The 270,409-nt window shown below is 41.0% G+C and overlaps 1 protein-coding gene across 3 annotated transcripts; it reads left to right on the plus strand.

Annotated features, from left to right (window-relative positions):
- Positions 1-105,004: 105,004 nt before the first annotated feature.
- LOC132400862 (cytochrome b5 reductase 4) lies at positions 105,005-231,521 on the plus strand. 3 transcript variants are annotated; one of them, XM_059982340.1, is made up of 16 exons: positions 105,005-106,883; positions 114,503-114,656; positions 121,454-121,554; positions 128,389-128,473; positions 136,626-136,676; positions 139,344-139,395; positions 145,973-146,030; positions 149,270-149,363; positions 150,586-150,621; positions 151,071-151,193; positions 155,373-155,513; positions 163,849-163,998; positions 178,002-178,149; positions 181,334-181,420; positions 184,559-184,640; positions 207,809-207,946. In XM_059982340.1, the coding sequence occupies exons 1-15, from the start codon at positions 106,623-106,625 to the stop codon at positions 184,590-184,592; spliced, it is 1,575 nt and encodes a 524-aa protein (XP_059838323.1). In that variant the 5' UTR covers positions 105,005-106,622; the 3' UTR covers positions 184,593-184,640; positions 207,809-207,946. The 3 variants fall into 3 exon arrangements, with proteins under 3 accessions (XP_059838323.1, XP_059838321.1, XP_059838322.1); XM_059982338.1 differs by lacking the exon at positions 184,559-184,640 and adding an exon at positions 230,905-231,521 and having other exon boundaries at positions 105,007-106,883; positions 207,809-207,973; XM_059982339.1 differs by lacking the exons at positions 181,334-181,420; positions 184,559-184,640 and adding an exon at positions 230,905-231,521 and having other exon boundaries at positions 105,007-106,883; positions 207,809-207,973.
- Positions 231,522-270,409: the final 38,888 nt, after the last annotated feature.

Below are 270,409 nucleotides of genomic sequence, written 5' to 3' on the forward strand. Positions count from 1 at the left end.
AAATTTGTCAAGAAGTTTCAAGAAGACTGTAAGAGGTTAATGTTGAGCATAAACTGGGGCAGAGCACTCCCTTGGATGTAACCTCACTTTCAGTTGTATATTTTGATGAACAGGAAGAAGGTTAAAAAGACTGATTTTGATGCTTATACTGTGTACTCACTACAACCTCTTGGCAATTTTGCTTTGGATGAAGAGAATTCCAGATTTTTAACAATCTTTGTGTGAAATTATGCTTCATTAATACTTCCTTGTTATGGAATTAAAATTTTAAAGTGCCTGATACCCATGAGTTGGAAAACGATGGCACAAAGTTGATAATTTAACATTTGTGGACCGTACTCTCCATTTCATCAATGTCTTTGAATGAACTGTATAATCTGATCACAAATGAGAAAATCTGCAGATGATGGAAATCAAACTAACACACACAAACTGCCAGTCCTGTTGAAGGGACTCAGCCCAAAATGCCATCTGTTTACTCTTTTCCCATTGATACTGCCTGGCCTGCTGAGTTCCTCCTGCACTTTGTGTGTATTACTTTAGTATGATGTCAAATAAAGTAATCCATGGACTGTAAAAAGTCATGTGAGCTTGTTGTGAACTGGTTTACTGAAATAAGCTGCAATTACAAAAAAAATACACCTTGAAACAATACACTGATTATCTTGGACTCCATGAAATTAAGTACTTTCAGCTGTTGCCTATATGGTTCGCCTATTTACTCTGCTTGTTTACCCTCAGCTGTAGATGTATTGGGATTTCTGCATTTGCTCACCTGTATGTTCTCTTGGCAAATCAGGTATGAACAAACCAATGTTTTACACTTTCATAATCAAATACAAGACTATAGATACCATGTTATCAAGTGCTGGGAATCTTTTGCTATTCACTGCATCAGTTAGGTACTTCTTTTCCCACGGGGCTACCAAGATCTGCAAAGCAGTTTAACACTTCAACAGCTAAATGTTTGCAGCTTACTTCAGATTGCTATGTAAGACAAAACCCATGATGTAATTTGCACAGCAGAATGCATCTGTTTCTTTTTAGAGCACATAAAAACGTCAATTTTTTTTTACACACTTTGGGTATGTAATGGAGATAGTTCTAAACAAAAGGAAGTGGGGAAATGAGAAAACATGGCAAAGTAAACCATGGAACTAGAAATTTTGTGAGACTTACAGTGCTGTGGACACTGAGAATGACTGCTTTGGTCTTGGGCAGACTGAAGGGTCTTTGCTAATTTAGGATTGGAAACATGCAGCCCATTGATCTAGTGTGAAGCTGGCACTCATTGCTTAATCAGAAGTACTGGTTAATCTTCAGGAGTGATTGTAAATGACCTGGAAATGGCCTTTACTGTTGCTCTGCACTGGAAAACATGTCAATTTTCTGATGTATAACACTGAAAAGAAACAATGATTGAATTTTAGGCAATTCTATCTTTATTCGGTTAACATTCCTAATAATAAATTTTGCATTCAGTGTAACCACATGTGAACAATTAATTTCCAGAAATCACAAAATGAAATTATTTCAAATTAATGGAGTTTCCTGCAGTTTGATTTTGTTCCTTTGTTTGCAAAATCAAACAACCTAAATTTTGAAATGAAATTTGCCAAAACATTAAATTCATGCTTGGTTCTGCAAACATTAAGCTTAAAACTGCTTTATCCCACAAATACTGAGAGTTTCATTTCAAACCATATTTCATGGTCTTGCCATTGATCTGCTTGTTGGCTTAAACTACACCTGACAACAAAGCAGATTGTTGTTTACCAGATTATTTCCTGCAACTAAACTGTAATAATGTCATTAAAAGTGCAACTAATATTCCATTAATATTGTTACTCACAACAGGGCATGTTCCTGTTTACAGACTAATTTGCTTCTGATAGGTCTCAATATAACTTCCTAAACAGGAAGTGAATAAGTATGGTTCACAAGGAAAAGATTCAGATGGAAGCATTAGTTTTCATTGGTATGAGAGGAGCAATGCTTTATTCCATATGATGTAATCAGTGAACAGAACAATGGAAATGTAGTACAGCAGTCTAAGAATTATAATTGACAGTGTGAGGTGATTTATGCTCCATGAATTATCGTAATGCTGCTCTGACAGATTTTCATCCAATTGTTATTTTAAATGCCTTAACATATTTAAAGTAGAAACCAAAGAAATGCCATAATATTGTGTAATGTATTCACTCACTGTTAATACCAATAGAAATATTGAGCTTTTAGATTCCATTGCAACAGTAGAATCATCTTAAAAATAGATTAACATGGAAAGTATCTTAGCTTATTCTAGGCAGATTTCACTGATTAATTCAATTTATTATCCATGTTAAACAATCAAAATAAATAAAGCAAAACTGAAATACTTTCAACTATTAGAAATCAGAGGCAGCCCTCACTGACATTCAAATATGGAGTGTAATAAATAGATATAATTTCATGCCAGAACTATATCTCAAATATCATCTCTAATAGAGGGAATAAAAGATTTGCCTTTAAATGATTCTTGAAATAAAATCTTTTTAAAACAATGCTTATTATCTGCACATTGCACAGTATTTTTCACTGCATTTTATATTACTGCCTAATTACCACTGAAGTAAAGAAAAGTGTATTGTTTTTTAGCTCTTGTGTTATTATGATTAAGTTCAGAGTGATGCAAATAACTGAGGAATATTGGATTAGTGCATTGAGTAATTCTAATATAGGTTTATTATTTATAAGTTTGAACCTCTGAACTAGTTTCCATGTTGCTGAGAAAAGGAGACAGTGATATCACAGCAAGCTAATGGTCTTTTTGACCTCTATCTTTGCCACTCAAGCTTCTGTTAACAGTTCTCCATCTTCTACTGTCAATATTGTTGCTATTATCCCTAAATGTGTTTACGACAGAATATGTTTCCGTATAATTTTTCCACATACAAATCCTGTTGCTTTCAAGGATTATATGGAATACTGAGATGGTGGTGAAATAGAAATATTCTAATGTGCCTTTCATCATTACAAATAAAACTAAATGTAACAAAAGCTTCCAAGCAACTTAAAAGGAAAAGAATGGCATTAATGGATCTGAATGCCATAATTTGAATAAAATATTGAGTATTTGAATCACCATACTCTGTTATTAACATAATGAGAATATTTATGTATTTATGTAAGGTTAGTCAAAATAGTGTATTGTTTTATCTTGTGAGGAATGAAAATAAGCTTTATATGAGGAAGCTGAAACCATTAAATTCAAAGTTACCTCCAAATTTAAGAAGTGTTAAATTGGTTAGCATGGGGTATTCTCAATGTGTATGTTGGGTTTTTTACATAACTTCTGTAGTTACTTAATACTGAGCCTTGTCTTGGCCTGTGGCACAATTGGCATTGGTACTGCTACCGCTACTGCCTCACGGTTTCAACATCCAGAATTTGATCTCAACGTGTGTGCGAAGCTTACCTGTGGATGCTGTGGTTGTCACGCTCTCAAACACCACAGTTTCCAGTATATTACCTAAGTGGACACCCAGGCTCACCATTTTGGATGTCCACATGGTGTAATCAGTAACCTGTTGCAAGATTCAAGTTAGCCCAAGGAAAGAGACTAAGAAACATACTATTATCTTGACTTGCAGTCAACATGGTGATAGGCACAGGTTGGAGCCACCTGGAAACACTTCATGGGGATGAAACCACTGCAACTGTGGAAAAGTGTTCAGTATGATGATGATATATACAGGACTTTACAATTTGACCTTATGGTTACTGATAGCACTTTCAGTGAAATTGTCCTGATTTTGCTGCCTGATTTTATGAATTTTATTATGAACTGTATTTTTTAACATTTGCGTTTCCTTTCTCTATCACTGTTTTTATCATTAACACTGTGGCAAAGACTGAAGCTTGTACTTATCCTGCAATCAGCAGGACTTGCCACAGAAGTCAAATGCAGTTTCACAGAGGGGTTGTGTTGCTCTGAGAACTATTCGATTTGCTCATGCAGGCCTGTATCTTCAACCCATCATGGAGCATAGCAAAAGTCCTCAGGAGTTTCAAAGCTCGAGACAAAACGATAGCTTATCTTTTTTGTTCTTTTTTTTTAATCTGGTGAATTTATTTAAACTCACCTGAAATGATTAATAGTCTACATCTGAGAAAGACACATCTCCAAAACATTAACCCAACTTTCCCTCTCAGCTTGGCTCATTATACATTCCCAGAACATTCATTTTTCATATTTTCTTATTCAGATGCGGCCATTTTAACACGGACTCTCAGAATGACTTGATCAATCATATTTTCCCATTTATTTTCTAGCAATCTACATATATCCATCAATTCCACCCTAAGTCTCCTGCTACTTTCCAACACCAGGGGTAAGTTAAGGTAGTCAATTAACCTAGAGTCATAGAGTAGTGCAGCATGAAATAAGCCCTTTGGCCTAACTGATCCATGCGAGACAGGATGCTCATCTGAGCTAGGCCTATTTACCTCAGTTTGGCCTATAACCTCTAAACCCGTCCTATCCCTGAACCTGTTTAAGCGTCTTTAAAAGTTGTTGTACTGGCCTTAACCATTTCCCCTGGCAGATCATTCTACATCAGTACCAATCTCTGTGAGGAAAAGAAAATTGTCCCTGAAATTCCTATTAAATCTTCCCCCCTCACCTTAAACCTATAGTCCTTGATTCCCCAACATGGGAGAAAGAGTGAGTGCATTCACTCTGTCTATGCCCTCATAATTTTATACTCTACTATAAGGTTCATCCCTTACTGTGCTATGTTGCAAGGAAAAAAATCTTTCTAGCACGCTCAACCTCTTTTAATAACTCAATCTTTGGCAAAATCCTTATAAATCTTTTCTGCACTCTTTTCAGTTTAATAACATAATTCCTATAGCAGAATGTTCAAAGTTCAACACATCACTCCAAGTGCAGCCTCAGCAGTGTCCTGTAAAACCACACCATAACCACCCAATTTCTATACTGAATACTCTGACTAATGAAAGCCTCCTTCAACACACTGCAATATACCTGAACTCAAGGTCGCTTTATTTTACAACACTTCACAGGGCCTTACTGTTCACTGTGAAAGTCCTATTTTGATTTGACTTTCTAAACTGCAACACCTCTCATTTATCTTAATTAAACTCCATTTGCCATTCCTTGGCCCACTTACTCAGCTGATTAAGTTTCCCCTGTAATTTTTGATAAACTTCTTTACTGTCAATGATACCACCCATTTTAGTGTTATCTGCAAACTTCCTAACTATGCTTCGTACTTTCTCATTGTTCGTATAGATGACAAGCAATGTGTTTACAATATGAATAGAGAAGATCTGTTTTAGGTACCACTGTATGGCATAAATACTTTCCTGCATATAGACTACATACATATCCTTATTCAATTTTAGTGGAAATTTCAATTATGATACAGTTAAAAAACTTAAATAGATAATTTATTGAGCCTTAGTTTCTCATTGATATTTGATGTTCACAATAAACAGATATTTCACAAACAGGGTATCTAGCGTTCTATTCTCCAATTCATTCTTATTTAATTAATGCTATATCATTTTTCAATATCCCATTACTAACTAATCAGACGAAGTTCCACCTGGATATGGGCAATGGTGCAGAACAAATTAGATTTTGCATGCAGATACATGGGCTAGTGACCATCATACCTCTGTAATGTGCTGCTGTTATGTCCCTATTTACATTACTGGAGGAATAACAGTTAAAACATAAATCAGACTTAAAGAACATAGAAGTAGTCAAGGGATACGTGACCCTTTTTGATAGATGTCGATCCTACTTATCCATCTTCTCACTGAGTCTCCTGGTCCCTTCTCTGGAAACACATGCATAATCATCACATCGCTTGTACTCAATGTACTTACGCCCTCAGTAGCCTTTTAATAATACGTTACTCCACAAATTACCCAGTTATAATGCAGTTCTTCCTACTACTATCTTACTTCAGACAATTTCATTAAATAACATTGTTATTTAATATGATTTATTGGGGGACAGTTTTAACACAAGAATGGAGCGTAGAAAGTGCAAAATTATAACTCCATTTCGTTTGATAAAATGGAGAGAAGAGTGGTTAGGAATGAATTGCTATCAGATTTTCTTGCAAATGCCCCATAATTTTAATGGAATAAACATGATAAAATGATTACTCCCCCCTCACCATTCCCCAACCTCTTTTCCATATCTTGTTGCCTGCCCATTACCTCCCCCTGGTGCAACTCCCCATTTTTCTTTCTTCCATCGCCTTCTGTCCTCTCTTATTATATTCCCTCTTCCCCAGCCCTGTACCTCTTTCAGCAATCAACTTCCCAGCTCTTTATTTCATCCCTCCCCTTCCCAGATTCACCTATCACCTTGTGTCTCTCCCTCCACTCCCCCTCCCTTTTTAAATCTACTCCTCGTCTTTTTTTCCCTCCAGTCCTGCCGAAGTGTCTCAGCCACCCAAACATCAACTGTATTCTTTTCCACAGATGCTGCCTGGCCTGCTAAGTTCCTCCAGCAACTTGTGTGTGTTGCTTGGATTTCAGCTTTTGGAGATTTTCTCTTATTTAGCTCTAATTATGCTGATTTTCCATTGCATCAGCAGGTATTTTAGGCAGGTGATTTAGAGAATCTCTAAGGAAATTTATCATACTCCCCCACTAACAATTCTTTTGGCTTTCTTAAACCAAGACGGAGCAGCAAGTCTTTTATGTTACAGGGAGACAGGTCCAAGTTAGCTTTCCCTTGCTCAACAAATCATTAATGTAGAAAAGTGCCAACATTGTACATCTCAAATGTAGGTGTATTCACAAACACAAATACACTCAAAATTGTAAATTGAAATATTATCATGATTATTTTAGAATTAAGAACAAAACTCAAGGAAACAAATCAAAATAATTAAATACTATAATTTATATCATTTAAATTTTAAGCAATATATTAGTTTGTAATTATCCAATTATCTTCAATAATTTTCTGCACTGGAATTCATGGATCCACTAGACTTGAATCCAGATTCATCAGATTTCCCAGTCTCAGTCCATTGCCTCCTTGTTTATTGCTGAGCTTCAGATAGGATGTGACATGTTTGATGATGGAAAGTGGAATTTCTATGTCATATAGAAACGTTACCAAATGGCATTAAGTACTACACAATACTCTCCATGCAGAACTCAAGCGGGTTAGTGCCTAATCCAATCAGACTGAAACAGTAAATCTTGGGCCAGAAATCATAACAAGTGACACACCCCTTGTGAAAACCTCTTTTTAGATGCAATAGTGATGTGAAGAGTTGAAAATTGCAGGGAATGATAGGCAATCCTTCACGTGGTGGGACTAGTTGAGGTGCTGCCTTACAGCTCCAACAGCTAATGATCTCCCAGTGCTCTGGTTTACTGCCACATCTCAAAAATATGCAGGTTGGTAGATCAATTGGCCATTGCCCCTTCAGTGTGGATGAATACTGTGGTAGAATCAAACAGGAGTTGTCTTTATGCTGCATCTCTCTGACCTCATGACTTCAAGGATCTGTGTAGCATAAGGGCACCCTAGACTGCAGTGTGATCATGTCTTAATGACAACTGCCTATCAATAAAGTTGAAAATAAAATGAACCACTGGCCAAACATGGACCCTGACTTAGCCAGAATTATCAAAGTATTGAGAGTATTTTTAAATACTTAATCACCCAGGAATATTTTTAAAACCATTGTTGAAAAACTATGTTAGTAACTCTACTGGCCTAGAGTTGCAGTCAGATTTGAATCTCAAAGCTTGCCACTCACCATCATACAAAGTTCAATGTCATTTTACATGGTTTCTCAGTAACTTCTTGCAGTCTGCTGTTGGTGGAATTGCTGATTGGTATGTCAACAAGACTAGCAAATTTCTCAAGATGTATGTTGCAAGGCATTCTGACTGGCTGCATTACGACTTGGAGTGGAGTGTCTAGTGCACAGGATCGAAAGAGGCTGAAGAGGGTTTAGACACAGCCAGCTCCTTCATGGGCATGGACCTCCCTATCATCAAGGACATCTTCACAAGGCAGTGATTCAATAATTTGATTCTAATTCTGTTTCATTTATGGTGTTCTGTGGAATAATGATATTATGTTGTATGGGTGCATGGGGTTGTTGCAGCAGTATCTGTGTCTGCACAATAATATCTTGAAATAATATCTGTCAGTTCAGCAGTGCTGAAAGTTTAGAATCAGAACCAGAATCCCGTTTATTGTCACTGACATATATTGTGAGATTTGTTATTTTGTGGCAGCAGTACAGTGCAAGACATAGAAAATTACTGAATGTTGTAAGAAAAATCAAAAGTGCGAAAGAGGAATAGTGAGTTAGTGTTCATGGGGTTATGGATTATTCAGGGAAAGAAGCTGTTCCTAAAACAGTAAGTGTGCTTCTTCAGGCTCTCTACTTCCTCAATGATGGTGGCAATGCAAAGAGCACCCGAAAGGTGAGAGTCCATAATTATGGACACCGCCTTCTTGGGGCACTGCCTTTTGAATACATCCTCAAGGAAAATATAAAAACACAACATATTTGTACATGCATACCCAGTTGAAGAAATCTAAATTAACAGTTATTTGCTTTAGATCTTCCAACTATCTCCACTCCTTTAACATCAGTGGAGGGGTCGCCCTTTTACAGGGTTCTCGCAACCCATACAAATATCCTGTGCTGATCTGAGAAGTCAACTATTAGTGTGTGTTCAGAATGAGAGTAATGAATTGCATTAACAATTGTGCGACTTAAACTTTCAGAGTAGATCCCCAAATTGCTAACAGTTATGCTGTAAATCTTCCACACTACCTCACAAAATTAAACATATTCAAAGCTGTTTAAAAACTTGAATTATAACATAAACAAAAAAATAAATAAATTGCAAACACAAGTGATTCTGCAGATGCTGGAAATCCAAAGCAACACACACAAAATTCTGGAGGAACTCAATGGGTCAGACAGCACCTATGGAAAGGAGTAAATAGTCGACTTTTCGGGCTCAGATCCTCCATCAGAACAATAAATACATTGACTAAGTTCTTCCCTTACCCTTGCATTCTTCCAGACAACTTGCAATGAGTTTCCACAACTTTGCCTTTCACGCTGAGTTTCCATTTAGACCATGCTCTCCTCTTGCTGCTGCCATAACAAAGGAGCCTTGGGTATCACTCCAGCAGATTCAGGAACAATTGTTATCTTCAACCATCAGGCTACTGAACAAGCATAGATAACTTCACGCACCCAATGCTGAACTGATTCCACACCGATGGCCTCTCTTTCAAGGGAATCTATAACTCATGTTCTCAGCATTATTTATTTTGATAATAAATTTACTTTGAACTTCTGTCTTCTTTTGCCCATTGGTTGTTTGTCTTTGTGTGTAACTTTTCATTGAATCTATTGTAGTTTTTTGTTCTACTGAAAAAGCCCACAAGAAAATTAATCTCAGGATAGTATATGGAGACATATATGTATTTTGTTAATAAATTTACTTGAAACATTGCGTTTCATAAAATGGAGAAACTGGCTACAACTTAAGGACTCCTGCAGTCACATGGACAAGTAGAAATCCTGAAGTTCTAAATCCCATATCAAATCTTGTTTTTTTTTGCAAATGTAGTTTTTGTTAACCTGTATTCCACATATTTAATTTCTAGTAATTAAGAAATTGGCAAAAAAAAACTTAACCCTTGCATAATTAGTGATTTTGCTTATATTTAACTAACCTATGCTACTGAACTCTGGTAAAAGATGTAGAATTGTCCAATGTTTTCTCTGGAAACACTAATATCCTTTCTACATTAGAAGCTAGGGAATTTACCTTGTGTACTAAGAAAATAAATACTCCACTTGTGTAAAATAGTCTGCAGGAATGTATTTCTAAACTTCTCACCATGATTTATACTTGACAGCCCAAAATATTAACTCAATATACAGTTATACATGTATCTCTCCTGCAATGCAAAACACACTGTATCCAAAATAATCTTTAAACTCTCTCTGTGCAGATGTTGCCTAATGCAAAAATCCTGAGGTTAATGTCAGCGCATCTGCATTTCTCTTTAGTCCGTGCTGTTTTGAGGTCTTCTCCATGGCGATCAAGGGAAATCAGTGAACTAAACTTTTCAGGGGATGGAATTCCTTTGTTTGACAAGACATGAATGTATAAGATTCTTCAGAGCCATTTCAAAGAACTTAAAGGGGGTTATTCTCGGAATTCTAGAAAGTATTTATCCCTTGATCAGCATCATAAAAGCAGACTATTTAATCCTTTTCATATTGCTGCTTGAGGGACTTTGCCGATGTAAACTGACTGTGATAATTCCTTCATATAATTAGTGACCTGTTTTTCCAAAATACTAGATTGACCTAATGTTTCAACCTGCACGTTGGTTGTCAGCCCATTACTCAAAAAGCCAGGTACCTTATGAGTTGGTCATGTGCAGTTTTCTTTGCATGCTGCATGTCAGCAAGTTGCAGAAGGGGAGAAAACAGGCAAACACAGGAAGAGACCGAGTTTGCGGGAGGGGGACCTTTTGATTGAGAGTCTGGTTCTTGCATTGAGGCCTGGGATAGTAAATGAGACCTGCAACTGGGGAGATCACCAGAGGCCTGATTGGAGCAAAGACAGGGATGGGATGATTGCAGTGGACCAGACCCCAGCCAAATAATCAGAGCCATGGTCAGGGACCAGAGTTAGAAACTGGGAAAGTTATTTAGAGCTGTGGTGCAAGGCACGGGGAGGTAACCAAAACCATAATCTGAGCTGAGAGTTTGAGGTGTGGGATTTGATAAGGACTGTAGATTCAAGCTTGGAAAGGTGGTGTGCTCTGGCCCAGGTGGGGGAAGTCAAAGTTGAAGGTTGGCGCGTAGTCAGGACTTGTGAAGATGTTAGGTGCCTTCATCAGGACAGGACTGCTGATCATGGACTTGGGATGTAGTTTTTGAGGATCTAGCTGTGGAGTTAGAGGATCAGTGTCTGGGAGGATGAGGCAGGGTAGTTGCCTAATTGTTGTGAGCATAGTTGGGTTCAGTAGTGTAGACAAGTAGAAAGAGGGAAGGGTGGGGACAAAATGGGAGCAAGAGAGTAAATAATGTAAAGCTACTTGAGAAAGATCCCCAGAATCACATTGGACTTGGCCTCAGGAAGGGCCCCTGAGTTGGACAGGTATATGGATAGCAGTGCTTTGTAAATCTCAGAGTTTGCCACGATCAGAATGGCCACATTAGCACAGGAATGACTTGTTTTGGCAACATTATATTGTTATTGGTATTGATTTATTATTGTCACATATACTGCATTACAATGAAAACCTTTTGTTTTTCCACATCGTGCCATACATATGATGTGTCGTGAGATTGTAAAATGAAACTTCCTGCAATTTCCTGTGTAAAATGAAACTTCCTGCAATTTCCTGTGGTCTTAAACAGAGCAGTTGACATAATAACCTGTGGTGCTTCCCAACAGGATGTTTTCCATGATGCATCTATAAAAATTGATAAGTGTCAACAGGAACATACCAAATTTCCTCATTCTTCTGAATTAGTAGAGGCTTTGGTGTGCTTTCTTGGCTATAGCATTCACTTGGCTGGACCAGCACAAATTGTCGGCGATATTCCAATGACAGCATCTTTGCATGGGAAATTATGTCATTAGTTGGAGACTGGATAGCATAGAACCACAAAATATGAAATACGTGCCAGATTGAATTCCCAGTGTTCCTCAATTCAACATATCAGCCAGTATTTGTAGAATCAGGATCAGACTCAGATTTATCATTACTGGCTTAGATGACATGAAATCTGTTGTTTTGGGGTAGCACTTCAATGCAAAGGCATTACAATTACCATAAATTACAAAAAAAAGAAAAAAATAGTACAAAAAAATACAGGGTCCTGTTCATGGACTACGACTGGAATCTAAATGGAATATAGGGAGAAGCTGTTTCTAACACAATGAGTGTGGGCTCCTGGATCTCTTCTGGGGAAAAAGACCAATTTACACTTGAGAAGTGCCACACTTCACTCTCATGGTCATCCTATCATCTCCTCTAATTAGTGCATAAAATCATGTACGTTAATGAAATCTTTATTGGTTATTATTGTAAAACTCTTTATAATAAATGTTAAGAAATATTAACATTTATAACTAAAAACCTTTGAACATGACAGGAGGCTTATTAGGAGATTAATTAGACAAAATTCAAAGTTTAAAGTTCAAAGTAAATCTATTATCAAACTACATATATGTCACTTCATACAACCCTGAGATTCATTTTCTTGTGGGCATGCTCAATAAATCTATAGAATTATAACCATAACAAAATCAATGGAAGACCAACCAACATAGGTGTTCAAACAGAGTGCAAATACAAAGAGAAAGAAATAACAATAATAAATAAATTAACACTAAATAATGAGAACATGAAATGAAGAGTCCTTGAAAGTGAGCCCAGAGGTTGTGAGAACATTTCAGTGATGGGGCAAGTGAAGTTGAATGAAGTTATCCCCTTTTGTTCAGCTTGATGGCTGAGGTGTAATGATTGTCCATGAACTATTGTGAGCTGAGTCTTGAGGCTCCTGTACCTTCTTTCTGATAGTTCAAATTGAATTCATCATCAGAGTATATATATCTCACCATATACAACACGAAGATTCATTTACTTATGGACAATCACAGAAACACAAAAGAATCAATGAAAGATAGCCCCCAAGAGGCCAGACAAACAATCAATGTGTTTAAAAAAAAGCACAGCAAACTGTGTAAGTACAAAAAGAAAATATAATAACTGTCCGGATATTACAAAACAAAATAAACAAACAAGAACAAATTACTTAATAGATTTATATAGCCATTCCAAACACACATAACTTACAGAAATTAATAAGTGAAAACACAAGCAATATGCTGAATTAAAAGAGGAAATTGAAAAACTATGGAACATGAACAAAGTAAACATTGTCACAATAGTAATATCTACAAATGTTACTATCCCAAAGTCACTACACAATATCATTAAACAATTAGGCCTACACAACAATATTTATGTAAATCTCCAGAAAGTCATAACTCTACTAGAATAGCCCATAAGTTCCCAGCTATGCCCATACCTCAGGTTTTACCAGCTTGAGCTGAGAAAAAAAAACAATTACTATCAAGAATATGAGATGAAGAGCTGTTGAAGGTGAGTCCATGGGTTGTGGGAATAGTTCAGTGATGGGGCAAGTGAAGTTGAGTGAAGATATCCCCTTTGGTTCAAGAGCCTAATGGTTGAGGAGTAATAACTGTTTCCTTAACCTGACGGTGTGGGTCTTGAGGCTCCTGTACCTTTTTCTTGATGGCAGAAGTGAGAAGGCAGCATGGCCTGGATGGTGCCTTCCTGCAACAGCCCACCATGTAGAGCTGCTCAATGGTGGGGAGGGCTGAGCCATATCCATTACTTTTGGTAGGCCTTTCTGTACAAGGGCACTGGTCTTTCCATACCAAGCCGTGGTGCCACCAGTCAATATACTCTCTGCCACATATCCATAGAAGTCTGTCAAAGTTTTAGATGGCATGCTGAATCATTGCATACTTTTAAGAAAGTAGAGGTTTTGCCGTGCTTTCTTTGCGATGGCACTTACATCCTGGACCCAGGACTGGTCCTCTGAAAGAATAACACTAATGAATTTAAAGTTGCTAACCCTCTCCACCTCTGATCCCCTGATGAAGACTGGGTCATGGACCTCAGGCTTCTTCCTCAATAATCAATTCCTTGGTGTTGCTGACATTGTGTGAGATGTTGTTGTTTCACTACCCCGTCAGATTTTTAATCTCCATTCTTTATGCTGATTTATCAGCATCTTTGATTCAGTCCTGTTTATTATTTATTGTAATGCCTGCACTGTTTTTGTGCACTTTATGCAGTCCAGTGTAGGTCTGTAGTCTAGTGAAGCTTTCTCTGTGTTGTTTTTTTTTACATAGTTCAGTCTAGTTTTTTGTACTGTGTCATGTAACACCATGGTCCTGAAAAACGTTGTCTCACTTTTACTATGTACTGTACCAGCAGTTATGGTCGAAATGACAATAAAAGTGACTTGACTTGACTTGACAATGACAGTGATGTTATCACTATAAAAAAGAGTTAGTAGGATAGGTATCAAACACTTAGTTAAAACATAAAATGAGGTTAAGTAATGACCGATAGCTAGAGAAACCTGGGAAGGGTTTTTTACATCTGTGGGTCAATGCAGCCACTATCAGAAAAATGAAAACTGAACAAAAGGCTAAAGTCGGAGGAATGCAGGGATCCCAGGGAGCTGTAAAGCTGGAGGAAGTTCCATTCTCTCAAACTGGTGAGGCTGTGGTTTTTAAAAGCAGTGGTGGAAATTTTGAAATTACCTGTTGTCATGTCAATTGAAACCAAAGATTAAAGTTCAAAGTTCAAAGTAAAATTTATTATCAGAGTACATGTCACCACATACAACCCTGTGATTCTTTTTCTGTGGCATACTTAGCAAATCTATAAAACAGTAACTGTAAACATCAAGAAATGTTAACGGTAAACAAATTGTGCAAATGCAGATATAAATAAATAGTCCTTAAATGAGTGTAGCTATTCCCTTTCTTTCAACAGCCTGATAGTTGAAGGGTGGTAATGTTCTTGAACCTGGTGGGTGCGAGTCCTGAGGCACTTGTGCATTCTACCTGATGGCAGCAGTGAGAAACGAGTATGGCCTGTGTGGTGAGGGTCTTTGATGATGGATGCTGCTTTTCTACGACAACATTTCATGTCAATGATCCCATTCGATGACAAGGTTTTACCCGTTATGTACTGGGCCGAATCCACTACATTTTGTAGGATTTTTTGCTCAAAGGCATTGGAGTTCCATCCCAGGCCGTAATGTAGCCAGTCAACACACTTTCCACCACACATTTATAAAAGATTTCCAAGGTTTATGATGACATGTTGAACCTCTGCAGACTCCTGAGAAAGTAGAGGTGCTGTTGTGCTTTCTTCACAATTACATTTATATAATGGATCTGGGACAAGTGCTCTGAGATAATCACACCCAGGAATTTAAAGTTACTGATCCTCTCCACCTCCGTCCCTCCAATGAGTACTAGCTCATGGCCCTCTAGTTTCCCTCTCCTGAAGTCTGCTATCAATTGACATAGAGTGAGGGTTTGTTGTTATTACACCACTCAGCCAAGCTTTCAATCTCCCTCCTATATGCTGATTCATCACTACCTTTGATACAGCCCCCAACAGTGTTGTCATCAGCAAACTTGTATATGGTTTTGGAGCTGCACTTAGCCACACAATGATAGGTATAAAGCAAGTAGAGTAAGGGCTAAGTACACATCCATGCAGTGCGCCCCTGCTGATGGAGATTGTGGAGGAGATGTTTTTTCCCAATCTGAACTGACTGCAGTCTATAAGTGAGGAAATCCAGGATCCAATTGCATAAATAGATATGAAGATACAGACAGCCGAATTTTCAGATCTGAAGTTTAGCGATAACTTGGAGCAATCCAAGTAACTAATTATGTCACAAAGAAATTGCTTATTCTACAGCAAAAATTAATAGTATTTCAGGTTTCTCAAGATAATTAATGTTCTGCAGGTCTAATCACAGGAAAACACAGCCTTAGGACCTATAGTATCCCAGACTGAGATTTGTTAAAACCAAGGTATGGTGTATGTGAACAGTGATTCTGGGCAATGAGTAGATTGAGTGGATGGCAAAGTGTAAAACTTTCCCAGTATGAAAAAATACACAACTCAAAAGTAAATAGATTTGTGAAATAATTTTCAGAAAAATTAACCATTTTGCTGAGTTTTGGCAGAAAAATAATTGAACTCCTTGTCCATGCCCAGCCATTCAGTAAGAGCAAGGCTAATATTTTATCTTAGTGCCACTTTCTGGCACTAATTCCATATTCTCCAAATTAAGATAGTTTTGCATGTTATTAGATGCATAGACACCAGTAGAAATGAAACCAAACTAGCATACTGCCTATTTGTAGTGTACTAAAGGGGCTTAAAATGTCCCTCATCCTGTATCTTATGATAACACAGAAGGAAATAATTAACCCATGGTGTGCATGCTTCCCCCAGGGTACAATTCTTCCTTTCCTTGTTTCTCTTTATTCCTGACACCCTCCCTGTCTCAGGCTTACCCATCAACTGGCCTTTGATTTGATTGCCATTAACTTACACTAAGGGGTGATTTACAGAAGTCAATTAACCTCCCACTTTGAATGTAAAGGAGAACAGAAACCCCATACAAAACCACATAGCTTGGAGAGAAGGTACAAATGTTACACAAACAGCATGTAAGGTTGGCATCAAACGCAGATCATTGGAACTGTGAGGCAACAATAACACTTATGCCATTGTGCCAGTCTTCAAAACAAATGTCTTGCAGAAATATGCTGGATACGCACCACTGGTTACTGGAAAACAAAGTTTACTTTTTATCTCAAATTTTAGATTCATTTTCTCACAATTTAATTCCATTGGTAATCTTGGTGAAAACAAAATCGAAAACACGTATTTCAGCAGTCAACTAAATACTGGTTTACTTGGATCAGCAAAACACCGATCTTTTTGTGATTTAATTATCCGTGATTGTAAGAAGTAGGAAGTTTAAGGAAATAAAAACACAAATTATGCTGGTGTTACTAATTTTGCGATTAGACAAAATTACACTCAACATCAACAAGACCAAGAATTTGAGTGTGGACTTTGGGAAGGGGAAATCAGAAGAATATGCATCAGTCCTCAGTGAGAGTCAGTGGTGGAAAGGTTAAGCAGCTACAAGTGTCTACATCTCAGAGTATTTATCCTGGGTTCAACATAATGATGCAATCACAAGGAAAGCATGCAAGCAGCTCTGCTTCATTGAGTAGATTTGTATGTTATCAGAGATTCTTGCAACCTCCTATAGATGTACAGCACAGAACATTCTCACCAGTTACATCACAGCCTGGTATGGATGTTCCAGTGCACAGGATCTCAAAAGGCTCCCGAGGGGTTGTAGTCTCAGTCAGCTCCAACCCTCCCCACCATCAAGAACATCTTCATGAGGCAGAGTCTCAAGAAGCTGGCATTCATCACCAAGAACCCTCACTATACCGGACTACCTTTTCTCACTACCGTCAATAGGGAGGAGATGCGAGCACCTGAAGACCCACACACAATGTTTCAGAAAGAGTTTCTTCCTCTCTGTCATCAAACTATCGATCTATCATTGCCAGAGGCTCAGCAATCTCCTCCCTTGCCTCCCACAGAGGCCTGGGATACATCTCATCCAGTCCCAGTGACTTATCCAACTTGATGCTCTCTTAAAGCTCCAGCACATCCTCTTTCTTAATGTCTATATGCTCAAGCTTTTCAATCTGCTGTAAGTCATCCCTACAATCACCAATATCCTTTTCCATAATGAATACTAAAGCAAAATATTCATTGAGTACCTCAGCTATCTCCTCCAGTTCCATACACACTTTTCCACTGTCACACTTGATTGGTCCTATTCTCTCATGTCTTAACCTCTTGCTCTTCATATACTTGTAGAATGCCTTGGGGTTTTCTTTAATCCTGCTCACCAAGGCCTTCTCATAGCCCCTTCTAGCTCTCCTAATTTCATTCTTTAAGCTCCTTCCTGCTAGCCTTATAATCTTCTAGATCTTTATCATTGCCAAGTTTTTTGAATCTTTCATAAGCTTTTCTTTTCTTCTTGTCTAATTTTCAACAGCCTCTGTACACCATGGTTCATGTACCCTACCATCCTTACCCTGTCTCATTGGAACGTACCTATGCCGAACACCACACAAGTATCCTTTGAACATTTGCCACATTTCCGCCATTCATTTCCCTGAGAATATCTGTTACCACTTTATGCTTCCAAGTTCCTGATTGTTAGCTTCATATTTCTCTTTACTCCAATTAAACACCTTCCTAACTTGTCTGCTCCTATCCCTCTCCAAACGTAAAGGAGATAGAATTATGATCACTATCTCCAAAATGCTCTCCCACTAAGAGACCGACACCTGACCGGGTTCATTTCCCAATACCAGATCAAGCACAGCCTCCCCTCTTGTAGGCTTATCTACATTTTGTGTCAGGAATCCTTCCTGAACACACCTAAGAAACTCCACCCCATCTAAGCATCTTGCTCTAGGGAGATGCAATACTTGGGAAATTAAAATCTCCCACCATGACAATCCTGTTATTACAACTTCCCAGAAACTGTTACCCTATCTGCAACTCAATATCCCTGTTACTATTGGGTGGTCTATAAAAAACACCCAGTAGGGTTATGCCCAGTAGAATGGGGAAACTTTACATAACGGTTTTTTTTCTGAAATCAAGAATAGACACACATAAAATATTTTTGTTCTGTTTTAATGCAACACATTTGTGATTTCAGACCTTTAAAGTCTAGATCTGCTGTAATATATAACTGGCAGACACTGTTCTTAATTCCTCAGGGTGTAGATTTCTCAGTGATGATAATAGCAAGCAAGTATGTTTCTATTACATTTCTTGGAAGTTCTATTTTAACTAGATTTCCAATCCTTCACTAGAGCAGAGAGATGTAATATCAGGTGATGTCATAAACATGTTAACCAGCTGTTGCTGGAAATGCGTACAATTGTCCCCAATTTCTCACATTTACATGGAATGATTCTTGATAGGGTTATGTGGCTGGGGGATTTTAGCTTTGTTTGGAAGGAGGGCAGTAGAGCTCTGTCCACATCTAACCAACCTAGTTTAAAATGTAGTATAACTAGTGTCAATGTAAAGGCAAACACATAGTCATCTTAATATACTGAGATGGGGCGTGGACAATTGTGAATATCTCTGACAGACCAAGAATATTTTTGGAGGCCCTGATTTGTCAAAAACAAAATTTAACTGAAATATATAAAAACCCTCTCCTTTCAAAATAAAATTGGCATTTAATATTAATTAAACAAAAGAAATACTGAATGTAAGTATGTGCACAACTGTTGCAGAGATTACTATATGAAGCTTAAGTTTATGCAGTACAAGTGTTTCTAATCTGTTAGAATTCAAAAACTTCCCTGCTGGCTGATGCACCATCAATCACTCTCGGAGACGGGAGGCGAACGATAGGCTTTTATTAGCAGCAAGAGACAACCACACAACATCCTGGAGACTGAGGGAGGAGCTGTGCCTCCAATCGCCTTTATACAGGGGTCTGTGGGAGGAGCCACAGGAGCAGTCAGCAGAGGGGCGTGTCCAGACAGGTATATGTAGTTTACCACACTGGCTTTGATTATTTCAGTCATAGTTTTGTAATGCCTGTTTTAATGTCTGTTTGTATTTATATATATATATATATACACACACACACACACACACACACACACACACACACACACACATTATTTTCTTTCTCACTGAATCATCTCTTTATTATTCTGGTCACACCTCCTCAAATCCATTTTTCTCTAGCATTTTCAACCTCTCCAGTGTGTCTCTCTGCAACTCTAAACCTATCCTTCATCTATCCAGATTCATCTCCTTGCTTTTCACAACCTTGATGGAAGGATATATTAATGGTCCATGATTTCAAAAAGAAACCTTTTTATTGAAATGCTCTTAGAAGTACATTTCTGCCCAGTCACTGCTAACTCTGCTTCCATTGATAAAGAAACAGAAATTTTATCAGACTACTGCACAACATGAGTCCTACCTTTCTCTTGCGCAAAAAATAGGGAAATGCATTTTTGGAGGAAGTATGTGAAGCATTCGGTGGATATTTGATTAGAGGAGGATGCATTACTAACGGCATTTTAAATATACATAGTAATATATTTGCAAAGAACATAGAAAGTTCTTTGTAAAATTAAAATCTTGAAGCACTGGTACAGACTTGATCTCCGTACTGTAGAAAGGGCAATGGTAATTTGGAGGATGTACAGAAAAGATTTACAAGGATGTTGATAACAAAGATTGAGGGCTTTTTCCCCAGAGAAGGGAAATATAAACTATGCATTTCACTGCACGTTTCAATGTGCATGTGATAAATAAACATAAATTTTGAAAGTGAGGATGGAGTCTATAGAACTAGAAAAGGTTTCTGTAGGGTGGATCTACTGAAACTTTTCATGTGGCAACTCCAACACAAACAGGGATTCAAGTCACGATTCACTGCCAATGATCAAATGAAGGTTTTAAGAGCAGCCTCCTTACGCAGAAAACTTTGAGAATGGCAACTCTACATCAAATGAAGAAACTGAAACAAAAAAAATTGCTGAAATAAATAAATAAAGGTTCCAACATGGCATCTTACTTGGGAACCTGAAGAGTATGTATTCAAATATTGAAAAATATAAAATGATTATTCTAAGGGATTATTACATTTCTCTAACTTTTACAGTAGCACATAGCAGATGGTTGAAGAGCTTGTTTTGTGCTCTACATTCTATAATTCTTCGTCATTTTGTTTATCTTGAAAAGCTTCTGAATGTCATGGTCCGGTCTGGCAATTCCTGATCTTGCCCATCTCATTCTACATCTCATTGATTGTGCCATAATTCCTGTTGGCTGATTCCCTACAATTGCTAGTCCCATTAATTACCACGCACCTGGTTCCCATTAGCGAACACAGGATAAAACTCGGGCATCACAGCCCTGCTTTGCCAGTTCGTTGGTCAACTCTAGTATGAGTAAACCTCGTTTCCTGATTCCTTAGGACTATCATTTCCTGGATACTCTACGTAAACCTTGTCTCCATGTAAAGACTCTCCTGGATATTGTTTCCCCATTCATGATGGTGCTAACGCCTCACAACTCTGCCTCCATGCCTGTGTCCTGCACTTGGGTTTGTCCTCAGCCTCGTCCCTGCAACATTGAATGATCATCTTTCTGCAAAATACATTTGAACCAATGAACCTGAAAAAATCAATGCATTATGAGAGTAGTAAAATATATATTGGCACTACACTGATGTCAGCTCCCTGCTTTTCCAATTAAATAGAAGTTTGTTTTCAAACAAATGAAGAGACACTTAGTTGTATTGTTTTTTACTAAAATTCCATCTAAACATTTTTTTTGAAATGTAAGTTCTGACTGACTTTGATTTATGTGTGAGATACTTCCAATCTTGCAAGTTTTAGATTTAAGCTATTTACATCTAAAAGCATGCAGAGATGGAAAAGCATTAAAGCAGAAATGTAATTTGCTTTTATTCTTAGAAAGAAAAAAAAAATTGAAAAAATATATCAACCTTGCCATTTAATAAAATCTGTAACTAAATACAGATCTGTTCTGTAACTAAATAAAGCCGCCTACGGGCATTGACAGAAAGAAGCCCAGTATTTTCATTACTGCCTGTACTTAATGATTTCTGAAATACAAATTAGCAGAATTAAAGATAAAATCAATACAAATCAACAACAGCCTGATCCAACAGCAAAGGGGGATTAGATGCTTGAAATGCCAGTATTTATTTCCCTTGACTTATGTGTTAGCAATACTTTCAAAGGGATTACAAAAAAATAACAGTTTGTTCTGCTTGACAGTTCTTTTCAAATTGTTATGCACTGTGTGTGCTTGCCTTATTATTTTTTGTTCGTTATTTATGAACAGAATATAATATAAACCATATATTTACGCATCCGATAGATTTGCTGTCAATATGTTCTATCTAGGCTTGCAAAATTTAATTTCCCTTCATGACAGGAAATATTGGTCAACTGATTATTGCAAAGGTCTGATATCCAATGTAAATCTAAAGCAAGTCCTTGACTGCTGTATGCTGACAAAGTCAAAATAAGTCTCCACCTTTTGGCATGTCAAGCTAGATAAAAAGGTGCACGTATCTTGAATTCAAGAATAGAGCGTGCAGAATTAAGTGACTAAAGAAACGCACATGCAGATTTTGCCAGTGATGCTGTGCTACACACAAATGAGTTCATTTCAAAGTCAGAAAAGGACTGTGGAACTGAGGAAGCAACGAGGTACACTTCCATCACAGTAAGTGGCAAATATTACTTAAAAAAAATTGTTTCCAACACTATGACATGCAGAACAATATTCTTTTGTTCAGACTAGATAAGCAAGATGTTGTATGACAACTACAAATAATATTAAAATATGGGCTTTGTTAGCACATATCTGCGGAGGATTGAAAAGATATGAGAGTTTATGATCTTTGAGCAGCACTTAAACTGATCAATTTTAAATATTTGCAATCTGATCCAAGCAAATCTTCCCCAAATGCCAGAGAACATGATTTTCATCACATCCCTCTCCACTTGGAAGTACTATTGAAAATTTATCCTGTGTGTAAAGTGAAGCAACATCTACATACGTCCTACCAATTAGCCCACCTATACGTGAGAAAAATGGATGGACCCCTCAACGATCAGCTCTTGAAAATGGAACGCAAGTCAGAGATGAGAAGTCTATCCAACCTAATTGGCACAGAATACCCAGAGACTCACCTGACTTTGTGGCCACAGTATTGATTTGGTCGATGTAGCTGAGTTAGCAGGTTGATCAACATAGTCCAAACATTGATGCAGCTACAGTATAAAGAAGGCAAGAGAGTAGCTATATTTCACTAGGAGTTTGAGAAAATTTAGAGTGTCACCTAAAACATTTCCAAATTTCTACTGATGTCCCTTGGAGAGCATTCTGACTGGCTGCATTACCATGTGGAATGGAGTGGGGGGCTACTGCACAGAATCAAACTAAACTGCAAAGACTTGCAAAATTAGACAGCTTCATCATGGGCACTACCCTCTGAAGCATCCAGGACATCTTCAAGGAGCAGTGCCTCAAAAAGGCAGCCTCCATCATTAAGAACACCAGCCAGCAAGGACACGCCATCTCCTCATTGTTACCATCAGGAAGAAGGTACAGAAGCCTGAAGGCACACACTCAGTGATTCAGGAACACCTACTTCCCCTCTGCCACCTGATTACTGAATGGACATTGAACACAAAAACATTACCTCACAACATTTTATTAAATTTCTGTTTTTGCACTACTTACTTAATTATCTAATGTATATATACTAACAGTAATTCACAGTTTCTTCTATATTATGTATTTCATTGTACTGCTGCCACAAAGTCAACAAATTTCACCACATATGCCAGTGATATGAAACCTTATTCTGATTTCTGCTCAATAGCAAAATGTTGATAATTGGGGATTTGATGAATGTCATATCCTTGAATATTAAGGATATGGTATATATTCTCTCTTGTTTGCTATTGCACATTTTAGTTTCAAATATTACTGGTTACTTTTCATGTTATAACTGAGTATTGTCTAGATCTTGCTGCCTATAGAAATGGGCTACTTCATTTACTACAGATTTTAATGGAATTTGGTGTTGTGCAATCTTCAGTGTCTGGTCTTATCTTTGGTATCTTTGGAAAAATCTTTGGTGAAGCAACTGAAGATATTGGCTATGAGACACTAAGGAACTCCTGAAGTGATATTCTGAGACCTGGACAATTGAACCCCAATCAATCACAATTATCGCCCTTTGTGGGAACTACGAGTCCAGCCATTGGAATATTTTGCCCTTGGAGATCATTGACTTCAATTTTACCAGTGCTCTGATTTGGTCAAATATTGTCAATGACTTTCCCCCTCTCCTCTAGACTGCAGATTGTTAGTCCTCGCTTGGACTAAGAAAGTGCTACGGTCTGGAACTGCGGTGTGCTGTGAAATTCTGATCTGACACAAAGCAGCCGGCTTATGAAGGAGAAACGAGGCCACATAGCTTTGATAAGTACACGTTCCATCACTTTGCTGATAATGGGAACTGATTAGTCAACAGCTGGTTAGATTTATTTTGCTTTTTCTGAACAACACATCTCTACATTGTCAGGTACAAATCAGTGTTGTAATCATTTTGTAACAGCCTGTCCAGAGATACAGTTGGTTCTGGAGCATGCCCCATTGCCTTTACTGTATCCAATGCACTCAGGCAATATTTTATATCACCTGGGGTGAATCAAATTGGCTGGAGATTGGCTTCTGTGATGATGAGGATCCCAGGGGAAGCATAAGGTGGATCAACCACTCAGCATTTCTGCCTAACCATTAGGGAAGTCAGCCATTCTCAAACTAAAACAGCTGTGTTTGTGTAATCTTGAATCAAGGTCATAGTTTGTGCAATATTCTGTTCTTAAACTGTACTCATTGTATGCCATTTGGAGCGAAAAACTGAATAGTGGAAATACAAAACATAAACCGAATATCCTGTTCCATTATGTAAGCTCCATATCTTTTGTCTTTGTTACAGACATCGGCACAATATTCACTGAACAATTTCAGACAACCGCTGTGTTTCTTTTCCTTGCAGCAATGCGTTTGTTTCAACCTGTCATGTTTTGTTTTTCCTCTGTTTCCAAATGCAGTTTTTAAAGTAATTTGTTACAATAACAATTTTGCTCCCTATGCTGTGCAAAATATTGTTTTTTGTTCTCTTCACCTCTCCCCTTCACTGCAACTTTAAACAGGCCTGTCTTCTCACTTTTCCAGTTCTGATGATGGGTCAATGACTTGATGTCAACTCTGCTTTTTCTGGTTTCACATTGCTTCTCCTTAAAAAAAACAAATTATCAACTACTTACATGTGTACAATTATATAAATCAGTTAATTACTTGTATGACATAAATTAACTGAAATTTACAGGAAAATGTAAGATATATATATATTTACATACATACACATATACATACACACACACATATATATTCCCATATTCATATATATTCCCTTTTCCACCTTTGATAGTCTCCAACCTGATGACATGAAAATCAATTGCTCTAATTTCCCATAAACACTCCCCTTTGTCCCATTGATTTTCCTTTTCCCACTGGCACCCATCATCCCATCTTTCTTTTTCCCTCCCCCTCAATCATCTCATCACCCTCACAATCCACCCACCGGTTCACCTCCACACCTCCTTCCCTTTATTCCATGTCCACTATCCTTCCCTCATCGGATTCCATCTTCTACGGCCTGTTGTTACTTTCATCCATCACTTAAGACCATAAGACATTGAGTTTACTCCTCTATTCAACCCTAGCCAATTTATTAACCTTCTCAACCCCATGCTCCTGTCTTCTCCCTGTAACCTTTTTCACCCTTACTAATCAAGAACCTATCAACCTCCACTTTAAGTGTTATGTACCCCGTAACTGGGTCACTTACCAGCAAAGATAGAGAGGTCCGTTGAAGTCTGACGGTGCTATTTTTAACAGTATTTATTGATAAAAATACACAAAAATCATATCAATGTAAACATACAGATAATATACGTCGTCAATACTAAATCTAAAAGCGCGAGTATAATAATAATAAAAAAGAAATAGCTCTATCGTTGTCTAGGGGATAACGTATTGTCCGATGGAAGTATAAAAGTCACTCAAGTTCATTCAAGCTGCAGCTTTTGGTTGGAGAGAAAGACAGAGGTTTAACTTGCCCATTCCTTTTATGATGTCAATCCTTCGAGAGTCATTGGAGACTGGTTTCCCCTTTGTTGTTAGCTAAAGCCGTTCTCCTGTGGCAAGGCCCACCAATTCCAAGGCAAATGGAAAAGGACGCACATGGCTTTCCACCGGCTTTCGCTATTAAACGCTGTTACAGGATTTCGAGCGTTTCTTCTGGTGCGTCTGAGGGGCTGTTCCCCAGACCCTCTTTTATCCCCACTCACGGGGTCTCAGATGTCAATCAGGTTGGGGAGGATGCCATCCCCCAACCAGCCCACGTTGCCTGATTCCTTGAGGACATCGATGAATAGCACCGTGCTCAATACACAATTCTGTCTCCAAGAGACAATAGCCGTTATCAACGGTTCCGCCTTTCGGAGGCCAGGACACATTCCAAACTCTTTGTGGATTCTGCATGTCTTTCTCTCATTTCCTGGGTCTCCTGACCTGACTTAATAGCGATCCTGCGAATCTCAAAAAGGATGGGAGGGGGGAGCACAGGTGTAACACCCTCTTTCTTCAACGCGTTTTTTTACCATCGAAAAAAAAACGCAGTAATACAGAGTCTTACAGGATTTTAGAATCTAACACCATACAAAAGTTTTTTTTAACAGGGTAATACAGTTATACATTCAATTCAGTATCTAGATGGTTACCAATTACATTGTCACTCCCTTTAATATCTTAACATTTTGTACCTTACTAAAGTCTTGTAGCTTCAGACTCCAATTTAATAAACACCTATTTGTAGGTCTTATTTTTCGTTAGCAAACAAAACTAAAGAGTTGTGATCTTAGCTTACGGGTATACTACAAAAGTTCATGCAAATACTAATCTTTCTGTTGCTTTCAAACTTAACAGGCAGGCTTCCATGGGGTTCTCTTTGTTATTCACATGCTTTGTCAAAATCCCATAAAACCGGCTTTTGCGATTTAAAAATGGCGTCCCCATTAACCCTCACCTCTTTTCCGGTTAATTCCCACGTGGGGAGCTTGTGCACCCTGACGAAATAGGCTTTCGTCCGCTCCTTCCATAGGAGTTATTTTATCAACAATGTGTCCCAAACTTAGACCATCTTCTGAATTTCCACCCAATTCTTTAATTTTACGCAAGTTGCTAGTTTTCTCTTCAGGACCCTTCAGGCTATTAGTTTTCAGTTCAAACAGGATTTCAAATTCTGCCTTTTCACACCACACTCTGGAATAACAACAGTGTGTGGGGCTCTGTTACCTTCCAACTCAACCTGTAATTGATTCACAGGCTTTGTGGTACCACACCATTGTCTCTGTAGCCTGGTTGCTGCCTTTGATATCAGTCCAGCCTTTAAATTTTCTTCATTCAATTTGGGAACTACATATTTCCCTTTTCCTTCAATAATACTATTCGTCTCCCCACTAACTTTTAACACACCTTCGAGCACAAACACCTGGGAACCCTCACTTCCCACTATTACCAAGGTTAACCCTTTCTTCACTGAACCAAGTCTATCTGACCCACAAGGACTACATTCCTTTTCAACTGAATCAAATACCTCATACTTTTTCTGAGCTCCATTACTAGGTTCAGTACCACGTACATCCACATCTTGGACACACTCAAACGGGACATTTGCCTCTTCCAGGGTTTCAATACCCGTACCCAGTCCAAATTCTAAATTCCCCTGATTCTCCCAGCTACTCTCTGGGCAACTCCCTTCTGGCGTAAACTCAACCCCGCGGACTGAAACAACCTCATCTGCCAACCCAGCAGACTTCTTCAGGGTAATGGCATCCTTTTCATCTAGGACTGCCCTCGTTTCACTATTGGGAACACCTTTAGAATTTTCAACTTCTTCAAACAGTTCTGCCAAACCAGACTGATCATCCATATCCAACTCTGGACCTTTTAACAGCTCCATCTGTTTCTCATCTTTATTTCGTGCCTCTAGAACTTTTCTCCTCGCTAAGGGCAGGTCTACCCCCTCTCCCTTACTCTCTTTCACTTTCCTATTCTCCGTTTTCCCACCCTCCTGGTACAGGATCAGTAAAAACATCTCGGACAAATCGATACTGGCCTGATTTAAACTGCTCTCTGTCTCAGCTGCCTTTCTCGACATGCTGCGAGTGACCGCGCATGCGGGATAGATCTTGGAATCTAGGGGCGGAGCTTCAACACTCACAGGCTGTCTTGTCAGCGTCATTGCTGCCCAAACCTTACCACCGGCTAAATCATTACCCAGAAGGACGTCCGCGTCAGTTCTCGGGAATTCTGATCGCACCCCCATTTCAACTGGTCCAAAGACTAGCTCACAATTCATAATGACCCTATGCAAGGGCACCATTTCCTTCCCATTTCCTATTCCTTTCACAGCTACCGTTCCCGTCTTGCAACCAAAATCTAGTACCTTACTGCTGATCAATGATAGTTCAGTCCCTGTGTCTCTCCAAATCCGTACTGGAACTGGTGTGTCTCCCTCCCTCACAGACACGGTTCTGTTTGACATACAAGTCTCAGATCCTTCTCGTACTCTGTCTACCCAGGGCTCTCTTGTCGATTTACTGATTACCACGGCACATCCAATAGGGACTGCTGCTTTCCCTTTTCCTGTCTCTTTCCTTGGAGCAAAGCACCTAGATGCAATATGCTCCCCTTTCCACAGTTAAAACAGGTCAAGCCCAGAAATCTCTGGCCGTCTTGCCTTTCCCCCCCAAATCTTACCACTAGCTCCCAGCGGGACCTCTGCCTCAGCCGACGGGCTTTCTCTATCGTTCCCACAGTCTCTCTGGGAACTTTTATTCGAGGAAAACTTTGTCTTGTGGGTTAGGGCATATTCATCTGCGAACCTACCAAATTCTGAGATGGACTTATTTGGCTTCTCATTCAAATACATCCGGATATCCTCCGAAACATAACCTTTAAATTCCTCAATCAGAATTAACACCCTGAGACGCCAAAAATCCTCTGCCATTATTTCTGTTGTGCACCAACGGTCCAAGAGCACACCCTTCTCATAGGCAAACTCGGTATATGACTGATTCCCCCCTTTCTTTAAATTTCTGAACTTTTGTCTATACGCTTCAGGTACCAATTCATAACTCCGGAGAATGGCCACTTTTACTTTGTCATAACTCTGCTCCTCTTCCTCCTCCATGGACAATGCCGTATATGCTCATTGTGCCTTCCCTTTTAACACACTTTGTAACAGCACCACCCACTGACCTCGCGGCCACTTCTGATTCACTGCCACCTTCTCAAAAATCAAGAAATAACCATCAACATCCGTCTCCTCGAATGGAGGTACTAACCTCAACTCCCGACTAACATTAAACCGCTCCTCTCGGTCTGACCCTTGATCTCTTCGCTCTGGCCTTAACTTCTCTATCTCCAAGTCATGTTTCCTCTGTTTCTCTGCCTCCCCATACTCTCTCTCCTTCTCTTTCTCAGCTGCTTCCAACTGTTTTAACTGAATTTCATGCTCTCTTTGTTTCTCAGCTCTTTCCTGCTCCTGTTTCACCTCTAACTCCTTTAGCTGGAGCACATTCATTCTCATTCATTCTCTCTCTCTCTCTCTCTCTCTCTCTCCCCTCTCCCCTCTCCCCTCTCCCCTCTCCCCTCTCCCCTCTCCCCTCTCCCCTCTCCCCTCTCCCCTCTCCCCTCTCCCCTCTCCCCTCTCCCCTCTCCCCTCTCCCCTCTCCCCTCTCCCCTCTCCCCTCTCCCCTCTCCCCTCTCCCCTCTCCCCTCTCCCCTCTCCCCTCTCCCCTCTCCCCTCTCCCCTCTCCCCTCTCCCCTCTCCCCTCTCCCCTCTCCCCTCTCCCCTCTCCCCTCTCCCCTCTCTCTCTCTCTCCCCCCCCCTTCTCAGCTGCATCCAGCTGCTTTAACTTAATTGCAACCTTAATTCCTCCAACTCTAACTGAGCCGTCCCACTAGCTGGTACCTTTTCAGGGATATTTTCCAATACCTCAGCTGCAAACATATTTTTCCCAATATAATACTGAGTTATTGCTCTTCGCACCTCCTGCTTTTTCATAGACAACCTCACCTCTGCGAGGTTTAGCCCTTTTGCCAGATTTATCAAGTCCGATTTGGTGGCCACCTCTAGAGTCGGGTTTTCTATAAATTCATCCACGTCCATCTTTGCTGGTTTCCCATCTGGCTACCCACGTAACCAGATCCAAGTTTGGACTTACAAGCCCGATTCACTGGCCTCCCAATTTGGTGTCAAATCTCGAGACGAGAACCCCAATTGTTACATACCCCGTAACTGGGTCACTTACCAGCAAAGATAGAGAGGTCCGTTGAAGTCTGATGGTACTATTTTTAACAGTATTTATTGATAAAAATACACAAAAATCATATCAATGCAAACATACAGATAATATACGTCGTCAATACTAAATCTAAAAGTGCGAGTATAATAATAATAAAAAAGAAATAGCTCTATCGTTGTCTAGGGGATAACGTATTGTCCGATGGAAATATAAAAGTCACTCAAGTTCATTCAAGCTGCAGCTTTTGGTTGGAGAGAAAGACAGAGGTTTAACTTGCCCATTCCTTTTATGATGTCAATCCTTCGAGAGTCGTTGGGGGCTGATTTCCCCTTTGTTGTTAGCTAAAGCCGTTCTCCTGTGGCAAGGCCCACCAATTCCGAGGCAAATGGAAAAGGACGCACATGGCTTTCCACCGGCTTTCGCTATTAAACGCTGTTACAGGATTTCGAGCGTTTCTTCTGGTGCGTCTGAGGGGCTGTTCCCCAGACCCTCTTTTATCCCCACTCACGGGGTCTCAGATGACAATCAGGTTGGGAGGATGCCATCCCCCAACCAGCCCACGTTGCCTGATTCCTTGAGGACATCGATGAATAGCACAGCGCTCAATACACAATTCCGTCTCCAAGAGACAATAGCCGTTATCAACGGTTCCGCCTTTTGGAGGCCAGGACACATTCCAAACTCTTTGTGGATTCTACATGTCTTTCTCTCATTTCCTGGGTCTCCTGATCTGACTTAATAGCGACTCTCAAAAAGGAGGGGGGGGGGGGGGAAGCACAGGCGTAACATAAGTATAGTCAATGACATGGCCTTCACAGCCATCTGTGACAATAAATTACACAGATTTGTCACCTTCTAGCTAAAGAAATTCCTCTTTACCTCTGCTCTAAAGGGATGTCCTTATATTCTGAGAGTATGCCGGCTGGTCTGTGACTCCCCCGCTATAGGAAACATCCTCTCTATGTCTTCTCTGTCTGGGCCTTTCACTACTCAATAGGTTTCCCAGATTCTTAAATCATTACCACTGTCTGCCATTTCCTCGCCTGCCTGAAGACACCAAGTTACTAAAAATATTTTAAAAGACGCAAAAAGTCTGAAGGGGTAAAGGAATAGGCTACTGAGCACAGGATCAGTCATAATCACATTTCAAATGGCCGAAAGTTATATTCCCATTCCTGTTGCCTATGTTTTTATGCCCATGTTTATCTACACCCTGACCTCTTGCTGAAGAAAAAAACAAAGGAAGCATTTTAAAACTATGAAATTCATTTTGAGTCTGCTCTCCTGGAACCTCAGTCGGTTTTAGACCACTTGCACGCAGCCTGCAGCATTTCTGATTTATTTTTCTCCCTCAATTTGGTGTTGTAAATATTCATGCCCATCCTTCAATGTTTCAGAAGTTGCTTTCTTAAATGAAATAAGTATCTTTGAACCTTGCAGTATGTATTGTGTCATTCATTTGTACTAACCACAATATTGTTAACCCTGGGCCTGTAGTCCACTTCTAATCCATGACTCAGTAACAATGCTCCTGGCACAGCCATTATCTTCTTACATTCAAGCTGCATTCTGGGGGTCCAGGACAACGACAGAGCAAGGACTATTATCTGATATATCATATTGAATATCTTCTATTCAGATATCAGGAGTCCCCTTTATCTCCTATCCCATTCCCCATTCTGATTCTCCTCTTACTCCTTCTCTTCTCCTTATTTGCCTATCACCTCCCTCTGATGCCCTTTCTCCTTCCCTTTCTCCCATGGCCCACTCTCCTCTCTAATCCTCTTCTTCTTCACCCCTTTACCTGTCAACTCCCAGCTTCTTACTTCATCCTCCTCCCCATCCAGCTACCTTCTGCCTCACCTGGCTTCACCTATCACCTGCCAACTTGTACTCCTTACCCACCCCCCTCACCTTTTTATTCTGGCTTCTTCCCCCTCCTTTCCAGTTTTGATGAAGGCACTTGGCCCAAAACATCAAATGTTTATTCCTCTCCATAGCTGTTGCCTGACCTACTAAGCTCCTCCAGCACTTTGTGTTTGTTCCTCAAGTTCCTAGCAACCGCTTATACTGACTTCTCCTCTCTTTCCAGTCCTGATGAAGGGTCTTGGCCCAAAATGATAGCTGTTTGCTCTTTTGCCTGGCCTGCTGAGTTTCTTCAGCATTTAGTATATGCTGACCTGCAGAATCTCTCGTGTTTGTGGTCAAATATCTACAGCATCTGTTAAGCTTAGCTAGGCTTTGGCCAGCTTGATCATGAGGTGGAGATTTTTAACAAATAATGTTCTGTAATCAACCCTTCTTGATTTCCTCTCTGATTAATAGTTCTTCCTCCATTTATCTTTCTTCTCTTCTTCCTCAGGACATATGGGTGTTAGTCAAAATGCCAGCTGGTTAACTATTATTCAAGCTCTAAAGACACTTTAAGAACTAATCAGCTCCTTAACAAGTCACTCAGCAGTCATTCCTATATCCAGCTCAGGATCTTATCTTGATCACATCACTGGACCTTTTGCTACTGCATTCCTCCCACACTTCCTACTCCTTCCGACAATACCCTGCACACCCTTTTCTTTTTTGCTAACAGATGAATTTCCATAGAGGAAAGATACAAAGGAAACATTTTCAAACTGTTCAATCAGTTCTGGGTTCAGATTGCCTTAGGTTCATGCTTGAGGTTAATTATTTGTATCAGTAGAGTCTTGATTAAAGCTAATTTTTCACTCTTATTTGTAACACACATTTTCAATAGTGGAATCAATCCAGATACAGCATGTTTCTGCCTCAGGGCTCAAGAATTTAACTAATGTACATTTATATAAAATGATTGAGGTACTACTTAATTAAGAATGTTTGATTTATGGAATTTTGTTACAATTCCTTTAATTTTGGGGTATATGTTGTCAATTTATGAAGCTTATTTTTACAATAATGAATAGCATATTTCTCTCCAAACTTTCCATAGTGCTTTATGCCCAACTATTTTCATTTACAAAATTTCACTTCGATTAAATGCACAATTTTAATTAATTTAATTAAATTTTCCAGGAACACGGAAAGGTTTCACTCTGAAGTTTACTACAAAACCTAGTTACTAACTGTCTGTTTGAGACTAAAAACCTTTCTCGTTTTCAAAAGCATTAAACAAACATTTCCGTTCTTAATGTGGTGGGAAGAATACATTATCAACATGACAACATGTTCAGTAACGTCATCATGTCAGAGAACAATACAGCATGGATACAAGCCCTTTGGCCTAACTAGGTCATTCTGACCATGGGACCCAGCCAGTTAACCCCAATATCTTCTAAAGGCTCATATCCCTCTAAGCCCCACCCCTCCAGGAGCCTATCCAAACGTTTCTTAAATGATACGATTGTACCTCCATCAACCACTTCTTCTGGGTCCAGATACTCACCACCCTCTCAGTAGAAAAAGTTGCCAATCACATTCCTTTTAAATCTTCCCCCTCTCATGCTAAATCCATGCCCCCTAGTTTTTGACTCCCCTCCCCGGGGGAAAAAATGTTACCATCCACTTATCTATGCCTCTCATTATTTTAAACATTTTTATAAAGTTGCTCCTCCTTTTATTGTGTTCCAAGGAATAAAGACCTAGCCTTGCCAACCTCACTCTATATCTCAGGCCTTCTAGTTCTGGTAATATCTTTATACATCTTTTCTGCACTCTTTCCATTTTAACCATGCTTTTCTATAATAAAGCAACCATAATTGTACACTGAATACCAAGTGTGGCTTCACCAATGACTTATCTTAACTGCAACATAATGTCCAATTTCTATACTCAGTGGTATGATTGATGAAAGCCAGTATGCTACATGCCTGTTTCACCATTCACTCTACCCATGAAGCTATTTTCAACAAACTATGTACATCTTCTCTTAGGTCCCCTTGATCCATGATACTCCACAGGGCACTATCATTCATTGTACAAGCCCTTTACCGGTTGGTATAACTTTCAAAAACATATGTCCTCACACTTATTTGTATTGAAATCCATATGCCACTCCACTGTTCACTTCCCTACCTGATCAAGATCTTTTTGTAATCTATGATAACCTTCTACACAACACCTTCTAATTTCATGTCAATCACAAATGTACTGATCAAACCTCGTGCAATTGCATCAAAATCAATTATATAAAAAATGAATAACAACTGTCTCAACGCTGATCCCAGCAGCACATCAATAGTTACCAACCTCCATTCCTGAGAAGCAACTTTCAACCACAACCGTCTGCTTCCTACCTCCAAGCCATTTTGGAATCTACCTAACGAGCTCTCCCCAGATTCCATGAGACCTATTATTCCAGATCAGACCACCATGTGGAAAGCTTTGCTGAAGTCCAAATAGACAACGTCTGCAGCCCTAGCCTCATCTCTTTTGGTTACCTCTCCATAAAAACTAAAAAATTCATCAGGCGACTTTCTACCGCAAAGCCATGCTGACTCCTCCTTATCAGAACATGTCTATCCAACTACTAGTAAAGCCTATCGTTGAGAATTCCCTTCTGTAACTTCCCACCACTGACGTCAGGCTGACTGGTTTCTTTTACCCTTGCTTGCCCATGCAATCATTTTTAAGACAACAGGACAATATTAGTCACCTTCCCCTCCTTGGAAACTTCACCTGCAAATATACCTGCAAATTAACAATGAAATTAACAAGGGCCTTTGTGATTCCTCCTTTAGCCTACCACAATATCCAAGGATACATTCAGTCAGGCCCTGGGGATGTATCCATCTTAATGTGCTGTAAGGCAGCACATGCCTCTTCTCTGGTAATTCTAATGTTCTCCAAAATATCTCTACTTGTCTCTCATATTCCTTGAGCAACCCATGATTTTTTTCCTCAATGGATATCAAGGGGAAATATTCATTAAAAATCCCATCTATCTCCTGTGGCTTGAGACAGAGGAAGCCCTGCTGATCTTTAAAGGACATACTCTCTCCTGGTCTCAGAATCACAATCAGCTTTATTATCACCGACATGTGACGTGAAATTTGTTAACTTAGCAGCAGTTCAATGCAATACATAATCTAGCAGAGAGAAATTTTTTTAAAAAAATAATAATAAATAAACAAGCAAATCAATTACATATATTGAATAGATTAAAAAGTGCAAATATAGAAATACTGTATATTAAAATAAGTGAGGTAGATTCAATGTCCATTTAGGAATCGGATGGCAGCGGGGAAGAAGCTGCTCCTAAATCACTGAGTGTGTGCCTTCAGGCTTCTGTACCTCCTAATGATGGTAACAGTGAGAAAAGGTCATGCCCTGGGTGCTGGAGGTCTTTAATAATGGACACTGCCTTCCTGAGCCACCGCTCCTGGGTACTTTGTAGGCTAGTACCCAAGATGGAGCTGACTAGATTTACAACCGTCTGCAGCTTCTTTCAGTCCTGTGCAGTAGCCCCGCCATACCAGACAGTGATGCAGCCTGTCAGAATGCTCTCTCCACTATACAAGTGTTTGAGGGTATTCCTAGTCTCCCTTTCACTCTTAAAATAACAGAAGAACTTCTTGGGATTTTCCTTGACCTTCTCTGTCAGATCCATCTCATACTGGCACTTTGCTCCCATAATTTCTTTCTTAAGTGTATTCTTAATCTTTTTTATATTAATGCTCTGGTTAAACATCATGTTGCAATGTTTTGAAACATCTAAGCCATTTGTCTGATCAGGAAAAGACGTGCAGTCATGTGCAGGACACAGAGAAGGTCAGTTAGGGCAGTATAGGTTCCAAGCAGATCTATTCAAGTGTAGCAGGTAACCAGCACCCTATTCACAGACATACAATGGTCAAAGCCAGTTTGCTGATACTTCAGAGCCAGGCAATAAAAAAGAGAATTTATATATTGCTTTTAGGGCAGCAAAATATCCCAAAGTTAATTAAAGAGGATACAGTTAATTTCAAGAGTGCAGGTATTTTGGGCTACATCTTTACTGTGACAGTTTTTCAGTGGATGACATGATAACCTTCATCCACATCTTACATTTCTGGATTTCCTGGCAGGTTCACCAGATAACATCAGAAGCAAAGCCCTTGACTAATTTCTCCCCTGTGTTTCTGAAACATCATTGTTCCATTTCATTGGATAGACATGGATGGATGATATTTGGGTTGAGACCCTTCATTTGAACGAGTCCAGGAGTGTCTCAAACTAAAACATTTAACTGTCCATTCCACCACCCCCACCCCCACCCCCCGCCCCCACTGGTCCTGGTTTACATTCAAGATTCTTCCTTATTCGTTTCATGCCTGGAGAAGGTTAGCTAAAAAAGCTAAGCAAAATTTGGACTTGGTTCCTTGCACAATGTGGAAAACTACATATGGAATCACAGTAAAATTAAAAGAGCACTTGTGTCTGCCTTCATGGAACAAGACTCATATAAAACTTTTAGAGTTTGTTGGCATATCTGGAGGGGTGTGGGGTGTGAAACAGAGTCTCAAAGCGAGTGGACAGCCACTTACAACTAAAATCAGGAAATTATAAGTCAAGGGATATGAGATTAGTGCAGAAAGTGGCATATCACTCAAGATCCCTGTGAATGGCAGAATAGGCAGGAGCACTGAATAGTCTACTCCTGCATCTATTTTTTTTATGTCCTTATAAAATCTTATGTCCTTTATGTTCCCATATCCTTAATAGTGCTCTATGTGCTATAGGGAAGGGTTAGGTTGATCTTAGAGTAGGTTAAAAGATTGTCACAACATCATGGGCTGAAGGGCTTGTATTTTGCTGTTAGTATTCTGTGTAATATGTTCCAAAATATGCTGAATAATTCAAAGGTTATGGAGTATAGGCTCAGAATAACTGAGGATGAAGTATAACATTTATTTAAAAAATGTAGAATCTAATGGAACTCAAAACTGATAAAAGTTGATGTCTTAGCCCTCATGATCCATATTCTAAGATTTGGAAAGTGGTTCTTCTGAAGATAATGAAAGCTCTGGTTGTCTTCTTCCAAAATTATATTGATTCTAGATAGCTTCCACAGATTGGGAGGTAGAAAATATTAACCTTGATAGTTATAGAACCGGAAGAGAGAAATTGGAAAGCTACAGAGCTGATAATAATGAATTCAACTGAATTGGATTTACTTTATTACTTACATCCTTCATATACATGAGGAGTAAAAATCTTTTTGTTACATCTCCGACTAAATGTGCAATGTGCAAATTATAGTAATTTATAATAAACAGTATGTACAATGGGATAGTCATTATAACATAGAAATACAGATGTGTCAGAATGAGTCAAGCAGTCTGAGGCCTGGTGGAAGAAGCTGTCCCGGAGCCTATTGGTCCTGGGTTTTATGCTGTGGTACCATGTCCCAGTTAGTATCAGCTGGAACAGTTTGTGGTTGGGGTGAGTCAGTTCCCAATGAACCTTTGGGCCCTTTTTACACACCTGACTTTGTAAATGTCCTGAATAGTGGGAAGTTCACATCCATAGATGCCCTGAGCTATCTACACCACTCTCTGCAGAGTCCTGCGATTAAGGGAAGTACTTAAAAATAATAGCAGTTTTGGATAAGGTCAATTTAGATTAATTGAAAGAAAAATCTTGCCTGAAAATCTGTTCAAGATTTTAGAGGAAATAATTAACAAATTAAATAAAGAGCAATTACTGGCATAACTTGGATTTTCAAAACCCTTTGATAAGGTGTGATGCAAAAGATTACACGGGACAACAAAAATTTTGCCTCCTGAATACTGTTGGGTGTATCTTATGCACCTTAGGCTGCTGATCATGAATATCACAATGACATTTCCCTATCATTTTTGAAACTGCCTCTATTTTTAATTTCAGAATAACTGATGCCAAGGTTATGGAAGGTAATTTTGTTGGTCCACAAATCAAACAGATGTTGACAACAGGCAATTCGAAGAATCTCTAGTGGTACCAAAGAAAATCACATGGAAGGTATTCAATAATGTTGTTGAAAATTGTCTTGGCAATGAGAGAGCACCAAACTATGGTAGACAGGATGCTTCAAGCAAACTAAACCTTGAAGTGCAATATGTCACTAGGTTAATTTTCTACATTCCTATTTACTCTTCTTCCCTGCAAATTTTGGTGCAGTCAGTGATGAGCATGGATAGGTTTCACCAGGATTTTGCAATCATGGAAAAAAACTATTGGAATCCATCATTGCTGGCTGATTGTTGTCGGACACTTAAACGAGAAGCCTCAGACACTGAATACAAATGAAAATCATCAACAAAACATTTTTAGTTTATTTGAATGATTGTAAAGCATCAACACTGTTATGCAATTAAATGCACTATATTCAATAAGTTTATTTCTTGTTTCTCCAAATTCATACGTGACACAAGTAGTCTGAAATTATATTTGTGTTAACTTCAAGCAGTCTATCATAACAAAAAAAAATTCTGAGGAAGCTTCACTTTTGAAAAAATGTGTTTTCTAGTGTTATTAAGTGATATTTAAGCACATAATATTTGGGAAAATAAATTGGCATGGATTGAAGACAGATTGGCAGATACAAAAGAGAGATTAGGAATAAACAGATCATTGCCAATTTGGGAAGCTTTGAATAGTGGAGAAAACCCAGAATCAATGCTGAAGTATCAATTGTTCACAATCTATATCAACCATTTGGATGAAGAGCTCACTGTATCCAGGTTTGCTAATGATACAGAGATGAGTAGCAATTTGAGTTAGTAAGGAGAATGCAGAGAAGATTCAGAGGGACATTAACTAAGTGAGTAAACTAAAACAAAGCAGAAGGAAAATGTTAAATATGCAGCTTGTCATTTACCAAGGTAGAAATAAAATAGAAATGCAATGAATTTAAAAAACAGCGATAAATTGAAAGATGGTACTTTTCGGGGTGATCTGGAAATTCCTGTGCATAAGTCATTGAAAGTTATCATACAGATACGGCAAACAATTAGAAAGAATTATTTCTTGCACTCAATACTCCAAAGGATTTCAGTGGAAAGGTAAGATTTTTTGCATTAATTACATAGGGCTTAGGTGAGCCTACACCTGAAATATTGTGTATAGATCTGTCTTCTCTACCGGAGAAAGGATTTACTGGCAAAGAGGGATTGCAATAATTGATTCTTGGGATAAGGGATGAGGCTGTGAGGAGAGGCTAAGTATATTGGGCAAATATTCTCAGGAACTTAAAGTTTAAAGGAGTTCCATTGGTATCTTAAATTTAAACAATCTCCCTCTAAAGAAAACTGGCAGGTCAGCTTTTTTGAACTATGCTCCTACCTAGACTGTAGAATTCTTTAAGGGATGCAGACTCAGTTGACACTTTTAAATGTAAACTCAAAACCCACTTATTTAACCTTGCTTTTAACTAACATCTTTCTGACTTTATTTTCATGTTTATTTTTAACTCTAGTTTTATATTTTATTTTCATGTTTGCGTTTCATACTGTCGTAAAGCAGTTGGAACTACACTGTTGATATGAAAAGTGCTCTATAAATAAGTTTTTGTTATTATTATTAAAGAATGAGAAATGATCCAGAAATATGCAAAGTTCTGATGGGTCTTGCCTGGGTAGAATATGGCTGGGATATCTAGAGAAAGTATGTAGGACATTGATAGGTTTTTGTACATACAAATGTGGCATCCTTGCCTTTATCAATGCAGAACTGAGTACAAGAACAGAGACATTATGTTATAATTTATAAAACATTGGTTAGGCTGCATGTGGAGTATTATGTACAGTTCTGGTCAGCATTTGTCGTGAGAGAGTGAGGTCATTTAAAGGGAATCTGAGGGGTAAATTTTTCATACAAGGAGTAGCTGGCATCTGGAATCAACTGCCTGAGGAGGTGGTCTAGGGAGGAATAATAACAACATTTAAGAGGCACCTCGACAGGTATTGGAATGAGATGGGTATGGAGGAATATGGAATTAATGCAGCAAGTCAATTAGCATAGATGGGCATGATGGTTGGCAAAGGTGGGATGTGCCAAAGATTCTGGTTCCCTGCTGTACAATTTTAGGACCCTAGGATGTTAAGGAAATCAAGGGATGTGAGATTAAAGCAATGCTAAGGTAATAGATTAGCCTGAGATTATTGACTAGCAGAGATACAAAGAATGAAATGACCTGTTCAACCTTTTTATTTCTTTTGTTCTTATGAAACAGGAGCAGTTATGAGAAGACCCAGCAGAATCCAAGACACTCAGCTGGTAAGCTTTTTATCATGAATAAACCGAGCACTAGATTTTATTCAGTAATGCATTGCTTTATTTTAAATAGTGTTTTTATTTAAAGCAAGCCAATATATTTTAGATTAATGCACCTTATGATTTGGATGCAAATAATGGCACTATTAAAAGTGAACAATTAGCTGCTTGGCAACAGTAATCACAATAGTCAGTGGACAGATTTAATACATGGTTACAGGAAATATCAGTCCAAAGGAAAGGCGTTTAAATGTTGTATGATGCTCCCAATTCATCAGTGCAAATTGCTCCCATTTCCCTTGCTACCTTCACCAGTAAAGACCTGCAGCCAGTAATACTTCACCTGAGAGTGATGGTGCTTTCAGAATCCTGTCTATTCACACTCCACAAATTTGCCAGGACAAAATTTACAAATTATATTGTGAGTTGTCTCATATGGATATACACAAAAAAATCATACACTCACTTCATTAAAATCCTACTAAACTGTGAAGCATTTCTAAAAACCAATAGCTAAATCAGCTAGATTGAAGGTACAAGATGTATTAACATTTAAACTTATAATTGTCCAGTCACATTCACATGGAACACCAGTTTTTTTTTAAAAAAACAAAGAGCAATGTTTTCGAATTCACTTGATGGATGCAGTTAAAGCAATGCTGAGGAAAGACAATGTAGTCAGCTCCAGAAAGGTTTTAGGTTTTGTTAGTCTTGTCCCGCAGGGCAGATCCCCAGGGTTCCTCTGCTGACCTGCTCTCTGAAGGCTGACTCTTAGAAATTCCTTATGGAAACCATGAACTAACAAGACTGATGATAACTTCCATGCTGATTATTACCCTCTGACAGCTTTCGGGCAGGAATTCGGGAACGAGAAAAAAAATCTCCTTTTCCCCTTGAAGTTTAGTATAATATATTGCAGTGTAACATTTCAGATCATTAATCTTTTAAAATATTTCAGCAGTGTCAGAGGGACACATAGTTTTATTGGATTGCGATCTTCTTTGACAAAGTTTACATGCTAATTCTGGTCGCTACTGTGGAGCGATAGTAACTGGAGTTGAAATCAAAGTCTGGTTAAAATTATAGGCAATAGAAACACTGGAAACCCTCAAGAAACGCGGTGTTTATTTATTTGACAGTCACTGTGATGTAAAATTTGACGTAGTGTTAAGGTCTAATTCTTCTAACACCTGTGATCTGATTGTTTCTGCTTTTGAAAACACATCGTCGGTGCCTGGGGGTGGGAATGGGTGAATTAATTGGCCAAACAAATTCTAATGAAATCCTAGATCAGCACAAGGAAGGATATTTTAGCAATCAGCAATGCTTCTCAAACTAGATCAAAGCTTTATGACTATTTTTTTTCATTCGAAAACTAACTGCGGTTCAGAACGCTGATGAATTTTCATCAGGCTTCGAGCATGGAGAGTTGTCTTTGGAAATTAGCTTTAACTCCAGCAGGGCGTTTCTTGAGTTAGCAGAGCAGCTGGGTACTTGTGTCGCAGGAGACCTTGGGCCAAAGGCTTGGTAGTAAGACCGACTAATTCTGGGGCTCGCTGTGCTCCTGATATTTAAAACTTTCTAAGCTAATTAGCATAAAAACTTTTTTATGCGCACCAAATAGCTCAATTGCCAATACTATCACCTGGACTAAAACCGTCCCAATGTAGGGTTTCAAGGTCAAACGTCAAGAATTCCTCCCCCCTCACACACACACCACCCCCATAGATGCTGCTCGACCCTCTGACTTCCTTCAGCCGACTTTCTGTGCTCCACGTTCCAGCATCTGCAACCTCTTGCGCCTGCCATCTGGAATACTGAGCGACGTCCCTCAACCCCAGTAAAACACACATTTTAGCAGCGTTCCCCATTCTCCATTTATAGACCCCACTGGAACACTTAAGAGCTGCCGAAGGAAATACCTACCCCTGCACCCTTCTCAACTTTCATTCGCTGCTTGACCAATTCCAGGCAAAAAAAAAACTGCAGCCAATGATTGAAAGTTGTCCCCAAACTCCCCTAATGTGTGTCAGCGTGTGATGGAAAGTCATTAGCGAAAAGCAGCGAGCTAAACGACCACAAGAATGGGTCTTGATGCCTGATACAATACTGCATTCCTGGAATAAGCTGAAATATTACAACTTAATGGGTGAGCAAATTAAATTGTGACGTAACTAACAGTTAGAATGAATGTTCCAGTGTGTTCTGTGCAGGGCTAATGGAACCGAAGCTGAGTTAAGCACGGGGCACTGCAGACGGCCTTAATAAGCTGTCATTCCCCGAGTCCAACATAAAATAAAATGCAAGAGTATTCATTCTAACAGGCCAAAATTGAAGTGGCGACTGAACTAGTGATTCCACCCCTCAATGCACCGCTGTTGTTTGTTACTCTACTATCCTCTGCCACATTTCTGGTCATTGCATTGAATAATTGCAATCAGTACAAGCCCCTCATCTTTTCCACAGCCAGGGACCTTTGTGCTCAGAGAGAATGAATTAGGAGCGCACCTGATCGATATGCAGTGACAGCAGAACGGAAAACCGTTTAAATTACATCCAAGGCTATGCGCAAAAGAAACCAAAATAATTTCTTGTTCCAGTTTTAAGAATCACACCTTTGTGAATAATGTGTGTGTTTTTTTTTGGATACATGCTTCAAACTTCACATTTGCGGAAAAACAAAAAAAAAATGAAACCATCTCATCTGACGAATGGCGAGATTGTAAGCGAGAAATTTGCGTGTTGTGCTTGTGCATCAATTTAAAAAAAATATCAAAATGCTATTAGTCCTGTGTGTAGATGATCATGCCTTTCAATATAAGTGCCACCAGGTTCAGGATTTGCGGGTGAACGCGAAAAGTTCTAAACTTCCGGCGGAATTTAGCCGCCGACTCGCATTCTGACATTGGATTCTTCGTGAATTCGTGCAGTTCGGTTTCCCCAGCACTTACATTGAAATCTATCCGCTAAAGCCAGATTAGTCATCAAATAACATCCTTATGAATTGGGTAGAGACATGAGACAAGAGTGTACAAGATATCTTGTATTTTATTGATTTAACTGAGATAGAGTTAGTGCTTTTAAATGTTTATAATTTTTAAAGAGATGTAATATATTTTTAATGTTAAAGGTTCTTTAAAGCAGTCCATATTCTCTTTTAGCAAAGAAGAAACCCAATTAGCCCACTGAGTCCTTGCTGGCATAAAGAGCAAGCTCAGGCACCACACCCCCCACCCACTCTTTGAGAGAAAGCGCAAACTCCACACAGACAGTATTCCAGATCAGAAATGAACCAGAATGAGACAGCTCCTCACTCTCTTCCCTAGTATTCAGTCCTAAAATATTAATTTCTGAATCGATGTCAATTGTTCTTTAACGTTTGTCAAGGGCAATCTGAAAGATTCAACCTTTGACTATTGGCAAAGCCTGCCTCACACCTTGCCAACAGTCACTTCTTTCTGTAATTGTTCAGCAGGTTGTGTGGTAGAGAATCAGGTTCAATCTAAAGGTTACTGACCTGAAATTAAACTTTCACCACTTTCCACAGATGCTGAGTGCAGGCAACCTGGTGCTGGCAGTGATTTCTAGTGTATGAGAAATAGTGGTCAGTCACAAAGGGGTTCCTTACTCTTGTTGTTAAAGAAACAGACCTGGTGGAGTGAGATCTATTAATGTCCCTCCATGTGCATTTCTCAATTTGAGCATCTCAGCACAGCATGGAAACTAGCCTCTAAGAATTCTATCTATACTTATCACTGCTGCAGTAAAGAAGCCAGCATAATCAAAGACCCTAGCTACGTTCCCTCTTCTCCCTTCGATCAGGTAGGAGATACAAAAGCCTGAAAGCATGTACCACAAGGGACAACAACATTTTCTACACCCTTTTGTAAGACAATCAAATAGTTCCCCGAGTGACATGAATAATCGGACTCTCGACCTCACAACCCACCTCATTATGATCTTGCACCCTTTTGTTTACAACTACTGCACTTTATCTGTAGCTGCTACACTTCATTCAGCATTGTTATTGTTTTACCTTGTTCTACATCACTGCACCACGTAGTGACCTGGTCTGTATAAACAGTCTTCAAGTCGAGCTTTTCACTGTATCTCAGGATGTGGCAATAATAACCCAATACCTATATTCAAAATCATCGTCCCAACTACGCAGGAATTTTTATAAGTATCCATGAATTAAAGCAAACATTGATATAGACAGCTGAGATAATTTTAGTGAAGTGGCATTAAATAAATGGTTAAAATTGTTTTAATTTACTTTGCAAACACGAGGAAATCTGCAGATGCTGGAAATTCAAACAACAAAACACACAAAATGCTGATAGAACACAGCAGGCTAGGCAGCATCTATAGGGAGAAGTGATGTCGACGTTTTGGGCTGAGAGGGTCTCAGCAGGATAGAAGCAAAATGTCTCAGGATGAGAAATCCAATTGTATATACACAACTAGAATCCTAAAGCACAGAAACAGTTCCTTAACTTACTGACTAATTACCAAGCATTTTATCATGGTGTTCTCTGGCAATGGCAGAACCCAAGTGCAGAAGAAAGACAGATTCTAATGTAGAGAAGACAACTAGAGTTTATACATAGGAATTCAAATTGAACATCGGTGTCTCAAAACTAAGACTCCGGGATAGTGCAAACAGAGTGTATGCTTAAATAATACAAGTAACACAGAATCTCCAAGTGGAGAGGCTGTACTTGACCTGGTATTGGGAAATGAACCTGGTTAGTTGTCAGGTCTCTCAGTAGGAGAGCATTGTGGAGATAGTGAGCATAATTCTGTCTCCTTTACCATAGCATTGGAGAGGGTTAGGAATAGACAAGTAAGCAAAGTGTTTAATTGGAGTAAGGGGAAATATGAAGCTATCAGGCAGGAGCTTGGAAGCATAAATTGGGAGCAGATGTTCTCAGGGAAATGTATGACAGAAATGTGGCAAATTTTCAGGTGACATTGGCATGGCATTCTGCACAGGAGCTTTCCAATGAGACAGGGAAAGGATGGTAGGATATAGGAACTGTGGTGTACTAAGGCAGTTGAAAATTTAGTCAAGAAGAAAAGAAAAGCTTATGAAAGGTTCAAAAAACTAGGTAATGATGGAGATCTAGAAAATTATAAGGCTAGCAGGAAGGAGCTTATTAGGAGAGCCAGAAGGGTCATGAGAAGGCCTTGGTGGACAGGATTAAGGAAAACCCCAAGGCATTCTACAAGTATGTGAAGAGCAAGTAGATAAGAGATGAGAGAATAGGACCGATCAAGTGTGATATTGGAAAAGTGTGTATGGAACTGTAGGAGGTAGCGGAGGTACTTAATGAGTACTTTGCTTCAGTATTCACTATGGAAAAGCACCTTGGTGATTGTAGGAATGACTTACAGTGGACTGAAAAGCTTGAGCATATAGACATTAAGAAAAAGGATTTACTGGAGCTTTTGGGAAGCATCAAGTTGGATAAGTCACTGGGACCGGATGAGATATACTCCACGCTACTATGAGAGGTGAGGGAGGAGATTGCTGAGCCTCTGAGAATGACCTTTGCATCATCAATGTGGATGGGAGAAGTTCCGGAGGATTGGAGGGTTGCAGATGTTGTTGCCTTATTCAAGAAAGGGAGTAGAGATAGCCCAGGAAATTATAGACCAGTGAGTCTTACTTCAGTGATTGGTAAGTTGATGGAGAAGATCCTGAGAGGCAGCATTTATGAACATTTGCAAAGGCATAGTATGATTAGGAATGGTCTGCATGGCTTTGTGAAAGGCAGTTTGTGCTGTTCGAGCTTGATTGAATTTTTTGAGGATGTGAGTAAACACATTGATGAAGGTAAAGCAGTAGATGTAGTGGATACGAATTTCAGCAAGGCATTTGATAATGTACCCCATGCAAGGCTTATTGAGAAAATAAGGAGGCATGGGTTCCAAGGGGACATTGCTTTTTGGATCCAGAATTAGCTTGCTCACAGAAGGCAAAGAATGATTGTAGATGGGTCATATTCTGCATGGAGGTTGGTGACCAATGGTGTGTCTCAGGGATCTGCTCTGGGACCCCTTCTCTCCATGATTTTTATAAATGACCTGGATGAGGAAGTAGAGCATAAGTTAATAAATCTGCTGATGACACAAAGGTAGGGGGTGTTTTGGATAGTGTGGAGGGCTGTCAATAGTTACAGTGGGACATTGATAAAATGCAAAACTGGATCAAGAAGTAGCAGATAGAGTGTGAAGCGGTTCATTTTAGTAGGTCAAATATGATGGCAGAATATAGTATTAATGGTAAGACTCTTGGCAATGTGAAGGATCGGAGGGATCTTGGGGTCTGAGTCCATAGGACACTCAAAGCTGCTACGCAGATTGACTGTGTGGTTAAGAAGGCATATGGTATATTGGCCCTCATCAACTGTGAGATTGAGTTCAAGAGCCAAGAGGTAATGTTACAGCTATATAGGATGCTGGTCAGACCCTACTTGGAGTACTGTGCTCAGTTCTGGTCACCTCACTACAGGAAGGATGTGGAAACTATTTTAAAGAGTGCAGAGGAGATTTACAAGGATGTTGCCTGGATTGGGGAGCATGCCTTTTGAGAATAGGTTGAGTGAACTTGACTTTTTCTCCTTGGAACGATATCAGAGGATATTTCCCAGAGTTGAAATGGCTAACATGAGAAGATACAGTTTTAAGGTGCTTGGAAGTAGGTACAGAGCAGATATCAGAGGTAAGTTTTTTTTCTCAGAGAGTAGTGATGGACTGCCAGCAACGGTGGTGGAGGTGGATACAATAGGGTCTTTTAAGAGGCTCCTGGATAGGTACCTGGAGCTTAGTAAAATAGAGGGCTATGGGTAATCTGAGCTAATTTCTAAAGTAGGTACATGTTCGGTACAACATTGTGTGCTGTAGGTTTTCTATGTTCTATCAAAATTAACTTAACCAGAAAATATAAACAATTACTGAATCTCATAAAACAACAAGTAACCAATTCTTACTTCCTTACTGCTCATTGCACCACTAGCATTTTGGGCAGCAATGAAGGTCCTCCTGTCTCTGTTGGTGTTCAGTGCTTCCTTTATCATGTCAGCAGTGTCCTCTTGGTTTTCAGTACTGTCAATCATGCAAGTTCCTGGTGGAGGCTCAGGAATACCATCCCACTCTGATATACATGGATTCTTCATTGCTGTTTTTGTAACAATTGTATTTTGCCAGTTGGGACCGTTAGCCCTGAGCTGAACCCGTGAACCTAGAGGTCTAGTAAATCACTCTTAGTCTGGCCTCTACCCTTTGACTTGTTTGGCATGGGTGACCCTACTAGAAGCCAAAGCATAAAACCCTGGCTCTCTGGGACATTGAGGCATGGATGCCTCCAATCCACAAAAAGGTTATGGTCCTCCTGGAGGAATTGATAATTTCATTTGTTCTGCAAAAAACTTGGAGCCCAATGCTTTCTGGCTTCCACACAGGCCCAGGAAGTTCAACAAACACCTACATTCTGACCACTTAGGTACCTCCTGTACCTATTAAACTGACAACTGAGTGTATGTTCATGGTCTTTGATGCTGTTGCTTATCTACTTCAAGGTTCAACATGTTGTGCATTCAGCAAAACTCTTTTACACATCACAGTTGTAATGCGTGATTATTTGAATTACTGTCACCTTGTTGTTGGCTTGAAGCAGTCTGGCCATTCTCCCCGACCTCTCTCATGAGCAAGGCATCTTTTCCCCACAGAACTGCAGGTCACTGGATATTTTTTTGTTTTTTTTTAACCATTCTCTGTAAACTCTAGAGACTTGTGCATGAAAATTCCCAGAGATCAGCAGTTTCTGAGATACTCAACGTACCCCAACTGATACCAACAGCCATTCCACAGTCAGTCACTTTGATCCAATTTCTTCCCCTTTCTGAAGTTGGTCTGAACAACAACTGAATCTCTTGACCACATCTGCTTACTTTTGTGCATTGAGTTGCTGGCACATGATTGGCTGAAGAGATATTTACATTAACAAACAAGTGTACAGGAATACCTAATAAAGTTGTCACTGAGTGTATTTACAATTAACTTATTTTATTCTCCCCACATTCTCTTCAATGACCTCAGATCCTACCATTCACCTACACACTAGGGGCAACTTACAGTGGTTAATTAACTGACCTGAATGTCTTTGGGATGTGGGAGAAACCTGAGGAAACTTGCCCGAGCACACACAAGTTCGACACACCTGGGGTTACTGGCGCTCTGAACCAGCAATTCTGTTAGTTGTGCCAGTGTGTCATGCCAGATTAAACAATCCCATATTCAAAACATAACCAAAGTAAACGTGTCTCCAAATGTGTCTTCTTTCCACAGGTGCTCACTGGAATTTTGTTTCCTTATTTGCTGTTAGTATTTTGAATACTTTTGCACTGTAGGCATAATTAATTTTGAAGTTAGGGTAAAACATTCATTCAGAGCCATGTTAGAATTAGCATTATGTGAAAAGTAGTGGTTATTTCATGAGAAATTTAGACTTCTCTTTTTCTAAAGGAGTGTTGTATTGATCCTCAAGTAAGTGAACTTCTAGCTTCTTGTGCCTTAGCCAGACCTTAGGAAACAACTATCCAATTTTTCTCATCACTCTGTTCTCATCCCTGATATTTATTTTCTCTTCTGCATGTATTTATCAAATTACTGTTTGGATGTTACAATGGCATCTGCTTCCCCCATATTTCCATGTTGTACATCTCAGATCACAGCACACAATGTTACTTTTTTTTACATAAATTGAAAACTACAGCAAAATGACCAGTCATTAAACCTAAAAGTGCTGATGTTTATACTCCATATCTGATCAGTGGTAGGTCCCATCAGCAAGTCAAATTGATGTTCTGAATGACATCTCTTGGGATTTGGGAGGGCACTGGTGTTTGAAATTTGGTAAATTTCAGCTCACAAACACATAACAATAATGTTAGCAATCATAAAGCGATACTCAGAGGTGCAGGTAGGTCCCACTCTTACTATGTGGCTCACACAAGAGAAGGTAAAATATAGCAAGGAGATACAGATATTCATTCTCCAATTTTACGTCCTTATTTTATTTTATTCATTTGGATAATGTAGATCCTCTGACATGGCAAACCCTGATTGTTCTATTGAGAAAAAGGTACAACTATAATGCCATTGGACTATCATTCCAGCACAGTGCTGTTTTTGAAATGCCATCAGAATTTGAAAATGCTGAAGTAAGTCAGCCTCACTCTGTAACATGAATCCTTCAGCGGCTGCTGCTGTTTCAATCATTAAGTATTCCTGTTGTTTCTAGAACCCTATGCTTCCGTGCTTTTGGGATCAGATGAGATGTTGCAAGTTAAAGGGGTTTACTGCTGACTAATGTCTAAAATATCAGGTTCCTTCAGCGTTTATGAGCAGTTTATTATCTAAACAAAGACCCACAAACAATGGGTCTGCAAGTATTTTAAATGCTTGAAGGTATATGTGCATCATTCATTCCACAAGGTCCCAATATCAACTCAAAGGAAACTATTTGATATAGGAGGATGATGTATAATTGGAACATTTTTCAGTTCAGACAAAAAAAGAGCTATAAATTTAGAATAAGGGACATTCATGTAGCATAAAGGTTAAAAAGTAAGTACTGCTTTTCTACTTAACTGCAAGAAAGGAAAAGCAATCTTTTTTTTCTGAAATCCTGTTTCTCCACCTGTCTACCTTGATCAGAGGCAACATTGTGATGTTTGAGCAGGAGTACTGGCTAACCTCGCTATCATTGCTTCCAGTCTCATTTGAAAAGACTACAACTTGAAATTCGTTCAGCCCAACTGAATGAGCTTGCACTCTTCTCTAGGGTGATAGGTCACAGAGTTCACTTCTGTTGTTATTTCACAGAGAAATCTGATCACGTAGCACATGATGAATATTTCAACCCTACTGTAACCATGGAAATAGGGAACTTTGGGGGGCAATCAATCACTATTCAAAAACATGGCTATGATAGCTGTAAAGAGTGGAATTGGGAAAAGTACCATCGAAAGTTTTGTTGAATAGGGACAGAGGTCTACTTCTGGTGCCAATTGCCATAGAGATGGAACTGGGATTTGGAGCTAATTGTAGGCCATCTTTCTTCCAAAATCACTGGATTGTCCTCATTAACAGGAGATTTACAGTGAGTTTTTGCTTGGGTCTGGGATTTGGAGTTGTTGGTGGAGAAGAAGCAGTGGAACTTGTGCATGCCAACTTTATACCAAATGCACTGGATCTGTCCTCATCAATGGAAAGCAAAGGATTTGACTACATTTTGAAAGGAAGTGACCACAAACAGTTGAAATAATTGATGAAATCTTAAATATTTCCAAAGCATTTTCAAGTATTTTCAATCTTTCTAAGGCTGGAGTTGATTTTAAAATTTTGATTTAAAAAAATCAAGTGTTTGGCAAAGATTACTGAACATGAGAAAGTAAGAAATAGGTCATTTAGCCTTTCACACCTGCTTGATCACACAGTAAGATGTGAGACGATGACTCCTGATTTTCCAGGAGAGATATCAGAAGAGAGACTGCTTGAGGAACACAGTGGACTGAACAGCATCCATGGGGCAGGAAGGGAAGGGTTCTGACCCTGGATCAGGACTGAAAGTGGTGAGGGAAGATAGCTGGTATAAAGAGGGGAGAGGTTGGAATTAGATAGGTGACAGTGGATGGTAACCTGCTTGCTGTCCTTCACCCCTTCTCACTCCACCTACCATTCACTGGTCTACCTCCCCCTCTCCTTTTTATACTAGCTGCCTTTCATCACCACTCTCAGGCCTGACGTGGCCTCTCAACACGAAACATCTCCACCCCCCCAACCCCCTCACCCCTGCTATTGATGCTGCTTGACCTGAGTTTCTCCAACAGTTTGCTTTTGGTCCAGATTCCAGCTTCTTCAGTCTTTTCCATGTCCAAGAGAATCATCAATGTTGCCTCAAACTCCTTAAAAATTTCAAACCACTCAGAAAGGTTGAGTTTCTTGGGGAACTGTCCTCATTGCCAACCAAATGTTGATGGGAGATTACTGGGAATTTAGGACTTAGGTTTTGAGCAAACGATTCAATTGCAGAACACAGGCAGCTGTTGGCAAAGTGCATTTACCACCACAAAGGAAGTAAAGGAGAGGTCTTGCCCTGTTTATCATTGATTGCTGTGAGGATTATCAGGCTGGAGATAGAATCCAGGAGTAAATATAGAAGATGGTACACCTTAAGCATGTTTCTAGGTTAAATGTTAATGCAGTGCTAGATACCACCTTCATTGTCTCAAACCATTCCATATAACAATGGGTGAAATCTCACGGTTTGTAAAGGGTTTTAAAGATTGGTTTCCTCATTAGCACATGTATATGAAAACATACAGTGAAATCAGCCATTTGCACCAAATCAGCAAGGATTGTGCTGGGTGACCTGCAAATGTCGCCATTCTTCCGCGCCAACATAGCGTGCCTGCAACTTGCTAATTGTACCCATACATCTTTGGAGTGTAGAACGAAAACCATACGGTCATGGGGAGAATGTACAAACTCCATACAGACTGCTGTGGGAATTGAACCCTGATCTTATAGCTGGTACTGTAAAGTGTTGTCCTAACCGTTAACCAAACTGCCAGCATTTAGCAATTAAACTATAGCACATCTCAGACCAAAGCACATGCACTGTACCTGGGATTTACCAAGTAATTGCAAAGGCCAGGTTGTGCCAGAACCACGACTTCAGACCACATAGATTGATCATAGTCATGTAATTATAGAACTGTGCAGCACAGGTACAGGCCCTTTGGCTCAACTTGTCTATGCCAACCAAAGTACCTACTTGAGATAGTTCCATTTGCCTGTGTTTTCCCCATAACCAACAATTCCTATCTATGGTCCCATCAAAATGTCTTTCAGTGAGAATTCTAGACCAAGCAGACTAGGAGAATGGTAGGTTCATTTTTCTAATTTTCTTGCTTCTGTTGTCATTTTATCTGTGTATATGTGTGTGCTTTAATTCAGTAATCATTATCTTTCAAATTATTCTTTCATTATCATTTATATGTTAAAGGTTTTTAAAATGCTTCTAAACATCAGTAAAATTTAAAAACTGCGAAGTTCACTTAAGGCTTTGAAAGAAGACAAAGCTCTGCCCCAGATTTGCCCTCCGAACAGGGCTGTTTGGGCTGGGCCTTGGCATCACTACCCACAGCTCAGAACCACTCCAAACCTGGCCACACAACGCAAGGTAGAGAGGGCCAATTTTTCCAGATCTCTAAATCTGGTCCATGTCAATATGGGCATGTGGGGACAGCTGGAGGCAATTCCAGGAGATGGGCCAAGTCCATAGATCCAAGCTATTGTTTAACCATCTGTTTCACGTTGATCACTGGCCCAGACCAAGCCCGTATCGTGGCCATACAGCATCTTTCCTTGTTTTCATGCATGTCATAACTCAGCTAAAATATCATTAAGCTTATAATAGGCTGTCCAATTCTGGGAACAATACTGGCTGAGGTACCAGATTTTTTCAGCATTAATTGATCAGAGTAAATACTTTAAAAAAAAATACTTCTTGGTTGTTTTCAGCACCACAGAAATTTGACCACCTCAGAAATTCCTGGCACAAGCCACACTTGTGTGCCTAAAGCAATATATGCTTCTGCTGCTCAAAAAAAAGGTGTCATTCTGATATGAATATAATGTTTACTTTAGTGGGAGAGTCTCAAACAAGGGTACATAATTACAAGATATACTAGGTCGAAGGCTAGCAATCACCAAGGGCCGAGGTTCAAGGTCTGAGATCTGTGGGACCCCAAGAACGATGGCTGGTGATTCCCGAGGTTGGTGAGTCCTGGGGCTGGAGGACCAAAGTCAGTGAGTGCCAGGATTGGAGACCTGAGGTTGATCAGCAGGTCCTAAAATTGGTGTCCTGGGATCAAAACTCAGAATTCAGTCAATCCGAAGGCTGAAGACTGGAGGTTGAAGTCCTGAGGTCAGCCAGTCCAGAATTCAAAGAACAAGGTTGGCAAGTCTGAAAGTCAAAACTCGAAGATTGAAGCGCCAGTTTGGTGAGTCCAGAGATCAGAAGCCTGAGAGTCCAGGGCCACGATATGGAGGTCAAAGACCAGGAGGCAGCCTGTCCTAGGGTTGGAGGCCTGTCTGTATGTGTGGGTGGGGAGGCGGCTGGGAAAGGAGTTTGTTTTGTTGATGTTGCTTGTTGTATGTTAGCTGTGTGTTGTCCTGCTGTACTTTGTGGGCATACTATCTCAATATGTGGAAACATTTGTGGGCTGCCTGCAGCACATCCTCAGACCGTGTTGTTTGTCGACACAAATGACGTATTTCACAATGCTTCAAAATATACACGATTAATAAAATCAATTTAAATCTAAATCTGAATACCAAGTCTAGTTAAAGGGCCATTTAAAAATGAGGTGTGTAGAAATTTCTTTTTATTAAAGGTGGTGAATCATGCAAGATAGTGGAGCAGGTTTGAAAGGCCAGGTGGCCTTCCCCTGCTTCTAATCAGACTCCTGAACATATTCATGTATGCCCCACCCATTTGAATGTCTCTAAATGCCTCTTGAACACAATAATTAGCTCTGATTCCACCATCTTCCTTGAAAGTGAATTTCAGCTATCAATCACTATCCATGTAAAATAATTTATCCCTTGGATCCTGAAACCTATGCCCTCTCACTTTTGATACCCCTACTGAGGGAAGAATGATTTTGACTATTTACCCTGTCTTAGGCCTCTCATAATCTTATATACTTCCATCAGGTCACCCCTCAGCCTCACTAAAGTCCCCCATTCCTGGCCACATTCTGGTGAATCCCCTCTGCACTCACTCCAGAGCAGCCACCTCCTCTTCATAGTGTGGTGACCAACACGGTATACAGTACTATAAGCGTGGTCCAACCAGAGTTTTGTGAAATTGCAACACAATGTCCTGACTTTTATATTCTAAATCCTAACCTATGAGGCAAATAAGTCACATGCTTTCTTCACCATCCTATCTACTTGTGTTGCTATTTTCAGAGAGCTATGGATTTAGATCCCTAGTTCTGTTGATCAGCGTTCCTTATAACTGTACTGTATATCTTCTACTCCTACTTGAATTCCCAAAATGCATCACTTCATACTTGTCAGGATTAAATTCCGTCTGACCTATATCCTGCTGTAGCCTTAGACAACCTTGTGTGCTATCCTCAATACCATAAATTTTTGTGTCATCTGTAAACTTCCAAAATGACACTTCCGCCACCTGCCAGGGTTTATTTCTCTGCTGGGCTGATTTACATGTTATTTCAAATAACTAGCTTGGACATGGTTAAATTCAGCCTCATCTAAACCTTTTGAATGAAATCAATCCCAACCACTACTGAGAAAATAAAATCCCCCACTATATAACTCAATTGATTTTATACCTATATGCAAATTGCTTACAAATGTGTTCCTCAGATTCCTGTTGTCTATTGGGAGCCTTGTAATATATAACCCCTGCAAGGTGCTCACTGCTTTCTTGTTCCTCCCCAATCAGGCCTAGTTAGATCAACCTCCCAGAATATCCCCTTGATGTACTTCTGTGATGTTCTCCTTCATTAACAATGTCTCCTCTGCCTCCTCTTTTGAATCTCTCTTTGTTACATCGGAATCACCTATAGCCTGGAACATTGAACTGGCAGTCGAGCCCTTCACTCAACCAAGCTTCCATGGCTGTAATAATATTGGAATTCTCTGTTCTGACACAGCTGTAAGGCTGTCAAGGGTTACAGCGAGAAGGCAGGAGAATGGGGCTTTCCACCACCTTTCTAAATTAGTTTAAACTGTACAAAGTAGTGTGAGCAAATCTCTCTGCAAGGATTTTGGTCTCCTTCCAATTTAGGTGCAAACAGTCCCTCTTGTACGTGTACCCTCCCACAAAAGTGATCCCAATGATTCAATATCTAAAGCCCTCACCTCTTTACTAGCTACTCAGCCATGCACTTTTACCCTTCCCTAATTATTGCCTATGCTAGCATGGGACACTGGGAATAATCCTGAGATCATGATCCAAAAGGTGTTTTTAAAATCTGCCTAATTCCCTAAATTCCCTGTGCAGGACTTTTCCCCCATCATTTCTAGCTGTGTCATTGATATCTCTGTGTATCCCGACCTCCAGTGGTTCTCCTCCCTTACAGAATGGTCTGTGCCCATTCCAAGATACGTCTGACCCTGGCACCAAGGAAGCAATACATTTTAGCCACAAAAATGTTGCCCTTATTAGTGAATACTCTACCACTACCACTCACCTAGATTTCACCTCCCCCTGCTGTGCATCAGACCTAACAGTGGTGCCACAATCATGGCTGCTACTGCTGCTTTCCTTTGAGTGGCCACACCACCTCCCCATCACCTCAGAAACATCCACACCAGTACATTCATCTGAGGTGGAAATGACAAGAAGGAACTCCTGCACTACCTACCTACACTTCCTGCCCTTCCTGGTAGTCACCTATCTCCTGTCTTCTGTATCCAAATCATTAAGTGTATGATGTTCAATAATTTCCACATCTGGGTACTCCATAGCAACTGTAGCACCATCTGCCTTCTGCAGTTGGACAGGAGCTGCAGCTGGACCATAAGGACATAGAAGCAACTTTAGGCCATTAGGCCCATTGAGTCTGTTCTGCCATTCTATCACTGAGAAGGATTTATTATCCCACTCAACCCCATTCTCCTGCCTGTCTCACCTCTCTCAGGCGGAGTCATCAGTGACACTGGAAATTTAAGTTCATTTGATTCGATCTGAAATTAAAGAAAATGAAACGGTAACTGTGACCACTCTAATGTAAAACCCTTCATCAGACTTTATGAGAACAAAATCTGCTGAATTTATCTACTCTGGCCTTTGAGAGTTCAGACATACAGTAATAAGGTTGATTTAACTGCCTTCTGAAATGGCCAGCAAGCAGTTATGCTCTACGGACACAGTTCCATCTCATAGAAAACCATTCATTGCTTTGATACCTTTAAGCTTTCTGATCATTACAGACCTGTTTACAAGTGGAAAGGAAAACAGATTTCCATCCAAGGCTGGCTGAGAAATGCGAACATGCTGCTTGCCATTTGACTAACAGGAATAGGGAATCAGCTTCTGAGTGACATTTATCACCACAGCATTACAATTGCTAATGACCACAAGGCACTGTAAACTATGACAGAAATAAAACCAGAAAATGCTGGAAATACTCCTCAGGTCAGGTTAAGCACATTCCTTGGCCCTGTTATTAGCAATATACCACAGAGACAAAGAAGCATAATCACCTGAAAATGCACCAACAACGCAGTTCCAACATACTACAGATACTTTCTTTCTTCTATCAATCCTCCACACCACCCTTTACAATTTAAAGTTAATCTTTTTTATTTAAAATATTAACTTTGCTTCTTTTCTTACATATGCTGCCTGAGCTGATGGATATTTTTAGCATCTTCTGTTTCTATTTTGGATCTCTAGCATCTGAAGTTTTTTTTAAGTTTATGCACTCTGAAAGTACAGTCCTCTGCTATGTTAAAACCAATATGAGAAATCATACAAACACTTAAAAAGGATAAATCAATGGGTCATTCAAGACTCACAGACCTCAAGTGGTGAAACCTAACCATTGCTGGATCCGGATACTTCTGTGGTCCACAGGTTCCTCAGAAGTCAAGAACGAGGCATAACACTTATGATTGGTTCATTAAGTACTACAAGAGTGGAAAACAAATAAGAAAGAGGAACTGAAAGTACAAAGAAAAGTTAAAGGGAAAAAGTAGTCATAGTCTTCTCATAGACTAGAGATGAGCAAAATTTCAGTGATAGCAATCAACCTAGAAAATAGTCAGATTCAAGCAGTGCCTGATAACCCCAGAATCCCATGATCCAGGCCTGTGGCTACTTTCTCCACTTCAGTCCACTCCCAAAATGATTTTTTTTTTCCAAATCCTTCAAAGAGCATGCCTGTCACCCCCACCTCATCAGTGCTGCCACTGCCACTGTCACCCATGCCTTTGTGACTTCCTTCCTTCAGATTTCCTGGCAATCCTCCTGGCTACCATGACAAACTATTTTCTCCAGAGTGCCTACACCTTATTCTATGTAAAGTTCCACTTACCAGTTATACCTGTGCTAAACCTCTCTCTCCAAGCACAGAGATTTCAAAACCCTCATCCTCAGTTACCATTACTTTACACGGTCCCATCACACTCTCTGTTTCTCACCCACTTAATCCTTGCATCTCAGTTCTTCCCCCCACATACTCTCAGCTATTGTGGGGATCTCCCTAGCCATTCCCATATCCCATTTAGATGTCATACCTTTGTAATTTGTAATTCTCTCACTCTACCCCAGCTGTCCTTTTTTGTTGACCTGCACAGAATGATGTCTTCAGAACGATTCTTCGAATCGCCTGCCCAGGTGATTGTGATTGTGGAGTGAGAAGATGTGAAAGGATCATTTGGCTTCACATGGTGTTGGATTGGAGTGTAGTATTGTTATTTTTCTTATAAATTAACTTCCCTATGCTTGCTTGTATTTTTATATAATCACCTATGTACATGTAATTGTTCAGCGAAGTTTTCAGTAACTACAATACAGTGGTTCTGTATTTTTTTAAAAACATCTTAGTTTTCACTACAAATTATTTACATCCTGGCCCATATTTTAAATCAGGTGAAAAGGATCTGGGCCAGAATTTTAAAACATTGAACACCAGCTTTGTTAGAGTTGTCCACGACATCTGAGGCCCACATGAACAGAGAAAGAAATGACATGACTCATTAGCCATTCAGATTGTAGATCTGTGGATGAATTGCAGGAAATAGAAGATAAAATAGTAAATTAAATGCCAAAGTGGATACGTACAACTAAGTAAAGAAATGGAAGATAAGATAAATAAGATAAAATAATATAAATTGCCAGAGGAAAAAATTACACTTTTGCAACTCCAATAGAAATTAAATGCCAAAGGAATATACAGCAATAATTAAGCTAACCATTTAAAAAAGTCAATTAAAACTGAAGTGGATTGGTTCTAAAATTTGGTATAAAACAAGATTTCATGCTGTTTAATACAAAAGGGAATCTATACCATTGGTTCAGACTGCCATAGAAACACATTGACATATAATGAGACAAAACAATCAAGTGCCAAGTTAAAATTAGTTGCTACGCTAGTGAACAATGTGAGCTGTAAATTCATTTTAACAACATTAATAAAAATGATATGTTACTAGAAATAACTTACTACATGCATACTTTTTCTGGATATTGCAGGAAACCTTGTCTTTTACATTTAGGTGTACAGAACGAGACAGATTGGAACAACTTCTTATCCATTGTGTCTTGACACAGGCTTGAAAAGACATATCCCACAGAGATGTTGTCCCAATAGAGTTACAGCAAACAACTCAGTCCACAAGTTTGTTATAAAGAGGTTTTTTACATTCAGGACAACTGAAGTATGCATTTGTCTTTTCCACACCATGCTTTTACCATGCCTCAACTATAGGAAAGACAGACATAATGACAGGCATTGTTCTTCTGAAATAGCGATAATGAGTGCAGCATGCTAAGGATGTTTTGGCAAGTGTTTTCTTCAGATAGGGGTCTGATCAGCTTCAACCACCTGTGTCTCCTCTCATACTGACAGGCAATGGTTTTTAAGAGAAGCCTGCAGCGCACAGCAGGTGCTGGCAACACAGCCTTGAAAATAACATTCTTGATGATATACTGTCCCTTCACTGAGGAGCAGAAAAAAAAGAAACAAGGGGTGAGACTAGCGGACTAATAAATGTTGCCTGGGATTTGGATTAGACACTGTGAAAATAGAGCAACACGCCTCATTTCCTCCCCATCCCAGTTTTCCTGCCCGTATCAGAGGAAGATGTAGGCATAAATACATCCTCAAACATTGTCCATCAAGCAGCTCTGATAATCAGATTTACCACATCTGTGTACTCTTTATGCAGATTGTATTGTGTGTCCAGGGGCCTTGTTTATCCAACAGAATTTGCCACAGGCAAATGTGCTTTGCTTATCAAGAAACTATATGAGGGATTTCGCTCTAATCCATCTTTTTGCGTGGTGCCAACAACTTAAAGCCTCAATTATATGGAATCAGTCCAAATTAGGAGCTCGTTCTAATTTACTCACTTTGTGCAAACATCATTGTGCTCCTTATTCAAATCAAACCCAAATTAAAGCATCCCTCTGCAAGCAGATTTAAAGCCATTCCTGTTTCGTTTTTATCCATGTAAATAAGGACACTGAAAATGAAACTGGTTTACACATTCCGTAGTTATTTGTACTGGACTCCAGTACTGTCAAAATATGATGTACAACACAACCATAGTTAATCTCAGAAACAATGCACAAGTGTTAGTCTTTCACTGAAATATTGGTAAGCAAGTACAAATAAATAAGGATTGCACTGACTATATTAATGGACTTGCACAAAGTCAGTTTGTGTATGTGCCCGTGATGAACAACATTTTGATAAATTATGCTGTTGATCACATTATTTGAAAACTTCATTGAAATATCATTTATCAATTTAATACACCATATGCCATTTGATGAGTTTTATTGCTCCAGTGAATTTGGTACTAAGAAGTAATGGCCTGAACAAACTTTGTAACATACAGCAAGTTAGAACAACAAATCTGGAGACTGAATTATACAGATCGCAACACGCTGATGTACTGAAAAGCTAAGTTTAAGATCTGTGTTGCAAATTTAGATATGTAAATAGAATTGCCATCTCATCATTAGTCTACAAGAACAACATTTCAAAACAAAGAACATGCTGGAAGTAAGGCATAAGGTAAATTGGTCAGTGTTAGCAAAGTTTTAGGTTAAGACTTTGAGACAACTCTTCATCACGAGAATTTTGATGTGTCTATTGAACATATTCTCACTCTTTTACTCTAAGTGGTGGTTAACCCATTAACTGCCTGTTGTTTACTGTTTTATTTTTATCTTAGATTCTTAATTGCTTCTTGCTGTTCTTTTTCATTCAGCTGAGTTACATGCTGATGGAATTGATTTACCAGTGATGTTTTCTTATCCAAACAATCTGATGATAAGTCAGTAAAGGTTTCATGGGTTATTGATGAATACAAACATACAAAAATGGTTGGATCCGAAGGAAGACAACAAGGAATACATCTGTTGGTGTCTCATGCAATACCAAGAATATTATGCTATCTGTTCCAAGAAAATAGTGCTTATTTAAATAAAAGACATGTTGGACCATAAAAGCATAAGCATAGGAGCAGAATTAGGCCATTTGGTCCATTGCGGCTGCTGTGCCTCATGGCTGATTTATTACTCCTCTCAACCTTATTCTCCTGCCTTCTCGCCATAACTGTTGATGCCCTTATTAATCAAGAACCCTTCAACCTCCATTTTAAATATATCCAATGACTTGGCCTGCAACTTGCCATATATGTCACTGAATTCCACTGATTTACCACCCTCTGGCTAAAGAAATTCTTCTTCAAGTCTATTCTAAAGAGACATCCTTCTATTCTAAGGCTGAGCTCTCTAGTTTTAGGCTCTATAAATGGTTATGATCTTGAAGACCAGAAGATAACTTCAGTGAATTTTTAAAGCCTGGACATTTTACAAGGATCAACTTTAATCACTATATAGATATGTTTATACATGAATTACACATTTACTGTGGTGTGTTGGTGAGACATACAACAAAGAATGATGGCATTCAACAATAATAAAGAATAAAGAATTACATAATAAGTAAAATTAGAGCTTAGAATACAGATATGGAATAAAAAGTGTGTGAGTATATAAGTATCAGCATGTAAAGTGTTTACAGTGCAATGCGGTGACTGAGGTAATAGATAGGAGAGTGGGTGGCTAACTAACTAGAATGGTTGATCAGATTAACTGCCTGGGGGAAGAAACTTTTAAAATGGTGTGAAGTTTTTGTTTTAATAGCTTTATAGCACTTTCCAGAAGGGAACTTCTGGAAAAGGCAGGCAGTTTGCCGGTTGGGTAGTGTCTGCAATGATTTTTCTTGCCTGCTTCTTTGTCCTGAACACATACAAGTCGTGCAGTGATGGAAAGCTGCAGCCTATGACATTTTCTGCTGACCTGACCGTTTGCTGTAGTTTTCGTATATTGTGAGAGGACGTTGCACCAAACCAGACAGTAGTGGCTAATGTGAGGATGCTCCTGATGATGGCAGTTTAGGATTGCACCAGTAAGTTTTGGGGAAGATGAAATTTTACCAAAAGCTGTTAGAAGTACATCTTCTGCCGAGCTTTTTTGTTAATGAAGTAGACGTGGTTCTCCCAAATGAATCCCTGTGAAATAACAACATCCAGGAATCCGAAAGCTGAAACAGTATTAACTGTGAAGTTGTTGTTGAGTGAGTGGGAAGGAGACTTATTTCTTAGTAATATGTGAATTATACATTTAAATAGTAAGAGTTAATCTAGAAAGGATGGCCAGGGCATAGACTACTGGCAGATACAGGGCAATTTCTAATTCCTTGAGCTAACCAGTTTTTATTCCTCTTCATCCATTAACAAATGACAAATGACAAATGACAAATGATTCATACATTGAGAATACACTAATGCATGGAATGTTTACCACTGAACTAACCCCATCACAAAATAATTAGCTAAAACACACTATTCATTCCAATCCTTCCCCATTTTTGATCTGAATACTTCCATCTTCCTTCTTCCAGATCCAATATATCCCATCTTTTCAAGGTGTTTTCCCTTCTTTCCATCAACGATCTCACTGTCCACTTTTTTTGTTTGCACAATCTTTGTGTTATTTGACAGTGTTCACCTTTTGAAGTAAGTAACTAATAAAAACTAAGTAATGATGGAGATCTAGAAGATTATAAGGCTAGCAGGAAGGAGCTTAGAAATGAAATTAGTAGAGCCAGAAGGGGCCATAAGATGTCCCTGGTGAGCAGGATTAAGAAAAACCTCAAGGCATCCTACAACTATGTGAAGAGCAAGAGGATAAGACATGAGAGAATAGAATCAATCAATTGTGACAGTGGAAAAGTGTGTATGGAACTGGAGGAGGTAGCAGAGGTACTTAATGAATACTTTGCTTCAGTATTCACTATGGAAAAGGATCTTGGCAATTGTAGGGATGACTTACAGTGGATTGAAGAGCTTGAACATATAGACATTAAGAAAGAGGATGTGCTGGAGCTTTCAGAAAGCACCAAATTGGATAAATTAACCGGGACCAGACTAGATATACCCCACGCTACTGTGGGAAGAGAGGGAGGAGATTGCTGAGCCTCTGGCATTGAGCTATGTATCATCAATGGAGATGGGAGAGGTTCCAGAGAATTAGAGGGTTGTAGATGTTGTTCCCTTATTCAAGAAAGGGAGTAGAGATAGCCCAGGAAATTATAGACCAATGAGTCTTACTTCATTGGTAAATTGGTAAGTTGATGGAGAAGGTCCTGAGAGGCAGGATTTATGAACATTTGGAGAGGCATAATATGATTAGAAATAGTCAGCATGAGTTTGTCAAAAGCAGGTCATGCCTTACGAGCCTGATTATATTTTTTGAGGATGTGACTAAACATATTAATGAAGGTAAAGCAATAGATGTAGTGTTTATGGATATCAACAAGGCATTTGATAAGGTACCCCATGCAAGGCTTATTGAGAAAGTAAGGAGGCTTGGGATCCAAGGGGACCTTGGTTTGTGGATCCAGAATTAGCTCGCTCAGAGAAGGCAAAGAATGGTTGTAGACAGGTCATATTCTGCATAGAGGTCAGTGACCAGTGCTGTGGTTCAGGAATCTGTTCTGGGACCCCTGCTTTCCATGTTTTGATAAATGGCCTGGATGAGGAAGTGGTGGGATGGGTTAGTAAATTTGCTGATGACATACAATGGGACATCGATAGGATGCAAAACTGGGCTGAAAAGTGGCAGATGGAGTTCAACCCAGATAAGTGTGAGGTGGTTCATTTTGGTAGGTCAACTATGATGGCAGAATATAGTATTAATGGTAAGACTCTTGGCAGTGTGGAGGTTCAGAGAGATCTTGAGGTCCGAGTCCATAGGACACTCAAAAGTACTGCTCAGGTTGACTGTGTGGTTAAGAAGGCATACGGTGTATTGGCCTTCATCAACTGTGAGATTGAGTTCAAGAGGCGAGGGGTAATGTTACAGCTATATAGGACCCTGATGAGAACCCATTTGGAGTACTGTGCTCAGTTCTGGTCGCCTCACTCCAGGAAGGATGTGGAAACAATAGAAAGGGTACAGAGGAGATTTACAAGGATGTTGCCTGGATCGTGGAGTATACCTTATGAGAATAGATTGAGTGAATGAGGCCTTTTCCCCTTAGAGCGGTGGAAGATGAGAGGTGAGCGGATGGAGGTGTAGAAGATGACGAGAGGCATTGATCGTGTGGATAGTCAGAGGTACAGAGGAGACGTCAGGAGTAAGTTATTTATGCAGAGGGTGGTGAGTGCGTGAAATGGGCTGCTGGCAACAGTGGTGGAGACGGATACGATAGGGTCTTTAAGAGACTCTTGGACAGGTACATGGAGCTTAGTAAACTAGAGAGCTATAGGTGACCCTAGGTACTGTAATTTTTAAAGTAAGTACATGTTCGGCACAGCATTGTGGGCTGAAGGGCCTGTAATGTGCTCTAGGTTTTCTATGTTTCTATGATTCTGATTTGATGCCTATACAAGGAAGGCCGGTGTTGTCCTTTAATGCCACTATATATCCAGCTACTCTGTCTTTTTGCATCAAATCAGTGGGAGAGCTACCAACACAGTATGCTGACACAGAACCCAAAAGCACCAGGAAGAAACAACTACAGTGTAGGGTTAAAATAGTTTTTGTTTATCGAGAAAGAAATTTGAACTTGCGTTGTGATAAATTATTTAAACCTACTGTTTTGGGAATGTTACCTGAGGCTGTTCAAGAGCAGGAAATTAGTCACAGTGCACATATCTGAATAAATTTTACAGATGAGAGACTGTTAAACAAGAAATGCATTCAATGATGTATACATTCGGATGACCTGGCACATTCATAATATATTGCAAATAATTATTTTGGCAACTAATTAACATCTGTTCCACCTTGGTAATTTAAGTAGAATTAAGAATATTATTTACCATTCCAAGTCGTGTTTTGGTGCAAGCAACAGCACTTTGACTGAGTGGAGTGAAATCACTATTAACCAACCTTAGCTTATACTCCATCTTGTGACAGTATTTTGTAATATCAGTTGATAAAGAAGTCATTAGAAGGTCTATCATACATTTCCTATTTGATGATTTTTATTTAGGAATACAGAATGGTAACAGGCCTTACTGGCCCAATGAGCCCACCCCATCCAATTATACCCATGTGACCAATTAACCTACTAACCCGTACGTCTTAAGAATGTGGGAGGAAACTGGAGCATCTGGAGGAAACCTATGTGATCACGGGGAGAATGTACAAACTCCTTACAGATAGCAGCAGGAATTGAACCCGGGTGACCTGCACTGTAACAACATTTTGCTAACTTTTGCACTACTGTGACATGCATGTTATTATTATTATTATTTATATTATTAATGACAAGGCAGAGGTAAAGTCCAAATATGACAATGAAAACACTTACCCTCATTTAGTTTTTCATGACACAAAGAACTGGATTTTATACTTGAGTTTCAACAGAAATTGTTACACTTTTTTCTCCTAATGGTGACTATTTGTTCAAACAATTTCCAGCCTACAGAAAAGGGTCCATAGCTGCCAGCAATGTTTTACAGCTGCCTAGACCAACCATTGCTGAGAGCAGGAAGTCTTATATGGCCTGAAAACAGCTTGGCACATGTTTCTTTTTCAATATGCATACTATGAATATTTAGAATGAAAATTGAAAAATCTCACATTTCTGATGTTATTTATTAATTGAAGTGTATAATAAATACAGTACAACAAAGTAAAATTATATAGACACTATATAAAAGAAAATTACAGATGAACGGCAACAAAGGCAATGTGCATGAGAGCATTTCAGTCGGTGTGCAGCTGCACACCTGCACAGCTTAGAGGGAAAAGTGGCCACCAGTATATTTAGTAAAAATGTGTCATTTACATCGAGTTGCAACAATATGAGTGAAGTACGCATATTAAGGTTTGGAATTGTTAATATCAAAATAAAAACATGATGATACTTTTCTTTAGTTAAGATTTAAAGTGATTTATTTTAGCCTGAAACTAGAATCTGAATAAAGCAAACTAGGAACATATGAAGCACAAGGGAAGACTGGGAGATTGCATCAAAAAGTTTTAAGGGCAATAAACAGTAGCAAATGCTTAAGGAATTCATATGTAGCTTGCAAGATATATGCAGCATTCCCCCTTAAGGGACAACAGTCTAACAAGTGAGGTGATCCTCCATTAGTTCTGAAGAGATGTCACTGATTGCATTTGGTCAAAGAGTAAAGCTGATAATTAGTGTATTTAAACCATCAAGACGTGAAGGCTATGAAGCAAGTGCATGTAAATGGAATTAGTAAAGGTAGGTACTTGATGGTTGGTATGCCTATGCTGGACTGAAGCTCCTATTTCTATGCTATATGATTTTACTGCATTAATTTTCCCAAAGAAAAGAATATGTCTGAGGATTGGGAAATTTTCAGAAGTTGGCAAAGAAGAAATGAGAAATAAGAGAAGGAATATGAGTGTAATCCAGTGACAGACCAGGAAAGCATCTGTAGCTGGCATTAATTACTGTGAACTGGAATAAAATAAGACCAGAAGACCATAAGACATAGAAGCAGAATTAGGGCATTCAACCCATTGAGTCTGCTTTGTCATTCCACCATGGCTAATCCTGGATCCCATTCAACCCCATACACCTGCCCTCTCTTTGATGCCCTGACCAATCAGGAAACTACAGTATCAACTTCTGCTTTGAATATACTCATGGACTTGGCCTCCGCTGTAGTCTGTGGCAGAGCATTCCACAGATTCACCACACTTTGGTTAAAAAGAAAATCCCCTTACTACTGTTCTAAAGAGTCACCTCTCAGTTTTAAGGCTGTGCCCCCTAGTTCTGAATACCTGCACCAGAGGAAACGTCCTCTCCACATCCACCTTATCTAGTCCTTTCAACATGTGGTAGGTCTCAATGAGATCCCCATGTATTCTTCTAAATTCCAGTCAACACAGTTTCCAAATACTCCTCATATGTTAACCCCTTCGATCTCAGAATAATCCTCATGAAATTCCTCTGGACTTTCTCCAATGACCACACATCCTTTCTGAGATAAGGGGCCCAAAACTGTTGACAATACTCCATGTGCGGCCTGACTAGTGGCTTATAAAGCTTCAGCATTATCTCCTTGTTTTTAACTTCTATTCTCCTTAGTCCTCAGCACCTCTGATGTTTGAACCTTCTCCCCATTTAGATAATAGTCAGCACTATGTTTCCATTTACCAAAATGCATTATCATACATTTCCCAACACTGTATTCCATCTGCCACTTTTTTGCCCATTCTTCCAACTTGTCTAAGTCCTGCTGCAATCGCATTGCTTCCTCAGTACCACCTACCCCTCCACCTATCTTCGCATCATCCACAAACTTTGCCACAAAGCCATCAGTTTCACTATCTAAATCATTGACAAATAATGTGAAAAGTACCGGTCCCAATACTGACCTTTGAGGAACACCACTAGTCACTGGCAGCCAATCAGAAAAGACCTCCTTTATACCCACTTGCTGCCTCTTGCCTGTCATCTATTCCTTTATCCATGCCAGTATCTTTCCTGTAACACCAAAAGATTTTATCGTGTTATGCAACCTTATGTAAGGCACCTTATAAAATGCCTTTGAAAATCTAAGTAAATGATAGTCACTGCCTGTCCTTTGACCACCCAACTTGTAACTTCCTTGAAGAACTCTAACAGATCTGACAGGCAAGATTTCCCTTTACGGAAACCATGCTAACTTTGACTTATTTTATCATTTGGCTTATTTTATCATTAGTCTTCAAATACCCTGAAGCCTCATCCTTAATAATGGACTCCCAACACTTTCCCAGCCACTGAGATTACACTAACTGGCCTATAATTTCCTCTCTTTTGTATTTCTCCTTTCTTAAAGAGTGGAGTGACAACCTTCCAGTCCTCCGGGATCATGCCAGAATCGAGTGATTCTTGAAAGATCATAACCAATTATCCCTTCAGCAACCTCTCTAAATCCTCTGGGATGTAGTCCATCTGGTCCAGGTGACTTATCCACCTGAAAACCTTTAAGTTTGCCTAGTACTTTTTCCTTTGTAATACCAATGGCACTCACTCCTGCTCCCTGACACTCACAGACCTCTGGCATACTGTTAGTGTTTTCCACTGTAAAGGCTGAAGCAAAGTACTCATTAAGTTCATTTGCCATTTTTTGTCCCCCCCCCCCTGCCCTTACTTCCTCATCAGCTTCATTTTCCAGTGGTCCAATAATAACTCCAACCTCCTTTTTATTCTTTGTATACTAAGAAAATAGTATCCAGCTTTATATTATCAGCAAGTTTGCCCTCATAGTTCATTTTTTCCCTTCTTATAGCTTTTTAGTTGCTTTTGGTTAGATTTTAAAAGCTTCCCAATCATCCAACTTACTTACTTTTGCTACCTTATATGCCCTTTCCTTGGCTTTTGTGCAGTCCTTAATTTCCCTTGTCAGCCACAGTTGTCTCACCCTGCCATTTGAGATGTTCTTCTGTGGGACCTATCTATCCTGTGCCTTGTGAACTATTCCCAGAAACTTCAGCCATCTCTGTTTTGCCATCATTCTTGCCAGCATCCTCCTTCAATCCACCGGGGTAAGCTCCTCTCTCGTGCACCTGTAATACCCTTTATTCCATTGCGATACTGATACACGTGACCTATGCTTGTCCCTCTCAAATTGCAGTATGAATTTGATCATATTATGATCACTGCCTCCTCAGGGTTTCTTTACTTTAAGTTCCCTAAAAAGATACAACACCCAGTCTAAGATAGCCTTTCCCCAAAGAGGTTCATGCACAAACTGCTCAAAATCCATCTTGTAGGCATTCAACAAATTCCTTCTCTTGCGATTTGACACCAACCTGGTTTTCCCAACCTCCTTTCATATTGAAGTCCCCCAGTACAATTGTGACATTACCCTTTTTACATGCCCTTTCCAGCTCCCTTTGAAAGCTATTGGTGTTTAGAAGGATTTAGGTATCCTTGTACAAAAATAGTTGAAAGTTAACATGCCTAACATAAGGCCCCAGAAAAGCTGTACAGGGAAAATTGGGTACAGGTCTGGTCACCCTATCCAAGGAAGGATACAGTACTAATGATACTGGAAGTGAAACAAAGGTTCATCAAAGTGATTTCTCAGATCAGTATGTAGTTGGAGAAAAGTGGGGGGGGGGGGAGGGGAAAGAAAATTTTGCTTAATGCTGCATATATTGAGTGTGCAGGCTGCAATCAAAGATGCCTCAAGCTGATTTTGAGATCCATTGGACAAAACTGTAAGCTAAAAATGGAAAGATGGAAGTGTGAGTAGCTGATGATTAAAAGCTTGGCATCAATGAATATGCTGATCCATTATGTGCCCATCCACTGTGGAGGAAACCAAACTCTGATCACTAAATACGTAACACTATTTTTTCAAGATGTACTGCTTTGTATGAACACATCCATGTGACACTATATGGAAGGAAGAGAGGAGGTAAATGGGCAAGTTTTATTTAATCTTGTATTGTTTCATAGAAACAGGAAAAAGGATTGATGGATAGAGGGACATTCATTCACAGAAAATTAGACATCAAGAGCAAGGGCAACATTTACTGACCACTCCCAATTGCACTTTGAACTAAGCAGCTTGTTAGGCCATTTTTGACGTGTGGTATAAGTCAGCTTTGCTGGTATGTCTAGAGGAACACATAGTCAAGAAATCTTCAGTCAGGAGACCAATGTCCACACAGCTCTTGGATTATAGCATAAAGTGACAGCCCTCAGAGTTGATTTTCAAAAGGATTCTCCCATGTACTTTCATCCTGCAGATATATTCCACAGTCAGATGTGGTTTTGTCTGGTGTTTGTAGTTGCTCTCTAAGATAAAGTCTTCTCCTCAAGGTCTTCTTCTTTTATGCTCAGATTGCCTTCTCTTTACACACATCTGCAAATATTTGAGCATGTGTACTGTATTATCAAACCAAAATTGCTACTGGTTAGTTTAATGGGAAAGTTCAATCTTGATCCAAATCCTATTTTTATTTTTTCATGGGATATGGGGTCACTGCCAAGGCCAGCATGTAGTGGTCATCCCCAATTGCCCTTGAACTAAATGATCATTTCAGAGATCAGTTAAGAGTCAATTACACATTGTATGAGATAACAATTCCAAATAACATTATTATATACAAACGTAATATTTAACCCTATTTACTCCATATTTCAAAATATGTGTTCTGTGACTAAGTGGTTTTACTTTCTCCAGTGTCATAAAGCAAAAAGATAATCAAGGGAAAGTATTACCAGAAATATGAAAGCATCCACTATTTTCTTTTATCCAATAAAGTGATATAAAATAGGCTGAACTAGATTTTAAGTGTAAAATTTACAATATCAACAATAGGAAAAGTGACAGCCTTTGAAGTCATACCTGCTGATTCCCTTCGTCACTACTGACCTCTCTTCCCCTCCCAGCGACTAGCTCAGACTCAATGGAATTCTTTTCAAGCTTGCACTAAGATGAGCACTGAGCCCTGCTTTCCATTAAAGGTCAAAACCCTTACAGTACCCTATGAGATGGCATCTTTTAAAGCTTTCTCAAAACCTCTGAGTTAGCCTTCAGTTACTCCACTCATTTATTTTTTGACCTAATGCCAAGTTTGATGCTGTCTATTTGTGAAATACCCTGGGACTTTGTTTTATGTTGAAATAAGTATAGGGTGTTGTTATAATATTCACAACACATTGACTTTTTCTCATAAATGGGGTATGATTTGTCATTTGTTCTGACCATTGTACTCTGGCAACAATATACTGTATATGGTCTATTGGAATAATATTAGTCATAGGGCAGCTGCCAAATGCTTAATTTTCAATTGCTAACTACACAATCATTCAGCTATTATTTTCACATATGGAAACTTTTTAAATTGTACATGAATGCACAAACTAGTGATTGGAATTAAACAGTAGACTGTTATTCACAATGGGTTGAGTGAAAAGCAGTTTATTGTTTAAATGCCGCCATTTTGTTACTAATTGTAATCACCTATTGTTCCCTATTATTAAAACTAATTTTTCCACATTTCTAAGTAAACTAAATTCAATAGAAATCATTCCATGGTGCCAGAGTTTAAAATAATAGATAGCAGCATAATTCCAAAATTTTGATCTATAAGATATGTAAAAATAATAGTTGAAAGAGTAATGCAAAATATACTAGCATGGATCTGAAATTCCAAGTTATGAGAAACTGTTATTCTTAAAATGCCATGAAAAGGGGATTGTTAGCTTCCCTTTAAAAGTGAGAATGAGATTATTGACAGATGTGACAGCTCCTATGATAGACAAATTGTCAATGTTTATTATTATATAGCTATTTACATGTTAACTTTTATTATAAGGCAATGGTACAGAAAAGTTCTTGATAGTTGAAAACTGGAGCAACAGTTTTGTATTAATTTGATCACGTTGTATTACCACATGAGCAAAAGCATAAAGTCAAAACAGGAAGCAAACTTGTTGAAGTGCCTCCTTGAATTGACAATGACAAATATTACCAGCAATCTTTGTTGAGAAGTCTGTCACATAGGATAACAGTAAATGAAGTTCTATATTCAAGCAAAGGGACCAGATTTTGCCAAATTTTGATGATGAAACCTTGTACAGCTTTTTATTTTGTGGCGAACAGGGGGAAATAAGACCCACATAATTCATCAGAGAGCATAGCCTTAAACGTCCAAGCAGATAAATCCACCACTTACCCTTAGCCTCCCATAGTAAAGGAAATTGATAATAAAATGTGAGAATATAAAGTCTAAATTTATAAACCTGGTATATCAAGTATATTAAGTATATCAAAAAGACAGAGATTCAAGTGAATAATGACTCCTTAGAGATTGTGGCTAAGGATTCATTTATGTGGAACAAAAATTTAAAGAAAGGTTAGCTTTATTTGTCTACATCAAAACGTACAATGAAATGTGTTTTTGTGTCAACGACCACCACAGTCTGAGGACGTGCTGGGAGCAACCCACAAGCGTTGCAATGCTTCCAGCAAGAATATATCATGACCACAACTTACTAATGCTAACCCATACATCTTGACAGCAGAGGTCCAGGCACAGCTGAGGGATCGGGTTGCTGCCTTCAGATTGAGGGAATAAGACAATTCTTGGGGATGCTCCTAACTGCACATTACTGCACCATCAGGAAAGCAAGACAGTATTATTAACACCAGAGACATGAGGTGCATGTGGCAGGGCATTCAAAGATTGCACTGTACTGAAGATGGCGAGAGTAGGTTCACCAGAACGATCCCAGGTGCAGAAGTGTAGCCCCACAAGGAACGATTAAGTAAGTTGGATCTCTGCTCATTGGAGCTTAGAAGAATCAGAAAACATCTCGGATAGATTTTTAGGAGGCTAGACAGTGTAAATGTTGAGAAGTTATTTCTTCTTATGGGAGAACAAGAACCAGAGAGCATGGTCTCAGAATAAAGAGATAAGCATTTTAATAATAATAATAAGCACTTTACTGATTCTGAGTGGGAAATTATTTCATACAGCAGCAACATTTAAAACACACTTAGCAATAATAATACATTAATAACAATAAATATAATAATAACTAATAAAGAACAGAATAATAATATACACAATAATAATTTACCAATGTGCAATGCTGTGTACACTGTGAACAGGAACAGGCCCTTGTGGCGCTCCAGTGCCGCTCACCACTATCTCAGATAGAGAACTACTGAGTCATACAAATTGGGGTTTATCTGTCATCCCCATGGAGGCGGGTTACTCCAGAATTGGGGGGGGGGGGGTGTTGGAACACAAGCAGGCACTCACCAGAGGGGGGGTAGGGGTGGAGGGAAGGAGTGTGGTTTGGGTAAGTTGGGGAGGGGACAACAGAAAGTGCCATGCTGAACCTGTTGAAAAACAAGTTCAATTCGTTGGCCCTGTCCAGGCAGCCCTCGATCTTCCTTTCCTTAATCTTGAAGTCAGTGATCTGCTTCATGCCCAACCACACATCCCTTATGCTATTGTGCTGGAGCTTGTAGTCCAGCTTCCTCTTGTAAGAATCTCTGTACTCCCACAGCCTTGCCCACAGTTCACTCTGTACTTGCCTCAGTACTCGTCTATCTCCAGACCTGAAAGTTTCTTCTTCATATTCAAAAGTTCTTTCGGGTCACTGGGCTTGTTGTTGAGGAAGCAGCATACAGTCCTGGCTGGCAAGATAGTGTTCTCACAGAATTTGATTCAGTCTGTATTACTATTAATCATTTTGTTAATGCCATCCCTGTCCGTCCTCTCAAAGCTTTCCTGCAGTGCCTCATTAACATCTTGAGTCTACCTCCTTACAATCCTTGTTGACACGGGCTGCCACTGGACAAGAGGTATGTACCTGGGTATCAGCAGGACCAGGTTGTGTTCAGATCTGCCAAGCGGGGGGAAGAGCAGCGGCACTGTATACATCCTTTACATTCGTATACAGAAGCTCCAGTCCTCTGTTGTCCTGTGTAGGGCAGATGACATATTGATAAAGAGTTGTTGTACATATTAAACATATGTAGATGAAGAGGATTTTTTTTTATTCACAGGGTTATGAGTCATTCTGTTTCCTTACCACAATGAGTTTGGGTATACTTAAGGCTGATATAATAGATGAATGTCTACTCAATGAATTAACCTTGGATTATGGGGATAGGACAGAAAAATGGACTTGAAGAATGTCTAATCAGCCAGGCTGAGACTGCATGACAGAACACACTTAATTATGGAAAAGCCTCATCCTCTTTCTACTTCTTATGGTTTATGTATTAAATTTTATTACTATATCCAGAACTGAGCAACAAAAACACATGCTGTCTTATGGTCAGAATGGATTTCATTTCCAACATATATCAGGTAACTATGAGTCAAGTTTACACATTGCCATTGAACTAAAGGAAAGAGAGAGCTTTAATTATAATTGAGATTATAATCATAATTATGATTCTAATTGTAATCATACAATATTTTTGTAATTTATTGTGAACTCTTGGTGGGGTAAATGTCAGGTTCTCAGATCCCTTGTAATAAATGGAACAAGCCAGTAGATGTAAAAAGCACTTTCGAGCCAGCTTAAAATCAAGGGAACTAAATAGTTAGGCCTTGAAACAGGGCATAGGGATTGCAGTTTATGATTAACAGCCGCCTGCTGATGGTAGTGTAGGTACTTTTGTAATTGTTTTAATGATTTCAGCATCCAGCCAGCACTAACTGTACTTTTGATTGACTGCACACATCATGAGGAGTCAATATTATAAATGGTTAGCACAAGTTAAAGCTTATGTGCAGTGCTTAAAGACAAAGTGGTCTGTGGCTAGAAAAAGTGCAGGCATTTATATAACCTGGGAAGCAATGAAGAAGGAGAATGCAAGCTCCAAGGGATCTGGGCACAGTACTATGGCTTTGCTGTGGCACAAAGAGAGAGGCCCATTAGACATAAGCCAATCAAACAAAGAAGGACAACATAAGGAGTTGAATCCCAAGAATGCACAATAACCTCCATCAAGTTGTTAGGATCAGCGGATGTTTCTTATAATCACATGCTCAACACTACTTAATGCCCTACCAATCTCTTTGTGATCAATAAGGACTCATACCCAGCATCCCTATGCATTATCAATTCTTACACATAGAGTTACCTAAGTAGCACCTTAAAGCAATATTTCAATATTTATATACATTTCCCGAAATAAAACTAGGAAGTTGAATCATCCAAACAAATATACTAACACTTAATGACAGGTTTGTCCATGTTTTGCAGGACTTGGTGTCATACAACTGAAGCATGTAGGAGCTCATTGGAAGGAAATTAGATGTCCTAATGTGGTACTGGATAGTGAAAAGATAATTGATGCTGAGGCATGGCAGAAATTATCAGCAATGTTGATTGACAAAGGCACAGTAAGAGCCTAGGATGTTATTTCTTAAAGATAATGAAGGAATCTAACACTAAGTAGCACAGGGCTAGTTGCAGAACTATGACACATTTGTGGACTCCACAATTTTCCAGTGACAGTGTCTAGTGTCCAAAGCATCTTCAACAGTAGAACAAGTAACAGGCGCCTAACATCTAAATGTTGCAGTGTACAGTACAAGCCAAGATGAGGACAACATATGACAGTCAATCAAATGATCACACAACTAACAAATAGTACCTAACAGCTACCATTCTGTTTTGTTTCATCATGATCAATATTGGACAATTAAGCACTTGAACATGAAGAAGAAGCTCCTTGAGTATTTAGTAAATCACATTAAATTCCATCACATGGAAGCAAAAGGCAAGACTAAAGCATTTAAAATGATCGCAAGTCAGAAATACTTAAAGAATGGTCTCCTGCTAAGATCTCTCCATCAAAGATGAAAGGCCCTTTAACGCCTGCTCCTCTTTTAACACCTGTTCGAGCTGCTGAGCATTTCTACTTTTGTTCCCATCTTCAACCAATTGAATTCCAGTCTGTCTGGTATCCAGAAGCTGCTTAATGACCTCACTCAAACAGCTGAGATCGATGGATATAACTTTAAATGTCATATCCCACATGCTACACAATCAGATTTTGGCACAGCTTAATTCACTCTAAAACTCTTCCTAGCAGAATTTCAGAAGAGAGTAAAGGTACAAGTGAGAGACATTAGATACGGGAAGTTTGCCAGGATCTGACAGATCATACAGTTTATGAGCTTTATAACATATGCTCTATTTTGAAATTCCTAATTAAGCCAATAAATTACATTTCCAAGTGAATAAGGAAAAATGGTAGCAGTAAACAGGCATAGATATAATAAGCAATATAAACTTATTTGTAATGTAAATTTCCAAATAACGTAATCTATTTAAATCTGCCATGTTTCTGATAAAGGGTGTGTGCACAAAAATTCTGTGAATTTTTTCTGGTATCCACTGCAATTCCACTGGAGACATCTTTATCTCATACGAGGTTCATTCATGAGTCTTTTAACACAAGTCCTTGAGCCTGAGCCAGGTGATGTATGTTTTCAAGCTTTACTGCCTTCTGCCTGATGAGAGAGTTGGGGGTTTGGGGGAGACATACGACACGGAGCGCTGTCACAAGGAAGCAACATTCAACATCCAGACCTTGCTCTCATCTCACTGCTGCCTTCGGAAAGGAGGCTGATGTGCCTTATTTCCCACACCACCAGGTTCAGGAACAGATATTGCCCTTCAACCATCAGGCTCCTGAACACTGTGGATAACTTCACTCACCTCAACTTCTGAACTGATTCCACAACCTATGGACTCAATTTCAAGGACTCTACAACACATGTTCTCAGTATTTTTTAATTTACTTATTACTTTTTTGTATTTGCACAACTTACTTCTTTTGCATGTTAGTGTTTAGTCAGTCTTTGTGTGCCATTCTTCATCGATTCTAATTTATTTCTTTGTTCTACTGTGAATATCTGCCAGAAGATGAATCTCAGGGTAGTACATGGTGACATGTACATACATTGATAACAAATTTACTTTGAAGAGAGGAGAGAATGCTCAGGTTAGAGGGGGTGTTTAATTACACTGGCTGTTTTCCTAAGGCAGTGGGAAGTTTACTCTAAATCCATGGAAGGAAGTTTGGTTTTTGTGTGGCCTGAGCTACGTCCACAATTCTGCTGCGACTCATGGTCTTGGACCGACTACTTGCCGTACCAAGCTGTGATGCATCTGGAAAGCATCATGAGCTTCCTGTAGAAGTAGTAGAGGCCAGTTCAGTTGTGTCATTTAAGGTAAAATTGGATAGGTATATGGACAGGAAAGGAGTGGAGGTTTATGGGCTGAGTGCGGGTGGGTGGGACTAGGTGAGATTAAGAGTTTGGCATGGACTAGGAGGGCCGAGATGGCCTGTTTCCATGCTGCGATTGTTATATGGTTATATGGAAAGGATCTGGAAACAGCTGAAATCACCAGGTGATGCTGAATAACTTCTAAGCCCGTTTTGAGGCAGAAAATGACATGGCGGCGAGGAAATCCACCTGCACCCCCCCCCACCCCCCACAAATGACCAGGTGCTGTGTCTCACCATGGCCGATGTGAGAAGAACCCCATGCAGGGTCAACCCACAGATGACTGCTGGACCAGACAACATCCCTGGTAGAGTGCTCAGAGGATGTGCAGACCAGCTAGCAGATGTTCTCACTGACATCTTCAACATCTCCCTGAGCAGCGCCACCATTCCAACGTGCTTCAAGGCCACCACCATCGTCCCCGTACTGAAGTCTGCCTAAATGATGCCTAAGTGGGCCTAAGTGAGTCCCATTGCACTCACATCCATCATCATGAAGTGTTTCGAGAGGCTCCTCATGAGGCATATCAAGACCCTGCTACCCCCCTCACTGGACCCCCTGCAGTTTGCATACCGTCCCAACCGCTCAACAGATAACACCATTGCCATCACCCTCCACCTGGCCCTAACCCACCCGGACAAAAAAGACACATACGTTCGGATGCTGTTCATAGACTTCAGTTCAGCATTCAACACAATCATCCCTCAGAAACTGATTGGAAAGTTGAGCTTACTGGGCCTGAACTGGATCTGCAACTGGATCCTAGACTTCCTGACTGGGAGACCTCAGTAAGTCCGAATCGGGAGCAGCATCTCCAACACCATCACACTGAGCACGGGGCCCCCCAGGGCTGTGTGCTCAGTCCACTACTGTTCACTCTGCTGACCCACGACTGTGCTGCAACACACAGCTCGAACCACATCATCAAGTTCGCCAATGACACGACCGTGGTGGGTCTCATCAGCAAGAACGACGAGTCAGCTTACAGAGAGGAGGTACAGTGGCTAACGGACTGGTGCAGAGCCAACAACCTGTCTCTGAAGGTGAACAAAACAAAAGAGATGGTTGTTGACTTCAGGAGGGCACAGAGTGACCACACCCCACTGAACATCAACGGCTCCTCGATAGAGATCGTTAAGAGCACCAAATTTCTTGGTGTTCACCTGGTGGCGAATCTCACCTGGTCCCTTAACACCAAATCCATAGCAAAGAAAACCCAGCAGCGTCTCTATTTTCTGCGAAGGCTGAGGAAAGTCCATTTCCCACCCCACCCCCAACCTCATCACATTCTACAGAGGTTGTATTGAGAGCATCCTGAGCAGCTGCATCACTTCCTGGTTCAGAAATTGCACCATCTCAGATCACAAGACCCTGCAGCAGATAGCGAGGTCATCTGAGATCATCTGGGTCTCTCTTCCTGCCATCATGGACATTTACACTACATGCTGCATCTGCAAAGCAAACAACATTATAAAGGACCCCACACACCCCTCATACAAACTCTTCTGCCATCTGGAAAAAGGCACCAAAGCATTTGGGCTCTCACGATCAGACTATGTAATGGTTTCTTCCCCCAAGCTATCAGACTCCTCAATACCCAGAGCCTGGACTGACACCTTACTGCCCTATTGTCCTGTTTATTATTTATTGTAATGCCTGCACTGTTTTTGTGCACTTGATACAGTCCTGTGTAGGTCTGTAGTCTAGTGTAGTTGGTTTTTTCTCTCCCTGTGTTGGTTTTTACATAGTTCAGTCGAGTTTTTGTACTGTGTCATGAAACACCATGGTCCTAAAAAACGTTGTCTCATTTTTACTATGTACTGTACTTAGCGGTTATGGTTGAAATGACAATAAAAGTGACTTGACTTGACTTGGAATAAAGCCAGATAAATCTCAGGTCAAGGTAGTAAAGGAATGTTGAGTCCTGTGGACTTTGCAAGAGTACAAAATTTCCTGGGTTTCACAATGGTCTTAACAAGTTCCTACCCTATAAAAGTGAAATGTGTAAGCTACCTTGTTGAGCAAGATGCCTTTGAAATGGCTTTAATTGGATACAAAGTAAGGAGACAAACTGTGCTGTAATACTTTAATGATGAGAATGAGCTGACACTGCAGGCAAATACCTCAGTAGAAAGGCTTCTCTATGAACCATGTTGCAGGAAAGTCAAACTCAGCATACGCAAGTGAATTTGGGGGATATGGTGATATGAGTCGAGAAGGAGCTTTGATCTGGGATGCTTCACCAACGTGTGGTGTGACCACAAACCAAAAGGGGTTTTCTTCTCCCTCTCTCTGCACAAATGCTGCCTGACTCGCTGAGCTTCCACAGCAGCATTGTTTCTTCCAGATTTCCACCCAATGCAACTTATTGAACACCTCTCGTCTTTCTTGACCTTTTCTCTCTCTCTTCATTCTCTAGCTAGTTGCCATAAATGACCCTTCTTAATCAGTCATCGCATGAGTTAATTTGAAAATAATTTTTGCTAGAGTATGTAACCAGTAATCAAAATTAAGATGTTAATGGCTATAATTGCAATTGGCTCCAGCTGAATTTTTTTTTACTTCAAAAATAACTAGGAATTTGTTTCAAAAGAATAGTTAGGCATTCAAATCTTAAACATTTCAAATGTTTCATTGTCACATATAGAAAGCACATGGGTGCTAGTGTTATACACCAACTAATTTGCAGTCATTCATTAATCAGAAGTTGCTGGATGAACTCACCTGAGACATCACAGGCATTTACATGAGAGGTTCTGGAATATAAACTCAAATAGGCTTGATGCCTCAGGCACCCTGTACATTAGAAACTGTTACAGTTTTGAAATCATCCCAAATTTAGCGATCAACTTGCAGGAAAGTTAACCCATGCTCTGGCGATTTTCGACTACAGGAAGCTGTTTGTTACATTGCTTTCTGTCCAAGTGAAGCAAGAAGGCAGGAGGATTTAGTTCTAAATTGCTTGGCTCATACTGCGATGTGCAATGAAGCATTTGAAGCCACGGCCCTACACGGTGATCTATGTTTGCCGCATAAAGTCATTGTTTCTCAGACAGTAGAGAACCTGGAGAGAGAGACACACACAAGAACATATGACTACGAACTACTAAAGAACATTATTAAATATCTGAACCTTGACACTAAAAATGAAACCTGGATTTAACCCTTGACAATAAGAGACTTCCCCACTTCTTGCACTCTTAATGGAAAAATACTCCACAATGTAGGAAAGGAATTGGCCATGAGCAGGCTTAGCTACGCCATAAATCAGAGTTTTCAATTACTATGACAACGACTCCAAAGATGTCTAATCATTGATTTTGCCCTTTCTTTTATTGTAGGTACTGATACTGTGTTGTTATTGGGTTGTATCTTTAATCAGAACTATTTCTCTAATCTGGCAGCAAATTGTTGAGCCCTTCCGTACATCCAAGAGTAGAATATTAGACTTCCTGTGTTTGCTCTGATAGCCTTTCATAGAAACTATTCACATAAATCCCGCTCCTGAAATTATGCATAGTCTCAATTGTTTTGTCAACATTTTAATCAAATATTCAGCTGAATTTGTTAGCACTTAACACATATTATCAGTGATTAATTTCATAATTCATTTTTGCTTATTACTAATCAATGATGTCAAAGACATGGGCAAATTTCAATCCTCCACACAAAGAAGTGAAGGTAGGTGATGATATGCAAAAGAAACAAAGCAAAAGGAATTCTGGTACTAAATAAAATCAGACAAACATTTTATGCTAATGTCTTTGAAATGACTTCATATTCAGCACACATGCTCAAACATTTGGAAAAAGTGAAAAGGTGTAGTTAATTCATTAGACTTAGGCAAGTGGAGGAAAATGTTCAATTTTACGGAATAACATTCCCAAATACTTAAAGCGGTATGTATCAAATTTTACACAATTTATTCTTCAATTTTCAGTAATTTTACATCTTTGCACTGTTCTACTGCTGCAAAATAACATTTACACCACAATGATAGTAAAACTGATTCTGAGTCTTATTCTGATTTTGTAGTCACTGTGGTGTGGGAATTGAAAGGTCAGAGAAGTCCACAAAAATTGGAAGAAAACACATCTTGTAATATGATTAGTGGCCATTAAATTGGGCAAAGTGAAGGTAGAGGTTGAAAGAACTGAGGGAAACCCTACAATAGATTATTATTAACAGTTGGAGAATATTAACACTTGTGCTGGTGAGCAAATCCTGAAAAGCTGGAAAAAAAATCCAATATTTAAACTGTGATAGTATATTTCTTGACTGCTTCTGACTATGGAAAGAAATTATTAAATCTCTCACAATAGAAGATTAAGTCACATGATTAGCACATTGAGTTAGCAGACTGGACCCGGAATTGACATGTTCATAGATGAGAGAGGGTGGTTGTAGACAGATGTGTTCTTTATGACTTAATTTTTATTGAATTCTTTTACAAATTTTCCCCAAACCCTTGAGTCAGTGTTGAAATTATGTAAATCATAGCTTACAAAATATAAAATTATCCACAAAATGAAAACAAACAAGGCAGAAATAAATATCGATATATTAATCATGTGTATCTATTTAGACCTCTAATAACATAAAAAACTGCCATTCAGCAATATGCTTCACCACTACATTCACCACTATATCCCCCCAAGGAAGTCTAAATATTTGCCACAGGCAGATGGTTTTTAAATTGGATGTCTGTAACTAGTTGTGCTTCATAAGGATCAGTACTCGGAACTCTGTTGTTTATAATATACTGTGCCTATAAAAAAGTTTTCACACCCCTTGAAAGTTTTCATGGTTTATTGTTTTACAGTATTGAATCACAGTGGATTTAATTTGGCTTTTTTTGACAATGATCTACAGTAAAAAGACTCTTGTGTCAAAGTGAAAACAGATCTCTGCAAAATGAGCTAATTTAATTACAAATATAAAACACAAAATAATTGATTGCAAAATTACTCACCCTCTTCAAGTTAGTATTTAGTAGATGCACCTTTGGCAGCAGTTACAGCCTTGAGTCTGTGTGGATAGCTCTATCAGATATGCACATCTAGACACTGCAAATTTTCCCCATTCTTCTTTACAAAATTGCTCAAGCTCTGTCGAATTGCATGGGGATTGTGAGTGAACAGCCCTTTTCAAGTCCAGCCACAAATTCTCAATTGGATTGATGTCCAGACTCTGACTTGGCCACTCCAGGATATTAACTTTGTTGTTTTTAAGCCATTCCTGTGTAGCTTTGGTGTTATGCTTGGGGTCATTGTCTTACTGGAAAACACATCTTCTCCCAAGTCACAGTTCTCTTGCGGACTGCATCAGGTTTTCCTCCAGGATTTCCCTGTATTTTGCTGCATTCATTTTACCCTCTGCCTTCACAAGTCTTCCAGGATCTGCTGCAGTGAAGCATCTACAGCATGATGCAGCCACCACCGTGCTTCACAGTAGGGATGGTGTGTTTTTGATGATGTGAGGCATTGGGCTTATGCCAAACATTATCGTTTAGTCTGATAGCTAAAAAGCTCAATGTTGTTTTAATCAGAGCATAAAATGTCACTCCAGCTGACTTCAGAGTCCCCACATGCCTCTTGGCAAACTCTAGCCAAGATTTCATGTGAGTGTTTTTCAACAGTGGCTTTCTCTTTGCTGTTCTCTCATAAAGCTGCAACTGGTGAAGCACCTGGCCAACAGTTGTTACATGCATAGTCTCTCCCATCTCAGCCCCTGAAGCTTGTAACCCCTCTGGAGTTGTCATAGGTCTCTTGGTGGACTCCCTCACCAGTCCCCTCTTGCCCGGTCACTCAGTGTTTTTGAGGACGGCCTGCTCTAGGCAGATTTACAGCTGTGCCATATTCTTTCTATTTCTTGACGATTGACTTAACTGTACTCCAATGGATATTCAGTGACTTGGAAATTTCCCTGTATCGATCTCCTGACTTGTGCTTTTCAATAACCTATTAGCAGAGTTACTTGGAGTGTTCTTTTGTCTTCATGGTGTAGTTTTTGCCAGGAAGCTGACTCACCAACAGCTGGACTTTCCAGATACAGACGTACTTTTTCTACAATCAATTGAAACACCTTGACTGCACACAGTGATCTCCATTTAACTAGTTACATGAATTCTAAAACCAACTGGCTGCACCAGTGATGATTTGATGTGTCATAATAAAGGGGACGAATACTTCTGCAATCAATTATTTTGTGTTTTATATTTGTAATTAATTTAGATGACTTTGTAGAGATTTGTTTTCACTTTGACACTTTCACAAAAGTCTTTTTCTGTTGATCAGGGTCAATAAAGCCAAATTAATTCCACTGTGATTCAATGTTGTAAAACAATAAAACATGAAAATTTCCAAGGGGGTGAAGACTTTTTATAGGCAATATCTACTGATGACTTGGATGAAAACACGGGTAGTCCCATGAGTAAGTCTTGAGATGCTGTGAAAATTGATTAAGTTGTGGTTGCCAAGGAAGGTTGTCAAAGTTCAAAGTGCAAAGTAAATTTATGATTAAGGTACATATATATTACCATGTACAGCCTTGGGGTGCATTTTCTTGCAGGCATTCATAGGAAAGTAAGAACTACAGTAAAATTTTATGAAAAACTATACATAAACAGAGAAAGACTGACAAACAACCAAAGTGCAAGAGAAGCTGCAAGTAAAAATAATACTGAGAACATGAGTTGTAAAGTGGCTTTGAAAGTGAGGCTGTATGTTATAGAATCATTTCGGAGTCATAACGAATGAAGTTTAACATGCTGGTTCACGAGCCTGATGATCCTAGAGTAATAGTGCAACTGTGCCTGAAATTGGTGGTGTGGAACCTAAGGCTTCTGTATCTGCTACCCAAAGATAGTAGTGTGAAGAGAGCATGGCCTGAATGGCTGGGGCCTTTGATGATTGATGCTGCTTTCAGGTGACAGTGCTTCATGTAAACACACTCATCGGTGGGAAGGGCATTGCCTATGATAGACTAGCCCATATTCACAAATTTCTGTAGTCTTTTCCATTCCTGGGTATTGGTGTTTTCATATCAGGCTTTGATGCAAAACAGCTAGATACTCTCCACAGTGCACCTATAGAAGTTTGTCGAAGTTTTTGGTGACATGCTAAATCTACGCAAACTTCTACACTTATGTGCTGGCCCCAGGACTGTTCCTCTGATAGGCTATTGCCAAGGTATTTAAAGCTACTGACCCACTCCACCCCCATTCCCTTGATGAGGGCTGTCTCACGAACCACCAGCTTCTTCCACCTGTAGTTGATAATCAGCTGTTTAGTTTTGCTGATGTTGGGTGAGAAGTTGTTGTTGCAGTAGCACTCAACTAGATTTTCATTCTCTCTCTTATATGCTGATTCATTGCTTTGGCCAATAGTAATGGTGTCATCAGCAAACTTAAATGTGGCATTGGAGCTTTTCTTAGCCACATAGTCATACGTATAAAGCGAGATGAGCTGTGGGATAAGCAAACAGACTTGCGTGCACCTGACCTGATGGAGGATGGTGATGAGTTTTGAGTGGACGGTAGTATGGAATGCTGAGCTGTAGTCAGTGAAGAGCATCTTGACATGTGCATCTTTATTGCCCAGACGTTCCAGATCTGAGTGGAAGAACCAATAAGGTGGCACCCGCTGTTGACCTGTTGCGACAGTCGGCGAATTGGAGCGGATTCAAGTCACTCCTCAGACAGGAATTGATATACTTCATGGCCAATCTCTTATGGCTCTTCATCATGTCCCTGAGGCACGGTTACCACATTCTTCTTGGGCTCCGGTATAGCTGATGCCTGCTTGATGCAGGTGGGTACCTCAGACTGCCGAAGTGAGAGGCTGAAGATGTTGGTGAACACTCCAGCCAACTGATTAGCACAGGCCTTCAGTACCTGGTCAGGGACACCGTTTGGGCCAGATATTTTCCATGGATCCACCCTCTTGAAAGATGCTCTCACATCGGCCTCAGAGACAGAAATCACAGGGTCGTCAGTGGGCTATGGGGGTTCATGAAAGTGCCTCCATGACCTGTTAGCCAAACTGACAATAGAAGGTATTAAGTTCATCTGGGAGTGAAACGTTGTTTCCATTTATGTTGCTTGGCTTTGCTTTATGGGATTTGATGAAATTCATGCCCTGCCACAGCAGTTGAGTATCCCTCAATGATTCATGTTTGGTTTGGAATTGCTTTTATGCATTCAAGATGGCTTTCTGAAGGTCATACCTAGTCCTCTTGCACCTCTCTGGTTCACCGGTTGTAAATGCCACTGATCTATCCCTCAGCAGTTTGCGAATCTCAAAGTTCATCCAGGGTTTTTGGCTGCGGAAGAACCCGAATGATTTTGGGGGTATACACTCACCCATGAATATATCCAAAAATTCTGTGACAGCTGTGGTGTATTCATTCAGGTAATCTGATGTGTCTTTGAACACAGCCTAGTGTATGGACTCAGAGCAGTCTCATTGTTGTTCCTCTGCCTCCGGTGGCCACTTCTTTGCTGTCCTTGTATTTAGTGCCTTGCTCTTTAATCTCTGTCTGTATGTAGGTAGGAGGACAGCCAGGTGGTCAGGTTTCCTGAAGGGCAGTCTAGGGATGCATCGCCAGGCACTCTTGGTGACGGCCCGAACTGATACTGCAGGTGATGGGATCGTGGTAGTTGAGTAGAGGTTTCTTCAAGCTAGCCTGATTCAAAGGAATCAGTAGGATAGAGATCAGTTGAAAATCTGAGTGGATGAATGGCAGCTGGAGTTTATCTCAGACAAGTTAAACCAGAGTTAAATCTAAGAGGATGTTGCCAGGTCTATAGGCCCTGAGTTATAGGGCGAGGTGGGCCAGCCTGGGACACTGGAAAATAAAAAACAACCTTATAACAATAATTAAAATGATGAGAGATATAGATAACGTGGATGCTAATAGTCTTTTCCCCAGGGTAAAGGAATCCAAACCCAGGAGGCATAGGTATAGGGTGAAAGAAGAAAGAATTAAAAGTCATCTGAGGGGCAACATTTTCACACAGAGGGGGGTAGATACATGGAACAAACTGCCAGAAAAAGTGGTAGAGGCAGGTACAATGGTCTCATTTATGAAGCAGCTGGATAGGACCATGGAAGGGACTTCCCTGCTGTAAGTACATTTAAACTCAATATCTTCTCCATCAATATCAGTAACTATCTGAAAAGCAATTTTCTTGTCTTTAAAAGAAGGTGGGGGTGGTTCTTAAGATGGTGCAGAGTCTACAGTGATTACTAGCAATCATCTATTTTAACTCAAAGTCATCCTGCTTCAGCACTTAACACCTTTTTAGACAATGTAGATAGAATTCTTTCAAACAGCAAGAGAGAAACATTGTCCTTTCAGACATTGTTAGCTATTTTGTTATAAAGTTGGAATATGCTGCCATCGTGTGGTAACCTAGGGTAATTGATTGACAAAACTACTATATTGCACAAAATATTTTATCTAGTTAACATTAAGCTCGCTAATTGGTGTGAGCATAATTAAAATCATGAGCTATTGTTAGGAACCATTCAGTCCTTTGAATACTTTCAACGTTTGGTTAGACCATAATTGATCTGTACTTTAACTCCATTAAGTTCTCTTTGTCCTACCCCAACTCAAAAAAAAATGTTTAAAGTTCGTCATGAAAACAAATATTTCATCTCACATGTATTGCTTTTATACAGAATATAAAGTACAGAAAGAGTTAATTTCACTCAACCAGTTTTGCTGACTGAAATTTTAAAAAATAAAATGCTGGAGGAAGAGGTACAGGAGCCTGAAGATGCACACTTGGTGTTTGACATCAGATTTCTGTATGGTCCAGGAATACTACCTCACTATTTTGTTCTCTTTTTTACACTTAAAAAAAAATATTTCTTATTGTAATCTGTAGTAATTTTTATGAATTGTACTGTAATGCTGCTGAAAAACAACAAACTTCACAATATACGTCAGTGATGATAAATGTATTTCTGATTGTCTCAGGCATCAACTGTGGAGAAAAATGGACAGTTGATGTTGTGGGTTGAGGCACTTCATCTGGACCAGATTTTGTGAAAGATTCCAGCATCTGCATCGCTTATGTCTCGTCGTTCTGCGTCATGATCTGGTACAGCAATTCAAATGCACAGGAGTATAAGAAGATCTGGAGAGAAATAGACTCTGTTCAATACATCACGTGCACATCCATCACCACCATCTATCATCAAAGATCCCTATCAACTGAACTATGACCACTTTCCTAGCTACACCGGACGGGAGGTACAGAATCCCATGTCCCACACTGCCAAGTTCAGGAACAGCTGCTTTCCTGGAATTATTCGGTTCTTGAACCAATCAGCAAAAACAAATCAGTGCAGCTTTACAGCACTATAGCTACTTCGCACTAAGAGTTCTAATTGCATTCTTTGTTGTAAAATTTGTTTAAATTTTTCTTGTGAATGCTGCCTACATCCAGTCATCATTTTATTAGGGATAGAAAGTGGCTAATAAAGTGGCTATTGGGTGTACTTCTGTATGTCTGTGGTCTTCTGCTGTTGTAGCCCATCCACTTCAATGTTCGACATGTTGTGCATTCAGATTGCTCTTCTGTGCACCACTGTTGTAATGGGTGGTTAATTCAGTTACCGTAGCCTACCTGTCAGCTTGTCTGGCTATTCTCCTCTGACCTCTCTCATTGAAAAGACATTTTTGCTCACTCACAGGATTTTTTTTTTGTTCTTTGCACCGTTCTCTGTAAACTACAGAGATTGAGTGTGAAAATCCCAGGGAATCAGCATTTTCGGAGATACTCAAACCAACCCATCTGGCACCAACAATCATTTTGCGATCAATGTCACTTACTGTAGATCCTATTTCTTCGCCATTCTGACGTTTGGACTGAACAAAAAAATTAACCTCTTGACCACGTCTGCATAGTTTTATGTATTGATTTGCTGCCACCTGATTTACGAATTAGATATTTGCCTTAACGAGGTGTATCTAATAAAGTAGCCACTTTGTGTATACATTACAATCCTGCCTACATGTATAATTGGGCATTACTGCATAACCTCAACTTGACATTGACTTTAATGTCATACACCCTCTTTCTAGTTCTGCTTAACTGTTAGATATTAATTAGATCAATGCTTGTCCATCCAAATTTAACGGATGTACTTCAGATGTATGTAATTCATCTCACAATGTAACTTTTTCAAATTTTTATATCCTCTATGTCAGAAAACATCTGAACAAGGTTTTAACCAATTCAGCTTATTTTCAACTTCACTTTTGGGCACTAATTCCTTTTTACAGAGTTACCAAGTTCGGTCCACTCTGGGATCAGTGGGTAGTGTCACGTACCCCATGACTGGGTTAAAGAACCAGCAGAAATGGAAAACACAGTGGAGTCTGGTATTGCTATAAACTAAAAGTGTTTATTAGTAACTAAGCAATACAGTAATATAAATGCAGATATATCAAACAGTTTAGCAATTTTATTTATATATATATGTGTGTGTGTGTGTGTGTGTGTGTGTCTGTGGAAATAGGATCAAAACTAGGCTCTTTCAAACCTGGGGTAAATGGGTACAGTCTTACGATGATGAAGAGAGTTCAGTTCAGTTCGTGGTATTTAGTTGAGTAACGTTGGAGAGAGAGAGAGGTGAGAGGTGACCTGTTGCCATCGATCTTCCTGTTGGCTTCCGAAATCCTGTCATCCTGTCATCGTCACCGACTATGACCATGACCATGTAACATACAACAGTTCTTCAGTCGTGGAACCCAGGCGAGGGTGGACACACAAATAATTCCTCACCAGTTGCACCTTTTCACACTGTGAGCAACTGTTCAATTTCCCCGAATAGATCCTCCAAAACCCCACATTCATGTGGGTGCACAAAGCTTGTTGAGTGTCCGACACAGTATGTGTCTCATGGTGTGTCCGTCTGCGTGTCTGTCTGTGTAACAAGGATCTGGTTTTTATCTCCGCATGTTGGACACCAGCTGTCCATCAACTTGCTCCTCCCTTCTCTTTCTGCAGGCACTCTAACAAGCAGGCAAGTAACCTTAGGGAAAAGGTAAACAAGCTGGCAGATAACCATAACATCATCTTTCGAGCAGTTCCTGTTGATGCACCATCAATAACTCTAGGAGACTGGAAGTGAACGATAGGCTTGTAGCGGTGTGCTACACGCAGCGCTAAAATTACGACACGGAGTCGGTAACTGCAGTCGAAGGAAAAAACTTTATTCGAAAACTTCAGCTTCACTTTTAAGCCTCTGTCAACCTGCCCCCCATGGCGCAGAGGCTCCAAAGCTCTGTGCTCGCAAACCCCCGTAGGCTATCTAATTGTGAGTCGGTTCGGATACGCTAGGAAATGGGTTGCCACATAACCCCCCCCCCCAGAACCGGCGATACACCCCCCAATGTCCACAGTCTGGGCCAGAACCTGCTTGGGAGGTCGGCCTCTGCGCCGAGGCGCCGGAAACTCGGCCGGTTGCGCCAGGTCCACATGGGCCGGTTTGAGGCGGTCCACCGTGAAAACCTCCTCCTTCCCCCCAACGTCCAGCACGAACGTGGACCCGTTGTTCCGGAGCACCATAAACGGCCCCTCGTATGGCCGCTGCAGCGGTGGCCGATGCCCGCCCCTTCGTACAAACACAAACTTACAGTTCTGTAGGTCTTTGGGTACGCAGGTCGGGTGCCGCCCGTGCTGTGAAGTGGGTATGGGGGCCAGGTTACCGAGCTTCTCGCGTAGTCTGCCCAGGACTGCTGCGGGTTCTTCCTCTTGCCCCCTTGGGGCTGGTAGGAACTCCCCGGGGACGACCAGGGGCACGCCGTATACCAACTCGGCCGACGAGGCGTGCAGGTCATCCTTGGGCGCTGTGCGGATGCCGAGTAGGACCCAGGGAAGCTCGTCCGCCCAGTTGGCTCCTCGCAGGTGGGCCATGAGGGCCGACTTCAGGTGACGGTGGAAACGCTCCACTAGCCCTTTCGACTGTGGGTGGTAGGCAGTTGTGTGGTGCAGCTGAGTCCCCAAAAGGCTGGCCATAGCTGACCACAGGCTGGAGGTGAACTGGGCGCCTCTGTAGGAGGTAATGTGGGCTGGTACACCAAAGCGAGATATCCAGGTGGCGATCAGGGCTCGGGCACAAGATTCGGAGGTGGTGTCGGTGAGTGGGACCGCCTCTGGCCATCTTGTGAATCGGTCCACGATAGTCAGGAGGTAACGCGCTCTGCGCGACACTGGCAGGGGGCCCACGGTATCCACATGAATGTGGTCGAAATGCCGGTGGGCGGGATGGAACTGCTGCGGTGGGGCTTTGGTGTGCCGCTGCACCTTGGCCGTCTGGCAGTGCATGCACGTTTTGGCCCATTCACTGACCTGTTTGCGGAGTCCGTGCCAAACGAACCTGCTGGAAACCATCCGGACAGTTGTCCAGATGGAGGGATGCGCCAAGTTATGAATGGAGTCGAAAACGCGGCGCCGCCATGCTGTCGGGACGACTGGACGGGGCTGGCTGGTGGCGACGTCACAGAGTAGGGTCCTCTCACCCGGGCCCACGGGGAGGTCCTGGAGCTGCAGACCGGAGACTGCGGTCCTGTAACTCAGAATCTCCTCATCCGCCTGCTGCGCCTCTGCCAGTGCCTCAAAGTCTACCCCTTGGGAAAGGGCATGAACGTTAGGGCGAGACAGCGCATCCGCCACAACATTGTCCTTACCCAAGACGTGCCGGACATCCGTCGTGTATTCAGAGATGTAGGACAGGTGGCGTTGCTGGCGGGATGACCAGGGGTCGGATGCTTTCGTAAACGCAAAGGTAAGCGGTTTGTGGTCCGTGAACGCGGTGAAGGGCCGACCTTCTAGGAAGTACCTGAAATGCCAGATTGCCAGGTATAGTGCCAACAGTTCCCGATTGAAAGCACTGTACTTGAGCTCAGGTGGCTGCAGGTGTTTGCTGAAAAACGCCAGGGGTTGCCAGCGACCTGCGATGAGCTGCTCCAGCACCCCACCGACTGCCGTGTTGGATGCGTCCACTGTGAGGGCGGTAGGGGTGTCCATTCTGGGATGTACTAGCATTGCGGCGTCCGCCAAAGCTTCCTTCGTTTGAACGAAAGCGGCGGCGGACTCCTCGTCCCAGGTAATGTCCTTGCTCGGACCCGACATCAGGGCGAACAGGGGGCGCATGATCTGGGCAGCTGAAGGGAGGAAGCGGCGGTAGAAATTGACCATACCTACGAATTCCTGAAGGCCTTTGATCGTGGTGGGTCGGGGGAAGTGGCGGACTGCATCTACCTTAGCGGGCAGAGGGGTTGCCCCGTCTGTAGTAATCCTGTGGCCCAGGAAGTCAATCGTGTCCGAACTGGCATTTGGCGGGGTTGATTGTAAGACCGTACTCACTCAGTCGGGCGCAGAGTTGACGGAGGTGGGACAGATGCTCCTGACGACTGCCGCTGGCTATGAGGATGTCATCCAAATAGCTGAACGCGAAGTCCAGGTCCCGTCCCACTGTGTCCATTAACCGCTGGAACGTCTGTGCGGCATTCTTCAGGCCGAACGGCATGCGGAGGAACTCGAAAAGGCCAAACGGGGTGATGAGAGCCGTTTTGGGGACGTCGTCAGGATGCATCGGGATTTGCTGGTACCCTCGGACAAGGTCGACCTTGGAGAAGATCCGTGCACCGTGCAGGTTTGCTGCAAAGTCCTGAATGTGCGGCACAGGGTAGCGGTCCGGTGTGGTAGCCTCGTTCAACCTGCGGTAGTCACCGCATAGTCTCCAGACCCCTGTCACTTTGGGCACCATGTGCAGGGGGGAGGCCCATGGGCTGTCGGACCGCCGGATGATCCCCAATTCCTCCATCCTCTGGAACTCCTCCTTCGCCAGTCGGAGCTTGTCCGGGGGAAGCCGCTGAGCGCGGGCGTGGAGGGGTGGTCCCTGGGTCGGGATGTGGTGCTGTACGCTGTGTTGGGGCATGGCCGCTGTGAACTGCGGTGCCAGAACCAATGGGAACTCCGCCAGGACCCTGGTGAAGTCGTTGTCGGACAGCGTGATGGAGCCGAGGTGAGGGGCCGGCAACTGGGCTGCACCCAGGGAGAACGTCTGAAAGGTCTCGGCGTGTACCAGTCTCTTCCTGGGCAGGTCGACCAGCAGGCTGTGAGCTCGCAAAAAATCCGCACCCAGAAGCGGTTGGGCTACGGCGGCCAGTGTGAAGTCCCACGTGAACTGGCTGGAGCCGAACTGTAGCTGCACCTGGCGGGTGCCATAGGTCCTTACGGTGCTGCCATTCACGGCCCTCAGGGGGGGACCCGGTGCCCTGCTGCGGGTGTCGTAACTCGTCGGAGGTAAAACGCTGATCTCAGCCCCAGTATCGACCAAAAACCGGCGTCCCGACCTTCTATCCCACACATACAGGAGGCTATCCCGATGGCCAGCCGCCGTAGCCATCAGCGGCGGCTGGCCCTGGCGTTTCCCGGGAACTTGCAGGGCGGGCGACAACGGCGGGCTTCTGCGCCCCACCGCTGGTGGTAGAAGCACCAGTGTTCATTGGGCCGAGGGTTGGTGGGCTCTGCGGCCGGGCCCGGACTGCTTTGCTGCCGGGAGCGTGGCTGGGTGATCTGTGCGATGGACACCCCGCTCACCTTTTTGGCATTCCACAGCAAGTCCGCCCGGGCTGCCACCTTCCGGGGGTCACTGAAATCCGCGTCGGACAGCAGCAGGCGGATGTCCTCGGGCAGCTGCTCCAGGAACGCCTGTTCAAACATGAGGCAGGGTGTGTGTTCGTCGGCGAGAGACAACATCTCATTCATTAAAGCCGATGGAGGTCTGTCGCCCAAGCCATCCAGGTGCAGTAAACGGGCAGCCTGCTTGCGCCGTGAGAGTCCGAAAGTCCTGAGGAGCAGGGCTTTGAATTCCATGTACTTGCCGTCTGCCGGGGGCGACTGTACGAACTCCGCGACCTGGGCCGCTGTGTCCTGGTCGAGGGAGCTCACCACGTAGTAGTAGCGGGTGTCTTCTGAGGTGATCCGGCGAACGTGGAATTGGGCTTCGGCTTGCTGGAACCATAGGTCCGGGCGCTGTGTCCAGAAACCTGGCAGTTTCAACGAAACCGCATGAACAGAGGCGGCGTCGGTCATTTCTGGTCCAAAAATCGTTTGGACCGTCGGGGTCACCAATTGTAGCGGTGTGCTACATGCAGCGCTAAAATTACGACACGGAGTCGGTAACTGCAGTCGAAGGAAAAAACATTATTCGAAAACTTCAGCCTCACTTTTAAGCCTCCCTCAACCGGCCCCCCATGGCGCAGAGGCTCCAAAGCTCTGTGCTCGCAAACCCCTGTAGGCTATCTAATTGTGAGTTTGTTCGGATACGCTAGGAAATGGGTCGCCACAGGCTTTTATTAACAAAAGGGAGCACGACATCTCAAAGACTGAGGGAGGAGCAATACCCCAATCACCTTTATACAGGGGTCTATGGGAGGAGCCACAGGAGCATTCAGCAGAGGGGCGTGTCCAGACAGGTATACATAGTTTACCACACCTGTCTCTCTCTCTCTCTCTCTCTCTTTTAATATTGCTTTGGATGTCTCCCTCTCTCTCTTAATAGCAGCACAGTTCATGGGGTCTATTCTAGACTGCTTTACAAAGTAGGGTTACCCCTAACAATAGAATGGACAAATAAACCACTCTTTCCAGGAATGCTTGAAAAAATCTATGTTTTAGAGGATAGTTCATGAACTTACAATGGGAACAAATTCGTAAGCCTAGAAGATGGAGTTATTTGAACATGTATAGTTTATCTGTAACTCAAGTACAAAAGCAGTTTTATTTGGAATGGACCACTCCTGCAATCATCTAATGGGTGAAGCTGTGCCCACTGAGAATGTTCATCTTTGTTCTGATGATATTTTCCCAGCATTAATCATACCCAAGTCACAAATAACGCTTCCTCTTCTATTGTTAGTCTCGATAGACCATGGATTTGTGGGTTGGAAAATTTCCAGGGCTCAAGCCTGGGCAGGGTTTTTTTTAATGGAAGACAGGCAGTTGCCCAAGCTGCAAATTTCCCCTCTCCATACCACCGATGTTGTCCAAGGGAAGGGCATTAGAACCCATACAGCTTGGCACCGGGGTCGTCGCAGAGCAATGTGTGGTTAAGTGCCTTGCTCAAGGACACACACGCAGCCTCATACAAGGCTTGAACTAGTGACCTTCAGATCAGTAGACGATCGCCTTAACCACTTGGCCACGCACCAACACATTGGAGTCATAGGGAGTTGATGAAACTATGATCTATGTTAAACAACTACAGGATCACATTGTGCAGATATCAGAAATGAGATGGAATGAGTTGTATCTGCAGTGTGTTATTGATATCCGGTGCAGAACATTTGCCTCCCTTACTGTCGATATACAACATTATGGAGAGCGACTCAATGGTGGTTCCTTCATGGCTAAAAATTTAATTTTTTAAATAATTTTTGATCAATGCCATTCCTTGAAAAAGAGAGAACATCTCTCCTTTTCTCACAAGGGACCTGAATACACCAACCCAGCACATTCATTCCTGGTATTGATTGAGAGTATTTTAAATTGGGGTGATCACAAAGGACAAGTGGAATGATTTCCCAGCCAAGCCTCACATCATGACAATAACAGCCTAAATTGAATTATATTCCTGGATAGTGCATGTGCCTGAAGGTCAGTTAAAAGCCTGCAATACTGAGAGGAGAAACATTGAATGTGATTTGAAAGTATCTCTCCAGAAGTGCGTTTCAGAAGTACAAAGCAGTAGTGTGCCTACTTGCTTCTACTAATCAGATATTCTGGATTTTAACTGTGTCATCGCATGAGGCCACATGCCACTCAATTTAAGGTGGCTCACTAGGGCCAGGTCTCAAGGGAACACAGAATTTGTATAACTAGACTGTACCAGAAAACCTCCACCCACTGCCCTGAATTCTCCAAAATATCCCTGGCACTTACAGACATAAGTAAGTGCAGATGCTGGAATCTGGAAAAACAAAAAAATGCTGTGGGAAATTTGGCATTCACATCCTGGCCTGTAAGCTTCCTAAGTTTTAGTGGTTCAATAAATTGACAGATTAGTTCCCTCTATTTCTCCATTTTCTTCGTTTAAAAGCCTTTCTTTAACCAAGTACTTACATGATATGTTGTCAAATTTACTTTGATATAATTCCTGAAAAGTATCCTAAAGCAGTTTTAAAATGCTGCTTTTGAATACATAATTCCATGAGATACAGGAGCAGAACTAGGCCATTTGGTCCATTAAGTCTGTTCTTCCATTTAATCACGGCTGATCCAATTTTCCTCTCAGCCCCAAACTTTTGCCTCCTCCCCTTATCCCTTCATGCCCTGACCAATCAAGAATCTATCAACCTCTGCCTTAAATATACACAAAGGCTTGGCCTCCACAACTACTTGTGGCCAAATATTCCACAGATTCACCACTCTCTGGCTAAAAAAATTCCTGCTTATTTCTGTTCTAAAAGGACACCCCTCTATTCTGAGGCTGTGTCCTCTAGTCTTAAACTCCTCACCATGGGAAACATCCTCTCCACATCCACTCTACCACTGCCTTTCACCATTCGATAGGTTTCAATGAGGTCACCCCTCATTCTTCTGAGCTCTAGTGAATACAGGCCCAGAACCATCAAATGCTCTTCATATGACAAGCCATTCAATCCTGGAATAATTTATGTGAACCTTCATTGAACCCTCCCTACTTTCAGCACATCCTTTCAAAAATAAGGGGCCCAAACCTGTTCATAATACTCCTAGTGAGGCCCCACCAGTACTTTATGTAACCAGGTTAATGTCGACTATCATTCTTTTATTGTTAAAGTACACTTATGTATTCATCTTGGCAATGAAAAAATAGCTATCAGTACCTTTAAGAGAAGACAGTGAAGTCATTTTGCTTGGGTGGAGTAGAATGAAGAGTTGCCATGTTCTAGAAAGGACGACATTCGAATGCTTTTCCCAGGTTTGGTGAAGAAAGATTTTTATGAGTAAAATTGATCGATGCTGGAGTAGCATGATTGCGAAGTCCTTAATCAGCCTACTAGGTTAGTCTTTTTAATAATTCAACTACAAGGCAATATATTGTAAAAGTTCTTATAAAAGTTTATTTGTCTTTATTGTTTCATGACTGAATGTAACAGAGTAATGTGAATGTGTTAATCTCTGTTCACATAGTGTGAGCGAGGAGAATATATTTCAAGGTCTAGCCTATATGTGTTTGGAAGTTAAGCACATGTGTGCCAAATGTGAGTACATCTCTTAGTTAAGATGAGATGTATTTATTCATATTTTTGATGTTTTTAAGGCACAGGGATGGTGGGATTTTAATGTTGTTTGTATTTTGTTTTTAGAATTGCTGCTACTATATTGGTTTCATATATTTTGTTTTAGTTATTTTCATACTGCATACGTAACAAGGGTATGGCCCAAAGTTAAGCTGAGATTGTAATAGCGGGAACTTTTAAAAATATTTATTTTGACATTTTTATTTTGATACCCTCTTTCTGCAATAAAATATCTGAAATAGATCAAGGAATTTAAGATCTGAAAAAGTATTTTTATCTCTGTATTTTTCCCCAGGCTACAAAATTTATTAAGATTCAACATTACATCCTTGCTTTGATACTCTAGTCCTCTTGAAATGAATGCTAATATTGCATTTGCATTCCTCACCACTGACTCAACCTGCAAATTAACCTTTAGGGAATCCTGCACAAGGATGCCCAAGTCTCTTTGCACTTCAGTTTTTTTGAATTTTCTGTCCACTTAGAAAATAGTCAACCCTTTCATTTCTTCAACCAAACTGCATGACCATATACTTCCCGACACTGTTTTCCATCTGATATTTATTTGCCCATTCTTCCAATCTGTCCTGGTCCTTCTGTAACCTCTCTACTTCCTCAAAACTACCTGCCCTCCATCTATCTTCATATCATTTACAAACTTTGGAACAAACCCATCAATCCTAATCATTGACATAGGCAAGATTCTCCCTTGAGAAAACCATGCTGACTATGACCTATGTGCCTCCAAATACCCTGAGGCTTCATCCTTAAGAATTGACTCCAATATCTTCCCAACCGCTAAATTCAATTTAACTGGCCTACAGATTCCTTTCTTCTGCCTCTCTCCCTTCTTGAAAAGTGGAATGACATTTGCAATTTCCAGTCCTCTGGAACTATTCCAGAATTGACTGATTCTTGAAAGATCATTGCTGATGTCTCCACGATCTCAGCAGCCAGCTCTTTCAGAACCCTGGCATGTACACCATCTGGTTCAGGTGACTTATCTACTTTCAGACATTTCCTTCTCTCTAGTTATGGTAACTTCACACACTTCATGCCCCGACACCTGGAACTTCCACCATACTGCTAGTGTCTTCTACAGTGAAGACTAATGCAAAATACTTCTTCAGTTTGTCTGCTATTTCGTTGTCCAACATTAGTACCTCTCCAGCATCATTTTCCAGTGGTCTGATATCCACACTCACCTCTTTTATACTTTATGTACCTGAAGAAACTTTTGGCATCCTCTTTAATATTATTGGCTAGCTTACTTTCGTATTCCACCTTTACCTTCTTAATCAAGCCTGCTGAGTTCCTCCAGCATTTTGTATGTGTTGCTCTTTACCTTAATCACCTTTTTAGTTTCCTTGTGTTGGTTTTTAAAAGCTTCCCAATCCTCTGACTTCCCACTAATTTTTGCCGTATTATATACAGTGCCCTCTCTTTGGCTTTTATGTTGGCTTTGACTTCTCTTGATAGCAACTGTTGTGTCATCTTTCCTTTAAAATACTCCTTCCTCTTTGGGATGTATATATCCTGAGCCTTCCAAATTGCTTCCAGAAATTCCAGCCATTGCTGCTCAGCTGTCATCCCTGCCAGTGTCCTTTTCCAATCAATTCTGGCCAACTCCTCTCTTAAGCCCCTCCAATTCCTCTTGCTCCACTGCTGGAATAGCAGGATAGCTAGAATGAATATCTGGCTTGAGCGGTGGTGCAGGAGGGAGAGTTTCAGATTCTAGGGCCATTGGAACTGCTTCTGGGGGAGGTGGGTCCAGTACTGTCGGGATGGTCTACATTTGGGCAGGGCCGGGATCAATGTCCTAGGGAAACTGTTTGCTAATGATTTTGGGGAGGTTTTAAACTAATATGGCAGGGGGATGGAAACCCACACAGAAAAGAAGAGGGAAGTGATGCAGAGACCAAAGCTAGAGTTAGTGAAGAAAAAAGTAAGAGTAGAATGCATAAAAATAAAAAGCAAAAATCGCATAAGTCACTAGATTCTAAAAGGACAATGAGTATAAGGGCACTTCATCTAAATGCCTGTAGTATTAGAAAAAAGGTTAGTGAACTTGTGACATAGATCAGTACCAACGTATATGATTTACTGGCCATTCCAGAAACCTGGTTGGAAGCTGGAGATGACTGTGAATTAAATACCCAAGGGTATCAGGTAATACAGAAAGATAGGCAGGAAGGCAAAGGAGATGAAGTGGTGCTCTTAATTAAGGATGAGATCAGGATGATTGTGAGAGTGTCATGGTCCGGTCTGAAGTCCGCATTCCGGTTCACAGTCCGGTCCGTGGACTCTGGACTCCGGGTCCTCCAGCTGTCTCTTGCTTCAGTTGGACTTAACCATAAGCACCTGATACGCATCTTAATTCTGGGAATATAAGTGGCCCTGGGACTGAGTGTGGTTGTTGGGGGGTTGGGGGGGTCATCTTGTCAATGTTCCCTGGGAGTAAGCAGCCAGTGGAAAGCTAGTACGGCCACTTGCCATCTTTAGGCTGTGTTGGAGAACCACTGCTTCTTGGAGCCTTACTGTCAGTAGTTGGAGGTGTCATTGTGGTATGGATTTGGCCGTTTCCCGGGCCAGCTGGGTGGCTGCCAGCCATTCCGAACTAGGTAGGGATCTGGTTGTTTCCGTAGCCGGCCAAGGTTGCTGGCCGTAACTGTGACTCGGAGCTACCCCGATGCAGAGATGGAACTGCCTGTTGTTCTTCTGTGTTTGTCTCTTCCTGTCCTTGCCCCATGGGGTAAGTCAGGCCATTCTGCCGTTGCCCTGTGGAATGATCTGTCTTGTCCTCTCCTCCGTCGGGTAAGTCAGGCTATTCTGCCATTGCCCTGTGGGGGGAATCTGTCTCGTCTTGCTTTTGCCTCTGTCGGGTAGGTCAGGCTGTTCTGCTGTTACCTGATGGGTGGACCTGCCCCACCTTGGTGTGGAGTGAAGGGGTCAATGTACTGTCCAGTCTCACGTTGGTGTCTTGTTAAAGATGAGTCCCGGCTTGTCGAAGGATAAGTCCTAGCTCTATGTTGATGTACAGTTCCTAGTCTGCCTCCAAGCTCCAGCCTCCAAGTTATCCAAGTCTCAAGCCTCAAGCCCCCAGCCTCAAAACTCAAGACTCAAGAACACAGGCCTCATCACGTCTTCACTTGGTTTGGGGTCTGAGTCCGAGTCACAACCCAGGTTCTGGGTCCTTGTGCAGACTTGGGCTCGGAGTCCAAGCCCAGGCTCCTTGTTCCCAGTCCCTTGTCCTGGTCCTGCTTCCCTAGCCTAGTCTGCGACCTGTCCCGTCCTTTAGTTTTGTCCCATCCTGTTCCTAGTACTTCAGTGTCTGTGTCCTGCATTTGGGTCCATTCCCAATGCCCCTCCTTACGACAGAGAGACAATATAAGATCTACGGAGCAGAATTTTGAGTCCATCGGGGTAGAGGTTAAGAATAGTGAAGAGGAAAAAAATCACTGGTGGGAGTTGTCTATAGGCCACCTAATAAAAATATTGCAGTGGCAGAGGTGATTAACCAAGAAATAACTGAGGCTTGTAAGAACAGAATGGCAGTTGTCATGGGGGATTTTAACTTCCACATAGATTAGGTGAATCAGGTTGGTCAAGGAAGTCTTGAGGAGGACTTCATAGAATCATCCGTGATGGCTTTCCTGAGCAGAGAGAAAATCCTATCGTAGATCTAGTCCTGTGCAATGAGACAGGTAAGATTAATGATTTTGTAGTCTTGGAAAGAGTGATCATAGTATGATTGAATTTCACATACAGATGGAGGATGAAATAATTTGATCTAAAACTAGTGTATTATGCCTGAACAAGGGAGACTACAACAGGATGAGGGAGGAGTTGGCTAATGTGGATTGAGAGCACAGGCTATTTCGTAGGACAGTTGAGGAACAGTGGAATAGTTTCAAAGAGATTTTTCACAGTGCTTAATGAAAGTATTTTCCCGTCAAAAGTAAGGACAGTAAATGTGGGGAGAGCCAGCCTTGGATAACTTAGGAAATAAAAGATAGTATCAAATTAAAAGTTCATGTGTACAAAGTCGCAAAGAGTAGTGGGAGACTGGAGGATTGGGAGAACTTTAACAAGCAACAAAGAACAACTAAACAAGAAATAAGGAAAGGGAAGATAGAGTACTAAAGTAAATTAGCACAAAATATAAAAACAGATAGCAAAAGGTTTTATAAATATATAAAGTGGACGAGGGTGGCTAAAGTCAACCTAGGTCCCTTGGAAGGTGAGAAGGGGAAAATGATATTGGGTGATGAGGAAATGGCTGAGACATTGAATGACTATTTTGTGTCGGTCTTCATGGTGAAGGACACATCTAATATAAGTATGATGTTATGGACGAACTGGGAGGTGAGGATCTGAGTAAAATCACTGTCAGTAAAGAGATAGTGATGAGCAAACTAGAGGGCCTGAAGGTAGATAAGTCCCCTGGTCCTGATGGGACACATCCCAGGGTGCTGAGGGAATTGGCGGAGGTTATAGTAGACAAGTTGGTAATCATTTACCAAGATTCTCTGGACTCTGGGCAGGTCCCAGTGGATTGGAAGACAGCAAATGTCATGCCACTTTTTAAAAAAGGATATAGGCTAAAGACAGGTACCTATAGGCCAGTTATCTTAACAACTGTAGTCAGGTAAATGCTTGAAGCTGTCATTAAGGAAGAAATAGTGAGACATTTGGAAAGGATGGGTTCCATAAGACAGACACAGCTATACAGGGTGCTGGTAAGGCTGCACCTGGAGTACTGTGTGCAGTTCTGGTCTTCATACTTGAGGAATGATATACTGGCTTTGGAGACAGTGCAGTGGAGGTTCACCAGGTTGATTCCAGAGATGAAGGGGTTAACCTACAAGGAGAGATTGAGTCACCTGGGACTATACCCTCTAGAATTCAGAAGAATGAGAGGGGATGTTATAGAAACATATAAAATTTAGAAAGGGATAGATAGAAGTAGGAAATTTGTTTCCATTGGGAGGTGAGACTAGAACTAGAGGACATTGCCTCAAGATTCAGGGGAGAAGATTTCAGATGGGGATGAGGAGAATCTGTTTTTCCCAGGGAGTGGTGAAGCTGTGGAATTTTCTGCCCCTGGAAGCAGTTCAGGCTTCTTCACTAAATATATTTAAGATACAGTTAGATAGATTTTTACATAGCAGTGGAATTAAGGGTTATGGGGAAAAGGCAGGTAGATGGAGCTGAGTTTATGGACAGATCAGCCATGATCTTATTGTATGGCAGGATCCATGGGCTGGATGGACTACTCCTATTTCTTATGTAATACTGAGATCTTTGACTTTAGCTTCTCCTCAAGGTAAATTTGGTCATATTATGATCACTTTTCCTAAAGTTTCTTTTACCTTAAGCTCTTATCAATTCCAGTTCATTGCACAACACCCAATCTAGAATAGCTGATTCTCCCGTGGATTCAACCATGAGCTGTTCTAAAAAGCCAACTTGCTGGGACTCTAGAAACTCCCCCTCCTGTAATACAGCAGCAACCTGATTTTCCCAAACTACCTGCATATTTAAATCCCCCATGACTATTGTAACATTGCCCTTTTGGCATGCATTTTCTATCTCCCATTGTAATTTATAGACCACATAGAACATAGAAATCTACAGCACATTACAGGCCCTTCAGCCCACAATGTTGCTCTGACCACGTAATCTAGAGACAGACTGTCTAGAATTTTTCCAATGCATAGCCCTCTATTTTCCTAAGCTCCATGTACTTAGAGGCTCTTAAAAGGCCCTATTGTATCTCCTTCCACCAACGCGGCCGGTGGTGCTTTATATGCACACACCACTCTCTGTGTGGAAAAACTTAACCCCTGACATCCCCTCGGTACCTGTTTCCGAGACCTTAAAACTATGTGTTAGCTATTTCAGCCCTGGAAAAAAGCCTCTGGTTATCCAAACAATCAATGCCTTTCATCATCTTGTACACCTCTATCAGGCCACCTCTCACCCTCTCTTGCTCCAAGGAGAAAAGGCCAAGTTCACTCAAACCTATTTTCTTAAGGTACACTCTCCAATCTAGGCAACATCCTTGTAAATCTCCTCTGCACTCTCTCTGTAGTATCCACAAGCTTCCTGTAATGAGGTGACCAGAACTGAACACGGCACTCCAAGTGGGGTCTGACCAAGGTCTTGTATAGCTGTAACATTAGCTCACAACTCTTGAACTCAATCCCATGGTTGATGAATGCCACCACACCAAATGCCTTCTTAACACCACTTTCAACCTGCACAGCAACATTGTGTGTCTCAGATCCACCACATGCCAAGAGATTTACCATTAATATTACATTTTGTCTTCAAACTGAACCTCTTCACACACATCTGGGTTGAAGTCCATCTGCCACTTCTCAGCCCAGTTCTGCATCCTTTCAATGTCCTGGTGTAACCTCTGACAACCCTCCAGATTATCCACAACACCCCCAACCTTTGTGTCATCACCAAACTTACTAACCCACCCTTCTACTTCTTCATCCAAGTCATTTATAAAAATTACAAAGAGGAGGGGTCCCAGAACAGATCCTTGCGCAAAATCACCGGTCACCGTCCTCCATGTAGAATACGAGCCGTCTACAACCACCCTTTTGCCTTCTGAGGGCAAGCCAATTCTGGATCCACAAAGTAAAGTCTTTTTGGATCACATGCCTTCATACTTTCTGAAGGAGCTTTGCATGGGGAACCTTAACAGATGCCTAATTCAAATCTATATACACTACATCCACTGTTCTACCTTCATCAATGTCTTTTGTTACATCCTTACTGCTGTTTAGGGGTCTGTATACAACTCCCATCAGGGTCCTTTTACCCTTTCAGTTCCTTAGCTCTGTCCATATTGATTCAACACCTTCCAAACCTATGTCACCTCTAATGATTTGATTTCCTTATTTACCAACAGAGCAATACCACCCACTCTGCCTTCCTTTCGATTGTATCCTTTCGATACAATGTGTATCCTTAGACATTAAGCTCCCAGCTATAATCTTTCAGACATGATTCAGTGATGCCTACAATATCATACCTGCCAATCTGCGACTGTGCTGCGAGTTCATCGAACTTACTCTATACTGTGTGCATTCAGATACAACACCTTCAGTCCTCTATTCCCCCTTTTCGATTTGGTCCACCTTTTACATTGCAACTTATCCTCTTGACTGCAATTTTGCCCCATCATCAGCCTCTCCTCACTACACATTGTCTCTACCTCACCTTCAGCATTGTTTTCCACCTTTCCTACAACAGCTAAGGACACTAGTCACACCATGCTCAACCTTTTGATTCCTAACTGTGCTCCACAACTTCACCACTAACTGTTCTGGCACTCTGGTTCCCATCCCCCTGCAACTCTAGATTAAACCCCACAGTGCATTATTAACAAACCTTCCCGCTAGGATATTGGTCCCCCTCCAGTTCAGGTCCAAACCATCCCTTCTCTGGAAGAGAGCACAATGATCTAAAAATCTTATGCCCTCCCTCTTTACACCAACTCCTAGCCACATGTTAAGCTGTATAATCTTCCTAGTCCTGGCTTCACTAGCACATGGCTCAGAGATCACAACCCCGAAAGTCCTGCCCTTTAACTTAGCACATGTTAACTCCCTCCCAGAATCTCCTCACTTGAGTCATTGGTACCTCCATGGACAATGACTTCTGGTGTTCACCCTCCCACTTAAAAATGCTGAGGCCTCACTCAATCCCAGATATCCTGGATCCTGGCACCTGGGAGTTAACATACCATTTGGGAATCTCGTTCTCGCCCACAGAAGCTCCCGTCCATTCCTCTAACTAATGAATCCCCTATCACCACACAGTGCCTCTTCTCCCTCCTTCCTGAGTCACAGAGGCCGACTCAGTGCCAGACCCAGCCACTGTGCCTTTCCTTTGTTAGGTGATCCCCACTGACAGTATCCAAAGTGATATGGCTGTTGTTGAGGTGGATGGCCACAGGGGTACTCTGCACTGGCTCTTTAACCCCTTTCCCCTTCCTGTCCTACACCTTGGGTGTAACTACCTCTCTATATGTCCTATCTATTACTTCTTCAGCCTCCCAAATGATCCAGACTTCATCCAGTTCCAGCTCCAACTCCTTAATGCAGTTTGTTAGAAGATGCAGCTGGATGCACTTACATAACCATATAACAATTACAGCACGGAAACAGGCCATCTCGGCCCTTCTAGTCCATGTTGACGCTTACACTCACCTAGTCCCACTGGCCCGCACTCAGCCCATAACCCTCCATTCCTTTCCTATCCATATACCTATCCAATTTTACTTTAAATCACAATACCGAACCTACCTTTACCACTTCTACTGGAAGCTCATTCCACACAGCTACCACTCTCTGAGTAAAGAAATTCCCCCTCGTGTTACCCTTAAACTTTTCCCCCCTAATTCTCAAATCATGTCCTCTTGTTTGAATCTCCCCTAATCTCAGTGGAAAAAGCCTATCCACGTCAACTTGATCTATCCCCCTCATAATTTTAAATACCTCCATCAAGTCCCCCCTCAACCTTCTACGCTCCAAAGAATAAAGACCTAACTTGTTCAACCTTTCCCTGTAACTTAGGTGCTGAAACTCAGGTAACATTCTAGTAAATCTTCTCTGTACTCTATTTTGTTGACATCTTTCCTATAATTTGGTGACCAGAACTGTACACAATACTCCAAATTCGGCCTTACCAATGCCTTGTACAATTTTAACATTACATCCCAACTCCTATACTCAATGCTCTGATTTATAAAGGCCAGCATACCAAAAGCTTTCTTCACCACCCTATCCACATGAGATTCCACCTTCAGAGAACTATGCACCATTATTCCTAGATCACTCTGTTCTACTGCATTCTTCAATGCCCTACCGTTTACGATGTATATCCTAGTTGGATTATTCCTACCAAAATGTAGTACCTCACACTTATCAGCATTAAATTCCATCTGCCATCATACAGCCCGCTCTTCTAACTGGCCTAAATCTTTGAATTTTTGAAATCTTTGAAGCTTTGAAAACCTACTGCATTATCCACAACACCTCCTACCTTAGTATCATCTGCATACTTACTAATCCAATTTACCATCCCATCATCCAGATCATTAATGTATATGACAAACAATATTGGACCCAATACAGGTCCCTGAGGCACACCACTAGTCACCGGCCTCCAACCTGACAAACAGTTATCCACCACTACTCTCTGGCATCTCCCATCTAGCCACTGTTGAATCCATTTTACTACTTCAATATTAATACCTAACGATTGAACCTTCCTAACTAACCTTCCAGGTGGAACCTTGTCAAAGGCCTTACTTAAGTCCATAAAGATTACACTTCTTGCAGTTGTAGTCGTCAGGGACACTGGAGGTCTCCCTGATTTCCAATATCCCACAAGACGAGCTATCCTGTCCTCCCTATGTCCTAGCTGAGCAGATATAAGGAAGTAAACAAAAAAAAAACTTGAGCTTTTCTTTCCTTTGCTTTCTCTCAGTGAAGCCTCTCTACACAGAAGCCTCAAAGAGCATGATGAAAAGAAAAATAATTGTAGAAATTAATGCTTGTGTTTTGTTTTAACTGGATGAACATACATGAACAGAATTTATTGTCCAGCCTTAACTTGCGAAAGTGATGGTGAGGTACCTTTTTAAAACAATGCATTCATGGCACAAATATGGTGGCATGGTAACAGACAGCAGTCTCAGACTGGAGGGGGATGAATGGTATTCTCCATTTATGGTTATTACTTTGTTTGGTCAATATTGGTTTGGTTGGCATGGTAGTGCAGCAGTTAGCACAATTCCTCCACAGTGCCAGCGATCACTGATCGAGGTTTGATTCTCGCTGCTGTCTAAAATCAGTACATTCCCCCTATGACCACATAGGCTTCCTCCCAGTCCTCCAGTTCCCCAGCACAGTCCTTGTGTAAAGTAAATTTATTATCAAGTCAAGTACAATGGCCACTTTATTAGGTACATCTGCTTGTTATTGCAAGTATCTAATCAGCTAATCATATGGCAACAACTCATTGCATATAAGCAGGCGTAGTCAAGAGGTAGTTGTTCAGACTGCATCAGTGGAATAATTGTTAGTTCCAGACAGGGTGGCTTGAATATCTCAGAAACAGCTGATCTCCTGGGATTTTCATATACAAGTCTCAAATGTGTGCAGAGAATGGTGCATTAAACAAAAAGAAAAATCCATTAAGTGGCAATTCTGTTTGTGAGAACATGTTGTTAACAAGAGAGGTCAGAGGAGACTGGCCAGACTGGTTCAAGTTGGCAGGAAGGCTACAGGAACTCAAATAACCACATGTTACATCATCAGTCTGCAGAGGAGCAATTCTGAATGCACAGCACTTAGCACATTGAAGTAATGGGCAGAAAACCATAAGAATATACTCAGTGCGTACTGAGTGCACGTTACCATAAACTAACTTGAGATTCATTTAATTGTAGACATTTACAGGGTAGAAGAAATACAGTAGAATGTTCACCAAAATATCCTATACATAAACAAACAAGTCCTGATGAAGAGTTTCAAAATGTCAACTGTACTCTTTTCCATAGAGGCTGCCTGGCCTGCTGAGTTCCTCCAGCATTTTGTGTGTGTTGTATACAAAAACAAAAATGGCAAAAGAAGACAACTGTGCAAATAAAAATAATGAGAACATGAGAGATTTTAAGGTTCTGACGAAGGGTCTCGGCCCGAAACGTCGACAGTGCTTCTCCTTATAGATGCTGCCTGGCCCTGTTCCACCAGCATTTTGTGTGTGTTGTTTGAATTTCCAGCATCTGCAGATTTCCTCATGTTTGAGATTTTAAGGTAGTTTTTTTTCCCCCTAACATCTTTGGTCTGCACCCCATCACTGACATTCCTCGGGTTTTGAAAATTAGAACTGCAGATACTGGAAATATGAAATAAACCGAAACAAAATGCTTGAAACACCCAGAAGGTCAGACAGCGCCTGAGTAAACGTCCGGGATACTTCAAAGGCGTTTTCAGCATTTTCTTGATTCTCCAGTTCTCTTCACTTTCTCCTTGTCTCCAGCTTAAAACCCATTCTTACAGCGAGTCCTTGACCCACACTGTCCACTGCGGTCGTCTCGCCACGGTCGCTCCCATCACTTTGTTCCTGATTTGGAATTTCAGCATCTGCAGAATTTTACTCCAGAGTTCGTACGTCACCCCTTTCACAATTAAAAACCACAACTCCCATGACGCGTTTCTCCACCGCGCATGCTCATTGCCTTCGAGGGCCTAGCAGAACAAGGAGCGTTGGTCCCCGTGCTCGAGTGAGCGGGCCAGTCGGGGGGGTGAAGCAGAGGCTGTCAGGAGGAATTTCGCCTCTGTCTCTTCTGCACGACCGAAGTGGCAGCTTAAAGAAGCCGGAGGCCATGAACAACTCGTCTCAATTTCCCGCGCCCAGTTCTCAGCAGCGCGTTTCGGCGGCGACAACGACGTCGGGCAGGAACAAGGTGAGTCGGGACGGGTCTGGGCTCTGTCACCACTTGTCAATCAAACAGTCACGTGACCCGAGTTTCTTGGGTTCGCGTTGTTGAAGGGTTTTTCAAAACTGGCTTTTGTTGAATTGCTGAGTGTTGTCATGCCTCATTCATAAGTTTAGCACATTCTTGGGCAGGACTGTTGTTAGTAACAAGCCTGATACTTGTTCTTTTATTTAAAAAAAGCGTTTTCTACTAAAGCACTACTTCCTGGTTAATGTAAACTATTATACTGAACAGTGAACGATGTTGTATGTTTCAGGTATATTATCAATGTTTATGTCGTGAAATCTGTTGTTTTGTGACAGCAGTATAGTTAAAGGCATAAAAATTAGTATTTGTACTAATAAATAAATAAGTAAAACCTGCCAATGAAGAACAGTGAGGTAGCATTCATGGGCCATTCAGAAAGTTCATGGGAGAGGAGAAGAAACTGTTCCTGAATAGCTGAGTGTGAGCCTTCAGGATTCTGTGCCTTCTCCCCAATGGTAGTAGTCCCAGAATTACCAAATCTCCTCCAACTCGTATTGAAGTACAGACGGTGGCAGGCCTTCTTTGTGATTGCATCAGAGCATTGGACCCAGGATAGATCCTCTGAGATATTGATGCCCAGCACCTTAAAGCTGCTCACTTTTGCCAGCCTACCCCTCCAGTGTTCTCCTGATTTCCCCTTCCTGAAGTCCATAATCGATTCCTTAGTCGTGCTGGTATTGAGTGGAAGATTATTATGTGACGCTTCTCAACTAGCCTATCTACCTTGCTCCTGTACACCTCCTTGGTGCCATCTGAGATTCTATTTACAACAGTAGTGTCATCTGCAAATTTATAGATGGTGTTTGGGTTGTGTCTAGCCACACAGTAGTGAGTGTAGATAGAGTAGAGCAGTGAGTTCATTGTCAGTGAGGAGATGTTATCACTTATCTGTAACGACTGTGGTGTCCTGATGAGGAAATCAAGAATCCTGTTTCAGATGGAGGTACAGAGGCCTGGACTTTGGAACTTCTTGATTAGTAGTGACGAGATAATGGTATTAAATGTCACACTGTAATCAATAAATAGCAGCCTGAAGTGTGTATTATTCTTGCCCAAGTGCTTCAAAACCGAGTGAAAAACCAGTGAAATTGTGTCTGCTTGAGACCTATTGTGGAGGTAGGCAAATTGCAGTGGGTCTGGGTTGTTGCTTAGGCAGGAGTTAATTCTAGCCATGACCAGCCTTTCAAAAGACTTTATCACTGGAAGTTTAAGTGGTACGAGTGCTACTGAACAGTCGTCATTGAGGCAACTCGCCCAGCTCTTCTTGGACACTGGCATGATTGATACCCTTTTGAAGTACGTGGGAACTTCCGATTGGATCAGTGAGTGGTTGAAGATATTCTTGAACACTTCAGCCAAGTACCCTATGAGGTACACCGTCCTTGTGATGGTTCACCTTCTTAATGGATGTTCTGACATTGTTCTTTGAGACAGATCACAGGGTTGCCAGATGATGTGGGGATTCGCACCGGAGTAGTTTTATTCTCCATTTCAAATTGTGAATTAAAGGTGTTGAGCTCATTGCGGGGTGAAGCATCACAGTCAATTATGATATTAGCTTTCTCTTTGTAGGAAGAAATGGCATGAAAATAATGCCACAGCTGTCATGCACCCAGTTGTGTGTCTGACTTCACATCAATTGCCTTTTCACTTCCATGATGGTCATAGCTGAATTCCTTAAAGTATTCTGGATTAATGGTTTTGAATGCCAGAAACGCAGCCCTCAGCAGTCTGTAAATCTCTTGGTTCACCACTTGCTTCTGGTTTGAGTATGTTCTTGAAGGCACACACTCATCCACACAGGTCTTAATGAAATTGGGGATGACTATAGCATATTCATTCAAATCCAAAGATCAATCGTTAAAAATAGTCCAGTCCACCGATTTAACCCAGTGCTGTAAATGCTCCTCTGCCTCGCTTGACTATGTTTTCATAGACCATACCACCGCAGCCTCTGTCAAAATGCTGGAGTAGAAGTATACTTGAGTGATCAGACTTGCCTATGTATGGGCATGGAACAGCATACGATGCAGGGTAACTTAAAATGTTCATACAATATGAAGCTGAATACAATATGTTCATACATATTAAAGCTGAAAATACAGTATATAACAGATTTAGTAGTCCATTTTAAAGGGAAAAAGTACTCTGTTAATTGTAGGGCCCTTAACAGCATTGAAGAAATTTGGAGTTCAGTCCATAGCTTTCTGAAAGTGGCCACATCAGTAGCTATGGAATGGTTGCCTTGTTCAATTGGGACATTATGTATAAGAATAAAGAAGGCACGTTGTAGCTATCACAAACAGGAGAAGATCTGAAGATGCTGAAAATCCATGTTCTGCACACAAAATGCTAGAGGAGCTTTACAGGCCTGGTAACATCTGTGGTAAAGAGTAAACAGTTGACGTTTTGGGCCGAGACCCTTCATCAGGATGAATCTCGTTATAAACAACATCATTGTAGCTAAATAGAAATTCGCGTGGGTCTCACTTGGGAGTATTGTGTGCAATTCTAGCTGCACCATTATAGGAAAAATGTGAAAGCTCTGAAAAAGATGCAGGAGGTTTGCAGGATGTTGCTGGATTAGACAGTGTGAGCTGTTGAGAGAAGTTGAATGAGTGTGTGTTTTCTCTGGAATGTCGGAGATGGAGGGGAAATCTAATAAGATTTTGAAAATTATGGAGATGGAGCTCTGCAGATGCTGGAATCCGGAGCAGTAAATGATCAGCTGTACCAACTCACCAGATCACGTAACATCAGAAGACCATAAGACATAAGAGCAGAATAAAGTCTTTCAGCCTGTCAGTTGTGCTCTGCCATTCCATCATGGTTCTTTTATTACACTCATCCCCTATTCTTTTGCCTTCTCCCCATAACCTTTGACACCCTTAATAATCAAGAACCTGTCAGCTTCCACTTTGAAAATGCACAAAAACTTGGACTATAGCTGGCTTTGGTAATGAAATCCACAGATTCACAACCCTCTAGTTAAAAAAAATTCCTCCTCATGTCTGTTCTAATGGGACGTCCTTGTATTCTGAGGCTGTGTTTTCTGGTCCAGGACTTCCCCACTAGAGGAAACATCCTCTCAACTCTGGGAAGAAAGGAATTGCTGACATTTGCACTCAAAGCCCTTCATCGGAATGATGAAAATTGTATCTGAAATGCTTGCGGAAAATTGGGAATAGATGTGAATTGCCTGAATTCTTTTCCCGGGGTAGAAATGTCAAGTACTAGGGTACAGGTCTACAGCAGATGCTGTCTTATTGACTCTGGAACATCTGGACAGCAAAGATGCATACCTCAGGTTGCTGTCTATCAATTACAATTCGGAATTTAACACCACTGTTGCCTCAAAACTAATCAGTGAACTCCAAGCCCCAAAGCCCCCTTGTGCAATTGGACCTGGATTTCCTCACTTGTAGACCTCAGTCAGTTTGGATTTGTGAAAGCCTCTTCTCCACAATCTCCATCAGCACAGGAGCACCACAGTGATGTGTGTTTAGCCCCCTACTCTACTCGCTGTGTAGCTAAGTACAGTTGCAACTCCACATACAGGTTTGCCGATGACACCACTGTTGTGGACTGTATCAAAGAGGATGATGAATCAGCATACAGTAGAGAGATTGACAACTTGGCTGAGTGGTGTAATAACAACAACCTCTCACTTAGTGTCAATAAGACCAAAGTGTTAAATGTAGACTTCAGGAGCGGGAAATCAGAGGTCCATGAGCCAGTAATCATTGGAGGATCAGAGGTGGAGAGGGTCGATAACTTTAAATTCAGTCTCAGAGGACCTGTCCTGGAACATCATATAAATATTATTATGAAGAAAGCACAGCAGTGCCTCTACTTCCTAGGAAGTCTGTCGAGATTCAGTACGTCATAGAAAATCTTGGAAAATTTCTACAGATGTGTAGTGGAAAGTGGGCTGACTGGCTGCATTACAGCTTGATATTGGAACACCGATGCCTTTGAGTGGAAAATCCTACAAAACGTAATGGATTTGGCCCAATATATCACGGGTAAAACCCTCCCATCCATTGAGAACATTGCCATAGACAAACAGCATCCTTCATCAAAGATCTCCACCTCACAGGCCATGCTTTTTTCTCACTGCTGCCATCAGGGAGAAGGCATAAGAGCCTCAGGACACACCACCAGTTCATGAAGAGTTACTACTCCCCTCTTGAGCAAAAGGGGATAACTACACTCATTTAAGGACCATGTTATATTGTTATTTCATGCTTGTTATTTATTTCTATTTATTTATATCTGCCTTTGCACAGTTTGTTTGCAGTTTATAGTTACTATTCTATAGATTTGACTGCAGAAAAAGAATCTCAGGGTTGTATGTTGTGGCTTATATGTACTCTGATATATGGCACGTGGCCAAGAGGTTAAGGTGTTCGTCTGGTGATCTGAAGGTCGCTAGTTCTAGCCTTGGCTGAGGTTGTGTGTGTGTCCTTGAGCAAGGCACTTAACCACACATTGCTCTGCGATGACACCGGTGCCAAGCTGTATGGGTCCTAGTGCCCTTCCCTTGGATAACATTGGTGGCGTGGAGAGGGGAGACTTGCAGCTTGGGCAACTGCCAGTCTTCTATTAAAAAAAAACTTTGCCCAGGCTTGCGCCCTGGAAACTTTCCAAGGTGCAAATCCATGGTCTATCGAGACTAATGGAGGCCTACTACTACTACTCTGATAATAAATTTACTTTGAACATGTGTTTAAGGTGAGGGGGGAGATTTAAAGGAGTTGTACAAAGCAAGTTTTGTTTTTTCCACAGAATGTTCGGAGTCTGCAGTGGGGAAACAGATTCAATAAGAGGCTGTTAGATTGACACGATCTTCAGGGAATGGATCATGTACAGGCAGAAGAGATTATGTTTAGTACTGCATCATGTTTAGACCAGACATTGCTGTGCTCTACTGTTTAGGGTGTTCCTTTTTGCATGTCATGCAGCATTGTGTTGTTTTACGTAATTGTGAAGATTATTTTTTACATTTTACGTAATCGTCCAGAACGAGGGGTCACAGTTTAAGGATAAAGGAGAAGCCTTTTAGGACTGAGATGAGAAACTTCTTCACACAGAGAGTGGTGAATCTGTGGAGTTCTCTGCCACAGGAAACAGTTGAGGCCAGTTCATTGGCTATACTTAAGAGGAAGTTAAATATGGCCCTTGTTGCTAAAGGGATCAGGGGGTATGGAGAGAAAGCAGGTACAGGGTTCTGAGTTAGATGATCAGCCGTGATCATACTGAATGGCGGTGCAGGCTCGAAGGGCCGAAAGGCCAACTCCTGCACCTATTTTCTATGTTTCTATGTTTATATTGTTTCCTTTTAATTTCAAAATTGATTTGAAGTGGATTGCTATTTCTACATGCAGTAGCGCTCAGTTAAATATACTTTAGTAGCAGATGATCAGAGAAACTGAACTACATGACAGCCATTATGAAGCCACAATCTTGAAAGCTGTAAAAAGCTGAACTGGGAAATATATCTACTGCCTTTCTCACGTTGACGGTTCCTTGGTGCGAAGAATAATTTGTTTCCACGCCAATCTTGTGGCTTGTGAGGTGGCTGATAATGCCAGTGAAACCTTCCTGTTTGAATATCACAACCTCAATATTTACAGTGTGTAGAAAAGTATTTACCCGACTTGGAAGTGTTAATGTTTTATTGTTTTACAACATTGAATCATTTTGTGGATTTAATTTGGCTTTTTCGACACTGATCACCAGGGAAAGACTTTCATGTCAAAGTGAAAACAGTTCTCTACAAGGTGATTTAAATTAATTACAAATATAAAACACAAAATAATTGATTGCATTAGCATTCACCACCCATCTTCAATATGCCACACCAAATCATAACTGGTGCACTCAATTCATTTTAGAAGTCACATAACTAGTTAAATGGAGATCACTGTGTGCTGTCAAAGTGTTTCAATTGATTATAGTCAAAATGCACTTGCATCTGGAAGGTCCGACTGCTGGAGAGTCAGTATCCTGGCAAAAACTACACCATGAAGACAAAAGAACACTCCAAGCAACTCCTCAAAAAGGTTACTGAAAAGCAGAAGTCAGGAAATGGATACAAGAAAATTTCCAAGTCATTGAATATCCATTGGAGTACAGTTAAGTCAATCATCAAGAAATAGAAAGAATATGGCACAGCTGTAAATCTGCCTAGAGCAGGCCGTCCTCAAAAACGCTGAGTGACTGTGCAAGAGGGGACTGGTGAGGGAGTCCACCAAGAGACCTATGACAACTCCAGAGGGGTTACAAGCTTCAGGGGCTGAGATGGGAGAGACTACGTATGTAACAACTGTTGGCCAGGTGCTTCACCAGTTGCAGCTTTATGAGAGAACAGCAAAGAGAAAGCCACTGTTGAAAAACACTCACATTAAATCTTGGCTAGAGTTTGCCAAGAGGCATGTGGGGACTCTGAAGTCAGCTGGAAGAAGGTTTTATACTCTGATTAAAACAACATTGAGCTTTTTTGGCTATCAGACTAAACGATAATGTTTGGCGTAAACCCAATGCCTCACATCATCAAAAACACACCATCCCTACTGTGAAGCACGGTGCTGGCTGCATCATGCTGTAGATGCTTCACTGCAGCAGGCCCTGGAAGGTTGTGAAGGTAGAGGGTAAAATGAATGCAGCAAAATACAGGGAAATCCTGGAGGAAAACCTGATGCAGTCCGCAAGAGAACTGTGACTTGGGAGAAGATGTGTTTTCCAGTAAGACAATGACCCCAAGCATAACACCAAAGCTACACAGGAATGGCTTAAAAACAACAAAGTTAATATGCTGGAGTGGCCACGTCAGAGTCCAGATGTCAATACAACTGAGAATTTGTGGCTGAACTTGAAAAGAGCTGTTCACTCACGATCCCCGTGCAATCTGACAGAGCTTGAGCAGTTTTGTGAAGAGGAATGGGGAAAAATGTGGTGTCCAGATGTGCAAAGCTGATAGAGACCTAACAAATTTCACCACGCATGCCAGTGATAATAAACGTTATTCTAATCTCACCCATGCAGACTCGAGTCTGTAATTGCTGCCAAAGGTGCATGTACTAAATACTGACTTGAAGGGGGTGAATACTTAAGGAATCAATTATTTTGTGTTTTATATTTGTAATTAATTTAGATCACTTTGTAGAGATCTATTCTCACTGTGACTTGGAAGATTCTCTTTACTGTTGATCAGTGTCAAATATGCCAAAATAAATCCACTGTGAGTCAGTGCTGTAAAACAATCAAACAGGAAGACTTCCAAGGGGTACAAATACTTTTTATAGTCAATGTATATTTATAGAATTTTGTTTACATTCACCAAATGATTTGCAACTTGTTGCTAGTGTCACTTGGCAATTTTTCTGCAAGCATGTGATTAACTGTATGAAAATTGCATCTCAATATGTTTTAATGCCTTTAAATCTTTCTAAGCTGTCTTCTATTTATTATTTCAATGAATCTTATTTTTTTTATATATCAAATGGTATGTTATACTAAGATGTTTGTGTACTAAAGCATTATTTTCCTCACTGAAGGTACAACTTAAGCCGGGCCGAAGTCTAATGGATTGGATCCGTCTGATAAAGAGTGGGAGGGACATGACGGGGTTGAAAGGAAGGTTTATTGAAGTTACACCAGAAGAGCTTGCAAAACATAATACGAAGACTGATTGCTGGATATGTATCAGAGGTAGGCCAGAAGACTTGGCTTGGTTTTATGAATAACAGTAGCTTGGATACAATTAAAACAGAGATGAGAATGGTGGTTTATGACTTATTTAAAACATGCTTTAATTCTCTTGGTTTCAATAAATTTAAAAAAAAACTTTTGTGGGGAAATTTTCATTTCTAGAATGAATCTAGTTTTACTGAATAGTGAAACAGAATATAATGGTTTATGACCAGATATTGGTCACAACTCTTAATTGAAAACAAGGTAAAGCAGTGGTAAACAAGATTTACACAAAGTAAATCTCCTTCCAGCAGTTGTCTCCAATCTTCACACTCCCCTTCCCAAAAACCCTTCCTGCTTGATCTGATATTTTTCCCCTTTTCCTCTCTCTTTGTCTGCCCCCATCGATCATTCACCTGCCACCTTCCAACTCCGCCCCCATTCATCTCATTAACTGCCTGTCTCCTCACACATCTCAGTCCACCAAATGCTTTGGAATCCTTCAAAAGTCCAAAGTGCGTTTGTTCAGAGTATGTATATCATATACAACCTTGATATTCATCTTCTTGCAGCCACCACAAAACAAAAAAACAGAATAGAACCCACTTTAAATATAATCTCATATAACAAACACCATCAAACACCCAACTTGTGGGAACAAACAAATCATGCAGACAATAAAATGTAAACAAATAACACAGGAACATGAATCCCAGGATCCCCAAAAGTGAGTCTGCCGCCATGGAGTCAGTTCAGTGTGGCAGCTGGTCCACGAGCAAGTCCAATGCTGAGGTGAGTAAACACTTTCGGAGTAGTGAGTAGTGAGCTGAACTCCGGTCTGTCCGTCTCAACAACTTGATTTTTTAAAATCTGGCTTGGTGCTCAAATCTGATAAACGTCCGCTCGTTTTATGCTCTTGGGCCTGGGCCCCACCACTTCAATTCTGATCGAAGTTTCAGTCTGTCTATCCCAGCATTGGTATTCATAGCTGCACCTGCATTCTGAGCGTCCAGTTCGCTGAATCCTTCTGGATACCGCAAGGACGCCAGGTCATGCAGACTGTTCAAAAGCACAACTCAAAGAGGGGCATCACAGGCTGTGGATTGCAGTGATTGTAGTCTGGAAAATGTATAATTAATAGAATAGCTAGCAGTCTTGTTTGCTGCCTGTAAAATGTCGCTGTGTCCTGCCAGCGCCATCTTGCCAGGATCTGTATCATCACTCCCCTTTTCTGTGATGTCCATGTTCTGGCTGCAAGTCCCTGACGTGTGGTGTTCTGCTGGGATCTGTATTGGGACCTCTGCTGTTGGTTACACCCTGTGATCTCTCACAAAGAAATGCCAGGGTGGCAGGTGCATGGAAACATCAAGTTCTCTTCCACGTTACATGGAAGTGTGTAATTCTTTCATCTTCAATTAATTGAATCCTGGAAATTCTTGCCTAAGAGTAGTCCAGGAAGATAGCTTTTTAAGGGAAATTAATTGTGGCCAATAATTGTAATGTCCTGTATATGAATCAGGACAATTACATCAGGTGTGCAAATTGTATTTACATAACTGTTGCTACAATGTCTGTGGCACCTTTTTCTGTTCAACTTTGTTCAAATTCCCCTATGGACAAGACGGAATTTAATTTTGCTGTTTATCTCTGTAAAATTCACTTAACATTAATCCTGTTCAAACTAATGCTAGAGTGCTTTACAGTGATGAGAGAGAGACTTCTCATTCTCCACATCTCACAGTCTTGGTTTTGTTGCATTTTGAGGATCACTTCACTTACAGTAATTTTCCCTGAAAGCCCCACATATACCTTCATCCTCAATAGCAATAATCCAACACCTATGCACAAAGGACAATACTGAAGTATTTACCGTGGTTGTGACTGTGAATTGAGCTATTGGAAACACTAAAGCTGGGTGATGTGAAAGGATTTTATTCATCACGACAAGCAGGCAATCATTTGGAGTCACTTTCAGTGGGAAATTCAGTCCATCAAATTTTTATACAGAACAAGGATAATCGCAGGTGATTCAGTACAATTTCAATCGTTATAATGGCTTATTTAATTCAATATTGTATGTCTAACCCATTGTTCCCTTGGCAAGTGGAGCACACTCACTGTCAAGACACGTCTGACAGTTCTAACACTTCTGCTAAAACAGTTGGTCCAAAAGCTCTGAGGACAGAGAAAACAGACATCCATGTTGTGAGGGCTAAATCTCACAGCAAGCTCTTGAATATGATTTCAGTTTTTTGAGTTTCTGCTGTCAGCTTTTTACCTGGGCACAGTTAAAAAAAATTTCCTAACCCTTAACATTTCTTCCTGCTTTGACATGATTTAACCATGCCATTTTCTACCAGCTGTGTTTTGTCTAGATGGTTTCATTCTTTTTGGTCCAGTGGTAGACACAAAAAATTTCTCTAAAAACTTCCCTTCTTTTGTTTCATTACCACTGTAACAGATTTATCCTTGTCTCTTGTTAGTTTTCATCCACATGTAGCCCATCAAAGCTATCGCCTGATTCCATATATTCTAGTTCCTTGCCTTTTCTGAGCTAAGTAGCTGTAACTCAGTCTGCTCCACTCCACTGCTTCTAATTTATTTCACAACTCACTTGTCATTGATTGGTGGGTGAGCAGTTCTTTTTTCTCTTCCAAATGTTAGGAACATTTTTAGTTCATTACTCAAAGATAGAGAGGCTGAACTAGAATTTTTATATTTGATTCTGCGAAGGAGATGCAAACACCAGAAAGCCCAGCAGCATCTCTGCTTTCTGTGAAGGTTGAGAAAAGTCCATCTCCCACCCCCCCACCCCCCAATCCTCATCACATTCTACAGAGGATGTATTGAGAGTATCCTGAGCAGCTGCATCACTGCCTGGTTTGGGAATTGCACCGTCTCGGATCGCAAGATCCTGCAGCAGATAGCGAGGTCAGCTGAGAAGATCATTGGAGTTTCTCTTCCCACCATTACAGATATTTACACCACATGCTGCACCTGCAAAGCTAATAGCATTGTGAAGGACCCCACGCACCCCTCATACAAATTCTTCTCCCTCCTACCACCTGGCAAAATGTGCTGGAGCATTCAGGCTGTCACAACCAGACCGTGCAACAGTTTCTTCCCCCAAGTCATCAGACTCCTCAATACCCAGAGTCTAGACTGACATCTACATAATTTATTATTATATTGAAATTTGTCCTCTACTGTGCCTATTGTCTTGTTTATTAATTATTGTACTACCCTGGACTGTTTTGTAGTCCTGTGTAGGTCTGTAGACTAGTGTAGTTTTGTGTTGTTTCATGTAGCACCATGGTCCTGGAGGAACGTTGTTTCATTTTCACTTTGTACTTTTTCCAGCAGTTTATGGTCAAAATGACAATAAAAAGTGATTTGACTTGACTTGAAACACATATCACCCACTGAAATATTTCATGATTGCACCTCTACCTCAGTGCATTTGTTGTTTAAAGCTTCTCTTATTGATATCTCTAGATAATAATGCCATCCTGACTAGTCTCCTATCCTCTGTATGCTCAATTTCTTTGACTCTGCTTACAGCAAGTCCTTGCGTCTCTATTCATTGACCTGTTCTAAGGCAGTGTATTTGGCAACACCTCAGCTTTAAAATTCTCTGTTCTTTCAAAAATCCTTTCAACATCTTGCAGTTATGGCATCATGTTCTGAATTATTGTTCCAGAATTGATGCCCAAACTTTGAGACGTTCAAGCCCCAAATCTTAAATTTGCCATCTTAAATCTGTTGCACAACCTTTCTCTTCCTTTAAGATATTCTGTAAAAATTTTCTTTAATTGTTACCTCTTAAAAGGAGTTATAAAAGCCAACTCTGCTATCAAACAATATAACATTAAAATCTGTGATACAGAGAAATAAGTTAGTTTTTTGATTTAGTTGAACTTGTTGAAAAACTATTTTTAGAAAATGCAAATATGGATGCTTCAAACAAACTTGAAATGTTCCAGTGAAACTTCTATAATGAAAGTCTTTGAGAAAAGAGGGCAGAACAAGTGGCTTAAAATGAGCCTGTTTAATTAAGAACTTTGTGAAAATGAGGATGAGTAGAATCCAATGACTTCCTAAGAGTAGAATCCAATGACTTTCCTCTTCTATAAATTAGTTTCTTGCATATCATCATTTGGAGTGAAAGGTAGTATAGCCAAAACAAATCAATGCACATGCTGGAGTATAATGTTCCATAGATTTTTTGTTTGAATATATAGTATACCACTTGCCACTGCGAGTTTCTATACTGTTTGAGTCTTACTTTACTGATCGACGTTTTAATTTCAAACAATCTGAAATATGCAGAATTTCTATACCTTCTGTCCTTTTGAAAAATATTTTGGCTGCTATTGGCTCAAATGTTGAAGACACATATTTGTGAAAGTGTAAAGTTAGTTTCTTTAATCAGCTGATACATTAATTCCTAATAAGTGCTAAGGCTTTGTCTGATTATAAGTCTTAAAATATTCTGGAAAGTTTACTATATTAAAGATGCTGCATCCAATATCAGTGAAATATCAGCTTGAATTTTGAGAGAGACCACTCCCTGGGAGAGTGCCAGCACGTCAGGACATCTTGACTTGTGTTTGTGAATTTAGAAAGCCAAATTCCTCTTTTAAAACCACCCACTCTCCTCTTGAGTACAGTAATCTAAGATTGCAGAAGTGTTTTAAATCAAGCTGGGCAATCTGATTAGTAAATCTGTGCCAGGTTGGAACTGCAGCAGTAAGGCATATCCATTCATTTCAATGGCTAGAAGGGACTAATCTGATTATCAGAATCAGATTTAATATCACCGGCATGTGTCATGAAATTTGTCACCTTTACTACAGCAGTATGATGAAATACATTATAAGTAAAAATAGAGGAAGAAAACTTGAGCTACAATAAGTATTTATATGTCTATTAAATAGTTATGTTAATTAAAATTAAAAATATCGTAGTTCATGGGCTCAATGTCCATTGAGAAATTGGGTGGCAGAGGGGAAGAAGCTGTTCCTGAATGGCTGAGTGTGTGCCTTCAGGCTTCTGTACCTCCTTCCCAACAGTAACAATGAGAAGAGGATATGCCCTGAGTAATGGGATCCTTAATGATGGACAACACCTTTCTAAGGCACCACTCCTTGAAGATGTCTTGGATACTGTATAATTTGTAATTTGGATATTATGTAATTTGTGTATATGTAAATGTTTAAGATTATTTAGTTTTTCAGTTATAAATAGTTTTTTAACATTTTGAATAATTTTCAATTTTTTGTATATTTTTAATGTTTCTTAAATGTTTGACAGCAATACCATCCAGATAAACCAGTGGGTGTGGCTGATTGATCTTTCAGTTTTATCCCCCAGTTTTGTGTGTGAGACCGCTGGTTGTGGTCAACACTATCCTGACAATTTCACTTTCCCAATATATCCTCAATCATTGTAAAATTAAGATGAGAAATGTGTTACTTCCACCAACAATATGCATGGATCACTGGGATTATTAGGCAGTAATCCAGTGTTGTGGAGATGCCTTCAGACGTAACTGTAGATTTGCGAACTACTAGATTTGTTATGGTGGAACATTTTTCTTCCAGAGTTAAGATGACTCCAATGTTGGAGTGCTTTGTTTTAAACAGAATGTGTTTAAAACTGTTCATTAAAGATTATTTAGTCACTGTTATTTGTGGGAGCTTTGTGTGAAGCATAGAATCATGTACATTTACACCACAAAAGAAGGCTTTTCATGTTATCCCTATGCCAGCCTAAAATAGATTAATACCTTTTCTTAATTCTTGTTCCATTTTCTTTGTAGGTTATGCTTGTGTGCTGCATAAATGTGAAAAGTGTATTTGTTCTCCTTATTTTACTCAGCAGGAAGTTCTTAAAAGCCCACTCCCTACTACCATTTGAGAGAAATAATTATTCTTCTGCTCTTGTCTAGCACCAATCAATATGTCTAATTCCCTGCTTGAAGTGTGGTGATTAAACACAAGACATTCAAGAGTAACTCACATGAAATGCTGGAGTTTCTCAGCAGGGCACGCAGAATCTTTTGGGGTGGAAATGTGCAATTAACATTTTGATTTGGGACCTTCATCATTATAGAGTAATTTGACTGTGTAAATGTATGGATTAGCTGCCATATTTACTATATTTTAAAGTTAATTGATTGGCTAAATGCTGTGGGCTGTCCATGAAGGGACATGGAAGGTGCAGTTTAAGTTCTTTTTATGGGGATAGGAATATCTTGTAAAATATCTTGTGAAAAAATATCTAGTTTCTACATGATGATTATAGAAAACAAAAAGGAAGCTATTCTGCCCATTATGTCCTTACTGTCAACCACATGGACAATTATTATATCATTTACAAGCTTCTCCATTATGACCTCTGTATTTAAGTCTAGTGATACAGTATATGCCGTGAGCAGCAAGGACACAGCCTTGAAATTGTGAAAATGGCAACTATTACATTTTCTTTTCTGCCACAGAATGCACTGTAGATCCCATTCACTCTTACTTTTATGATTAACTGGTTATTCAAGACTTTATCTAAGTCCATGTAGACTGCATCAATTGATCTGAACTTGTTCACTCTCCACTCTGTCCTAACCCTTACTTCCTCAAAATGTTCAATTATGTGATTCAGGTGTGATCTTCTTGGACTATCCCTGATTAAACTCAATTGTTTTATAACATGGCATAGAAGTTGTTTCAATAATTTGCATTTAAGCTAACTTACCAATAGAGTAATGTGTGCAACATGTACTAAAAACTTTTAACAATTCGCATTATCTTTCTTTGTAGGCCTGGTTTATAATGTGACCTCCTATTTGGAGTATCACCCCGGAGGAGAAGAGGAGCTTATGAAAGGTGCTGGAGCTGATGCAACAGAATTATTTGATCAGGTGAATATATGAGGTAGAAAATAATCACAGTAATTTCTCAAATTAGAACCAGAGATACATCTGTGGGAATTATTGAAGTCAAATTTGCACATAGAATTTAAACTGCAACATTCAAGGTATGCCATACTGCATTTTGAATAATGGTAAGTTACAATAATAAGCTTCAATTATCAATAACAGTTTTCTGTTTAAGAGATATTAATTTAACTCCTTACACTGTTTCCTTAGGTTTAATGCACTTTGGCCTAGAGCTTTTAGAGCACTAAAATAATATAAGAGACATGATTTTTGGGTGGTTGTTCTCTTGCTGCGAGCTTAAGTTGTACATTAAGCCTGAAACATTGAATACACCTGAACAGGCATCACAAATTTTGCTAATAAGTGTGCCATTTAGGAGTCAGGCCCACAATCAGAATAATCAGTGGGACTGATGATGGAAGGGTCGGTAGTGCGAGGAGAGGGACAGTCATATGAATTAGATGAGTTAGTTTCTCCAGAAGAGAATCATCAGGCAAATTCCTAGGATATAAGAGTTGTTTTTATCACCAATGGCCATAAAAGTTAGATCAGTATTCTTCTGCATTTACGAGGGGTGATTGATAAGTTCGTGGCCTACGGTAGAAGGAGTAAATTTTAGAAAACCTAGCACATTTATTTTTCAGCATAGTCCCCTCCTACAATTCCACACTTAGTCCAGCGGTCGTGGAGCATACAGATCTTGGACAGCCAGAAAGTGTCCACAGATGGGTGATTGATAAGTTTGTGGCCTAAGGTAGAAGGAGATGAGTTATACAGCTCTTGTTACATGCACATGCAGTTCAACTCTTTGAGTGATTATGCATAAAGTTTGAAGTTAATAACCCATCTCCTACCTTAGGCCACAAACTTATCAATCACCCAGATGAGTTATTAACTTCAAACTTTCTGCATAATCACTCAAAGAGTTGAACTGCATGTACATGTAACGAGAGCTGTATAACTCATCTCCTTCTATCTTAGACCACAGACTTATCAATCACCTACCTGTGGACACTTTCTGGAGGTCCAAGATCCGTATGCACCACGACCGCTGGACTAAGTGTGTAAATGTAGGAGGGGACTATGTTGAAAAATAAATGTGCTAGGTTTTCTAAAATTGACTCTTTCTTCCTTAGCCCATGAGCTTATCAATCACCCCTCGTAGAATCAGAATTGGGTTCTTTTCACTGACTTGTTTGTGAAATTTGTTTTGTTGCACAAAGTTAGTATAAGGGACAAAAGGTAAATAGTACAAAAGGGGAATAATGAGGTCGTGCTCATGGACTGTTCAGAAACCTGAAGGAAGAGGAGGAGAAACTTATTGAAACTTGTGATCCTAAGAGGACAATACAGGGTAAATATGTGGATATGTCCTGCATTGGGGTGGGGGGGGGGTTGGTGGTGGGAAGAGGGAGTCTTGAATGAAGCGAGATAGATACAAGATAAGGAAGATAGTCATTTAAAAATGAGGTGTGCTGGAATTTCTTCACAATGGGGATAGTAAATCTCTGGAATTCTCTTTTCCAGAAGTTGCAGATGCTCCATCAATGGAGTTATTTAAAGTGGAGGTCAATATAATTCTGACCAGGAAACTGAGTGAGACATGGATACTCAGGAGGATACTTGAGGCTTAGGACAGTTCAACCATGATCACATTGAATTGTAAGGGAGCTGAGGGAGAAGGGGGAGAGATATAGTGAGAAACCCCCCCCCCCCCAACCTTTCCCTTCACCTGACTTAATCTGTCATCTGCAAGTTTGTACTCCTCCTCCTCCTCCCCCTCCCCACCTCCTTATTTCTGGCTTTTACCCCCTTTCTTTCCAGTTCTGATGAAGGGTCTCAGCCCAAAATGTTATCTGTTTATTCCTCTTCGATGCAGCCTGATCTGAGTTCCTCAAGCATTTTGTGTGTGTTACTCTGGATTTCCAACATCTACAGAATCTCTTGTGTAATATGTTCTGCATTCAGCTTTTCCATTTCCCTTGTAGATTAGATTAGATTAGATTCAACTTTATTGTCAGTGTGCCGAGTACAGATACAAAGCCAATGAAATGCAATTAGCATCTAACCAAAAATGCAAAGTGTTATTTACAAAATAACTGCGAATAAAAAGTAAGTGCTACAGCACACAAATATAAAAGTACAGAGACAGTACAATATGGGTGCAATACTGCTTAGCGCTGTGATGTGAGGTTCAGCAGGGTCACAGCCTCAGGGAAGAAGCTCTTCCTGTGCCCACTGGTGAGAGAGTGGAGGCTCCTGTAGCACCTACCGGATGGGAGGAGAGTTAAAAGTCCATGGTTAGGGTGAGATGCATCTTTGATGATGCTTTTCACCCTGCCCAGGAGGCATTTATGGTAGATGTTCTCAGTGGTGGGCAATTGGATGCTGATAATCTGCTGGGCAGTTTTCACCACACGCTGGAGTGCTTTGCGGTCCAATATGGGACAATTGTCATACCACACTGAGATGCAGTTGGTGAGTAGGCTCTCAATGGTTCAGCGGTAAAAGTCCGTCAGTATCCTGGGACAGAGGTGAGCTTTCCTGATGCTTTGCAGGAAATAAACGCGCTGTTGTGCCTTTTTGATCAGGATGGAGGAGTTCAGGGGCCAGGTGAGATCCTCAGAAATGTGTACTACCTCAATGTACTTGTGTTGTGAAATAATCTGTATGGATGACGAGCAAACATTTATCACTGTATCTCAGTACATATGACAATAAAAAAACCTGATATTTATTCAGACTTTTCTCAGAGCTAAAAGAAAGTTAAAAATAAATTTATTATTGGAGTACATATATAACCCTGGGATTCATTTTCTTGTGGGCATAATTACAGAATAATGACCATTACAGAATCAATGAAAAAATTCACCAACTTGGACCTTCAACCAGTATGCAAAAGACAACAAACAGTACAAATAAATATCTTTAAATAATAATAAATAAATAAGCAATAAACATTGAGGACATGAGATGAGTCCTTGAAGTTGAGCCCATAAGTTGTGGGACCATTTTCAGTGATGGACCAAGTGCAAGTGAAGTTTATCCCCTTTGGTTCTAGAGCCGAATGGTTGAGGAGTAATAGCTGTTCCTGAACTTGATTGTGTAAGTCGCAAGGCTGAACAACATCCCGGAAGTATAAATCCTAACTGCATTCTCAGTGCAGTCACATCTTTCCTGAAATCTGGTGACCATTACACAAAGCTATGGGCAGACTGGTGTTGGGTCCTGTTATAAGAGCTGTAGAATGATACTGTTTTGTGCATTGAGTTTTCAATAACTTTGATATCATTTTTTTCCCAGGAGATATTTTGAGATCCATTTTAATGAAGTTGTGAAGGCTTGGTTAGAATGAAATATTGCAGAGATTTTAAAGTTACAGTATATAAGACTTCTGTAGTTAATAAGCATCAATGCTTAGAGCTGAAGAGAATCTTATGAAGGATTTGCTAGAACATGGCCGATGGAGTAGTAGGAACTGATAGCACTGCATGAGAAAGAGAAGATTAACATGAGCTACTTCAACAAAAATACAACTAACATCGGTATTTTGTGCTGCAATCCTGGCTCTCGAAGTTTTAGCCCATGTTTGCTGATTTGAATGTGTAATGCCAATTTCCCTAGTGAAACTTGAACATCAAAATTCACGATGCTACATTTCAATTTCAAAGCACCAAAGGTGATTAATAATTCTGGGCATGCTCCCAGCATGTGTAAAAGGCAGCAGGTTTCAAATTACAGAAAACTTGATCTCCTTTTGCCCTTCTGATATAAGTGTGGTGAAAATAATTGAAGCAAGACAGAACTATGACTGGTATTTGCATTTGAATCACAATTAAGGCAACAACAAAGTACTGATTTTTTTTTGGGTAAATTTATATTTGGCCCCATTCTATATCCTTAAACCAGGCTGAGAAAAAAGGCATATCTTCACATGAAACATTTGAAATTTGAAAGACTGCTGGTGCTGTTAAATTCCAGATTGTTGATATGGACCCAGGTTCTCTGGTGAGAAACAGCAGTAAAGCAATGTATACTTACTGTTTTAATGTATCTGAGTGCTGAGTTTAAGTTGCTAACGTGATTTTAAGAGGATTCTTCATTCTTTTTAAATGCATCTGTATGAAATAACACCCAGAAACTATTAAAAATTATGTAATGTTACGAATGTGCCACAGCTCTGAGGGGCCGAAGGGTACAAAGTAGCCCCCTCCTTTTTGAGAATCGCAAGATCGCTATTAATTCGGGTCTGGGACCCAGGAAATGAGAGAGAGAGATGTCCAGAATACACAGGGCTTGGAATGTGTCCTGGCCTCCGCAAGACAAAGCCACAGATAACAGCCATTGTCTCTTGGAATTGTGTATTGAGTACTGTACCATTCATTGAAGCCCTCCGGAGATGACCAGAGTGGGCTGGTTGAGGGATTGCATCATCCCAACCTGATTGACATCTGAGACCCCGTGAGTAAGGATAAAAGAGGGTCCGGGGAACAACCCCTTTAGACGCACCAGGAGAAACACTAGAAATCCTGTGCCAGCATTTAATAGCAACAGCCAGTGGAGGGCTCACGTGCGTCCTTTCCCTTTGCCTGGTATTGGGGCCTTACCACCGAAGAATGGCTTTAGCTAAAGGACCGGCTACACCAATGGAACTCTCGAAGGATTGAAATCATAAAAAGGAAAAGCTGGCAAGTTTCTAAAAATCTCTCTTGACTCCAACCAAAGGCCGCAGCCTGAATGAACTGAGTGACTTTTATATTTCCATCGGGCAATACATTATCCCCTAGACAACGATAGAGCTTATTTCTTACTGATTATTATTATACCCGCACTTTTAGATTTAGTATTGATGACGTATATTATCTGTATGTTTGCATTGATATTATTTTTGTGTATTTTTACTAATAATTACTGTTAAAAATAGTACCATCAGACTTCAACGGACCTCTCTATCTTTGCTGGTAAGTGACCCAGTTACAGGGTTCATAACAATAAACATTTAGGAACATATTAAATCAAAGAAAGTTGTTTTGAAGTCCTCATTCTCCAGGCAAAGAATCAGCACTGAAATTACATGATTTTTCAATTTTTTTGATTCTTGTGCAAAATCGGAGAGGTTGATTCCCAGAAAGACTCTGCTCCATAGTTTGGAATCGATTAATTTACTTTTGGGTTTTTGAATGTTCAGCCCTAACAACAGGCCAAGCCATTCAAAAAACAAACTTGCAAAATTGGGACATCTAGCTTTAAGTGGTTGACACTGCTGGTCACTGGGCAGACCCCCTCCCCACCACTGAGCTCATCTACGTGGAGCTATGTCACAGGAAAACAGGATCCATCTTCAGGAACCCCCACCATCCAGGCCATGCTCTCTTCTTGCTGCCGCCGTCAGGAAGAGGGTTTTTGGACCCTCAGAATCCACACCACCAGGTTCAGGAACAGTTATTACCCCAACCACCAGGCTCTTGAACCAGATGGGATAACCTCGCTCAACTTCATGTGCTTCATCACTAAACTGTTCCCGCACCTATGAACTCACTTTTAAGGACTTTTCATTTCATGTTTTTGAAATTTATTGCTTGAGTTTCCTTAAGTTTATTATAGATGGGGTATAGATAGCTCCCTCTATCTATTAAATGCTTCCTATCATGCTGCCCACAGTAGCTGACCAACTATTTGGGAAGACAAACTTAGAAATTGTGTTTTAACGTAACCTGAGGAAGTGATACTTTGTAATGCTCAGACTATAATTTTCAAGACCTGAATATATGTATGTAAATTGATAATAACAGGCAACTCTAGTAAAAGCGTCTCAATGCTAAAGTCAAACAGGAGAAAATCTGCAGACGCTGGAAATCTGAGCAACACACACAAAATGCCAAAGGGTGTCAGCCCGAAACGTCGGCTGTACTCTTTTCCTAGCTGCTGTCTGGCCAGCTGAGTTCTTTCAGCATTTTGTGTGTGTTGCTCAACGCTAAAATCTCTATTATGAGAACCTGTTTGAATCTGAATTTTCATCTCTAAAATTATACTCCTAAAATGTGCATTTCCATCCTGATTCACCAAAATGGCTCATCATGCCGGTGGTCGTTTTCATAGCTTGGAGTACCCACCTATTACCGAAAACAGCATGCCATGAAGCTGTTGCTAAAGAGTTTATTGACTTAAAGCATTTTGTCATCTTCTAATTCTTATTTTAAATATTTCACAACTGTATTCACATTTTCATCTGTTTTAATCCATGTTATCAGATAAATTCAAACATCTTTCATAAAATCACTTTACATCTTTATTACAGAAACAGAAAATTCTTCCTAAATGGTCTATTTCTGCTGTTTATATTTGAATAACATCCTATTCTTCCTCTGCCTTTGCCTTCCTAATCTGTTTATCAAATTTCCCTGTAATTGCATCTTTGCTGTTTAGCCCAAAGAAACACCGATGAATGGAGAGTTCTATGTTGTTTGGTCAAAGACATTTTTCCTAAGAATGCTATTGAAATTACCAGTGATCAGAGAAAAAGATTAATTGGCTTTAAGCTTTGTGAGTTATTTTGCAACCTATCCAAGCCTCCACTCCCTTTTTTTACAATGTGATTCTTATTCTTTTGTAAAACCAATTTATACAAAACCACTTTAATAAATGACTATTTCCATTTTGAATTCATTTTGTTGTGTCCTTGGTCTTCCAGTTTGAATAAATGGCAAACCTATCCTATTTGTGTTTTTGGTTTTCCAATTTTTTTTAACTGAAACATGGTGCACAGAAAAACGTGATAGTTTCTCAATCATTCATGTGATGACTTTCAAATTTCAGATTCACAGCTGGGTCAACTATAATTCTATGCTGAAGGAATGCCTTGTAGGAAGAATGTCTTCCAAGCCCATTTATGCTGCTAAAGGTAGATTACATTTTCCTTGTTTTCATAGTGCCTCAGAGGTTGAGCCACTTTTAAGGTAAAACCATATCATAAAAGTAAAAATAATTCTAAATGAGTACTCCTTTGATATTTGTTATTATGCAATGGTGTACTGAACTTTTGATAATATAAGGACTCAAAATTCATTAATTCTGAGTAAAGGACATGCTGATAACAAGCATGATTAATGCCTGCCTGCTAGACTGTAGACAGGCTGCTTTCAAAATTTGTTCTGCACTTTCAAAGCTGCAGTGACTCATGCTGGCCCTCACTGAACTATAGGATTCCATTTTGGGAATAACTAGTATGAGTTCAGTCTAACCACTGATTAAAATCAGCCCTTGCCTCCTGAGGCAGAAAGGTTTTGTGGTAGTGAACATTGGTGAAAATCAGCTCACACCTGGTGAAGATCTGCTGCAAGAGATGGGAGATGGCTGCAGCTGGTGTGCTTGATCAACTTTCAAAGTTTGCTCCAGAGGCATAGAGTAAGATGGAATATGTGGGCCCCACTGTCATAGGGTAGGGTGCCCAGAGGTTTTCAAGGTATGCATTCAAACTGCAGTGGGAGGAGGCAGTGTTTGATAGACTGCAAAATGATTAACTTCAAGAATCTGAATGTAGTACCAGAGAAAAGGGTTAATTGGCTTCATGCACTTGCTATAATCCCAACGCATTTTGCATCAGGACATTAAAACTTTTCCTACTACTGTGTACAGATTTAGGAGGCTTGACTCCCCTCATTTGCTCTTTCCCTTGCCTTGTGTTTAGACTTGTACAACAATTTAAATGCATCTTGTTATGCATGTAGCTGCAGCTGATATGTACTTAACAATGATCCGTGACCACTAGCAGGCACGTATATCACCATTATTCAAGCACTAGCCTTGGGTGCTAATTAAATCTAATATATCTATGCCTTATTGAAATGGTCTGCCTAAGTATTACAAATTGTTTTGTAGAAAGCTGATCTACTTACAGTGGTTAACGTAAGAAAATATGCTGATGCTTTCAATGGTGATGTGGGTTTCAACTGCACTAACATCACCACATAGATAATAAGGGAGGGAAGCATGCTTCTTGGTAATTATGGTACTAACAATGTTGTGCTTTCAACAGTAGCATCTCCAGTAATGGTCATTAATAGTACTGCTTGGTGGGAAAATATTGACAACCAATTCTATATTCATCATTCTAGTGGCAAGAATCTGTAACAGTTTAGTTAAAATTACTCTGCAGAAGGAATTGATGTTTGTATTAAAAAAAGCACAGATATTGGAAATGTTCAGCAGGTTAGGCAGTGTCCATTGAAAGAGTTGATATTGTGGGTTGATGACCTTTCAGTGGAGCTCAGAACTTTGTTACTAAACAAAACACACAAAATGCTGGAGGAACTCAGCAGTCAAGCAACACCCTTGGAAATGAGCAGTCAATGCTTCAGGCTGAGATCCTTCTCATGACTGAAAAGGAAGGGGGAAGATGCTAAACTAAAATGGTGCGGGGTGGGGAAGGAGGACAGCTGGAAGATGATAGGTGAAGTCAGGTGGGTAGGAAAGGTAAAGGGCTGGAGAGGAAGGAACCCAAAAGGAGAGTGGACAGTAGGAGGAGGGGACTCAGAGTGAGGTGACAAGTGAGTGAGAAGCGATAAGAGGCCAAAGTGGGGAATAGAAGATGGGAGTGGGATGGCAAATCTTTTTACTAGAAAGAGAAATTGATATTTATGCCACTGGCTTGGAGGCTACCCAGACTGTATATAAGGTGTTTCTCCTCCAACCTGAGGGTGGTCTCATTGTGGCACGAGGAGGCCATGGATCCATATGTCAGAACGGGAATTGGAATTAAAATGACAATCCCATTAGATTTGCACCGGAAGTGTTCCTTATCTGGAAGGACAGTTTTGTGCCCTGAATTGAGGTGGGGGAGGAGATGAATGAGCAGGTGTAGCACTTCGACTGCTTGTAGGGATAATTGCTGGGAGGGACAAATGGACAAGGGAATCATAGAGGGAGTGATCCTGCAGAAAGCAGAGGTGGGGAGGGAGGAAAATGTGTTTGGTGGTAGGATATCTTTGGAAATGGTGGAAGCTGCGGAGGATGATGGCTTGGATGTGATGCTGATGGGGCGCTAGGTAAAGACATGAGGAACTCTATCACTGTTAAGGGATAAGGAAGATGTGGATGAGCACGGATGTCCGGGAAATACAGAAGATGCAGGTAAGAACAGCATCAGTGGTGGTTTACACACCCCCACCCACATCAGTTAGTTGTTAAACAAGTTTTTATTTGCAGAGAAGAGAGAATGTCCAATGTAGGATGGACTATAGGCAACTGACTGACTCAAGTGATGTTAATGGCTGTAAAGGAGTTGATAAAACATAGACAATAAGAAATAGTATGTATGCGAAAATGCAAGTAGAAGGAAAGAAGTGAAATGAAAAATCAGGCAAATTTTGGTTTGGCTGCACTTGGAGTAATGTGTGCAATTCTTGTCACACCATTATGGGAAGGATGAGAAAGCTTTGGAAAAGGTACAGAAGAGATATATCAGCATGCTGCCTGAACTAGAGGGTGTAACCTATAAGAAGAGATTGGCCAAACTGGTGTTTTCTCTGCAGTGTCAGAGGTGGAAGGAAGATCTGGTGGAAATTTATAAAATGGTGAGAGGAGTAGATAAGATAAACAGTCAAAATCTTCTTCTGGTCTTTAGCGGCCAGTGAAGCATAGGCCATTGATGCCCTCCTGTCTCCATCATCCTCTGTTCAGAGCCAGTTTCTCGAGGGTGGGTCAGGAGTGTCCTCGTTGTCTAACTTTGGCCTCGACATCTTGCCTCCATTGTTCTTTGGACAGCCTTTTTTCTTCTTTGCTTGGAACTTTCATTTTAACACCTGTCTGGTGATGTTGTTGGTTGGCTTCCACCACCATTTCCATTTGTCTATTTGTATCTCTATAGAATCCTGCTTTATCTTTTTTCACAGTGTCTGGTTACTTTGTCTGCCTATCTGACGTTCAGGGTTCTTTTGAGGCACTGGTTGATAAAAGCCTGCCATTTTTGTGGTGTCGTCTTTGTTCTCTAGGTTTCAGAGCCATGTAGGAGCAATTTTAACAATTTGAGTGGAAGATTATGATTTTGGGATTCCTTGATATGACTGGATGTCCACACTTCAAGATGTTGAAAACTATGCTGGCCTTGTTAATCCTAGCTTTGATATCCTCGTCTGTTCCAGGATATATTCACAATGCTTCCAGGATAGATAAAGGAAGTTACATCTTCTCAGGTTGTATCTCTCATCACAATGGGTCTATTGCTGGTGCAGTTTATCTCCCCATCACTTTTGTTTTATATATATTTGGTCTTAAACCCAACATGGCAGAGTTGGTGTTGATTTCTCTTGCATTTGTTGGCTAGAGCTAGACAATAGGGGAAGGTCACCCACAAGCTCCAGGTGATCAAGTTGCTGCCACACATTCCATTTTGTTTTTTACTGGTCTGTTTCATTGTTGTTCCTTACCATGCATCAGGCAGCAATCTTCCTGTTTCTTTAGCATTTGTCTTTTTTTTAACGAGTCCAAGTTGTTAGCTTGACACTCAACCCAGCATGGATGGAAAGTGTGCATGGAGCCGAATGGATTTGAACCGGAGACCGCTCTCCTCGAAGTCCTGTGCAGATGCTACTGCACCACCGGCCGGCTGGAGTGTCTGCTTCATAATCCAGTCCATTGTCAACACGAGCGTAGAAGGAGCAATGAAACATCCCTTCACCCCAGTGTTGGCTTTGAAACTGTCTGACTGTTTTAAGACCTTGCATGACAGTTTGTTGTAGGAATTCCTGATAATACTGATAAATTTCTGTGGTATTCCATAATGTTTCATAAGTTTCATAGGGCTTCCTGTCTAAGCTATCAAAGGCTTTCTCATAAGCAATGAAGTTGATGTAGACAGAAGTATTCCATTTGATTGAATGTTCTATGATTATTCTTAAGGTAGCTATCTGGTTTACGCAAAAGCTATCTTTCTTAAAGCCTTCTTGCTGGTCTCTTAATGTTGTGTCAAAAGCTTGTTGAAGGCATTGCAGGATAATTCTGTTTAGCTCCTTTTCGACCACAGATATTAAGGATATACTTCTGTAGTTTTAAAGTTTGTAGGCTACCTTCTTTGGAAGCTTGATTATGTGACTGTTCTTCCACTCTTGTGACATCTCTTCTTTGTCCCAGATGTTGCAGAATAAATTGTATAGGATACTTCCAAAAGTTTCGGGTCTGCCTTCAACATCTCTGGTGGTACATTCTCTTGGGCCAGCTGCTTTTTCTCACTGATTGCCTGCATGATTTCCTTCTTCAGTAGTTTGGCACATTCAACATCCAAGACTGATGGTGCTTTTGTAATTACAAGAGATTCTAGAGGAGGTGGTGTGTTTCAGAAGCTCATTGAAGTACCGTGCCCAATGTTGGAGCGGTTTGTCTTCAGTTAGGACATTATCATCTTTAGCCTTCACTTGGGTGTTGATCTAGCTGAGTTTGCTAGCTAGTTTCTTAATAGTATCGTATAGTTCTTTCATATTTCCATTTGCTGAGGTGCCTTCTGCTTGTGATGCTAGGATGTTGATGTACTCTCTCCTGTTCTTCTTGATGTCTCACCTTACTTCCTTATGCATGCTGTACCCTTTGTGCCTCCACTTTCTCGTTCCTAGTTCTGCTTCCATTGCATTTTTCTTTTAGTGTTCTTTTCTTGATTGTTTCCATCATTCTTGGTGTAATCCACTCCTGATGCTCAAATGTCCTTTTTCTCAGTGCGCATGCACACATTTCATTTATTGCCTCTTTGACAGCAGTACATTCTTCTTCGATATGAAGGTCCATAAGTGTCAGGAACCTGTTGGAAAGCATGAGGGCAAATCTCTGAGCTGTCCCTTTGTCTTTCAGGTAGCTCACATTGTAAATTCACTTTTGAATTGAATCACAATTCAATCACTGATTGTGTGGTATGTAGCTTCTTTTTAGCTTTGTCTGTACTTTGGCAATCAGAAGGTGGTGGTCTGACCCGGCATTTGCACCACATTTCACTCACACGCCATGGAGTGATCTTCAAAACTATTTTGAGAAGCATACATGGTCGATCTGGTCCTCGGTTACCTTGTTGGTGACATCCATATTGCCTTGTGTATTTGTTATTTGGGGAAAAAGCTTCCTCCAATAAATCATTCCCCACTTTCATTCATTTCTCTGAGTGTTTTTCCCCATTACCTGTTTGTATTCTGTATTATCCTACCTGGTTTTATAATCTCCCATGATAATGGTTAGGTCTTTTCCCTTCCCTCTGCTGAAGACTCCACTGAGTGCATTGTAGAATTCATCTTCGTCTTCTTCATTAGTCTTGTTTGTTGGTGCACAACATTTACTCGTTTTCCAGTCGAGTATCTCTAGATGATGTACTATTCACCTAATCTCTCTCAGTCCAAGATGTGACAGCTTGTACCTTTTCATCCCATTTGCTATGATGGTGGATTTTCCTGTCTGGTACGTGGTTCTCACATTTCAGGTACCCAAGGTAGATATGACTTCGGTGACAAAAGATTTGTCAGCTGGGCAGCATCCTGATGACTTACACTGCACTGTCATGTGTTCACTCCATGATGAGACTCTTCTCACAAAGTTGGTGGTTTGGTTGTTTGTCAATATTTCTATAATCCAGTGTACCCACTGTACAGGGGATCGGCCCGCACAGCTTCACCAGAGCCCTGTTGGCCAGACTTATCCAATTCCACCTTTCAAGATGGGAATATAGGGTTGAACTTTGAGGGATGAAATCTTTTTACTAGAATAGAAATGCCTTGTACTTGAGGACATGAATTTAGGGTCAGGCGAAAGTTTAAGGGAGCTACCTGGAGCAAATTTATTAACCTAGAGAGCGATAGCTGGCTGGAACATGCTTCCATGAGTGAAAGTAAGAAGCTGTGAAAAGATTAATTAAGCTTCATATTTTGTCTTTGCATTAATATTCTGCACAGTACACGTACACAGTTACTGTGGTGTTTAAAATTATATAAATATATGGAGCTAACTGGGTATGTTGGAGGTTTTTCTCATTAGCTGATCAGTGAAGACTTCCAAGCTTCTAAGCATTCTGCTTTTTTTCTAGCTTTCAGTTCTTAAGATGCTCTAAATGTTTAAATTAACACTTAAGTAATCTCCCCTCACTATCATTCTTTCCCTGCCACCAATCATTTGATGTTTATTCTTTTTTCTTCTCACTCTTGTCCATGTGCCTCTCCCTGCACTGTAATTTCATATGCATTATACATTAAAAGTCTTGTACAGATGCAATGATTTCCTTCCATTAGCTACTGTGAGGTTAAATTACTAAAATGTTATTAGCAGGCATTTGGGTGCATTTAATTAGCTTCCATTGTGTCATCAGCAGTATTGAAAGATGGAGAGAACATTTTTTTGATTAGGTACTTTTAACTAATGGCAGCACGTTGGATTTAAGCTTGTATTGAGGACACAATATTATCTATTCTTGAATGAGTAGATTTTATTTCTGAGTGGGGAGGCTTTCCTTTGGGGAGGGCATTTACACTCTGCCTGTCATTCATTAACTTACCATTTTTTTTTGTAGCTCTTCTCTTGAATTGGTGTTATTCTTGGAAATAGGCCCACTTCAATTCAAAACGGAATCCTCTATTTATAGCCATGTAAATTAATCCTTTTCTGATGAAAGTGTTACTTGTAAATATGTTGTAATTTGCCGTACCATTCACTTGATGTTTTTCTGTGATGTCAACTGAGTCATGGAAGATGATTCAACCAAATCCTGAAGGCAAAACTGAAATATACTCTGAAACTCTTACTGGGAGTGTTATCTTTGGTAATAATAAAGGATTACTTAAGGATGGTTTATGAGTTTCATTCCAGCAATAACTTGTATCCTAGGATTATCTATGCATATCTTCCTTTTAGCATTATTGCAGGGAGGTTGAAACAATAGCAACTGTGGTTTTATGCTCTGTATGTTCAATAGCTTTGTTGTCTCATTCATGACTTCTGCATAACCAGAGAAGCACAATTAGATTCTGGGGTGTAATATGACCTCCAGTTTAAGGCTATGTCCAAAGTAGGCCGGATAAATCTGTAACCAAAGCTTTTTCTCTTTGTTTTGACCCTCCGTCCACACTGTAACGGTGTTTTCCTCCCCCGACATGGAGCTTTTCTAAAACGCCTTCCAGAGTCTGTAAGTTTGAAGACTCCGATTGGCTGGAGCAGTGTGTATGGGGTAACTGGAGATTTCTAGAAATGCTGTCATGATGTGCTGTAACAACCTAACAATTTCAGAACAGACGGCAATGAGACTGAAGCCAGAAGAGTTAGAAATGTACTCACCAAATACTTTGACCCATAACTTACTGAATAAATAAGTATACTCACTTTGCCCTGTTTTCTGTCCTTGCTTGTATGGAGGTGTTTTACCTATTTATGCAAGGACTTCTACAGCAATAGATGTGGTACAGCCTAATGTAAAATTGTATGGAAATACAAGGTAACACTGATGCAGACATGTTTTATACATTTAACAAGGTGCTTTACTAACACAACAGAATTGGTCAGTTTTTCAATGTTAGTCGTCAGCCGGGTCATACTGTCCGTGAACTCCCTGTCGGTTGCCTCCATACGCTCCAGTATTTGTTTATTTTTAGTTTTAAGTCCTCCTGCGCAGGGGCCAACAACTGTCTGTTGTTCGGTAATTCCCTTTTATGTGTTTCTAGCCTGTAACTGCACAAACGTGCACTTTCACAGTGAGATTTGACACCAAGCACCTTGCTTGTTTTCTGTAGATGTGTCCTGCGCATGCCCAGTAGGGGGAGATTTGCCCAAATACCTGTTTTATTTAATGTGGATGGAGGTATTTTCAAAAATGCTTGGTGTGGATGCCTATCGTTTTTACACGAAACCGGTGTTTTCAAAATTATCCGGTCTAGTGTGGACATAGCCTAAGTGGTATAGAATCAGTTCTAGTGAACATATTGTAATTGCAAAGAATGAATTTTCTGTAATGCAGTACCTGCATGCCTTTGAGTAAATTTTTTTTTTTGTGTTGCTTTGCTGTTCCATTGTTTCATTTATTTTATCTTTCCTCCTTTCAGTTTCTGTGAAACAACCAGGTTTAACAGTGCAGAGGGAGACATTGCTAAATGGTATGTTATCAAAAGAAACAGGAAACAATGAAGTACAAAAACATATTGCTATCAAAGACTATTTCTGTGTGAAATATCTGCACGGGGTGTCCATGTACAATGACACTCTGTCCCAGCAGCAGCTGCTGGAGGCATGTACTGCCTTTCCCTACCAACCACCCTACCAATTTCCCCCAAAATGCCTCCATTCTTTAAACCTACTTCAAGTGTTCCTACCAAGGTAATGGGTTGATCACTCTTCCCGTTCCTAGGTTAGATGGAAAATTTGTTAGCTGTTAGTAAGTTTTCCTCATGCAAGGATAATCAGTCAAATTTTCAATCAAAATTTATTTAAATTCATGTTCTTTTTTGGCTATACCCTATACACAGTAGGGTTATATTTACTCAGCTTCTTTAATACTTGGGGGAGAGTGGTGTGCTCCCTAAGACAATGTATGAGTGACTCAAGCCATCTTGATAACAAAACTTAATTGTTCAGGCAGGCTAAGCAGTTTAACTTAGCATCTGTCACACCAGTAATTTAATGATATTCAGGTAGTTCAAAATAATATTGGAGAAGGATCTAGTGATTTCCTGGAGTATATGATGAATAAATGCTTCTTGGTCTTCCAGCCGGGTACAAGTATCAATTTCAACCAACGTTTTGATGACAAACTCTGCCACCTTTATCACGGGTGATGCCTGGATATGTCTAGTCTGGTGGTATTTATACACCCGTCGTCCATCCCTCCTGATTGGTTAGACCTCATCCAATCAGAATTCTGCTGTCTCACCTTGTTTACAATCATATTCCAGTTCTTACTTAGAGCGAGACCTTCATCTTTGTTAAAATTCTTTTCCTCTTGCTTTATTTTCAAAGGCTTCCTTCACCAGGTGGTCCCAAAAGCCTTTGGTGCGGCACAGTAGTTTTGTGCTGTCGAAGTCGTTGCAAATGCAGAGGTTTGCTCCCACCAATTTCTCCAGGTAACCCAAACGGATACATATCCTGTGCTCCTTGACGCAGGTTTCCACTATGCATCCCGTCTGGCCGATAGACGCTGCTCCATGTTCACGGGGAATCTTGTGAGCGCCAGCTGATCTGAGATCCAAGTCATCTTTGACCAGCATAAACCCTGACTTGAGCTTTCTTACAAGTTTTAATACAGCATTTCTTTAGGATCTTAATGATTCTTCCTAAAACCATGGAAATATAGGGAAGACCGTATAGTAGTGATGCGTTCCTCCTTGTTGTTGGGTTCCCTGGTTTTTCCGTCAACCCTTTTAAGGGCCTGATTGATTTCCTTCAGCTTGCAGCCATTCTTTAGGAAAGTCCAGTATAATTGTTGTATTTCTTTATAGAGACTCTCTGGGTCCAAAGTAGTTTTCACACAGTTAGTCAAAGTAGAAAGAACCCCTGCACATTGGGAGGCATGATGGTGGCTGTTATTGTTGGAAGTCCAAGTCTGTGTGAGTGGGTTTCTGATAGACGCCATTTTTGAATCTACTGCCCGTTTTCTGTCATATTACAATGTCCAGTAATGGGAGGCAAACATTCTTCTCCATCTCCGTCATAAATTGAAAGTTTGGGTGTAAACTTTTCAGATGGTTGTGGAACAACTGAATCAACCTGTCTGAAGAAGCATTTGAGGTGTAAGGATGATGAACTTAGAGCCTTCTCCTCAAAGTCCTCCATGTAGAAATCAGCAACAGTCAGTGACAAGGGCGATCCCATGGCCACTCTGTCTGTTTATTCATAGTAGTTCCCCTTCTAGAGGAAGTACATTGATGTAAGTGTGTGTTCAAAAAGGTCAATGGTACCCTTAGCAAGCCTTGACTGCAGGAGGACCAAACAGTCCTTAATGGGAACTCCTGTGAATGAGGACACCATGTGGAAACCAGCAGGATCCCATGGATTCTATTGTGAGGATGACCTCCGCTTTACTGAAAAAATCCAGGCTGCCAGCTGACATATCCAAGATATTTCTCCCTCAGGCGCTGGAACACCAAGACTTTACGGGCTCCCTGAGATACACAAGAAGGGTTCCCTGCTGATACCTATCATTAGTGGGATAGATTCTCCAGCTTACTACCTCACTAAACATTGAATGACCATCCTGATTCCCTTTGTTGGGGGCTGTGAGCATCTCATCACAAATTTGTCTGACTTTGCAAAAACAATAACAAATCAGTGTTAACGTGGTGTCCCTATTCACCAGAGTTTCCGTTAAGGACAGCTTAATTGAAATGTTGGTTAAAGCAATACTTGTACCCGGCTGGAAGCCCGAGAAGAACTGATTATTCAAAATAATATTGTTCCATTGTCTATGATGTAAACCCAAACAAACATGGATCACTAGGTTGCTTAATTTCATAGTGACTGCTTTGGCTTTGGCTAGCCCAAGAGACCTGGCTGCCCTGTTTGATCTAACTGAATCTTGCTGCATCTTGTGGGAGATTAGGGATGGTAATGGGAAGGATTTTGTTCTGGTGTGGCACCAAGTGTCCATGCAGTGATGCAACTACTCATTAATGAAGTCATTGTCTTATGAAGGAAACTGGAGCAGCAGAATTGTATAGAAGCCTGATTCACATAAGGAATTTCAAATTTCCCAAGAATCTGAAATGCAATATTCCCAAAAGATCTTTTTGTGAATTTTTTGGTAATTTTATGGTAATTTTTTTCCATAGGTGCAACTGTTACAGATGGTTTGGAAAAACGACCTCGAGATATTTCCCCAAGGCAAGTGTCATATTTATCTGTTCTGTGACTCAATTAAAACTGCTGTTTTTGTTTGAACTGCAGTTGCCCCTGTAATATCTTAACTTAATAGAAGATCTCAGCAGTAATATGGTGAATCACAGATGAATTAACACCTACCTGCTTGACTTTTCCAATGTGTTTGTTCTAAAAAGAGATGAATGTATAATAGAAGTTCTATAGTGGAGCAAATTCCTCATCAGTGAACTAACTAATTATTTTTGGTACAAATACTGTTACAACTGAGTACTTCTACTTCATTGTATATTGTCCTGAGAAACCTTTTTAAGAATTGAATAGAAATTGCAACAGAAAATGTATATATGATGCTGTGTAAGTTCCACAATATCACAATGTTAAATGCTGGAATGTGCGTGGAATTCTGTAGCATTATCTTTGAATAATGAGTGTGTTTGTGCACTATGCATTGTTTTATCTATCGCATTTCAAGGCAGTGTCTTGCACTTAGGATAGAGCTAATACATCCTGTACCCTGAAATGGGTTAATTCAAGAAATATTTCATCAAACTTAAAGCTGGCACCTGGCAAAAGCATGGAAGTAGAGATCAGCTTGGTGATGGATAGTGCTCTTTGAATCCGTATATGTTGTTTTCCTCAAAAATAATAAATAAACTGAAATCAAAGAAATTCATATTTTCAACTCATCTCCAACATGGCCACCTCCCCTAGCAGTGCTTTCCAGGTACCTAACACTCTTCATTTAAAACACACAACTTCCATTGCTAATCTTGTTTAAGCTGTATCCTACTCATCTTTAAAGCTATGTCCTATCATATTTGACATTCCAACCCTGTGTAAAAGACTGACTGTCTACCTTATCGACACCTCTCCTAATTGACCAACTTCTGTCAGGTCAAGCTTCTGACTCCAGCTCTCCAGACAAAACAGTTCAAGTATGTTGAACCTCTCCTTTTCATTAATATTACCCAATCTATGGAACATCCTGGTGAACCTCTTTTGTACCCTTTCCAAAACTACTTTTTTGCTGAAATGAGTGACCAGAATTACACATAGTTCTCTAAATGAGCCTAATTGAAATTCTATGCAGCAGCAAAATGACTTGCCAACTTTTATTCTGAGCGCCTTGATTGATAAAGGCAAATGTGCTGTCTGCCATGTTTTACCACACTGTCTGCTCGTGTTGCTACTTTCAAAGAGCCGGTAACTTGCAGCCCGAGATCTGGGTCATACTATTTACTATCTACTTTGTTCTTGCATTTGACTTCCTAAACTGCAACACTTCACACTTGCCTAGATAAAATTTCATCTGCCATTTCTCCACCCGTATTTCCAATTGATCTCTGTCCAGCTGTATCCTGTGATAATTTTCCTCACTATCCACAATTTTACTAATTTTTCTGTCATCTGCAAATTCACTTACAGGCCAGTTATGTTTTTATCCAATATCTCGCAACCAACAGAGGTCTCAGCACTAATCCCTGTAGAATGTGTGGTCCTCCAGTCAAAAATAACACCCCTCCACCCCTGCCCTCTGTCTGCAAATCCAATCAAAGCCAGTATGAATTTAAGCTTCAATATTTTAACCATCACTGGAAGTGTTCATTTAATCCAAGTCACCATATCTTTTCCAGAGACTGCCACAACCCTTAATCCATTTTAAGTTTGTTTACTTTCAAGTTCAAGTCAGTTGTTTTGATTTGGCAATCCACTCCAGTAATCTAAACACAAAGTTCTGGACATCTGCTGTGCAGTGCAGTGGTAAGGCAATGCTGTTTACCTTGTGATGCCAAGTTCGAATTTGCCGATTTGCTGTTAGACCAGGGCCCAATTGTTGAGACAACAAAGTTTAAACCTCAGTCAATGTCACTGAGACAGCTGATCTGATCATTATCACATTGCTGTTCTTGGAAAATTAGTATGTGCAAATTGGCTATTGTACTTCCTACCTTGCAACAGTGACTTGCTGTCCCCTGACTGTGAAATGTACCATTTCTACATGAAAGTGTTTCTATTTCCATCCGTAGTATATTGACTGTAGATTCCAACGCACTCTACAGGATGCTCAGCAGCATCTCTCCAAGACTCTTTAGACAACACCTTCCAAAATTAGCTAGAATAACAAGGACAGCAAAAACATGGGGACACCACCACTTGGATGTAGCATTTCAAGACATGCACCATCCTGACTTGGAAATATATTGTCATTCCTTCACAGTTACTGTGTTTAAAATTTAAAAAACTTCACTAGCTGTATTGTTCATGAGCCCACACCTTGAACACTCCAATTGCTCAAGAAGGCAGCTAACCATCACCTTCCCAAGGGAAGATGGGGATGAGGAATTGAATGTTGGCTCAGCCTGTGAAGCCCACATCCCTTCAATGTATTAAATAAAATTATGTTAACTGCATTCCATAAAGTCTGCTCCCTATCACCCCACTGTCACCAAGCTGCATTGATTGCTTGTTCCTGAAGAAAATTCCGTTATTCAGTATTAATTTTTTTTGTGAGGTACAGTGCAGAATAGGCCCTTTTGGCCCCTCCAGCTGTGCCACTCAGCAACCACTGATTTTAAACCTAGCCTAATCATGGGATAATTTACAACAATCGATTAACCTATCAGTCTTTGGACTGTGGGAGGAAAGCTATGCGATCACGGGGAAAACGTACAAACTCCGGGCATGCGGCAGTGGGAATTGAACCTGGGTCACCTGCACTATAAAGCGTTGTGCCAACAACAACTACGCTACTGTACCGCACCCCCCCCCCCCCAAGATTTCTCCAGTTCTTGTGCTTTTCCAGTCTCCATTGCACTACGCTTTACAAAGTGGACATTACTTTGTCAAGTCTTTGCATCTTTTTGTCTGCCTGCACTGTTTCTCTGTGACTGCAACACTATATTCTGCATTCTTCTACTGCCCTTCCCTTCTACCACCTCAGTGTACTGACCTTGTGAAATGATCTGTATGCATGGCATGCAAAACAATAATTCTCACTAACACCCATTACCAATTAAGTCATTTTGTCTCACATTTTTCTGAATCCTTTCTTAAAAATCAGATGCCTGTTCTGTTTTTTTCTCTTTGTCTAGTTAGATTCCATGTATGTACTACTTGTTTTGTAAGTGACGATAGATGGTTTATTTTTAATCATTCATTTACACATTCACTAGATTTATTTGCCAATTTATTTAGCAGTAACAACTAAAATGAGCACATATAACAAAGGTGGGGTTTGTCTGGAAAAGTAGCCTCTTGTTAAATTTTTTCACGATAACTTATTTGTTCCAGACTGTGGCTGAGTTGACCAATGAGACCGTGAGTGGTGATATGGCCTCTAATGGCATTAGTAGTGGGGGAGCTGCAACAAACACCATTCACATACTCTTATGGAAACATTTGCTAGATAGCAAACTGCCTTCCACCACTTCTCTCCTCATCTCCAACTCACTTACAGCTTTGTCACCTATCGGTGCTTCTGAGAGTCTTGTCATCAGTTAATAAAGAAAAAAATTCTAAGTGAACTAAGTACTGTATCTTCAACAATAATTAAATCACCTAAAAATGTCAAAGCACTTCATAATAATGAAAACAAATTAAACCAAGGACAACTAATTTAACGAGTGTCTTATTTTTTCCCTTGTAACTATACTGTTCCCCATTTGAATTATTGGATTGGTATAAGATTTCAGAGCAAAATCCCCAAGTGTAATGTTGGGAAATTTCAGCAAATATTGACTGTTGTTGAACACCATCTGGTGAAATGTAGGCAATTCCGAACTGTTAGAAAAATTGGACAAAATCTGAACCATAGTATTTGCTGAAAGCTCTGTTGGTAACCTGGTTTCTGTTTTACTTTGCTGACCTTGTAACTTGAAAATCGGTATCATTCATCTTGTACAAATTTATTTGTGAGGTGACTTCAAGATGTTAATGACAACATCAGATTTCTTTCTAAATGAGGGGAGGGTTACAATTAAGAAAGGAAAATAGAAAGTTTGAAAAGGAAAACCAAAAGGAAATTTTTGAAGGAACTACACTACTGCCTTGAAGGTCCTTTTCTCCTCTCCTTGATGTTCAACAGGTTTTGTTTTAAGAGAAAATACTACTTTTAAGCTTTTTTTTTCATCATAAGAACTTAAGAAATAGGAACAGGAGTAGGCCCATCGAGCCTGCCCCGCCATTCAATAAGATTGTGGCTGATCTGTCCGTAAACTCAGTTCCATAACCCTTAATTCCCCTACTATGTAAAAACCTATCTAACTGTATCTTAAATATATTTAGTGAAGAAGCCTTAACTGCTTCCCTGGGCAGAGAATTCCACAGATTTACCACTCTCTGGGAAAAACAGTTTCTCCTCATCTCCGTCCCAAATCTTCTCCCCTGAATCTTGAGGCAATGTCCCCTAGCTCTAGCCTCACCTACCAATGGAAACAACTTTACTATTTCTATCTTACCTATCCCTTTCAAAATTTTGTATGTTTCTATAAGATCCCCTCTCATTCTTCTGAATTCCCGAGAGTATAGTCCCAGGCGACTGAATTTCTCCTCATAGGTTACCACTTTATCTCTGGAATCAACCTGGTGAACCTCCTCTGCACTGCCTCCAAATCCAGTTTATCCTTCCTCAAGTATGAAGACCAGAACTGCACACAATACTCCAAGTGCGGCCTCACCAGTACCTTGTATAGTCGCAGTATGACCTCCCTGCTCTTGAACTCAATCCCTCTAGCAATGAAGGCCAACATTCCATTTGTCTTCTTAATAACCTGTTGTACCTGCAAGCCAACTTTTTGCAATTAATGCACAAGCACTCCCAAGTCCCTCTGCACAACAGCATGTTTCAGTCTTTCACCATTTAAATAGTAATCTGTTCTTCTATTATTCCTTCCAAAGTGGATGATCTCGCATTTACCAACATTGAATTCCATCTGCCAGATCTTGGCCCACTCACTTAACCTACCTATATCCCTCTGCAGACTCTCTACATCCTCTGTACAATTTGCTTTTCCAATCAGTTTAGTGTCATCAGCAAATTTTGCTGTGCTACACTCAGTCCCCTCTTCCAAATGATCGATGTAAATGGTAAACAGCTGCGGGCCCAGCACTGACCCCTGCGGCACCCCACTCACCATGACTGCCATCTGGAGAAACATCCATTTATACCAACTCCCTGCCTTCTATTGGGTAACCAATCCTCTATCCATGCCAATACACTTCCTCCGACTTCATACATCCGTATCTTATTTATAAGTATCTTGTGTGGCACCTTATCGAACACCTTCTGGAAATCCAAGTCTATGACATCCACCTGTTCCCCTCTGTCCACTGCACTCATTATGTCCTCAAAGAACTCCAGTAAGTTTATCAAAGAGGACCTGCCCTTTCTGAATCCATGCTGCGTCTGTCTAATGGAACACTCCTTTCTAAATGCTTTGCTATTTCCTCCTTAATAATCAGTGCCACCTTTTTACCAACCAGTGTTCATTTCATCAAGGTCTAGCATCACATACCAATTTGTTTAGACTAATCAAATGGACATCAAGATCCATACTTAATTTACAAAGCTCCAATCTAAAAGCAAAAGCCTTGGTCTTGGATGATGAAAATTTTAACTGTGCTAAATCATTCCTGTACAGATCTGGCTCATTGGCTAACTCTGCTAACAGCCACGTGACTGAGCAATGAGAGGGCCTCCTTTCATAAACAATATGCAACTATGGTCAGTATGATTTGGGTTCAACCAAACTGGAAAGTTTGATGTTCCGATTAAAGAAACCTCAATTTGACCAAATGCTGTGTAAATACTGCCCATACACAATTATCAGTCGGCAAGAAATAACAGATCATACACCGCATAAAATTATAACGAAAATATATTTACTGATCTCAGCTTTATCAAACAGTTATTAAGAAAAAGAAAAGAAAATAAATAAAGGGCCCATTACATTTAAACTAGAGTAAATGTGCACATGACCATTGGAGCTCATCTCTTCCAACAGCTGGGTATAACTATTACTCATAGTGCTGAATTCTCTTCACCAATCACTGGTAGAGCTTCCCAGTTTGGGCTCTTCCATCTCATGAAGCACTCCTTGTAATCACGTCCTTCTGTTGGTTTGAATCCTAATCCCCCAATCTCTTTACCACATCTCCCACCAAAAGACCATGAACCAAGGTACTGTCCTTCAGAAAACTCTTCCCCACAGCTATCTAGAACCTTTTCTGTCTTCCCATAATCCTGATTGGCTGACTTGCATTGCTAAGTTGGATAACATGCGTCCTTTTCTTAGCTGAAGCCAAAACATACTTTCCAACATGGCACACTACTAATATGAGCTACCTTACAGCATAGCAGTAGAAATCTTAACTAGGTCATTACACTTACCACTACTGTTTAACTTATTGTATCCAATGCAGTACTCTTGAGTCTCCTCGTTTCTCGAATTTTCTGTCATTTATTCTTTGCGCCAGTGGAAATATACAGTCACACAGGCTTGACCTTGAAAATGTATTTTAAAGTATGAATTCAAATGTTATTGTCATACAACCTAAATTTTTTTCTTAACAATTTTACCAGATATGAATGGTTTCAGACAGAGGATACGATCACAATTGTCATATACACCAAACAAAAGGTATGAGCTCCAGAATAAAACATTTAGGGAATTACCTTTAGATAGATGGCATGCAGTCCCCCTGAATGCTCCCTGCAGGCATCATGTGTACGATGAGGTACACTTGAAAGCTTAACAAATAATTCTGAAAATCAGTTTGGAGTAGCAGTTATTTTATTGTTCCACAAAGCATTTGAAAAGCTTTTCAATATTTAATGAATTAAGCCATAAATTATTTAGCTAAACACAGCTTTGATTTTAATTTGAGATCTGTTTCATTTATTTTAGTGAAATAGAGGCCTACAAATTTATACAAGCATCATAACATTGAAAGTCTTGTTAACACAAAATAAAGTAATTTTAAGCATGCTTCTGGATATCTTGTGCAGGTCCACCATTATTTGGCTATCCTTTGAGCAAAATTTTTGCTTGGTGGCATTATTTTTCCTGTGTTAATTTTGAGAGTTGAAAGTGCCCAAAATTTGTTATTGGTGAGATTTTAATAATTGTTGCAGTTCTGTCTCAAAAATGCATCTTTTATTTTCTAATCCTGAATGTTCAGAAGAAGCTTTATTTAAGAGAACAGTCACACTACTGTGCACACTACTTTATCCTTTGCACGTTCTGAAGACTGACCCTTCCTCCCTTCTGTCTAATTTAATCTCACTTTCCTACAAATAAAAGTGATGTTGAATCCCTATGTATCGAGACATAATTAATAATGTCAGTGTGTGAAAGACCCTGCCATGTCCTTCCCAAAGTAAGTCCAGCACTCATGACCAAACCACAGGAAGCATTCAGGCACCAAGCACCATTTGCAACCAAGCTTGATGGGCCTGCCTGCTGTTTTTACCTACGCTTCTCACAGGAGCAATATTCGTACCAATGAACCTTGTATTATAGGCGAGTAGCGTTCTTACAAAATGGACCATGTCACAAATTTCTGAAATACAAAGCCATGATGTGTACATACATCAAAACAAAGTTTTTGTGTTATTTCCCTGAGAGTGAATTTTATTCCATATTTCAAATTATTGGGTGGTGAGTAATTTGTGAATTCTGTGAGGTTGAATTTCTGTAACTGAATGGATGTAACGCAAGGGTCAACTGTATAGGTTATGTTATCTCATTCTTATTAGTGACTGACTCAAACTCTGAGTGCAAGCTTATACACACACAAACTGCTCCCTCACTAGGAACTGTCATCCTGCAGCATCAAATCAGCCCCACCTTGGTGATGATACTACATTATCAGTTTGCTGATCACTCTTGCATTAAGGATGTCTTTGGCATTCTGTTCCACAAGACCAGACCTCGTGTTACTCTCCATCAAGCCACAGGAACAGGCAGCTTGGCCACCATTTCCTGCCACTGTAGGCTTCCCAAAGTCCAAACATTCATTTGACTGCATTTATGTCATTGTAAAGATCTTCCTGGTAACCTTATATCAGAACCACTTTGTGACTCTAGAACGTGTCTGCTATTTGAATGAAAGATTTTCATCCTGTGATTTATGTGATGCACCACCTTGATGTCCTGTCAATAAACTCTGGAACCCCTATCTGCCTTCAGGAATTACAAGGGTACCTGTGGTGATGGAGACAACACTTCCCAGCAATTTGACGAGTGTTGTGTTCATGTGTCTTTTTGAGCTGACTGATGAACTCAGCTATTTATCTGTGTTCTTCCTTGCATGGAATAAATGGCTTTGGTAGAAGCTGCTATTTATTGGAAATACTGTATTTCTAACATTCTTATTGAACACAGCATTTTCTAGCAGTGTTCGTTACACTTATACGGATGTAAGCACACCCAAATCTATCACTCATTACATTTCTCTGTCGCACTGTTACTTTCAATTATCTTTAAAATCCTCGATACAGTCGAGGTTGTGCATTCTTCGCCAAAAATTAATTCCACTTTAATGTTTACCTCAACTGCTTCCCACATTTCAAGCTACTGACAAGGAATATATTGCACCATGTAATGGAAGGCTGATGGCAATGTTGTTACTGTGGCACCCATTCTATGGATTGCTCAGCTCTGGAAAAATAACACTGCAGTAAGGTCACACTTTTGAGCTCTGCATGCTGATAAGACATTTGGAGTGCTACATATAGTTCCAGTTGCCCTGCTATAGGAAGGATGTCATCAAACTGGAAAAAAGTACAAAAGTGATTTTGAGGATGCTGTCAGGACTGAACGGTTTGAATTACAAGGAGAGACTGAATAATCTAGGACTTCTTTTTCCCCCTTGGAGCACGGAAGGCTGAGGGGTGACTTTATAGGGATTTATAAAATCAACAATGGCATTGATAAGGTGAATAGCCATAGTCTTTTCCCTAAGGTAGGGAAATCTAAAATTAGAGGGCATAAGTTTTAAGTGAGGGGGAAAAATTTTGAGACCTGAAGGGCAACTTTTTCACACATTGGGTAACGTCTGTATGGAATAACCTGTTAGAAGAACTGGTTGAAATAAAGGTAGAAACAATTATCACATCTATAAGACATTTAGAGAGGTACATGGTTAGAAATGGGTTAGACAGATATGGGCCAAGTAGATGCAAATGGGACTAGCTCAATTAGACAACTTGGTTGCCATGGATGAGTCAGGCCAAAGGACATACTTTGCATGCTGTATAGCGCTATGACTCTGCCCCTCACTTCTATAGTGTGCTCTGTGGACCCTGAAGATGGTTGAGGTGCATGCAGTCAGAGGATGCCTTGTCAGGTTTAAAAAGGATTGTTCTTTTAAATAGAAGAAAAGCATTAAGTTAGTAGAATTTGCCTCTGGTTCAAGCATGTTCAATAGTAGTCTTTATATATACCTTTCTTCACATTATATAGCATGGGTGTCACATAATGGGGTGTCATTTGGTATGCTCTTAACGCAGGGAATAGATTAGATGCATTAATGTGGGGTTCATCCGGACATACACTAATTTTGTAAATTCCTCTATGTGAAATGATACCAATCTCCAGTGCAACATATTCCCTGTGAAATTGAAATTGCACCATGTGCTATTCAGAAAATGAATTAGTGCAATCCATTTTCTAGATATAAAATGAATACCTCCTTTCACAAGTAGAAAAGGATTTGGTGTGACCACTTGTATTGATGACATTTGTACTAATAAATGCATTCGGAATGAAAAATAATCAATTATTGTAGGCATCTGTAAATCAATTATTTAAACCTTTGGTGTAAAATTTTTATTTTAAGCAGGTCATTTATTAATTTGTACAAAATTCTTTTGAAGGACATCAACTCAGATTCTGTGATTGTTGACTTGGAAGGTAGTGTTCTTAGAACAGAAGTTCGTCAAGAAGAACATTCTTATATCCTTCATTTAGGTATGTAGGAGCTTCAATGGCAATATCTAATGAGCCAATTCAGAAAATGAATAAACACAAATGATTAATACATTCATCACTAATATTCTATTTTTTTAAAAAAACTTGTTATATATTACTGAATATTGGTCTTCTACAATACAAGGTTCACATTGTTGCGGTTAAATGGGAATATTGAAATAATTCCAGTTTATATAGTGAGCTAAGGAAATAATCAATTATTTTTGTTAAAATTGTATATGTAACTTTCAGAAACATAACTCTCCCTCAATTTCCAGGTCACATATTAGGTGTTTTGAGTCTTCAACATACTTAATACACTTGTATACAAAGCCATCCAAATACAAAGACTTCAGATGGCACTTTAATAAATTGATTGGCACATGCATTATCTCTGAATGTGATTGTGTTAGAAGGCCTTCATAATGCATATAAACTATGCTTCACTCTAACCTAAAAGATGCCTACCTAACTTAGTCTGATGTCTGTCACTATTACACAGATAAATCAATTTTAAGTTCTTTATTTACATCTTCACTTGGATTAACAGGCTATTATCCAATTGCTCACACTAGGTGAGAAGAGGTACTTTCTGTGAAAATCAAAGAGTCAGGGTCATCCTTGTACAAAAGTTCCTTTTTGTTACATACAGTATGTTTTACCTTTAAAGCTGTCAGACGTACAAGTGAAGGTCACTATAAACTCAGCCTCGAGGCTGTGAGTTCCACACTATGCTGTAAATCTAAAATAGGTAGATCTGTAAATACAGGGCTTGTACCAGAGAAGTTGCCATGATGACTGCCTGACTAGTGTTAATAACCCAAATGGTATTTTAATTGACATGGACCAGCCATTTCCACCCTTTTTGTATGTTACTTCAGTTACACACTTCGTGATGTTTAACTTAATGTTGTCTGAAATGGTCTAATATGAAACTCAGTTGTGTATTTCCATTCCAGCACATTCTCATTCATGACAACCTAAGAAAAATAACCCAGCAGAGTTCGGATAACTCATCACCGGCTAGTCTGGTCCTGTTCCACTCTGTGCCACTGAACAATTCTGCAAACCATAGTTTAAATTCACCTCTTATTAGTGTGAATGACAGTTTCTCTCTGAAAGTCTGTCAGGCTTATAGATTTTCTTTGACATTAATAGTGTATACTTTTTTTTTATTGACTTTGTTTTGGACCAACAATGTTCCCACTTTTTTTTAATGTAGAACTGAGTCATGAAGTAGTACAAGAGAGTACATCTGGTAAGCAGAGTTTTAATAATATTGTATATTTCAAGAAAATACTGGCTACATGAATATCATTCAGAGCTTCAGAATTTTTTTTCTTGCTTTCTCACTCTGTGAAATTTTGTGCATTTTGCACCTAACAAGGAAAAATGCTTGTTTACTTTAATTTATTTTGTTTTCAGTTAATAATCCAGAAAATATGTACCAATACTATATGTGGGAAATAGTCTTCTATTACATATCTGAATTTGAAGATGATTTTATGAATTTATGATCAAGGCTTTGGCTTTTTCAGATCCATAGCACAAATCAGGCAACTAGCTGGAAATTCTGCAAGTCATTTTTATGATTATTTTGGCCACACCTTAAAATTACATGAGGAATTTACCAAGAGTTTGCATACTGTTCTGAGTTCTGTTGTATCACTTCTTGTGCAGCATGTTACTTCTAATTTATTCATTTAGTACGCTGTCGCAACAAAGTGGGGAAAATTGAACTACACTTGAAAAAAGTTAATAATACAGTATGGAATGATCTTGGACAGCCTCAAGAACACCACAACACATATGAAAAGAATGCTAACAGGGGTATGTATACATGATATTATTTGAATGATTCTTAAGTTGATTCATTTATATTATTTATGATGGATGTGAAAAGTATAAAGTTTAGGTTGAGTACCTTGTAGCTAGTGTGAATGTGTTGGGCTGAAACCTACATTAGTACACAGCGGTAGTGCTTTATAAAATCTCCAGATTACCTTAGTTGTGCTAGTTGGTGTAATCCCAATGTATAGATCTTTGCACTTTCTCTAGGGATTGATTTTGAACAAAGTCTTCAATCCTTTTGGAGGATCAGTTGAAGTTAAGTACAAGTAGTTTGTTTCCAAACAGGATTTTCCAGCTTTTCATTTCCCTTTTGGGGATCCTTAAGTTGTTTATACTAGGGAAAAGATCCAGAGAAGTGTCACAAGTGCAACAAGTAAAGAAAACTTATTTGCTACATTGTATGTTAGCACTAAGGACAAATTACAGGTCATATCTGTAATATAAGAAATTTTACTTCTGTGGCACGCTTTACTCAGACCTTACGATCCTTTGTTGTATATTAACGTCCAGCTGAACATTTGTACGAAATGGAGTTTCATAATCTTCAGATGCCCCAGAACTTTACTCTCCCATTTCAGTTACAGAATGTCATGAGATGGGAAATGTGAGGAAACCTTTTGAGATTTACTATTTGAGGACAAATTGATCTATCAAAAGTAATGAAAACTACTGAAATATAACCATTATTGTACAGGATGGAATTTTTTTTAAAACACTGGCCACACATGTTTTTACAGGGTGATTTCAAGAGATGCTCTTCAAACTGTTTGTGATAGTAGTTCACTAGCTTTAAATCTTCATAGTTAAATCAATATACACATACTGTACAGGTACTTATCAAAGGCTTTAAATACTGCACTGCTGAGTGTGATTACTCACAATGCTTTCATGAAGCAGCCTGATTCAAGCCAATGACTTTGTACTCAGCTTCAGCCATAGTTTGATGTAAGTTTGGCCTATCAGGGCAGCAAAAGATAGGGTCAAGTTCCAAGGTCTGAGGTGAGCATGAAAGGTAAATGACTGCAAGGAAGAAACGCATTGGCATACATCAGGCTGAAGACCGTCAACATCAGAATGAGGCAAGGCTCTTTGTACAGAAGTCCTGACGAAGGGTCTCGGCCTGAAATGTCGACTGTACTCCTTCCTATAGATGCGGCCTGGCCTGCTGCTTTCTACCAGCATTTTGTGTGTGTTGCTTGGATTTCCAGCATCTGCAGATTTCCTCATGTAAGGCTCTTTGCTAAAGCCCTTCTCACATAAGAATTATAATCCATAATTTAGTGATAACTAATCATGCAAACTTTTGGAATACGAGCTTTCCTACCTTGATATAAGTGACCCATGCAGAACAAGGATATTATCAGATAGTATTTTGTGGCAGAGAAAGTTAAGATATATCAAGAAACATTTTGTCAACCTGTGGGTTTATGTGCCAGAAATTTGTGTAACAAATTAGGAAAAATTATGCCATAAATCAGATTCAGAGATTCAGATTCAGTTTATTGTCCTTTAGAAACCACAAATGCAGTGCAGTTAAAAAATGAGACAACGTTCCTCCAGAATGATATCACAAAAGCATATGAGAAAACAGTCTACGCCTGAAAATCCACATAACGTTTGGCAATCCCCAATCCAGAGTCCTGAGAGGCTGCTGCATATTAACATTGCGCTACCGTCTTAGCGTGTTCCCGGAAAGGAGCTCCAAGACCACCAGACAAAACAAGACCAAAAACTAAAGCTGCAAGACCTGCAGAAAACCACATAGTTACAACATATAGTTACAACAGTGCAAACAATACCATAATTGATTAAAAAAACAGAACATGGGCACAGTAAAAATAGTCCAAAGATGTTAAAGGACTATAAGTTCAAAAGAAATCACCACACAGTTTCCACAAGTCCCCAGAGTCCCGACAGACTCGCCATCCCACGCCGGCGGCAGAAGGGAATACCCCCGCTATGGACTTCCACGGCGCCGCCCGACTCAGCCTCGCAGACGCAGCACACAATGAAAGCTCCGTTGAACCCAGCCTCGCAGACGCAGCACACACCAAAAGTGACCTGACCGCAGCGGACTCTGAGTTCGTCGAACCTCCAAGCCGATGACCATCCCCTCCGGCACAGCTTCTCTGAGCACCATCCTCTGCCGAGCCAACGGCCATTGGCAATGCGACGCCGAGGACTGGGGGCCTGTTCTTCCCAGCTGGAGTCCCGGATCTCACAGCAGCAGCAGCAAAGAAGAAGGTCTTCCTGGTGATTTCCCAATGTTCCTCTTTGCTCCCACATCCGTTTTCAATCGATTATGATTGCACACGGCACCCCACTTCACAAATAACAGATAATCAGCTCCAGAGTGGCCGCTGCAAGCTGTGTCGCGCTGCCATCTTTGATTTGCTTCAAGAGATGCTGGAAATCCAGGGCAGCACACACAAAACTCAGCAGGTCAGGAACTCAGAACCTATGGAAACCTTGACTCCTTGGGTCAAGACCCTTCAGGACTGGAAAGGAAGGGGCTGATGCCAGAATACAAAGGTGGGGAAGGGGAAGGAGGACTAGCTAGAAGCTGGTAGGTGAAGCCAGGTATGTGGGAAAGGTAAAGAGTTGGAGAAGAAGGAATCCAATAGGAGAGGAGAATGGATTATGGGAGAAAGGGAAGGAAGGGCACTAGGGGAGGTGATGAGCAGGTGCGGAGATGAGTTAGGAGGCTAGAGTGGGGAATATAAAAAGAGGGGAAGGGTGGGGGTGGGGAATTCCAGAGGGAGAAATCAATGTTCCTGCCATCATGTTGGAGGCTACCGAGATGGAACACGAAGTGTTGCTCCTCCACCCTGAGGATGCCTCACTGTAGCAAAAGAGGTGACCGTGAACTGACATGTCTGAATGGAAATGGGAATTAAAATGTCTGACCACCAGCAAGTTTTGCTTTTGGCGGATGGAGCGGAGACGCTCGACAAAGTGGCCTTCAATTTACATTACACCTCATTGGGATACAATTGGTGACCCCAACAGATTCACAGGTGAAGCAAAGCCTCATCTGGAAGGACTGTTGGGCCCTGAATGGAGGTAAAAGAGGAGGTGAATGGGCGGGTGTAGGATTTCTGTCTCTTGCAGGGATGTGCACCAGCTGGGAGATTAGTGGGGAGGGACAAGTGGACTAAGGAACTGCAGAGGCAGAAAGCAACGGAGGTGAAGATGTGTTTAGTGGTAGGATCTCATTGAAGATGGCCCAGGGTGGTGGAGACTGATGTGTTGGATGTGGAAGTCATGGAGTGGTAGGTGAGGACAAGAAGAACCGTATTCAGGTTAAGGCAACAATAAGATGGGCTGTGTGCAAGTCTAGAAAATGAAGGAGATGTGGGTGAAGGCAGCATCAATGATGGAGGAAGGGAAACCCTGTTCTCTGAAGAAGGAGTATACCTCTGATGTCCTGGAAGGGAAAGCATAATTCTGGGAATAGATGCTGCAGAGACAAAAGAACTAAGAAAGGGAATAGCATGTTTTTTGTACAGGAGACGGGGTGGGAAGAAATATAGGCATGATAGCCATGAGAATTGGTAGGTTTATAAAAGGTGTCAGTAGGCAGTTTGTCTCCAGAGATGCAAACAGAGAGATCAAGAGAGGGGTCAGAAATGGACCAAGTGAGTTGAAGGACAGAGTAGAAGTTGGGGGCAAAGTTGACAAGCTCAGCATGGATGCATGAGGCAGCACCAATGCAGTCATCCGTGTAGTGGGGGAAGAGTTGAGGAGTATTACTGGTGAAGGCTTGGAACATGGATTGTTCTGTGTGGCTACAAAATAGCTGGGGCTCATGTGGGTGCCCAAGGCTACCCTTTGTGTTTGCAGAAAGTGGAAAAAACAGAAGGAGAAATTGTTGAGGGGTGAAGACCAATTCTGCCAGATTGTTGAGGGGTGGTGGTGGTGGGGGAGGGGAACTTGTTATGTTTTTTTGCTGAGAAAGAAGTGGAGAGCTTTGGGCCTTCCTGGTGGGATGTGGTCATGTATTGGGATTGGATATCTATGGTGAAAATGAGTTGGTCAGGACCATGGAATTGAAAGTTGTTGAAAGGTGTGTCATATTGGAGAGAAAAATAATGAGAATTGCTTTCATTACTATCCTGCCAAAATTACAAGTCCTCTATTGCTCCACTCCCAAAACAGATCTTTTTTACCGGAAATGCAGTCTGATCTCCAAGGTGGATGTCTCACACAACACCAGATTGTTCTGCTTTCAACTACCCCCTGGATGTCACTTGACTGTACCTGTTGGGCAACACGTGTATCTTAAGAGCTGCATTCAAGGTATGTCAACGCCTCCCCTTGTACAGTTCACTAGAGCACTCAATTTAAAAGCAAAATACAAATACAGTAATCATATGGATGACTAGCTGAAAATTGACTAGTTCTTTCAAACTGCATCTAAAGGAAAAAAGATTAAACGTGAAAGCTTTAGGTATTGTATAGTTTCTCAGTCATTGGATGCCCTGTTGTTGCAATTCTGCTTTTATGAAACAGTGATTCATTGTTTGTGGATTCCTGTTATTTGTACTGAACAAAGCCTTGTCAGCATGAAAATGTATCTACTTTTTGTTGTGATTATAGGCAGTGAGTTCGAAATTACACCCTAATTGATTAAGATAGCGTCAATAGATGATATGGAGCTTTCAGACTCATTCTGTTACCTTCAACGTTAAAGATTTCTCATCCATTCTTAAAGAACACCACTTTAAAGATGTTGCAATTAATTCACTGTGTCATATCTAAGCATAACAGTGTGATGTGTTTATGCTTGGATTTTTAGTACATGTTATAATTATGTTTATTATTATTCGTAAGATTATTTTCCGGTAAGATGGTGACGCGCTCGGAATTCAGTGTCCACTCAGGCTCCAATCAAAGGTGTATTTGTTTGTCCTGTATATCTTTCCTTACAATCGCAAGTCACTGCTAAATGCTAAAAATGTCAAGTACTGCAGGACCACCCCATCAGTAAGTGTCTCAATGGCGATACAGAGGGACTTGTTGAAAACCATTGTTGTGTTGTGGACTAGACTTGTGCGTTGTTGTGCTGTGGTGGTGCGCGTGAATATCTGGACATTTTTATTGGGATCACAAGACCCTGGTGGGCATTGGTAGTGTAGAATGCTGCCTCTGGTTCCATGGCAGGACTGACAGCGGGGTAACTGCGTTGCCTCAGTAGTGGCTAGAACTAGGTGGAAGTTGCGGGCTCATCTGTTGCAGGAGAGGAGACATTGAAGTGGCATGGGAGAGCAATGTGCTATTGGTAATGTGTATTGTACCTTGGCCCCAGAGGAATGCTTTCATTTGTGCATCTATGTATGGTTTAATGATAACTGAACTTGAACTTAGTTCCTCCTTAGCAGTTACTCATTCTGGATGGGTTAAGTATGATAGAACAGCCCTCCGTTGCTTCTGCTTGAGTGCAGGATCACAGCTGACCTGATCCATTTTGTTATCTGATCTTTAGACTAGCTTTTAGAATCAACACTTAAGCTGGACTTTCCTTATCCCAGCAATCTTGAAATACCACTGGAAGAATACTTCCAGAACTTTCCATAAGATCATAAGATACAGGAGCGGAATTAGGCCATTGAGCACATTGAGTCTGCTCCACCATCCCATCGTGCTTATTTATTATCCCCCTCAACCCCATTCTCCTGGTTTCTCCCTGTAAACTTTGATGTCCTTACTAATTCCAACGGTCCAATCAGCAGCAGGAACAGGCCACAGCGACAAGGTTTCTCACAGGTCAGTTTAAAAATACAGGTTGTTTAAAAATACAGAAGGTACAAGCCATTGTTAAAAATACAGGTTGTTTAAAAATACAGAAGGTACAAGCCATTGTTGGGCGTAGGCCAGTGGTGACTGGTGAGTAGGAGTGTCAGTCTTTGGCTCAAAGGAGGCTTCAGCTCGAAAGAGGTGTTAGCACCAGGTAAACTTCTGTTAAGGTTCCCTTTTTTTTTTGATCTCTTACTGTACCTAGTGTAGTGTGTTGGCGTGTGGCCTAGTGGATCAGGCATCAGTCTAGTGATCTGAAGGTCACTGGTTCGAGCCTCAGCTGAGGCAGCGTGTTGTGTCCTTGAGCAAGGCACTTAACAACACATTGCTCTGCGACGTCACCGTTGCCAAGCTGCTTGGTTCCTAGTGCCCTTCCCTTGGACAACTTCGGTGGCGTGGAGAGGGGAAGGCTTGCAGCTTGGGCAACTGCCAGTCTCCCATACAACCCTGCCCAGGCCTTCCAAGGCGCAAATCCATGGTCTCTTGAGACTAATGGATGCCTATTATTACCTACTGTAGTAAGTGGCTGTTGTGTGTTCTTCATGCTGGATGTTAGGAGACCTGGGAGACCCAGAATCTCTCAAGAAACCACATCTGCAACAAGTGCATCCATCTGTAGGTCCTTGAAAACAGTGTTAGGGATCTGGAGCAGCAGCTGGGTGACTTTGGGCTTGTATGGGAGAATGAGGAGATAATTGATTAGAATTACAGGGAAGTAGAAACCCCGGTTGCAGGAAGCGAGTAGCTGGGTGATTGTCAGGAAAAATGGAAATACGAATAGACAGTTTGCACAAAGCACCCCTGTGGCCAATCCCCTCAAAAAATAAATATACCGCTTTGGATGCTATTATGGCAGATGACCTTCCACAGGAATGCTATGGAGACCAGGTTACTGCCACTGAGCATTGGTCTGTGGTGCAGAAGAGGGGAGTGGTCTTGATAGGGGACTCAGTAATCAGGGGAACAGACAGGAGACTCTGTGGACATGAACGGGATACCCAAAAGGGATGTTGCCTCCCAGATGCCAGACTCAGCGACGCCTCGGATCGTGTCCAAAACATTTTGGAGAGGGAGGGAGAGTAGCTAGATGTCTTGATATATATTGGTACCAATGGCATAGGAAGGAAAAGCAAAGAGGTACTGAAAAGAGAATTCAGAGAGCTGAGAAGCAGGACCTCCTGGGTGGTAATTTCTGGATTGCTGAATGTGCAGCACGCCAGTGAGGGTAGAAACAGGATGATTTGGGCAAATTAATGCCCGGCTGAAAACCTGGTGCAAGGGGCAGAGCTTCAGGTTCTTGGATCATTGGGATCTCTTCTGTGGTAGGTATGACCTGTTCAAAACTGACAGTTTGCACCTGAACCCAAGGAGAACCGATGTTCTAGTGGGCAGGATTTTTAAGAGTTGTTGGGGAGGGTTTAAACTAATTTTGGGAACTGAGTGAAGGGACTCTGGATAGGACGGATGGTAAATAAGCAAAGATAGTGTGCAGTCAGACTGTCAAGGAAGGACAGGTAGATGATAGGGCATAATTGCAGCCAGCAGGGTGAGTATGAGTATATTAGTGATGCAGAATCAAAAAGGGTAGCAAATACGGTACTCAAAGTGTTATATCTCAATGCGCAGATTATAAGAAATAAGGTGGATGAGCCTGTTGCTCTATTACAGATTGTCATGTATGATTTTTATGGCTATCACTGAATTGTGGCTAAAGGATGGTAGTAGTTGGGAGCTGAATGTCTAAGGTATACAATGTATCAGAGGGATAGGAAGGTAGGCAGAGGAGGTGGCATGGCTCTGCTGGTAAAGAATGGCATCAAATCAATAGAAAGATGTGACATAGGATCGGGAGATGGTGAATGCTTGTGGTTTGATTTAAGAAACTAAAAGAGTAAAAGGACACTGATGTCAGTTTATAGACAGGCCTCCCAATAGTAGCTGGGATGTTGTCTGCAGATTACAACAGTAAATAGAAAAGGCGTGTCACAAGAGGAATGTTGGAAATGGATCCCAAGAGAGTGAGTCTGAGATGCCTACGAGATGGCTTTTTAGAGCAGTTTGTCAGTGAGCCTACTAGGGGATCAGCTATACTGGATTGGGTGTTATGTAATGAACCAGGGGTGATTAGGAAGCTTAAGGTAAAATAACCCTTAGGAACCAGTGATCACAGTGTGATTGTGTTCAACTTGAAATTTGATAGGAAGAAAGTAAAGTCTGATGTATCAGTACTTCAGTGAAGTAAGGGAAATTACAGCGGTATGAGAGAGGAGTTGGCCAATGTAAACTGGAAGGAGCTGCTGGCAGGGACGTCAGCAGAGCAGCAATGGTGTGCGTTTCTGGGGAAAAATGAGAAAGGTGCAGGACATGTGTCTTCCAAAAATGATGAAGTACTCAAATGGTAAAATAGTACAACCATGACTGACAAGGGAAGTCACAGCTATTGAAAAAGGAAAAGAAAGAGCATACAACAAAGCCAAAATTAGTGGGAAGATAGATTGGGAAGTCTTTTAAAACTTATGGAGAGCAACTAAAAAATCATTTGAAGGTAAAAAATGAAATATGAAAGTCAGCTAGCAAATAATATCAGTAGGTAGTAAATTTTTTTCAAGTATGTTAAAAATAAAAGAGAAATGAGTGTGGATATAGGACCGCTAGAAAATGAGGCAGGAGAAATGATGATGGGAGACAAGGAGATGGCTGTTGAACTAAATGAGTATTTTGCATCAGTCTTCACTGTGGAAGACACTAGTAGTATGTGAAGGAAGAGAAGTGGGCGCAGTTAGTTACAAGAGAGAAGGTGCTCAAAAAGCTGAAAGACCTAAATGTACATAAGTCACCTGGACCATAGGAACTGTACCCTATGGTTCTGAAAGAGGTAGCGTTAGAGATTGTGGTGGCATTAGAAATGATCTATCAAAAGTCGTTGGACTCTGGCATGGTGCCAGAGGACTGGAAAATTGCAAATATCACTCCACTCTTCAAGAAAGGGGAAAGTCAGCGGAAAGGAAATTGTAGACCAGTTAGCCTGAACTCAGTGGTTGAGAAGATGTTGGAATCAATTGTTGAGGATGAAGTGATTTATTGCGTAAAGAGATCTTTAAAAATAAAATAAGAATGGTAATGTCCGAGAGAGAGAGAGGGAGAGAAGGAGAGAGAGGGAGGGAGGGAGAGAGGGAGAGAAGGAGAGAGGGGGAGGGGGGGAGGGAGGGAGGGAGAGAGGGAGAGAGAAAGAGAATATGAATGAGAATGTGGTCCATTAGGCCAGGCAAGGAGAGCAATTGTTTGGCACACTCTGATTCAGAGAGTTCAAAAGTCTGTAGTAGGTGAGTTTCCAAAGTGACATATTTATTGCATGTAGTTGTGTCTTCCAGTAGTTCTACTATGTAGTAAAATTCGGCATTATCATGGAAATGACCTTCCACCTGAGAAAACCACACAGTAGCATGGTGCTCCCAAAATTCTGCCAGCTTCAAAGCGATTGTTTTGGCCATGTTGATGAGTAACTCTGCAATTGTCTGAGAGCTTCAGGGTCACCAATGTAAGATTTTGTGTAAGTTATCTTATGTCCTTAACAAAAGCTGTAGCCCTTTATTTTCAATATGAACAAATCAAACACAGATGTCATTACATTAGACACCATCTCTTAAAGTGAACACTACAACTCAATGACAGTATTTGTGAATTATGTAGAACGGTTTTTATTATGGACAATATTTATCATTTGTCAACACACACAAAATACTGGTGGAACACAGCAGGCCAGGCAGCATCTATAGGAAGAAGCACTGTCGACGTTTTGGGCCGAGACCGTTCGTCAGGACAGATTTATCATCTGTTATGCCTTACATTAACCTACTCCCTCGTACCTATTCATAGTGAATCCTTTTCAACCTTGTAGTATAGTATATAGCATTAATGGTAAGACTCTTGGCAGTGTGGAGGATCAGAGGGGTCTTGGGGTCTGAGTCCATTGGACACTCAAAGCTGCTGCACAGGTTGACTCTGTGGTTAAGGAGGCATATGGTGCATTGGCCTTCATTGATCGTGGGATTGGGTTTAGGATCCAAGAGGTAATGTTGCTGCTATATAGGACCCTGGTCAGACGCAACTTGGAGTACTGTGCTCAGTTCTGGTTGCCTCACTACAGGAAGGATGTGGAAACCACAGAAAGGGTGCAAAGGAGACTTACAAGGATGTTGCCTGGATTGGGGTGCATGCCTTATGAGAATTGGTTGAGTGAACATGGCCTTTTCTCCTTGGAGTGGCGGAGGATGAAGGATGACCTGATAGAGGTGTATAAGATGATGAGAGGCATTGATCATGTGGATAGTCAGAGGTTTTTTCCCAGAGCTGAAATGGCTAACATGGCTAACAGTTTTAAGGTGCTTGGAAATAGCTTCACAGGAGATGTTAGGGGTAAGTTTTTTTACATAGAGATTGGTGAGTGCGTGGAATGGGCTGCCGGCAACAGTGGTGGAGGCAGATACAATAGGATCTTTCAAGAGACTCCTGGATAGATACATGGAGCTTCGAAAAATAGGCTATGGGTAACCCTAGGTAATTTCTAAGATAAGGACATGTTCAGCACAGCTTTGTGGGCTGAAGAACCTGTATTGTGCTCTAGGTTTTCTATGTTTCTATGATGGAATACTTGTTGACACAGGACAAGATAGTACAAAGTAGTCATGGTGTCCTTCAGGGAAAATCCTGCCTGACGAACTTGTTGGAATTCTTTAAGGAGATTACAAGTAGGATAGATAAAGGGGATTCAATGGATATTGTATATTTGGACTTTCAGAAGGGTTTTGACAAGTTGCCACACATGAGGCTGCTTACCAAGTTAAGAGCCTGTGGTATTACAGGAAAGCAACTAACATTGTTAGAACATTGGCTGATTGGAAGAAGGCAGCAAGTAGGAATAAAAGGATCCTTATCTGGTTGGCGGCCAGTGACTACTGGTGTTCTGCAGGGGTTGGTTTTGGGACCACTTCTTTTTATGCTGTATATAAGTGATTTAGATGATAGAATAGATGGCTTTGTTGCCAAGTTTGCAGATAATACAAAGATTGGTGGAGGGGCAGGTAGTGTTGAGGAAAAAGGTAGGACGCAGAAGGACTTGGACGGATTAGAAGGATGGGTAAGAAAGTGGCAAATGAAATAGTGTTGGAAAATGCATTGTCATGCACTTTGGTAGTAGAAATAAAAGTGCAGACTATTTTCTAATTGGGGAGAAAATCCAGGAATCTGAGATGCAGAGCGACTTGTGAGTCCTTGTGCAGAACACCCTGAAGGTTAACTTGCAGGTTGGGTCAGTGGTGAGGAAGGCAAATGCCATGTTAGCATTAATTTCAAGAGGTCTAGAATACAAGAGCAAGGATGCAATTCTGAGGCTTTATAAGACACTGGTGAAGCCTCACCTTGAGTATTGTGAATGAATTTGGGCCCCACATCTTAGAAAAGATGCGATGGCATTGGAGAGGGTCCAGAGGACATTCACAAGAATGATTTCAGGAATGAAAGGGTTATCATACGAGGAATGTTTGATGGCTCTGGTTCTGTATTTGCTGGAATTCAGAAGGATGGGGGAGGGGATCTCATTGAAACCTTTTGAATGTTGAAAGGCCTAGACAGAGCAGATGTGGAAAGGATGTTTCCCATGGTGGGAGTATCTAGGACAAGAGGGCATAGCCTTAGGATAGAGGGGCACCCTTTCAAAACAGAGATGTGGAGAAATTTCTTTAGCCAAATGGTGGTGAATTTGTGAAATTTGTGGCAAAATGCAGCTGTGGAGGCTAGGTCATTGGGTGTATTTTAGGTAGAGATTGATAGGTTCTTGATAGGACATGGCATCAAAGGTTACAGGGTGAAGGCCAGGAACTGGGGTTGAGGAGGGGATAGAAAAAAAATGATCAGCCATGATTGAATGGCGGAGCAGACTCAATGGGCCAGATGCCATAATTCTGCTTCTATGCTTTATGGTCTAGAATAGAAGAGCAGGGAAGTAATGCTGAGGCTTTATAAGGCGCTGGTGAGGCCCCACCTTATGTGTTAACAGATTTCCTCTCTTCATCTGAGAAAGGATGTGCTGCCATTGGAGAGGGTTCAGAGGAGGTTCACAAGGATGATTCTGGGAATGAAAGGGTTATCATTTGAGGAGCACTTGATGGCTCTGGGTCTCTACTCACTGGAATTTAGAAGGATGGGGGGGGGGTGGTGGAGGAAATCTCATTGAAACCTTGTGAATGCTGAAAGGCCTAGACAGAGTAATGTGCAAAGGATGGTGGAGAAGTTTAAGACAAGAGGGCACAGTTTCAGGATAGAGAGGCATCCATTTAAAACAGAGATGTACAAAAATTTATTTAGCCAGAGGGTGGTGAATTTGTAGAATTTATTACCACAGGCAGTTTTGAAAACCCGGTCGTTGGGTGTATTTAAGGCAGACCTTGATTGGTTCATGATTGGACACAGCAGCAAAGGTTATGGGGAGATGGCTGGTGAGTGGGCCTGAGGCGGGGAAAAATGAATCAGCCACGATTGAATGGCAGAGCAGACTTGATGGGCTAATGGCATCATTCTGTTCCTACGTCTTATGGTCTAATCAAGAACCTATCAACCTCCACTTTAAATATACCCAACGACTTGGCCTCCACAGGTGTGTATGGCAATGAATTCCACAGATTCACTACCCTCTGCCTATAGAAGTATCTAGAGGCCTGTGGAAGCACAAAACAGAAACAAGTCTTTTATTCTAAATGGTTCTGTATAACTTCTTTGTCTTCAGTTTCTCAGCCTTAAGGTCTCATTATATTACTACCAACACATTCTGCATTCCTTCCAGATGTAGAAGTCATCAGGCCCTATACCGCTGTGTTGCCAGCCTTGTATCCAGAACCAAAGAATGATGACCAGAGCTATGCAAATATCTACTTAATGATCAAAATTTATCCCGATGGATTGCTGACACCAATTATTGACAAGCTTCAAATCGGTAAGAAAACAAGTTGTTTTTATTAGTTTTCTGATGCACTTTTTTTCTCATATAATGGCAACGCAAAATAATTTTACCAGTTTTGCTTCTCAGTGCTGCATCCTCTGTGATGAAGGTGTTGACAGGCTGTTTTCATTTTTTCTAATTCACACCAACATTGAGAAAGGAAGAATATATTATATTCAAGACAGGGCATTGTGAGCCTCGGGAATGTCAACACTGTCAGGTTTCCCACCATGTATCTGTTGCATTTTTCCTTAATGATCGAGGAGTTCACTGGTTTAGGAGGTACTTCTAAAGGAGCTTTGTCAAATTTAGGCTGTAAATCTTATAAGTAATGTAGGCTCGATTTGCTTTGAGGAAGAAAATAGTGCACAATGAGTTCTCTGCTTCACCCTGGGTAGTTCTGAGCTTTGTTAGTAATGCTGGGGCTGTGTCTACCCAGATAATTGGAAAGTAGTCTGTCACAGTCTTGATTTATGATAGAAAGACTTTGGAGAATTAGAAGGTGGATGCATTGCCATTGAATATGAAGACCCTGATGCATGATTACAATCTCAATAATGACATTGTTTGTTGAGCTACCTTTATGATCAAAGAACACTCTGGAGGTGGATGGCAAGGATTCAGCAATAACATTTCCATTCAAGGATATGGGAGGTATCTTTCCCTTATTGGAGATGATCATTGATTTGTTAATACTCCTGAAAGGCCTTTTAGGACTGAGGTAGGGAGAAATTGGTCAAAGGGTGTATTTTTGGAATTATGTAATGTGCTCACAGATGGCAAGATGCTCACTTATTCATATCAGTATTGAAGAGTGGGCATCTATACTAGACATTTAAGTGGTAGCTTTTCTTCAAGCAAGTTGAAGCTAACATTGTTATTGTAGTGCAGATGAGGGAGATCATTGCATAGTGATTACATTTTGTCTTTTGGCACAATCTAATATGTTTTGTGGCTAAAAGTTAAATCTTGCCTGGCAAATTTGTTGGAAATTTTTTGAGGAAATAACAAGCAAGTTAGACAAAGGAGAGTCAGTGGATGTTCTGTTCTTGAATTTTCAGAAGGCTTTTGACAAAGTGCTGCACATGAGGCCATGTTATTACAGGAGAGATGATAGCATGGATGGATTTTAAAGCTACTGACCCTCTCTACCTCTGATCCCTTAATGAGGACTGGCCCATGGACCTCCAATTTCTCCTCCTGTAGTTGATAATTAGCTCTTTGGTTTTACTGCCTTTGAGTAAAAGTTGTTGTTTGGTACCATTCAAGTAGATTTTCAGTCTCCCTACTATATGCCCACTCGTCACCACCTTTGATTTGGCAATAACAGTGATGTAGTCAGAAAGTTGAAATACAGCATTGGAATTAGACAATAGACAATAGGTGCAGAAGTAGACCATTCGGCCCCTCGAGTGCACTGCCATTCTGAGATCATGGCTGATCATTCACTATCAATACCCAGTCCCTGCCTTGTCCCCATATCCCTTGATTCCCCTACCCATCAGATATCTATCTAGCTCCTTCTTGAAAGCATCCAGAGAATTGGCCTCCACCGTCTTCCGAGGCAGTGCATTCCACACCTCCACAACTCTCTGGGAGAAGAAGTTTTTCCTCAACTCTGTTTTAAATAACTGACCTCTTATTCTCAATCCATGCCCTCTGGTACTGGACTCTCCCAACATCTGGAACATATTTCCTGCCTCAATCCTATCAAATCCTTTAATTATCTTAAACGTTTCAATCAGATCCTCTCTCAATCTCCTCAATTCCAGTGTGTACAAGCCCAATCTCTCTGCGTAAGACAGCCCTGCCATCCCAGGAATCAAACTAGTGAATCTACGCTGCACTTCCTCAATTGCCAGAATGTCCTTCCTTAAACCTGAAGACCAAAACTGTACACAATATTCCAGGTGTGGTCTTACCAGGGCCCTGTACAAATGCAGAAGGACATCCTTGCTCTTGTACTCAATTCCCCTTGTAATAAAGGCCAACATTCCATTTGCCCTCTTCATTGCCTGTTGCACTTGCTCATTCACCTTCATTGACTGATGAACTAGGACTCCTAGGTCTCTTTGCATTTCTCCCTTACCTAACTCTACACCGTTCAGACAATACTCTGCCCTCTTGTTCCTGCTTCCAAAGTGGATAACTTCACATTTATTCACATTGAATGACATCTGCCAAGTATCTGCCCACTCACCCAGCCTATCCAAGTTTCCCTGTATTTTCCTAACGTCCTCTTCGCATGTCACACTGCCACCCAGTTTAGTATTGTCAGCAAACTTGCTGATATAGTTTTCAATGCCCTCATCTAAATTGTTGACATAAATTGTAAAGAGCTGTGGTCCCAATACAGAGCCCTGTGGTACCCCACTAGTCACCTCCAGCCAGTCCGAGAAACACCCATTCACTGCTACCCTTTGCTTTCTATCTGCCAACCAGTTTTCTATCCATGTTGAAACCCTGCCCCCAATGCCATGAGCTCTGATTTTACTCACCAATCTCCTATGTGGCACCTTATCGAATGCCTTCTGAAAATCTAGGTAAACAACATCCACTGGCTTACCCTCGTCTAACATCCTAGTTACACCCTCAAAAAACTCCAACAGATTAGTCAAGCATGATTTGCCCTTGGTAAATCCATGTGGCTCGGCCTAATCCTATTACTGCCATCAAGATATGCCACTATTTTGTCCTTAATAATGGACTCGAGCATCTTCCCCACGACTGACGTTAGGCTAACAGGGCGATAGTTCTCCGTTTTCTCCTTCCCTCCCTTCTTGAAAAGTGGGACAACATTAGCCACTCTCCAGTCTTCAGGAACTGATCCTGAATCTAAGGAACATTGGAAAATGATTACCAATGCATCCGCAATTTCCTGAGCCACCTCTTTTAGAACCCTCGGATGCAGACCATCTGGACCCGGGGATTTATTAGTCTTCAGTCTACTCATCATAGTTTCTTTCCTAATGTCAATCTGTTTCAATTCTTCTGATATCTTATGACCCTGGCCCATCCATACATCTGGGAGATTGCTTGTGTCCTCCCTGGTGAAGACAGATCTAAAGTACGCATTAAATTCTGTTGCCATTTCCCTGTTTCCTATAACAATTTCTCCCAATTCATTCTTCAAGGGGCCAACATTGTTCTTAACTATCTTCTTTCTCTTCACATAGCTAAAAAAGCTTTTGCTATCCCCTTTTATATTCCTGGCTAGACTGAGCTCATACCTGATTTTTTTCTCTCCATATTGCTTTTTTAGTTAAGATCTGCTGTTCCTTAAAACTTTCCCAATCATCTGTATTCCCACTCATCTTAGCCCTGTCATACTTCTTTTTCTTTAATGCTATACAATCTCTGACTTCCTTTATCAACCACTGTGGCCCCTTCCCCCTCTTTGAACCCTTCCTTCTCATTGGAATGAGCTGCTTTTGCATCTTTTGTATTATCCCCAAGAATATCTGCCACTGCGATCCACTGTCTTTCCTGCCAGGGCATCCGCCCATTTAACTTTGGCCAGCTCTTCCCTCATGGCTCCGTAGTCTCCTTTATTTAATTGCAACACTGTCACCTCTGATCTGCCCTTATCCCTCTCAAATTGTAGATAAAAACTTATCATGTTATGATCACTACTTCCTAATGGCTCCTTTACTTCAAGATCACTTATCACTTCCTGTTCATTTCACATCACCAAGTCCAAAATAGCCTCGTTCCTGGTTGGCTCAAGCACAAGCTGTTCCAAAAATACATCCCTTAGACGCTCCACAAACTCCCTATCCTGGGGTCCAGCACCTACCTGATTCTCCCAGTTCACCTGCATGTTGAAATCTCCCATAACGACTGCATTACCTTTAGCACATGCCAATGTTAACTTCCTAATCAACTTGTACCCAATATCCACGCTACTGTTTGGGGGCCTGTACACAACACCCATTAGGTCTTTTTACCCTTACTGTTCCTCAGCTCAATCCACACAGACTCTACTTCCCCTGTTCCCAAGTCACCTCTTGCTAAGGACTGAATCTCATTCCTCACCAACAGGGCCACCCCACCCCCTCTTCCCATATTTCTGTCTCTACGATAGCACGTATACCCTGGTACACTCAATTCCCAGGCCTGATCCCCTTGCAGCCATCTCTCCGTTATCCCAACAATATCGTAGTTCCCCATTTTCATCTGAGCTTCAAGCTCATCTGTCTTATTTCTGACACTACGCGCATTCAAGTATAGAATTCTTAGCCCATTCCTCCTCTCTTTGCTTAAAACACTGTCTAATGTACCTAACCCAGCTCCTTGAACTTCCATCGGGCTAATTGCACCTTGAATTTTGATGACCTTCTCAAGATCACCCAAACCTTCTACACATTTATCCCCATGCTCCTTCTGACCAACCCTCTGTACATGTAACTTTTCCAACACATGTTCTGTCTCACCTTTCTCCTTTACACAATTAATATTTGGGAAAAGTGTATTCCCCACCTGTCCCTTATCCTTCATCATATCATCTTCTCTCGTATTCTGGATCCCTGCCCCCTGCACATCTAGTTTAAACCCCCCCGAGCAGCACTGGCAAACATTCCTGCAAGAATGTTAGTAACCCTCCAGTTCAGATGTAGACCGTCCCTTCGAAACAGATCCCAACGTCCTGGAACAAAGACCAATTATCAAAAACCTGAACCCTTCCTTCCTGCCCCATGCTCTCACCCTCGTATTAATGTGCATAATCATTCTATTCTTCGCCTCACTCGCACGTGGCACAGGTAGCAATCCCGAGATTGTCACCCTGGAGGTCCTGCCTTTCAGCTTCACTCCTAACTCCCTGAACTCTCTAAGCAGGACCCCCTCACTCACCTTACCTACATCGTTGGTCCCTACATGGACCACTACATCTGGGTTCATGCCCTCGTTCTCAAGAATAGCCTGCACCCGATCTGAGATGTCCCGGACCCTGGCACCAGGGAGGCAACATACCATCCGAGACTCCCGATCTGCCCCACAAAATCTCCTATCTGCTCCCCTGACTATAGAATCCCCTAAAACTATCGCTTTCTTCTCTTCCCTCCTCCCCTTCCTAGTTGAGGGTTCAACCTCTGTGCCAGAGGCAGGACCACTACAACTCATTCCTGGTAGGTCATCCCCATCAACAGTATCCCGTACGGTATACTTATTGTTAATGGGAATGGCCGCAGGGGTGCTCTGCTCTCTCTGCCTGCTCCCCCTGCCTCTCTGGACCGTCACCCATCTGCCTACTTCTTGGATTTTTGGTGTGACTACCTCCTGATAACTCCTATCTATCTCTGCCTCTGCCTCCCGAATGATCCGTAGTTCATCCAGCTCCCGCTCCAACTCCCTAACTCGGGCTGGTAGGAGCTGCAGCTGGACGCACCTTTTACAGGTGTGGTCATCAGGGACAACTGTGTTGACCCTGACCTCCCACATACTGCATACGGAGCACACCACTGCTCTGACTGTCTCCCCCATACCTGAACTGGATTGATAGAATAAGTCTAAAAAGCACCGAGCGACCTTACCTTCTTCCCCTCAGCGAGCAATCACACAGGCTTACCGAAGTCTCCTTACGCCGAAGCCCACTTAGCCAAAGCCCAGGACTCTGCTTCCACAGACTCCACTGCCCGCTCTGAAAAGAAGTCCTGCCTTTTAAAATGCAGGAATTGTACTTATTAGCCACACAATCATAAGTGCAAAGTAGGGGGCTACATACACAGCTGTTTTGTGCACTATACTAATGATAAGTATTGAAAATGATGGCCAATCCATATAGACTGGGGTATGGCAGTAAGGAAATCGAGAATCCAGTTACACAGGTAATATTGAGGCCCAGGTCTTGGAGCTTAGTGATGGGTTTTGAGTTTGAGAGGACTTTAGTATTGAATGCTGAGTTGTCAGTGAAGAGCATCCTTATGTGTGCATCTTCGTTGGTCAAGTGCTAGAGAGCATCACTGGTGACATTAGACAAATTGGAGTAGATCCAGGTCACTCCTCAGGCAGGAGTTGATGTGCTTCATGGCCATCCTCTTGAAGCCTTTCATCACAGTGGATATAAATGCTCCTGGAGGATAATTATTGAGGCAGGTTACCACATTCTTCTTGAGCAATAGTATTATTGAAGCCTACTTGAAGTAGGTGAGTACCTTAGTCTGCTGAAGCAAGAATTTGACGGTGTCCATGAACACTCCAGCCAGTTGATTAGCACAGGTCTTCAGTACTTGGTCAAGTATGTTGTTTGTGGTAGATGCTTTCAGTGGATTCATCCCTCCTGAAGGATGCTCTGACATCATCTTCAGAGATTGAGAACACACAGTATTCGGGGGTTGTGGGCATTTATGAAGGTGCTTCCACGTTTTGTTGGGCAATAGAAGATATTCAGCATAGAAGTCATTGAGCTCATCTGGGAGAAAAAGCTTATTGTTATTTATGTTGCTTGGTTGTCCATTATAGGAAGTGATGACATTCAAGCCCTGTCACAGTTGTTGAGCATCCTTCTTTGATTCAAGCTTATTTGATTCAAGAATTGTCACTTTATATGAAAGATAACCTTCCCCAGGTTATATCTGACCTCTTGTACTTTCCTGGGTCACCCAGTCCTGAATGTCACTGATCTAGTTCTCAGCAGCTTTCAAATCTCTTGGTGAATCCGCGGCTTCTGGTTGGGGTGGGTGGGGTCTTCATATTATGATTGAGCTACAAATTTCATTAGATTAGCATATTAGCATATAGTCTTAGCATATTATTAAAAATACTGTACAGTTCTGTCCCTGTGGCAGGAAGCCCTACATATTAAATGCTTTAAAGCTATATTTGTCAGTCATAAAGTATTAATGTTTTGGGGTATAGTGATCCTCCTGACATTAAGTGTCTTTGTAACTTCTCAGAACAAGCAAAGATCAATAACAACCAATGTCTAAATTAAGCAGTTCTCATTATTGCTTGCATTTTGCATTAAATTCTGTTAATATTGTCTGTTTTATGTAGTTTTTATTTGCCAAAATTCTAATTAAGCACTAAAAATGAGAAACTGTTTTTGTTGCATTTTTCAGATAAATTCTATCCAAGTAATCACAGTTACAGTTTAAAATACATGCATATGCTTTAGAATTCATTATGGCTATTAGATGTTACTCCAGCTACAAACTGGCTGTTCTGAATATTATGCACTTTAAATTAACCCTTTAGAAAGTTTATTTACCCATGCACTGTCAATCTGGATCAACTAGCAAAGAATTTACCACCTCTGGGTATAGTTTAGCCAGTTATTTGAAATGGAGTAATCATATTTTACTACTTTTTGGCTATAAATTGGGCCATTGGCTGTTTGAGAAGATTGAAAGTAAAAATCAACATTAAAATAGAAATCTGCAAATTTATCACAAAACACAGGGAAAAATGAAAACTCGATGTAGAAATCAAAGTTTTTTTTTTAAAGCTTGCTCTTTTGTATTCTCCTGTTCATCCATATTGTCATCTCAGAATACAAACAACAAGGTCCAGAATGTGGAACATATTGAGACTTGGCAAAAGCTTGTAGCATTTTCAAAAAAATATTAGCTGTTCAGAAGGGCATTTAGTTTGTTGTGGTCCAGGTAGAAAATAGCCTGAAAATGATTATTACTAAGTCACTAGACCACTTTGGGTAAAGTTTTCAATCAGTGTAATCCAAAACCCAGACCCATGTCACCTTCATTGCGATTACCCATCCCCGTTACTTCAAAGAAATATCAAACTGGGACACATTGGTACCTAATGCTCAATTGGAAAATAATTAGATCTACTTAACAATTCAGAACAAAAAAGCAAATCAATTATAATGTAGCTGATATTGTAAGGTAGGGTGAATAACTGAAATATGGATTTATAAAGATTAGTGCTGAAAATTCAGTATTGCACAAAGGCAGTGGGATAGCTGTTATGTTTTGAATTTCTGAACTAATTTAAAGCAAAACATGAGACTCAGTATAAATATGTACTCTGCTTTTTACTTTTACTGATCTGTGCACATACAATGTGGTGGTGTGATGATATATGCCATTCATGTATTTTTACATATAACCTGTAATTAATTCTGTAAGCAACTGTGTGTGTGTGTACGTACTCAGTGCACTTTGCTGAAGTGTTTCCCTCCAGAAAGGTTTGCAATGATATTCTGGGCAGAGATTATTGCTCTAGTTTCCATATTGGGTTGATGGTGAAATGAGGGCAGATACTGGCAGGCCATGGGATTTGAATACTGAAAAAGGACTAGATGGGATAGAGTTCATCAAATGTGTTCTGGAACAGTTCCTTAATCAGATCATAGAAGTCCCAAAGAGAGTGTGTGATATTTGATCTGCTATTAGGGAATGAGACGTGGCAGGTGTAGGGGAACTTTGCCCCTGGTGGTCACAATTGCATTAGATAACTCCTCAGGGCCTGACAGGGTGTTCCCTTGTTCTTTGCAGGAGGCAAGTGCAGAAATTGTTGGGGCCCTAGCAGAGATATTTAAATTTCATCCTTAAAAACATGTGAGGTACCTGAAGATTGGACGATAGCCCATGTTGTTCCACTATTTTAGGAAGGCTCTCAAAATAAACCAGGAAATTATAGGCTGGTGAGTCTGACATCAGTAGTGGGAAAGTTATTGTAAGGTTTTTTTTTAAAAGGGACAAGGTATATAAATATATGGATAAACAAGGACTGACTGATTAGGGATAGTCAACATGGCTTTGCGCATGGTAGGGAGTGTCAAACCAATCTTAGTGATTTTTAAGGAAATTACCAGGAAAGTTGATGAAGGCAAGGCAGTGGATGTTGCCTATATGGACCTTAGCAAGGCCGTCGACAAGATCTTCCATGGGTGGTTGGTCAAGAAGGTTCAGTCAGTTGGCATTCAAGATGAGGTAGTAAATAGACTAAACATTGGCTTAACGAGCAGAGCCAAAGTGTGGTCATAGATAGTTGCCTCACTGACTGGATGCTTGTGACTATTGGAGTGCTGCAGGAATCTGTGCTGGGTCCATTGTTGTTTGGGATTTATATCAATGATCTGGATCAGCACATTTTCAGACGGCACCAAGGTTGGGGATGTAGTAGACAGTGAACAAAGCTATCATGGCTTGCAGCAGGATCTGGACCAGCTGGAAAAATTGTGGATGGAATTTAATGCAGACAAATGCGAGGTGTTGCACTTTGGTAGGACTAACCAGCATAGATCTTACACAGGGAACTGAGGAATGCGGTAGAGCAAAAGGATCTGGGAATATAGGTCTATAATTCATTGAAAGTAGCATCACAGGTAGATAGGGTCATAAACAAAGGTTTTGGCACATTAACTTTCATAAATTGAAGTATGAGTATAGGAGATAGGATGTTTTGTTGACATTGTATAAGACATTGATGAGTATTGTGTACAGTTTTGGTCACCTAACTACAAGAAAGAAGTAAATAACATTGAAAGAGTACAGAGAAAATTTTCAAGGATATTGCCGGAACTGGAGGACCTGAGTTATAAGGAAAAGATCGAATAGGTTGGGCTTTATTTCTTGGAACTTGGAAGACTAAAAGGAGATTTGATAGAAGTAATCAAAATTATAAGGAGTATAGGTAGGATAAATGCCAGCAGGCTTTTTCTGCTGAGTTGGGTGGACCTACAACCAGAGGTCATGGGTTAAATGTGAAAAGTTTAAGGGAAACTTTCACTCAGTGGTTCATGAGAGTGTGGAACAAGCTACCAGCACAAATGGTGCATGTTCAATAGTTTCATTTAATAGCTGAAAAATGTGTACAATATACATCCTGAAATTCTTGTTCCTCGCAGAGAACAGAAGAATGAATGACAGTAAAAGCATTAGAACCTCAAAACCCCACTGCTCCCCCCACACAAGCAGTAGCAAAGCAATGACCCTCCCCCTCCACCACTTCAGCAAACAAAGCATTAGCACCCTCCACCCACCAAGCAAGCCACCAATAAAGACCATGATCTGCAGTACAACAAATACTAAACATTCACTTAACAATTCGACATACCACAGGCTCCCCATTAATAAAGGGGAAAAAGTGTCCCCTTTCACAGCGAGAGGGGAGACATAACAAAACAACTCGCTTACTTACAGTGTTAAAAGTCTGCCTCGCCACTTTGTTTCCGTTATCTGACCTGAGATTCGGCAACAAACACTTCCAACTACTGAGAAAGGGAAAGAGATTCACCAAGTACAGAGCCTCTGACAGCTGATCCACTGCTCCCAATGTTCTGTTTTGCTCCTGAGGTGCTTCAGTTGGTGGCACCAGCATAGAATTAACCTGTCTACAGGGCTGTGAAACCTCAGAACCCCAAAGGTGCATTCATCTACTAAGCCATGTCCTTGGGATTTCAAGAAGTGTCCAGTTGAGAGCCCCTGAGAGCAGGTCCCACCACTGCAAAGAGCTGAAGTCTGAGTGTAACTCCAGGTCAGGATCTTTAACAGAACCCCACCCACCCTGAAAAGGAAAAAGCGACATCAAAAGTAGAAATTAGCAGGCCAGGCAGCATCTATGAAAAAGATGAAGGGTCTCGGCCCAAATCGTCGACTATTTACTTTTTTTTTCCATAGATGCTGCCTGGCTCCTCCAGCATGTTGTGTGTGGTACTAGGATTTCCAGCATCTGCAGGTATTCTCATATGTGAAAGGTAGAAGTTAAACTGTTTTTGCAGATGAACTCAGAGGAATCATCATTGAGCCCCGTTGGGCTCAATTTCAACATTTAAGAGAAGTTTGGATAGCTGCGTGGATGGTAAGGGTGTAGAGAGCTATGGTCGATGGGAGCAGGTAGTTTAAGTGGTTTGACAGGACTAGATGGGCTGTAGGGCCTGTTTCTGTCTATACTTTTCAATGACTCCGGGAAGCCCAATGAGGAGAATTACTTATAGATCTAGTAATGATAAATACATTGTGCCCGATAAAGAATGTATGCCTGGGGATTAATTAGCGTTCAAAATTGTAAGTTTATACTTAATCAAAACAAGAAAAACAATTCATAAGAAGAAAATACTGATGTTAGAGGTATGAGATTGGAATTGGGGAAAGAAATAAAAAATACTAAACAGCAGTTGTGGGAGAACAATAGTAAGATGTACAGTGGATTCTGGTTAGTTGGGCTATTGGTTAACCAGCACAGCTGCTTATTGGGGACAACTTTTAAAGAACAAAAACTAATTGGAAAAAATAGCCACAATTCCCTTTGTTTATTTGGGACACTATATAATTGGGACCAGAGACAATTGCTAAAATATTTCCACTAGCATATGTTGCATGCATGTGTGTGGCTGTTTAACACTACACCATACTTAGAGCAAGTAGTTTTTAAAATAGCATCCGTTGCATGTGTTTGTGTTCCAAAAGCAGTGTTTTTTTTTGTCACTGTTGGTGAGAATTGAGCAAGGCAATTTGGAACCGTTTTGCTCACTGTGGTCTCAAGCATTCAGGCTTGTATATTAGGAAACAGCTGGAAGTGAAGCAGCTGCACTCGTGTGCTCGGTGGAGGGTGCAGATGCTTTTTTGCTGCTGTGGGAGGGGGTTGTCACTTTGCTGTTGCTTATGATTGGAGGGGGGAGCTTTGGGGTTCTAGCATTTAACTGTCATTCATTCTTTGGGGCACTCCTGTTTTTGTGGATGGTTACAAAGAGAAAGAATTTCAGGATGTATATTGTATACATTTCTCTGACATTAAATGTACCTTTGAAACCTTTGAAATGATTTTGCTACTTCAAGTTAGGAATTATGAAGAATTTGAAGATATCAACAATAGTCTTGAAAGTTACAATGAAAATGAAGATTTGGAGGATGCAGTTGTCAAAAGCATTATACGAAATCAGTCCATTATCTACACGGTGTCTTCACTGATTTTGTTGATTGTATGTTAACAGCAGCATGCAATGGATGAATTCTGATAGCTTTTACAAGATAATGCAGTTTTATAGTACTGTAGAGGTCTAGGTAGTGTTCTACTTCTGTATTTAAGTACATAAATTGTTATTCAGTTAAATAGTAATTTGTCTTTTTTTTTATACCTTTTTAACTATTTCCGTGAAACTTTAGCTAATTGGGACATCTGCTTAATTGGGCCAAAATGTACTGGTCCCAACGTGTCCCAATTAACCAAAATCCACTATTTAAAATTTTTAAAAAGTGACCAGGTGAAATATGAAGATGATCAGGAGAAATTTTTCTGCTTAAAATCTCAGGGGGGAGGGGAAGGGTGCGGGGTAGTATGGAACAGTAATCAACTTTTTTTTTAAAAAAGGAGGGGTAAAAGAAAACGACGTTGTTTTTGGAAGATGTCACTGTGTATAAGTAAATTAATACCATGGTAATATAAAAGGAAAACAGATGACAACAAAAATTTAGTGTATAAAGGATCATCAGTGAAATGCAAAAAATGATTTATCATAAAATACTGATTAAATAAAATAACCAATTAGAATAAAGCCAGAGAATTGAAAATTTAAAATATTTAATTGAGCCTTTTTCTTTGTCTCAGGCCTTTTTAAATATTTTGCTCCGCTTTCTTTTGCTCTTTCTATATTACTTTGGCAATTAAAGATATTGTATATATAAAATTCAAAACCAGAAATTGTTAGAAGTATTCATCCTGCCTCTGTGGGAAAACAAGGTGAAGCAGCCATTGGGTCAGAACTGAAAAGAGGACAAGCTGGTAAATCTGCAGGAGGTGGGGTAGGGGAATGCCTCAAAGTGTAAAACTGGGGTGACCAAGCTCCAAATACAGCTAGCAGGTAATTGACTGACTGGGAGCAGTTATAGTGAGAACGTTGGCTGAAGAATGGGAATTTGCAGGAGGATGTGTCCAGGCCAGGAATCTCCTACATCCGGTGGGTGTGAGCTGTGTTGCTTTGGATGGCTGAAGCTGACAAAGGCAGCATGTTACCTGAAGTTGCAGAATTCAATATTGTATTTAGTAGTATTAGTACAAACACTTGAGTTGAGTATGGTGTTCTGATGTCAGTGGATTCCCTTAGTGGAGTGTGCCTGTACATGACTGTGGGGAGGCCAATGCATAGGCAGCAACCACAGGATTCTTGGCAGGTCAGGGTCCAGTGACGTAGAAGAGGACTACTGGGGACCGTACTGCCATTATGATGTGGCAGCTTGACTGTTGAGGTCTTAGTTGGATCGCTCTTTGTCTAGAACCTCCCCTTTGACCTTACCGCCACAGCTGACCCTGGAGCTAAGGCTGAATTCCAGGCAGTATCTCACACAGTATATCAGTATGTCTCTACCACAATAAGGTGACAGTCATTGGAGAGGATATTGAGTTTAGAAGGTGTAATGTACTCAGTCGGAAGTCATGGTGCTCTGCTTCAAACTTTGCATTGTGCCTCACTGACAGTGCAGGAAGCTACAAACCAGGGAGTGGGATTGGAGTGAAAAATTAAAGTGGCAGGCAGTGAGAAGCTGAAGGTTGCCCCTGCAGAGTTAACACAGATGTTTTGTAAATCGATCACCCAGGCTGTGTTTAGTTTCTCCACTAGGAACACTGAATGGAATACACCAGATTGGAAGAATGGCTGCTTCACCTGGAAAGATTGTTTGGTTCCCTGGATGGTTGGTAGGAAAAAGGTGAAAGGGCAAGTGTGGTAATGTCCACAGTTGCAAGGGAAAATATTGTAAGAATGGGAGTAGTTGGTGGGAATGGAAGAGTGGACTAGGAAATCAGGTGGGGAATGGTTCTTGTGAAGTGCTGGAAGTGGAGAGGGACATATCTAACTTCTCCAATTCTGCTGGAGGGTTGTGGACTTGAAGATTCACTGTTTCTCTCTCTGCAGATAGTGCCTGGCCTGCTGAACATTTTCACCATTCTGTCTTTTACACTCCTGTACTGGGTAGCTTTCATATTTTAATAGTTCGTCAAGCCTTCTGTTAATGAAAATAATTTGTTAGTTTGTAAGCATCTAACAATATTTTCAACTGCTTCTCTCAAAACATCCAATTGTTTTATTTTATCTAAAGGTGATTCTGTGTCCTTGAGTAGCCCAGATGGCAACTTCAAATGCACTCAACTTAAAGGAATAACAGAGCTTATCCTTTTGGCTGCTGGTACAGGGTTCACTCCAATGATTAAACTTATAGGCTTTGCCTTTAAGTTTTCTTATTTCAGGTGAGCTTAATCAGTGTGACTTCAAACTTGTCAAATTGTAATAATTTTTCAGTGTTACAGGTTTCTGTTGCATTCAGCTGTTTTGGTCTTGTATCACGAGCAGCTGAAATCCAGTATAACCTTTTTAGGAGGAGGCAAAAGGAAATATGATCCATGCTAACTGTGCAAATGATTTGTTAAATGCATTTTTAATGTAATCTTGAAGAAAAATTACTACAATATATAGTTCAAAGATATTTTGGGCAAGGGGAAAGTCACATTACTTCATGCACAATACGTACAGATATCTGTCTGCTCAGTAAGTACCTCTAACATATGGTCCCCTCTATTCCAGTTATTTTGGAATCATAGAAAAGTAGTTTTAAATCCAAATTACTAAATTAATGTTTAAATGATAAGACGACAAACAACCATGCTTCCTACAGATCCCGAACCACATTTCCCGAGGAGTCACTGGATTGCATAGAGGGAGGGAGAGTTCAAAAGAAGCCAGCAGGAGCAGTTGTGTGCCACAGTTCCTGAGGACACTTTGGGTGATGCATAATTAGGAACTTGGCAAGATCCAATTTAAAAAGTTAGGCTTAAGCATTGTGTGAGTGGATCAGTGTCAAGGCTTTGGATCATTGATGCTTTGATGAGAGGCCTAGGCTATAGGTAGGTTTTTTTCCCCCCTCCCTATTATTTTTCTTTCTTATTGTACATTATTAGTGGAGATGACAGACAGGATAGTGAAGTGCTCCTCTTGTGACATGTGGGAAGGCAGGGAGACCTTCAGTGTCCCTGACAACTACACCTGTGAGAAGTACATCGTGCTGCAGCTTCTAAGCAGACTGTGTTAAGGAGTTGAGCTGGAACTGGGTGAACTCCAGGTCATTCAGGAGGCTGAGGGGTTGACAGGCAGGGCATACAAGGAGGTAGTTATACCCAAGGTGCAGGACATGGGTAACCGTGTGACAGTCAGGAGGGAGAAAGGGGATAGGCAGTCAGTGCAGACTACCCTTCTGACTTCCCCTCAACAATAGGTATACTTATTTGGATACTGTTGTGGATTGGTGGGGGGAGCCCCTAGCAGAGGTACGCCATAGTGGTCAGGGCTGTGGCTAAGAAGAGAAAGGGAGAGATAAGAGGTGAGCTGTAGTGATAGGGGATACTTTGGAAGAGGATCAAGTCCTCTTACCCCTCCTACCCATGTCACTTGTACCGACAAGGCCTTGCAAAGTGCATTCAGGGAGTTGGGTGCTAAGTTAAAGGGTTGTAATCTCAGGATTGCTAGTGTGGCCAGAAATTATGTAGACCTTTATAGTTTATAAAGGTCAGATTATATAGGTTAACATGTGGCTAAGGAGATGGTGCAGGAGAGAGGGCTTCAGATTTTTGGATAGTTGAAGGTAGGATCTTTATACAAGGGTTTGTACCTGAACTCAAGGGCTACTATTGTCCCAGCAGGAAAATTTGCAAGTGCTGCACAGGGGGTGGGCGGTTTAAACTAGAGTTGCAAGGGGATGGGAAGCAGAGCAGATAGTGGAGTGGTTATGGCAAAAGATCTTGTTAATCTTGTATACAAAGTCAGGATTCAAAAGCTTGAGCATGGTAGGACTAACGTTCTGTGCTGCGAGTATTGTAGGAAAGGTGGATGAGCTTGGGGCAAGGATCAGCATGTGGATTTACGACATTGTAGCCCATTAGTAAGATTTGGTTGTAAGAGGGGTAGGGCTGGCAGCTCACTTTTCCAGGGTTCTGTTGTTTTAGACATGATAGAGCAAAATGAATTAAAGGAGGAAGGATACATTACTAGTCAGGGAGAATGTCAGGGGAGTGCTGTGACCAAAGAGCTTGTAAATTCAGGTTTTATCAGTAGAACTGAGGAATAAGAAAGGGATTCTACCACATTAATGGGATTATATTATAGATCACCCAACAATTCGAGAGATTTAGGAGCAAATTTGCAGAGAGATTGTAGACTTGCAAAAAAAAGTGATAGAAGGTGTTCTTAACTTCCCACATTTTGACTGGTAATTCCATATTGTAAAAGGGCTGGATGGGAGAGACTTTGTCAAATATGTTGAGGTAAGTTTCCTTAATCAGTACATGAAGTGCCAACAAGAGTGTGATACTAGATCTCCTATTAGGGAAGGAGAGAAGCAGGTGACAGAAGTTTGTGTAGGAAAGAGCACTTTGCATTTAGTGATTATAATGCCAATAATTTTAAGGTAATTATGGGAAAATGTAGGTCTGGTCCTCGTGTTGAGATTCTGAATTGGAGAAAGGCTGATTTTGATGGCATCAGAAAGGATCTGGCAAGTGTGGATGGGGACAGGTTGTTTACTGGCAATGGTGTACTTGGTAAGTGGCAGGCCTTCAGCAGTGAAATTCTGAGAGCACAGAGTTTGTATGTTCCTGTCAGAATAAAAGGATAACATGTCGATGGGACTAGGTAGCTTAATGGTTCAGCATGGACTAGATTGGCTAAAGGGCATGTTTCTGTAGTGTTCTATCCCTTTATGGCATGCTCATCCTGTCATTATTTTCACTCCACTCCATCCTTATCTGTCTTCAAAATTTGTTCACTAAAATGCTTCCTTACAACCTTGCCAATTTTGGTTCTGACAATTTGTTTTAGTATTTGTTCATTATGCTGCTATGCTATCGAGGTTGTCATGGAAATACTTTTGGAGTAGTGCACTGGCAATATCAGGTGGTTCAATGCCAGAACATCAGTAGAAGGGATGTTGAACTAAATTGTAAAACTGACATTTGCTTTTTTTATTTTAATAATTGGGAACAGACCCTTCAATCATTCATATCTCAATATCGGTGACTAATAATCATTTGCTGAGAATCATTTGGACATATTAAATTGAACAGACCTCATTATCCTAGATCAAAGGTTATATTTATAGTCTCAGCAATTGGTCCCCATTGCAGTTTAGTCCTTGTCTTGATAATACATTTTTTATTTATCAAGAAAAAACTGCATAGACAGGAAATGATCCCTTCAATGTTTTACTGTATCCCATCTTTTTTTGTTTTCAACTTTGTTTACTGCAGCTTTCGGGTGTGCCTTCCCCTAAATCAATAAGTGGAAACTACAAACTTCCTGCACTGCCATTATTTCAATCAAATGCCTTTAGTCAGTTAAAAATTCAAGTAACAAGAGGGCAATGTTGCATTTTTTTTGTTTCAGAAAAATCCAGTTGCTGTTTTTTAACAAGGAAGAAAGGGATATTTTGTGGAAGGATCAATTGGATAATTTAACCTCAAAAGACGAAAGGTAAAATTATCAAACTAAGATGCATATTTGTACTGCATAAATGAGCCGTTTAGCCCACTATATCCATGACAAGTTTTGTATTTGCCCTACCTTAGTATCATTTATCTGCATTTGGTCTTTAGCCTTCTATGCCTTGGCAATTTAAGTGCTTATCTAGATGCTACTTAACTGCTGTGCAGGTATCTGCTACCATCACCTACTCAGGCATTGCATTCCAGATTCCAGCAATTGTAAGAGTTAGAAAAAAATCCTCCTTGGATCATAAACCTTCAATCTCTCACCCTGTACCTACATAGTCTTATCTTAAACATCCTCACTAAGGAAAAAAGGTTTTTTTTTCTATCTACCCTATCTGTCCCCTCATCATTTTATATATCTATGTCAAGTTGTTCCTTGGACACTTCCAGTCCATGAAAAATAAATAAGCCTGTCCATTCTTCTTTTATAACTGAACTGGTTCAATACAAGTAACATTCTGGTTAATCTGCCTAGAGTCCTCTCCAGAACAATCAGATCCTCTTTATAATGTAGCAATCAAATTGCCCAGTACTGGAGATTTGGCCTAATCAATGATGTTAAATGATGTCCCCCTCCTCTATTCTAAGCCACAGCTAATGAAAGCAGGCATTCTATCTGCTTCTTCATCACCTTAATGCTGCCCTATTATAGTATCTATAAACTTGTAATTCAAGGTCCCTTTGTTCATCAACACACCATAGGGTCCTTCCATTTACAATGAATGTCCTACCCTTGTTTGACCTTCCAAAATGCATCACTCTGCACTTGCTGCGATAAGTCTCACCTACCATTTCTCTGTGCACTTTCCAGATGATTAAGTTTTCTTATGGATAAGTCCTTGATTGGAAGTGTTAAGTTGGGAGAAGGAACTGAGAAACTAGGTTGGGTGACCTGTGAGAGTCCTAAAAAAAAAAAAGGGCATCTTGGGTATTCCTGCAAGAATAAAAGACAAGGAGGCTTGGGAACCTTGGATAACAGGAGAAACTCAAATTTTACCAAAATAAAAATGGAAAGGGCCTTGAGAAATATAAAGAAAGTGAGAAGGTGCTTAAGTAATGAATTAGTGCTAAAATGGGCCATGAAGTGCCCATGGCAAATGTAGAGTAGAAGAGTTCCAAGGCACTTTATACATATTTGAATAGTACGAGGATAACCACAGAATGGCAAAGGAGAGTATCTATGCCTGGAGTCAGAGGAAGTTGGTGATGTCTTAAAAAGGATACTCCTCATCATCACCCATATCCACCCAAAAGAACATGGGTCATGGTGAGGAGTATGTTAATGTTCATTGGCGTGTCAGTAATAAAAAGGGTAAAGTATTGGGTCTTTTGGAAAAACAATAACGTGAATAAGGCTCCAGAGCCAGATGGAATCTATCCTCAGAAACTGAGATTCTGTCAAGGTTCCCGTGATCTCCTCCTCTACTTCCTTCAGTCACAAGCGAGATTCAGAAGACACGAGCTCTGACCAGAGACCAGTCCAGACATTGCAAGTTGGAGAGGAGGCGATCTCACTCAGGTCCACGGCCCGAGTAGAAAAAGGGAGCAGTGTGTCACGGCAGCACACTAGAACTTTGACCAGTGACCAATCTGTGTTGGAGATAGATTAGCAAGAGCAAATTAAAGGAAGGCAGGTTCAAGCACAGCGGCCACATCTGAGTGGAAAGAGTCAGAGTGGTGATCTTGAGGTGTTAGCTCTTCGAAGCTTAATCAATGAGAAGCTTCAGTCAGAAATAAAAAAAAAAGCTCTAGGTTAAGATTTTTTTCTCTCCCTTCATGTTCAGGTAGGACTGTAGAAGTGCCAAGCAGGATAGTGGAATGCTTCTCTTGCGGGATATGGAAAGGCAAGGAGACCTCCAGTGTGCCTGAAGACTACAACTGCAGGAACTGCATTCAGTTGCAGCTTTAACAATCCATGAAAAAGAGTTGGAACATGATGAACTCCAGATCATTCAGGAGGCTGAAGGGTGATAGATAGGACATATAGAGAGGTAGTTACACCCAAGGTGCAGGACACAGGAAACAATGTCAGGAAGGGAAAGGGGGTGACAGAGCCAGTTCAGAGTATCACTGTGGCCATCCCCCTCAACAACTGGTACATCAGTTTGGATATTGTTTGGGGGGGGGGGGAGGGATTCATTAGGGGAATGATCAGGAGGTATGTGGGTAAGCACAAGATATCTGGATTGTATGTTGCCTCCTGGGTGCCAGGGACAGGGCATTTCAGGTCAAGTCCTTGGCTTTCTTAAGTGGGAGGGAGAACAGCTAGAGGATGTGGTGCATGTAGGTACCAATGGCATGGGTAGGATGAGTGAAAAGGTTCTGCAAAGGGAGCTGAGGGAGTTAGGTGCCAAGTTAAAGGGCAGGACCTCCAGGGTTACAAATCCCATAATGCCTGACAAAGTCAGCATGGTTTCCTTCAGGGAAAACCCTGCCTGACGAACCTGTTGGAATTCTTTGAGGAGATTACAAGTAGGATTATTAAAAGGGATGCAGTGGATATTCTATATTTGGATTTTCATAAGGCTTTTGACAAGGTGCCACATGAGGCTGCTTGCCAAGATAAGAGTCCATGGTATTACAGGAAAGTTACTTACATGGTTAGCGCATGGCTGATTGGTAGGAGGCAACCAGTGAGAATAAAAGGATCCTTTTAACTTGCAGGTTGAGTCGGTGGTGAGGAAGGCAAATACCCTGTTAGCATTAATTTCAAGAGGTCTAGAATACAAGAGCAAGGATGCGATGCTGAGGCTTTATAAGACACTGATAGGGCCTCACTCGGAGTATTGTGAATGATTTTGGGCCCCTCATCTTAGAAAAGATGTGCTGGCATTGGAGAGGGTCCAGTGGAGGTTCACAAGGATGATTCCAAGAATGAGAGGGTTTTTTGGATCAGGACAAAAAGGGTGGCGAGAGAGCTAAATTCTGAAAGAAGTACAAGAAGGGCGAGACTGCGCAGGCGCGTGATGTCGACAAGACAGCGCAAGGCATTTAAAAAGAGGACCACCCTATACAGCGGGCAGCAGAGTGTAGGGCTCTGACCCAACAGGCTTAGGTGGTAACGGGAAGAGGTGAGAGCAAGGCACCAACTCTTTTTTTTCTCCTTGGTGAATCGGCCCAGACAGTCAGAGGAACAGCAGGGCTCACACAGCTAACAGTAGGAGCTAACGGTTTAAAAAGTTTGTGTTTGGCGAGGCAAGTGGGTGAGTAGACTTATTTTTCCTTGTTTTATTCCTGTACAATTAGGTAGCATGTCTGCAGGGTTAGTTTTTCAGCGTGTTAGACATGGGAATCCTGGGAGACCTGCAGTCTCCCTGATGGCCACATCTGTGCCAGGTGCACCGAGATGCATCTCCTCAGAGACCGTGTTAGGGATCTGGAGCTGCAGCTTGATGACCTACTGCTTATCAGGGAAAGTGAAGAGGTGATAGACAGGAGCAACAGGGAGGTAGTCATCCCTAGGCTACAGGGGTAAGAAAACTGGGTGACTGTCAGGAGAGGGAAGGGAAATGCCCAGATAGTGGAGAGCACCCCTGTGGCTGCCCCCCTCAGCAACAAGTATATTGTTTTGGATGCTGTTGAGGGGGATGACATGACAGGGGACGGCCATGGTGACTGGGTCTCTGGCACCGAGCCTGGCGCTGTTGTGCAGGAGGGAAGGAGGGAGAAGAGGAATGCGGTAATCATAGGTGATTCCATAGTCAGGGGAACAGACAGGAGATTCTGTGAGCCTGATAGAGATGCCCGCAAGGTGTGTTGCCTCCCAGGTGCCAGGGTACAGGATGCCTCGGATGGGGTCCAGAATATTCTGAAGGGAGAGGGCAAGCAGCCAGCTGTCTTGGTACATAGAACCACAGAACATTACAGCACAGAAACAGGCCTTTTGGCCCTTGGCTGTACCGAACCATTTTTCTGTCTAGTCCCACTGACCTGCACCTGGCCCATATCCCTCCATACCCCTCTCATCCATGTACCCATCCTTCTTTAATGTTAAAAGTGAGCCCACATTTACCACGTCATCTGGCAGCTCATTCCACACTCCCACCAATCTGTGTGAAGAATCCCCCCCAATGTTCCCTTCAAACTTTTCCCCCTTCATCCTTAACCCATGTCCTCTGGTTTTTTTCTCCCCTAGCCTCAGTGGAAAAAGCCTGCTTGCATTCACTCTATCTATACCCATCATAATTTTATATACCTCTATCAATTCCCCCCTCATTCTTCTACACTCCAGGGAAAAAAGTCCTAACCTATTCAACCTTTCTCTGTAATTCAAGTCCCGGCAACATCCTTGCAAGCCTTTCAACATTATTAATGTCCTTCCTGTAACTCAGGTGACCAAAACTGCACACAATACTCCAAATTTGGCCTCACCAATGCCTTATGCAACCTCACCGTAACATTCCAACTCAATACTTGCAATTATAAAGGCCAATCTACCAAAAGCTCTCTTTACTACCCTAAAAGTGACGCCACTTTTAGGGAATTATGTATCTATTCCTAGATCCCTCTGTTCTACTGCACTCCTCAGTGTCCTACCATTTACCTTGTATGTTCTACCTTGGTTTTTCCTTCCAAAGAGCAATACCTCACACTTGTCTGCATTAAATTCCATCAGCCATTTTTCCAGCTGGTCTAGATCCCTCTGCAAGCTTTGAAAACCTTCCTCACTACACCTCCAATGTTCGTATCATCAGCAAATTTGCTGATCCAATTTACCACATTGTCATCCAGATCATTGAAATAGATGACAAATAACAATGGACCCAGCACTGATCCCTGTGGCACACCACTAGTCACAGGCCTCCACTCAGAGAAGCAATCCTCCACTACCACTCTCTGACTTCTCCCATTGAGCCAGTGTCTAATCCAATTTACTACCTCACCATCTATACCTAGCAACTGAATCTTTCTACCTAACCTCCCATGCAGGACCTTGTCAAAGGCCTTATTGAAGTCCACGTAACAACATCCACTGCCTTCCCTTCATCCACTTTCCTTATAACCTCTGCGAAAAACTCTAATAGATTTGTTAAACAAGACCTACCACGCACAAAGCTGTGTTGATTTTCCCTAATAAGTCCCTGTCTATCTAAATACTTGTAGATCCTATCTCTTAGTACTCCTTCCAATAATTTACCTGACGTCAAACTTACCGGCCTATAATTTCCCGGATTACTTTTAGAGCCTTTCTTAAACAATGGAACAACATGAGCTATCCTCCAATCCTCTGGCACCTCACCCGTAGATACCAACATTTTAAATATATCTGCCAGGGCCCCTGCAATTTTCATCACTAGTCTCCTTCAACGTCCAAGGGAATACTCTGTCAGGTCCTGGGGATTTATCTACTCTGATTTGCCTCAAGACAGCAAGCACCTCCTCCTCTTCAATCTGTATAAGTTCCATGACCTCACTACCTGTTTGCCTTATTTCCATTGACTCCATGCCAGTTTCCTTAGTAAATACAGATGCAAAAAACCCATTTAAGATCTCCCCCATTTCTTTTGGTTCCATACATAGCTGACCACTGTGATCTTCAAGAGGACCAATTTTATCTCTTACAATCCTTTTGCTTTTACCATACCTGTAGAAGCTCTTTGGATTATCTTTCACCTTGACTGCCAATGCTACCTCACATCTTTTAGCCCTCCTGATTTCTTCAAGTTTTTTTTTTGCACTTTACTCAAGTACCTTATTTGCTCAGTTTCCTATACATGTCATACATCTCTCTCTTCTTTACCAGAGTTCCAATATCCCTAGAGAACCAAGTTTCATTATCCTTAATTCACTTTGCCTTTAATCCTGACAGGAACATACAAACTCTGAACTCTCAAAATTTCTCCTTTGAAGGCCTCCTGCTTACCAATGACATCCTTGCGAGAGAACAACCTGTCCCAATTGAAGCTTCTTGGATCCTTTCTCATTTCTTCAAATTTGGCCTTTTTCTAGTTTAGAACCTCAACCCGAGAACTCAATCTATCTTTATCCATGATCAAGTTGAAACTAATGGTGTTATGATCACTGGAACCAAAGTGTTTCCCTACACACAGTTCCGTCACCTGTTGTAACTCGTTTTCTAACAGGAGATCTAATATTGCATCCTCTCTAGCTGGTACCTCAGTATATAGATTTAGAAAACTTTCCTGAACACATTTTACAAACACTAACCTGTCTAGACCTTTAACAGTCTGGGAGTCCCAATCAATACGTGGAAAATTAAAATCCCTTACTATCACAGCTTTATGTTTCCTGCAGTTGTCTGCTACCTCTCTGCAGATTTGCTCCTCCAATTTTTGCTGACAATTGGGTGGTCTATAATACAACCCCATTAATGTGGTCATACCTTTCCTGTTTGTCAGCTCCACCCATATGGCCTCGGTAGACAAGCCCTCTAATCTGTCCTGCCTGAGCACTTCTTTAACATCTCCCTGACTAGCAATGCCACCCCCACACCCTTCATTCCTCTGCCTCTATCATGTCTGAAGCATCGGAACCCTGGAACATTAAGCTGCCGGTTCTGCCCTTCCGCCCTTCCTGTAGCCAAGTTTCATTAATGGCAACAACGTCATAATTCCAACGTGCTCGTCAGCCTTCCCCACAATACTCCTCGCATTAAAATAGACACACCTCAGAAGATTATTACCACCACACACAACCCTGCTATTTGTGACTTTACATGAATCTTAAACATCATTTATTTTCACCCCTGCTCCACTATCTACTCTGGCACTCTGGTTCCCATCCCCCTGCAAATCCAGTTTCAACCCTCCCCAACAACACTAGCAAACCTCCCTGCAAGTATATTGGTCTCTTTGTAGTTCAGGTGTAACCCGTCTCTCTCGTACAGGTCCCACCTGCCCCGAAGAGGTCCCAATGATCCTGAAATCTGAAACCCTGCCCCGTACACCAGTTCCTCAGCCACATGTTCATCCTCCAGAGCATCCTGTTCTTACCGTCACCGGCACATGGCACATGTAGCAATGCTGAGATTACCACCCATAAGGTCCTGCTTTTTAACTTCCTACCAAGCTCTCTATACTCACTCTTCAGGACATCCTCACTCTTTCTTCCTATGTCATTGGTACCAATGTGTACCATGACATCTGGCTGCTCACCCTCCCATTTCAGAATGTTGCGCACGCGATCAAAGACGTCCCTGACCCTGGCACCCGGGAGGCAACAAACCATCCGGGATTTTCTATCGCGACCAGAGAACCTCCTGTCTGTACCTCTAACTATCGAGACTCTTTCACTACCGTTCTCCTCTTCCTCCCCCCTCTCTGCACTGCAGAACCCCACTCAATGCCAGAGATCCGGCTTCAGCAGCTTATCCCACATAAGTCATTCCCCCCCCCCCCCACCCCAACAGTATCCAAATCTATGAAAGCATAGCTGAGAGACTGGTGCAGGGGGCAGGGCTTCAGATTCTTGGATCATTAAGATCTCTTCTGGGGGAAGTATGACCTGTTCAAAAAGGATGGGTTACACCTGAACCCGAAGGGGACCAATATCTTGGTGGGAAGGTTTAATAGAGCTGTTAAAGAGGGTTTAAATTAATTTGGCAAGGGGATGGGAACCAGAATGATAGAGCGGAGGAGGGGGAAAACAGAAATAAATCTAAGATATGTGCAGTAAAGATGTCAGGAAGGTCAGGCAGGTGATGGGGCAAATTTGCAGCCATTGGGATGAGTTGCATTGCAATCAAAAAGTACCAAATACTGGACTTATGGTGTTATACTTAAATGCACGTAGTATAAGGAATATGGTGGATGATCTTGTCGTACAGCTACAGATTGGCAGGTATGATGTTGTGGCCATCACTGAGACATGGCTAAAGGATGCATGTCTCTGGAAGCTGAACGTCCAAGGGTACACGGTGTATCAGAAGGATAGGCAGGTAGGCAGAAGGGGTGGCGTGGCTTTTTTGGTAAGAAATCATATTAAATCATTAGAAAGAGGTAACATAGGAGTGGAAGGTGCAGAATCTTTATGGGTTGAGCTAAGAAATCACAGGGGGAAAAGGACCCTGTTATATACAGGCCTCCTAACAGCTGCAGTATTGTGGACTACAGAGTACAACAGGAAATAGAAAAGGCTTGCCAGAAGGGCAGTGTTATGATAATTGTGGAGTATTTTAACATGCAAATGGAGTGGGAAAATCAGGTCGGCACTGGATCTCAAGGGAGAGAATTTGTAGGATGTCTACGAGATGGCTTTTTAGAACAGCTTGTTGTTGAGCCCAGTAGGGGATTGGCTGTGCTGGATTGGGTAGTGTGTAATGAACCGGAGGTGATTAGAGAGATTGAGGTGAAGGAACCCTTTGGAGGCAGTGATCACAACATGATTGAGTTCACTGTGAAATTTGAGAAAAAGAAGCCAAAATCCGATGTGTTGGTATTGCAGTAAAGGATTTTGGAAGAAGTGAGGAAGGTGCAAGACAGATATATTCCAAAATAGAAATTTTTGAATGGAAAAAGTCCTCGAGGAGTCCTCGTGCAGGATACCCTTAAGGTTAACCTCCAAGTTGAGTTAGTGGTGAAGAAGGCGAATGCAATGTTAGCATTCATTTCTAGAGGAATAGAGTATAGAAGCAGAGATGTGATGTTGAGGCTCCATAAGGCACTGGTAAAACCTCACTTGGAGTACTATGTGAAGTTTTGGGCTCCCTATTTAAGAAAGGATGTGCTGACATTGGAGAGGGTTCAGAGAAGATTGACTAGAATGATTCCAGGAGTGAGAGGGTTAACATATGAGGAACGTTTGACCGCTCTTGGACTGTACTCCTTGGAGTTCAGAAGAATGAGGGGGGACCTCAGAAACATTTTGAACGTTGAAAAGCATGGACAGAGTGGATGCGGCAGAGTTGTTTCCCATGGTGGGGGAAATCTAGTACAAGAGGGCATGACCTAAGGATAGAAGGATACTACGTGCATTCAGAACAGAGATGCGAAGAAATTTTTTTAACCAAAGGGTGGTGAATCTGTGGGATTTGTTGCCACAGGAGGCAGTGGAGGCTAAGTCATTGGGTATTTAAGGCAGAGATTGATAGGTATCTGAGTAGCCAGGGCATCAAAGGTTATGGTGAGAAGGCGGGGGGAGTGGGACTAAATGGGAGAATGTATCAGCTCATGATAAATTGGCAGAGCAGGCTCGATGGGCTAAATGATCGACTTCTGCTCGTTTGTCTTATGGTCTATCATACGAGGAATATTTGATGGCTCTGGATCTGTACTCGCCAGAATTCAGAAGAATGAGGGGGGATCTCATTGAAACCTTTCGAATGTTGAAAGGCCTATACAGAGTAGATGTGGAAAAGGTGTTTCCCATGGTGAGAGAGTTTGGGACAAGAGGGCACAGCTCAGGGTAGAGGGGTTCCCTTTCAAAACAGATGCAGAGAAATTTCTTTAGCCAAAGGGTGGTGAATTTGTGGAATATGTTGCCACATGCAGCTGTGGAGGCCAGGTCATTGGGTGTACTTAAGCCAGAGATTGATAAGTTCTTGATTGGACATGGCATCAGAAAAGAGAGGGATATGGTCTCTGTGCAGGCTCTGTAGATGGGAAGGCCGGGAACTGGGGTTGATGAGGAGACAGGAAATAAAAGGATTAGCCATGATTGAATGACGGAGCAGGCTCGATGGGCCAGATGGCTTAATACTGCTCCTATATCTTATTGTTATAATCTCAGGATTGCTACCCATGCCATATGCTAATGAAGCCAGAAATAAGAAGATTATACCATTTAATATGTGCCTAAAGAGTTGGTGTAGGAGGGAGGGCATAAGATTTTTGGATTTTTGGGCTCTCTTCCAGACTTGGTGGGACAATAGAGACAGTTTGCACCTGAATTGGTGGTGGACTAACATCCTAGCGGGAAAGTCCTGGTGCAGGTCATTGGGAGTCAGCAATTTCAATGGTTTCAGCATGGACCAAAGGACCTGCTTTTGTGCTGCATTTTTGTATGGCTCTATGATTCTATGGGAAACCGCCAGTGTTATTCCTTTAAGAAGGACAACATAAACAAACAAGAGAATTATAAATTGGTCAACTTTACATTAGTGTTCGGAAAATTACTGGAGAAAATCTTTGGGAACAGGATTTACTTGCATTTGGAAAAGCATGGACTTGTTGAGAAGTCAGCATGGCTTTATGTATCTTTGGAATGGCCATAAAGTTGATTAAATTTTTTGTTGAGGAAATGACAAAGTTAATTGAAGGATATTGCCTGTGGTAAAGTTCTTCATGGTAGGCTGGTCCAGAAGATTAAGGCATAAAGTATCCACAGTGAGTTGGTAAGTTTGAACCAAAATTAGTGTTGTTGAAGACGAAGTGTCAATGGTGAAGGGGCTGATGTCTGTGACCATTGGTGTTCCAGAGAGATTAGTGCTGGGACATCTGGATACTTAAATGTCAGAATTTTTTTTAAAAAACAGGGTTAGTGGGTTTAGGGTACCTTGGTTTTAGGGAGATATTGAGGCCTTGGTTAAGAAAGAAATGCATTGTAGGTTTAGGTAGGAAGGAGCCAATAAGGCACTTGAGTATACGAAATACAAGAGAACAGTCAAGGAGAAAATCCAGAGGGCTAAAAGGGTGGTGAGAATATGGAACAAGCTGCCGGTGGAAGTCGTGAATACAGGTTCAATTTCAACATTTAAGTGTAATTTTTAAGAAGATAGGTTTGTGGATTGGAGGACTAAGGTCCAAATGTGGATCAACAAGACTAGGTAGATTAATAGTTCGGCATGGAATCAATGGGCTGAAGGGCCTGTTTCTGTGCTGTCATGTTATTTAAGTGGAGACACTCATCAAGAAGTTGCCTGGATTGGAGGGTTTTTGCTATTAGCTAGGCATGTACAAACTTGGCTTGTTTTCCTAGGAGCATCCTCGGGTGAGGGGTGACCGGAGAGAACTGTATACAGTTATGGGAGGAATAAGTTGGAGTAGATAGTCAGAAAAGAAGGGGATATGGTCTCTGTTCGAGTGCTGTAAATGGGATTAGTTAATTGGCATCCTAGTCAGTAAGGACATGGTGGGCCTAGGGCATGTTCAGGTTCTGGACTGTTTATGTTCTATGTCTTAAAAATCATCCTCATTGTCCACAGTGCCACTGATACAACTACAACTAATCATTTTCCTCATTTCTATTCAAATCATTAACATATCACAAATTTCAAAGTTCTACTATCAATCCCCATGGTATACCACTGGTCACAGATTTCCAATCAGAAAAGCAAACTTCCACCACCTGAAGCATCTCACTGCTCACAACTCAAAAATGCTTCATTTATTATGACTGTTTCCTATCCATTAAATAATCCTCAGACCATACAAACATATGACCACAATACCACTTAATTAATCTCATGTTACTCTAATGATGGCTTTTTGAAAGTCGAAATATACCACATTATGTTGTTCACCCTTATCTATGGTAAATTTTGTTTTAGATGTTTTCTGCTTTAGTGTCAGTAGAAGAGAGCAAATGTTCAATTTCTAAACATAAATTTTCAAAAATAATAAGTGCTATGGAGAATTAGTTGCAAGAAAGTAACATATTAGAGAACATGTTTCAAGTAAAAATTTGATTACTTTATAGGTATATATCCCAGTGCATAAATAAACAAAGATAACAAACAGATGCTACTGATAAATGACATAATGAGTTGAATGAACTAAACTGATCAACTGAAACAAAAATGGGTGTAGAAGGAATCAAACTGGGTGAAGGATAATCAAACTAAAAGGTGAGGGTGTGGTACATGTGACAGTTTAACTTTCAAATCATCAATTCTTACACCATGGAAAGAATGAGCATAGCAACAAGACACAAGGTGGTCATCCTGCATCAGTAAGGTCTCTCCCAAGCAGAAATTTTGCAGCAGACAGTAGATTCAAGATGGGTTGTCGTAGCTCTTCTGAAGAAGGGTAAAGAAACTGGAAAGGTTGAGGACCAGAAATGCAGTGGGCAGCCACAGAAGCCGAGTGCAGCAGATGAATTGAATTGACTTTGTCTTACATCCTTAACATAAAGATTTTTCCTCCTCATGCATGTGAAGTCTCCATCTAAATGCGTAATGTGCAATCATAGCAATTTTTAATAATTTATAATAAACAGAGCAGTCAATGTAACATAAAATGCACTCAAATCAGTGGGAGTTAATCAGTCTGATGGCCTGTTGGAAGAAGCTGTCCCGGAGCCTGTTGGTCCTGGCTTTTATGCTGCGGTGCCATTTCTCAGATGGCAGCAGCTGGAATAGATTGTGGTTGGGGTGACTCGGGACCCCAGTGATCCTTCGGGCCCTTTTTTCACACCTGTCTTTAATACATCAAACTGACATCACTTCTAAATCGGAAGAAGTCCAGCATTTAATCAGCTCTAAACTCAAAAACCACTGGAACCCAAGAACAGCCCTCTAAAGACCAGGGAAATGTTCTTCATGGAAGAGTTGCTGACAAAAAACTCATTCCTCAAAGATGCAAAAAAAATTTCAAAAGATTCAGCTTTGTGAAAATCATAAGGACTAGGATATTGAACAATAGTAGCAAGTGCTCTGGACTGACAAATCAAATTTCAATATGTTTGGCTCAAACAAGAGGCAATTTGTCCATAAAACAGCTGGAGAGTGCTACATGGCTGAGTGTCAACAGCTAACAGTGAAGTACCATGGAGATTCCCTGCAGGTTTGGGGCTGCATTTCTGAAAACGGAGTTGGTGATCTGGTCAGAATTAATGGAATCCTCCGTGCTGAGAGGATGCTCTCACCGAGGATGTGAAGAACCATCTTCAGAAAAAAGAACAAGGAGTTCTGCAACAGATGGTATGACCTCCCAAATTCTGATCTCAACATCATTGAGGCTGTCTGGGCTTACCAGGAGAGACAGAAGCAAGCGACAGAGTCAAAGTTTGTAGAAGAACTGTGCCAAGTTCTCAAAATGCTTGGAACAACCTACCAGCTGATTTTCTTATAATACTGCACAACCTAAGAGAATTGATGCAGTTTTAAAGGCATAGGGTGGTCACACCAAATATTGATTTGATTTAGTTCTCTTTATTGTTTACTGCTCTTTATCTCTTTGTGATGTTTCGAAACTTTTCATTACTTTTGAAAGCATCTCTGCTTTACAGATTTTTTTTTTAACATGTGCTAAGACTTTTGCACAGTACTATATTTCTGAATTGGGGTGGAGATTCATCTCTACCAAAGGAGGTGTAAGGTGCTCCTTCCTTCCACAAGCCTGCAGGTCACTCTTGGGCAAAGTATACCACCTCCTTAGCCCCATGCTCAGGGTCACAGAGTCATGGGAGCAGGGGGGTGGATGTTCTTATAAGTACGTGGTGCATATCACAGTCCTGGTTAGGTGACCACTGATGCCCGGCAGACAATCTCTGAAGAATAGTGATAATGGCTGGTGTTACTAGTCTTGTAAAGGCATTGCCCAGAAGAAAAAAAAATGGCAAACCACATCTGTTTTTCAAAAAAAAAATTGCCAAGAACAATCATGGTCAAGACCATGGTCGCCCACATCATGTGACACTGCACATAATGAATGAATGAACAGTTCCATATTCTGTTAGTTACAATTGCAAAAACAATGTAACAGATTTATCACTACTTTCTCTTCATTATTCCACCATGACTGCTCACCCTGTTATTATTTTCTAAGTGACACATTACTACTTCCTTAAAAGGATTTGACAATTTTTTCCAGTAAATTTTGTGGAATTAGCATAAATAATGAAGGCAGTTTTTCACCTAGGAGTTTCAAACTCAGTACACAAAAGACTAAATGAGAACAAAGAAAAGTCACATTTAAAACAAGAATTTGTATATGTACTGAGGTGCCATGATCTCCGGACTAAGTACCTATTCCTAGAAAGTAAAATTAAGCCAGGTACACTATTTTCCAGCAGCATTAATTCAATGTTCAAATGACTGCCTCTTGATGTTTTTCCTCTGATTTCCCCGGATTCTGTTCAGTAACTAGTGTTGGATGCAGCAGCAGAAATATGGTTGGCATGAACCCATTTGCCATGACCTTTCTGAATTTGCATTTCAGCACATAATTAGCCATTCCATTAATCAATGTTCTTGTACTCTAATGAATTTACTGTCTTCTGCGGGTTTTGTTATTTGAGGCTGTGCATCAACATTCACAATTACTTAGTTGTTTAAAAGTTAATATATCATATTTAGAGCATGTTTTTCTTCAGATATAGAATATATATTGCAACAGTGCTGTAGTGTGAAGTTCATTTCATTTGAGTATAGTTTCTTTGAATGAGTATTAAATAGAGAAGGGAAGGTTTCAGCTTGGATCCCTAAAGCACGGCCCTTGCGGAACTCTTTTCCTTTTGCCTTAGTCACATTCCATTCTGTGCCACTACTTTGCATTTAAAACTGTGAGAAATTGATTTGGAACAAGCTTGATCCTGTATGACTTGGACTTTTTAAAAAAGGAATCTCTGCATCTAGAGAAGTTTCAATATTTGTGTGCTTGATACGTGCTCCAACACACTTAATAATATTGCACAAGCATGACATTACCTCATGCTTTTTATATTTTCTACTATAGTAATGGCTTCAAGTCAGTAAAAGTCATTTGCTACAGTGCCAGTAACATGTATTTCACAAAATTTGCTGGTTTGCAAAATTGAAGCTCATGGAAGTAGAAAGGTCAGATTGGATTTAACTAAAAATATGAGTTAATGATAGAATGCAGTGACTTGAAGTAAAAAAAAACTAAACAACTAATCTTTCATGTGGGAGTGCTTCATCAGAAATGGGAAAGAAAAAAAGAGACTAGTTGTTGGGATAGATGGGATAATGGAAATATTGTTCATGTGGTGAGGCCAGGCTTGCCTTTGGGAACAAGCTGTAGATTAAATCTTCTACTTGTTGGGCTAATGAAGGGCTGGAACATAAAAACTGGAATACAAAAACCTTGGAATGCAGAGCTCTAGAAAATACCTGGCAAGGCAGACAGTGCTGTTTAAGAGAGAAGAGCTAAGTACACATTACAGAGCTAAATGGTTTCCTTCTGTAATGGCCTTATAACTCCATAAACATTCTGACTGCACCATGATTATTAATAACCAACTGCCAAGTGTTAGATCAAGATCACAGATTTATTGGATGCAAGAGTCCCATATTTTAAATAGTTTTACACCATTGAATGCTTGCAGGATATTTGGATATTTCTAATAATTAAGGATATTTGGATTTTTCTAATAATTAATTACTTTCAAAAGGATCAATAGTGAGATTTTATTATTGACCTCTAGGAAGTTCCATACTACTTTTGCTAAGACTCCTGGTCTAAAATGATCAAACTTTGCTCTTTATCAAGCATAGTATTTGCTACTCTTCAGTTCTCAAGAAAGTTAGAAATACTGCCTTGTTAGTAACCTTTATCCATCTTGCAGAGTGCAATTCATCCAACCCTATTAATACAGATGATTAACCAAGAAGGTCTTTGTATGTGTCTACTGTTGGTTAAATATTTCATAAAAGGTTAAATATTTCATAAAAGGCCATGAAAATGGTAGCAGCAGCAGTTGGCATTTGAGTATTATACTTTTGCAAAAGGACGAGCAGTTTGACAAAATTAGATTTTCTTCTGCCCTCCAAGAACAGACTGCTATGAAGTGGCACAATCATTTAAACAAGCCCTCAAGCTTGACCACAAAAACTGTCTATCACTGAACTGCTGTGTTCTTTGGATTTTTAAATTGTATTATTTTCTCTCCTCACTTTAATCCAAATCCCCTGAGTTTTCCACAGAAGAGCCTGTACTTAATATCCTCTCCCATGGAAAGTCCTGTGGTGCTAGTGATTTATCATATTTAAGAGGTTAAAAACTTCTCCTGGGCTTGTGTCTAGACTTGACAGGATATAACTGGATTGCAGTGCAGTACACCTAAATGGGCAAGGGCCTAGAAGTTCTTGGAGTGGGTCCATTGTCATCTGTATCAAAGTTCATTTATAGATTCCTGAAATTGTACTGCGTCAGAAAAATGGCTTACAAGGGTCTCTAACCTAAACTGTTAGGTGTTTCTCTGCCCCCAGATGCAGCCGAACCTGCGGAGAATTGCCAACATTTTTGTTCTTGTTTCAAAAGGCCTTTGAATCTCTGCTAATGGTCTAAAGTCATAGGGGATTTCTTCCTTGACATCTTGGAGTTCTGTTATTTCTGCTGTTAAAACAGTGAAAAGTGGATTAATGGAGCTGCATCCTATGATTTTTGTTGAGGGTGAACTCCTCATCTATAATTAAATAACCATACAAAATAGATGACCAAAAATAGCATTTAGAACATAGAGCATGAACACAGAACAGGCTCTTCAGCCCATGATGTTGTGTGCCCTTTTAAACTACTCTAACTTCGATCCCTGTATCTGTTTCTACCACCACCACTTCTGACGGCGCGTCCTATTCACCCCCCACCATACTCTCCAGCCAACTAATTTAAACAGCCCAGTAGCTTTGTTTGGATACATGCGTGGCTTTTGCTGGGCTTGTTGACATCCTAGGTGGTTGGAAAATCTGTTAACTGCCAAAACAATACAATCTGAATTCCAATTAACAACAGAAAAAAAATGCATTTTCATAATTTAATAAGCATTTCATTTCAGCATGAAATGAGCTTAATCTGAACCATCCTGTTTCATTGATATGGCAATGGCAAAATAACTGTTTTTAATGTCTTTCTCAATTGTAGTATACAAGTTGTGACTTATCAAATCACTGGCCTGTTGTTTCTAGAATTGTCAGTTCCAACGTTAATGTCCATCGAAAAGCACATTTCAGAATTCATTAGTAAATAATTAATTCCTCATCAGTGGGATACTAATCAGTCTATATTTTACTGGGGAAATAAATGTAAATTTTGGAAGGCTGTGGTGTCTTGTGTTATAGAGTTCATACAGCTGTTGAATTTAAATGCAAGCTGAAAAATTAGCAGTCATTCTCCACCAAGCATAGTAGTGAAATGTAGATGTACAGTGATCTCTGCCCAGTATTTGAGCCAGCGGCTTGCAATGGTATGAGGCCATTAGACAAGGTACTCAGATCACTGCAGTCTTGGGGGTCAGAATGTGAGCTTATGGCCAGGGATACTAAAAAGACGTCCTTTTCTTCCTAGACCCCCCCCCCCATATATTTTCCCTCATCTCCATGACAGTTTTTTTCTTGTAATTGTGCCTGTGCTAGACATTGAGAATCTGACTTCAAGACTAATAACCTTCCCATGGTCCATTGCGGTAGCTAGGTTTCCATACACAGACATCTCTTGTATTGTTGATTGCAAAATGTATACTTTTCTGCAAATACTTTTCATTCTGCCAACTCTGCTATTCTCAGAGCAACTAGTTTGTCAGTAAGATTTGAGGTCAATAATAACTTACTGAAACCTGGTTGAGAGAGGGGCAGAAATGGGTGATTAGTATACCATGTTTTCCAAGTTTTAGAAAAGATAGAGGTGGTAATCGGGGACATTATCACAGCTGCACTCAGGGGAGACATAATGGAGGGGTCAGACACGGAGTCCATTTGGGTAGAACTCGGGAATGGGAATAGTGCAGTCACACTGATGGGATTGTACTACAGATCCCCCAATAGCCACCTGGACATCGAGGAACAAATACGTAATCAGATTAGGGAAATGTATATTAAAAAAATAATAGGGTTGTTGTCATGGGGGATTTCAACTTCCCTAATATAAACTGGGATCTTCTTAGTGCAAGGGGTTTAGATGGGGCAGGATTTGTTAGGTGTATCCAGGAAGGTTTCTTAAATCAGTTTGTGGATGTTCCAAAGAGAGCAGGGGCCGTATTGGACCTGGTGTTGGGTAACGAGCCTGGCCCGATGACTGACCTTCCAATGGGTGAACAGTTGGGGGACAGTGACCACAACTCCTTAATTTTCAGGATAGTTATAGATAAGGATAGGGTCAGTCATTGCGGGAGAGTTTTTAATTTTAGTGGGGCAAATCACAAGGGCATTAGGCAGGAATTAAGAGAATTGGGATCACCTTTTCTCTGACAAGTGGAGGGTGTTTAAAGTCAATTGCACAGAGTACAGGAAAGGTATGTTCCCATTAGAAGGAAGTACAGTGATGGAAGAATAACCTCTCTTAAATGTCCAGAGAGGTGATGAATTTAGTCAAGGAAGAAGTATGTAAAGCTTTGGAAGTCAGGATCAAACAAAGCACGAGGAGTATAAAGTAGCCAGGAAAGAACCAAAGAAGGGAATTGGGAAAGCCAGGAGGGACCGCGAAAATTCCTTGGCAAGTTGGATTAAGGTGAATCCCAAGGCAATCTGTATATACATCAAGAGCAAAAGGGAAAGGGGGGGGGGGGAGGAACACAACGCAACGATGAAGGGTGGAACATTTGCTTGGATGTGGAAAATGTGAGTGAGTTTCTTAATTAGTACTTTGCGTCAGTATTTAGCAAGGAAAAGGATATGGAGAACCAGGAGATCAGGGCTGAGTGCATAAATACATTAGAGTGTTTAGAAATCAAGGAAGAGGAAATCTTGGACCTCCTAGTGGGTATTAAGGTGGTTAAGTCCCCAGGGCCTGATGAGATTTACCCTAAATTATTGAAAGAGGCCAGAGATGATATGGCTGGGCCCTTGACCAGCATCTGATGTCCTCTCTAGCTACAGGTGAGATCCAGGAGGACTGACGAGTGGCTAATGTTGTATCTCTATTTAAGAGGGGAACAAGGGAAAATCCTGGGAACTATATATCCTTTGAGTCTCATATCAGTTGTAGGGAAATTGCTGGAAAAAATTAGGGATAGGATATAAGCATTTGGAAACTCATGACCTAATTGGGGAGAGCTAGCATGGCTTTCTGCATTGCAGGTTATACCTCATCAATTTAATAGAATTCTTTTGACAAGGTGATGAAAGAAATGGATGAGGGTAGGGGAATGGATATTGTCAAATGCCTTACTAAAATCCATGTAGATAAAGTTCCTGATGGAAGGCTAATCCAGAAGATTAAGATACACGGGGGCCGCGGTGAATTGGCTGTTTGGATTCTGAACTGGTTTGCATATAGAAGATAGAGGGGAAATGGTTGAAGGGACTTATTTGTGCTGGAAGTGGTGTTCTGCAGAGATCTGTGCTGGGATCGCTACTGTTTGTGATGTATATAAATGACCTGGATGAAAATGTAGATGGGTAGGTTAGTAAGCTTGCAGATAATTCCAAGAATGGTGGAGATGCAGATAGTGTACAAGATTGATGGACCTGTGTACAGTGTAGAAGACTAGCAAAAATACAGCATGATGTACACCAGTTGTAGACATGGGCAGAGAAATGGCAGATGGAGTTTAACCCAGATAAATGTGAGGTGTCGCACCTTGGTAGGGCAAATGCAAAGATACGGTGCACTATTAAGGACAAGGTGTTGTTGAGCAGAGAGATCTTAGGATCCAAGTTCATAACTCCTTGTAAGTGGCAACACTGATCGATAAGGTGGTTAAGAAGCCTTATGGAATGCCTTCTTTTATTTGTTGAGGAATTGAGTTCAAAAGTCAGGAGGTCTATTGCGTACAGTTCTGGTCGCCCCACTATAGGAAGGATATTGAGGCTTTGGAGAGGGTGCAGGAGAGGTTTACCAGGATGTTGCCTAGTTTAGAGGACATGTGCCATCACAAGAGGCTGAATAAACATGTGTTGTTTTCTCTGGAGTGCCAGAGGCTGAGGGGAGATCTGATAGAAACAGAAAACCTACAGCACAAAGCTGTGCTGAACATGTCCTTACCTTAGAAATTACCTAGGGTTACCCATAGCACACTATTTTTCTAAGCTCCATCTACCTGTCCAGGAGTCTCTTAAAAGACCCGATCATATCCACCTCCACAACCGTCACCGGCAGACCATTCCACGCACTCACCACTCTCTGCGTTAATTAAAAAACTTACCCCTGACATCTCCTCTGTACCTACTTCCTTTCTTTTCAAACATTTTTATTATTATTATCCAAAATAACAAGAGTACATCAAAGTAGATAACACTTACAATGTCTCAAAGGGAAAAAAATATTTTAAAGATTGAAAAATATGGTGACACAAAAGAAAAAAAACTCCTAATAAAGCAAAGTGAGAGAAAAAAAAACCCATTAGGTGTTCAACCCTGGAGCCATGCATCATACTAAAAGCTTCTAAAAATAAACCTCAAACCGCCAGCAAAAAAAAACAAAATTTACAATTAGATTGTGAAGGAAATCTATCAATTAACTCAAATGGTAGTAATGAGCAAATGAACCTCATCTTTTCTCAAAATCAAACATAGGTTCGACTTCTAATTTTCTCCAAACTAAGACATACCACTTGAGAGAACCATTGTGACAGAGTGGGAGCTGATGTATCCTTCCACTTCAACAGAATGGAATGGCCCTCCTAGCTATCAAATGCAATAATATGATGGTCAGAAAAGAAATACTGCGGATATTTTGAGGAATTATTCCAAAGAGCACAGTTAATTTGTTAGGTTGTAAATTAATTAAATGCTTTAGAAATTGTAGAAAAAACTGACTTCCAAAACTGTTCCAGTGTAGAACAAGACCAAAACATGTCAGTGTAGCTGTCTCAGTTTTACATCTATCACAATAACTATCAACATTAGGAGATATTTTAGACAAACATTCCTTCTTCAAATAGTAATGATGTACAATTTTAAATTGAATCAGTGAATGACTAGCACAAATCAATGAAGAGTTAACCAACTTCAGAGTCCATATCCAGTCCTCTGTCATAAAAGTCCAATTAAGTTCCTTTTCCCAATCTTGTTTAATCCTAAATAAAGGACGCTTATCCCATTGTAATAATAAATTATAAATTCTTCCAATGGAACCCGTCATTAAAGGGTTCATACTCATAATAGTGTCTAACAGGTCGGCATCCAATATGTGAGAAAAATTACTTAAACTTTGTAGTTTAATTTATCAAAATTATTTTTTTTAAGCCTTCTTTGAGTGATCTGATTGTTTTACTTTGGAAAAAAGGTATTAATTCATTTTTGGATCTATTTAAAGAAGATGGACTGATGTCTTTTGAACAATTTGTTAATAAATATTCTCTTTCATACTCACACTTTTTACAATACCTTCAAGTTAAACATTTCTGTACCTACTTCCAAGCACCTTAAAATTGTGCCCTCTCATTTCAGCCCTGGGAAATAGCCTCCAGCTATCCAAATGATCAGTGCCTCTCATCATCTTATACACCTCTATCAGGTCACCTCTCATCGTCCATTGCTCCAAGGATAAATGTTTATAAGACTGAGAGAGGCATAGATAGAATTGACAGAGTGTATCCGTTTCCCAGGGTTGAAATGTTTAATACCAGATGGTGTAGCGCCTCATTTCCTAGCGTATCCGAACCGACTCACAATTAGATAGCCTACGGGGGTTTGCGAGCACAGAGCTTTGGAGCCTCTTCGCCATGGGGGGCCGGTTGACAGAGGCTTAAAAGTGAGGCTGAAGTTTTCGAATAAAGTTTTTTCCTTCGACTGCAGTACCGACTCCGTGTCGTAATTTTAGCGCTGCTTGTAGCACACCGCTACAATTGGTGACCCCGACGGTCCAAACGATTTTTGGACCAGAAATGACCGACGCCGCCTCTGTTCATGCGGTTTCGTTGAAACTGCCGGGTTTCTGGACACAGCGCCCGGACCTATGGTTCCAGCAAGCCGAAGCCCAATTTCACGTTCGCCGGATCACCTCAGGAGACACCCGCTACTACTACGTGGTGAGCTCCCTCGACCAGGACACAGCTGCCCAGGTCGCGGAGTTCGTACAGTCGCCCCCGGCAGACGGCAAGTACACGGAATTCAAAGCCCTGCTCCTCAGGACTTTCGGACTCTCACGGCGCGAGCGGGCTGCCCGTTTACTGCACCTGGACGGCTTGGGCGACAGACCTCCATCGGCTTTAATGAATGAGATGTTGTCTCTGGCCGAGGGACACACAGGCCTCATGTTTGAGCAGGCATTCCTGGAGCAGCTGCCCGAGGACATACGCCTGCTGCTGCCCGACGCGGATTTCAGTGACCCCCGGAAGGTGGCAGCCCGGGCGGACTTGCTGTGGAACGCCAAAAAGGTGAGCGGGGCGTCCATCGCACAGATCTCCCAGCCACGCTCCCGGCAGCAAACCAGTCCAGGCCCGGCCGCAGAGCCCACTAACCCCCGGCCCAATGACCACTGGTGCTTCTACCACCAGCGGTGGGGCGCAGAAGCCCGCCGTTGCCGCCCGCCCTGCAAGTTCCCGGGAAACGCCAGGGCCAGCCGCCGCTGATGGCTACGGCGGCTGGCCATCGGGATAGCCTCCTGTATGTGTGGGATAGAAGGTCGGGACGCCGGTTTTTGGTTGATACTGGGGCTGAGATCAGCGTTTTACCTCCGACGAGTTACGACACCCGCAGCAGGGCACCGGGTCCCCCCCTGAGGGCCGTGAATGGCAGCACAGTAAGGACCTATGGCACCCGTCAGGTGCAGCTACTGTTCGGCCCCAGCCAGTTCACGTGGGACTTCACACTGGCCGCCGTAGCCCAACCGCTTCTGGGTGCGGATTTTTTGCGAGCTCACAGCCTGCTGGTTGACCTGCCCAGGAAGAGACTGGTACACGCCGAGACCTTTCAGACGTTCTCCCTGGGCGCGGCCCAGTTGCCAGCCCCTCACCTCGGCTCCATCACGCTGTCCGACAACGATTTCACCAGGGTCCTGGCGGAGTTCCCATCGGTTCTGGCACCGCAGTTCACAGCAGCCATGCCCAGGCACGGCGTACAGCACCACATCCCGACACAGGGACCACCCCTCCATGCCCGTGCTCGGCGGCTTCCCCCGGACAAGCTCCGACTGGCGAAGGAGGAGTTCCAGAGAATGGAGGAATTGGGGATCGTCCGGCGGTCCGACAGCCCCTGGGCTTCCCCCCTGCACATGGTGCCCAAAGCGACGGGGGGCTGGAGACCGTGCGGCGACTACCGCAGGCTGAACGAGGCTACCACACCGGACCGCTACCCTGTGCCGCACATTCAGGACTTTGCGGCAAACCTGCACGGCGCCCGGATCTTCTCCAAGGTCGACCTTGTCCGAGGGTACCATCAAATCCCGATGCATCCTGACGACGTCCCCAAAACGGCTCTCATCACCCCGTTTGGCCTCTTCGAGTTCCTCCGCATGCCGTTCGGCCTGAAGAATGCCGCACAGACGTTCCAGCGGTTAATGGACGCGGTGGGACGGGACCTGGACTTCGCGTTCATCTATTTGGATGACATCCTCATAGCCAGCGGCAGTCGTCAGGAGCATCTGTCCCACCTCCGTCAACTCTGCGCCCGACTGAGTGAGTACGGTCTTACAATCAACCCTGCCAAATGCCAGTTCGGGCTTGATACCATTGACTTCCTGGGCCACAGGATTACTAAAGACGGGGCAACCCCTCTGCCCGCTAAGGTAGATGCGGTCCGCCACTTCCCCCGACCCACCACGATCAAAGGCCTTCAGGAATTCGTAGGTATGGTCAATTTCTACCGCCGCTTCCTCCCTTCAGCTGCCCGGATCATGCGCCCCCTGTTCGCCCTGATGTCGGGTCCGAGCAAGGACATTACCTGGGACGAGGAGTCCGCCGCCGCTTTCGTTCAAACGAAGGAAGCTTTGGCTGACGCCGCAATGCTAGTACATCCCAGAATGGACACCCCTACCGCCCTCACAGTGGACGCATCAAACACGGCAGTCGGTGGGGTGCTGGAGCAGCTCATCGCAGGTCGCTGGCAACCCCTGGCGTTTTTCAGCAAACACCTGCGGCCACCCGAGCTCAAGTACAGTGCTTTTGACAGGGAACTGTTGGCGCTCTACCTGGCAATCCGGCATTTCAGGTACTTCCTAGAAGGTCGGCCCTTCACCGCGTTCACGGACCACAAACCGCTTACCTTTGCGTTTACGAAAGCATCCGACCCCTGGTCATCCCGCCAGCAACGCCACCTGTCCTACATCTCTGAATACACAACGGATGTCCGGCACGTCTCGGGTAAGGACAATGTCGTGGCGGATGCGCTCTCTCGCCCTACCGTTCATGCCCTTTCCCAAGGGGTAGACTTTGAGGCACTGGCAGAGGCACAGCAGGTAGATGAGGAGATTCCGAGTTACAGGACTGCAGTCTCTGGTTTGCAGCTCCAGGACTTCCCCGTGGGCCCAGGTGAGAGGACCCTACTCTGTGACGTCGCCACCGGCCAGCCCCGTCCGGTCGTCCCCGCAGCCTGGCGGCGACGTGTTTTCGACTCCATTCATAACTTGGCGCATCCCTCCATCCGGACGACTGTCCGGCTGGTTTCCAGCAGGTTCGTTTGGCACGGTCTCCGCAAACAGGTCAGTGAATGGGCCAGAACGTGCATGCACTGCCAGACGGCCAAGGTTCAGCGGCACACCAAAGCCCCACCGCAGCAGTTCCATCCCGCCCACCGGCGTTTCGACCACATTCATGTGGATATCGTGGGCCCCCTGCCAGTGTCGCGCGGAGCGCGTTACCTCCTGACTATCGTGGACCGGTTCACAAGATGGCCAGAGGCGGTCCCGCTCACCGACACCACCTCCGAATCTTGCGCCCGAGCCCTGCTCGCCACCTGGATATCCCGCTTTGGTGTACCAGCCCACATTACCTCCGACAGAGGCGCCCAGTTCACCTCCAGCCTGTGGTCAGCTATGGCCAGCCTTTTGGGGACTCAGCTGCACCACACCACTGCCTACCACCCACAGTCGAACGGGCTAGTGGAGCGTTTCCACCGTCACCTGAAGTCGGCCCTCATGGCCCGCCTGCGAGGAGCCAACTGGGCGGACGAGCTTCCCTGGGTCCTTCTCGGCATCCGCACAGCGCCCAAGGACGACCTGCACGCCTCGTCGGCCGAGTTGGTATACGGCGCGCCCCTGGCCGTCCCCGGGGAGTTCCTACCAGCCCCGAGGGGGCAAGAGGAAGAACCCGCTGCAGTCCTGGGCAGACTTCGCGAGAAGCTCGGTAACCTGGCCCCCATACCCACTTCACAGCATGGGCGGCACCCGACCTGCGTACCCAAAGACCTACGGAACTGTAAGTTTGTGTTTGTGCGAAGGGGCGGGCATCGGCCACCGCTGCAGCGGCCATACGAGGGGCCGTTTACGGTGCTCCGGAACAACGGGTCCACGTTCGTGCTGGACGTTGGGGGGAAGGAGGAGGTTTTCACGGTGGACCGCCTCAAGCCGGCCCATGTGGACCTGGCGCAACCGGCCGAGTTTCCGGCGCCTCGGCGCAGAGGCCGACCTCCCAAGCAGGTTCTGGCCCAGGCTGTGGACATTGGGGGGTGTATCGCCGGTTCTGGGGGGGGGTTATGTAGCGCCTCATTTCCTAGCGTATCCGAACCGACTCACAATTAGATAGCCTACGGGGGTTTGCGAGCACAGAGCTTTGGAGCCTCTTCGCCATGGGGGGCCGGTTGACAGAGGCTTAAAAGTGAGGCTGAAGTTTTCGAATAAAGTTTTTTCCTTCGACTGCAGTACCGACTCCGTGTCGTAATTTTAGCGCTGCTTGTAGCACACCGCTACAATGGTATGCATTGAAGGTGAGAGTGGGTAGGTTGAAGGGGGGATGTGAGGGGTAAATTTTTCTTCCCCCTCAGAGTTGCAGATGCTTGGAATGCGCTGCCTGGTATGGTGTAGAGGCAAATTCATTAGAGGCTCTTAAGAGATGTTTGGATAAGCACATGGATACAAGGAAGATTGAAGGATATGGACATGGTGTAGGCAGGAGGGATTGCAGTTTGGGTGTACTTGATTTGCTTTTTAGCTAGTTCTGAACATTGTGGGCTGAATGGCCTGTTGCTGTGCTGCACTGTTTTATGTTCTAGTGATTTCTAGATCATTTGCCTCATCTTTCCTTGTAGAGATTTGCAACTTAAAACAATTACAGAAATCATAACAAAATAACAGACATGTCAGAAAATAAAACACCTGCAACCAACTTGCAAGTAGCTGGAGATTCTTTTAAATATCACTACTTGCAGGTTAGAGCCTTTATGCAATTGTAAACATATTCAGTTGTAAATGTTTACAACTGAACATTCTTTTAGCAGTATGAAACTGGAATGTTGATCTCCAAATCAGTAAGTTGATTAATGTCATGACTGTTCTCAGTTTTGCTGATGCCTTTGTGCTGGTGCAATTTGCACCCAAGATGCAGCTCTTCACTTTGCTTAATAGAGCAGCAAAACTAATATCCTTTGTAAAGTTCAGAAAAATTGTAATGAATTCTCACTTTGATTCTAAAGTGAGAAGTTGATACAATTTCTATACTACCAACAAGATATTAAGAGAAAAATTTAAACATTTTGTCTGTTTAGGTTTCAGGTTGAATATATTCTCTCAGAGCCTCACTCAGAATGGACAGGAAAACGGGGCAAGATTGAAATGTCTCTCTGCTCAGAACTTGTGGCAAGGCGAACTGAAGAGGGGAAAAGCCTCGTGTGTGTTTGTGGTCCAACTTCCTTCACTGAGCAAGTTGTTCGGTATGTATTCCAGTATTCAGCCTTTGGCTCAATAACCCTTGGCCAGCTGCATTTTCTGAACTCTGACTCATGATCAGCCCTGAATTTGAAAAGAAGTGATGCGCAAATATAATGTAAAAGAACACTTAAAGGAATCACGTTGGCCATTGTGAAACAAGATACGTCCATCTTTTCAACCCACTTTCAGCTACTAAGTGTTAGTACTAATAATTTTCAATTAAATTTTTTTGTCCCTCTACCTCTCCTTTAGAAACAATGAAAGCCTACAGCACAATACAGGCCTTTCAGCTTACAAAGCTGTGCCAAACATGTCCTTACTATAGAGATTACCTAGGATTACCTATAACCCTCTATTTTTCTAAGCTCCATGTACCTATCCAGGAGTCTCTTAAAAGACCCTATCATATCCACCTCCACCACTCACCACTCTCTGCTTAAAAAAAAATTACCCCAACATCTCCTCTGTACCTACTTCCCAGCACCTTAAAACTGTGCCCTCTCATGATAGCCATTCCAGCCCTGGGAAAAAGCCTCTTGACTATCCACACGATCAATGCTTCTCATCATCTTATACATCTCTATCAGTTCACCTTTCATCCACTGTCACTCCAAGGACAGAAGGCCGAGTGCACTCAACCTATTCTCATAAGAGATGTTTCCCAATTCAGGCCACATCCTTGTAGATCTCGTCTGCACCCTTTCTATGGTTTCCACATCCTTCCTGTAGTGAGGCAACCAAAAATGAGCACAGTACTCAGTGGGGTCTGACCAGGGTCCTATATAGCTGCAACATTACCTCTTGGCTCCTGAACTCAGTCTCACAGTTGATGAAGGCCAATGCACCATATGCCTTCTTAACCACAGAGTCAACCTGCGCAGCTGCTTTGAGTGTCCTATGGACTCGGACCCCAAGATCCCTCTGATCCTTTACACTGCCAAGAGTCTTATCATTAATACTATATTCTGCCATCATACTTGATCTACCAAATTGAACCACCTCACACTTATCTAGGTTGAACTCCATCTGCTACTTCTCAGCCCAGTTTTGTATCCTATCGATGCCCGGCTGTAACCTCTGACAACCCTCCACACTATCCACAACACCTCCAACACCCCTTTATTGTAAAATGCACCTCGCTGACCATCCTAAATCCAGATGACTTGATATCAACTGTTAATTTAAAATCTTTTGATATATAACAAGAATTTGGTGCAGTTTTTCAAATTAAATGTCAACAATCTAGTAATTTCTAATAAGGTAATTTTGTTGTCAAAATACATATACCGTAAATTCTGGACTACAGAGCGCACCTGATTAAAAGCCGCACACTCTAATTTTAGAAAGAAAATCAATTTTGTACTTGTACAGGCCGCACTGGATTTTAAGCCGCAGGTGTCCCACGTTGTAATATGAGATATTTACACAGAAAGATATTACATGTGAGGATTTTTTAACTTTTAATTAAATCCGTATGGTAACAAACAAATACATATTGCAAATGCTTTTTTTCGAACAGTGCCTGTAACACAGCTACTTTTAAATATACATACGTATCGGTAACACACAAATTACGTTGTGATTACTTTTTTACTGAACAGTGCACGAACAACATTCCAATATCTTTTAACGACTGGTTAAAAAAAATATATATACAGCCTACCAGGAAAAGTTATTGATCGCCTTCTTCATCTTCCTCCTGCGCACTAAAACCATCAAAGTCCTCTTCTTCAGTGTCCGAATTGAACAACCTCAGGATCTCGTCACTCACTTCAGTCTCTTCATTGTCGCTCTCACTTGAGTGCACGCGGTCCTCTTCATCACGCAGCAGTCCTGCCTTTCGAAACCCGCTGGTGATGGTGGATGTTGTGACACGGCTCCATGCATTTAGGATCCACTGGTAGACTTGAGTTAAAGATGCTCTTCGCATGCGTCCTGTTTTGGTAAAGGATTTCTCGCCGCTCGTCATCCAAGCTCCCACTCAACGCGCAGCGCCACTTTAAATGCCCGGTTCACGCTGATGTCCAGTGGCTGCAAATACTTCATGGTGCCCCCAGGAATCACAGCTGGAATTGATTTTGTACTCTTGATGGCAGCTTTCACTGAATCTGTTATATGGGCCCTCATGCTGTCCATAACGAGCAATGCTTTTTTTCTGTGAAAAAATCCCCCTGGTCGCTTGGCGTAGCACTCTCTCACCCAATCCTTCATTAGACTCTCCATCATCCAACCTTTCTTATTGACTTTCACCATGATTTCTTTTGGGAATTTTTCCTTTGGCATTGTCAGCCGCTTAAAAATCACCATCGGTGGAAGCTTTAGTCCGGATGCTGTGCAGCTCAGAACACAAGTAAAATGTGTTCTCTCATGGCCACTTGTTTTCAGTGTGATGGACGAGTCACCTTTTTTTTTATTAACAGTCCGAGTGAGAGGCAGGTCAAACGTCAAAGGTACTTCATCCATATTTATGATATCATCTGGCCCGATGGAATTCTCCGCTATCTTTGTTTGAGTGAATGTGTGGAAGTTAGCAAGTTTTTCCTCGTGGTCGGGAGGGAGCTGCTGACACAGAGTCGTGCGTACCCTGACGGACAGGCCTTTTTGTCTCATAAATCTAAAACACCACGATGGCCCACCTCTAAAATCTTCGATTTTCATTTTGGTGGCGATTGCTTGAGCCTTCAGTCTGATCTGCACAGTGGAAACACCGCGGCTGCCTGCTCTGTGTGTTAACCCAGTCTTCAAGAAAGTTTTCAAGTTCGGGCCATCTGCTATGATTACCTCTGTAAGCTTTTGTCGTCTTTTTGCATTGACTCAGTTCTTCACGCTGGCGTCTCCACCGTCTCACCATCGATTCAATTATGCCAAGATTATGTGCAGCAGCTCGATTTCCTTCTTCAACCGCCAGATTGATCGCCTTTAACTTAAAAGCTGCATCATATGCTTTTCTTCGAGTGTTTTCCATGTTGATGAGGGTGAGTACAAATGACTGATTTACAATAATTTAATTGTGAAAGTGCGCTTGATTTATCGTACAATTTCATTGGACCTCTGAACTACTCATCAATTTTATTGGTCTACTGTTACGAGGCAAAATGTTTTTGGCGGCAAAAAAACATGCATTAGCCGCACCGTAGTATAGGCCGCAGTGTTCAAAGCGTGGGAAAAAAGTAGCGGCTTATAGTCTGGAATTTGCCGTACTGTATGTTACCATATACTACCCTGAGATTCATTTCTTTGGAGGACTTTACAGGAGAAAAAGATGTAATAGTATTTTACAAAAAAAAACAAACTGAAAGACTGACAAACAATTGATGTGCAAAAGACAGACTGAAAATAAAAGTAATACTGAAATCAAAAGTTATGAGTTGTTGAAAATGAGTCTAGGTTGTAGAATCAGTTCAAAGTAACGGTGAATGAAGTTATTATTGCCAATTCATGAGTCTAATAGTTGCAGGGTAATAACTGCTCCTTAACCTGGTGGTATGAAACCCAAGCCTTTACCACCTGCCGATGGTACCAGTCAGAAGAGGGCATGGCCTGGATTGTGGGGGGGGTCTTTGATACTTTCTTCTGTAGCGTTCCATGTAAATATACTCAGTGGGAGGACATATAATCTGTATCCACCATTTCCTGTAGCCTTTTCCATTTGTGGGCATTGGTGTTCCCATTACATGTCATGACACAGCTAGGATACTCTTCACTGTGCATCTATAGAGATTTGTCAATGCTTTTGATTTCAGCATTTACATTTATTGGTCTCTCATTTATTGCCCTTGACAAGGTGGTGGTGACTGAGCATCTTAAAATGGTGCAGTTGTCATGATGGCACTTCCTCAGTGCTTTTTAGGCACAATTTCAGGATCTAGACTCAACACAAATAAACAACCAACAATCCACTTCCAACTGAGGGTGTGTGCTAGTCATGGCGTGCACAAATGCTTATGTAGTGAATAAGGTGTCAATCAACTGAGCGGCTTTGTTCTAGGTAGTGTGGAACTTCATTGTTGGCACAAGTTACTCGTAAGGTAACGGAGGGATATCACATTACACTCCTGACTTGTGCCTTTAACATTTCATGAGGCAAGTCATTTGCCATCAGTTTCTGTGACTGATCCCGTTTAAAAAAAGGTACATTATAATCCTCTCAGGACATTTATGGACCAAGTGGTAATCTTTAGAAATGGCCATCATATGATAGCTTGGTAGTATGTTACTTTCTGTTTAACAGCCTATATCAGCATATTGCTCAGGTGTTGCTCTATGTAGCTGTGAACCACTTCATTTGCTGAGGAGACGATCATTATTAGCAGATGTCCCCATAGTTCAGAGGAGTTGCCTTCCTAGAAAACCATACATAGTGATTTTCCATAATGCAAAATCCTTGTCCCCAGTGAATCCCATGTTATAATTGGAGTTGTATTACTCTCAAAAGTAAGTGGGGGGGGGGGGGACACTAATGAATATTTGCTTCAAAACTAACAAGACAATCTCTTTAAGTGGCCAGGAGTTGCAAAGGAGACCCAAGTGAATTGCAGATCCTTATCACCTTCTAGCCTTCAGTTTGAATCGAGACATACATATATTTGAAGTAGGAGTTTAAAAGTGTAAGGTAGTTTAATGACACAACTCACAACAAGCAAATGGTATTTATGTGGATTTATGGTTTGTCCTGAAACTTGCTGGCCTATTTCATATAGCTTGAGTACTGAATAATATAGAAAAGTCTCAGAAGAAATCACACAATCAAGAAATGAGTTGGAGAGAAAAAAATAAAAGGAAACAAATAGTTTTTTTTATTCTCCTCATGTTCTGTAAGAACAGACTTTATTCCATTTCTCAGATTTTTGGATTGTGATTTATGAATTCCATGACCCAAGTGGCCATAAGATGGTTGTTGCCAAAATTCACCAAAGAACACATCCACTTCTGACCTTGTAGTGGAAGGATGGCTGTTGATGACACTGCCTAAAGGAAATCCTACAATGATATGATGTCGAAACGAATGACCTCAATTTTCACATTTTCCTTTAAACAAGGTATGATTCCAATCACTGCTATTTCACCATTAGTGTACATACCACAGTCAGTCAGATATCATGTCCTCTCTCAAATTTGATTCTTTTGCCTGTATTTACACAGGATGTAAACATCCCAAAGTGGAAGAAGTATTCTAAAGGCAAGTCAAGATGACACAACCATTGCTAGCAAGAAAAGTCAAAGCAGCATCAGAGCCAAAGAGAGGACAAATAATTGGGCAAAAAAGTGGAGAGTTAGATAGGAAACATTTTGAAAACCACAGAAGGCAACTAAAAACGTCATTAAGAAAAAGATGAAATACAAAGGTAAGCTAGCCAATAATAGTGAAGGAGGATGCCAAAAGCTTATTTAGATACAAGTGTAAAAGAGGCGAGTGTAGATATCAGACTGCTGAAAAATCATGGAGAGGTAGTAATGAGGGATGAGGACATGGCAGATGAGGTGAATAAGTATTTTGTATTCATCTTCACTGGAAGACATGAACAGTATGCCAGAAGTGTGTAGAGTTGGTAAAGTTAGAGAGAAGTTTCCTGGGAAACTGAAAGGGCTGAAGATAGATCAGTCAGATGGTATATGCCCTAGTGTACTGAATGAGGTACCTGAAGAGATTGTGTAGGCCTGAATAATGATCTTTTCAGAACCAATTGATTCTGGTATGCTTCCCAAGAAATGGAAAATTGCAAATGTCACTCCACTCTTCAAGGGGGGTAAGAGGCAGAAGAAAGGAAATTATAGGCCAGTTAGCCTGACCTCAGTGGGTGGGAGATGTTGGAGTTGACTATTAAGGATGTGATTTTGGGGTACTTGGAGGCACATGATAAAATAGGCCATACTCAGCATGGTTTCCTCAAGGGAAATATCTTGCCTGACTAATCTGTTTGAATTCTTTGAAGAAATAGCAAGCAGGATAGACAAGAGACCTGATAGGTGTTGTGTACTTGGATTTCAGATCGCCGTTGACAAGGTGCGACACATGAACCTGTTAAACAAATTAAGAGCCCATGGTATTACAGGAAAGGCAAGAGCATGGATAAAGCATTGGCAGAAGGCAAAGATTAGAAATACAGGGGGCCTTTTTCTGGTTGGCTGTTGGTGTTCTGCAGGGATCTGTATCGGGACTGCTTTTTATATTATATGTCAATGACTTGGATGACAGAATTAATGGATTTGTCGCAACGTTTATGTATGATATGAAGATAGGTAGAGGGGCAGGCAATTCGGTAGAAGTAGAGAGGCTGCAGAAGGACTTGTGATTAGGAGCATGGGCAAGGTAGTGTCAGATGGAGTAGTGTTAGGAAGTGTATGAAAACCTGAGGTGCAAAGGGGCTTGGGAGTCCTTGTGCAGGATTCCATAAGGTTAATTTTCAGGTTGAGTCGGTGGAGAGGAAGGCAAATGCGATGCAAGTATTTATTTCAAAAAGACTAGAACATAAAAGCACAGATGTAATATCGAGGCTTTATAAAGCACTGGTGAGGCAGCAGTTGGAGTATTCAGAGCAGTTTTTGGCCTGCTGTCTAAGAAAGGATGTGCTGTCATTGGGGAGTATTCAAAGGAGGTTCACAGAAATGATTTGGGATTGAAAAGCATGTCATATGAAGAGCATTTGTCATCTCTGGGCCTCTACTCAATGGAATTCAGAAGAATTAGGGGTGAGCTCAATGAAAGGTATAAATGTTAAAGGCCTTGAGAAAGCAGATGTGGAGAGAATGTTTGCTTGGGGGAGTCTAAAACCAGAGGACAGCCACAGACTAGAGGGCCATCCATTAAGAATGGAGATATGGGGTAATTTCTTTAGCCAGAGAGAATCTGGAATATGTTGCCACAGGTAGCCGTGAAGGCCAATTCATTGGGTATATTTAAGTCAGAGATTGATAGATTCTTGATTAGACGGCATGAAGGGAGAAAGCAGGAGATTGGGACTGAGAGGGAAAATGGATTCATAGGCCTAAAGGCCTAATTCTGCTTATATCCTATGGTCTTATTTGCATGATGAAGTCTGAAGTCAAATTGTCCTGGTGCAATCTAAACTGGGCATCAGTGAGCCCTTATTGTTCTTGATGGTGTATTTGCAGATGTGTGAGGGTGCTATTAGAGTAGCTTAGGCAAGTGATTGATAAACATGTTATAGATGGCATGTGCTGTGATAAGTCTTTGCTGTTGGTACAAGAAATGGCCAAGCAGATGTTGATGTGTGGAAATGCTGCCCAGGAAGAACTTGCATTCAGTGACTGCAGCTTAATGACATTCAAACTCACTGAATCAATGAGAGTTAGTATTGCCACCCTCCTTGAATTACTTCTTGCTGGTAGAAAGGCTTTGGGGGAGTTGAGCAGTAATTATTCACTTAAGAATATCCAACTGGTATAGTCAGGGTGTTATCGTATGTGGATCCTGGTCAGTGATGAAACTGAGGATAATTTTGGGAGTATATAATGGCAACAATGGTAATACAGCAGTTATGTCCTATTCACTCTATCTGTCTACTTTTAAATCATCAATCATTAAATAATGAAATCTATCAATTCTAAATGTTATCAAGTGGCACTTATTCACAATTAACCTGCCCAATGTGATGTTTGCTAGGCCCACTCAACCTCAGTCTTGATTGGAGTTGTACTTGTCACAAAGGATCATTTAGGTTTGTGAATACTGGAGGTAAATAATCCCCCAGGCCTATGACATTGTCTCAGGTGTTACAGCAGTGTCCCAGGCCCAACATCAATGACCTTTCTCTCATCATGAGTTTCCAAGTGAGTATGTTCGCTGACAACTTCACAATGTTTAATTCCATTTTTAACTCCTAAGCTAATGAAGCAATCCATACTTGTGTGCAATAAGATCTGGATAACTTGTAGGCGGAGACTAAGTATCAAATAAAATTTGTGCCGGAAAAATACTATGCAATGACTCTCACAAACAAAGAACAATCATCGAGCCTTGATTTTCAATTACACTACCATCACCAAATTTCCCCATGATCAATTTGGGGGTTTCAACACTAATTGGAAACTCAACTGAACCAGCAGTATAAATATGGCAAGTGCTTCCTTCTGATAGCTAAAGGCTTTCTACCCTCAACTCGTCTGGAATGGTCCCAATTTACATTTGAGTGCAATGACAATAACTCTCAAAGGTTGATACTATCCATAACAAAACAGCCTACTTGACAGACACTTCACTGATTATTCAAAACATTAATTCCTCAATCATTAGCACAAAAATGCTTCAACATGTACCATATACAATGAACACTGCAGTTACTCTCCTATACTGCGCTGGCATTACCTGCTAAAGCCCGCAACCAATAAGGAACAACGTTACCTGCATGTTCCTGTGCAGGTCGTCCATCCTCATTTGGAAATACATCACTGATCCTTCATCATCGTTGGGTCTAACTCCTGAAATTACTATTTAATAGCATCAGGAAAGTACTTTCATCAGAAGGACTGAAGAGGTTCAAAGGACACTTAGGCATTGGCACTTAATGCAGGCCTTACCAGCAAAACCTTGACCTGGCCAGACTTTGTTTAATACTTCAACTCATTCAAAAAATCGTGGATTCTGGGTAATTGGAACACATCAAGCCCAATTAAATGGTTGCCCCAATTATCCAAAGTTTCATGGAAATAGTTGAAGGTAGAAAAGACAAATTGCCATGTAACTGAGTAACAAATATTTAAATGAATATAAAATAAATTAGAACATTACCAATAGTACTCCAAAACTCTAAAAGTTATCAACTGAAGTTCAGTGTGCCTAGCTTTTTCTTTTGATTGACTCAGAATGAACAAAATCAGCAGAGACACCTAGTGCAGATAATGGACTACTTTCCAACAATGCTTTAGATCAGTGATTGCCAGTGGGGTGGTACCACGCCATAATGCCATAAGGGGTCAGTAGGGGAAATGGATGTCATGGGGGGGGGGGGGGAGAGAAGGGGTAGTAAGAGACCATGAGCCCTTGTGTGATTAGTCAATTGCACTAACTGGAAAAATATAAAGTTAGCTTGCTGAACACCAGCTCTGTCCTGACTAACATTCAGATTCCAATCTGAATCCTTGTCAAAGTAATTTTCACTGTTGTGATTGTTTTAATCTTTGCCTCGCCATTCCTTTAATGATGGATAAATATGCATGATACAATCCAAGTCTCAGGGTAGTGAAGCCTTGAATTCTAATCATGCTAAGAAACAAACTACATCAATACAATCTTACATAACTGGATATGGTTGCAGGAACATTTCTGTAAAAGACACCCTGAAAAGGCTACTCATGATGTTACTCAGTTCCAGAAGATTAAAGAAGCATTTGAAAAATGTGTGCTCAAGTCATTTGCCAAGAAAGCCAAAAATGACCTTGATGTTGGACTCATTCCTTCTTAAAACATTTCAAAAATGATAGCAAAGTGAGGAAAATTGATACAATCTGTGAAAGTTTAATAATGCCCGATAGACAATAGATGCAGAAGTAGACCATTCGGCCCTTTGAGCATGCACCACCATTTTGAGATCATGGCTGATCAACTACTATCAATACCCGGTTCCTGCCTTGTCCACATATCCCTTGATTCCCCTATCCATAAGATACCTATCTAGCTCCTTCTTGAAAGCATCCAGAGAATTAGCCTCCACTACCTTTCGAGGCAGTGCATTCCAGACCCCCACAACTCTCTGGGAGAAGAAGTTTTTCCTTGACTCTGTCTTAAATGACCTACCCCTTATTCTCAAACCATGCCCTCTGGTACTGGACTCCCCCAGCATCTGGAACATATTTCCTGCCTCTATCTTGTCCAATCCCTTAATAATCTTATATTTTTCAATCAGAGCCCCTCTTAATCTCCTTAATTCCAGCGTATACAAGCCCAGTCTCTCTAACCTCTCTGCGTAAGACAGTCCAGACATCTCAGGAATTAACCTCGTGAGTCTATACTGCACTTCCTCTACAGCCAGGATGTCCTTCCTTAACCCTGGAGACCAAAACTGTATACAATACTCCAGGTGTGGTCTCACCAGGGCTCTGTACAAATGCAAGAGGATTCCTTGCTCTTGTACTCAATTCCCTTTGTAATAAAGGCCAACATTCCATTAGCCTTCTTCACTGCCTGCTGCACTTGCTCATTCACCTTCAGTGACTGATGAACAAGGACTCCTAGATCTCTTTGTATTTCTCCCTTACCTAACTCTACACCGTTCAGATAATAATCTGCCTTCCTGTTCTTACTCCCAAAGTGGATAACCTCACACTTATTCACATTAAACGTCATCTGCCAAGTATCTGCCCACTCACCCAGCCGATCCAAGTCACCCTGAATTCTCCTAACATCCTCATCACATGTCACACTGCCACCCAGCTTAGTATCATCAGCAAACTTGCTGATGTTATTTTCAATGCCTTCATCCAAATCGTTGACATAAATTGTAAACAGCTGTGGTCCCAATACCAAGCCCTGTGGCACCCCATTAGTCACCACCTGCCATTCCAAGAAACACCCATTCACCTCTACCCTTTGCTTTCTATCTGCCAACCAGTTTTCTATCCATGTCAATGTCTTCCCCCCGATGCCCTGAACTTTGATTTTACCCACCAATCTCCTATGTGGGACCTTATCAAATGCCTTCTGAAAATCGGGGTACACTACATCCACTGGATCTCCCCAGTCTAACTTCCTGGTTACATCCTCGAAAAACTCCCAACAGATTAGTCAAGCATGATTTACCCTTGGTAAATCTGATGTATCAGAAATGCTCACCGCTGTTCTCAAAATGGATGCCAGTATTTAAAAATCAATTACTCTGAGCAATAACTCTGCAGCTCATCATATTGATGAAATGAGTGAGACAGAATATCAACCATGCATAGAGCTACAAAATTTTTTTTGGATATAACTAGATGAGTCAATTGTGAGACAACGAGGCATTGCTAATGCTAACAGCATAGAAACATAGAAAATAGGTGCAGGAGTAGACCTTTCAGCCCTTCGAGCCTGCACTGCCATTCAGTATGATCATGGCTGATCATCCAACTCAGAACCTTGTACCTGCTTTCTCTCCATGCCCCCGATCCCTTTAGCCACAAAGGCCATATCTAACTTCCTCTTAAATATAGCCAATGAACCAGCTTCAACTGTTTCCTGTGGCAGAGAATTCCACAGATTCACCACTCTGTGTGAAGAAATTTTTCCCTATCTCGGTCCTAAAATGCTTCCCCTTTATCCTTAAACTGTAACCCCTCATTCTAGACTTCCCCAACATCGGAAACAATCTTCCTGCATCTAGCCTGTCCAATCCCTTTAGAATTTTATACGTTTCAATAAGATCCCCCCCTCAATCTTCTAAATTCCAGTGAGTATAAGCCTAGTCAATCCAGTCTTTCTTCATATGAAAGTCCTGCCATCCCAGGAATCAATCTGGTGAACCTTCTCTGTACTCCCTCTATGACAAGAATGTCTTTCCTCAGATTAGGGGACCAAAACTGCACACAATATTCTAGGTGCGGTCTCACCAAGGTCTTGTACAACTGCAGTAGAACCTCCCTGCTCCTGTACTCAAATCTTTTTGTTATGAATGTCAACATACCATTTGCCTTTTTCACCACCTTTAATGACTGGTGTACAATGACACCTAGGTCTTGTTGCACCTCCCCTTTTCCTAATCGGCCACCGTTCAGTTAATAATCTGTTTTCCTGTTCTTGCAACCAAAGTGGATAACCTCACATTTATCCACATTAAATTGCATCTGCCATGAATTTGCCCACTCACCTAACCTATCCAAGTCACCCTGCATCCTCTTAGCATCCTCCTCACAGCTACCACCACCGCCCAGCTTCGTATCATCCGCAAACTTGGGAGATGCTGCATTTAATTCCCTCATCTAAATCATTAATATATATTGTAAACAACTGGGGTCCCAGCACTGAGCCTTGCAGTACCCCACTAGTCACTGCCTGCCATTATGAAAAGGTCCAGTTTACTCCCACTCTTTGCTTCTTGTCTGCCAACCAATTCTCTATCCACATCAATACCATACCCCCAATACCATGTGCTTTAAGTTTGCACACTAATCTCTTGTGTGGGACCTTGTCAAAAGCCTTTTGAAAATCTAAATATACCACATCCACTCTACTAGTTACATTTTCAAAAAAATTCTATAAGATTCGTCAGACATGATTTTCCTTTCACAAATCCATGCTGACTTTGTCCGATGATTTCACCTCTTTCCAAATGTGCCGTTATCACATCTTTGTTAACCGACTGTAGCATTTTCCCCACCACCGATGTCAGACTAACCGGTCTGTAATTCCCCGGTTTCTCTCTCCCTCCTTTTCTAAAAAGTGGGGTTACATTAGCCACCCTCCAATCCTCAGGAACTAATCCAGAATCTAAGGAGTTTTGAAAAATTATCACTAATGCATCCACTATTTCTTGGGCTACTTCCTTAAGCACTCTGGGATGCAGACCATCTGGCCCTGGGGATTTATCTGCCTTTAATCCCTTCAATTTACCCAACACCACTTCTCTACTAACATGCATTTCCCTCAGTTCCTCCATCTCACTAGACCCTCGGTCCCTTACTATTTCCAGAAGATTATTTATGTCCTCCATAGTGAAGACAGAACCAAAGTAGTTATTCAATTGGTCTGCCGTGTCTTTGTTCCCTATGATCAATTCACCTGTTTCTGACTGTAAAGGACCGACATTTGTCTTGACCAATCTTTCTTTTCACACATATATATATAAAAATATATAAAAAAGCTTTTATAGTCAGTTTTTATGTTCCCTGCCAGCTTTCTCTCAGTCTTTTTTCCCTTTCCTAATTAAGCCCTTTGTCCTCCTCTGCTGGTCTCTTAATTTTTCCCAGTCCCCAGTCAAATTTTTTTGCTAATTTATATGTTTCTTCTTTGGACTTGTTACTATCCCTAGTTTTCCTTGTCTGCCACGGGTGCACTACCTTCCCTGGTTTATTCTTTTGCCAAACGGGGATGAACAATTGTAGTTCCTCCACTGTTGAGATAAGGCCGCACTTAGGTTGGAGGAACAACACCTTATATTCTGTTTGGGTAGCCTCCAACCTGATGGCATGAACACCGATTTCTCAAACTTCCAGTAATATGCCTCCACACCCCCACCCCCGTCCCTCTCTCATGTCATCTCCTTGCTCACCCATCACCTCCCTCTGGTGCTTCTCTCTTCACCCCCCCCCATTTCTTCCTTCACCAATGGGCGTCTGTCTCTTTCACCAATCAACTTTCTAGCTCTTTGCTTCATCCTTCCCCCTCCAAGTTTTACCTATTGCTTGGCGTTTCTCTCCAAATGCCACCCACCTTTCAAATATACTCCTCAGCTTTTTTACTCCAGTACTGCCAAATGGTTTTGGCCTGAAATGTTGACTGGGGAAATGTACACCCCCCCTCCCCCCCCCCAATAGGTGCTGCCTGGCCTGCTGAGTTCCTCCAGCATTTTGTAAAGAATGTTCTCTTTCCCTGCATGGAAAGTATGGCACTTCGTTTTACAGATGGTGATTTGCAAGAGTGCCACTTACACCAACAGTCGCTGAAGAAGGATTTTAAGAATTGATTCAATGATTTGAATGGACTGGGTAATTAACCCAATTCTTTGCAAGGTGGAAGAACAAGAAGAGAGCATTATCAAAATTTAGAATGAAGTAGTAAAAATGTTTTTCAAAAAATGGTGTCTTTTGTGGAATGTGGCTACACTGTCATATGACATTCATTGCTCTTCATTGCATTTCCAGCCTGCTACCTTGTTGAAAGAGGCTTCAGTGCAGTGAGCCACATACCGACAAAAAACAGAAACCGCTTGGACATTGTTATGCATGGGGACTTAAGGCTTTTGCAGTCACAACTTGAGCCAGATATTTCAACTCTTGCCAAAATCCATCAAGCTCAAGGATCACATTGATATTGAAGCTGCTGTACAGCGCACAGGAACTGTGTAAACTAGGTTAAAGACAAATAAAAATTCAAAGCAGAGTCATTTTTCTCATGTTAACATATGGTAGGCATGATTTTACATAATGGGGGCATAGGGAAGTACATTATACCCAAGAGGGGTATAGACAAGAAGGTGATTTAGGAGGATGTTGGCAAGTTTGAAAGTGCTTTGGGGGGGGGGGGGGGGGGAAGAAAGAGAGGGTGTTAGGTTAAAAAGGTTGGGAAGTAATGGTTTCCATCCAAATCTTCTTTGTAATATTCAAGACGATTATACTTTCAAATTCTTCATAGTTCTGAAGTAGTGAAATTATGTTATTTTTACCCACAGCCATTCTGGCATCTCCAAACCTAAGTGCTTGAAACCACAGTAAGCAAAACAGTTCCAAATTGTCTTACTGCTCATTTCTCACTATCAGTGACAAAAAACACTGCTTTTTGAACACAAACACATACAACTGACACTATTTTAAAAACTCTGCTCTGTAACCATTGTGCACAGTCTCACAGCCACACAAGTGCACCCGACTGATGCTAGTTAGAAACGGGCAACATTATGCTGTCCCATTTAAGCGGTACAGTGTCCGAAACAAAGGTAATCTGGCTATTTTCCTGATAAGTTTCTGGTCTTTGAAATGTCCCAAGAAGCAGCTGGCCCAATTAGCTGATGACATAGTTAACTGGAACCCACTGGAATTCTATCGTTATCTATTTCCTCTCATATCAGTACTAAATGGTGACTCAAATTTTCAGAGGGGGAGAGGGGGAGAGGGGGAGAGGGGGAGAGGGGGAGAGGGGGAGAGGGGGAGAGGGGGAGAGGGGGAGAGGGGGAGAGGGGGAGAGGGGGAGAGGGGGAGAGGGGGAGAGGGGGGAGGGGGGAGGGGGGAGGGGGGAGGGGGGGAGGGGGGGAGGGGGGCTATGTAGTATGTTACAATTGTTTTGATTTTTGCATCACTTTCATTCACATCTTCACTTTTATGATTCTGCATTGTTGGCCTTCAAATGCTGCCATTGGTATTTAGCATTCATTCTGAGTTTGGGTGCAATGTGATATGATGAACAGATGCTAGTAAGATAAGAGAGACTTACAAATAGTTCATCTTTCACCATGTATAAAAAAGCAGAAGAGTGCTTGCAGATGTTGTCAATGCAAAGCATAAACATTTATTGAAAAGTTAATTAAAGGCACATCTGTGGTTTGGTAATAATTTTAAGAACAGCAGATAATTAGATTTTTAAATCTTTTATGCCCTGTATATGGAATTACATAGGTTGATGCAATTTCCGTAGTTTTTACTTGGTGGTAACATGACAAAGTGCAGAAATGAAACAAAAATGAAGTTCTGAAAACACTCGGCATCAGTGGAAAGCAAAACCATTAAAGGAGAAACATTGCTTTTCTGACACCCTTCATCAGAACACAAGCCATTACCCCACATAGATCTCTTTGCTCTTGGACCATGATCCATTTTCCATTGTTCCAGAAAATGCCTCTCAATCAAGACTGACTTTAATTACGACATCTACTTTTGCCTTAAATTAGCTAGAACAGAATTTGGCCATATGAGAACTGTGTTTAAAGGTTAAGTCCTTGCACCCAGCACAAAGTTCTACCTTATTCTATGTAGACACAAGATTCTACAGATGCTGGAAATCTTGAGAAAACACAAATTTTTGGAGGAACTCAGCAGGTCAGATAGCATCTATGGAAGCAAATCAAGAGTTGACATTTCATGCTAACTCAGTCCCGATGAAGGGTCTTGACCCAAAACGTTCATTTCCCTCCAAAGATGCTGCCTGGCTGGCCGAATCCCTCCAGCTTTTGCATGTATTGATTTTAATCTCTTTTTGGGACTTAGGCTATCAAAAGCACTTCAAAGCATGGAGAGTTACCACCGACATTGTCTCAGCAAAATCTTCTAAAGCTCCTAGCAGGATAAGCAAATCAATATCTGCATATTGGCAGACATCCCAGCCTTGATGCTCAGCCAATTCTAAAAGATGAGCAATGTCATTTAAATGCAGGAAAAGGAAATCTAAATTCCATTTCAAGAGGTTGCCAGGGAAAATGAGGCAACCGTGGCTGATAAGGGAAAGTGAAAACAGCATTAAGGGAAAAGAGAGCACACAATATCACCAAAAAACAGTGGGAAGCTAAAAGGTTAGGAAACTTTAAAAACCAACAGAAGGTAAATAAAAACAAGGAGAGTAAAACTAAAATATGTAGGAAAACTAGAAACTAGCCAGAGGATACCAAATGTTTTTCAGAAGTGTATACAGCAGGTTTCAAAGGTACATTAAATGTCAAAGAAATGTATACAATATACACCCTGAAATGCTTTTTCTTCGCAACAATCCACAAAAAAAGTGCCCCCAAAGAGTTAAAAGAATGCACATTGGACCTTTGGAAAATGACACTGAAGAGGAAGTAATGGGGACAACACTTGGCCAAAGAACTGAATAAGTATTTTGCATCAGTTTTCACTGTGGAAGACACCAGTAGCATGCCAGAAATTCAAGTGTATTAGGAGCAGAAGTGAGTGTATTCACAATTATCAAGAAGTTGGTAAGGAAGCTGAGGAGTCCGAAGGCAGACAAGTCACCCAGACAAGTTATATGACACCTCAGGATTCTAAAGGGGTAGCTGAATAGATTGCAGATGTTTTATTAGTAATCTTTCATGAGCCCCTCGATTCTGGAATGGTTCCAAAGGACTGAAAAATTGCAAATATTATACATACACGCACACACAGTTACAAGAACAAGTCTTTGCAATTAGCTGGTTTTTCTGCATTAGTTGCTCATAAAATACAGTCTGATCTTCAGCTATATCACAAGAATCAAACACAATTTGCCTAAACTAATCCACAATTCTTCTCATCAATACTGAGTACGCCATTTAAACATTTATAGTCTGGATTCAAAAAAAGTATGTCAAAGCTATTTGGAGTCAGGTGTTCCAGTCAATGAGATGAGATTGGAGGTGTGAGTTGTAGTGTTGCCCTACCCCATAAAGACAACAAAGTCAGAGTACTGACAGAGCCTGCTCTTCTCAAGAGAGATTTGTTTACATGCACCTTACCTCAATCAAAGCAACTTTCTAAGGACTTGGGAAGAATTGTAGAGATGCTTGAAGCTGGAAAGGCTACAAAAGCATTTCTTAAGACCTGAGTGTTCATCAGTCCACAATAAGAGAGATTGTCTACAAATGGAGGAATTCAGTACTGTTGCTTCTCTCCCTGGGAGTGGGCATCCTGAAGTAATCACACCAAAAGCACAATGTGCAATCCTGAAGGAGGTGAAAAGGAACCCAAGGGTAACAGCAGAAGACCTGCAGAAATCCCTAGAACTTGTTAATGTCTCTGGTCACATGTCCACTATAAGAAAAACATTGAACAAGAATGGTGTTTATGAAAGAAGAACACCAGAGGAAACAACTGCTCAAAAAAGAACATTGCTGCACATCTTAAGTTTGCAAAAGGCCACCTGGATATTCCACAATGCTTCTGGGACAACGTTTTGTAGACAAATGAGACAAAAGTTGATTTTTTTGGCAGAAAAACACACCACTATGTTTAGGGGAAAAGAGGCACCGCACACCAACACCTCACCCCATCTGTGAAGCATGGTGGAAGGGCTGCTTTACTGCCTCAGGACTTGGACACTTGCAGTCATTGAGGGAACAATGAATTCAAAATGTTATCAAGACATTTTATAGGAGCACAGCAGGGTAGCAGTCTTGTCACCTGAAGCTTATTAGAAGCTGGAAAATGCAACAAGACAACTATCTAAAAGACAGGTGTAAATCAACAACAGATTGGTTTAAAAAGGAGAAATCTATGCATACTATCCTTTGGCATTAACAGTTGCATACTTACAGACACTGATTGCAATACTTCAGGGGTAAAACCCAACCATCTTCCTCAAGTACTAGTTAGTCAAATAACAAGTTCCCCTAGAGACACCTCCTTATGTACCTTCTCGAGTGAGTAAGGCAGAGCTTAATGCTCAGTACTAATTGGCTGGATCTGATTTTCCTACTCCTGATTGATTATTTTGAATTGGCCTTGTTCTGATTGGTCTATCTTTAAGGCCAAACACTCTTTCAGAATGTGTGGTCCCAGACTGGAGCTATCTCTACACCCTCAGAACCTATGCTTGGGTCCCTACATGCTCCAATCCAGTGATTTCCCAATTTATCTCTTACAGGTAGTCTCTTCCAAGGATGTTGGCCTAATCAAACCTTGGTCTACATAAGATGAGAAGCAGTGTTCGTCAATCCCACTCCCTTCAGCTCTTAAGTTTTTAAGGCACTTACAAATGTATACTTTTGGCATGGTGATAGAGGTATGGAGTACCCAACTTTGTTTTGCCAACAACAACACAACAAAACAGTACATTGATTAGTAAGGGTGTGAAATTTTATAGGGAGAAGTCACTGCTGCAGCCTATTAGTTTTAGAAGTCACATAATTAGTTAAATGGTGATCACCTGTGAGCAGTCAAGGTGTTTCAATTGACTATTGTAAAATACACCGAGAATCAGGAATATCCAGCTGCTGGTGAGTCAGTATCGTGGCAACAATTACACCATGAAGACAAAAGAACACTCCAAGCAATTCCATGAAAGGTTATTGAAAAGTGCAAGTGAGGAGATTGATACCAGAAAATTTCCAAGTCACTGAATATCCAATGGAGTACTGTTAAGGCAGTCATCAAGAAATGGAAAGAATGTGGCACAGCTGTAAATCTGCCTAGAGATCACCGTCCTCAAAAAAAGTGAATGACCATGCAAGAAGGAGACTAATGAGGGAGGCCACCAAGAGACCTATGACAACTCTGGAGGAGTTACAAGCTTCAGAGGCTGAGATGAGAGAGACTGTGTGTACAACTGTTGACCAGGTGCTTCACCAGTTGTAGCTTTATGAGAGGGTGGTAAAGGGAAAGATATTGTTGAAAAAATGCACGTTAAATCTTGGCTAGAGTTTGCCAGAAGGTGTGTGGGAGACACTGAAGTCAGCTTTTTAGCCATTAGACCAGGCATGGGCAAACTACGGCCCGCGGGCCATATGCGGCCCATTAAGCTTTTTAATCCAGCCTGCAGAACTTGATGAACTTGATTAATAAACCTTGTTAACATTTTTTCCCCGCAATTCTGGCGTTTTCCCAATAGATGACGCACTCTATATACATTTGTGGCGACCCATTTCCTGGCACATCCGAACAGGCTCACAATTAGCCAGCGTTCCGGCTAAGGGGGATAGCCTGCGGGGATTTGCGAGCACAGAGCTTTGGAGCCTCTGCGCAGGGGGGCTGGTTGAGGGAGGTTTAAAAGTGAGGCTGGGGATTTCGAATAAAGTTTTTTTCTTCGACTGCAGTTACCGACTCCGTGTCGTAATTTTAGCGCTGCATGTAGCACACCGCTACACACTGACCTTTGTTGAGGTGCAGCGTATTACTCCACATTTGCGCTTTACTCTTTGTTCCGCTCGACCTATTTGTGTGAACAGGCGTTCAGCGTCATGAACATCAACAAAGCCAGCCACAGATCTAAGTTAACTGACCAACACCTCAGATCCATCCTGAGAATCGCCACAACAAAACTAAATCCAGACTTTGATGCGCTGGCTAAAAAGGGAGACCAACAACACTGTTCCCACTGAAATTAAAAATAAGTTTCTCCGTTGTGTTATGTAAAAAATGCATTTGAAAATTTTTTTTCAATAAGCCTTACATGTTACATGTCATTTCTGTTAAGTGATGGACATCAGTAGTGCGCAGCTGCACGTACGTTCTCAAAATAAAAAAAATGCGCTCCAGATCAAATAACGCGCTCCGCATACTGGCGCGCTCTCACTGTTATGTCATTGTGCGGGTCGTTGTTGAGTTTTGGCACAGGGGACAATTGAATAAGAAGGAGCAGAACAAGTTGACCTGCATCTCCTACCGTTTTTGAAATAAAGACAGTCAGGAGGAGAGTGATGATGATAATATCTTGAAGGATAACAGAATTTTTAGTGCTTTAAAATAATAACTGTTACTATTAAAAAAAGCTGTATTTTATTCATTTAATTTTCAGTGTTTTAAAAGTCATTTCAATAAATAGCTAAATATCATGGGACTTCAAAGAGAGATTTTTTGTTGTAATGCATTTGTTCATTTTCAATTGAAATTAAAGCACATGTTTTCTACATATCCCATGATATTTTATTTTCTCTTATGAGGTGTATTACCAAAACACTCCGTCCATCTGCTCCTGGTCCGGCCCCTCTGTCAAATTTTAGAACCCTTTGTGGCCCTCAAGTCAAAAAGTTTGCCCACCCCTGCATTAGACTAATCGATATGTTTGGCATAAGCTAAGCACAGCACATTATCAAAAATACACCATTCCTACCGTGAAGCATGGTGGCAACTGCATCATGCTGTGGGGATGCTTCACTGCAGAAGGCCCTGGAAGGCACGTGAATGTAGAGAGTAAAATTAATGCAGCAAAATACAGGGGAATCCTGGAGAAAAACCTGATGAAGTCTGCAAGAGAACTGCGACTTGGGAGAAGATTTGTTTTCCAGCAAACCATGACCTCAAGCATAAAGCCTAAGCTACACAGTTAATATATCTACACAGTAAATACTACAAAGTTACTGTCCATGCACTCACCACTCTCTGCGTAAAAAAAAACTTACCCCTGACATCTCCTCTGTACCTACTTCCTAACACTTTAAAACTGTGCCCCATCATGTTAACCATTTCAGTGCTGGGGAAAATGCGACTTAACTATCCACACGATCAATGCCTTTTATCATCTTAGACACCTCTATCAGATCACCTCTCATCCTCTGCCACTCCAAAGAGAAAAGGCTGAGTTCACTCAACCTATTCTCATAAGGCATGTTCCCCAATCCAGGCAACATCCTTGTAAATCTCCTCTACACCCTTTCTATAGTTTCCACATCCCGTAGAGAAGTGGCCAGAACTGAGCACAGTACTCCAAGTGGGGTCTGACCAGGGTGCTATATAGCTGAAAAATTGGCACTGTATATATACAATATCCCAACAGCAGTACTGTAATTTGCAAAAGATTCACTATACTCTATGATATTCCCCTTGTTTTATTAATAGTGAAGTATAAAGATTATAAACCGTGACATTTTGCTAATTTGCCTGAATCATTGGTGAAGACAGAGACCATCACAGCATTTAAGTATTATCAAGATGAGCACTTAATTGCCAAGGAACAGAAGTTTTGGACCAGGTGCTGTTAAATGGAATTAGAGTGCAAGGGTACTCATAGGCCAGAAAGTCTGCTTCTGTGCTCTGTGATTATGACTAATATCTGCTAGTTTTTAAATTAATCATTGTGCCTATATTAATAATATTACATGTGCAAAATGAGACTAAATTGTAAAAATAATTCTAAATGGGCAGTTTGGTGGAGGGGGGGGGGAGGTGCCATGGTGAAATAACAAAGCGATGCTATTACACCTCGGGGCGTTCAATTCCAGTGCTGTCTGTGAGGAATTTGAATGTTCTCCCTGTGGCCTCATGGGTTTTCTCTGGGTTTCCTCCCACAGTCCAAAAACATACCATTTAGTATGTTAGTTGATTATAGTAAACTGTGATTAGGCTAGGATTAAATAGGGAGGGTATTTGGTGGCACAGCACATTTGGGCTGGAATGGACTGTTCCAAGATCTATCTCTAAATAATAATAATTTATGTTAGGGATAACTTAAGTATTAATTGCTACAGCTTTCTGTGAGCTTTTGCAGGTTATTGGAATAGTGTGTTATGCCGAGTTTTTTATTTTAATATTTTGATATATTCACTTATTAATTCTTTGCAACGTAAAAAGGGGCCATTCAGCCTGCCAAGGCTACACAGGAACAAGTACACAAATAGCACTGGAGGTCAAGATTGAATCTGAGTGGCTGAAACTGTGAGCTGTTTCAGTGGTATGAGAAGGAACAGTCAGCCCTGTGCACTCACACAGTTCAAGATTGTCTAATGTTATTTGCAGTACACGAGTGTAAATGAGAAGAAAATAACCGTTAATCCGGCACAAAAAAAAATCACACAGTAAGAAAAAAAATAAAAACCCAATAAATACTTAAGATAGCTTCTATACGTAGCTTGATTGTAGGTTCATAAAGTGACACTGGGCACAGGAGTACCTGTACATATAGTGACTGACAGGAAATGATAAATTAGTGCTGATGGTGGGTGTGGAGGTTCTGACCAGCCTTACTGCTTGGGGAAAGTAACTGTTTTTAAGTCTGGTAGTCCTAGCGTGGATGCTCCATAGCCTCTTTCCTGATGGGAGTAAGACCAACAGTCCATGAGCAGGGTGGATAGGATTCTTCATGATGTTACTGGCCCTTTTTAGGTACCTTTCTTTATACATGTCCTTGATTAGTTGGGCAGTTTTGACTACTCATTGTAAGGCCTTCCTATCTGTGGCAATACAGTTTCTATATCATGCAGTGATGCACCTTGTTAGGGTGTTCTCTACTGCACTTTATACAAGGACATGAGTGTAAGTTTGTATAGTCCAGCTGTCTTCAGCCTCCTCAGAAAGTAGAGGCTTTGGTGACCTTTCCAGATTCTGTGGGATGTATTCTGGGACCATGAGAGTTAGTGCAAGATATGTATGTTTCTGTGGATATGTAAACCTCTTTTCACTGGAAACTTAATTCTTGATTCCCTATTAGATTTGGTAAATTAGTTTCAAATATTATCCTGCCGTACAATTTCAGATAGAATGAGCTTTACGAATTGTTGGCTGTACACATATTTTGTACTTGTAAAGTGTACAACACAGGACAAATTTCAACCCACAATTGTCTGGGAAAAGTCTGAAAAACAATTTTGGATTGCACAAAACTTTTGATATTTTGGTTCTTGTAAATATCATACGTTTGACTTCTTGTTTTTTTTTACCTCTTCTACAGCTTCTGCACAGAATTAGGAATTACCAATGAAGAGATTCATGCTTTCACTGCATAACAGTTCCAAAAAAAAGCAACAGGAAAGCTGGTTTGCTGTCAACTGAACAACATACCAATTGGATTATATTGAGAATGGTTTATATAATATTTTTAATACTGCTATGCATAACTCCCACCTTTGTTTAAAACTGGATGTATTTGATACAATTATTCTAAATACATTTTTTAAAATTAACTTGCACATGTAATTTATGTTCTTGAGAATGATCTGATTATACCAAGTGAAAACTCTTTAAAGGGTGATATGGTGTTGACTGTGCTTATGTTTTTATTAATGGTATTTTCAGTAAGTAAAAGGTAATGTAAAAATAGAACTGAAATATAATATGCTGATGCAATACTATGTGACCTCAGACATCTTCCTGCTGTATTTGGAGAAGGTGAAGTCTGCCTTCTGTACATTATAATTTGTGAATGGCTTAAATGGACAGAGCCTTTGAGCCATATCAGACTCTGCACTGATATCAAATATTGTCAGCTCTACAGAGAGTGATATATTATCACCAGAAAATTTATATACTTTTTCTTTTAAAAAAAAGTTATTAAAACTCTTATGCAAAAGTAAATAGTATGATCTATTGAATCCTATATTTTCTACATTGGAAATGATTCTACCTTCAAATACAATTATACTTGACTGCACAAAACAAAATTGGGTCAAAAAACATGGTAAAACACAATTTATGATCTGAGCAAAGTTCTTAATTTTTATCTTGACTTCACAGGGAACATAGTGAGTTTCAAGAGGAGTTGAGTTTCAGTATAAAGGAGAGAAAACTGAATCAGTGTTAGATGATTAGTATTATAATTCAAAGCCATTAAGGATGGACATGATAAGTGTAAATTAACCCATGTAATAAAGAACATAAGTGGCAGATTTTTGCTCTATGTTTGGAGTGAACAGGGGTAAATGCAAGTATTATACTTTGTTAAGAGTTTGAGAAGATTTGGTATGACAATGTCTCATGCAAGTTTCTTTAGATTTTTGGTGGAGAGCATTCTGATTGGAAAAAGGATCTAGTGCTTTCCTGATGTATATGACTAAAAACTAATCTTGGGCTTCCAGCCAGGTACAGGTATTGATTATAACCTACATTTTAATGACATACTCCACCATCTTCATGATGTATCACAGCCTGGTATGGAGCCTTCAATACACAAGATCTCAAGAGACTGCGGAGGGCTGTTGATTCAGTTAGTTCTATCACAGGCACAACCCTTCCCACCATCAAGAACACTTTCAAGAGGTGATACCTCAAGAAGGCATCATCAATCAGTACTTAGGACATGCTTCTTTTTGATACTATAATCAATAGAAGGTACAAGAGCCTGAAGACCCACACTCAACAATTCAGGAACAGTTTCTACCCTTTAACCACCAGATTTTTCAATGGTCCATGAACCCACAAACACTACCTCCTTATTCATTTTGAAATTACTGGTAATTTTATGATTTTGCATTGTACTGCTGCTGCAAAACAGCTAATTTCATATATAAAAGTTATAATGAGTATACTTAAAGGCACATGATAAAATAGGCTGTAGTCAGCTTGGTTTCCTCAAAGGAAAATCTTGCCTGACAAATCAAGGAATTCTTCGGAAGAAACAGCAAGCAGGATAGAAAAAGAAGAATTGTTTGATGTGTACTTGGTTTTTCAAAAGGACTTTGACAAGGTGCCACACATGAGGCTACACAAGCTACAAGCCCATGGTATTACAAGAAAGAATCTAACATGGATAAAGCATTGGCTGATTGGCAGGAGGGGAATAAAGAGAGCCTTCTCTGGTTGGCTGCCAGTAACTAGTGACAGGGGTCTGTGTTGGGACCAATTCTTTTTACGTGATGTGTCAGTAATTTGGATGATGGATTTGTTTCAAAGTTTGCAGACAGTATGAAGATGGGTGGAGGGGCAGGTAGTTTTGAGGAATTAGAGTGGCTACAGAAGGACTTAGATTAGGAGAATGGGCAAAAAAAGGGCAGATGGAATACAGTGTGGGAAAGTGTATGGTCATGCACTTTTTTAGAAATGAAAGGGTTGATTATTTTTAAACAGAGAGAAAATACAAAAAAAAACTGAGGTGCAAAGGGACTTGATGTCCTTGTGCAGGATTCTCTAAAGGTTAATTTGCAGATTGAGTCAGTGATGAAGAAGGAATATGTAATGTTAGCATTCATTTCTTTCTTTTTCTTTTTTAATCTTTATTATTATTATTATTAATATCAACAAAATAATATTAGTACCATAGATAATGGGATTACAAACATACACAATTCAACTGAACATGAAAGAATATATCAGCAATGATTACAGTATAAATGGGTATTCCCAAATCATAAATGATACAATATACAAATAAACAAGGCAAACCTATGTACATCATAATATATAATAAAAAACAGAAAAAAGAAAAAAAAAGAGAAAACAAATTATGCAAAAAAACTAATCTAATAATCTAGTAACTAATAAGGAAAAAAAAGAAAAAAGGAAAAAAAAAGAAAAAATGGAAAAAGAAAAAAAAAGGGCTGTTTATAATATCTCACAAAAATACAAAGTCATCAGTGTCGTCAACTCCGATCCTCTCAACATATATAGAATCAAAACTGGAAAATCAAATAGGCCTGGAACAGGATCATATTGCATCATATGAAAATATTGAATAAATGGTCTCCATATCTTTTCAAATTTAATAGAAGTATCAAATACACCACTTCTAATTTTTTCTAAATTTAGACATAACATAGTTTGAGAAAACCAATGAAATACAGTAGGAGGATTAATTTCTTTCCAATTCAACAAAATAGATCTTCTAGCCATTAGTGTAAGAAATTCAATCATTTGATAAGCGGAAGAGGATAAATGGAGTGACTCCATCATTGGTAAACCAGAAATTGCAGTAATAGGATGAGGTTGTAAATCAATATTCAATACCGCAGAGATAATATCAAAAATATCTTTCCAATATTTTTCCAAAAGCGGACACGACCAGAACATATGAGTTAAAGACGCTATCTCAGACTGACATCTATCACAAATAGGATTTATATAGGAATAAAAATGAGCCAATTTATCCTTGGACATATGAGCCCTGTGCACAACTGTATTAGTGAATGTTTAGCACATATAGATAATGTATTAACTAATTGAAGAATTTTATCCCAATTCTCAATAGAGATAGTAAGGTTAAGTTCTCTTTCCCAATCATTTTTAGTCTTGTAAAAGGGCTCTGATTGTATCTTCATAATTATATTGTAAAGTTTTGATATTAGCCCTTTCTGAAAGGGGCTTAGTTCAAACAAATTCTCCAAAATGCCTGAAGACACAAAATTTGGAAAAGTAGGAAGTACAGTATTTAAGAAATTCCTAATCTGTAAATATCTAAAAAAATGAAATCTAGGCAAATTATATTTATTAGATAATTGCTCAAAAGACATAAAACAATTATCCAAAAATAAGTCAGAAAATCGTAGTAATCCTTTAGTCTTCCAAGCTGAATAAGCTTGGTCTGTAATAGAAGGATAAAAATAACAATTGTATACAATAGGAATATTTAAAACAAACTGAGTCAACCCAAAAAATTTCCGAAATTGAAACCATATACGTAAAGTATGTTTAACTATCGGGTTGTCAATTCTTTTTGGCAATTTAGAAAGCATTCATTTCCAGAGGACTAGAATATAAAAGCAAGGATGTAATGTTTAGACTTTATAAAGCACTGGTGAGACCTCACTTGAGAGTATTGAGAGCAGGTTTGGGCCCCTTATCTTAGAAAGAATGTACTGAAGCTGGAGAAGGTTCAAAGGAAGTTCACAAAAATAATTTCAAGATTGAATAGTTTTTCATTTGAAGATTGTTTGATGGCTCTGGACCTGTATTCATGAGAATTCAGAAAAATGGGTGTGACCTCACTGAAACCTATCGAATGGAGAAAGGCCTTCATAGACTGGATGTGGAGAGGATGTTTCCTATGGTGGGAGTGTCTAAGACCAGAGTACACAGCTGCAGAATAGAGGGGCATCCTTTTAGAATGGAGATGAAGAGGAATTTCTTTAACTGGAGAGTACTGAAATTCAGGAATTCATCACCACAAGCAGCTGTGGCAATGTATTTTTTAAGGCAGAGGTTGACTGATTTTTGATTGGTTTGGGTATGAAGTGATACAGGGAGAAGACAGGAGATTAGATCTGAGAGGAAAATTGGATTAGCCATAATGACATGACAGAGCAGAATCAATGGACCAGATGGCCCAACTCTGCTCCTATATCTTACGGTCTTATATTAAACCTGAATCTGATCCTCCATCTAAGAGATGCTAAACAAGGTGGTCAAGCATACTGAAACTTGCTCTTCATTAGCAGGTACATAAGTTTAGGAGCAACAAATTTCAGGTTGTATATTGTATACATTCTCTGATATTAAATGGAATTATTGATCAAACAATTTGCTGGAAGAACTCAGCATCTGTAAGAGGAAAGGAACAGTCAGTGTTTTGGGTCAAAACTCCCATCTGTCCTAATGCAGGTTTTCGACATAAAATGTCAAAAATTCCTTTCCTCTCATGGATGCTGCTCAACCTGCTGAGTTCTTCTAGCAGATGGTTCCAGTATCCAGGATATCTTTGCGCTACATTAATTCATGCCACCTGCAATTGACTGCACATGCATATTGGCAAAATTGGAACCAATGTTGCAGATCAATGACTTATAATATTGTAAAGTAGAAATTTGACAACGTCAAGGTAAGTAGCTTGCTCTGGCCTTAAAAAAAAAGTCATCTGGGTGTTTCTATGTTTCAGCTGGTCACATTTCCTTTCTATCCACTACTGTTTTAGTTCTGTGCGCAAGATGAACAAAAATGTGGCTGTGGAATGTTTTCTTTCCAACTCACCTTTAAGCATATGACCCAACCTCAGGCACCTGATGTGATCCGGATTCCTTCAGGAGGTTCTCGTTTCTTTCAAATGGATGGCAACCTTTAAAAGTCTACTATAACCAAAAAACAAAAGCAATTTGACAACTGTGAATAGCATAAATACAGATCTTGTAATTAACTGGATATAAAATTCAAACTGCCACTGCTGGGTACTCAGATGAAAACAACTTTAACCATAAAGATTCATTTTTCTTATTGTTTTTATTTTAGTTCAGCTTACATAGTTACTTTAATTTTCATTGGTATTCAGCAAAATCAGTTGAATTTGAGTCCTTAAAAAACTTCAATTGATAAGAAACATCAACTTTGGAAAAAAAACCTATGTCAGATCTCTCGCTGGGAGAGCATTTCAAAGACAGTGACAACAACTCCCGACCTTTGTCCTGACGAAGAGTCTCGGCCCGAAACGTTGTCAGCGCTTCTCCCTGTAGATGCTGCCTAGCCTGCTGTGTTCCACCAGCATTTTGTATGTGTTGTTGCCCGACCTTTACTATAACCTTGCAGAGGGACAGGAGCAAATGGTCTTGGAAAGTATTTAATTCAGGGAAGGGGATTATAACACTACTAGGCATGAACTAGGGAGTATAAATTGGGAACAGATTCGGTCAGGGAAATGCACAACAGAAAGGTGGAAGTTATTTAGTGAGCACTTTCTGGAGGCTCTAGATGTGGAGAATCTCATCAAAAGGAAGAAAGAAGCTTACTTAAGATTCAGAAAGCAAAGATCAGACAGATCTCTAGACAGTTACAAGGTGGCGAGTAAGGAGCTGAGGATGGACAGGAGACATAAGAAGGCCTTGGTGAGCAGGATTAAGTAAAACCCCAAGGCATTCTATACATATGTGAAGAACAGGAGGATAACCAGAGTGAAGGCATTAAACAAGTCCTTAAAGAGTACTTTGTTTCAATATTCACCAGCGAGAAGGACCTTGAATTTGTGAGGACAGGATAAAACAGGCTGATATACTTGAACATGGTGATGTTAAGAAAGCAGACTTTTCAAAAACATTAGGATAGATAAGTCCCCAGTGCTAGTTGGGATATTCCCCGGGTTAACATTGGACACAAGGGAAGAGGATGCTACACCTTTAGCATGGAGTTCGCATCCTCACCGGCCACAGGAGTACTAGATAATGGGAGGGTGGCAAATGGTATTACTTTGTTTAAAAAAGTGAGTGGGGGGGGGGGGTAACCATGTTAATTGTAGGCCTGTGAGTTTTACTGCAGTGGTGGGCAAATTATTGGAGAGGATTCTTAGAGACAGGATTAATGAGTATTTGGAGAAGAATGGTCTGATTATGGATATATCATGGCTTTGTATGGGGTAGAGTATGTCTCACAAGACTGAATGACAAATTGATGAAGGTAAAGCAATGAATGTGGTGTATATGGATTTTAGTAAGGCGTTTGATCAGGTTCCACATGGTAGCCTTGGGCCATATCCAATAAGAGGTTGAAACAAGTCAGTCAGATGAGTTTGAGTCAATGAAATTGAAACATCATAGATTGATCTGATATGGAAAAGAACAAGAATGGAGGATTTTAGGAACATAGGCCGTGACAACTCAGTGCAGACAAAACACAGAAGTAAATTACTCCATGTCAGAAACGCAGAGACTACATCATTTTTCCTGATGGCATCAGCAAGAAGAGAGCATGCCCTGGATGGTGGGGTTCCGTGATGATGGATGCTGCTTTCCTGTGGCAGCACTCTATGTAGACGTGCTCAGTGGTGGGGTGGGCTTTAACCCTGATGGACTGGGCCATATCTACTATGTTTTGTAGGTGCTTCCCTTCATCAGCATCGGTGTTTCCATGCCAGGCCATGATACAACCAGTCAGATACTCTCCACTATGCCTCTATAGAAGTTTGTCAAAGTTACAGATGACATATTGAATGTGTGCAAACTTCTAAGAATAGGTGCACTGCCATGCCTTCTTTTTAATGGCACTTATGTGTTGGTTCCAGGACAAATTCTCTAAAATGATAACACTGAGGAATTTAAAGTTATGACCCTCTCCACCTCCGATCTCTTGATGAGATAGCAGGTTTAGGCCATGCAGTTTTTTATTGTTGTTTGTTAAATCATAGTGAGAACAATATTATTTATTATTTTAAATATAATCATCTCTGCAAGTCCACTGCCAATGTCAAAGGCCTAATGAATACTGAAGACTGGAGGGCAAAAAGGATGGCCAGTCCGAGAGCTCAAGGACTGCATACATGCATAGGCGGGTGGGTGGATTTTAGGGAGGGAGAACACTCGATTTGCTGTTGCATTTTTTGCTTGTTATGTTCTGTTTTGTTGTGTTCTGTCTTGTTCTGCTGATCATAGTTGGCATGCTATGTTGGCCCAGAGTGTGCAGTGAAAATTGCAGACTGCCCTTGGCACATGTCCCTCCAATATAATCCAGAAATCTTTCTTAGCCTTGAATATACTCAATGACGGACATGTACTCTAAGGAGAGGTTGAACAAATATGGGTTGTTTTTCCTGGAGCAGCACAGACCCGGAGAGACGTGACTGAAATGTAAGTGGTTGTGTGAGGCATAGATAGACAGCTGGTGTCTATTCATAAACAAGAGAAAATTTGCAGGTGCTGAAAATCCAAGCAACACACACAAAATGTACTGTATGTTATCTAAATGGGGGATGTTTCAGAGCTCTAAGACACAGAAAGTATGTGTTCCTGGTGCATGATCCACAGATGCAGATATAGCGGATAATTGGAAAGCTAACAGAATGTTATTGAATGCAAACGTAAAGATATATGCTTCAGTTACAGTATATAATTTATTGGTGAGATCATATTTAAACCACATATAGTATTTATCTATTTTAGGTTGGATGAAAATGCTTTGAAAGCTGTTCAAAGTTGGTTTACTAAACTAGTACCTGGAACGCGAAGGCTGCTTAATGAGGAAAAGGTAGTGAAAGTCAGGCTGAGAAGGGTTGGTTGAGGTGACCGATGGAAGATGATTAAAAGTGATGAAAACCTGAGCAAGTTTGACAGGGATGTTTCCTTTAGTAAGAGAACCTGGAAATAAAGTGGCTGTTTAAAACAAAGTAGTAATAAATTTACGACAGAGATAAGGCAATTGTTTTTTCTTAGAGCAGTGAGTCTTTAGAACTTCCTTCTTCAAAAAATAATAGAGACCAAAACTGTACCCAGTAATTCAAGTGAGGCCTCACCAATGTCTTATATAATTGCAATATAGCTTCTCAATGTCCTGACCAATGAAGACTAAAGTGCCAAGCACCTTTTTTAAATTTCAATCAACCTGAGACACTGCTTCCAGTGAACTATGCACTTCTCTTCTTAGGTCCCCAGGAAACTATCAGGTTCCACTCTTGTTTGATCTCTAAATGTGCAGTGTCTCACATTTGTCTGGATTAAAAGCCACTTGCCAATCCTCAGCCCACATAGCCAACTGAGTAAGATCTCCCTGTAATTCTTCATAACATTCTAGACCAGGGGTGGGCAAACTTTTTGACTTGAGGGCCACGAAGGGTTCTAAAATTTGACAGAGGGGCCGGACCAGGAGCAGATGGACGGAGTGTTTTGGTAATACACCTCATAAGAGAAAATAAAATATCATGGGATATGTAGAAAACATGTGCTTTAATTTCAATTGAAAATGAACAAATGCATTACAACAAAATATCTGTCTTTGAAGTCCCATGGTATTTAGCTATTTATTGAAATGACTTTTAAAACACTGAAAATTAAATGAATAAAATGCAGCTTTTTTAATAGTAACAGTTATTATTTTAAAGCACTGAAAATTCTGTTATCCTTCAAGATATTATCATCATCACTCTCCTCCTGACTGTCTTTATTTCAAAAACGGTAGGAGATGCAGGTCTACTTGTCCTGCTCCTTCTTATTCAATTGTCCCCAGTGCCAAAACTCAACAACGACCCGCACAATGACAGAACAGTGAGAGCGCGCCAGTATGCGGAGCGCGTTATTTGATCTGGAGTGCATTTTTTATTTTGAGAACGCACATGCACCTGCGCACTACTCATGTCCATCACTTAACAGAAATGACATGAAACATGTAAGGCTTATTGAAAAAAATATTTTCAAATGCATTTTTTACATAACACAACGAAGAAACTTATTTTTAATTTCAGTGGGAACAGTGTTGTTGGTCTCCCTTTTTAGCCAGCGCATCAAAGTCTGGATTTAGTTTTGTTGTGGCGATTCTCAGGATGGATCTGAGGTGTTGGTCAGTTAACTTGGATCTGTGGCTGGCTTTGTTGATGTTCATGACGCTGAACGCCTGTTCACACAAATAGGTCGAGCGGAACAAAGAGTAAAGCGCAAATGTGGAGTAATACGCTGCACCTCAACAAAGGTCAATGTGTAGCGGTGTGCTACATGCAGCGCTAAAATTACGACACGGAGTCGGTAACTGCAGTCGAAGAAAAAAACTTTATTCGAAATCCCCAGCCTCACTTTTAAGCCTCCCTCAACCTGCCCCCTGTGGCGCAGAGGCTCCAAAGCTCTGTGCTCGCAAATCCCCACAGGCTATCTCCCTTAGCCGGAACGCTGGCTAATTGTGAGCCGGTTTAGATGTGCCAGGAAATGGGTCGCCACAAATGTATATAGAGTGCGTCATCTATTGGGAAAACGCCAGAATTGCGGGGAAAAAACGTTAACAAGGTTTATTAATATAATTTCATCAAGTTCTGCGGGCCGGATTAAAAAGCTTAACGGGCCGCATATGGCCCGCGGGCCGTAGTTTGCCCATGTCTGTTCTAGACAGACTATTTTAGTATTATCTACAAGAGCTAATATTGGAGGATCTGGTGGCATGTAGTGTAGCCACTAGTGTAACACTATTACAGCTCCTTTAACACAGGCTCATAAGACCATAAGATACAGGAGCAGAATTAGGCCATTCAGCCCATCGAGACTGGCCCACCATTTCATCATGGCTGATCCAGTTATCCTCTCAGCCCCAATTCCACTGCTGTCTGTGAGGAATTTGTACATTCTCCCCGTGACACTGTGGGTTTCCTCCTGCATTCCAAACACGTACAAGTTAATAGGTCAATCGGTCATATGGGAGTAACTAGGTGATGTGGCTTCATTGGGCCAGACATTCTGTTATTGTGCTGTGTCTCTAAGTAAAAAAATAATAAAATTATTCCATCTCAGTGCTATAAATTTCAGACCATTTGCACCTAACATCTGGTTTAACAACTTCCATTTAGAATTAGCAAACATTGCACTCACAAATAGTGTCCATAGTGCTGATCAGAATATTAGAGCATGCAATTAACTACTGCCTGCAGAAATATCCAAATCATGAAATGGAAAACTGATTGCATACCACTGATGCTAAACTCCACTTTCTACTGAATACTCTCTCCTAAACTTACACAGATGAATCCACATTAAGACAAATGAAGGCCAGCACCTTGCTAGACATTTCAAATAATCATTGACTGCTTTTGGACTAGTTATTAACATTGGCTGTTGCTGTGATTCTTCAAAAAGTTGGGGCTTTCAAAAATTATATATTGCATTCTGCAGCGGGTGTTATGGTGTCAACTACTAGGCAAACAAACTTACTTGCTACTTAACCAAATATCCATGGTAATTTTATTCCATTTGCCAATCTCTCATTTTTGGGCAGGAATGGATGTTCATTTTAGCAACAAACAAAACACTTCAGGAACTCAACTGTCAGGCAGCATCTGTGGAGGGAAGTCCAGTCCAGATGAAGGGTCACAACCTGAAATGTCCACCATCCCATTTTCCTCCACAGATGCTGCCTAATACATTACGTTCCCCCAGCAAATCATCTATTGCTCCTGATTCCTGCATCTGCAGTCTCTTGAGTTTCCAATTTAACCACCACTCTTTGATGCTTTAAATATTGCAGATAAAAAGGACTAAGGGTATATTTTTGCAAACCTAGAAAGCATTAACAAAAGTGACTTATCCAGTAAGTGAAGACTGCATAGATAGCAAACAGGAAAATGAAAGCAGCAAAACAGAACTACTTTGGTTCATAGGACAATGATTCATCATTAATTTCATACATGTCATAGATTTTCTCACCTCAGTTAACATTTCATAAACAGCGTCTTCTTGCACAGAGCATCTGAGAGGTGACTAATCTGAGTGCTAATCTTGATTTTTTTTCAAGTTTTCAATTCTTCAGCTATATGGTTAGGACATTTCTGAGTTTTGAAATATCACCTTAACCACCTTCTGTTTCTTTCTCCTGTCAGAGCCACTGTGAACCCAAACACATGAATCAGAATCAGAATCCAGTTTATTATCATGAAATCTGTTGTTTAGAGGCAGCAGTGCTGAGCAAGACAGAAAAAAACATAAAAGTTAGATAGATAGACAGACAGCAGTGGAAAAGGAATATCAAGTTAGTGATCATAGGTTCATGGACTGTTCAGAAATTTGATGGTGGAGGGAAAGAAGCTGTCCCTAAATCATTGAGTATGGCTCTTCAGGCTTCTGCACCTCCTTCATAATGGTAGTAATGAGAAGACAGCACGTCCCTGGAAATGAGAGTCTTTAATTATGGATGCCTCCTTCTTGCAGCACTTCCTTTGGAAGAAGTCCCTGATTGAGGGAGGCTATTGCCCTAGGCCTAGATAGTGTCAGGGAATGTAAAGGGCGCTTGACCCAAAAGCTGAGCAACAGATACGATTTAGCAGTGAGTGATAACTTTAACAATAAACTGCAAAATAACAAGCCATGAGGGGCTACAAAACAAGTGAAAACAGATACTGAACAAAACAGGCAACAATGTACTTGAGGGCTAGGAGCAACTGGTTGAGGCGGGCTGCTTTGAATCAGTGAACAGGGATTGTGAATGAAAACTGGGTTTAAATAGGCTGTTGGTGTTGCTTTGGAAACAAGTGGCAGTTGACTCCTGTTAGCTGGGTACAGACTGGAAGGGGCCTGCCTGTGCAGGCTTGACAGAGTACAACTCTTCCAATCCTGTGCAATGGAGCCTCCATACCAGGTGATGATGTATCCAGTCAGGAAGTATATATGATGAAATTTGTAAGAGTCTTTGGTGACATACCAAATCTCCTCAAACTCCCAATGAAGGATAGCCACTGGAATTCCTTCTTCATGATTGCATCAATATGTTGGGCCCAGGATGTATCCTTTGAGATTTAACTGCCCAGGAACTTGAAGATGCTCATGCTTTCCATGGCTGACACTCCAGTGAGAACTGGTATGTGTTCTCTTCCTTGATGTCTTGCTGACATTGAGTGCAAGGTTGTTCTTGCAAAACCCCTTAACCATCCAATCTATCTCGCTCCTGTACACTTCCTCATTACCATCTGAGAGTCAGCCAACAACAGCCATGTCATCAGCGAATTTATAGATGACCTTTGAGCCGCGGCTAGCCACACAGTCATTAAAGTAGAGAGAGTAGAGCAAGGGAAAACACATCCTTGAGATGCACCTGTGTTGATTGTCAGTGAGGAGGAAATGTTATTTTCTATCCACACTGACTGAAGTCTCTCAATGAGGAAGTCAAGAATCCATTTACAGAGAGAGGTACAGAGGCCCAGGTTATGAAGCCTGTTGAATACTGAGGGAATGATGGTGACGAACATGAGTTATAATTGAGAAACAGCAGCCTGATTTTTGCTGTTGTCCCTATGGTCCAAGGCCAAGTGGAGATCCAGTGAGATTGTGTGGCTGGTCAGACTACGTACTCCCCCAGGCACATCATCTGAAAAGTCCTGCCAGGTTATACTCTTCAAGAGCAATACAATGCTGTCCTTACCAATAATGTCCAGGTCCTAGAAAATGAATGCATATAAAAAAGATCTGGCCTTTTTGCAGAGGCTAGACAACAGCTCTCAGAAACTCATTGAATAATCCCACTAACAAACCAAACCACCATAACCAGGACTATTATACATCTCATCTCATCAGGAGATTTCCCCTACATAGACTAATAGTGAGCTGACACTGATTGCTTGTATCTCTTACTTAAGACCCACAAACAGGGATACCCTGGCACCCTTTGACTCTTCCTACATATACCCACTGAAATTAGATCTTCATCCAGACACTTCTCACACCCTCCACCATCCAGTTCTCTGGTCTCAACCTTCTCATCTATACCAATCTCCAGAACCACAAATCCCACCCGAAATATCTTAGGACCCTTTTTATCTTTCTGGAACAAAATCCCAAATAATTTTCCTCCACCAAAACTCTTATCCATCTGTTTTTACCCTCACAAGTGTTTTTCCAATTCCTCTCACTTCCTACAAATCCAAGGAGTAGGCTTACATACTTCCATGGGTCGCAGCTATTTTTGCTGTCTTTTTTGCTGGCCATGTGGAACAATTCTTGTTCTAATTCCACCCCAGAGCACTTCCCAAATCTTTCTCTACCACACGACAACCACATTGATGCTATCCTGCACTAGTGTGGATCTCATCAATTTTTGCTACCAACTTTCACACTTCCCTCAAAGTCAAAGTAAATTTACTATCAAAGAACATATATTGCACCATATACTACCTTGAGATTCATTTTCTTGCAAGTGTTTACATGAAAATAAAAAATGCAACATATTTAGAAAAAATTACACATAAGCAAAGACTGACAAACCACCAATGCACAGAAGCAGACAAATTGTGCAAATAAAAAGGAAGTAAATAATATTGAGAACATGAGTTGTAGAATCCTTGAAAATGAGACTGTGTGCTGTGGCATCAGTTCAGAGTTGGGGTGAGTGGAGTTATCTATGCTAGTTCAAGATTCTGATGGTTGAAGTGTAATAAATGTTCTTGGACCTGGTGGTGTGGGACCTAAGGCTCTCTTACATCCTGCCCAATGGTAATAACAAGAAGAGACCATGGTCTGGATGGTGAGGGTCCTTGATGATGGATGGTGCTTTCTTGTGCCAGCACTCCACATAAATGTACTCAGTTGTGGGGACAGCTTTGCCTTTGATGGACTGGACTGTATCTACTAATTTTTGAAGCCTTTTCCATTCCTGGGAAATGCTGTTCCCATACCAGTCCATGATGCAACCAGTTATGACATGCTCCACAGTGCATTTATAGAAGTTTGTCAAATTTTAGATGAAATGCCAAATCTATACAAACTTGTATGGAAGTAGAAGCACTGTCCTGCCTTCTTTGTGATAGCTCCTTCTTCTTCACCTGAATTCTTTCAGATATTTCTCTCCTTTTCCAGTTGTTTCTGTCTACATCTCAGAAGACAAGCTATCTGCTGATATCCATTATATACCAATGGACTTACACAGATAGCTTGGATAACAACCTGTCTCTTTTCCCCAGATGCTCTGTCTCAACTTCTCTACTCTCTCAAGATTAAGTCAACCATTCTACAACATCTAAAATGTCTGACTTCTTCAGGAAACATGGCTTCCCTTTTATAGTTGATGCATCCCTCTCAGGCATCACCTGTTTTTTTTTCAGCTTTTGCTCTCATTCCATCTCTATCCATATAGAACAGAGATAAAGTTCCCTCATCCTCCCCTTTCACCCCATGGACCTCTGCACCCAATCTATCATCCCTCACTATTTAATAGGTTTCCATCACAAGCCACATCTTTTCTGCTCCCCCATTCTACACCCCCTCCCCCTTTGCCACCAGCTCTTTCTGCTTTCTCCATGACTCCCTGGTCTGCTCATCTCTTCCAACCCACCCCTCCTGTTCCCTGATAACTTCCTGTGCAACATTTATCCTTACATCTCCTCCCTTATCACCATTTAGGGACCTAACCGGCCAGGTGAGGCAGCGATCCATGTGCATCTCACTAACATCATCCGTTGGATTCAGTACTGTTCAGCGTGGTCTCCTCTACATTGGTGAGACCAAATGCAGATTGGGCATCCCTTGTGAAGAACACCTGTGTTCTGTCCTCAATGGCCATCTTGTGCACACCTTACCCATTCCCACATTAACCTGTCTGACCTCACCTTTCACCACTGTCATGGCAAGGCCAAACATAAACTAGAAAAACAGCATCTTTTATTCCACTTGAGTAGTCTGCTGACCAATGGTAGGAAACAGTTTCATGTAACCCACACCCCTGTGTTCCTTTTTGACTTCCACCAGTTTTTTCCCTCTTCCTCTCTTTCTCCCTGTCTCTTTCTCTATCTCTCTCTTCAGCTTTCCTCTCCACCCCCCCCCCTTCTTTATCTTGATTCATCACCATCTGTCCATCATCCACAGTATCAACCTGGGTTTCTTCTTGCTTGATTCACCTTTCCTATACCACCCCAGCCCCCGCAAATGCTTCCATGCCTCCCTTACCCGTTTGCAACTCTCACCTACCAGACTTTGTCTCAACATTTCCATCCCCCTCCTCCATGACACCATCTGCCCGTCATCCCCTATTTTCATCTGTTCCATTCATCACCTACCAGGGCCTTTCACACCTCTCCCTTTCACCTCATTATACCGACTTTTTCCCCTCAACATTCTCCACCTTGATCAGGTCGTCAATGTGAAAGGCATCCTTTCATGCATACTGCTTAACCCATTATACTATTTCAGCAGTTTGTTTTTGCTTCAGGTTTCAGCATTTGCAATCCCTTGTGTTCCCTTATATATACGAAAAAGCCTCTTGAATGGCACTGGACATTTGGACGAAGTGACCAGTCTTCAACAGCTGTACTTCAGAGTAAGATTCTCTGGAACTAGTTTGCTCTCAGGACAATGTTGTGCTGAACCAGCCAGAAAGCAAATCAAAATAGCCAAACACTAATCCCTTCTACCAACACAATCCTCCACCTTCCTTATATCCATGTGCCTATCTAAACATCTCTTAAAAGCCTCTAATATATTTGCCTGTACCACCACACCACACAGCGCATTCCAGACATCCACCATTCTCTGAGTAGAAAACTTCCCCCTCACACCCCCCTTGAACCTACCCCTCTCACTTTCAATTCATGCTCTCTGGTAATAGACATTTTAATTAAGGGAAACAGATACTCTCTGTTCACTTTATCTATGCCTCTCATCATTTTATAAACCTCTCTCAGATCTCCCCTCAGCACCTGGCACTCCAGAGAAAACAACCCATGTTTATCCAGCCTGTCCTGATAGCACATGCCCTCTAAACCAGACAGCATCCTGATAAACCTCTTCTGCACCCTCTCCAAAGCCTCAACATCCTTCCTATAGCAGGGCAACCCAGAAATGTGTGCAATACTTCAGATGTGTCCTAACCAGAGTTTTTAAAAGTTGTGACATAACCTCTTGACTTTTGATTTCAATACTTCGACTAATAAAAGCAAGCATTCCATAACCCATCCTCACCACCTTATCCATTTGTGTAGCCCCTTTCAGGGAGCTACCAACATGGATCCCAAGATCTCTGTGCTCAGCAGCACTGTTAAGGATCAGTGCACTGTCTCCTTGCATTTGCCATATGAAGGAGCAACACCTCACATTTATCTGGGTTAATCTCCATCTGCCATCTCTTCGCCCATATCTACAACTGGTGAATATCATGCTGTGTTCTTTGCCAGTTGTCTACACTATACACAACTCCACCAATCTTGTTATCATCTGCAAACTTACTAACCCACCCGTCTACATCTTCATCCAGGTTGTTCATATACATCATAAACAGCGAAGGTCCCTGATGTACCATCAATAACTCTCGGAGACGCGAGTCAAGGTAGGCTTTTATTAGCTGGAAGAAAGCACTGTCAGCAGCAAGAGATCACCACACAACATCCTGGAGACTGAGGGAGGAGCAGTGCCTCCAATGGCCTTTATACAGGGGTCTGGGGGAGGAGCCACAGGAGCAGTAGGCAGAGGGGCGTGTCCAGACAGGTATCTGTAGTTCACCACAGTCCCAGCACAGATTCCTGTGGAACACCACTGCCTACAGATCTCCAGCTCAAACATCCCTTCAATCACTACCCTCTTGTCTTCTGTGTGCAAACCAGTTCCGAATCCAAACAGCTAATTCACTGCAGGCCCCATGCAGCTTAATCTTCTCAATTAGCCTCCCATGAGGGACTTTGTCAAACACCTTACTAAAATCCAAACAAAACACACAAAATGCTGGTGGGACACAGCAGGCCAGGCAGCATCTATAAGGGGAAGCACTGTCGACATTTTGGGCCGAGACCCTTCGTTAGGACTAACTAAAATCCATGTAGGCAATATCCACTGCCCTACCCTTGTCAATCTCTGTTGTCACCTTGTCAAAAAGCTCAATCAAGCTGGTAAGACATGATCTGCCCTGCACAAGGCCCTGCTGGATATTCCTACTAGTCCATGGATTTCCAAATGCTCATATATCCTCTCCCTAAGAATTTTCTCCAGCAATTTCCCCACTGACTCACTGGTCTATAGTTCCGAGGATTTTCATTACCCAACTCCAGGTCCAGTACAGCCTCTCCTCTTGTTGGACCGACCATATATTGATTGAAGAAATCTTTCTGGTTACACCTAAGAAATTCTGCCCCATCTAAACCTCTTTTACTAAGAAAGTTCCAGTCATATTAAGGAAGCTGAAATCCCCCATGACAACAACCCAATTATTTTTACATATTTCCTTATTCTGTATACATATCTGTTCCTCAATGTCCCAGTGATTACTGGGGGGGGGGGGGCAGGTCTGTGATACAATCCCTTTAGTGTGATTGCATCCTTCCTATTCTTGAATTCTGCCCAAATGGACTCACTGGCTGATCTCTCCATAATGTCTCCCCTGAGTGCAGCTGTGATATTGTCCTTGATTAGTAGTGCAATTCCACCCCCCTCCACACACACACACACACACACCTTTACCTCCTCTATCTTCTCTAAAACTTCAAAAACCTGGTACATTAATTACCCATTCCAGCCCCTCTCAACCAAATTTCAGTAATGGCCAAAACATACATCATTCTGATCAACGATCTAAGCTCATCACCCTTAGCCATAATACTCCTAGCATGAAAATGTACACACTTCAAATTATCCAACCCATCATACCTGTTATTTTGATTTTACCTTTCAATCCTTTCCCCGAAATCTACCTTCCAGTCCAATCCTAACCTAGTGCTCCAGTTCCCAACCCCATGCAAAACTAGTTTAAACTCTCCTGAATGTTAGTTAGAATATTAGTTCCCCTTCAGTTCAGATGTAACTTGTCATTCTTGTACAGGTCACCCCTTCCCCAGAAAAGATACCAATGATCTAAGAACTTGAAACCCTGTCCCCTGCACCACCTCCTCAGACACTCATTCATCTGTGCTATCACCCCATTCCTACCTGCACTATCCCATGGCACCAGAAGTAATTTGGAGATTACTACCTGGGAAGTCCCTCTCTTCAGTCTCTTTCCTAACTCTATATATTCTCTGTGGAAGACCACCTCCCCTTTTCTGACTATGTCATTGGTGCCAATAGGCACTACAACCTCCGGCTGTTCACCCTCACCCTGGAGAATATCCTGCAGCCACTCTGATGCATCCTAGGCCCTAGCACCCAGGAGGCAACACACCATCCTGGTGTCTCTTTTGCCATCACAGAATCTCCTTTCAGAGCCCCTATCGTGTCCCCTATAACTACCCTTCCCTGTTGCATTTCAGGGCTGGCCATAGTGCCACCATCCTGGCTGCTACTGCCACATCCAGAATGTCACTGCCTCACTCCACCTCTCCAGCAGAATCCAAAGAGGTATACTTGCTGCGAGGGGAATGGCAACAGGGGCATCCTGCACTGACTTCCTAATCCCTTTAACCTCTCCTGGTGGTCACCCATCAATTGCCCAAAGTCTGTACTCTGAGTGTAACCAGCTCTTCAAAAATCACATCGATAATATCTTCACCCTCCCGAATGATCCTGAATACATTCAAATCCCTGACCTTGAGGAGCATTCCATTCTGACTACTCTGTATTAAAACAAAACAGGCTTACTTCTCATCTGTGCCTTTGCCTGTTCACACCAGAGCCTGTTAAGCTAAAGCTTCCCACTCCAACACTGGCACACTCCAACAACGGCCAATCTGCCTGACGCCACCTTCCTTTTATTTGCAGCTGCACTTAAGCCTCTGACGCCAACACCTCCCATGCCCATGCAGGCAAAAAAGAATGGCCTTACCTACATCTGCTCCTTTCATACTCTCTCTCTCCCGACTCCTGTAGGGCTCTGACATCGACACGCTCTCTGAATAAAAAATACCAGATTTACACAAATTTGCTTTTTTTATACCCTCACTTCAAACTTTGGCAGGCCTCTGATGCTGGTACTTACTGTACCATGAGATTTTTCAAGCCCTCATCAAAATTTCATATTTTTTTCCTAACAAATACTATTACAAATGAAAAATAAATGAGATATGACAAGAATACTAATGATTCAGTCATACATATAACAATAAATTTAACTATAGTCAATTGCCATTTATGTCATTCATGATGGAGACTCACCTGGGAGTGTGAATTGCAATCTTCCACTGAAAATTATGGATCTCTTGCTAATGATATTGCAATCTGTATTTGTAATCAACACTGCTCTTATCAGCAGTGCCAATGTCAAAACTCTTGTTATTCCATTTGATAATGAATAACTTCTATCACTAGAATGAATATTTTTTAATCTGCCCTAAAATATATTATTAAAATATGTAATGACATTTGTTCTTTATGTATTCACATTGTGCGCAGTATTTATTGCAATAAAAATAACTGCTCAGCAGGTCAAGCAGCATCTGTTGGGGGAAAGGAAATGTCAAGGTTTCAGGTTGAAATCGTTTATCAGTGCAGGACAAAAAGAGGCAGTTAAAACAAATTAGAGTTTTGAATCCAAAGGCAAAATATTGTGTACAGTTCTGGTCTCCGAATTATAGGAAAGATATCAACAAAATAGAGAGAGTACAGAGGAGATTTACCAGAATGTTACATGGGTTTCAGCACCTAAGTTACAGAGAAAGGTTAAACAAGTTAGGTCTTTATTCTTTGGAGCGTAGAAGGTTGAGGGGGGATTTGATAGAGGTATTTAAAATTATGAGGGGGATAGATCGAGTTGACATGGATAGGCTTTTTCCATTGAGAGTAGGGGAGATTCAAACAAGAGGACATGAGTTGAGACTTAGGGGGCAAAAGTTTAAGGGTAACATGAGGGGGAATTTCTTTATTCAGAGAGTGGTAGCTGTGTGGAATGAGCTTCCTGTAGGAGGTGTAGAGGCAGGTTCGGTATTGTCATTTAAAGCAAAATTGGTTAGGTATATGGACAGGAAAGGAATGGGGGGTTATGGGCTGAGAGCGGGTCAGTGGGATTAGGTGAGAGTAAGTGTTCGGCATGGACTAGAAGGGCCGAGATGGCCTGATTCCGTGCTGTAATTGTTATATGGTTATATATGTTATAAGGTTAAAACTAAGAATGTAATAACATAAGTAATGAGAACAGGGGTTGGTCAGCTGATCCTTTGAACCTGCATTGCCTTTTTCATTTAGACCAGAGTTGATTTTCATCTCAGTGTCATTTTCTATCTGCAATGACCTGGTTAAGATTTCTATTCCTATGCTATGAGGTAGTTTATTCCAGCAGACTTCTGTAAAAGCTGTGTATCCTGTTAGTAGAGTGTTTTGATTTTGGCTAAAGATAAGGAGCTATGTTGTTCAAATTAGGATTGATGTGTCAGTTAATCATAATGGTGGAATGGAGAGAAGGTCCTAGGCAGAGCTGGCGGAGAGAGATTTCTGACAGACAGCGGTCAGTTTTGTGGTCTTTTGGTGGGAGATGTGGAGAGGAGAGGACCAGGGAAGACTCCTGGATGATGCTATCCAAAGGGAGAACTTGATACAAGATGGAGTCCAAGAAGGGAAGTCTACCTGTGATTGGTGATGAGAACTCAGCGCTGTGACTAAAGCAGTACAGCTGACCACTCCAATGTTTATTTGCACATTTTGACTGGTTTAATTGTAATGGACCCTGTTATGTTTCTTCTTTTCTTTTTCTTATTAACTGTTTGATAAAGCTGAAATTGGTACATATACTTACATTGTAATTTTATGCTGGCATACCATCTTTTCTTGGCGATGGATAATTATGCATGGTCAGTATTTACACAGCATTCACTCAAATCAAGATTCCTTTAATCAGAATTCCCAATGTTCCTGTTTGGTTGAACCCCTGAATCATACCAACCTGAGACATATATGGTTTATGAAAGGTGGCCTTTTCACCATGAGTCACGTAGCTGTTGGCAGAGTTAGCTAGCGAGCCAAGTTTGTAGACAAGCCCAGTTGAGAGAGCGATGTATCTCTATCATGATATCCCTTGATTTGCTTATTGTCAACAAATTTATTTATCTCTGTTTTGAATGAACACAGTGTCTGAGCCCCCACTACTGTCTGAGTTGGAAAATTCTAAAGGTTCATAATAAGCTGAGTGAAGTAAATCAAGAAACTGCAGATGTGCTGAAAATTTGAGTTAAGTTATCTGAACTTGAAGAATTTGTAACTGAGTCCAGAAGGCTGCAACATTCCCTGACGGAAGGTAAGATGTTGTTTGTTAAGCTCAAGTTTGGTCTCGTAACAATGCAGGAGGACACAGAGAGGTAAGTCAGAGAGGGAACAGGATGGAGAATTAAAGCGGCAATAACAGGAAGCTCAGTGTTGTTCTTATGGATTTATTGTGGGTCCTCTGCAAATCGGAGTTTGGTTTCACTAGTGCTGAGGATATCATGAACAAATAATGCAGCAGACTAGATCGGAAGTAATGCAAGTAAATCACTAGTTCAAACTTAAAATGCTACTTGGATCTCTGGATGTCAGGAAAGGAAGGGTAAAAAAAAATTATTTCTCTCTGTCCTATCAACCAGTCCATTATTCTGAAACTATGCCCTGGGCTCCTCAGCCAAGGTAAAAACTCCCTTTCCATCCGGCGTGTGAAGCTCTGAATGAATTATGCATATTTTAATGAGAGTTTCTTTCATTCTTTGGAAAGTAGTCCCAAAGAAAAGGAGATAACAAAAATGAATAAAGTCCTGGAATATTCAAATACTTCAGGTTTCCTGATATGCATCGAAAAGTGGTTGAGCTGAAGTAACATAGAAACATAGAAAACCTACAGCACAGTACAGGTCCTTTGGCCCACAAAGCTGTGCTGAACATGTCCTTACCTTAGAACTCCTAGGCTTACCCATAGCCCTCTATTTTTCTAAGCTCCATGCATGAAGTATAAGGAATAAAGTAGATGAGCTTGAGGCTCAGTTGGAAATTGGCAAGTACGATATTGTGGGAATAACAGAGACATGGCTTCAAGCGGACAGGGCCTGGGAAATGAATATTCAAGGATATACATCTTAACGAAAGGACAGACTGACTGGCAGAGGGTGTGTGCTGGTGAGGAATGATATTCAGTCCCTTGCGAGGGGGGACATAGAATCAGGGGATGTAGAGTCAGTATGGACAGAATTGAGAAATTCTAAGGGTAGAAAGACCCTAATGGGAGTTTTCTACAGGCCCCCAAACAGCAACCTGGATGTAGGGTGCAAGATGAATGAAGAGTTAAAATTGGCATGTCGCAAAGGTAATAATACAGTTGTCATGGGGGATTTCAACATGCAGGTAGACTGGGAGAATCAGAATGTATTGGACCCCAAGAAAGAGAGTTTGTGGAGTGCCTCCGAGATGGATTCTTAGAACAGCTTGTACTGGAGCCTACCAGGGAGCAGGCAATTCTAGATTTAGTGCTGTGCAATGAACCGGATTTGATCAGGGACCTCGAGGTAAAGGAACCATTAGGAGGTAGTGACCGTAATATGATATGTTTTAACCTACAATTTGAGAAGCAGACGGGAAAATCGGATGTGTCAGTATTACAGTTAAACAAAGGGAACTACGGAGCTATGAGGGAGGAGCTAGCCAAAGTTCAGTGGAACAATACCGTAGCAGGGAAGACAGCGGAACAACAATGGCAGGTATTTCTGGGAATAATGCAGAAGGTGCAGGAACAGTTCATACCAAAGAGGAAGAAAGATCCTAAGGGGAGTAAGGGGTGGCCGTGACTGATGAGGGAAGTAAAGGGCAGTATAAAAATAAAAGAGAAGTAAAACATAGCAAAAATGAGCAGGAAACCAGAGGACTGGGAAGCTTTTAAAGAGCAACATAAGATAACAAAAAAGGCAATATGCTGAGAAAAAATGAGGTACGAAGGTAAACAAGCCAAGAATATAAAGGAGGATAGTAAAAGCTTCTTTAGGTATGTGAATAGCAAAAAAATAGTTAAGAACAAAATTGGGCCATTGAAGACAGAAACGGGTGAATTTATTATGGGGAACACGGAAATGGCAGATGAGTTGAACAGGTACTTTGGATCTGTCTTCACTAGGGAAGACACAAACAATCTCCCAGAAGGAACTAGGGTAAAGGACGAACTGAAGGAAATTTATATTAGGCAAGAAACGGTGTTGGATAGACTGTTGAGTCTGAAGGCTTATAAGTCCCTGGGACCTGATGGTCTGCATCCCAGGATACTTAAAGAGGTGGCTCTAGAAATTGTGGACGCATTGGTAATCATTTTCCAATGTTCTATATATTCAGGAGCAGTTCCTGCTGATTGGAGGGTGGCTAATATTGTCCCACTTTTCAAGAAAGGAGGGAGAGAGAAAACAGGGAATTATAGACTGGTTAGCCTGACGTCAGTGGTGGGAAAGATGCTGGAGTCAATTATAAAAGAGGAAATTAAGACACATTTGGATAGCAGTAGAAGGATCAGTCCGAGTCAGCATGGATTTATGAATGAAAAATCATGCTTGACTAATCTTCTGGAGTTTTTTGAGGATGTAACTATGAAAATGGACGCGGGACAGCCAGTGGATGTAGTGTACCTGGACTTCCAAAAAGCTTTTGATAAAGTCCCACATAGGAGATTAGTGGGCAAAATTTAGGCGCATGGTATTGGGGGCAGAATACTGACATGGATTGAAAATTGGCTGGCTGCCAGGAAACAAAGAGTAGCGATTAACGGGTCCCTTTTGGAATGGCAGGCTGTGACCAGTGGGGTACCGCAATGTTAGGTGCTGGGACCGCAGCTGTTTACAATATACATTAATGATTTAGATGAAGGGATTAAAAGTAACATTAGCAAATTTGCTGATGACACAAAGCTGGGTGGCAGTGTGAAATGTCAGGAGAATGTTATGAGAATGCAGGGTGACTTGGACAGGTTGGGTGAGTGGGCAAATGTATGGCAGATGCAGTTTCATGTGGATAAATGTGAGGTTATCCACTTTGATGGCAAGAACAGGAAGGCAGATTACTGTCTAAATGGAGTCAAATTAGGAAAAGGGGAAGTACAACGAGATCTAGGTGTTCTTGTACATCAGTCAATGAAAGCAAGCATGCAGGTACAGCAGGCAGTGAAGAAAGCTAATGGCATGTTGGCCTTTATAACAAGAAGAATTGAGTATAGGAGGAAAGAGGTCCTTCTGCAGCTGTACAGGGCCCTGGTGAGACCCCACCTGGAGTATTGTGTGCAGTTTTGGTCTCCAAATTTGAGGAAGGACATTCTTGCTATTGAGGGAGTGCAGCGTAGGTTCACAAGGTTAATTCCCGGAATGGCGGGACCTCCATGTAGAATATGACCCATCTACAACCACTCTTTGCCTTCTGTAGGCAAGCCAGTTCTGGATCCACAAAGCAATGACCCTTGGATCCCGTGCTTCCTTACTTTCTCAATAAAAGCCTTGTATGGGGTGCCTTGTGAAATGCCTTGCTGAAATCCATACACACTATATCTACAGCTCTACCTTCATCAATGTGTATAGTCACATCCTTAAAAAATTCAATCAGGCTCGTAAGGCACGACCTGCCTTTGACAAAGCCATGCTGACTATTCCCAATCATGTTATGCCTTGCCAAATGTTCATAAATCTTGCCTCTCAGGATCTTCTCCATCAACTTACCAACCACTGAAGTAAGACTCACTGGTCTATAATTTCCTGGGCTATCTCTACTCCCTTTCTTGAATAAGGGAACACCATCTGCAAAATCCAATCCTCCAGAACCTCTCCCATCCCCATTGATGATGCAAAGATTATTGCTAGAGCCTCAGCAATCTCCTCTCTCGCTTCCCATGGTAGCCTGGGGTACATCCCGTCCAGTCCCGGTGACTTATCCAACCTGATGCTTTCCAAAAGCTCCAGCACATCCTCTTTAATACTTATATGTTCAAACTTTTCAGTCTGCTGCAAGTCATCCCTACAATCGTCAAGATCCTTTTCCGTAGTGAATACTGAAGCAAAGTACTCATTAAGTACCTCTGCTTCTCCTCCAGTTCCACACACACTTTTCCTCTGTCACACTTGATTGATCCTATTCTCTCATCTCTTATCCTCTTGCTCTTCACATACTTGCAGAATGCCTTGTGGTCTTCCTTAATCCTGTCCACCAAGGCCTTCTCATGGCCCCTTCTGGCTCTCCTAATTTCATTCTTAAGCTCCTTCCTGCTAGCCCTATAATCTTCTAGATCTCTATCATTACCTAGTTTTTTAAACATTTCGTAAGCTCTTTTCTTCGACTAGACTTATAATAGCCTTTGTAGTCCACGCTTCCTGTACCCTACCATCCTTTCTTTGTCTCTTTGGAACGTACCTATGCAGAACCCCACGCAAATATCCCCTGAACATCTGCCACATTTCTTCCGTACCTTTCCCTGTGAACATCTGTTTCCAATTTATGCTTCCAAGTTCCTATCTGATAGCCTCATATTTCCCCTTACTCCAATTAAACGTTTCTCTAACTTGTCTGTTCCTATCTCTCTCCAATGCTATGGTAAAGAAGATAAAATTGTGATCACTATCTCCAAAATGCTCTCCCACTGAGAGTCGTGACACCTGACCAGGTTCATTTCCCAATACCATATCAAATACAGGCAGTCCTCTTGTAGGCTTATCTACATGTTGTGTCAAGAAACTTTCCTGAACACACCTAACAAACTCCACCCCATCTAACCCCTCACTCTAGGAAGATGCCAATCAATATTTGGGAAATTAAAATCTCCCACCACAACAACCTTGTTATTATTACTCTTTTCCAGAATCTGTCTCCCTATCTGCTCCTCGATGTCCCTGTTCCTCTTGGGTGGTCTATAACAAACGCCCAGTAGAGTTATTGACCCCTTCCTATTCCTAACTTCCACCCACAGAGACTCCGGAGATAACCCCTCCATGACTTCCTCCTTTTCTGCAACCATGACACTATTGCTGAACAGCAGTGCCATTCCCCCACCTCTTTTGCTTCCCTCCCTGTCCTTTCTGAAACATCTAAAGCCTGGCACTTAAAGTAGCCATTCCTGCCCCTGCACCATCCAAGTCTCTGTAATGGCCTCAACATCACAGCTCCAAGTGCTGATCCACACTCTAAGCTCATCTGCTTTGTTCATAATACTCCTCGCATTAAAATAGTTGAATGGTTCTGTGTAATTTGGTCTCCCCAATGAGACTTCTTATGTTTAACTATATTAAGGAATTAGTTAAATACAAATAATTTTATTTCCATCAAATGATCTACATCTCTGTGATAATGTCAGCCGCATAATAGCATAAATTTTCCCTTAATAATTAAGAGCATTGATTTATCAACTATTCGCTGTAATCATTGCAAAACCATTAGCAAAAGTAGAAATGAAAATACAGTTTCAAAATCTTCTCTCAGATAGTCTAAACCAGCCTTTTGCTCTGGAGGAACTCTTGAAATAATTTTAGTCTCAAGGAAACCCAATGTAAAAATTATTTTATCTAGAGCTAAAGGTATGCTAGCATGATCAACAAGTTGTACATATAATAATCCAAAGATAATTATCAATGTTCTTTTGAGAATGAATTTTCAGCCAAGCTTTCTTGAAAAAACATAGTTAAGCTTAGCTCACTTTTCTTGAAATTAGTCTCTTTTCTTTCCCTTTCATAAATGTTAAAAACTCATAAAGCAAACATAATGAATTTCTGTTAAAGAACTGGCTTAAACTGAAACGGGAGTTAATTTTTCTAAAGGTAGGCTTGGTAGATTTAACTTAAATAAAAGTTGTAAATTAATTTTAATTAATGCTATTTACAATATGAAAATTTATTTGCAAAGTTGAAGCAGTGTGTTGTGACAATGTCAGGATTTTCTTTTTTTACAAGAGAATCAAAACCATGGAACCAATCATTGATGGGGCACCATCAGTACTGAAGCCAACAGAGATCCTCCTAGACATATCTTTTGTTTCCAACAGAAGCCTGTTGATGGGTCTTGAACCCATGATCCACTCCATTTTGCACCAAGCAGGTATTCACTGCCATCTACTAGCTTCTCTCTGATGCTGGAGGAAGGTGTCTGGATGGGACAGTCTCTTTCTCTCTCACTTGTTGCTCCTGAAGGAAGGTCCCTGCCATCGAACGGTCTCTTTCTCCCTCAATGCTGTGGGAGGATGGTGCTGGAGTTCTGGGTATTGTGCAAGGTTTATGTGGTGAACTACATATACCTGTCTGGACATGCCTCCCCCTCCCCCGCTGACTGCTCCTGCGGCTCCTCCCACAGACCCCAGTATAAAGGCGATTGAGGTCTGAGACCTGCCCTCAGTCTCCAGGATGTAGCATGGTGGTCAATTGCTGCTTGTTCTTTCTTCCAGTCAATAAAGCCGATATCTCGCCTCACGTCTCAGAAAGAGTTATTGATGGTGTATCAATTTAATCAATGCGATTTGTGGATTGGACTCTGTCATTCTCATTATGATGTGTTTCTTGCCTCTGGTCATTTTCCAGCTCTTCTTGTCCACAGTACTCTCCTGGTGAGAGGTGAGATAATGTTCACCACCTGCAGTAATGTCATCAGCTCTTGACAGTTGCAACATACAAATCTTTTTCTGATGCCTTTTGTGAATTTTTATCAATCAGCTCCAAAGTTATTCTTGCAGCAGTTTTCAACGGATTGTGCTAAATAACTTTTACATTATACATCACTGCAATTCTAACAGAATTTCAGAATAATAAACTAACTGTCCCTGAGTTCTGCTGAAACTGATGTTATGACTTTCAATAATGATGCGATATCAATATAACATACAAAGCAAATATGGTAGTTTTGCACTAAGTAAGGAACATTATAGATATTAAACAAACTAGATATCTGATAGAACTTACCTGGTTTGGCGAAATTGGCCCAACAATTCTATTAAATTGTCTTCCACATTTTACCAGCAACATCATCTAATAATATATTATAAGTTATATCAGCTGAATAAATAGTCACTGACCCCATCAGGAAGCAGTAAACGGTTCAAAGTACATTTGTTATCTAAGTATGAATACATTAGACAAACATGAGATTCATCTCCTTACAGACAGCCACAAAATAAAGAAACCTGAAACATCCCACTAAAAAAAATTGTCAACCACCCAACGTGCACAGAGAAAAGAAAAGCAAATTTTATGCAAATATTAAGAAGGAAGTAAATGGCATTCAGAATGAAAGCAAGTCCACAGACACGCAGCCAGACAGGCCACAGCCTCAGCCTTAGCATAGAACAGAGTAAATGTCGTGTAGTTCACAGGCGTGAGTCCTGAGCAGCCAGAGCAGGCCACAGCCTCAACCTTAATTCGGTGCAGATTATAACACTATATTGTACATTAAATACTCAGGAAATAAAATATTACACTGCCCACACATTTACTTAGAAATGTTTCACATAGTCTATTGATTTTTGCACCAAGTAAAGAGTAGAACTGGGACCAGGAATGAGGGATCAATAACATATGAGTGTAGCTATAATATAACAAAGCTGAAGAGAATGAAGAGATTCACAGAGATGTTGCCTGGACTGGAGGACTTTTTGTAATTGCAGGAGTCTTCAAGCTTGATAACCTGCTGCAGATTTGACCCAAATTCCACCAAAACATCACCATGGCCACTAAGAGAACAAACAGACTAGACCATGTTTATACAAACAGATGCCATTTCATACCCACATCTTGGCCTCTGAACACACCTCCATAATGTTAATCCCATCATACCAACCGCTGAGAAAACAATCAAGAGAACCATCGCTATATGGCCTAATGATGCAATCTCTATGCTCCAGAACCGTTTTGAATGAACTAACTCTTTAAGAAGGTCACCACAGATGGTGAAGACACATTCCTTGAGGAATATGCTGCGTCTATCATCAGATAAATCAGTAAATGTATATATAATATGGGGACTTCAATTACAGCCATCTTATGGCCCAAACAGAAGTCCTTGTTGAATGCAGAGATGCACTCCCTACTAAAAGACCAGGATGCTGCCTTCAAGTCTGGTGACAGACCAGCTCTCAGAGCAGCCAGAAGAAATCTCATCATCGGCATCAAGAGGCCAATGGACACCTAGACACACAATTCAAGAATACCTGTCTGATAATGATCCCCAGCATACTGTACATTATTGATAATCATACTTTAACACCTATTAGATCCATTACAGGCAAAGCCCTCCCCACCACTGAGCACATCTACAAGGAACGTTGTCGCAGGAAAGCACATCCATCATCAAGGACCCATTAGCCAGGTCATGCTCTCTTCTCACTCCTACCAGCAGGAAGGAGGTATAGCAGCCCCAGCTCCCACACCACCAGATTTAAGAACGGTTATTATCCCTCAACCATCAGGCTCTTGAACTCGAGTGGGTTACTTCACTCACACCAACACTGAACTGATTCTACAATCTATGCTCTCATTTCAGGGAGCTGTAGACTTGTGCTCCAATATCACTCTGTACTTCAATGCTCTGAAGGGTCCTACTATTTGCTGTACCCTTTCCTCTTACATTTGACCTCCCAAAATGCACCATATCATACTTGGCTAAATTAAATTCCAGCTGACATTTCTCCATCCAAATTTCTAACTAATCCATATCCACTTGTATCCTTTGACAGCTTTCCTCACTATCCATAAGTCCACCAATTTTTAGGTCATCTGCAAACTGGGATCTGAGCATCTGTGCATTTCTAACAAAATCGTCTCTCAGTGGAGGCTGGTGGCTGAAGATAGCCTGTCCTGGGGTTGGAGGACGGTGTATGTGCCTCAGTCTGAGGGAGGATGGAATGGTGCTTGTTTTGCTGCTGTTGTTTTGTTGATTGTTGTGTTCTGCGTTGTCCTTCCGAGAATAGTGGGCATATTATGTTGGCACCGGATTGTGCGGCACACGTTCCGGTGTCAATTGCCAAATCTGTGGTTGTGACAATGACACATTTCACTGTATGTTTTGATGTCATCATTGTCGTTAGGTCGCATCTGAAGTTTCCAGTTGGTGGACGATTTCCCTCCACACCGCTCTGATGTAATGGGAAATCATGTTTGTTTCAGGTTATAGCCTTTGCCTTCTGCCAAGTGAGTTTAAAGAGATCACCACTTCTATGATTTGATGCACATGTGATAAATAAATCTGTATCTAAACATCCGTCTAAGGTGTGATTGCCATGTTGAGGTAGACAGAGATCAAGAATTTATCTTTTTCATATTTGTGGTCTGTACTAGAGTCTTAAACCAGCAGGATAGAATTCAGGATAGTTAATGCTGTATCTTATTATGTTCTACCCACATTTTGATCCAATATCAGGTGTCGTTTCTATCTTTGTAAACGGAGCTTTCCTGAATAGGTTTCATTAATGTCCCCTGAATACAGCAAGTAATTCAGTTATGCAGTATTGCCAATGGCTAGCTGTCAGTGACTCATTTATTCTTCTTAAATGGATTGATGTTTTAGATCTACATTGTTGGAGCTGGGACACCATGCATTCATAATCTGGTTTTATTTATAATATAAACATTATTTATAAGGTATGAGAGGCCATTAAACCGAGTCCATGCCAGCTCCTAGCAGATCCATACCCATCAGTACCATTTCAAAGTAAATTTATTATCGATGTCATCATATACTGAGGTTTATTTTCTTGTGAGCATATACAGTAAGCCCAAGAAACACAATAGGATCAGTGAAAGATCACACACAATAGGACGGACAAACACCAACATGCAAAAGGCAACAACTGTGCAAATACAAAAGAGAAAAAAAACAATAAATATCGAGAACATGAGATGAGTGAGCCCATAGGTTGTGGGAACAGTTCAGTGATGCGGCAAGTAAAGTTGAGAGAAGTTATTTCCTTTGATTCAAGTGCCTGATGGTTGAGGGGTAATAACTGTTCTATAACCTGTTGGCGAGAGTCCTGAATCTCTCGTAGCAAGAAGAGAGCATGCTCTGGGTGGTGAGGGTCCACAACGATGGATACTGCTTTCCTGTGACTGTGCTCCTTGTAGATGTGCTCATTGGTGTGGAGGGCTTTACCTGAGATGGATGGGGGGTATATACACTGCTTTTTGCAGGATTTTCCATAAAAGGGCATTGGTGTTTCCATACTAGGCTGTGATGCAACCAGTCAATGTAATCTCCACCACACATCTAGAAGTTTGTTGAAGCTTTACATGTCATGTCAAATCTTCACAAACTTCTAAGGAAGTGGAGGTGCTGCTGTGCTTTCTTTGTAATTGCATTTACATGCTGGGCCCTTCTTACTTTTACAATCCTGCAGCCCCGCAACTCTTCTATCACATGTACATCAAAGTCAAAGTGAAACTTGTTGCATGAATAAAATTGCCAGAGAAGAGCACAGGTAGATAGAAAGCAGCTTCTTTATTCAACAAAACAAGGTACAGTAGGCATCATATGGACACGTTTTTGGTGGGAAGGTCTGCTGGTCCAGCGTGGGGCTCACTATTTATTTGCTAAACACGAATCCACAATACCTTTACTTGGCATTTTATATGCTAAACATAAAGGACAATTCCATATTCACAAAGTATACATAATGCTTTCTTTGAAACTACATACGAACTTCACACCTTCTGATTCGCATCCATCCCACAGATGTCAACATCGTCTGCTGACGGAGGCTACATCCACACTAGACCAGATAATTTTGAAAATGCCAGCTTTGCGTAAAAACGATAGGCATCCACACTATGCATTTTTGAAAATATCTCTATCCACATTGGAATGGAGATTTCGGCGTATCTCCTCCTGCTGCGCATGTGCAGGACACATCTACTGAAAACAAGTGGCATGCTTGGTGTCGAATCTCACCGTAAAAGTGCATCTTTGTGTAGTTACAGACTAGAAAAACTCAAAATGATGGACAGCTGTTGGCTCTCGCACAGGAGAACTTTTAATTTTTTTTAAACTTTTTTTATTGTATTTCAAGTAGTTACAAAATAAAAGTATGAAAAAAAATGTATATTACCCATCCCCCCTCCCCTTAACCCCTCCCCCCTAGCATCCCTATAGAAAAAAAAGAAAGAAAGAAAGAAAAAAAGAAGAAAGAAAGAAAGAGTGCCTGGATATCGGAAGATCCCCACATGCTCCATGGAGTTCGCAATAACTTTAGTATATATATTTATTTCTTTCCCCAAATAACCAATTATTTCATCTTCGGAGCACCTATATATTTAATCCTGTCTTTTGTAAATAAGGGCACCAAATTATTTCTTAAATTATAAGTAATTTTTTCAAGTGGAATACAGCTATAAATTTCTTTCTTCCAACGATCTATACTTAAATATGTATCCGATTTCCAAGTAACTCCAATAGCCTTTTTGGCTACTGCCAATGCAATTTTTATAAATTCTTTCTGATATTTATTCAATTTGGGTATCGGTTTTATCCCTTCAATATCACCTAGTAAAAATAATATTGGATTATGTGGAAGTTGTATTCCAATAATCTGTTCCAATAAAACTCTTAAATTTGTCCAAAAAGGTTGAATTTTAGAACAAGACCAAGTAGAATGTAAAAAAGTACCAATTTCTTGGTTACATCGGAAACATTGATTGGATAAATTTGGGTTTAATTTATTTATTTTTTGTGGTGTAATATATAATTGATGTAAAAAGTTATATTGCACTAATCTTAACCGGACATTTATTGTATTTGTTATACTCTCAAGACATAGTCTTGACCAATTTTTTTCTTCAATTTTAATATTCAAGTCACTTTCCCATTTTTGTCTTGACTTATGGACTCCTTGTTTAATTGCTTGTTTTTGAATCAAATTATACATACAAGAAATGAATTTTTTAATCTTTCCTTTTTGAATTAAAGTTTCTATTTCATTAGATTTCGGCAGTGCACAGGAGAACTTAAAACAAAAAAAAAACAAATACTGGAGCATACAAAGGCAACTGACAGGGAATTCATGGACTGTATGACCCGGCTGACGACGAACATTGAAAAACTGACTAACTCTGTTGCATTAATAAAGCACCTTGTTAAATGTATAAAACATGTCTGCATCAGTGTTATCTTGTATTTCCATACAATGTTACATTAGACTGTTACACATCTATTGTCAGAGAAGTACTTGCATAAAGAGGTAAACCACCTTCATACGAGCAAGGACAGAAAACAGGGCAAAGTGAGTATACTTATTTATTCAGTAAGTTATAGGTCAAAGTTTTTGGTGAGTACATTTCTAACTCTTCTGGCTTCAGTCTCGTTGCCATTTGTTCTGAAATTGTTAGGTTACATTCAAGAAAACAATGAATAGCGTTCTGCCGTCTGACAGCATTTTCCGAAGTCTCCAGTTACCCCGTCCACACTGATCTGCCTGAGCAGCATTTTTAAAAATACCCACCCTGGAAAGTGTTTCTGAAAAGCTCCGGTTTTGGGGGACGAAAACACTGTTTTTAGTGTGGACAGAGGGTAAAAACGAAGAGAAAAAGCTTCGGTTACGGATTTATCTGGCGTAGTGTGGATGTAGCCTGGGATTCACAGCTTTTAGGAATGCCTTTTTCCAAATTAAATCCATGATACATTTTCAAGGAACAAAAGACTGGTAGCCAAAGCCACTTGCTAAATGTAAATGACCTAAACCCAAAGATCACTCTAACAAAACTTATTATCAAAAATGTATCTGTTATCATATACTACCTTGAGATTAATTTTCTCGTAGGCATTTACAGGAAAATAAATACAATAGTATTTATGAAAACTACACATAAAGACTGACAAGTAACTGATATTGTAAGGAAGACAAATTGTGCAAACAAAAAACAATACTGAGAACAAGAGTTGTAAAGAGTCCTTGATAGTGAGTCTGTAGAAACAGTTCAGATTCTTTTGTCACATTACCTACCAAAGGGGTAATTAGTTTAGCCAAATAACCACCAGTATATCATTGGGATGTGAAAAGTAAGCAGAGCACCCAACAGAAACCTACATGGTCAGAGGGAGAATCTGCAACTTCTGTGAGACAGCAGCTAAAGTAACAACTGAACCGGAGTTCCTAGAGCTGTGAACCAGCAGATTCGCCACCATAAATGTTTACCATAAATGATTTACCACCATATAATGTTCATCCCAGTTTACCCTTGAGAAGGTTCTTGCCTTCTCGATGTCCTTGTAAGTGAATAAAGCCAATTTACACAAAGCTCTTCCATTTGTTCATGTCAGTGTTAAACATCTTGGAACATGTTGAAAAGGTCTTGTGGGAGCTATACAAATGGATATATTCTATTCGGTGAAAACATTGCTGAAAATAATAAGTACAGAACTTCAGTTGTGAAGGCGTCTGAAGTTTCGATGGGTGATCAAAAGGATTCCCTGAGGAAATACAGCTATTTGAGGGGTTTGGAACAAAAGGGAAGTATTTTCTAAAAATAGTCTCCCTCTTCTTCTATTTCCACTCTGGCCCTTCACCTCTTCTTAGCTGCTCATCATTTCCCCTTGGGTCCACTCCTCCACTTTCTCTTTCTCCCATAGTCCACTCTCCTCTCCTAACATCCTTTTACCTTTACTACCCACCTGTCTTCATCTATCACCTCCCAGCTAGCTTCCTTTCCCTCCACCCCACCTTTTTATTCAGGTATCTTCCCACATTGTTCTCAGTCCTGAAGAAGGGTCTCGGCCCAAAGTATCAACTTGTTTGTTCTTTTCCACGGATGCTGCCTGACCTGCTGAGTTCCTCCAGCATTTCGTGTGTATTGCTTTTCCTGAAAAGTATGTCATCCTCAGGTTCTGTTGGCTGCATAAGTCTAGGGAAGACAATCTTTGGTCCTGCCAAATGGGTGAGATTGAGACGTGAGTCCACCCCAAACCAAACCCCCACCCCTGTTTGTGGGGATACTGCATGATTCGTCACCTTGTTACAAATCAGTACCGTTGAGAAAGCAGGTGGTACACTGCATACAATGAAACAATTTAGCTTTATGATTCATAATTTGAAAACAGGGTTAGTCAAGAAAAAGCAACAAAAGAAAAGGACCATTTTAATGAAACAGTCTAATGTGCACAAGTTGGAGCTCACCCTTTGCCGACCCTCCTTCGATTTCCTGGTCTTAGTCGGATCCTGGTTCTGCTCCAGCATCTTTTCTTTTCATCTTCCAGTGAACAAAAGACCCAGATTACCCTGGTGTCAAACACACGACATGAAAACACCCTCCTGTCATTAGATGGCTTACATCCCAAAGCACCCGTTATCTCTAACCATGACTCAAACACTGCTTCTACAGAAAGACCATTTCATTAGCAGTGAATCTTTCCCAGGTTGTTACAAGTGTTTGAAGTTCTGTGGAACATACTGTTGCGAGCTAGTAACTGAAGTTGGGGATTGCTGGACAGCACAGCTCAAAGGAACAGAAGGGTCTATTCTGCATTGTATCTCAATAAATAAATAAAACAAAATAAATGAAATGGTGGAGCAGACTCAATGGGCTGAATAACCCATTTCTGCTCCTCTATCTTCTAAACTTGAGAATATGGATCTAATCTGCTTAATCTATGGCCTCTAGGAAGATAAAATGGGTGTTGCTCTCTTCTTAGCACTGCCTTCAGGTGGGAGATGCAGGAGTCTTGGGTCCCATGTCACTAGGTTTGAGAGCTGTTGTCACCCTACAGCCATTGGGCCCTTGGATGGGCTTAATAATGCCTCAGCACTGAAATACGTTCCACAGCTTTCACTTTCGGGGACTCCACAGTTCATGTCTGATGTGTTTGTGTCCACTTTTTTTTAAACTTCTTGCATGATGTGATCAAGACTCTTCTGCACTGAACTGACTGTGCAGCTGTGGCCTGCAAAATTGGGCCCAGCGCTGAACCGACTCCATGGCTATGACCTGCAGACATTGGGCTCCTTGACCCACTTCATTTACCTCCTCATACCTCAGTGGACTCACTTTCAGGGATTGAGGTAAACTTTCTGTGTAAATTTTTCTAAATTTTCTGTTATTTTTATTGTTTGCATGAATATACATGGTAAATGGTAGGGCATTGAAGAATGCAGTAGAACAGAGTGATCTAGGAATAATGGTGCACAGTTCCCTGAAGGTGGAATCTCATTTGGATAGGGTGGTGAAGAAAGCTTTTGGTATGCTGGCCTTTATAAATCACAGCATTGAGTATAGGAGTTGGGATGTAATGTTAAAATTGTACAAGGCATTGGTGAGGCCAAATTTGAGTATTGTGTACAGTTCTGGTCACTGAATATAGGAAAGATGTCAACAAATTAGAGTGAGTACTAGAATGTTACCCGGGTTTCAGCATCTAAGTTACAGGGAAAGGTTAAACAAGTTAGATCTTTATTCTTTGGAGCGTAGAAGGTTGAGGGGGGACTTGATAGAGGTATTTAAAATTATGAGGGGGATAGACAGAGTTGATGTGGATAGGCTTTTTCCATTAAGAGTAGGGGAGATTTAAACAAGAGGACATGAGCTGAAAGTTAAGGGACAAAAGTTTAGGGGTAACATGAGGGGGAACTTCTTTACTCAGAGAGTGGTAGCTATGTGAAATGAGCTTCCGTTTAGAAGTAGTAGAGGCAGGTTTGATTTTGTCATCTAAAAAAAATTGGATCGGTATATGGACAGGAAAGGAATGGAGGGTTATGGGCTGAGTGCGGGTCAGTCTGACTAGGTGAGAGTAAGCGTTCAGCACAGACTAGAAGGGCCGAGATGGCCTGTTTCCGTGCTGTAATTGTTATGTGGTTATATTTGTACTTTTTTCACACATTGGGTGTTTGACGGTCTTTGTAATGTGGGGTTTTACTTTATACGGGTTCTTTGTTTTAGGCAACTTGTAAGAAGATGAATCTCAAGGTTGCATACTTTGATAATAAATGTACTTTGAACTTTGTTATGATCTTGCATCATCTTGACTACCTGTATTACACTTTCTCTGTAGCTTTTACACTTTATTCTACATTATTACTCTACCTTGATGCATTCTGTAGTGGTTTGATCTGTATGAACAGTATGCAAGACCAGCTTTTCACTGTATCTCAGCACATGTGGTGACAATAATAAATAAACACCAATATCAAAACCAATAAACTGATTGGTCAGTTCCTCTCACTGCATCCTAGGAATCAATCTGATGAGCCTTTAGTACACTCTGTTGTAAGTACATGCTTAATCTAGGAGGAAATATCTGGGCACAATATTCCGTCTGGTTTTAGTTGAATCTCTCTACTCCTCTACTTTGATCCTCATGTAATAAAAAGATAATCATGCTCACCTTCCTAACTGCTTGCAGTACTTAAATATAGATTTTCAGTGATTCACTTATCCCTCCAAACAGATACAACTTTTGAAAGCCCTGTCTCCATGTTATTTCATCCAATTCATATCTACCTCATTGTCTACTCGACAAAGCCTTAATCTTATAATATCCCTTGCCCTGGAGTAGTTGTTTTTTTTCTCTCTCTCTCTCTCTCTATCCCAAACATCAAATCCTCATCCACCATTTCGACCTCCCCTCCAACACATTCCCTCACGTTAGTCACATTCCCTCCATCATTTGATGCCATTTATTCCTCACAACTATCTTTCACTCCAAATCCCATTACTTTATCCCCCCCCCACTCATCATTTGTCATGACATTACTCCTCAAAAATTCTTTTCTCTTTCACTCCAAAGCTTACATGATTATAAACTTACCACTTTTAATGGGCTCCATACAACTCTGACATTTCAAAGAGCATGAATGTAAATTATAAACACACCACATTTTGTTTTAATTCAAATAGCTAAATTAGTTGAAGTAGTTGAGAGGATAGGGGAAAAAGTATCGCCTCCGTGGGTGCTGGGGGATCATCTCTGTGAGCAGGAATTTATAAATTGTTTTGTTAGAGTTTGTAATATTCTGCATAGGAGATGATTAGTTGTTTCTTCAGATCAAAGTTTAGGCACAGAAAGCTAAAGCGTGGGATATTAGATCACTTGAACAAAAGGGCCAGTATTAACTTAATGTGCTTAGTGATGCCCTGCTGCAATTTTAACTTTCTATTGATCAATCTGATTAACTGATCTTTGTTAACAGAGGCATTCTTTGACCTCCAGTGCCCATCACTTAATCGAGAAATAGTGGATTCCAATGGGATCCCATGCAGTGAAGTTCCTGACATTGTGAACCAGGACCATTACCTTTTCCATTCACTCCAAACTTCGTGTTTCAGAGCATTTTTGTTTAAGAAAATACAAATGTAATATCCCTCCATTGGCTCAGGGCTGAAAAACTAGAGTGCATATCCTCTGATCAAACAAATTCATTTTCCAGCCTTAGGCAACAGGATCCTTTATGAACTGTTATTTTAACCAACTGTGCTTCAGTCTATTAAAGGAATAACATGTTCTATCTTACAAGATCAAAAAGGCTGATAATTTTTAATTCAACAGTTACTCTTCATTAGACATAAACCACCACATAATAGTATTAGTGTTTGTATACAAACAAGCTAATCTATTCCCAATTGTGTTCACATTGAAAAAAAATCTTTGAACTACTTATTGAATTTATTTTTAAAAATACATTTCTCATTATAATTTGTAGTGATTTTATTATGTATTGTAATGGACAACAAATTCAGAACAATCTGTCATTGGTAATTGGTTTATTATTGTCACGTATACCAAGATATAGTAGAAAAACCATTTAGCCTGCCCTCCATATAGATCATTTCAAAGCAAAAGTACACCAAGGTAACACCAAGGGAAAGGCAATAAGAGAATGCAGGATATAGTTTCATAGAGAAAGTCCAGTGCAGGCAAATAAATAAGGTGCAAAGACCATGATGAGATAGATTGAGATTGAGAGATCAAGAACTCACCTTCAATGCATAAGGAGCCAATTAAAGAGTCTGATAACAGTGGGAAAGAAGCCGACAGCTTGTGTTTTCAAGCTTTTATATCTCTGATTCAGGGGGCAGAAGACAGAAATGACCAGGGTGGGAAGAGTTTTTATGTTGCTACTTTCTTAAGTCAGCAGGAAATCACTGGACTAGAGGCCGTTTTGATGATGCATTTCACTGTTACTCATTTAGACAAGAGCTTCAAGTAACTGCCTTGTGATATAAACATTGTAGGATTCAACCATCTGATAGAATCTCTTAAACAGCAGCCAATATAATGATATAATATAAAGGTTATAAGGTAAAATAAAAAAGCTACTCCACAATAGTAAAGCTAAAATCTTTTATTCCCAGCTTCTTCAACCGCAACCTGAATTCCACTTTA

The sequence above is a fragment of the Hypanus sabinus genome, chromosome 10 (genome assembly GCF_030144855.1).
Source record: "Hypanus sabinus isolate sHypSab1 chromosome 10, sHypSab1.hap1, whole genome shotgun sequence".
NCBI classification, from domain to species: domain Eukaryota; kingdom Metazoa; phylum Chordata; class Chondrichthyes; order Myliobatiformes; family Dasyatidae; genus Hypanus; species Hypanus sabinus.

What these genes read in the sequence shown, in the direction of transcription:
- LOC132400862 (XM_059982338.1), top strand. Translation starts at nt 106,623, where the DNA reads ATGACGCGTTTCTCCACCGCGCATGCTCATTGCCTTCGAGGGCCTAGC. An exon ending in CAACAGAATTATTTGATCAG is followed by an intron (nt 121,555 to 128,388) that starts GTGAATATATGA and finishes TTCAAATTTCAG; the next exon opens with ATTCACAGCTGGGTCAACTA. An exon ending in TATTGACAAGCTTCAAATCG is followed by an intron (nt 163,999 to 178,001) that starts GTAAGAAAACAA and finishes TTTTATCTAAAG; the next exon opens with GTGATTCTGTGTCCTTGAGT.